General features: G+C 43.7%; 2 protein-coding genes, 1 long non-coding RNA gene and 1 pseudogene across 13 annotated transcripts; 2 read left to right on the top strand and 2 right to left on the bottom strand.

Annotated features, from left to right (window-relative positions):
• Positions 1-111,944: 111,944 nt before the first annotated feature.
• Positions 111,945-115,608, bottom strand: BBS10 (Bardet-Biedl syndrome 10). Of its 3 annotated transcripts, none has more exons than XM_084796170.1 (2): positions 114,830-115,608; positions 111,945-114,493 (listed from the first exon to the last, which is right to left on the bottom strand). In XM_084796170.1, exons 1-2 carry the CDS (start codon positions 115,012-115,014, stop codon positions 112,552-112,554), a joined length of 2,127 nt encoding a protein of 708 aa, XP_084652296.1. In that variant the 5' UTR covers positions 115,015-115,608; the 3' UTR covers positions 111,945-112,551. The 3 variants fall into 3 exon arrangements, with proteins under 3 accessions (XP_084652296.1, XP_084652298.1, XP_084652297.1); XM_084796172.1 differs by having other exon boundaries at positions 111,945-113,872; XM_084796171.1 differs by having other exon boundaries at positions 114,979-115,608.
• An 859-nt stretch (positions 115,609-116,467) lies between these two features.
• Positions 116,468-238,952, bottom strand: OSBPL8 (oxysterol binding protein like 8). 8 transcript variants are annotated; one of them, XM_084797055.1, is made up of 25 exons: positions 238,585-238,952; positions 206,794-206,897; positions 193,275-193,313; positions 187,596-187,632; positions 181,609-181,737; positions 161,377-161,447; positions 156,654-156,731; positions 154,213-154,314; positions 152,194-152,397; positions 150,589-150,673; positions 148,722-148,893; positions 146,158-146,395; positions 145,265-145,449; positions 143,709-143,790; positions 142,291-142,389; positions 139,454-139,550; positions 136,622-136,720; positions 134,443-134,540; positions 132,185-132,274; positions 130,484-130,620; positions 128,980-129,165; positions 127,918-128,005; positions 124,758-124,863; positions 122,273-122,375; positions 116,468-120,423 (listed from the first exon to the last, which is right to left on the bottom strand). In XM_084797055.1, exons 2-25 carry the CDS (start codon positions 206,833-206,835, stop codon positions 120,291-120,293), a joined length of 2,700 nt encoding a protein of 899 aa, XP_084653181.1. In that variant the 5' UTR covers positions 206,836-206,897; positions 238,585-238,952; the 3' UTR covers positions 116,468-120,290. The 8 variants fall into 8 exon arrangements, with proteins under 8 accessions (XP_084653181.1, XP_084653180.1, XP_084653182.1 ...); XM_084797054.1 differs by having other exon boundaries at positions 181,609-181,746; positions 238,585-238,951; XM_084797056.1 differs by lacking the exon at positions 193,275-193,313 and having other exon boundaries at positions 181,609-181,746; positions 238,585-238,951.
• On the top strand, positions 194,691-200,988 carry LOC311606062 (large ribosomal subunit protein uL24-like; annotated as a pseudogene). The gene has a single exon. The product of its transcript is annotated as a large ribosomal subunit protein uL24-like (transcript).
• Positions 238,953-253,215: 14,263 nt separating the features above from the next.
• On the top strand, positions 253,216-257,668 carry LOC311606064. Its single transcript, XR_014782180.1, has 4 exons — positions 253,216-253,348; positions 254,833-255,395; positions 256,322-256,378; positions 257,372-257,668. It is a non-coding gene; the product is annotated as an uncharacterized lncRNA (long non-coding RNA).
• The last annotated feature ends 30,690 nt before the right edge of the window (positions 257,669-288,358 follow it).

The raw sequence follows: 288,358 nt of genomic DNA, 5'->3' as shown, positions 1-288,358 counted from the left end.
CAATACAAAAAGGGACAGAAAAGTAGGATCATCCAGAGTTCAAGACCAGTCAGAGCTACATGAGGCCCTGTCTTGAAAAGTCAAAACAACAACAACAAAACCGAGTTAACTTTTTGTGTGCATGAGTGACACTAGGGATTGAGCCTAGGACCTCACAGGTGGCAGGCAAACTCACTATCACTCAACTATATGTCTAGCCTCAAAACAGTTAGCTTTTACTATTACATTCATTACTAATTATTTAATAATAATTTTATTATTGATAATTACTATTCTACTTTGTATAAATGTGTCATGCGGTCTTCAGGATGATCCCAAAACATAGACTTTATTCCTCTCATAGAGAGGAAGCTGAGATGAGTCTTTATAAGGAGATTATTCTTGCTAAAAGAGGAGCTGGCTGTTGAGTTGGTCAAATCAGAACCTCAGAGGAAAGTTATCAACTGGCAAGATGCTCATGGGTATCTTTTTCCTGGGTTATCAGCTGGCAAGATGCACATGGGTATCTTTTTCCTGGAAACTGGGTGGGAAGTGAGGTAGTGCAACCAACTAATGTGGAGTAGATAGGTCTCCTTGAGGAAAACTGTCTAGGTTGGTAGAAAACTACAGAGAAAGCCAAAGATGTCCCTAAGCACAGAAGGTGGGGGTATGTGTCACTGGCCAGGATGGCACGTAGGTATTCTTGTCATTCTCTTCTGGAGTGAGAAGCAAAATTCTCAGTGAGTCAAAGCCTCTGGTGTAAGGGCTTCCTTTAGCACGAAGACACACACATCCCAAGCAGACTGCAAAGGAATTCTCTTACCTTCTAGAAATGCACATTTCTCTGTGGGTCTAACCTGCACTAGGTGAAGGAGTACGTAAAACTCTGAGATTGCCCTCTTGAGAAATTACTGGTCTGAAGGAAGACGTGTTCTAATAGATCTTTGCTCTTAGTCTTCCAAGAAAGAAAGCATCACTGGAAAAATGACGGACGCTAGCTGGTCTCAAGTGGCACATGGTCCTGGCTGATGGTCCTCTTCTACTCTGGAATATCCTATGGTATTTACTGAAAGTTCTGTCAGCATCTCCCAAGGGTCATGCCTGGTGCCCTAGTTAGAGTTACTATTACTATGATAAAGCACCATAACCAAAAGCAAGTTGGGGACTTTATTTGGCTTACACTTCCACATCATAGTCTGTCATTGAAGGGAGTCAGGACAGGAACTCAGGCAGGGCAGGGACCTGGAGGCAGGAGCTGATGCAGAGGCCATGGAGGAGTGCTGCTGATTGGCTTGCTTCTCCTTGCTTTCTGCAGCCTGCTTTTTTATAGAGCCCAAGACCACAGGCTCAGGGATGGCCCCACCCACAATGGGCTGGGCCCTCCCTCATCAATCACTAATTAAGAAAGTGCCTTACAGGTTTGCCTGCAGCCCAAGCTTATGGGAGCATTTTCTCAATTGAGGTTCCTTTCTCTCAAATGACTTTAGCCTGTGTCAAGATGACATAAAACTAGCCAGCTCCTCCAGAGCTAGCCTGCTTCAGTGTCAAGTGGGTTTACAGTTCCTCCAGAGACAATAAAATGAGTTCACAAATTAGCCCTGTGCAAGGAGGTATCTAAAGAGCCAGAATTTCTCATCCAGGAGTGAGACGATGGAGTGGTCCCAAGAAGCTGGTACAGGTAAAACTAGGGACAAAAGAGTTTGCTGCTTCCCTTGGGCATAAAGCCCATTTTCTCCCCTGTTCACTTTCCTGGCTCATCAGTTTGACTCTTGTAAATACAGGTGAGGAAGGAGGAGCGGGGAATGGGTGTGAGAGAAACACTGGGGAAAAGAGAGAGGGAAGAAGCAGGTGCGGAGAAGACAAGTGGGATCAAACTGCAAGTGACAGGTAGATTTGGATCCAGCAGATCGGTAATCCCAGGCCTTGGGAAGCAGAGGCAAGGCTGGTGGCCAGGAGCTGGAGACCACAGTGGTCTACATAGCAAGTTCCGGGCCAGCCAGGACTATGTAGTGAAAGCCTGTCTCAAAAAAGAAAAAAGAAAAAAGAAAAAAAAAAAAGAAGCAAAATAGGCCTGGCAGTTAAATAATGTTCAAATGTATTGATTAAATTAAAAATAAGTAACTTAAAATAGGAATGTTAATTTTTTTAAAAAAAATTAGATTTGAAAGGGGCTATAGAAAAATTGAAACCAGCAAAACCAAAGCAATTTATGGATAGGGTAAAATATTTCAAACTAACACTAGAAGATGGTAGAAGCAGAATAAAATAGGCATTAAAAAAATTTTTTTTAAACCCATGTGCTAGTGAAATGAGAGATGAAAGTTTTGGAAGGGAAAGCTGTTCAACTAAGATATTAAGATGGAGCGGAAGCTAAAATTATACAGAGGAAAAAAAAGTAAGATAAATGTAGTTTAAGAAGTGGTGGTGCACACCTTTAATCCCAGCACTCGGGAGGCAGAGGCAGGTGGATCGTTGTGAGTTTGAGGACAGCCTGGTCTACAAAGTGAGTTCAGGACAGTCAAGGCTACACAGAGAAACCCTGTCTTGAAAAATCAAAAAAAAAAAAAAAAAGTGGACGAAAGAAAAAAAAAACAGTGGTGTGTGTGTGTGTGTGTGTGTGTGTGTGTGTATGTGTGTGTGTAAGGGAGGGGGAGTGCATGCATGTGTTTTTAGAAGGTGGAGATTTGTAAAACTGAAACTTCAAAACAAGAATCTAGCTAGCCAGGTCAGGCAAATACAGCTAAGAATGAGCATGACCTTTGTGTAGCTAGGGTTTTCTCATTTAAAAAAGGAAAAGTTCTTTTGAAGCTCATTACTGGAGTAGGAGTCTTAGCTGGTTTATATTCTGTATACATCCATCCATTCACTCAGTCCACAAATAGGTACTTTACTATGACCTGACCGTTCAATGAGGTAAGTCAAGAAGAGGCATTTATGGCTGGCGGCGGTGGAAGGAAACAGATTTTAAACAAGCGGTGACAACAGCAAATCACTGACCTCAAGTGGTAGTAACTTAGGAAGAAAAAGCCCAGAGTGTTAACTGCATCTCGGACATGCTCTGGGGTTGTGTGTCTGCCAGGGACACTGCTCAGTGGCTGCTCCGCAAGGTGAGCATCAGGGACGCCTTTGTGAACACATAGGTACTGAGGTCGGAAGGATACAGGAATCAAAGGAGACAAAGCAGAGATGGCCAGTTTGGTCAAGTCCTAAAACAGGAAGGCTTTGCCAGATATGAGGAACTAAAAGGAGACGGTGGCAGGAACTCCAGCGAGAAGTGAAAGATGTGGCTGAAGGGAAGGGTTGGGGATGGCTCATCTCCCAAAGGCGCTTGGGCTCCAAGGACCACGGAGGTGGTGGGAATTTTAGGAGCTGGGGACTAGCAGAAGGTAATCAAGTTATAGGGTCTCTGTTCTCAGGAGTGATTGAAAAATAGACTTGGCCTCACGGGAGTGGATTGGAAGAATAATTATAAGAACGAGGCTGTTATAGATCACGGCACCTCGTGCTCGGTGTCCTCCGCATGGGGTCATTTACCTGTCTGCTTCTCTACTGTGTTGTATCCGGTCCAAGGGGCCCTCACCAGGTTCCAGCACCATGCTGTTTAGACTTCCAATCACAAGCCAAATAAACCTCTTTACTTAAAAGGTGGCCAGCCAACAGCATTTTTTTTTAAATAGCAACACAAAACTGACTAATACACCAAATGAAATGGAAAACCCCCCGTGTGCTTATCTCATGGCTTTAAAGACGACTATAAAGTGCTTGACCCATCATCTGCTTACTTCCGGGTGGGCAAGGTGACCGCTTCCTTGGACCACAATCCTGAGCACCATCTATTCCTAATAATCACACAGTGGAGAATAACAAATGTTTTAAAGATTTATCTTTAAATTGTGTGTATGCGTGTGTGTGTCAGTGCACGTAAGTGCAGCTGGCTGCAGAGACCAGAAGAGAGTTGTGCGTCCCTTGGAACAGGCGTTATAGGTGCTTGTAAACCATCTGATGTGGATACTGGAAACCAAAGTCAGGGGTCCTCTGCAAACTACTGAGCCATCTCTCTAGCCCCAGCAATAACTGCTCAGGTGAATTAGTATCAAGTAGTTTTGACACGATGCTGACGGAAGTCCACATGTTCTCGTGTATCCCCCGCCTCCACAGAATGTGTTCTGTCCCGAAGCATTGGTCACTCCGTGCAATTTTGGGAATCGTTAGTGGGTTCCAACTATCTCCCACAGTAACAGCTGGATGTCACGGCTAGTTATCCATGACAAAGTGCCAGCAGATGGAAAGTTTTTGTTTTGGGGGTTTGCTTGTTTCTTTGGTTGACTGTATATACACAGGCCCTGGCTTTCTCCCCCCCCCCCCCCCCAAGAACAAATGTGTGCAAGGACAACTGCTTTCCCACCAACCATCTTCAAGAGTCTCAGAAACATCTTACTGGTGGATTGGAGAGATGGCTCAGAGGTGAAGAGCACTGGCTGCTCCTCTAAAGGTCCCGAGTTCGATTCCCAGCAACCACATGGTGGCTCACAACCATCTGTAATGAGATCTGGTGCCCTCTTCTGGCATGTAGCACTCATGGACACAGAATACTATATATATATAAAATAAATAAATCTTTAAAAAAAAAACTTACTGGCACTCAAAGAGTTTTCTTGGCCAAGCAGCGGTCCCTGTAGTCTTTGACACCTGGGACAGATGACTTTGTACTTGTGTGCGTGTCCGCACGAGCCCCCAATTCCCCACTCCTCTATCCCCCCCCCCCCCCCGCTTACCCCCCCACCAGCTGTGTAAGACAAGGCTATCTCTAGCAATAGCCACATAATCATTAGGAATAAACACCCTTCCTTGGGGGGTGTTTTTCTTTAGCTTTAAAATTCACAATGTAAAGTGAAGACTTCCAGTTTTAAAAATATTTTTCTAAATTTTTCTAAACTGTGTCACCCACAACTTGCACGTACCCAACAAAAATATCACACTGTGCATCTTGCATTCTGTATTACTGCTTTCAAATTTAAATGCAAATTTAAAAAAAGACTCAAAGGATGTCAGAAACGAAGTCAGTCAAACTTGGCTTCATTCTTTTTCAAGTCACTATGCTGTGACCATTTAATTTTAGTCTACTTTTTTCCCCCCAAAGAGTTCTGCTACTCTGAGTACTTATTTAACGTTTGGAGGTGGTGGGACTTGAACCCACAACCCCATCCGTGCTAGGCAAACACTTTCCCACTGAACTACATTCTAGGCTCAGAACCCAGTCGTGTATATGTAAGGGCCTCAGGGCTTGGAGAGAAACCACAGCTAAAGCAGGCTCAGCTGATTCCAGTCTCAGAGTCCAGCCCTACCAGGTTCCTTAGTGCGATTCTCCGTGACGCTGTGGGAGGGAAGTGCAGCTGAGGAGGGCAGAGAGGGTAGAGAGTGGGCAGTGTCTTGTGCGACTGGGTTCCTCTGACCTCCGCAGGAGCTACAGTGTTTGCTAAAGGATGAGGGCGAAATGTGCTAAACCGAAAAATTTGCACATTTACTTAAATGCTCTAGCAACAGTTTAAAACAGCGGTTCTCAACCTGTGGGCCGCGACCCCCGGGAGGGCTAGGGGTAGGGGTGGGGGTAAAATGACCGTTTCATAGGGGTCACCTAGGACCATCAGAAAACACAGTTATTTATATTACAATTCATAACCGTAGCAAAACTATAGCTATGAAGTAGCAGCGAAGATAATTTTATGGTTTTGGGGGGTCGCAGGAGTCGCCACAACACAAGGAACTGTGGGAAAGGGTTTCAGCATCCGGAAGGTTCAGACCCTCTGCTCTGAAGCTTCAGCTAACTAAACATGGATGCGTGTAGCATTTAAACCTGATGCTTAGAATTGCTGGCATGTGACAACAACAGGCAGACTGATGATGTTTTGAGTCCCCTTTTCAAATTATCTCCGTATGGAATCTTCTACAACAGTGCAGCACTCCTTCACTGTCTGCACCTGGGTGGAGGGGCGGGGGAGGGGGCGGCGCTGCACCTCACTTCGTCCTTCCCGTGCTACTTTGGGAAATAACCAGAAACCTCTGATTAACCCTCATCTTTGAAAAGGTCTTAGGACTGGCGAAACAGCTCAGCGGGGAAGGCACTGGCCGCCAGGCCTGATGACCCGAGTTCAATCCCCCAAACCCACGTGACTGAAGGAGTGACCAGACTCCCAAGCTGTCCTCTGGCCTCCGCATGTGTACCGGTGTACGCATGTGCATGTGTCACGTGAGTGCACACACGCATATACTAAGTAAACGTATGTGCTAAAGATGTTCTTTTTATTGTTATTATTTTAAGCACTTGATAACTATTCTTACTTTTCACTTATTTATCAGGGATTAGCTTAAGTCTTTGCATCAAACTAGCTGACCTGGAAATACGAAAAATTTTTACTGCTTCCACTGTAGTCATAGAAACACCTGACCCCTTCTCTTTCGTTTATGAGACAAGGTCTCACTCACTCTTTGTCTCAGACTAGCCAGGCCTGGAACTCTCCATGTAGGCCAGGCTGGCCTCTAACTCCTAACAGTCCTCTTCCCTCATCCTCCCAGTGCTGAGATTATGGCCTGACCTACCACATCCAGCACTGTTTTTCTTTAATTAGCTGAATTTGGAGTTTTCTGGACTCATAAATAGGAATCATTTTGTGCTCAGCATCCGCAGGATGGGTTCAGGGAGGACAGAGCTCCTGGGGCCACCTCGCTCAGCAACATCCAGAATAGGCCTGCTCCATAGGATGTTGTAGGACAGTCACACCTTCCCTCCTACTGCCAAGAGCACCCACCTTCCTGCTTCTCCTAACGAAGCCCTAGTTGGAGATTCAACTCCTCCAAACCGCCGCCTGAAATTTCTATAACAATCAGCGTAAGTTTTGTCTACAATTGGGGATTTGAGTCTTACATAAAACAGGGAAGAGCTAGGCAAAGCTGGGACTGTTTGTGCTGGGGTGCAGTTCTAAGTTAGAGCCTGTCCAGCATTTATAAGGCCCTGAGTGTAATTTCCAGCACAGTGGACATTTGTTTTGTTTTGTTTTTCGAGACAGGGTTTCTCTGTGTAGCCTTGGCTGTCCTGGACTAACTTTGTAGACCAGTCTGGACTCGTCTTTTTTTTTTTTTTTCAATAAACATGTAGATTGAGTTTAATTCAGTTTGGAACCTGATGCCGATTAGTTTTGCAGTTTATAGAAATAGAAATTCATAATTTCTTAAGTGTCTGCTAAGCAACAAATATCTGTGAATTAAAGCAAGGTGTTTGGAGAAATCAGGTGGCGAACTAAAAATATTTCTATACAACTTGTGGATTAAACATCCCTAGATTATTTTTCCATCTCTAGATTATTAATAGCACAAGATACTATAGTCCTGAGCTAAAGAGATGGCTCAGTGGTTAAGACCACTTGATGGTCTCCCAGAGGACCTGAGTTCAATTCCTAGCACCCATAATGAGGTGCTCAAAAATCACCTGTAACTCCAGCAGCAGGGCTACAGCTCCCCCTCCTGGACACTGTGGGTACCTGCACTCACATGTGCATACACCAACACATAGACACATATCTGCATACAATTTTAAAAAATAATAAAAATGAATGTTAAGGTTCTAAAATAAGAAACTAAAGTGTGATCGAAGAGGAGGAGCCAATGAGGCTGAGCTCTGCTTCAGACTGGATGCAACTCCCTTCCTGATCAAGATTACAGAAATTACAGAATCTCAAAATCCCTGCCATCAAAGTTACAGAAGCTTCCAATCAAGCTACTTTGTCAGGGAATTTGCTATGTGTGTTGACATAAATGTATGGATTTCATATCCAGGTGAAAAGCAGTTGCACCTTTGTCAATAATTTTACTACCTCATGAGAAACGGAACTTCTGTATATTTTATTTTCCAAAGAATCTTACAGCACTCACTCACTGACAACTAACAGCTACTGCACAACAATCAATCTTGTGAGATGACTAGAATAATTACTATTGGAAACACACACACACACACACACACACGCACACGCACACGCACACGCACACGCACACGCACACGAAGAACATCTACATTCCCCCAAACCTTTGACACCAGATATTTTAAACAGTTACAGCACCAGAAAACATTAGGTGTATTAATAGTATGCAAACAAAACTGACTGCAGCTGTACCTGCAAACGAGGAAGGCAGATCACTCTTTGCTTTAAGAGCCTTTAGTCTAACCACCCAGGTACAAGACACTTTTGGGTCATCAAAGGAACCAAAGCAATTTGGTGACCACGCACTAAATACTCAGAAACATTAATGACTGAGGGATCCAAAGGCCCATTTACTGCAAGGCAAAATCCTTGACCAAGCCAGTGTGCTGCCAGGCTGGGCAGCAACCTGAAAACTGGGAAAAAGCGATTCTTCTTCATGAAAAGCTATAGGAACAAAAGAACACATAGTTATACCATGAGGATTTAAGCCAAGATGGGAAGGAATAGAAAGCAAACAGCTTCTTCATCCCAGCATTAAAAGCATATGGTAAACTGTTCAGATATCCTTTGCGTTTTCTGAAATTACACAAGTAGCCTTTGCTATCTGAAGTCTTAAGGAGCCAGTATCCTAGTGTGCTTTTTGTTGCTGTGCTAAACATCAGAACCTAATGCTACTTGAGGGCAGGGGTGGGGCAGACGGGCACTGTTTCTCCTGTTGGGAAGCCAAGGCAGAGACGTGGAGCAGAAACCATGGAGGAGCTCTGCCTATTGGCTCGCTCAGCTACCTTTTGATATACAAGCCAGGCCCGCTTGCCTAGGATGCCACCACCCATGCTGAGCTAGGCGCTCCTACATCACTTGGCAGTTAATGAAATGTCTCCATAGACACAACCACAGGCCAATCTTCTCTGGGTGATTCTTTAGTCAAGGGGTCTCTAGATTTGCGTCAGCTATGTAACTGTGACAGCTGGCAGATGAGGGACAGGCTGGAAAGATGGCACGGGAGACAGAGGGCTTGCTGAGGAGCAGGAGGACATGGCTTCAGACCCCTGGTACCCTTGTTAGGCAGCTAGTTTGCTGACTCAGGCAGTCCCAGGTTCAGGAAGAGCTCCTGTCTCAAAACAGCAGACGGAAAGCAACAGAGCAAGACGCCTCATACCTTCTGGCCTCATACCCAGGTGTGCCAAGTGCGAGTATGCACCTGCACGCACACACACTCACACGCACACACACTCTCTCACACACACTCACACACACATACACATTCTCTCTCTCTCACACACACTCACACATACTCTCACACTCACATACTCACATACACTCACAAACTCACATACACACTCACACATACTCTCACACACACTCACAGACACATTCACACACACTCTCACACTCACATACACACACTCACACTCTCATACACCATACATACATGCAATAAACACAAAGAGCTAGTGAACGAGGCTAAAACTTTCCTTGTGTGTGTGTGTCTCCTGCAGTGGTTCTCAGCTTCCCCACACTGTGACCCTTTTATACAGTTCCTCACGTTGCGGTGACCCCAACCATAAAATTATTTCCATGGCTAGTTCATAACTGCAATCGACCCACATGGTTGAGAACCACTGCCCTAGAGAACTCTGCAGCTTGCGTGGAAACACTTGCAACATACACTAGCACTGGAACATTTCCTTATGTACAACAGAAAGAAAATCAATTGTATCTCTATTCGTTTCAACAGCGCTGAGAAAAAGGTGGGGAGGCTTGATGAAGGCTTTAGTTTACTGTAATCTTCTTAGCTGACGACATCTCTTCACTCAGAGAGAAATGTATTATCAATTAAATACACTACCTAAAAGCATGTTCTGGCTGCTCACACTGATAGTTACACCCACAGGCTGTCCTGTATCTTCTGAGCTAGTCAGATATTTTATGTTGGGGGGGGGGCCCTTGAGTACATTGTTTAGGACAGTGTCCCCTCTTTCCTCAGTGATAGCAGAGGCTTTATGGACATGGATGATTAACCGTTTCACAGTGTATATTCTCTTCCTTTCCTTAAATTTGGAATATAACTCCCTGTGTGGAGTTTTATTTCTAAAGTAGAGAAGGTAAGGCAACAAGCTCAACATTTTGCTCTCGGGGTCCGTTTGCGTTTTGTTGTTGCTTTGAGTTCAGTGTATAGATTTCTCTGGCCTGTAGATCAGGCTGGATTTGAACTCACAGAGACCCACCTGACTTTGCCTCCCAAATGCTGGGATTAAAGGTGCGCGCCACTGCAGCCTGGTGGTGATTTTGCTCTTTAGGTTTGCAGAGAGGTAAAGAGGAGTTTGTCACTGCTGCTATTACAATTGTAGTGGAAAGTGGTGGAGAGAAAGGCTGGGTGGCGGGTGGAGGTGTGGCAGGGCAAGGCGTGGCAGGTGGAGGTGTGGCAGGGCAAGGCGTGGCAGGTGGAGGTGTGGCAGGGTGAGGCGTGGCAGGTGGAGGTGTGGCAGGGCAAGGCGTGGCAGGTGGAGGCGTGGCAGGTGGAGGTGTGGCAGGGTGAGGCGTGGCAGGTGGAGGTGTGGCAGGGTGAGGTGTGGCAGGTGGAGGTGTGGCAGGGTGAGGCGTGGCAGGTGGAGGTGTGGCAGGGCGAGGCGTGGCAGGTGGAGGTGTGGCAGGGCGAGGCGTGGCAGGTGGAGGTGTGGCAGGGTGAGGCGTGGCAGGTGGAGGCGTGGCAGGTGGAGGTGTGGCAGGGCGAGGCGTGGCAGGTGGAGGTGTGGCAGGTGGAGGCGTGGCAGGTGGAGGTGTGGCAGGTGGAGGTGTGGCAGGGCAAGGCGTGGCAGGTGGAGGTGTGGCAGGTGGAGGTGTGGCAGGGTGAGGCGTGGCAGGTGGAGGCGTGGCAGGGTGAGGCGTGGCAGGTGGAGGTGTGGCAGGGCGAGGCGTGGCAGGTGGAGGTGTGGCAGGTGGAGGCGTGGCAGGTGGAGGTGTGGCAGGTGGAGGTGTGGCAGGGCAAGGCGTGGCAGGTGGAGGTGTGGCAGGTGGAGGTGTGGCAGGGTGAGGCGTGGCAGGTGGAGGCGTGGCAGGGTGAGGCGTGGCAGGTGGAGGTGTGGCAGGGCGAGGCGTGGCAGGTGGAGGTGTGGCAGGTGGAGGCGTGGCAGGTGGAGGTGTGGCAGGTGGAGGTGTGGCAGGGCAAGGCGTGGCAGGTGGAGGTGTGGCAGGTGGAGGTGTGGCAGGGTGAGGCGTGGCGGCAGACACAGCTGTTCTGCAGGCTACAGTCACTGTTCCATTTCACCCACAGGAGCTCCTACCTGCTTCTCCATCTTCTACCGCAAAAGCAGTGGCGGCATACACACGAGACGCAGCTGCTGTGGCTTTCAAAGATGTCCCTGCTGGGAGGACTCTTTTGAGCCTGTGTTTAATCATACTTGGGTGGTGTGCTGTTCACGTGCAGCTGGGACATCCCTGACATTCCATTCTCAAACAAGAGGGTGGGCCTTTTGGTCTTGGCATCTTTTCCTATTATTTGGCTGTTTATCGCTCCACTTTGAGACACACTCCTAGAGAGAACCGTTGCAGAGAATGTTTCGAGTTCCAGGTCCTGGCTGCTGCTCAGGGTGCCAGCTACTGTGGTTGCAGTCACCTTCACCGAATTGCTGGTTTGCTGTTTAACAGGTCTGCTGAAATCCTGATGACTAGACCAGTGCAATTGTACCCAGGAACTGAGTCTAAGAAGGTCTATTTCTCCTGGTCCCATTAACCTCCTTTCTCTCCTGTCTAGGGTAGGTGGGTTAGAAGGGAGGTAGAAACATTAAAGAACCCTAAATAAAGTAGGTTTGAAAAAGTTTGAAGCCTACAGCTTATCAGGTCTCATCTGGACTGCCTGTATCCTCTTTCTCTGTGGCCTGCCAAGGCAGCCCTACCAGGGGGATGTGATGAACGTGTGGCGGCCAGAGTCCACGTCAGAGGCAGCCCCTACTCCCCATATCATGGGACCCACAAGGAGACTGTGCTGCCTATCTACTACATCTGAGCAGAGGGTCTAGGTCCACACCCTGCATGGTCCATGGTTGGGGCATCAGTCTCTGCAGCACCCCCCTCCCGAATTTGTCAGACCCTAGGGAGGATGCTTAATTCTCATTCAGAAGGACAAATAGAGTAGACACCAGGAGCAGCTGAAGAGAAAAGAACAGGAAGGGAGCCCACCACAAAGGTCCTCTAGAAGGCTCCACCGAGCAGGGGATCCCAGCAGATGCTGAGACACTCAGCCAAACCCCAGGGTGCAGCACAGGGAGTCATATGGAAGAGTTGGGGGGAGGGATAGAAGGACATGGAGGGGTCAGGAGCTCCCCAAGGAGGCTAGTGGGACTGATTTTTAAATAAACAAAGTGACTGAAACAAATAAATAACCAAATAATTGTCCATATTCACACAGGGCTTAGAGTGGTACTCAGCACGTAGAAAAAACATCACCTGAACAGCTCATGTGTGCTTGACGTCAGCATCTGGGTCAGGCACAACTGCTCTGCTCCAGACGCTCTCTCCAGTGGTCTCTATCTGAAGAACTCATTCTCCTCTCCAAGCTTTGGCTTTCTTGCACACAAAGAGAGGTGATAGTAGTGTTTAGCTTTGAGGGCCCTTGTAGAATTAGATCTAATATAAGCAGTGGTGTGGCACGCAGCCGTTAGCAGAGGGCCGGAAAATACTAGGTAGCTGTTATGTACTTACATTTCCCACAGAGCAACTGACTTTTCTCTCTCTTATGATTCAACACAAAGGACTGTGCTTTAGAAACCGGCAAGTTGCAAGTCATAGTGACGCACGATTATCCAGGAAGGTAACCTTTAAAAATATCCCTGTGTACGCTGGGTCTGTAGGTGCAGATGCAAGTCCTTCACCATCTGTCTCCATAGCTGTCACTTCTCCCCCCCACCTTTTGTGGAAGCTGGGCTTTCTTGTCAAACTCAGTGCCCGCTGAAAGCGGCAACTGACAAGCGCCATTGTTGCCTCTCGAAATACTTGACAGCGTTGTGCACTCATTTTTATTTTTATTTTTTTTCACCTACTGCCAAATTGAGAAATGATCACAATCACCCCCTTTGTTCTGTCCCAGCTATTTTCTCATAGAAATATGAGAAAAGATGTAGGGGAGATTTGGGGTAAAGTCATGATTTTAAAATATGTGAAAGTCGAGCTTGAAGGTGACAAAAAAAAATCTCTTCAAGTGGGTGGGATGGCCACTATTGAAGTTGGGTGGAGGAAGACAGTCAAGGGCACAGTGACCAAGCCTGAGACACACCCTGTCCGTAAAGATGCTATCAAAGGTATCCAACACTCCCAGCCACCCTCTGCACCCCACACATGTGCTAGAACCCCAGCAAGGAGAACTTTACAGAACCCAAGTGACTCCGAAATGAGCCATCACCTCCTACACCAGCTCTGACTTCAGGTCCCAAGAATAGCCATGTCCTAGTCTAATTCCTGGACTTTAGATCTACCGGCCAAACTCTCTTCCCCAAATCCGAGTCTTGCCTCACTCTGAGTAGTGCCCGGCCTTACATGTTAGGATCAGGAGCCTCCTCTTGAGTGCTAGCCATGTGGCCGAGACCTTACGTTATGACAAAACCCTCTGATGTCAACCGTGGTTTGGCCCGAGCCTCTGGGTCCTTGTGTCTCTCTCACCTGAACCCTGCCTCTTTGGGACTGCTGTGATGGCTTCACCACCAGTTCATGCGTCGTACTCACCAAAGCTGTGTTTTGCCAGCCTGGCAGAAAGCCCATGCCTAAGTCTGGCTCAGCTCTGTGTCGGGGAATCCACAGAGCTTGCTGCTCCTTTAACATTTTCTTGCCAGTGTCTACCAAGTGTCTGTTTAGATAGACCCGAATCTATCACTAACTATATGAGTCTGGACAAATGCCAGCACTTGACAGGCCACAGACCAAGTTATCCATAGGAACAAGGCGGGTAAGACAGAGCCATTAAAGCGGCTGGCTAGGAACACGGAGTAACCGCAGAAATCAGGGATGGATAAACAGACCACAGGGGTGACAAGGGATTGCAGGATACAGATGATATGATGTGGGAGGGAATTCCAACTGGGAGAGGAGGAAAGGAAGTGAGCAGAAAAAGAGAAGAGACCAGGGACAAATCTCACCAAGGTTGTTAAAGAAAGCCTCAAGGAATTATATTTTATATTTCCCTGAAATTATATATAATATACATATTACATACACATACTATACACATAGACATAACATACATATACATATACATCGTATGTATAGTATTTTATGGAAGTTAAGCCACTCGGGTTGACAAGGCTCCCCACAAGAACCACAGACTAATAACAACCCCAGTACCAAGCACAAGAACCCCCCTTTTGAATGGTTGGCCAAGGTAGTCCAAGTGACTCCCAAAACAATATAGATTGTTAACGTAGCTCTTGATTGCCTCTAAGGGCTTGAGGGTGAGCCCCTGTTGTTGAAGGCGCTGCAGACTGAGACACAGGACTTGGGCGATGCGAGCTGGATCTGGTCTGAGTGCCTTTTTCCTATAGCCTAGCGGATGGTTTCAGAAAATAGTATGCAAGCTGCCAAGTGAAGGAAGCAATCAAACAGTCCTGCCCAGCTGCAACACATACTGTCTAATTGGCTTTAAGGCTCACTCAACAGGGGAGGAATCATTCCTGGCACTGGAAACTTACCCAGCTTCCTGGGGCTACTGAGGTCACGGACCTTAGAAAATAATCAGGGGCACCACTTTGCTACAACAGCATAATTATGTGCTACATTCTAAATCTTATCCTTAAACCCACAGATGAGTTACGGCTACCACTGCTCATCAGAGAAGGCTCTCTTTACAGCCAATGGGGACACGCCTTGGCTAGGGTTCCTAGTGCTGTGATGAAACACCACGGCCAAAGCAGCTTGGGGAGAAAAGACTTTATCTGGATCATGCTTCCCCATTGTAGTTATCACTAAAAGAAGTCAGGACAGGAAACTAAAGCAGAGCAGGAACCTGGAGGCAGGAGCTGATGCAGAAGGCATGGAGGGTGCTGCTTACTTGCTTGCTCAGCCTGCTTGCTTCCTTCCTTCCTTTTAAAATGTATTCCTCTATCATACAATACATCTGCAGTTTCCTCTCCCTCCACTCCTCCCAGCAACCCTCCCCTTCCCTCCCCTCCCCTCCCCTGTTTCCCTTCAGAAAAGAGCAGAGATATCAACTAAATACAGCATAACAAGTTACAATAAGACTAGGCACAAATCCTCATAGCACTGCTGGAGGAGGCAACCCAGTAGGAGAAAAAAAGGTCCTTAGAGCAGTCAGCCCACTTTCTTACAGGCCTAAGGACCACCATCCCAGGGGTGGCACCACCCCTAATGGGCTGGGCCTTGCCTTATCAATCAATCAATCATTAGTTAAGCAAATGCCCTATGGCTTGCCTACAGCCCAACCTTATGGAGACATTTTAGCTGAGGTTCCCACCTCTCAGATGACTTTAGCTTGTATCAGGTTGACATGAAACTATGCAGCAGAGACCATCTCAGAAATCTGCTTCTGCCCACAATGCAGAGAGATCAGCAGATCACGGGGCATTCGGGCCCAAGCTCTACATCTACACCACAGCCCCGACATCTGTGGCTCAAGGGACATCTCAGCTGAAGAGGCCAAAAGATTGTAAGAGCCAGAGTACCAGGCAGTTTGCTGTGAAACAGTCTCTCCTAGACATGGCTGCATAGACAAGACCTGAGCCATGGTGGTATCAATGGACCAGTAATTTGGAAGGGGGATATTTCATGGGCTTCCAACCTTAGACAAAGAACTGACTGCAGGCAACCACTGACTGCTGGGAAAAGGAGAACTAGCCTCTCCTTATTGGTTGTCCAACGAACGGTGATCATCCCTGAAGCCATATGCATACAGACCGCAAAAATGGACTCAGCAGGCTGTATTTATACATATTTGTGCATATACACAACTATATGTCTATAACAACATCAAGAAAATGGTATCAATTCAAGGGTGGGTGGGTGGGTGGGGGAGGAGCCTATGGGCAGGTAGCTGGGGAGGGCTGGACGGGGCAAGGTGGGGGAAGTGATATAGTTCTGAGTCAGTTTCAGTTAAAAACATATTTTTTTAAACCAGCTGGGTAGAGGACACAGAAAACTAGATTGTCAGTTCCTGTCATAGGAGACTATGGGTCTTTTAGCTCCTTGTTTTCAGTTTTTAAAAAGAACCCAGAATGCCAACGTGGGGAAAGTTTCACGTTCCAAGGACTTTTACACCTATAAAGAAGCTTTCATTACTAAAGGTCTCCAGCCCAGGAATACAGCCACTCCTAGAAGCCTTTGACACCTGGAAGACTTTTATGTGATCAACTTTGTAAATAAAGGGCAACTTTATTTATAATACATTTTGTTTCTCCCCTTTGCACAATTCATCTCTGCCAATTGCCTCAGAACCCCAAACCACTAGTCCTTTCTTTTTTTTTAAGCATCTATTTATTTATTATGTATACATTGCTCTGCCTGTATTTACACCTGCACACCATAAAGGGCATCAGATCTCATTATAGAGGGTTGTGAGTCACCATGTGGTTGCTGGGAATTGAACTCAGGACCTCTGGAAGAGCAGTCAGTGCTCTTAACCACTGAGCCATCTCTCCATCCCCCACTAGTCCTTTCTTTAGGCGAGGATGATGCACACATCTCACTTCTCTTGTATCCCATACACTTGTGGGGCTCCCGTGTAGATGTGTATGCTGGGTGGGGAGGACGTACTTATGTCCTTTCCCTCAGCTATCAGATTATTAAGACAACGACCCAGAAAAAACTGGAATTTTCTCAGAAGTCTTCTGCTGGGACAAAGAAAAGTCTGGGTGTCTGGGAACAGCCAGAGGAGGTGATTTGACTTCCAGGAAGAAAGTTCAGACGTCAGACAACTTCTCCCCTTTTGCCCTCTATTTAAACCTAAATCTCATGTGAAGATGGACTGGGGGTGATGTCATTTGACCTCTTTGTTCCTCATTTCAATATGGCCTCATTAAACGAGTCTCCTTTCTCTCTTTTCTTACCATTATTTATTTGTTTAATTGGCCCAGTGAAGGGGGGATGGTCCAAGCTTGGCTCCTAAGGATGTTAGTGCCAGAGTCTGACCCTGACAATGCCAGTACCGTGTCCTTAATTAAAACTGTGTTTCTCTTGTTGGTCTACCTTGTGCAAATTTAATTCTTAGACCAACCATAAAACCAAGGAGGGCAGAAGAAACTATTGTCTTCCCTCACATAGTCGTTCATCCCAGACCAAGAGACGTGCAGGAACAAGAGTCCTGTCTTCAAATTTGGATTTTTCGTTATTATGTGAGACTAGATATGGTACATTTCTAAAAATAAGGCTGCCTCCCAGCTAAAAGTCATTGACCCCAAGAGCAGCCTAAGACTCCCCCCCCCCTTTTTTTTAATTGACAAGAGAAGTCTGTCACCGCTGGATAGATTCTGAAGTGATGGGAAGAAACAAAAATAATGTAGGGATCACGTTTTGTGGCCATGCTTGCACAGCTGGATGGTTATGTAAGTGCAGAGCAGCCGGCACCTTCCCTAAGAGAAGCCCTGGGCTAATTCTGCCAGCCGCATCCTTGGTCCCAGCTCCCAGGATAAAAATGTTCTACTGGGTGAGGATCTGAAACAGCCGGTTCTGGAACTTCTCAACTGGCAAGGTGCCAGGTGACTCAGAGCAGCGGGATGCAAATTAAATGAGTCATGCCATCGCTGTCTGTGCTGCGGGGATACGTGGTCTTGAAAGTGGTGGGCGCCCTTCTCCAAACACACTCCCCTCCAAGCACCTATGGAGCCCTGGGGGCTAAGAGGGCACGGAATTCAGACACTAACAGTACAGTTTGCTGTGTCTGGTGCAGGGGAGGGAATGCGTCTAGGAGAGGTGATGGCTAACGGGAGTTTCTGACAGGGGACTCTCTGCCTCCGCGATGCATGTGGAATCACCTGAGTGCCTCAAAAGCATTGTGTTCTCCTTCTGAGAGATTTGGGTTTATTGTCCTGGGTTCCTGCCTGGGAACACACACACATGCACACATATGTACGCGCACGCACACATACACATACATGCACGCACACATGCACGCATGTACGCGCACACACACACCATGCTACCCTACAACCAGCAGCCACCACAATAAGGCTGTTTATCATTGTTTGTCTACGCCACCTGATACACTGATAGAATTAGGATGAAAAACAGACTTTATTCCTTCTTGTATCATTATGCACATTATTTTCAATATATTTTTTTAAAGTGCCATATACCACTTTTTATGCCCCCTCCCTTTTAAAGCAGTCTTTTCTCTTTGACATTTTTTGCTCCCTAACCTTTCCTTCCTCTTAACCAGACGGTGTTCTCAGTTATAATAGGCCTAACCTCCTACTGGGTCCACTCACTCATCCCTGAATCCATTTTTGTGATCCGACAATTAATTCTATCATAGTTGACTGTCACACTTGCAGATAATGACGTGTGATCTCAGACCTTTGAAAAGAAAGAACTTGTCAATTTCTTTATCGGTGGCCCGGGTAGCTTGCTTCGTGATTTGACTTTCTTTGAGCAAAGTTTAGTCAGTCATCAACAACTCGGCATATTAACCAAAGCGGAAACCCAGGCAGTCCCACCTTACATCCTCCCAGAACCCCTCATGCTGCACCCCACCATCCTCTTCTTCCAGGTGCCACTCTACTGCTGGGGAGGCCAGAGGATCTGACCCTAATTTTAAATCCTACCCTCTCCCTCCCCCGGCCCTGATTTTTCATCTTTTACTTGCATGTTTACCTCTGTCCTGCACCCACCTATGTGCAAAGCCGAGAGGCCCTAGCTCCTGTGGTCATCACAGGTCCCCATCACAGGTCCCCATTGTGCCTCCGAGAAGGGCAAAGCTGATCAGAGTCCCAAAAGGCAACAAGCCATGTGGCAGCTGTGCTGGTTTTTCGTGGCTGTGTTAGGACACCTGACTCAGGGACCTTTCCAGCCCTATTGGCTCCCTTTTGACTGTAGGGTTAGGGGAGCCTAGAAAATGGAGGTCACGTTGCTGAGTTCAAAATACCTTGTCACAAGTGAGAAAACGAAACGAAACAAAAAAATAGCAAAGCGGTGCACTGTGGATATGGACCCTTAGGAAATAGGGGGTGCTTCCTGGAGACTCCAGAACCCTGAGGTTTGTCCCAGACTCAGGAGATAACAAAGTCCATAAGGGAAGGTAGGCTCCACCTGAGGCATTTCAAGCGGAAAGACGTGGGCACAGGGCACAGATCCCGCTGCCTCCTCTAGTAGCCTAGGGCCTCACTCACACATCCTCACAGTCACACCAATGCCCATTCGTGGGGGGGGGGGGGCTCTCATGTTCCTGACTCCCTCTGTCCGGCTTAGTTTTTGTGTCAATCAAAGATGAACCCCAAAGGGGGAACTGTCACTTCCACTCAGACTTGTCTCCACAAGAGTGCCAATGTGACTGTGACCGCAGGGCCTTCCCCTCACTGCTTGTGAAGCCCGTTGACAAAGCTGAGGATTTTGAGAGTGGGAGCGGGAGGAGAGGGGAGCAGGAATTCTAGCAGGATGATGAGGCTGTTTTCCTTCTCCTGGGGTGGGGGTGGGGGTGGGGGGAGGGGCAGGGGAGAGGGTCGGGTGGGGGTGGGGGTTTCACCTGCATAGTGTTAAGTCTGAAATCTGGCAAGGAACCTGAAACAAAACATGAGGCACTGCAGCACTGCCTGCCTCAGAGTTTCAGACAAAACCATCAGATTCTGCATAGACAGAAAGGACTTCCATCCCACGACACTCCTTTCATCCTTTATCCCTGGGAAGATGCAAAAACCAGACTTCCAGGGGGTTTTGGTTTTGATTTCTTTTGTTTTGTTTTTGCTTTTGTTTTTGAGACAGGGCTTCTCTGTGTAGCCTTGGCTATCCTGGACTCACTTTGTAGACCAGGCTGGCCTGGAACTCACAGCGATCCGCCTGCTGGGATCCCAAGTGCTGGGATTACAGGCATGTGCCACCACCACCAGGCCTGTGTCTCTTCTTTTTAATGTCATTTTTTTGTTGTGGTTGTTAATTTTGGTACTTCCAAGTTTCCAGTATCTTGAATCTCCTATAGTCTTTTACGTGAAAATTATGACACTGTGAGTGATAAAAAATTGAAAGGCAGGGGAAAGGTAAAAATTATGAGTATAAGGTTTTTTCAGGGTTATCTGTGGCTTTAACAAATTCTTTTAGGTAATGGAGTATAGCTCCAATGGTAGAACACTTGCCTAGCATGAGCAAGGCCCTGGGCACCACCCCCACAAGTGTATGTGCGCACACTGTACATCCCTTAGATGTAAAACAAGATAGAAACAAAAGTAAGGTGGGACCTGGTAGCCCGCATATGAAAAACTAAAGCTCAAAGGGCTAAAGGTAGGAGATTGGGAGTCTGAGGCCCGCCCTAAGCTCCAAGGTGAGATACTATCTCAAACCAAGAAGAACGTGTAAACATTGTGTATCACGGTTCTATGATCACTGGCTCCTTAGGGCCACACTAAAGAGCGGGTAGGTAACATTTGTAACAATACCGATTCAAACTCTCAGAATAGCCTGATTTTTCTCTATGGAAAAGATGTTTTCCTACACCAACCCATTTGTCAACTCTTTGGACACCAGCTGCGTGTCCTGTAATGTATTCATGACACCAGAGACCCAGAATTAGTTCAGACCCCACAGGCTGTTTAGTCCCAAGCAACTGCTTTTCACTTCCGGTGTCAAAGGCTCCAGATCGTCACGTGTACCTCTGATCAGTTTGCTAAAACTGGAGGGAGCCTTTCTTCCTATTAAGTAACTTTCCATTATAGTTCATGGAATCAGTTATTATATCTACTGGTATATTATAAGGGACATAATAGCCAAGCATAGTAGCATATGACTTTAATCCTGTCACTCAGGAGGCAGAAGCAGGAGGATTGCCTTGTCTACATAGCAAGTTTAAGGCCATCCAGGGCTGTAGAGTGAGACCCCCCCCCATCTCAAACACACAAGCAAAACAAAGGAAACAAAAGGACATCATAACAGATGCAGTTGAATAACTAGACCAAGAAGTTCATTGAAGGAGGTTTAAAAAGATTCCAAGAGTAGGTAGGGGCCTCTGTCCCTTTGGCAGGTGGGTGTGACTAGCAACCCAGAAACTCTGGACCCATCTTCTGAGAGTTTTTATGGTGTCACCAGTGCGCAGGCACTATTATTTTCCAGTCCCTTTCATCTCCCTAAAGGGTGCGGCAGACAGCTGACTGAAGATTCCACTTGCTCCTAATCATGCTTGGTCCTTCTGGTCAACCTCACTCATCTGAAGCTATTTAAAAAAAAATAAAAAACTGCCAAGAGTTACTTCATTAAGACAAAGGACGTTGCTGCCACCCAGGAAGTCCCAAGGGAATTAGGAAGCTTTGAAACCAAGAGGCAGAGGTAGAAACCAAATAGAAACAAGATGCTCCTAGCATCTGTATCACTCAGGAAGGAGAGGGTTTTAGGGGTGCTCTGTCAGGAACTAGGGGCTGAGACCAAACATATATAATGTACGTGTATATTTATACTATATATAGCTATGTAGTATTATGCATCTATATATACAGACATCACACCCCTGTATTATGGTTCTGAATGGGGCTGTGTTGCCCATTCTTGGCAGTTCTGGTTTTCTCTAAGCCATTTCTCCCTGAATCTGCAGAAGGAATTTATGCAAAAGGACTTCACGAGGATTTCCTGAGAGAGTTGCTTGGAGTTCCTGTTCTCGGCACTGATTATCTTAAATGCATCACCTGACCTACTTTATTTCCTATTTCTTGGTTTAAAAAAAAAAATTCCAGTCACGAAACAGGCTTTTCCTTTTTTTCCTCTCCACCCTATCCTGTCATTTTCATAGTGGATTTATGGAAGTCACCATGGGAGCGTTTGTGAGAGACACCAGATTGGGCTGAGCTGTCAGCTGGTGGCTCAGAGAAAGCTTAAGGGTATGGGGGTGGCTTCAAACACCTGGTCCAGCAGCCTTCCCCATCCATCCACTGTGCTCAGGACAGGAAGCAACCAGAGGAGAGGGGAGCGGCTCCACACTCTCGGTAACTCCTAAGGTGAAGTGCGCGAGCAGTGGGGCAAGGGAGAGATACATAGGAAGACGGCGTCTTCCAAAACAGCAAATGATCAACAAACAACAAAACAGCATGGGACAGAAACAGAAGAAGATGGGACACACGGGAGACACAATAGCAAAGGACGCAGAACTCGGTGTTAGTCAGTCCCAGGCAGCCACTCACTGAGGGATGGAGGATCTTTGCGGCTCAAGAGTCAAGGGAAGAGCAGATTCGGGAAAGACTAGTTGGGGGCTAAACAGAAAACAAGCTAAGCCTCCCTAACAAACAAGCAGCCTCCAGTCTGCACAGTCCAAGCACTTGCCTCTTCCCTTTGCTTCAGCCCCTATGCTAATATCCTAACAAATATCCATTGACTGGGCATTTCATTTTATGGTATTTATTTTATTTGATAGTTTTGGTAACAGGGTTTCACACTATAGCCTAGGCTGGCTCAGAATCCACTACGCAGCTCAGGCTGCCCTTGAATTCAAAGGATCTTCCTGCATCAGAGTCCTGGATGCTGGGATGACAGGGAATAGGCACTGACGTAGCCTGTGTACAGCTGGTGACTTAAAACAGCAGAAATTGGTGGCTATAATAATGAAAACTTATAATCTGAGCACATAGGAGGCAGAGGAGGGGGGACCCTCTCTTAAACAAAGCAATAAAACAAAATAAAACACCCATAAATTTATTCCTCCACAGGTATGAAAGCCAGGAGCCCAGCCAAAGCATCACTAGGCAGAAGTGTCTCTGATGGCTCTGTCCTTTCCTGTCCCTGCTCTGATGACACCTGGCATCCTTGCCTTGTGACCACATTGCTCCAAATTCTGCCTTCTTAGCCACATCCTTTCTCATCTATGTCCTCTTTCGCGCGCGCGCGTGTGTGTGTGTGTGTGTTAAGTCTCCCTCTGGATCCCCTATAAGACATATACAACTGCCTTTAGGGTTCATCTGCATAATCCAGTGTAACGTACCAATCTCAAAATCCTTAACGTCACCGCAGCAGTGAAGGGTTTCACTATGATGTTGCTGAGGTTTGGATGTGCCCCTTCCCCAAGTTGTGGGCTGATGCAGGCGAGGGCTCCCATAAAGCCTCCGGGCTGGCCCAGGCTGGCTCTCCCTTGCCTTCCCTTCTGAGTCTTCCCCATAGCATGCCATGTGACGTGTGAGTCCTTCTCCCCAGAGCTGCCCCCATGCTCTTGGACTTTACGGCTTCTAGAACTGAATGCATAAACATCATCTTTCCTTTTAATTATTTTTGAGTCAGGGCCTCACTAGGTAGCCCACAGTAGCCTGGGATGTATACTATGTAGAACAAGCTGGCCTCAAACTCAAAGAGATCTGCCTGCCCTGGCTTCCTGAGTGCTGGGATTAAAGGTGTGCACAACCATCCCACAGCTCCATAAGTTACTTTCCTGTATAAATTGCTTAGTCTTTTCTGTGATAGCGAGGACAACCTTAAAGGTAACACACATGGGTGTTAGAGTTTGGGATGTGGAGGGGACCATTTTCATCCAGGCCCTGAACTTTATATGCAGTGAAGGAGAGCACTCACAGACCCAGCCTTCCCAGGGGGTTCTTCAGCAAGCCACTGTAGCAAGGCCCTTTGCCCTTTTTTTCTTCTTTTCTCTTTTCTGTTCCCTTCCCTTCTTCCTTCCTTCCTTCCTTCCTTCCTCAGACCATCTCCTATACTCCCTTTGTCTTCTTTGCTCACCCTTGTTTATAATAATAATAATAATAATAATAATAATAATAATAATAATAATAATAATATTAATAATAATAAAGTCCCAGCCATTCAATATTACCAATAAAGACTTGGGAGCCAGATGCTGGGGTGAAAACCTGCTGGCTCAGAGAAGCAGGGAAAGCACCAGCTAACCTTCCTACTCAGCTCACATCCCAGAAGGAAAAGGCCCCAAAAGGTCACTAGCTCAGCTGACAGCCCAGGAGGAAAAGGCCAAAAAACCCAAAAGTCTAGTCCATATGTATCTACCAACCTTGAAGAAAGTCTTCTACTATCTATCTTATCTTGGTAAGTCCAAAGTTCTGTACCTAAATCACTTTGTATCAAAACTTGCATTACCAATAAAAAAAAAGTTATTGTAGACCTAAACCATCGTCTTAAATCCGAAACAGCTAAGCTTAACTGTGAGACTATAAAACTAGCTAGTCTTCAACCTCATTAGAGACCTGAGAAGGATAAATATTATCTGAATAAACAGGAAGTACAGAGCAAGTAGCTTCCAGAACTATATAGAAATGACAGAATCTGCTGGTCTCCTGGGTAGTCACCCAAGATATCTCTATAATGTTGGGGCATTTATCTTCAACCTTCTGGCTCAGAAAAATTCTTTAAAGATAAGTGTACACACACACACACACACACACACACACACACACACACACACACACACACCCCACCCAGAGTGACAGCAGGACCAAGAGGCAAGAGACTGTCAAGGCACTTGAGCGTGGCTCTCTCTTGATAATCTCAGAGCCAGCAGCCACCCACAGTCTTTTCCTTAATAAGCCACAGCTTTGTTTGACACTGATGCCTCTGGAACTCTTTCTGCAGCTTAAGCCAAGATCCTGGCTGTACCTGAATAGAGCTCTCCGGACTCCTCAGGCAGCTGGTGGCAAGTCTCCTACTGGCAGTGACACTTCTCCTTGAAGGGGCTTCTCACCCTGATGACTTGAAGCAGGCTATTCTTGGATATAGGGGAGGTGGGGGCAGGGAGCGTCTGTATCACACATTGTAAGCTGAATCCATGGCCTTTCCCTATGTGCTGCTCATAATACTAGTCTCCCTCCACTGTGACAATTTAATTTCTCCAGCTATTATCCCCGTGAGCCGGTGGGAGGATGGGGGTTGGCAAAAGAACTTTCTGGCTGAAAGACACCCCCCACTTAATGGGAGACACCCCAGCCACGCCCTTCCTCTCTCCCCCTTCTCTCTCTTGAGGCAGGACCTTGGTATGCGGCCCAGCCTGGCCTCCCTCTTGTCTCAGTCTCCCAGAGTGCCTGGGACTACACTCGTGTGCCACCATGCCTGGAAGAAGAGCTATTTTAAATTGGGGACAAGAGTCCCCTGGCAGAATGAGAAAGAAGCAAGCCAAGCCTCAGCCAAATGCCCTAAAATCCTCTTGTCAGAGGCAATCCTTGCCTATGGAGGATGGAAAGCCACTTTACTGTCATGAATCTTTGCCCAGGGAAGGCCTTGCTTTTGCTGATCTGCTGTTTTATTTCAGGCACTTCTTAGTTCTTTACCTGAAATACTTGAAAAGCTCCTACTTTGCTGAAGTAGAAAGAAGAGGAGTGTTATATTTTTGGAACTCAGCGAGACCATCACCTGAGGTAGAGACAGATAGGGAGATGGCCAAGGACTAGCGCCCTGACCAGTCCACACCAGTGCTCAGCGTGGGCTCCAATGGCCGCCTTCAGACCAGCAGCTGCTGGGAGTCTGCAGAAATTTCATAGTGGTTTGTCTGAATTTTCTGTTTTCTCAGATCTAGGTTCTTTAAAACAAAACAAGTATTTAGTGTGCATGTGAGTGTGCGTGTGCCCACTTGTCACAGTGTGCATGTGGCATCAGAGGACAACTTAGAATCAGTTTTCTCCTTCTACCATGGGTCCTGGGTACTGAATTCAGGTTGTCAGGCCTGACAGCGAGCACCTTTATTGGCGGAGTCACATCCTGCCAGCCCATTTCTGAGTTTTTCTAAATGAAGAGAAAAGAAGAGTTTAGAAGGAATAATCAGATGCTTTAAAAAGTTAATTACAGTCGCTTCTGTACCCTGGAGGGGCTCTGAACTCCTTATTCCTAGGAAACCCATTCCTTTTTCTTTTTGAGAAATATGTGAAGAGATTAGACAGTAGCTTAACAATTGAATATAAGCTTGAAAACTTTGCAGAACATGGATATTAGTCTCTCTCTCTCTCAATAGTACACTTGTCCTCCCGGAAGTCCCACAGCAGCCAATTTGAGGGGAAAGAAGGAAAATATTCTTTTCTAATCAATGCCTGAAATGTTTGGGTTAAAGTAATTTGTGTCGGCTAGCCGTTCTGATTTAAAACTTGACTCCCTTTCAGTTTGTTTATATGGTGGATTACATTGATGGATTTCTGTATATTGAACTGAAGAATTCATAAAGAAACTGTGGTACATTTACACAATGGAACACTACTCAGATATTAAAAACAAGGAAATCTTGAAATTTGTAGGCAAATAGATGGAACTAGAAATGATCATCCTGAGTGAGGTAACCCAGACCCAAAAAGACACGCATGGTATACTCACTTACAAGTGGCTATTAGCCCAACATAGAGGTCCTCTGAGAATCTCCACTCGGCGGGGGATCGGGACAGATGCTGGGACTTGCTGCTGGACTTCAGAGTGTGGAAGAATGGGGAGATGGAAGGACCCAGAGGGTTCAGGAGCCCCAAAAGGAGACCATCAAGGCTAGTAAGTCTGGACCTGGGGGGGGGGCTCCACAAACTGCTGTACCAACCAAGGACAATGCATGCAGTAAACCTAGACCCCCTATTCAGATCTGGCCAGTGGACAACTCATTCTCTATGGTTGTAGGGAGAGAGGGGACTACCGCTGACATGAACCCTGGTGCCCCTGATTTGATCACTTCTCCTTGGTGGGGAGGCCCAGCAGCACACAGAGGAAGGGGAAGCAGGTGAGACCTGAGAGGCTGTGGTCATGTGATGGGGGAGGAGGTCCCTTTCTGTCCCAGGTCTAGGGGAAGACAAAAGGGTGACAGAGGGAGGGAGGATGAGACTGGGAAGATACAAATGAGGGGATAACTATTGGGATGTAATCTGAATAAATTATAATAAATAAAGAAAAAGAAATAAAAAAGTTGACTCCCGACTAGGACTGGGGTTCTCTTCCTCCTGTGTCTTCCCACGGCAGGGGATCTATGTGAGGGGCAGCTTGTGTCTTAGTGGCACTGGAAAGGTGGCATTGAGGTGTGGTGTGCGTCCTGCATTCCTCACGACAGCTGTCCACCCTGCCCACTGGGCGTGGCAGGTTGGTACCCACTGGGATGTGAGAGGATGCTGGGTCTGCTCATCTGAGCATCCCAATGGCAGTAGCTGTAAAGCTGGTAACTGTGTCCTCTTGGCTTGGCAAGCATGACCTCCCTGATCTCATGACCTGGCTTAGGCTTACAGCCTTTGCTGGCTGTGACACAGTCAATGAGAAATTTAGTCACTAATTCTATTTGCTCTCCATCTTGATGGGATTTCTTTGCCTCCCACCTTACGGTGACATCACATAGCAAAGTGTCCGTCTGAACTCTTCCACTTTTGCATTCCCTAGGGACATTTTGGGGCCATTAGACTCAACATAGGGTAAACAGTCCCCGGAGGGTAAGAAGTACTTTATGCTTTTTATTCTCTGGGTTATTTTGAGTTGATTATTCTGGGTAATCTTTAACACGGGAGAAATTTCTTTTCTTTTCTTTCTTTCTTTCTTTCTTTCTTTCTTTCTTTCTTTCTTTCTCTTTTTTTCAGAGCTGAGGACCAAACCCAGGCCCAGAGTGCAGGCACACTGCTATTCTGCTTTAGACCACGTCAATACAGTGAATCCTCTGAGGATGCTGGCTTCCCACCGCATAGCAAAGCTATGTGTATAAGATGTAAAGAGTACTATCTGTAAAAGAATATGTAGCCCTTAATCAAAAATATCTTATCACTTAGAAAAACTCTAAGGAAACCAGGCATGGTGGTGCATGCCTCAGGAGGCAGAGGCAGGCGGATCATTGTGAGTTTGAGACCAGCCTGGTTTACAAAGCAAGTCTAGTACAGCTAAGATAACATAGAGAAACCCTGTCTCGGAAAAACCAAAAACCAAAAAAACAAAACAAAAAACCCGCTAAGCATCAGGCTGTGGGATGGCTCCACTGGTAACGGCCCTTACCACCAAGCCTGAAACTTGCATTCAATCCCCTGGGCCTACATAGTGAAAAAAAGAGAGCAACTCCTACAAGTCCTGTACACCCGTATGCCTCTGCCTACACATAAAATAAATAAATTAATATAATTTGAAAAGATTAAAAAAAAAAAAGAATCATTGCTAGGGATTACTTGGGCCTCTGGCGTCTAGTGGGTTGTTTGTGATTGAGGGTTTTGCCTTGATGTTGAGGGCCAACAGCTGCTCCAGGTGATAGGTGTCAGAGGCTGGAACTCCCGTAACAATTTCCTACAGTAAGATAGCAAAGCCTGACTGATTGCCTCTTGGATGGTGGGTTCTCTGTGGAACAATGCACTGCTGACAGCATTTCACTCACGCCAGGACTCCCACAGTTAGACTCAGCCCTCCCAAACCTTGCTCCTGTTTCACCCACCACATTTACAAAACGTTCTGGATCAACAGTGCTCACAGCCATTTCACCGAGAAAAGCTATCTTAAGAAACGACTTTTTCGTATCCCCTTGTAAGAGACAACTTCTTGTTCATTGATACTTTACCTTGAGACTGGGCAGTTTGACCTCCTCTTCAGGCCGTACCTCCCCGCCACGGTCAGTCCTTTTTCCTCTCCAGATACTTCCGCAGGAGTCTTAAACCCCGGAAAGTCATGAGTGATGACTGAAATCAACTTCTTCCAAACCCCTGTTAATGCTGACATTCTACCATAATCCCATGGGCTATGCATGTTTCTATGCACGTGTAGAGTGGTGATTTTCTCCCTGAAGAATGCCTATTGAATTTCCCCACATCCACCAGGGAAACCCTTCCATTGCATCTACACGCTACAGAATACACTTCTTTAATGATAGGACCGGAAACACTGAGCTCAAGCCTTGATCTGTGGGCTGCAGAGTGGACATTGTATCTCCGGATACAGAAACATTCATCGCACCACAGGCTCCACCCTGCTAAGTGACCTGAGAAAGTATCGATGAGAAGTATATATTTTGAAAAGATTCCTCCCTAGTCCCCGACTCCCAACCCCGACTTTTAAAATCTCAAAAGATGTGCTTGAAATATCCAGCGAGGCACGCCATATCTAGGCTGTCTCCATGCCTGGCTATTCTGTTCAGGAAGCACGGGCAGGGTTTGTGTAACGTTACTCTTAAGGGTTCCAGAACTTTCAGCACCGCAACTAGTGAGGGTCTCCGGTTTCAACTTCCGGTTACCGGCAGCGCTGGCCCTGAGCGAGTGTCAGCCCTGGCGTTTTGAAGCCACACGCTCTCTCCTCTCCAACCGCCGCTGTGTCCTATAAGTCTATTTCCCAGGTAGGAAAGACCATTCACGGTGAGTGAATCCTCTGGAGAGTGTGCTGCAGCGTTTGCAGGACTTCCTTCTAGACCTTTCCATCTCCATGTTTCTGTTTTATTATTTGTTCACTGAAGGAGCACTTTTGATTTCCTTCAACAACTTTTCCTTTAATGACTTGGCTGTGACCAATGACACCTGGCTTTCCGTCTTTTTCCGTCAGTCTCTTTTTTGCTAAGTGTGATCAGTTCTAGCTTTTGATTTAAAATGAGAAATGTGTGATTCTTCCTTCCACTTGGAACTTAGAACTCACTGTAGAATGCATAACGGCAAGGTTAATTTGCTTGGGGTCGAGGAAGGAGGAGAGCCTAGAAGGGAAAGACAGGATCAATTTCTGCATGCCTCTCTCACTGTACACACACACACACACACACACACACACACACACACACACACACACACACACGTAGAAATCAGCTCATATTTCATTAGCCAAAGCAAATGGATGGTCATACCTAGCTTCAGATGGGGCGTGATGGTGACATGGCATGTACACAACCTCCGCTCTAGCAAAGAGGCTGGGAAGAAAAAGCGGGTTTATATTATTGGATGTGTCTGACCACGCTTTGTTATCTAGGGCTGGGCACATGGCAGCCTGGGACCCAAGGAGGACTCTGTGCTTTCAACAGAGTCAAAAACAGATGCCAGCTTTGCTCTAAATGTGTATAGAGAAGTGGGTGGGGGTAGGGTGGGGTGTGTGGGGTGGGTGGTGGGGGGCGGGAGAGTGGGGAGGGGCAGAGAGACTGCCTGGTCTTATGGTCTTCCACTTTTAATTTGTGTTTGGGATGAGTGCACCTGAGGAAAAGAAGGAGAGAGAAACTCAGGAAGAGGAAGTGGAGGGTTGGGGGGACAGAGAGGCGCAGCTGTGGCCTGCTTGGACCAGAGTCTGACTCCAAGCCCTTCCAGAGGTGCTCAGAGAAAAGGCAGAGTTAATGTTTGCACAGAGACCTCAGAGAGCTAAAAGGAAAGGAATGTTTGAGAGGTGTGAAAAGCTCCACATTCTGCGGGCTCTGATTCAAACAGGGACAGCAAGGCTCTTGTCAGGTTGTGCTTGGGGGGAATTCCTCACGGAGCAGAATATGCCGACCCAGCCTTCACACCTTGCACACAGGGAAGTCCCTAGCCCTCTGTTCTCCTCTGCTCAGCTCCCTTTTTAGTTAAAGTTAAATCCAAAACAATAGCCTCGCTTCCCGCTGCTGCTAGTGCAGTGGAAGGTTAAATTCTAGCAAAAATGCTTCGTCATTTTCAACAGCCTTCTTCCTGGCTTGGGGATGCGGCTCAGCTGAGACAGCACTTACTTAGGGTGTGTAAAGGCCCTGGACTCCTTATCCAGGACCACATGAGCCAGTGATGTGGCTCTCTCTCTCTCTCTCTCTCTCTCTCTCTCACACACACACACACACACACACACACACACACACAGAGAGAGAGACAGAGACACACAGAGACAGAGAGACAGAGACAGAAAGAGATCTATTTCGTCTTCTTAGGAATTTTATTTATCCTTATTTTACTTCCAAGAAAAATCGTTATCTGGCTCACCGCCTCTGAGCCAGAACTGTTTACTTTGCTGATCAGTTAAGTTTACCCCATGGTACTCTGAATTTTACTCCCCACTCCCTTTACCTGACAGACTCTCACTAGCCCAGGCTGACCCTGAACAGATGGTCTCCCTGTGGTTCTCAATCTGTGGGTCATGACCTCTTTGTGGGGGTGGGGGGTGTCGAATGTCCCTTACACAGCGAGATGGCCTAAGACCATCGGAAGACACAGATGTTTACATCAGAATTCATGACAGCAGCAAAATCACAGTTATGAAGTAGCAACAGAAATAGCTCTCTATCTGTGTTGAAGGGTCACAGCGTCAGGTAGGTTGAGAACCACTGGGGCCTAGAGGATGCTATAACTTCCAAGGAGCGATTTGACACATGGCTCTTACTTAAACATAGAATCTAGAAATGCTCTGGGTAACTTGGCCAGCATTTGCTGTCTGGTTCAGAAACATCTGCTATTTATCCTTCTTCTTTTTTTTTTTTAATTGCTTCTGATGTAACAGCCGTTAGTACCCTCCTCCTTGATGCCATTTTCTTTTTTTTACTTTTATTTTTTATTTATTACAATGTATTGGTGTCATTTTTAATTTCTTTCTACTTTCACCCTGTGCAAACGGTCTCCACTGTGCTCCCACCTAACAGTTACTGGTGTTCACATATATGGAGGTTTTCTTCACATATGAAATTAACTCCCACGCCCCACCCCCCACTGTAGCCTCTTTCTTTTGAGGAGCCATGCCCATCTGTGGCCCAGCCAACCATCAGTTGTATTTGCTCAGCTTTGTGATACCTAGCAGGCCTACTTCTCCTTTACACCGAACCCTCAAGCGCTCCCCATTTTCACCTCTCCCCTGCTGTGCCTTCTATTCTGATACCTTCAGGTAAGTCAGATGATTCGCCATGATTCTCTGGTCTTGAGGAAACCCTGAGGGGACTGACCTTCCCTTCTCTGTCTGGTCAGCGTCCCTATACCCTGGTTCCTTGGGCCTTTGAAGCTAGCTGTTGGCTTCCCTTTAGCCCTTCTTACAGATGACTCAGAGCTCCTCTCCCAGTCTTATTTCTACACTAATGAACTTATTATCCAAGAGTCTGACAATAACGAGAATGACGTTGGCCATGCTCTGCCTCGTGTGAGCCTCTGAGCTAAGCGCCCTCTGTAGAAGATTACATTTATTCTTCCCAAAGAACTCTGCACTGCAGGCGCAGCGCCAGGGGCAGTGCTGGGGCTCCTCCTTTACGCTGTGGGGACTCTCTAACCTATGCCAGGTTACTTACCTCGTATTTCACTTTACTGTCACAGTATTCCCCCAAGCTCTCTGTGTGTTCTCGTCTCTACCACTGAGAGGAGATGTCTGGCGCTGAGGGGAGGTTAGGCAGCTTCTGTAACAGGCCACCTGGTCGTCAGCCACACAGGCCTGCTTGCTTTCCAACTCTGAGACCTTTGGTCTTCTAACTTCCCTTACCTGGACACAACCCTCTCATATCCACACGACGCCTTCAGCAACAGCCTACACGTTGGCTTAAACATCACCTTCTCCGATGAGAGTAGACCCCGCTCACCTTCTGGCCTTGCCCCGCACCTGCCTCATTCATCCCAACAATACATACCACTAGCTGACGGGCCACCTACTTTACTTAGTGGAATGGATGCTCTTTTTCTTGTTGTTACTTTGCAGAACTGGAGGCCGAACCCAAGGCTGCCTTCATACTAAGCAATTGCTGTACTCCAAGCTACACGGAGAATGCACATTTGGGTCTGGTAGGGCTCTTTCCTACGTTGGTTCACTAGGGAGTATACAGTCTCTGTTTAAAAAAAAAAAAGGCCTGGTCCCTAGTCACCACAAATACTCAGATAACAATGGCTTTATCTCTCCCTCATATCTGAGAAACCCGTTAACTCAGGGTTAACTACGGAAGGGAGGGCAAACCCAATCTATGCTGACCGCCAGGTTTTTGCTGTAGCTAACACTGTGCCCTCCTGTGTGTGATGCTCTGCTCTGCACTGTACAGAAACGCTTATCTCCAATTCTATCCTCCGGCCCCAACCAAGAGAGCCAGCGCTGGTGCAGAGAAACAAATGGGGCACACATTCTGAGCGCAACACGGATCCAAGTCCCGGAGAGCTAGGACCTAGTATTTCAGGACTGTCAGAGAGGCAGGGAAACATGACAGTTTCACCAATAGGATGACATTTGCAAACCAAACATTTGACTGATAAAACTAGAGTAACTTAGAATAACCTAACCAAAAACTACAGGAAGCCTGTGACTCTGGCTATCATCAGCTTGACTGCTTCCGCATGACGGGGTCACCTCATTAAGCTCCCCTTGTGCCCCTCAGTAACTATGGGAGATAAATAATTGTGGGGGGACTGAGAAAGTAGCTCAACTGATGCGTGGCTTGCTTTAGCATGCACAAAGCCCTGGGTCCCCTCACAGCACCACAGATCAGCTGTGGTGGCACATAGCCGTGATCCTGGTACTCAGGATGTGGAGGTTCATAAATGCAAGCTCATCTTTGGCTATACAGTAAGTTGAAAGCCAGCCTGGGCTTCAAAATTAACAAAACAAGACAAAGCAAAACAACCCTATTTAGAACACTTCTAAATTTCATAAATTTGAAGTAATTCATTATATAGCATTAGATAGCTATTTACTTTTTCACTCAACATTCTGCCTCCTCCTGAGCACATGGCCAGTGTCAATTTCAACATTCCTGGAAATTATGCAATTTGTTTGATAACATATCTGATTTTTAAAAAGGGACAGACACTACTGCTTACAAACTTGTGGGGGAGGTTGTTTGTTTTTGGTCTTATTTGTTTTGTTTTTGTTTGTTTGTTTTGTTTTTTCGAGACAGTGTTTCTCTGTGTAGCCTTGACTGTCCTGGACTCACTTTGTAGACCAGGCTGGCCTTGAACTCACAGCGATCCGCCTGTGTCTGCCTCCCAAATGCTGGGATTAAAGGTGTGCGCCACCACCGCCTGGCCCAAACTTTTTTTTAAAAGATTTATTTGTTACTTATACAGAAGTCTGCCGGATTGTGTGCTTGTCCACCTTAAGAAGGCACCAGATCTCATTACAGATGGATGTGGTTGCTGGGAATTGAACTTGGGACCTTTGGAAGAATGGATGGTGCTCTTAACCTCTGAGCCATCTCTCCAGGCCTCACACTTGGTTTTTAAATTGAGTTTTACACAATAAAAAATAAATGCTTTTTAGGGGCTGGACAGACGGCTCAGCCGTTAAGAGTGCCGGCTGCTATTCCTAAGAACCTGGGTTCAGTTCCCAGCACCCACAACTGTCTGTAGCTCAATGTGCAGGGGATCTGACACTGTCACACCAATGGACATAAAATAAAATTGAATAAAAATTTTAAAAACCTTAACTGATGCAAGCTGCTGACGTGGCTCTGTCAGGAAGCGAGTGTGGTAGTGCGCACCTGTCAGACCAGTGGAGGAAGGGCGGTCAAGAGTTCAAGGCTGCCTTTAGATGCATAGAGAGTTTTGAGGCCACTCTAGGCTGGAGAACTTGTCTTTTAAAAAAAGAAACAGCTCCCCCCTCCCCAAAACCAAACCAAAACCAAAACAAAAACAAGACCAAGATGCATGCTGTAGTGATTTTTTTTAAGTCCCATCTCTCTGCTTCAGCTCTGTGCCTTGCCTTTGTTAACAGCCTCCGCCAACCCCTTTCATGGCTGTCCATTTGCTGACTGTCCTGCTGTCCAACCTAGTTATCATATTTTTCGGACCATAAGACGTACTCCCCCACCCCCCAAGAGTGGGGGGAAATTAGGGTGCGCCTTATAGTCCGATTGCTGTTTTTCCTGTTTTTCTTATTTTATTGCTTTAAACAACGGGTGCATCTTATGGTTAGGTGCGTCTTATAGTTTGAAAAGTACGATATCTTCTCATTCAGTGGATAGACAGACATGAAAAATAGTGTTGACTCCTCTTTCAGCAGGTCACACAACTGCTCTTAACTTTGTGGTACGTTATTACATCTTTGTTTTAACTCGAAAACTTAAAAAAAGAACTCATGGGCTTTAGGAAGTAATGCAGACAAGGCTCTTGGGAAGCTTCCTAATATGCAAGCACCCAGTAAATCATTATTTATACAAACACATAGACTGACTACTTATTAGGCAGATAAATAAATATCTCATATCACTCAGAGAACAACTGGAGAAAATCACAATACAGCTAGACTCATGGCAAATGTCAAGTTCACAATAGCTATGTTAATTGCCAAGGCCTCTCTCACAGCATTTCTCTCCAAATAGAGCAGAATTAGAAACAGAGTCCAGCCTGAGCTACATTAGACCTCGTCTCAGAGACACAGAGGCAGGTAGGTCTCTGTGAGTTCGAGGCCAGCCTGGTCTACTAAGTGAGTCTAGGAAAGCCAATGCTGCACAGAGAAACCCTGTCTCAGAAAAACAAAATTATAAACTTAATCTCTTTAAAAAGCTTTCCTGAAAGCTTGGCCTTGTGGTGCAAGCCTGCAATCCCAGCTACTCGGGAGCTCGAGGCAGAAGAGTTGTGGAATTTAGGGCCGGTCAAAGCAACTTGATAAGACCCTGTCTCTAAAAACCAGCTTCCTGATGCATCAGAGAAAAGTCATTGCATAATGATACAGTAAGAAGTGACTCAAAATCACACAAAGGACAGAAGCAGCTATTGCTGTCTCACTGCGCCTTTGGGCAGACACATTAGATTTAAACTTACAACCTACTGGCCTGGCCTGCAAGAAACCATGAGCAGAAGCCTGCGAAGGTGCTGACCTCAGATAGTGTGCTAGATCGTCTTTATGTCAAAGGTCCAGGAAGACTGGCCTTGTAGGTTGATCAGCAGTACAAATTCTGATACAACTGGAAATTACTAGATTTAAGCAAAGAGACGTTTAACATCTGTGAGAACTCAGTGATTTACGATTTGCCATGAGAGTTTTGAGAGCCGTCTGGGAAGAAAGAGAGGATTCTACAAGGCCCATGACCTTGAGACAAGCCACATTGGAGGCAAAGGAGAAACAAGAACACAGAGTAAGATGCTGGTACCCAGATCCCTGCTGAGTGGGAGCTTCCAGAGAGAGCTTTGGTTTCTGATGGCCCTAATATTTTGATCTCTTGAATCTAGACACCTTGAAATAAAAAAAAATGTATCCATCCATAGGAAATATATGCCCAAATCCTTCTAGATTCTGTACATACGTAGCAAAAAGCTGACAAATTTGTGGCCCCAACAATTTTTTTTTCTTGAACCGGAGCTGTAAGACTCAAAACAGTGAGTCTGTACCAAGCAATGAGGGCTTCAGAAAATGGTGGCTTCGAGTGAGAACATATCTGAGCTGCGAACGCCTCCATCAAGTTTTCACAAGAGAAACCATAAAATGACAAGTTCAGTTCCAGCACGTTCCCGGAATTCCGGGGACAACAGAAAACACTGTCCAGACAAGCATCTGGCAGGAAATGATATTTCTGCTCATTTTGCACCTAGAAAGATGTTATTGACAAAGGACTCACTGAAGGTGGTTTCATTTGTGCTGTTGTTCAGGGGGGAAAGGCAGCTAGAAGTTTGGCATAAAGCATACGGATTGTTTGGGAGCACGAAATGTCTCAGAACCTCTTTATGAAACCAATGAGCACTCCCGCGTCTTATGTCGGTTGGTTACGGTCTTGAATGTACACCATTACTTGTACCCAAAACATGTGTGATGAGTCTGACCCCATATCAGAGAGATACTTGGGTAAGCATGGCTCAGAAGTCACTGCCAGACGCCTGCAGTTACAGGAGTCTTTTGTCGAGTTAGTGGCCTTTTGGGTTCTTTTTCTTCCAAACTGGAAGAGTGAAATCCACGCACCGCACCACAGAGGGTGAGTTTCAGAAATAAGTCTTTTCTAATAAGGAACTTAAGGGAAGAAAGAAGGCTGGCTCCTGTGCAGCGGGAGGGGGGGGGGATCCCAGAAGACGGACACCATTGAGCACCCACCGGGCTTTAGTGGGTGGAGGGAGGGAGTGGAGGAATGGGCTGTCCTGTCCTGTTCCCAGTTGTCAAGATGTCTCACACTTTGAGTCACATCCTCAGTACCGTTTCCAGGAAAGAGTTACTCCTTCAAGGAAAGAGTTTAGGAAAAACCAGACCCCCTTTTCTGGAATTCCCCCAGCCTCTGGCTATGGAGGGACCAGAGACATTTAAACACTTCTGGGATCTCTGGCCTCCAGGGAGGACAGAGGTCTGTCTCCTGACAGACCCACAGACATTTCCAGCTTTTAGCTCTAAGAAAGAAATCAGCAGGGAAAGTAACTCCAAAGTCCCATGCTTGGCCAAGAGGTAATTCCCAACTGTTAGCTGTTAGCTACCAGGTCAGGGAACATCAGTTTTCTTCAATGGAGTGACATTGAGTTTATCAACCAGACTCTAGGGCAGACCCTCATGCTCAGAAGCAGTTGACCAAAACAAAATGTACTGTGTGTGTGTGTGTGTGTGTGTGTGTGTGTGTGTGTGTATCATATATACACAGTGATTTGCCTGTATGTACACCAGAAGAGGGCACCAGATCTTATTACAGATGGTTGTGAGCCACTATGTGGTTGCTAGGAATTGAACTCAGGACCTTTAGAAGAGCAGGCAGTGCTCTTAACCTCTGAGCCATCTCTCCAGCCCTACTCTGTGTTTTTAAAGAGAGGAAAGAACATGAAGTTGGATGGTTAAGGAGGTGGGGAAGAAAAAACACCATGATCAAAATGCATGAAATTTTCAAAGAATAAATACAAACATGGAAAAATATAGTTATTCCCATCCTTGATATTGCCCACAACCCATCTGCTCAGAGGCTCTCATCTCTCAGGTCTTACTTGCTCTTTAGAGCCTTTTTCCAACCCTGACCTCTGACCCCCACACTGAACTGGGCCTGGGCTCTCTGTTGATGCCATGATATCCCTACTTCTCCCAGAGGAAGCCTCATCTTTCCATGCCACTGCTTCTCACTCAGCTTGCTGCCAAGCAGGGCATGGATGTTCACCCCTGTAGTCCAGACACTTAACCAGACCTAGTACAGAAAAGACCTTCAGGAAATACGTGCTATTTGAAAAAAGTAAATTAAGATTTACTGGGCTCTGAAATATTCACCTCCAGCCACAGTTCTGCCCCTCCAATGAGGTTTGTTTGTTTGTTTGTTTGTTTTGTTTTGTTTTGTTTTTTGAGACAGGGTTTCTCTGTGTAGCCTTGACTATCCTGGACTCACTTTGTAGACCAGGCTGGCCTCGAACTCACAGCGATCCGCCTGCCTCTGCCTCCCTCCAATGAGTTTTACAGTGGATTTCTTTTACTTTTTTGGTTTTTCAAGACAGGGTTTCTCTGTGTAGTCTTTGTTGTCCTGGACTCGCTTTGTAGACCAGGTTGGCCTTGAACTCACAGCGATCTGCCTGCCTCTGCCTCCCTGGTGCTAGGATTACAGTGCATTTCTTTTTATAAAGGTATCTCGGTTGTTTTCTATTTTTGTTCTATTCTTTCTAAGACCTACTATCCAAACTTACAGCCTCCATAACTCCCAAACTGTCATCATGGTCAAGATTACCAGTTCCTTTTGTATTGCTAAATCCACAAACCAGTTCCCACTCCTCATCTTCCCTAAGTTCTGGACATGTGACACAGGTCACTATCCTTAGAATACTCTCTCACCCTGCTTCCTGGTCCTCCCCTACCCTACAGAATCTCCCTCTAAGTCTTTAGTGCCACCTTCTCTCTTAGAGTCCAAGTCTCAGAATTGACTTGTTCTCTCTTCTCCCTCCTTGGCTCTCCTCCCTTGCTATTGACTTTCTTGGCAATGTCACCAGGTAATTGATTCTAAATATCATCAATATACTAATAATTCACGAGTTTATACCTAGCCTGGACCTCTATCCCAAACCCAGGCCCACTTCCTTTGCAGCCTCCTGGATGGCTCACTTGGCTATTGTGTCTGTGTAACGCTGACACAGCAAATTGTTTCAGAGATCATGGCTTAACACAAGACAGGCCTATTATCTTGTAGCTCTGGAGATCAAAAGTCCCAATGACATCATTGAGATGATTCAACTAAGGTATGCTGCACCACACTCCCTTCCTGAAGTCCTAGGAGAAAATCTGTTTTGTTTTCTTGTTTTTTTTTGTTGTTGTTGTTTGTCTTCTCATCCAATTGCATCCATTCGAATGTAGTCTCTTCCATCTTCAGAGCCCGCAATGGCTGTGACACCAGCTCCTTTGTCTCTTTCTCCTCCACTTAAAAGCTTGTGACCACACAGGGAAATATCTGAGTTTTAAAGTTAAGCTAAGTAGCCACCTTGTTTCCCCTTTGTCATGTGGACATATAGGTTCTGAGGACTGGGCCTTGGGAAAGCCCCTTTCAGGAACCACTATTGTATCGGACGCCATGTACATGTCACACGAACGGTATAAGAACTGGACTCCCAAACTAACCGAGCCCACTGATTCCTCCCCACTGAGTCTTCCCTAACCACAGTAATGCTGACCTCACCCTCTGCCTGCTTAGTCCATCCGCCTTCCTATCTCACATCTAACTGACCAGAAAGTCCTGCGGACCTGTCTTCAGGGTGAAGTCAGGCTCTGGGGAATCTCATCTCTTCCAGCGCTGCTGTCATGGTTCTAGCTTCCCCCTGCCCTGCCCTCCCAGGTTGCTAACAGCCTCCCAGGTTGTAACAGTTTCCTAACCCCTGACAGGAATGAGTAGGCAGAGCTTAGAGGACTTGCAGGGAAGTGGACTGCGTTGTATGATACCGTGGTATTGGTTGCATGTCTTCATTATTTAGGCTCATGGCTGCATGGGTGGTGTTTGATTGTTTGTTTGTTTGTTTGTTTTTGTTTTGTTTCTTTGAGACAGAGTTTCTCCATGTAGCCCTGACTGTCCTGGGAACTCACTCTGTAGACTAGGCTGGCCTTGAACACGTGACACACCCTCCCCCCACACCCCAGCATTACTTTAGCACGTTAAGCGGACAAATGGTTACAGACTCAGAGTCTCTCGAATCTTGCCTTGTCTTCCCCTTGTGAAGGGAGGTGATCTCTCTCAAGTCCCCTTTTCTGACGAAAGACATTTCTTGCAAAACATGGCAATCTCTTAAAGCTCCTCTCTAGGAATCCATCACATGTAACTAAAAGAGAATCATCACCATCATCTCTGGACAGACTTTTCATCTGTTTATCCAAGGGCAGCTCAGAGAGATTTCCCAGGCAACTTGATCTGCCTAAGACAAGCTTTGTGCACAGTGACACTCAGGGGGCCACTGTCTGCCTCTGATCTCACATAGCAGTCCTAAATCTAATTGCCTACCACTCAAATTTCCCTGCAGTAAATAATTTACTGTGTCTCAAAACTCTCTATAATGCTTTCTTTCTGTCTCCTCTGTGAAGAAAGGTCCCTGAGTTTCTGGATCTCACTGGGTTATCCGGTCATCAGCCTCCTGTGATGCTCCCGCGCACATCAAAGAATTCGCATGCCTCTCTTTCCCCTTAGTCTCTGTTGTCATTTCAATAACCTTCTATAGGGCAGAGGGAAATCTCTGCTGTCTCTTTATTGTATGTTTGTCTAAATCCACAGGATGAAAGTAGGACGCCCAAAGTGAGCCCTGATATAAAGTTTGGGCCTCAGGTGACAAGGATAGGACAGTGTAGACTCACTGATCATAACAAATGTGTCAGACAGAGGCAGAGCGTTGATCAGCAGGCAAGAGGAGCCACGCATGTGTGTGGACAGGTCATTTATGGGAAACATCTGTAGCTTTCTTCCAAATCTACTCTAAAGAAAGGTCATTGTGTTGCTATTGTCTTGTTTTGAGACAGGCTCGCACTCTACAGGCCAATATGCCCTAGAATCCCTGTGTAGTCCAGGCTGGTTCAAATCCATGGCGGTCTTCTTGGCTCAGTCCTCATGGTGCAGGGGTCACAGATGTGAGTCAATGATACAACAACAGCCCCCGCCTGAGACTGCTCAGCTCCAGAGGGTTTAGCTTTTGCAAGGTCCACCATGCAGAACAGTCCTCACATACCTCTGGCTTCTCCTTGCACACTAGCCTTACTCCACCCATGTGGCCTTCCCGCTTTCTCTGCAGCACACCAGGGGCCCCCTGAGCTGCGGCTCTTGGCTGCGCACTTTCTTTTGTTGGAGCGCTCAGGCGTTTGCTTGGGCTTGGTTGCCATTCATCCTTCAGCCTTAGATTCATGTAAAAGCAACTCCTCCCACCCCCCAACTGGAACCACCCACTTCCCCCTCTCACTTCCCTTCCCTTTCCAAAATTGTGTAATTTACAGATTTTGATTGTTTTTTCATTTTATTTTGTCTCTGGGAAAACAGAATATGCTACCCCAAAATATTCCACTTCGGCATATGGATTATTTTGAGAAACTGCAGACACAGGACTCTGAGAACAGAGTAGAATTTTTCATTTTGTAAAAGAGAGATTTACATCTAGGAAGGAAACCTCTATTTATGAAGCTGTCTCTGTAGCAGGAAGGGGGGAAAATGCCTGTCAGTCACAAGAGATCCCTTTCAGTGGGGAGATCCTGTCAACAGAAACCACAGCCAGGCTATTTATGAAGAGAAAAGGTGGCTGTTGCTCACAGTTTTGGAGGCTGGGAAGTCTTTGTGGGCACACTTAGCATCTCATCAGGGTACCCAACATCGTAACATGGCAGAGGGTATCTGATGAGTGGCTGGAACATCTTCCAGCTGGAAAGCAGGCCATCCTGAAGGGAGGAGGGTCACGGCCCTCAGAAAGTTTGCGAAACTTCGAAGACTGTGGAAATTCATGAGGGTTACAGGATCTTTGAAGCAATCTCCCCGGGATTACATAGGCAGCAAATAACAACTGGAAAGAGAAAAACTCCTGGGTAGAGCTGCCTGCAAGATGCAGGGAACTCCAGCGACACGGCTTGTGTTGTGTCCTCACACATACTAATGTGGTAGGGAATGGTTTACAGTGACTTAGCTGCCTGAGTTTCTCATGATTGTCTCAGTAACTCCTCGCCCACATACCTGTGTCCTCAATACTCCCACTGACACTCTAAGCTAGAGTTGTGGAATTGTTTCTTTGGTGTGTTGTCAATGACGCCCCTGGGAAAAGTCACACAACAGCATCACAGGATAAAACAGCAAGCATGCTAGCGCTAGTTTCTCTTCTTTTTATAAGGCCACTAACGTCACTACAGGGGCGGCCTCCTTATAACCAGTCTGTGTAGCCTCTGTAACTAGCACTTCCCTTTTTATTGATTTTTTATTTTTTGGTTTTTCAAGACAGCATTTCTCTGTGGAGCCTTGGCTGTCCTGGACTTACTTTGTAGACCAGGCTGGCCAGGACTCACAGCGATCCGCCTGCCTCTGCCTCCCTGAGTGCTGGGATTACAGGCATGCGCCACCACACCTGACTTAGCTCCTGCATTGCTCATGTCATTGATAAAAAAAAATGTGGGATCAGATGTTATGAGCTAAGTTGTGACCCCTGAAAATTCATGTGTTGAGTTCATGCATTTGAAGAAAGGATCTTTACCACCTGCAGAGACAAAGCACTGAATGTGTGTTTACTATTCATCTCTCTGACCACACTGTTTGTTCTTCCTGTAAGGTAAGTGAGAGGAAAGGCAGACAAGAGACTGAGCAACACAACAGCACAGGCTTTATTTGGCGTGCTGGATAGTTTTATGTCAACTTGGTACAAGCCAGATCCATCAAAGAGGGCGGAGCCTCAACAGACAAAATGCCTCCATAAGATTGGCTGTAGGCAAGCCTGTAGGGCATTTTCTTAATTGGTGATTGATGGGGAAGGACCGAGATCATTATGGGCAGTGCCATCCCTGGGCTGGTGGCCCTAGATTCTATAAGAAAGCAGGCTGAGCAAGCCATGGGGAGCAAGCCAGTAAGCAGCACCCTCCACGACCTCTGCATCAGCTTCTGCCTCCAAGTTCCTGCCCTGTTGAGTTCCTGTCCTGGTTTCCTTTGATGATGAACAGTGCTGTGGAAGTGTAAGCTGAGTAAATTTCCTCCCCAACTTGCATTTGGTCGTGGTGTTTCATACAGCAATAGTAACCCTAACTAAGCCATTTGGGAGAGACCTTTGGAGGAGCCCCTCTTGTGTAAGACCAGAGCTCAGAGTTCTCTTGCGGGCTGTGGCAGGATTAGGGAAAAGGGGAGAGGGGGAGGGGGCTGACTCCATCCCCAGCCCCCACCCCCATTTTGGCCCATGGTTGGCTGATTTTAGAAACGGCTAGAGAAATGACATGAGTGGTGCATTAAAGAAAGTCAGATGGCCTCATGGCCAGCCGTTCCTGAAGACTGAAAGACGGGAAGAGTAGGAATCTACAGAACACAGTTTCCTTTACTTCTGGGAACTTTCATCGTCAAACCAAAATGGAGAGACTTTACAAAATGGAGTGACCATGGCCAACATTTCTTTTGTCACCTCTCACCGGATATTACCTCCCCGAGGTAGGAATAATATGTTAGGAAACCCATAATAAAACATAAAACGTGAGATTTCAAAGTAAAAAGCTAAAATATAATGCATCGAGGATCTACTGGTCTAGCAACGAAAGCATACAAATGCTCGCATTTTATACTTATATTAAGACCAATCACTGGTCACTACCGGCTCCGGGTATATACTGACGTCCAGGACAGTAGAATGGACTTTCCTTCACCATGCTTGTTTTCCTTTTGTATGTACTGATTTGTTTTCTTTCTATGGTGCTGAGGATTGAACCCTGGGTCTCATGCAAGCACACTACCCCTGAATAATGTTCTTAGCCCCCGGATGCACAGCTCTTATCCTGGACACTGCAGCCCAGCCGACTCTTGTCTGCTCAGAACTAACACAAAGGGCAGAAGAGATTAACTAAATCCTCGTGGCTGCTGCGTTTCCACATAGCTTTGTCATTTAGTGGGGTGGTGACTGCTGAGTCCAGACATGCACTATTCTTTACCGGTTCAAATACTGGCATGAAGCAGACCACGCTGATCCTATTTCAAAATGTCAAGCTCCGACGTCTGCAGCATTTAGAGCTAGGCAGACATCATGCCTGAGCAGAGTGAAACTCTGGTCTTACGCTGTCACTCCTTTAAAGCCTATAGCAAACCAAACCTCAGAAATCCCAGGAAATGTAGTTCCATTTTCACTATCAAAGATGGAAGAGAATAAGAATTCTTATCTGGAAACTTGGCCTCAGTGGGAGCAAACTTCCCTCTTACACAGTAGAAGATGGCAGCGTCTTCTCCCAAGATAGGTGAAAAGTAACCTCCCTGTGGCTGTGTGGTCAGCCTTGCCAAGGCATGGAAAGCATCCAGGAAGCCAGCTTTATGGTTAAGAGTGACAAAGGTGACTGCTGGGTACTGATTAAGCATCCAATTACTTCAGAAATAATTCCATCACACCTGACTCTGAAGTACGCATTTCCTTGCCCATTTCTGAAGGTTACCTGTGCCTAGTTATAGAGATAATTCACAAGGACATAGGTATCTTGCCATCTGGGAAAAAATAAATGAGGCTGGAAGAGTCTTTAGATAGCCCAAGATAGCCTTGAAATCAGGGACTGGAAATAGAGAGAGGTAAGACCAACCTCACCTGCTTTATTTGTTTATCTATTGTTTTGTTTTTTTTTTTTGACAGAGTCTCACTATGTAGCTCTGGCTTGCCTGGAATTTATCACATACACCAGGCTGGCCTCAGCTTCACAGCGATCAGACTCCCTCTGCCTCCCATGTGCTGAGATTAAAGGCGTGTTCCACCACACCCAGCTGCTCTTTAAGTTATTTTTAATCTCCAATGTTAACTGTAGATATTAAAGATAAAGAATTGTAAACTAAGCCAGGCAGTGGTAGTGCACACCTTTAATCCCAGCATTTGGGAGGCAGAGGCAGGGGGATTGCTGTGAGTTCAAGTCCAGCCTGGTCTACAAAGTGAGTCTAGGACAGCCAAGGATACACAGAGAAACCCTGTATCGGAAAACAAACAAAACAACAACAACAATAACAACAACAACAACAAAGAATTGTAAGGTAGAAAGAATATAAACACTACCACAGAGGAGCAAAGATGACTCAGATGTCATGTAACTCAAGGTCACCCAGAAGACTCTTCCAGAAATTTAGATGTGGCCCTGAGAGTGGAGGAGGAAGGAAGAGGGATGGGAAAAGGAAAACTCAGAATTTGGAAATTAAAGAAAAGAATGTTTAGAATGACCAAATTACAGTGACAATATGATTACTTTTTGGTATTAAAGAAAAATTGGAGTTTGTGGTTTAAACTCGTTTTGGGGGGGGGGGACGGGTGTTTCAAGACAGGGTTTCTCTGTGTACCTTGGCTGTCCTAGACTCACTTTGTAGACTAGGGTGGCCTCAAACTCATAGTGATCCACCTGCCTCTGCCTCCCATGTGCTGGGATTAAAGGCGTGCGCCACCATGCCCAGCCTTTAAACTCATTTCTTAACTCCTCATCTTTTCCTCTCCTGCTGCTGTCAAAACATGATCTTATTGTGTAGTGCAGGCTGGCTTTAAGTTCACAATGCCCCTGCCTCAGCCTCCCTCATCCTGGGATCATAGGTGTGCATCTCCACACACAGCTGTAGTGGATGTTTTTGTTTTTGTTTTTGTTTTTGTTTTGACCCCAAGTGTGAAATGGGAAACAGACTTGTGAGAGAACGGGTGATGTTTATCCACTAGAAGAGAAACTGCCCCTTTTGAGGGCTTGGGGGTTTTTTTGCCAGCTGAAAAACATCCTAGTACAGACTCTGAGAAAACACACACACACACACACACACACACACACACACACACACACACACACACACGTCCAAAACAAGAGGCTGCGTCTTTTGGTCCTGGCATCTTTTCCTATTGTTTGGCTGTTCATCGCTCCACTTTGAGACACACTCCTACAGAGAACCACCCCAGAGACTGCTTTGAGGTTCCCACTTCCAGCTGCTGCTCCGGGTCCTGGCTATGGCAGTTGCAGTCCTCTTGGCTGAATTGCTGATTTGCTGTTTAACAGGTCTGCTGGAATCCTGCCAACTACACCAGTAGAATCGCTCCCAGGAACTGAGTCTAAGAAGGTCTACTTCTCCTGTTCCCATTAACCTCTTTTCTCTCCTATCTAGGGTAGGTAGGTTGGAAGGGAGGTATAGGCATTAAAGAACCCCAAATAAAGAAGGTTTGAAAAAATTCAAAGCCTACACACAGCTCTTAAACATTTGGGGGAAGATGGACAGCTAACACAAGTTCTGGCCGGGTGTGGCAGCACACACCTTTAATCCCAGAACTCAGGAGGCAGAGGCACGTGGATCTCTGTGAGTTCAAGGCCAGCTTGGTCTACAAAGTGAGTCCAGGACAGCCAAAACTACACAGAGAAACCCTGCCTTGGAAAAAAAAAAAACCCAAATCAAACCAGCCAACAAACAAACAAACAAAAAAACCCTCCAAAAAACCTAAACAACAAAACAGGCTCTCTGTCTATAAAAACTATACCCAGGCTACTAGCATTTACCAACTTTCTCTAACACAGTAGGTACTATGCCAGGAGCCGTCCACACTTTCTCATTGATGTCCAGAGAGATAAGTAGTTAGAGAGATTGGCTGAATATTTTTTACTTGTCTATTAATGTTCTTATTCACTCTGGTTTGTGTCAAAGGATGCTATGAACCACATCAATGGGCCAAACTGTCCTGGTTCTTACTGGGTTTGGCCAATGCCTGGGTTGATGGAGAACGAGGCTGAACAACATGTTTTCCCGACTCCCTGTCGTATGTCCATTAATATGTTTGTCCCTCTGTTGAAGGTCCCAGCTCCTGTCAGGTAACTCCAGATTTCAGGTCTCTCAGCCATAAGCATTGCTTCCTTCCACAGACCCCTCAGACACACAGGGCAGGATAGAGGTCCCCTGGTCCCCTGATCCCCTGATAGTGCCTCTCTCAGATGAATTGTACTTTTTTTTTTTTTACTAGTTTCCACAAAACTTATGTGCAATTTTGCAAATAGGTGCCTTTCCAGTTACCCAGACAGAATGTTTCATTTCCTTCTTCAACAACACTCACCGTACACAAGCTCAGAGGCAGAAATAGAATGACAACTTCTCATAGCTAGGTATGGTGGCGCATGCCTTTAATCCTAGCACTCCGGAGAGAGAAGCAGGCAGATCCCTGAGTTCGAGGCCAGCCTCGTCTACAGAGTGAGTTCCAGGGGAGCCAGGGTTACCCTTTGTCTCAACAAACAAACAACCCTCTCCAAAAAGAAAACCAAAACAAAAAAACCAAAAGAAAGATAACAATGTCTCAGGGAATTCACTTGTCTTTGGTATCAAAGAGATTTAACATCTCTATGAAACGGAGAGTTCTCTGTGCTGTTTATGCTCACACTAGACCTTTGTCGTGTCTTGATTCAATCTCACTGGGAATGGCGAAGTGTTTGAAGACGCCACTGTTGCGTGCCCAGGTGCAGGTCAGGGTGCTGCATCTCAAGACTCCTTGGCACTCTGCTGAGCAAAACTCCTTTTGCTTCTCCTCTCAGAATCCACTCTTGTGACGGCTGTAAATTTAAAACAAGTAGGAAGGAAGAGAAAGCAACAGACAGTCCCAGTGGCAGGGCGGGAGGGCAGCCACTCTTAATCCTTGGGTACAGAAACCCTGGCTCTGCAGAGAGCACGAGGCCCCTCTGCCTGCAAAGGGCAGTCTTCTAATTAGAGCCTAGGTCACACCCTGAGGGAGCTGCTCAGCAGGTGGAGAAAAGATATCCGTCAACAAGCTCAGCTGGCCAATATGTGTGCAGCTTTGGTTTGTGGGTGTGTTTGATCTTGCAGCTGCAGTTAAGCTTTTACAACTGCACTGAGTGTGTAACACAGTGGGAAAAAATGAAGGAAGGGCCCTTGCTCACCCCTAACACCTCACCAGCCTTCTCCATCAGTATGTAGATGTACTCTGTGTTGCTCTAAGTGACATCAGAGGATGTCATGGTTTGGAGGGCACCTGCAGAAGGAAGAAGTGAGCAGAGACCATTTATTAAGACAAGATGTAGTGCCCAGTGGGAGTGAGTCACCAAAGCATAGAGAAATCTTAGTGTTCGATGTGCAGGGGGTTTATGTCACACACTACAGGATTTCTGGGTCATTTGCATAGTGCAGGCTTTCCCATGCACGCTCTGTCTGTCGCAAGTAATCCTACACTTGGTTTCATGCATCAGCAAGCAATAGCATCTCACTGTTCTCTGAATCTCCACCCCACGATGTGATTTTTAGTATTGCCCTCACCCCAGGGTACATCTGAACCTGGACCAGTGGCCAGATTCAGTCGGCCCAGGAGGGGGGAAGGGTGGGAGCCAGTCTTCATCTGTGCCAACTCGTTCTTTTCTTAGAAGGCTTTCCGGATTTTTACAGGAGGCCTTATGGACCTTACTCTCTGCCATATTTTCTTGCTTCATTAATAATAGTGATCACATTAGTGCATTTGATATTGGTTGCTAAATAATAATTTGTTGACTGTCTTCTCCAAATAGAGAGCTACATAAGGATATAATAGAACAAGGATTTTCTGCAGTAATACAAATATTCTATGTCTATGCCGATAAGGTAGCACCTGGCACATTGTGATTTGGCTAATGCAACCAAGAAACTAGCTTTTAAAGTTTTCCTTAATGCTAATTTATTTCTATTTAGTGTTAATTAACATGTCAACATTTATATTTAAATAGCTGACAGCTACTGGATCTACTATTACAGACAGGTCTATAAGAGCAGCTCCTTTTCTTCTATATGAATATAAACTCCAAAGAGACTGGGTCATACAAAAGGCACCCCAACCCACAAAGGGCACATCGGGAGAGTGATCACAAACTGTGGCATACACCTTAAGTCACACCAAATGCATCTATATGTTGCTGTCATCTGAATGATAAGAGATTATTGAAAGGAAAGTATATTAATTGTGGCTGGCTTGCAGTTCAGAGGTTCAGTCCATTATCCTCCTTGTGGGAAGCATGGCGGCAAGCAGGCAGACACGGTGCTGGGGAGGTAGCTGAGAGGTCTACGTCCGGGTTGGCAGGCAGCAGGAAGAGAATGATACTGGGCCTGGCTTGAGCATCTGAGACCTCAAAGCTCCACCCCCAGTGACGCACTTCCTCCAACAAGGCCACACCTCCTAATAGTGACACTCTCTATGAGGCTATGGGGGTAGGGGGTGGGGGGTGGGGGGGGAAGCATTTACATTCAGAGCACCATTGAAAATCGAGGTTCAGGATTGTTGCTGGAGGCAGGAGAAGAGACAGAAAGGAGGGCAGGACTGAGGGGCTCAGAGGAGCAGTTGGTGAAAGAGGCAGCTGGCTTAACTCATCCTGGTGAAAGGCTGGGAAGTAAGGGAGGCAGATGTGGGTTCTTAGCCTTGGTTGGTAGCATGAGAGAGCATCATTCATGGATAATGTGGACACTGGGAGGGAAAATGAACAGACAGGAAACAACAACAGCAACCCAAAGTGGGATGAATTCTGCAGAGAATGTCAAGTGCTGTGACCTGACTGAGAGAGGGTCTTTTGTAACTTAAACGTGTTTCCTTAAACACGTTTCCACATATCAGGAGACGAGCCACTGGTTTGTTGGTCTGTGGGCCTGTTTGCATCATATGGGGAAACAGTAAGAGCAAGAGTTAAAATACACACTGCCATTTAGTATTAAAAGTAGCTCATTTCTGTCGCTGCTGAGACTTTATTTACTGTTGTCATTTTCTGCTTCCTCCCTCTTTATCTACACACACACACACACACACACACACACACACCCCACAGACACATCCCACTTCTGCCAATACCATTTTTAGGACACTGCCTTTGAAACTACCTGAGGTAAAGAACTACTTTCGTCTTCTAATCTGTCATGAACAGGTTTTGTAAAATTCAACAAAACTGCAATTCTGGAAAAATGAAAAGAAAGGAAAGATTCAGGCCGAGTTCTCTATTCTTAGACTCAACACAAAGCAATGTTGGCAGGCTGCTTGACAGCCTTCTGCATCTTAAACTCCAAATTTTATTTCCATGTATTCTGGTAATAAGTAGGTGTTTGGCTGGCTGGCTGTGTCTCTCTCTGTTTCCTCCCCTCCCCTCCCCTCCCCTGCCCTCCCCTGCCCTTTCCTGTCCTCTCCTCTCCTCTCTTGTCACTCTCCTGAGGTTTGGACCTTAGGCCTCAGCGAGCACGCTGGGCAAGTGTTCCACCACTGAGCACCATACAGCACTATCTGTTGGATGCTGAGTAGCGTTGCTTAGACGGATGGAGGGTCTACCAGTAGACATATATGTGTTAGTTTCATCTTCTGTCTACTCACTTGTTGCTTTAAAATAAACCTAGGCATTTTGCATTAATTATCTTTAAGGAAATGAACTTTTGTTTGGAAAGGGATTTGATTTATTTTCTTGTAAGTATCATGTGTAGAGGAGACCCACCCCCCCCCCCAAGACCTAACAGTATTAATATCTCATTCCTAATATGCACGTAAGGGGTCCCAGCCCGAGAGAGGAACCATCAGGAGGGCAATCACAAGTGTGGAGCATGGCTTAAAGCACACCAAATGCATCTACTTGTTGCAGTCTCCAGCAACTGATCTGAGTAATAATAGACCATTGAGAGGAAGGCTTGAAGAGAAGAAAACTGTTTCAGGAAGATTGCCTGAGGCAGGAGGAGCAGGGCGCCATGGAAGAGGAAAGGACTCTTGACGGTGTTTCCTATCAAGAACATTCTGTTTGTTCTTGAGTGACACCTTGTGAGATGGATACAACCAATGCTTACACTACAGCTTGCTGTCACACCAAGTACTGAGCTAGCAATGGGCGACAAGGCTTTCATAAACACTTGTGTTCACGGATACGTGAAGACACTGCAAAGCAAAGCTGGCTGAGAAAGTCAAGGAGAGCAGTCTTTAACACTGAGAGGGTCTGTAAATGTGTAAAAGTTCAGTTGTCTTTTTCATGAGAAGCTCATAAATGAAACCTCCTTAAAGCGTTATTTACTTAAATTTTTTTTGCTTATTTGAAATTCCCCTTCTTGCTGCAAATTTTAGGAGAAAGCAAAATCACAGCAGAGACTTACTGGAGAAGAGGGGGACGCGTGCCATTTAGAATGGCTTAGGAGAATGCTGTGAGCCAAAGCTGGGCCGCGGCTGGCATTTACTCGCGCCTCATCTCCCTTAGAGAAAACTGCGCTCTGTTTGGTGGGATCCCTCAGTGTTTTAACATTTTCGTCTTACACCAAGAAATCAGATTTGACCTTCAAAATATTTGAGAAAAAGGCTTTCTTTTTTCTTTTTATAAAAAAAAAAAGTTTTGTTGGTTCGCATCATGCCCCCTAGCCCCACTGGTCTCCCCTCCTCTTGTACCCACCCTCCACCCTTGCGACCTCCCCCAAACAGAGGGAAAAAAATCTCGTGGAAGCTGTGTCACAGTGTGTCCCACTGCATTCTTTTCTTTTCTTTCTTTCTTTCTTTTTTTTTTTTTTTTTTTTGGTTTTTCAAGACAGGGTCTCTTTGTGTAGCCTTGACTGTCCTGAAATCGCTTTGTAGACCAGGCTGGCCTCGAACTCACAGAGATCCACCTGCCTCTGCCTCCCATGTGCTGGGATTAAAGGCGCCCGCCACCGCCACCCAGCAGTATTCTTTTCTGTCCACACTTCTTTGCTAGCAAATGTCCATTGCAAATGACTCGGGTTTTTTGTTTGTTTGTTTGTTTGTTTCTATGGTCTGAGGCCCCTGGCTTCTGCCACCCCAGCAATACTGGAGCCTCACTGGGACTCTTCTCAGATACCCTGTCGTTGGCCTGTGTCGTGGAGACCCTGTAGTTTTGGATCTGTAGGACCCGCCCCGTAACGCACTCCAGCAGTTCATAGATGAGGGAGATGTTAGAGTGGGGCCAACTCAGAACCTTGGACCTGGGCCTGAGAGGTATCGGAGTTGGTCAACCAGCAGGCTCTCTTGCTCTCACGCCCTGTGGGCGAGCTTACCAGCAACCTACACAACCAGGGCACGCTCTGCCCTGCTGCGCAGGTGAGGTGCAGGGCCAGCTCTCCTGATACCAAAGGATGAGTGGCGGGGGGAGGGGGGGGTCTCTCCCACACTCATGGCCTCAGGGCCAGCTCACCTGCAATCCCCACATCCAGGATCAGATCTCCTGTGCTGCCCAGGTGGGATACAGGATCTACTCTCCCACTCTGATGACCTCGGGGACAACTCTCCTACCTGCTGGGGGTGGCAAGGAGCAAGAGGGGGGCATCTGTCCCTTGCTATGTAACCACAAACAGACAGATGCTCACACTGTTAGGGCCAGCTCCCTGTGCCCCACCATCAGGGCCTGTTCTCCTGAGTGCTGCAGCCGGGGAGGGGCAAGGACAGCTCTGCTGCTCTCATGACCCTGGTGCCAGGTCTCCTGCCTGCCACAGGATCTAGGGGGGAGGAGGGTATCTCTCCCTCATCCACACCACCACACAGGAGACTAGGAGTAGGACTGGCTTTCCCATGCTCTTTAAAGATGTATTTATTTATTATGTATACAGTATTCTTCCTGCACATACGCCTGAATGCCAGAAGAGGGCACTAGATCTCATTATAGATGGTTGTGAACCACCATGTGGATGCTGGGAATTGAACTCAGGGCCTTTGGAAGAACAGATAGTGCTCTTAACCTCTAAGCCATCTCTCCAGACCCCATGCTCTTATCTTATCTTAGGCAGACTCACCTACAACTCCCCACAATGTGTGGGCTCACTCTCCTGAATACTGCAGCTGGCGAGGGGTGGGTGTGGCCAGCTCTCTTGCTCTCTTGACCTCAGAAAAGAAAGGCTTTCTTAATTTCAGTACTTCATAACAGGAAAAAAACCTGACCTTGGGAATTTTTAAGGCCACTGGGAAATTTTTAACATAAGTTATATGTGTTAGGTCACTTTATTGTGTCACATGAAGCTTCCTTGGGATGAAAATGGTAGCATGGTTTTAAAATAGGAGGTCCTTGTTGTTAGGAAATACCTGTGCATGGGTCTGCATACCTTTACGTGGCTCAGCCTTAAAAAGATGCACATTGACAGAAAGTCACTGTGAAAAATGCTGACAGTTGGTATAACTAAAAATGGTTACTTTGTAACACATTTGGGGGGTCATGAGACAAATATGCAGCAGGGGATCAAAACCTGTAATCTGATATTTTAAATTACAAGATGAGCTTATCTTTGTAACAATCTACAGGCTGGATTCAAATCTATAATGTATAAATTTCTGCAAGTTTTGCACTAAACATGGCAGCGCAGGGACAGTAGCCTCCTGTCATCTGGCCACCCCTCGGCTTCCCCTCCCTTTCCATCCCTATACCCACTGCAAATATGTGATAGCACCTGGTTTGTGCACTCAAATGTCACTCAGACCACCAGGATCTGGGTGGTCTCAGGACCACCTCAGAGAGACTCCAGAATATGAAAGCAGTGGCAATTTTATAATCTGAGATACATGCAAATTTTGAAATAAAAATGAAGGGCTAAGAATGAGAGATGGGGACCAGCAAGACAGGGCTCGGTGGATGAAGGTGCATGGCCACTGGGCTTGATGACCTCAGCTTGATGCCCGCGGGTCATACAGCCAAAGGACAAAACCAGTTCCTGTGAGTAGTTCTCTGATGCTCATACATGTCTTACCATATGTATATCCCATGCATACATATAACACACACACACACACACACACACACACACACACACACACACAAACACAAATAAACAACTAATAAGAAAGGTATGTAGGCATGTGCTGGGAGAATATGGAGCAAAGGGATATTCCTCATAGGAATGTAATTTAGTAGACCCATTATGGAAAACAGTATGGAGGGTCCTCAAAACTTAAAAGTAGAACTATCATATGACTTAGCAATTCCACTATTGGACACACACACACACACACACACACACACACACACACACACACACACGTGTTTTCTAAAACAAGGTTTCCCTGTGCAGCATCCTGGAACTAGCTCTGCAGACCAGGCTGGCCTTGAACTCAGAGATCTGCTTGCCTCTGACTCTTGAGTGCTGCTGGGATCAAAAAGCATGTGTCACTACTGCCCAGCTGGGTATATATATATTTTATAAAATGTTTAGTGTGGTGCTATTCATAATAGCCAAGATATGGAATTAAAATTAAGTGGATAAAGAAAAGGTATGTGTTTGTATGTATGTGTGTGTGTGTGTGTGTGTGTGTGTGTGTGTGTGTGTGTGTGTATAATCATTGTATATCATGGAATACTATTCAGCTATTAAAACCCATGAAATTCTGTCATTTGGGACAAGATGGGTGGAACTGGAGGTCATTACATTAATGACCTAAGGAAGACACAGAGAGACAAGTGTTGGATATTGTCACTCACATGTAGAATGGTACTGGCCAGGGCTGTTGAAGACAGAAGGGAGTCATGGGAAAACACTGATCAAGAGCTATTGAGTTACAGCTTAAAGCAAGAAACCTGTAGTGCTTGCTATATAACAGATAACAATACTGTCACTTAGGTATGCCAGAAGAAAAGGGCTTAAATATTTTCACTGTAAAGGGCAATGCCTGAGGAGGATGGACATGCTTCATTTGATTTAGGCACCACGAAACACACTCCTTGAAGCATCCCACGTTGGTAATGTTTGTTTTTATACATGGCTTAAAAACTGAGTTTAAAAAGATGGCACTGGATCCCAAACTGAGAGCACCCCAGAGCCGTAGATACTTTCTAGGCTGGGGGCCACTTCCCCATCTTCCTCTGGTTAATGAGAGAACAGAAACTTCCAAGTCTCACGGGCTATTGGGCCCTCGCTTCCCATTAGTGTGATGTTTTCCCTGCCAGTATAGATTTGGCTTCCCCATGCTGATCTGTCAGATTCTTTCATCAGGTTCAGTCACCAGAGCTTCACAAGATAAAGGGGAGTTCCTTTTACCCCTCTGCCAGATAACAGAAAACAGTTTAGCAGAAGAGGAAGAGCTGAGGCGTTATCCGTTATCCGCAGGGAGTTCAGAGCTCGCTATTCTAGGCCCGCAGTTCGTTTGCCTGTCAGTCAAGGCCTTTGGTGGAGAAATGGGAGCTGACTGCTGTGCCCGGTCATGGTATGGTTATCCGACTTCCCGAGTGCAGGTGTTATCGGTCAATTCTGGTTCCTACAGGAAATAACCAGCTTAGCAGCCTCAGATGCAGTGATGACGACGGAAAGGAGAAAAGAAAACAAGTCAGCACAGATAAACTCCCGGTTCAGGGACTAAAGGATCGAGGCGGTAAGCCCAGGGTATTGTGGGTCATGACCAGGATTCATAATCTACATGTTGGATTATAGCCATCCTACAAGGCCAGTGGTGCAGAATCTTCGGGATTTGACGTTACCATAAATGCTGCTATTTACAGGGATCACAGACTGTCTGACTATGGGCCAAATGTCCTATACAGATGTGTGGCCTGGAGGGATTTCTTTTTCTTTCTGTAGTTTTAATTGTGAATTGGTCGGGTGTGGCAGCACACAAAATTAATCCCAGTATTCAGGGGAGGCAGAAGCAGGTGTGTGTCTGTGAGTTCCAGGCCAGCTGAGGCTACATAGGGAGCCCCTGTGATGGTTTGAATCAGAGTGTTCCCAAAAAGTTCATGTGTTTGAATACCTGATCCCCAGTTGGTGTTGCTCTTTTGGGGAGGTTTCGTAGGTGTGGCCTTGCTGGAGAAAAGGTGTCACTTTGAGACTTAAAGACTGGTGCCATTTCTAGAGCTCTCTTGGCTTTTGTGGTTTCAGCTCAAGATGTGAACTCTCAGCTTCTGGTTCCAGCCACCACGTCCGCTTCTTGCTGCCCACCTCCCTCCCAGGATACGGACTTAGCCCTCTCGAACCAGAAGCCCAGATAAACCCTTCTATAAGTTGCCTTGGTCATGGTGTTTCATCACAGCAAGAGGAAAGTAACTAAGATAGACTTTGTCTGGAGGCGGGAAATGTGATTTGGTAGCACAGTTAAGATTCAGACAGTAGCCGGGCGGTGATGGCGCACACCTTTAATCCCAGCACTCAGGAGGCAGAGGCAGGCGGGCTGCCAACACGGGGCCCCACGTTCCTTCCTAGAATCCTCCTACTGGTTCTAAATAACAATGTGCTCCCCAGAAGAAACCTGCACAGGTCTGAGTGTCCCGTCCAAAGGAAACTCCACTTCCCCAAATTTCAAAGGGCAGAAGGGACAAATGGCTCTGGTGTCTATTATCACAGCAAAGTCCGTGCTGGCCGCCAGGCTCCCTCAATCCACAAGTACCTGTTACACATCTCAGAGTCCACGCTGGCATCCTGGCTCTTCTCCCCTCCTCCCTTACTCTAAACTTCCCCAGGTCACGGTCGTCCCTCCCAGCGGCTACCCATTCTCCTTATAACCCTGCTATTTCAGTTTCTGTCTGTCTGTCTGTCTGTCTGTCTGTCTGTCTGCCTCTCTATCTCTCTTTCCCCCCCCTCCCTCCCTTCCTCTTCCTCCTCCCTCTCTCTCTGCTCTGCTCCTGCTTCTCTCATGGCCAGCTCCAGTCTGAGGCCATGTTCAGTCTCTTTGTTTTTCTCTCTGCTCTGGATTCTTCCAGATGCCTCTGGCTGTTCCCTCTCATAGCTACAATAAAGGCCTTCCCCTTGACCATACCATGGTGTGTGGTCATCTTATCAGTTTATACAGCTAGGGCTCTTGTTTTGTGTCTAAAGAGAAGGCTGACCACCAACCGCTTTATCATGACTCAGCTTTATTTAGAGTTTAGTGAGGTATGAGGGATCCCTTATACACTGTCTCTCCTCTCTCATGGATTTTAGCTGAGTTTAGTTTACCTGTGCTATGTGGCTATCTGCCTGTAATATCAGATCTGGCTGGCAGCCCTCCTATCGTGTGTGTGTGTGTGTGTGTGTGTGTGTGTGTGTGTGTGCGCACATGTAGAGGTCAGAAGTCAACATCTAGTGCCAGCCTTTTTTACTTTCCATGTTAGCTTTTGAGGTAGGGTCCCTCACAGAACCTAGAGATGACCACATCAACTAGCCTGGCCAGTGACTTCTCATGATGTGCTTGTCTAAACCCCAGCAGCACTGGGGTCACATGGTAACACACCAAGCTTTGACATGAGTGCCCAGGATCCAAGCTGGCACTTCCCCACTGAGCCAACCCCTCCTGTCTTGATTCCTTGACGCCTAGCCTGAGTTCTTAGAACGTATTTCCTATCTTTGCTTAGTCATGGAAAAGTCAGTGAGGCAGTTAGTCCTACCTTTTGTGTCAGAGTATTCACAGAGAAGACTGCTTGGACATGAGTCTTTATTAGCCATCTGGAGACTACGCTGGGTGTTTGGGATCCCACTATAGCCTGGAGCCTGTCTCAGGGTGAGCTTTTTAGCAAAGAAACCATGTTTTTTGGTTGACATACTTGCATTAACAAGAACAGTTAGCCAGAAGCTGAACAGCAAGGTTAGAACCTGTAGAGATGTTTCCAGAACTGTGGACTTGGATGGATTAGGCCTTTGTTTTCCTCTTGGCTGGTGGTGCTGTCCATGTGCTGAGTTTTATGTCCTGAATGGTTCTTCCCTTGTGGAATTAGCTGTGTGGCCTACTAAGGCCAGCTGCTCTGAACATTAGTAATTTCTCAATCTTGAACTGAAGTGTACTTTTCAATAGCTCACTAAAGAATAATAGCAAATATCACAGCAAATTTTGTCAATGCCTTAGCCCAGCGCCAGGCATAGACTAGGCACCGGGTAACCATCAGTCTCTCCATGCCTTCAGTTTTTGCTTCTTTTCCTGGGTAAGGTTTTTGTTTTATTTTGTTTGAGCAAATATTGGAGTGATTTCTATGTGCAAGACACCACATTGCAAACTAGAAATAAAAATATGAATAAACACAGACTCTGAAGGCTTAACACTGAGACACTTATAGCTTAAGCTGACGAGGGTGGCTTCTGTCACAGCACTGGGCCTGAAATGTATACCGGACTCCCAAAACCTTAGTCACTAATTGTGGGGAATCAGGACAGCAAGGACATGATTTAGAAATTTGTCTTGGATCTAAAGGTGGCATAGCCAAAGGAGCTGTGGCTCAGGGAGCATCTGTGGGGAATTTGCCTTTGTATTAGTGGTAAAGACCTAAATAGTCTTTAGAGTGGTTGAACTATGGCTTTGAGAGCCTAGGAACGTGGCACAGTTGGTAAGCTGCTTGCCTAGAATGCACCGAGCCCTGCTTTGATTCTCCGCATCACATGAATGGGGTGTGGTGGCACATGCCTGTGACTATAGCACTGGAAGTGTGATGCTGTAAGATCAAGAGTTCGAGGTTATTCTCACTACAGGATGATGAGTTCAAGGCCAGTCTCAGCTACTTGAGACCCAGGAAAAAACAACAGCATCAAAAAAAAATGGCTTTGAGAATTCTTCCAGTTTTGAATTATTTTTTTTCCAAAGGTAAAAGGTAAGTTCATCTCAAGAAATTAAACACCACCAAACCAAATAACCCAATTGAGAAATGGGGCTTGGAACTAAACAGAGAATTCTCAACAGAGGAATATCAAATGGCCGAGAAACACTTAAAGAAATGCTCAACCTCCTTAATCATCAGGGAAATGCAAATCAAAACAAATTTGAGATTCCATCTTACACCCATCAGAATGGCTAAGATCAAAAATTCAAGTGACACCACATGCTGGCGAGGATGTGGAGAGAGAGGAACACTCTTTCATTGCTGGTGGGAATGCAAACTAGTACAGCCACTTTGCAAATCTATCTGGTGCTATGTCAGAAAACTGGGAATAGGGCTTCCTCAAGACCCAGCTATTCCACTCCTTGGAATATACCCAGAAGATGCTCCAGCACACAACAAGAAAATTTGCTCAACCATGTTCATAGCAGCCTTATTCATAATAACCAGAACATGGAAACAGCCTAAGTGTCCCTCAGTAGAAGAATGGATAAAGAAACTGTGGTACATATACACTATGGAATACTATTCAGCTATTAAAAACAAGGAATTCCCCAAATTTGTGGACAAATGGATTGAGCTAGAAATGATCATAATGAGTGAGTTAGCCCAGAAGCAGAAAGACTTAAATGGTATATACTCACTTATATCTGCATACTAGCCCAAGGGGCATGTCCCATGAAAGTCTTCACTTACCAGGAAAGTGGGACAGAGGGAAGGACATCCTATTGGGATTCTAGATGAGAGAAGCATGGGAGGATAGCAAAGTAGGAGGATCCAGAGGGTCCTAGAAACCTACAAGTAGAACATTATGATAGGCAGATTTGAGCCCAGGGGTCCTGCTCAAACTAAGGCACCAGCCAAGGACAATACAGGCGGTAAACTTCAAACCCCTACCCAGATCTAGCCAATGGATAGGACATTTTCTACAGTAGAGTGGAGAGTGGGATATTACTTTCTCACATACTCTGGTGCCTCACCTTTGACCATGTCCCCTGGACGGGGAGACCTGGTGGCACTCAGAGGAAGGACAGCAGGTTACCAAGAAGAGACTTGATACCCTATGATCATATACAGGGGGAGGTAATCCCCCTCAGGAACAGTCATAGGAGAGGACAATAAGGGGAAAATGGGAGGGAGGGAAGAATGGGAGGAGACAAGGGATGGGATAACCATTGAGCTGTAACAAGAATAAATTAATAAAAAAAAAAGGTAAGTTCATCTTAAATTTTTAAGTTGGACAGGGAGGGAGGGAAGGAAGGAGGGAGAGGGAGAAGGGGAGAGAAAGATGGGGGAGGAAGAGGGAGGGAGGGAGAGTGGGAGGGAAAGGGAGGAAGGGAGGTGGGGGGGGAGATATTGATTTAATGAGGACACACTTGTTGTGGCATGTGGAGGTCAAAGGACAACTTTTGGGGGTGGTCCTTGTCTTCCACCATATTTGGTGCCTCTGCTGTTGTCACCTCCCATCTCACCATAAGAGTTTGCACACCTCATCCTGTTTTTTGTTTTGTTTTGTTTTGTTTTCTCATCCTGTTTTTTATGTGGATTGAGGGGGGTGGAACTCAGGCCATGAGACTTCCACAGCAAGCACTTTTTATCTGCCGAGCCACCTTCGCTCAGTTTGAAATTTTTTATTTCTCTTTGTTCCCTTGCTATTTGAGACAGAGTCTGGCTGCGTGGCCCAGACTGGCTTCACATTTGTGACCCTCCTGCCTTGGCATCCGAGTGCTGGAACTGCAGGTATGAGCCACCCGTAGTCAGGCAGAGAACGCCAGGGCTGGAGAGGCCCAGAGAATAGAGACTGGGGAGATTATTTATCCCTGGCACCAGAACCTGAGAACTCAGCTCAAAGACTGTCTCTCTGCCCACTTGACCCCACTTCCCCTGAGCAGTGCAAGGAGCACCAACTTCAGTTTGGGAGCTCAGCAGCTAGGTGACGCTTCGGGTAGGATAACTTCCTTCTGGATGGCGTTCCAACAGTGCTGAGGATAAGAGGATTTTCAGTATTTACACAACTGAGTGCAGTTCCATTTTAAGGAGAGAGAGGAGGCAGGTCCCTTTTTCACCTTGCCTGCCAGTCCATGGCAACCTTCCTGCCCCACCCCCACCCCCCACCCCCCGCCAGAAAACTCTGAGCTCAGTTACTCTGCAGAGCTTTGCCAAGCACATGCACTTCTTGGAGACACCAAAGCAGGCCAGGTACCACAGCCACACACCACGCCTCAGGCTATTTCATACGGTGTCTGTCTACTCCGCTCTGGTGCCTGGGACCCCTGGGCTCCTGTACTTGGCGCATGGATGGACCAACAGCTCATGAGAGCCAAGCCAGACATGGAGGCAGGATGGGTGATGATCTGTGTCGCTATTCCTTTTTCTACATTCCCACCCCGGATAGCTTGTGAAATGTAAACCTCACAGAATTTACAAGCCAAGGTGACAGATAAGCCCCGTCCTGGCTAGCTCACACTGTCTATACTGTGTAGGAGAACTACTCAAGCTTTTTATATGAAGCAAAAAGTTTTCCCAGCCCAGAGCCTTTTTGTAATATTTACGGTGTTGAGATTGAATTATGGATAAGACTTAGTGACAGAGCGAAATCAATCATTAACCATCCTGAAACAAACAGTATAGGCGTACAACAGGGGACGTGTGCAGTGAGGCGTTGTCGGGGTCAGCCGTACATTGCCCCCAGAATCTTATGTCAGGTGTAGCGCTATACCTGATGGGGGATTTTTAATTACTGTTTTCTTTTATCTGTCCCTTTTCAAATATAATTTAACTGAAGAGACTTATATACACCCCCACACTATACAGTATGAGGGGGGCCCAGAACTTGGCAGGTCTTTGCCCTGGCTGGCTGACGGGTGACCCTTCCTTACCGAAATGGAAGCGACAGCATTTGTAAATGTACCTCCTAAGATATTTTCAAGGCGTTAATTTTGATAAGCTCTTTCTTTTGATTATGTCTGTGTGTTTTCACAGTGAACAGAGTCTTCGTTTTATATTGCTTATGTTTAATGCGACAGATAACTCGAGTCTACATAGTTTTTTCTCTCAAGGTTGTTTTTTAAGACCTGAGCAAAATGCTACCTGTGGGCCTCGTCTATTGACTTGATGTTGGCCTCCCGTTTATGACTGCACCACGAATTATTGATTGTTCCCCACGTTAGGAAGCAGGATCCTTCCTTGAAAATAACTGGAGACTTACAAAAGCCTGCCTGCAAGCAGGGAAGAGGCTGTGTGGGTAGCGAGCTGGGCACTTCAGAACGTATGTAACTGTTACAGAAAGTGAGGGGAGGGCATCCACTTGGGGAAATGTATGTGATAAATGATTAAGCATGTAAAATAACCTTGTGTTTTCTTAGAATATCTAAAATTTAAGATATGAATATATGCATGTACCTACTACCTATATACATGGGAAAGGCCGTACACATGACAAACACAGCCAGTAGACTCAAGAGAAAGCCAATAAACTAAATGTTGATTGACAAGGCAGCGGCACTGGATAGGAATGGAAAACTACAGACTTTTAGTGTAATGCCTCTATGGTATTTCACTGAGTAAGAGCTGCCGTTATAACATAAAATAGCAATAATTACAAAACATTAACCTGAAGAAGAAAAACAACACCCTTTTTGCTTTCACTTCAGACTTGTCTTTTCTCGAAGCTCCGTGTTAAAACAGCACCTTCCAAACACCCTCCTCTCTCTCCTCCCTCAAGATGCCCCTGAGCCTCAATTCCCAGTGGATTCCTCACTCTCAGGCCCACGTGACACGCCAATTCGCACTGCCCTGTGAATAACTGCTGTCATCTCAGGCTCTACTCTCCCCAGACGTGTCAGAGCACTTTGAAGGGCTGTGAACTAGCTGTAACTGCTTCTGCTACCTTTCTAATTAAACACTGCCGGAAGACCCAGGAGGAGCTTCGTGGGAAGAAGGTTCCCTGGTGGCCGTCACCCCCAGACACTTTGTCTTAGTGGCCCATACAAGTACATATGTACAGGGCAGCACAGGGCAACAGCCCCCCCCCATCCACCCACCCACGCGCCCCAAGCCCCGCCCAGCCCCTTACAAGCGCATTGTACTTTCACTCTCCATTAAGAACTCGATATGGGGGCAGGGGATGTGGAAAGAGGGGGTGCTGGAGTTGAGACATCAGTCAGCTCACATCTGCCAGCAACTCTGGCTCCAAGGAATCCGATGCCCACTTCCGGTCTCCTGAGGCACATCCTCACTTCACCACAATACACATCACAAACTTAAAAAATAATTAAATTAAAACTTAACTAAAAATATTTTTTTTTTCTGTTTTCTCCCTATCTGCTACCTGGATCTGCCTTTAAAAAAAAAAATCTATGGGCTGGATGTAGCGGTGCATGCCTTTAATCCCAGCACTTGGGAGGCAGAGGCAGGCAGATTGCTGTGAGTTCGAGGCCAGCCTGGTCTACAAAGTGAGTCCAGGACAGCCAAGGCTACACAGAGAAACCCTGTCTCAAAAAACAAAAACAAAAACAAAACAAAACAAAACAAAACAAAACAAAACAAAACAAAAATCTATGGTTACTTAGAAATCTTTCTCTATGTGAACTGGCTACCAGTATCTACTCTGCAGAGATAGCTAATAAGCCCATTTGCTCATGACTGCAGTAAGCCTTTGCTGGTGGCTGTGGCATCAGTTCCCATGAAGCTCCTGGGCTCCTGGTCCCCAGCTCTGCCACTAACAACAGTCACTGTCCTGTGGCAGATTATCCACATTTCCAACAACCTCCTAGAGATTTCTGCGTAGCTCGTTACCATCATGATCTGAGATCTAATTTGGGGGATTCTAGGTGTGCTCAGGGTGTGAAAAGATTCCACCTGCATTTCGAAGAAAAATACTTAAAACTTTTCCATGTGCAGGAAATGTTTCATGTGTAGGAACTCAGACTCCAGAGGCTGGCTGAGGAAGAGTCCTTCTATCCACGGCAGGCCATCGCCACCGCCCTCGGGAAATTAACTCTGCAGGAATGATGACACATTTCAATTTTTTTCTTTTTTCCCCCCTTTTTTGAGACAGGGTTTCTCTGTGTAGCCCTGGCTGTCCTGAAACTTGCTCTCTAGTAGACCAGGCTGGCCTCGAACTCAGAGATCCATCCGCCTCCCAAGTGCTGGGATTAAAGAGATGTGTCAGTTTACCTGGCTCATTTTAATTTTTTATTTTATTTTTTTCTTTTCCTTTTTATTTGCTTCTTTTTGCCTGAAAAGGTCTTACTCTGTAGCCCATACTGGCCTTGAACTCATGGGTTCAAACCTGAGCCTCCTGAGTCCAGAGCAAACACTGACCACCACACCCCATAGATGTTTACTTGCTCCTTGTCCATAGGAGGACAAAGAGACATGATTGGTTCTTTGGCAGCAACATAACATATGTGAACAGCTTGATAGTGCAGCCTTGCTCCTGTGGACACACTCATCTCCTCAGAACTCTGCTGTAGCTGCCCGTGGCCTACCACCCTCGTTAGGTCCAGCCTTTCAGAGCTAGGTGTCCTGAGCTAACTCTGTTCTTTGTTTTCTGTGGATGCAGGTTCCCACAAACCTCTTTGCGCTGCCCTTTCCTAGATCTCACCGGGCTGAGATTCCAGCTCCTGATGACATGGACAGCCGACTAGTCAGCCAACGATGACCACATGCCTTCTCTCTATTTCCGAGCATCTGTCTCGGGGCAGGAGAGATTGGCTAGGCCATCAAGAGGGCTTGCTGCTCTTCCAGACAACCTGGGTTCGATTCTCCACACACCCATCAGGTGATTAACAGATGCTCGTTCCTTCATCTGTTAGGAATGAGAGAAATTAAAGCCTAGGAGAAGGGTGTAGGTTGATGGTAACACCCCCAAGGTTTAAATATTTTAAAATCATTTTTATGTGCTTCATCTAAAAGGTAGCTCAGGTTATCTAAGGCTACTCTGTCCAGAACAAATATAGTATAATCCACTTATAATTTTTTAATCCACTTATAATTTAAATAATAATTATAATTCTTATAGAGGTCTGCCTGCTTCTACCTTCCAAGTGCTGAGATTAAAGCCATGGCCTCCGTGCCCTGCCCTTAGCAATTTTTTTAGTACTCACATTAAAACCAGTAAAAAGTTATTGGGCATGAGATGCATTCCAATAATCCCAGGAGGCTGAGGCAGGAGGATTGTGAAGATGGCCACCCTGGACATAGCAAAACTCCTGCCTCAAAAACTCAAAAATTAATAACAAGAAAAATACAGTAAAAAGCTGGGGTTTTTTGGTTGTTGTAGTGGTTGTAGTTTTTTTGTTTGTTTGTTTGTTTTTTGTTTTTTGTTTTTGTATTGCACTGTGCTGTTTCTTTTGCTCTAGTTTGAAACCCCATGCTCTCTTCACAAGTATGAAAGACGAAAGCAGGAAAGTTGTAGCAGCAGAGCCAGTCACTGACGCTGGGGTAGCACAGTGTGGTACAGGCAGTGACCACTCAGGGCCCCGGGCAGTTCTCAGTTGTCCCCCTGACAGCCACCTCAGAGCATCTGTAACACTGTGGAAAGCAGAAGTAGCCGCGCGCGCACGTGTGTGTGTGTGTGTGTGTGTGTGTGTGTGTGTGTGTGTGTGTGTAAGAGATATGCCCATAGTCCTAGGAGAATAATAGATGAAGAATCTTTATCCTCACCCTAAGCAAAGCTGCTCTCAAGGTAATTATCCTTAACTGTCGATGAAATACAAACAAAAATTGCACTGAAACTGGACGTGGTGGTCCAAGCCTCAGAGGCTGAGGGAGGAAAGTCTCAAGTTCAAGGCCAGCTGGCAACATGGCTAGGAAGTAGAATGACACACCTGAGGCACTGGAGTCACCCCCAGGAACACACACAACAGGAGAACTGCACGGGGAGTCCACCTTGCGGTCAGGATGGTTATTGGTCTGTGGCGTGTTGTCATGGCATCCCTGAGCCAGCAAACTCAAAAGCCAAATATGTTAATACTTTTGCAGTGAAACAGTGGTCAAGCTAAGTGTGCTAAAGGCAACAAGTACTCTTCTTATTTATAACAGATCACTAAGCAAACTAGTTAAATACAGATTTTTAAAACATCCTAGTACGTTTTTGCTATGTGCAAAGATGGAAAGGACGTTATAGGATCTTTGTGCTCAACTGTCCTGGGTGCAGATACATTGCACAAACGTCCTTGTAGAGCAGGAGGGGTCTGTTATGTCAGCTGTCAGTCACAGATGGCCGGCCAGCCCGTTATGCACTGGGAACAAGATTTGGAAGAGATGCTTGGGTCCCTGGCAAACAGTCCCTTCATCCTCAAAGCCAGTAATGGAGACTCCACCTAGCACATCAAATATCTCTTCACAGACAGATGTTCTCCTTTGCCCGTGCTCATAGGACAAGATCGGGAGACCAGAAATGACCTCTCCTTCTTAGAGAGATCTGCTTCACAGACTGTAGTCTAATCCCAGGAATGCTTTGGCTCATTATATTCATGGTTCATGCCTCAGTGGGGGAGGGGTACAGAGAGCTACACCGGGGATATCAACAGGGAGCCCTGCCACTGACATTGTATATAGTTTAATGTCTACCTAAGACAACACCTAACAAACGTATCATGGTTGGCAGGAAAGCTTTGATTACGGGTTTTTAGGATGTACTTCACAGTGATCTTAAATTCAGTGGGTAGATATGATGGGTTAAATCTTAAATGATTTGTTAGGTCTTGGCTACTTGCTTGACCAAATGCTACCCGCCCCCTGGGGTGTTGTCAGCGCTATCCTGTAAATGTGGTTGGCATTCTGCAAGCAGTTGACTTTAAGCAGAGGAGATCAGCTTGTCAAAATGAAATGCAATGATTATGTGTATACACATGGAAATATCATACTGGTTTTGTTTTTTATGAGGAGAATCCAACTCAACATATTGTGCTGGCTGGTCTTATGTCAACCTGACACAAAAACTAGCGTCATCTGAAAGGAGGGGGCCTCAACTGAGAAGACGCCTCCCTAAGATCCAGCTGTAAGGCATTTTCTTAATTAGTGATCAATGGAGGAAGGCCAGCCCATTGTGATGGAGACCAGGAGCTCTGTAAGAAAGCAGGCTGAGCAAGTCAGGAGGAGCAAGCCAGGAAGCAGCACTCCTTCATGGCCTCTGCATCAGCTCCTGCCTCCAGGTTCCTGCCAGACGTTAACTTCCTGAATGTTCATGTTGCTTTCACCATCCAGCACCTTTATTTGTAAGTTGCTTCTGACCAATGGTTGGTAGCACCTGCTCACTTCCTCATTGTGAACTCATTTGGTTAACAGGTGGCTAGGATCTGCACTTGCCCTCTGCAATGTTTCCACATTTTCCATTAGTTCTTGGCCCTCACCTCACTGAACATCTCCCGTGGCTCGATGCTCAGTTTTGAAGTTACACGTCCTGTTTTGACCCCTAACGTTCTACTTCCCATTAGGACAGATGTCACGATCCGTGACCCATGATCTATAATCACGTCACTCAAAGCGTTGCTGATTGCAACAGATACCTCCTCTCCTCTCCACTGTTACCTACAGGGTCAGCATCAACACCTTTTAGAATGGATTTAACTCCAGATCTCCAAACAACAAACACATGCACACCGACGGGTGTGACAGCCATGGGACGCCACACTGAGCCATGGAGAGCAGTCGTGGTTTCCTTTGCCACTGGAGCTTTGTCCCCACCGGAACACAAGGCCCTCTGCAGTCAGTGCTGTGGGGGATTTCGTAATTACTGGAAATGGATTGTGGACCTGTACCTGCCTCCTGATGAAATGTGGCATGTTCTGAAACGCGCTTGTCCTTGTTTGAACAGGTACTAAGACAGAGCGTCCTCTGCAGAGAGTGCTCTCCCTGCCACCCGCTTTTGTTGCATGTGGGACATTATTAATAAGGCGACAGTGATCTCATCCTCCTGGCTTGACTTCCTTGGCTGTGGCACCGGAGAAGTGGCAGTGAGAGGCTCCAGACGCACTAGGCAGAGCTGGCAGATGAGCTTAACCCCAGCCCTCAGAGCTCTTGGGTCTCCCAGCATTTTACGTCCTGGACAACCTACATACTTGGAAGGAGTCTGTATCTACTGATGCCACACTCTACGGAAGCTTTCCTGTCCCTCTGAGGGCCTCTGCTCTCCGGATTCTGGCTCTCCATTAATTATCTTCTGTTAATTATCTATCTCATTACTGTGACCAAAGACCCAACATAAATACCTAAAGTTGAAAAGGCTTATTGTGGCCCATGGTCTCAGAGCTTTAGGCCTCCATGGCCCATTGATTCTCAGCCTGTTGCGAGGTGGAATAAAATGGCAGCAGGAACACACAGCGGAGGAGGCTGTTCATATCATGGCTGGCAGGAAGCAGAGAGGATCTGGGGTAAGATACAAACCCCAGGATACATCTTTAGTGACTTATTTCTTCCGTTCAGGAAGGACCCACCTCCTGGAATAGCATTCAGTTTAGGAGCATAAACCCTGGCGAATATGCTTTCTTAGACTACCGAATCTGTTCCTTCTGTCAGGAGTACAGGGAGATGGACAGACTGACGGCCAAGAAATTCCCAAGTTCTGTTCTGAAACAAAGCACGCACAGGAAACCATGTGCATGCTCTCTGCAGATGGGTTCTGATACAACCAGCAACGGGTCACATAGACTCGAGTGCATTTTGTGCAGACTAGGATCAACTTGTAAGTCTTTATCCCTAGCTCTGGCTCTTCAAAAGGAAAGGCACCCGGAAGCCCAGAGCCCATCTGTAGGAGATGTGAGAGGAAGAAGAAGAAGAAGAAGAAGAAGAAGAAGAAGAGGAGGAGGAGGAGGAGGAGGAGGAGGAGGAGGAAGAAGAAGAAGAAGAAGAAGAAGAAGAAGAAGAAGAAGAAGAAGAAGAAGAAGAAGAAGAAGAAGCAGAAGCAGCAGCAGCAGCAGCTGGGGGCTGTCTCCTTGCCAACAGCATCTCTTGACTTCTGTCCTATTTATTATCCAGCCCTATTATGCAATGGATTTCACATCCATCCTCATATAATCTGACTTTGGGGGGAATGAGAAGTACCCAAAGACCCAGAACAACTCCCCACAAACACACTATTCCCCGTATAGAGCCTTCCACCAAGAGTGGGTTCCCCAGAAACCTGCCTGAGTGAGTCATCCTGCTTTTTGACAGAGAAGCCAAGGATGAGGGAGGGTGGAGCTCTCCGGAGCCGCTCATGGCTGACCCAGTGGATGCCTCATGATGTGAGACTGAGTATTTGAAAACAGCACATCCAATCAGGAGTGCCCCTTTTTACAGACTATAATACAAAGAACACTGCTCAGGGGACAGGGGCACAGCCTCCTGGCAGAACTCTCGCTTACCATGTGCAAAGTCCTGGATTTGATCCCTAGCATGTTAAAGACCATAACCAGTAGGATCAATAGCAAAAACAGTTGCCCAAACCTCTTGTTTACCTACTGCCTCAGAGGAGGTAAATCTCTTCAGCTTGGGAAGCAAATTAAAGACAGTGACAATACAGGCATCAGCAGACCTCAGTGGGCCCTCTGTGAGAGAGGTCGCCCTCAATAACAGAGCACTTTCTCTCATCCTGTTTTCTCAACTAGAATCTTGGCCCGATGCACTCGTCTGTCGGTTTCCTCCAGAAGTGTCTAGACCTTAGATCTAATTACATTGCATGCTAGAACACCCGCAGTAATGGCATTCCATCAAACCCCGTCATCCCTGACAAGCTGCATCCTTTGGCCTGGATTCACCTTCCCTCGTTTCCCTTGCGCCTGGATCTGTCTGGGGGAAAGTTCGCTTTGATGTCTGGCGAGATACAGGCTTACACTCAAGTCTCACCGGAAACATAAAACTTCATTTGTTAATTAATTGGGATCCTATCTCGGATGAGATAGTGGCACTCTCTTATTATCATATGCTAAGGATTCTGAAACACCGCCCTAAGTGTAGTTAATACAAAAGCAACTTTGGGGACTAATGTGAGTAAAGGCTTAATACTTTCTATAAATTACAAGTTCAAACAAGGAACACTTTAATTCTATCTCCATCGAGATGCCAAGGATACTGCTAGACCTTGCCCAAGCCTGATTTGATGTCATTAATAATTTGAGGAAACTGAGGCACGAAGACATGCGATGAAAGGCCCGAGATTACATAACTAGTAGAGCTAGCATTTGAGCTTCAGAGACGTTGCTGATAGATATTACAGTTCACAGCTGTGCCTCGCCACCGCCCGCCCCACCCAACCACGGCCGTGAGGCGTTCTGCGACTGAGCCGCACACACCTCAGAGGGGTCACTCTTGGTCAGGATTATTCTCCTCCAGCCAAACAAGCCTCCTTGCTTCTCCTTAGCACACCCTCACTTTAGGGCATCTGAACCCCTTGTTCCCACAATAGCCTCAAAGTTTGCCCCCCAACACTTCCTTTGGGATCTAATCAGATATCACTGCAATAAAGCAGACTCCTGATTTTTCCACCCATCAGTGACCCCTCCCCCCACCCCCTTCAGTCTCTTCGTTTGGATTCTGTCCCTTTAGGGTGCTTACTAAATATCCCATTGTCACTGATATACTTGTGTTTTGTATAGACAGACTGGACTGTCATGTTCGACACTTTTATCAACTCCCAGAATAGGCCCAGCACACAGTGAGCACTCAAGAAACAGCTGCAGAAAGTCAGGGAGAGCAGAGGGAGGTTGGCTAATCAAATAGGATTTTGATGCGGCTGTCTGGTCAGTGAACGGCCATACTGTGTGATTTTCACAATGCTCTCCCCTGGAACTCCCAAGATTTGCAGAGTTATTTCCAGAATTAGCTAAGAATCCTTGCTCTAGCATTCTAAGTGCCAGCTAATTCCTTATGTAACTATTACGGCACTTGCCGCACCTAGTATTTATTAAACTCTTAACAGGGCCAGCTTGAGAGTGGATCACAACCGTATTTCCAGCACACAGGAGGCAAAAAGTTTGCCACAACTTTGAGGCCAGCCTGGTCTACACAGTTAGACGCAGCTCATCAGAACAACAGCATGTTGGGGCTGGAAAGATGATTCATAAGCAGCAAGTCCGATAATGACACCATCTGCATGCACATGCGCGCGCGTGCGCGCGTACACACACACACACAGAATCAATAATGTAAAAAAGAAAATTCAGAACAAGAACAAACTACAGACAGGACAAGCTAGTATCCAGGCTCTGAGCAACATGTTTCACCTGGCTTATCCCATTTTATTGCTGCAATGTTTTTCAAGAGAAAGTGTATCCAGCCTTGGGGGTTGTTAGCAAGTCCCAACTATGTCATGCTCACTGTGTCTCTTCATAGACAGAACACTGGCCACAGTCTCCCTAATACCTAGAAACTGGATCCCCACTGGCCACACATGCCAGAGATTCCAGGATCCCACAGCCGCCACACTCTCCCAAGATCCAGAGAGACAACAGATACCAAGGAACAGGATAGCATCCAACAAAGACAAGACCAGATACCAACGCCTAGAATCACAATGATCCCAAACCCCCAACCACAAAGCTATTTTTGCTGCTTCCTCATAACTGTACTTTTGCTACTGTTATGAATCGGGATGTAAATATCTGCTATGCAGATGGTCTTAGGTGACTCCTGTGAAAGGGTCACTTGAGCCAGCAGCAGCAGCAAGTGGGTCATGACCCACAGGTTGAGAAGCACTGGCCTAAAGAGTTGAAGAAGTGGCATGCTGGTCCGGGCGATGGTGGCGCACGCCTTTAATCCCAGCACTCGGAAGGCAGAGGCAGGTGGATCGCTGTGAGTTCAAAGCCAGCCTGGTCTACAAAGTGAGTCCAGGACAGCCAGAGCTACACAGAGAAACTGTCTTGGGGGGAAAAAAAAAGAAAGAAAGAAAGAAAGAAAAGTGGCATGCTTAGAGTACATGCTATTTTACATCAAGAAGTGGTATCGTTGGAGTATGTGTTATTTTTACATTTGTGGCATAAGAATATGGATCATAAATTTCCTACGAGGACAAAATGAGTCACTGTTCCCATTTCCCTAAGTGCACTGGGTTAGGCTCACGTTTCTGTTCAGCATCAGTAGAGGATGACATCAGTCTCTTACTCCCACCCACATAATTGTCAAGCACCATGACAGTGTAGGAATAACTCTATGCCATGTCTCACCTTGTAGCAGGAAACAGGGATCAGCCAGATGCAGTGTTTAACAGCCGAGAACATGAAGGCTGACCTCAAGCCTCAACGGAAGCGAAGGGTCTGGGCATCTTCATGCACTGACCTGCTCCTGTCCCTGCTTCCTGAGTCTTTATCAGCAATCGTCTTTCATGGGCCCATAAATATTTTTAATTCATCTTATTTGTTCATTCAGTTAGCTAGATTCAGTTAGCTAGAGCCAAAATGGCCTCACATTCATGATCCTACCTGCCAAGTGCTAGGACTGAAGGCCTGTGCTAGCCCATACACTCTGTAACACACTTTAACTCAAGTTGTCTGTGTACATAACTTCCCCCAGTTGGCAGCCATGGGCTGAGACACCCCAGGAACAGCCCTACTATAAGACCTGCACCATGTATTCTTTGACCATTTGTAATAATACCCTGACTGGTATCTGCTTTGGGCTCTCTCCATGGTTTAGAGCATCGCCCAAGTTGTGAAGGTGCAAATCTGATCAAGCTTTTCCTTCTTACAGACCTTTGTGTATCTAAGAGAGCAAATACAACCCCCTGGCTTGGTATATAATGTCCTTTATGATCTGGCCACCTCTGGCCTATTTTAGCCCCTCCCTTTATAACACCCCACTATGTGTTCAAACCATACTATTAGCAGTGTCGCAATCCTCAGTGCCCCAAGTGTGTTCCTCCCACTCTTGTGTGTCAGTCAGCTTTCTATGACTTTAAAATATGACTTACATAGAAAAGGGCTCATGGCCTTCCCCATGCTCACCCCGTGCCCTCCCCTCCCCCTTGCCAGTCCTCTGCATTGCTCCAGGCATCTCTCGGTCACACGTGGTATATGTGATCTAACGTATCTGTGTACCGTCTCTGACCCCATGGATGGGGAAAACAGGAGATACCTGTCTCCTTCACTTTAAAGCTACTATAAATCACAATGTATTCGTCAGAGCTCGAAATTGGTGGAGGTGTCAGACCATGACAAGTTGGCTTTATCATTTTAGGGAACGTCCTAGCTGGAGTGTGTGATACAATAAAACCACTACTCCCATGGCTTAGGTGGAGGAACAGAGGGTTCCAGGGTCCAGACACACACAGAGTGGGGTCCCCATTCTCTCCTTCAAGGCTGCATCCTCAATAATCTGAAAGCCTACCACTAGGCCTACCTCCCGGTAGTCACAAGAGTCTTCACCGTGCCATTCTTTGGGGGGGGGCGGTGTCACTGTGACCCCCTTAGCACAGCTTGGCCTTCAGTGTTCCTACGTGTCTAGCAAGGCTTCCTCAGCTCCCCACCAGTGTACCCACATCCGCCCCACCCTCCCAGGGGGAAGAAAGGGAAGAAGAGCCAGCAGAGCTTGGAAGCACGGAGGGTAATAGTTGAGGTCAGAGGATATGGGGTACCCAGAAGGCCTCAGGATGTTTTATTCTGAAAGCACCAGGAACCCATTGGATGAAACCTCCGTGAACTGTGCTTCACAAACCTACACCCTCATATAGTCTCTCCCCAGTCCTGACCTGAGCAGTTTGTCTCTGACCGTGTTCTGCATCCATGCCTCAGGAGGTATGTGGCAGCTTCTGCTTTTGTGCTTTGGACATTCCTGAGTAACTTACAGGATGTTCAGCTGCCCTGGGGAGGAGGCCGTGGGAGGGGCCAGATGGAGAGACAGAATCCGCAGGACCACATGGTAACAGGAAGAGATCACGGCAACAGAAGCTCCTAACTATGGCGCGGGGCATAGAGGCCTGTCTTAGCTGCTCCCACCCCATCCATAGCTGTGTGAGAGTTCTAGAAGAATTCTACCCAAGGGACTGGAGAGGTGACTCAGTGGTAAAAAGCTTATATTGCTCTACGAAGGCCCAGGTATGGTTCCCAGCACCCACATGAGACGGATCACAATCATCTGTAATTCCAGCTCCAGGAAGATCTGACACCTGGGGCCTCCGAGGGCACCTGCACTTTTGTGCGCATGCCCAGACGCAGACACATACTAAGACAATAAGAGGAGCAAAAGGATTTACCCGAGTGCAGCGGACCTGTGCAGTCATGAGAACTGATGCTTGTGCCTGGCTCCTAAGAGAACTAACTAGTGAGGAAGCCACGCCCCCAGAGGTGAGAGTGCTTCTTAGCCCTGGGCTTCTGTAAGAGTATGTCAGGCGGAGGGTGCGCATCAACAAGTAATGAGACTTGTGTTTGGTGTAATAAAGCAGCACTCAGTGTAGACAGGAGGGCCGAGGGCGAGAGTTACACGTCCAGCAAGGTGTTACATGCACACTCGTCGACCTAGACCAAGCTCGGTCCCCATCCTCCAATCAAGAGTGGTAAAAAAATAAAAAAAAATTAAAAAACCGAACAGCTCCACTGTGACCTCTATCCAAAGCTGGGACAGGCAGGAAGGAAAGGCGGCCATCCAGCTGGCAAAGGTGGGGCGGGGGAGGGAGGACAGGACGCCAATATCTGCTTAGCCGCTGTAGCAGAGCCGGCTGGAGCTGATGGCCAGCTAGCCCTTTCAACCCCTGGTCAAGGGCACAGATCTCATCCCAGCTCATTTGGCCTCACTCCACAGCCACAGTCCGAACCTTTAACCCCAGCCAGCTGTCCAAATTGGATGCCCTCCACCAGCCTCGGAAAAGCTAGAACAAGACACGATGTCCAACTGACAGCTTCTACTTTTTTTTTTTTTTTTTTTCAGGAGAATGCTCTGCTGAGTGAGCCGATCTGTATCAGCAGCAGTGGGCGGACAATAGCAGGGCCTGAAGCCTTCTCTTCGTCTCCCCCCCTCTCTTTTACGCATCCTAAATTTGGTCCTCTACCTCAATTCTAGCTTTGTTAATGCGATCAGTTGCTTCGCTCCCACCCTTCAGGTTTAAAGTTTTTACATCATTTCATCTTTTTTTAAAAATTGTGTTTCTCTTATATATCTCTCTACCTGAGCTAAGCCTTCTTTAAGCCTTGATTTTATTTGGGGGGGGGCGCGTGTGTGCATGAGAGAGAGAAGAGAAGGTGGGGGGAGGGAGGGAATGTCTCAGGCTGGTACCAGACTCACAATCCTCTTGTGTCCGCCCCCTGAGTGTTAGGAGTGCAGCTGTGTACCACCACGTGTAGCTTGATCTCCCCCTTTAAATTGCTAGTAATTTTTTTTAGTCACCGTACAAAATATTTGTTTTTATCACGAGGACTTCAAACATACGTATCACTGCACCTTGCTCATAGCCTCCCACTGACCTGACTCCTGGAATGTCCCCTTCCTGGCATGTCCCCTAATTCCGTTTCCAAAGCTCTCGCTTGGGAATGTATAACTCTCACACAGAGAGAATTCCAATGCTTCTTCGTGGCCAGTGCAGCTTCCAGATGTTTCTTTCTGACAATACAAGCTTCATCTCTCCTCAAGAATAATTTTTGGGAAAATGTCTGGACACTGTTATTTCCCAGCTCACAATATGCTCACATGCCTCTAATACCTGCAAGAGGCCCGCAGTCTGAAGACTGTTTAGGCCACTTAAGCATGAGACGTGGCTAAATGTGAGGAAACAGAGTTTTGTGGCTCCCCTGACAAGCAGAAAGTGTGAAACCTGCTAAAGGCATTAACTACTGTCCCAACCACATCACGAAATCCCACAAGACCAGAACCAGTCTCCAGCCTGAAAGCTATAAGCTTCCATGACAGAGTCCCAACCCAGAGCTTTCAACGCCATTGTGTAGTATGCGTGATGTGTGGCCAATCTTCCACCCCTGGCCAAAGAAAATGTCATGATTCATGGTATTCTTTCCCGTTGGGCTTAGTACATCCTCAGGATCATCCTCATCACAGCCCTTCAGAGAGCAACCACAGACGGTGTAAGTTTAACACACTCACCAGCATCACTTTGCCACCGTGTGCTGGCTTACAGTCTGAGGGAAGCCTGGCACTGTTCTGCCTTGCCATGTGGACCAAAGTCTTCTGGCATCTTGAATAAACAGCCAGGCCACAGCTTACCTCTGACAGTTCAATCAGTCACCACACAAGCCATAGACTCAGTCATGTCAGGTGAGTAGCTCCATCTGTCTCTAGGGTCATGATGAGAGACTGTTTCTGATCTGGCAGGTTGCTCTAGAGATGACCTGGGGAAAGTCCCCTTTCAGCTAAAGCATATTTTGTGGACAATCCCGACAGTAGTTAGGATGAGAACTGTCTCCCATAGGTCAGGTATTTTAACACTTGTTCACTGGTTGGCGGTGCTCTTCGGGTAGGCTCGTCCTTATGGGTGGGCTTTGAGATGCTGTTGCCTTGCTCTACCTTCAGTTCACTCCTCTGCTCCATGCTTTTATCTGTATGATCTCTCAGCTTCCTGACCCCAGCCACAGCTGCCACGCCTCCCGTGGTGACGGGACTCTTATCCCTCTGGAACCATAAGCTAAAATAAACTCTTTCTTCCATAAGTCACTTTGGGTCATGGTATCTTACACATGGTGTAACAGAAAGTATCAAATCCAGGCCCTTATCCCCACATCCCATTGTGGGGAGTACAGGGTCAAAGGCTGGCTTCTGACCCCTGCAACATGCACTCCACCTCGCCCCCCCCATACTGATGCTTTAAGTCAAGTCACTTGCTAGTCTTCAGCATCCTAGATCTGGTGGGTCCTTTGCCAATATCTGTTAATTGGCTCCGCTCCCCAGAAGGATCCAGTTGGCTAAGCAGTGTGAGAAGTGTGTGGGGGATGTAGCTCTGTTATAAGGGATTGTGGCCCTAATGGACACAGTGGGGGGGAAGATTCTTCGTGAAGACTCACTCCACTCTGTAGACATTGCTTCCGAGACTTGGGATCAGCTTCACTTTTTAATCACTGACTCAGACCCAAAGACACAGCTTTCTTCATTGTTTGCCAAGACTTTTATTCTTATTAAAAACCAACTGGCTTTACTTTTTATCCTACAGGAGAAAGTAAGGCAGGTGCTAACAATGTCTTGTGCTCTCACTCAGAACCTCAAGGGAAAGGATGGGGGAAAAGCCACTTATTTTATGAGGTATTTAATGGAGTCGATTTGTCCTCATTTTTGATCCCTTCAAGAGGTCTTCATCCTGGCGCCTTCACAGGGGACATCACACCTGGTTCATGTGTACAGGCATTCCCAATAGAGGCTTGACTATAGCAATGTTGGCTGTGACAAAGGAGGGCCACTTCATACGTCATTCTAGATGCTGCTCTGCTTTTACATCCAGGTTAGCCTGCTTCTTGCAAAGCTGTGGAATGATGGCGTTACTAGGCAACCACAGCTACAGATGCAACAGCTATGAGAGTCATGGCATGGTATTTTTGCATTGATGTGCTAGAGCTGGGAGCCCAGACCTCACAGATGCCCATAATCTTCCACCACTGAGAGTCATTTGTCTGGTAATAATTCCTAGTATTTTTGGCCAGTGTAGAGGAGTAAAGGCACTTGAAGTGTCAGTCTGATAATCTGAGTTTGATCCCTAAAACCACATGATAGGGGAAACCGGCTCTTGAAAGTTGTCCTCTGACCTCATGGGTGCCCACTTCACCTTCAATAATAATGATAATAAATGAATTAAAAGAATCCGTCTTACATGTTTTGTTATAAGTATTTGCTTTTGTTTGAGAGTGAACTCAGGACTAAATATTTGTGTCCCTTTCGTATCCATGTGTTGAAATCAACGTGGTCTGATGACATTTGGAGGAGGGACCTCTGGAGCACAGCTGTCGTGAGGATAGAGGACCTGATGAGGGAAAGAATCATACCCCTTTAAGAAGTGACTTGAAAGAAAAGAAGCCTCTCTCCAGCATGGAAAACACAGCAAGAGGGTAGCCACCTGTCAATCACAAGACCCACCAGACGCTGACTCTGGCAGCAGCATCACCTTGAAGCACAGGGCCGTGGGAGAGAAATATCATTTCTGAGACACCTAGTCTATTGTGATTTGCTATAATCAGGCAAAGACTTAGCTGCAGGTTAAGACAAGGAACTGGCTAGTTAGGAGCCATGCTAATGACCATTTCCAAAGGCTCTTTTCTAGGGAGAGCAGTTACTCCCACCTACACAAGAGGCCAAGGGAACAACTCCCTCATAAACGTACCTCTCAGCAAAATAAAGAATGTGTTTGTGCATCTGCTTCTATCTTTACTAAAGACAAAGACCCTAACGTGAGTGGTGGCGACGGGGATGACTTCGTGCAAAAGGCAGAAGCTGATTAAAAACAACCAACCAACCCAGGACCACCTCGCTTCAGCTGCGTATGTTCATCACTGAGGTTCCTCGGCCATGGCTGTAGGGTTGCCCTCCCGCTGGTGCCTGCCTTGCCTCAACCTCCCCACCCCGACTCTACACAGATGTTCAGGTATTGAATGCTTCTCCACCTCAAGGATTACCAAGCACATGGGGCTGTCACTTATGAAAACTCAAGAAGAATTTTAAAACTAATTTTTAGTTTTTAGTTTTTTGTTTTTGGTTTTTGGTTTTTTTGAGACAGGGTCTCTCTGGGTTAGCCGTGGCTGTCCTGGACTCACTTTGTAGACCAGGCTGGCCTCGAACTCACAGTGATCCTCCTGCCTCTGCCTCCCAAGTGCTGAGATTAAAGGCGTGCGCCACCACGCCTGGCTAATTTTTAGTTTTTAATGACCATTTTTTTTTTCAGTTTAATTGATACGATCCTTTTCGGCGAAGACTAGCCCATATCAGCCCCCACATGACACTGCTGCAAGTCTTTGTTTCACCAGCTATGGCGTAACTCTATTAATGCAAAACACCATGATGTGGAGTCATGCCTGAGCTAACCGCCCCGCTGAGAATCTGTAGGCCAAGGGTGAGGACAACGGTTGGGTAAGAGAGACAGAGGCACAGGCGTGGTATTTAAAACAAGGCCTGCAAATGATGGCCCACAGCAGCGTTTCCTAACCTGCGGATCGTGACCCACAAAAGACCACCAGAAAACTCAGATATTTACATTATGATTTGTAACGGTAGGAAAATTACAGTTATAAAGTAGCAGGGAAAATAATCTTGTGGCTGGGGTGGGGCTGTCACCACAACATGAGGAAGTGTTAAGGGTCACAGCACCAGGAAGGTTGAGAACCACTCACAAAGTTATCTCTCTCCTGATCACTGTAGGGATTTTAGCTTCTGTGTCGGAAAGATATGATGAAGATGAGGAGGATCTGAGCGGAGCTGGGGAATAGGGAAGAATATGACCAAAATATTTTGTATGAAAATTTTCACAAAAAAACAAATCAACCCAAAAAAGAACAGATCTTACTAAGAAATATAAATACCCAGTAAGAAACTTTAAAAAAAAAAAATCACAAGATGCCGTAAAGAAATCATTAGAAAAGAGTCTTAGAAAGAAATAACCTCTGCCATCAAGGTCTTTCTTGCAAGGCATTAGTAATCAATCTCTATGCCATCATGGGGTTTCTTATAAGGCATTAGTAGTTGATCTTTTTCTACCTCCAATTTTCTCAAAGCCATCTTTTTTGTTCCTCATCATTTAGTTTCTTTCTCAGCAGACACGTGGGTTTCTTCTTCCCTGATGTACATAAAGCTATAATAAACCTCCCGTGATCTGTCTTCGTCCTCCTCCCACTAAGTGTTGCTGTAAATGGCAGCCCAGGCTACAGGCTATGTGATGCTCTCTGAATTACTTTGAATCAGGGGCTGTAAATAAATCATAAATGCTCCACATGGTTCATGAATTATTCATTTTGCTTGTGCTTTCTATAGAACACCATGAATCAAAATCAGATCTGCTCTACCATCATCTTGGTGTGTGTGTGTGTGTGTGTGTGTGTGTGTGTGTGTGTGTGTGTGTATGTGTGTGTGTGTGTGTGTCAGGAAAGTGGGGGGAGGAAGCTGGGAGGGTCAGATCACTTCAATAACTGGTTATTCAGATCTAGAGAAGGAGGTTTTGTTTATTTTATTATTATTATTTTTTAATTTTTTGGTTTTTTTTTGAGTTAGGGTCTCTCTGTGTTAGCCTTGGCTGCTCTGGACTTGCTTTGTAGACCAGGCTGGGCTCGAACTCACAGTTTGAACTCACAGCGATCTGCCTGCCTCTGCCTGCCTAGTGCTGGGATTAAAGGTGTGTACCACCATGCCTGGCTAGAAAAGGAGGTTTTACTTAAATCCATATCCACATAGAAGTTAACACCCAGAAGAAGCAGGAGCCTTTCCTACACCTACCAGTGAACTCAGAGACCACAGGAGCTAAAGGAACAAGTCATGGCGTCATGGAGGCGCTCCCATACATGACGTAGAAAACCATGCTTCCTCACCATGTGCTTGCTCCGTTTTCAGCCTTCTAGACCAGTTCTTGCTGTCACATAGGTTTTAACTTCTTCCATAAGCAAAGCCAAGGCTGCACCCACCTTAGCTGATGCCTCAAATCTCTGCTGTCACATTCAGGATTCTGTTGTTCCGAACAGATCCATCGTACCTTCCCCCAAGGGAATAAGGTAGGTCACTCTGTCCCCAGGTGTGCCACAGCCCCGACTACCTCACAGAGCATCCTAACAGGAGCCAAAGGACAGCCTGGGCCGTGGCCAGGGAGTGACACACACCCTTCCCGGAAGTCTCAGGCAGGCTTCAGTGTGGAACAGGGTGAGCATCTCTGTGCTTCCCTCACTTGCTCCCCAGCTGGTCCAGGGGATGGAGGAGTGTGGGGAACAAGGAGAAGGCTGGTGTGGGATGCGTGCCCGTGTGGGAAGGTGGGTGCAGAGCTGTCCCAGAGCTCTGTGCATTCAGACTCGGGGTTCACGTGTCACTTCTGTGCCCTTGTTTTGAGGCAAGGCAGTCTATTCGCTTCTTTAAAACAGCAGTCTCAACCTTCCTACTCCTGAGACCCTTTAATACGGCTCCTCACACTGTGGCAACCATAAAATTATTTTCATTGCTACCTCATAACTGTAATTTTGTTCCTGTTATGAATTGTAATGTAAATATCTGATATGCAGGATGTCTGCTATGTGACCCCTGTGAAAGGTCACACAACCCCCAAAAGAATAGCAACCCACAGGTTGAGAACCATTGCTTTCAAAAGATTATTTCGCTGGGCGTGGTGGTGCACGCCTTTAATCCCAGCACTCGGGAGGCAGAGGCAGGCGGATCACTGTGAGTTTGAGGCCAGCCTGGTCTACAGAGTCCAGGACAGCCAAGGCTACACAGAGAAACCCTGTTTCAAGCCCCCCCCAAAAGATTATTTCATTTTATGTATATGAGTGCTTGCCTGCATGTGTGTATGCGTGCCACACGCATGCCTGGTGTCCATAGAGGCTAGCAGAGGATGTTGGATCTCCCGGAACTGGAGTTACAGAGGATTTTAAGCCCCCATATGGGTGCTGGGAACCGAACCCAGGTCCTCTGGAGAAGCAGTAAAAGCTCTTAAACAATGGCCATCTCTCCAGGCCTCCCTCAGATACCTACACTGGGATAAAACTTGCGACATCACCACTCTTTTATGTACGAAGAAGGCAGAGGTGAGGATTTTCACCAGCCCATCCCACACCATCACTTCTCCCTCCTGGCAATCCCAAGTCACTCTGAACAAGCGAAGTTTCCCCCTGCTGTCTGGGCCCCAGCACTATCAGATTTTTACATCAAAGTTAATCTCCCCTCGGATGCACTGAAAACAGAAGCCTTCCTCTGGAGGCATCTTCTACTAGTTCCTGCTGTCAGAGAAGAAAGCAATGCTGGCCCAGATTATAGGCCTCCCCCTCCCCCTGCCCCCTCCTTCTGCCATGGGCACACTTTCCTTACAGGTTAGGTAAGGGAACAGCGTGGAAAGTGCCTCCCGGTCTTATAAAATGCTATTTGTGGAAGGAAGACTCTAGAGCAAGAAAGCTGAGAACACACTGAGGGTGTGTGAGAGGGAGAGAGAGAGGGAGAAAACTGTAGCGACACAGGTCAGCTACCACGGAGCGACAGAGAAACTGGCAGATTCTGACAGAACGGAAGAGGGCGGGCAAGGGACGGAACTCCTGGGGTAGCTGGCATTAGAACAGGTGTTTCCAAAGTATCAGAAAAAGCAGAAGCTTTTGAAATAAATAAAACAACAGCCTCATAAAGACACACGCAGGCACATGCACGTAAGCTCATGACCCTTGAGGTGCGTTCCCTGTCTGTTTTGGATTCATGATGAAAACACACACCTGGTCTCCTGGATCCCAACCTCGGGAGGCTCCAAGGTCTGTGTGTCTTCCTTGAACCTGCTTGTTTGTGTCCCTCTGGTAATTGGCCATCTGGGAGTGACATCTGGAAAAGCACAACAGGAAAGGAGTTACTGACGTAAAGGAGCCACACGTAATAGAGAATATTGCAGAGTTTCTCAAATGGGGGTCACAAGGATCTCTTGAGTTTTGTACTGAAAATACTTGAGTTAGAAAGTACCAAAGCCCCATTTATCTGGAGTTTCTCTTTCTACATTCAGTTTCCCATGGTCAACCATGATCCAAAAATATTAGATGGAAAGTTCTAGAAATAAAGATGTAAGTTTAAAATTTCATATATTCTGAGTAGCGAAAGTGAAATCTTACACTGCCCTGTACTGTCCATCCAGGCAAGAATCATCTCTTTGTCCTACAAATCCAAGTGGCACATGCTGGTCACTTGGTAACCATTTTATTGGCATCTGGCAAAGTCTCATAGACCCTGATTTTATATAGCAATAACCTCAAAGTACAATCATAGTAACACTAGCAATTTATAGACACAAGGGGCTGGAGAGTGCTTCCTTTAAGCAAAATAATGATATTAACAACAACAACAACAAAAAACCTCATGCTGATATTGCTAAATTTTACAGTAAAAATAAATCTGTCTTTGAAACTGTGGAAAAGGAAAAAGAAATCTGTGCTAGTTTTCTACAAAAGTGAGAGTCATTGTATGTGAAAACAGCTACGATGAAAGAGACACGAAATTCGTGTGTGTGTGCGTGTGTGTGTTGTGTTAGCTTCACTGTGTCTGTGACAGAATGCCTGACACAAGACAGGAAAGACTTATTTCAAAAATGTCAGCCCTTCATGGTGAAGAAGGCACCAGAGAGCTGCTCACCAGTAGACAGACAGGAAGCACAGAGGTACAGGAACAGGAAGCTGCCAGCGAGCCAGGATAAACAGAGAGAGAATGTGAGGGGAGCATCTAGAATTCTAACATGTATGGTGGTGTTTGCTGTGATGGTGCAGACATACAGGTAATACTACTGTTGTACACATGCGGCCAAACAAGAATGTTAACACAGCAGTGAATGGTGCTTAATGCCCAAGTATGATGGTCTTTCTCCTTTCTCACCCATAAACCTATAGTCTTCTAGAAATCTCACCAGAAAACCCGTTTACAGAAAGAGTCATGTCTGAACCCCCTGGTATAACTTCTGACCCAAAGTTTTATCTTCTCAGATTATAATCCTGAGAGTTCTCACTAGCCACTTTATAATCTCAAGAGGAAACAAGAGAGAAACAGTCCTGGCAACCCAGTGAGATATAACTGGACAGCCGTCCAAACCATACCTATGCCTGTCAGTTGGCCACTTAAGGACAGCTGTCCTTTGAGATGCCCGCCCTTTCTTTGAGAGCTTGACCCTGCACTTAAATCTATGATAAAATGTCCTTTTAACAAACCCAACTGTGCTTCCTACTGCCTTGTTCTGAAATTCTTTTCTGCAGCAAAGTCAAGGATCTGGTTTCCCTGAGTGGAGGTTCCAAGAGGGCAAAGGAACGCCTCAGATTGTTGGTGGCAATTCTGGGCCATGTTTTACTATACCACCAACACCATGATAAAACAGTCCCCAAGGGTATGGTCCTAGTGGCCACCTTCCTTCAATCTGGCCCCACTTTTCAGAGTTTTACCACCTCCCAATAGGTTGTTCAAATTTTAAATCCATCAATGGGCAGAACCACTCATCAGGTCAGAGCTTTTATGACCCAATCCTTCTAGAAGCATCTGCACAGGAACACCCAGAGTGTACTTTGATCACCTTTGAGGTGTTTTCAGCCCAATCAAGATTAACCTGTGTCTGTGTGTGTGTGTGTGTGTGTGTGTGTGTGTACACTATAAGCAGGGCTCAGAGGTCCCCACAGTTGGGATTCTCAGTACACCCTGCTTGTGAACAAGAGAATTAATTCTGGCCAGAGTGCAACTGATTTGGTGATAGACTTGAGAGAAAATTGAAAAATCTTCCTGAGAATGGAAATTTAAGTTTTTCTTGGTTAGCTGAGCAGAGAGGTTGTCTCAACGGATAGAAAGTAGAGTCACCCAGTCTGCGCGTTGTATATGTCACAGAATGGAGTGAGGAGGTCTGTAAGAGGACAGGAGCGTGTCCCCCTGAGCCCACAGAAGTTCCTCAGGACAGCAATTGGGCCAGCTCTTGATTTTTTTTTCCCCCACAAGAGAAGATGTTCTGCAGCCAAGAAAGATGTTGAAACAGCAGTGGACAAATAACATTTCTGTAAAGTCCTATTGTCCTCTTCCCCTCCAGCCTTTGCTCCAAAAGTCAGAAGTCAGTGGAGTCCTGGGGGATGGAGAGCAGAAGAGGAGGAGGTGGAAGGCGGGCTGGCGCCCCGTCCTGAAAGCGGGTTCTGAGTGGAGGAGAGAAGACGCTCTTAATTAAGTTTGGTCTTAAATCTGTCTGGATATCCCAATGACTCTAAAGAAAACTGCCTTACTATCTGGAGGTGATGGGGGAAGCGGGCGATCTGCCCGAGATAAAAATCAAGGGACAAGAGGAAAGAGGAGCAACAGGGATGTGAAACAGCGGAGGAAGGAAACAAAATGATTCTCCTTAATGCCATCATTTAAAAGCCAGTCACCTCGGCACTGTGCGCACACTGCAAAGGATGAGGACACGAGGAAGGCCACTGCTGTCACGAGCTACTTAGACAGGAACTGGGGCTCAGAGAAAGGACCCTTCTGCTGCCCACTAGCCCTCTAGATCTCTCCACCCTACAGACGCCACACTGCTCTCTCTGCCTCCTGTCCCACCATTCCTGCAAGCCTATTTGATTTCATTTCTGTGTAGTTTTTACATTTACTACTACTACTATTATTATTATTTAGATTCCACAGGTACCTGGAAGATGCTACCAGGTGAAGGTTTCTCCTCAACCCTTTTCTTCTCAAAAGAAATAAATCAGCCAAGAGACACAGCGCAGCCAAAATGAACTGAACCAAGCAAAGTGATAGTCCACTCTAGAGAAAGCCAGGAGTGGGCTGAACCGAAAAGGGCAGGGGGAGTAGAAGCTCTCAGGGCTCAGTATGGGATTTTTTTTTTTAAGTTTATGAATATTTATGAAGCACATAGCATATTCATGACAGTAAAGAGGACATTCCTCCACCCCCTGCTCCCCCCTCCCTGTGATGGGTCATATCTCCCTTTTAGGGTATCTCTTCCCAGGATCCTCTTCAAAACACCAAAATATATGTGGAGGGGAGTCAAAACCTCAGTGAAAATGACATTATATAGCGAGGCGTGGTGGTGCACGCCTTTAATCCCAGCACTTGGGAGGCAGAGGTAGGAGGATCTCTGCGAGTTCGAGGCCAGCCTGGTCTACAAAGTGAGTCTAGGATAGCCAAGGCTACACAGAGAAACCATCTCAAAAAACCATAAATAAATAAATAAATAAATAAATAAATAAATAAATAACAGACAGACACTATAACGACTCCAGTCTTCTTGGGGGTACAGACCCTTTGTGGTAACTGAGGAAGCCTCTGGGGCCTGGGTTTCGTTCATAGCAGGAAGATTCTAAGTGCAGCTTCAATAATGTTTAACCACAAGGGGCATTCTTAGCATCAGGAGACAGAGCGCCCCAAGACACAGGGCTGCAGTTTCCGTGGTTACCCGTGTTACGTAACCGATTACTTAACAGGTCCCAAAATGGGGCAGCATCTCTCTTGGCACAATGCCTTCCACTTTGAACTTAATTGTCAAAAACAGCAACATTGTCTTCTTACTAAGGACTGAATAGGATTCAGTTGCGTATACTCGGAACGGTTGCTCGGCCTACTCACCTGTCAATTACACACAGATGCTGCGGTAAACTCAGGAGGTATGGTTTCATCTCTTCCAGTGGCATACCCAGAGCAAGAATGCTGGGCCCGTGCCTGCTTTACCTTTAGTGTTGTGGGAACCATCCACACTATTTCTCCCCTATAACAGATGTACCAATTTCCTAATTTCTAAGCGTATGGATGCACGAAGTTTCCTTTCTTTTTCACTTCGACAGTTCCATCTTGCCATAAAGGCCAGGTTGACTTCGATTTGAAACCCACTCGCCTTCAGTCTCCGAAGCGTTCCGGGGGCCACCACACCTGGCCACGGGCTCCCCTTCCTCCTTGTCTTCATCAACACGTACTGGACTTAGTGAGGGTTTCTATTGCTCTGATGTAACACTGTGACCAGAAGCAAGGTGACAAGGAAGGGATTGGCTGGCTTACACTTCCACGGCACTGTCTGTCACTGAAGGACGTCAGGACAGGAGGTCAAGCAGCGCGGCAGCTTGGAGGCAGGAGCTGATGCAGAGGCCATGGAGGGGTGCTGCTTACTGCCTTGCTCAGCCTGCTTTCTTATAGAATCCAGGCGCACCAGCCCAGGGATGGCACCGCCCAAAATAGGCTGGGCCCTGCCACATCAAACACTAATTAAGAAAATGCCCTACAGGCTTGCCTACAGCCGGATGTTAGGAAGACGGTTTTTGTTTTTGTTTGCTTTTTTGGTTTTTTTTTTTTTTTTTTTTTTTGTAATTGAGGGTTCCTCCTCTCTGATGTTTAGCTTGTGTAAAGTTGACATAAAAACTAGTCAGAAACTGTATCTTATTGGCATGCTTGCTGGCATCCTGCCAGGCGATAGCAGTTTTCTGATTAGCATTTTCTGAATCATGACTGATGTTATCACTAAGGAAAGTTCTATCTTTCGTCATGCCTTTGATCTTCTGAAATTTTAAATTTTAACCAACCATCGGTTAAGAAATAGAATTCTGGAGGCTGGAGAGATGGCTCCGAGGATAAGAGCACTGGCTGTTCTTCCAAAGGTCCTGAGTTCAACTCCCAGCAACCACATGGTGGCTCACAACCATCTATAATGAGATCCAGTGCCCCTGTCTAGCCTGTAGGCAGAGTACTGTATAAATAATTAATAAATAGATCTTTAAAAAAAAAGAAAATTCATCTCCCATAATCACTAATTTGGATTGATAATGTTTAAATACATTTAATATAAGACAACATGCTATAGACATTAGGGTCTTTGACTAAGGAAAACATTGTGTGGATACTATTATTAAAACAAGCACTCTGGGGCTGGAGAGATGGCTCAGAGGTTAAGAGCACTGACTGCTCTCCCAGAGGTCTTGAGTTGATTCCTAGCAACCACAAGGTGGCTCACAACCATCTATAATGTGATCTAATGCCCTCTTCTGTAGGGCAAGTGTAAATACAGGCAGAGCACTGTAGATATAATAAATAAATAAATCTTAAGAACAAAACAAAACAAGCACCCTGGGCTATTAAATTCTAGGTAGGGCACACTGAGAAGCTGGTCCGCAAGGTCCCTGCTGACACAGTGGGCCCATAAGTAGCTTTTAAGGATGTTCTCCCTGGTCCTGAAGTTTAATGTAGCGAGGAAGATGAAACTAAGTCAGGAAGGCTCTAGGGGCCTTCTAAGCACGTGGCTGAATACTCCCTGCTGTGTGAACTCAAAAGAGGTTTGTGTGCTTGGCTGGATTCTCCTGAAGTTCACAGGAGATGGAGGTTCCTGAGGCTTTAGCCATCCAGGGGGAGAGTGTGGCCCTTCAAGGGTTGAGAGAACTTCACCCCAGAATAAGGGGGAAGGTGACAAATGGGAGAGCAAACACTCAGCGCCCCAGTTGCTTTTTTTTCTTTCTTTTTTAAAAACCAGGTATCTACATCTGTGCCATTAATTGCAGACTTAGCGGATAAAATCCAAGACGTCCTGTGACTTAAGACATTTTTCTTCTCCAGCTTCATTTCCGGGCACCTCCACTGCCAAACTCCACACTCTACTACCACAACTACCAAGGGAAGAAAGTCTCTCAGCTGTTGCCCCATCCACCATGTTCCTGGAGACCAAACCCTACAAGTTCTGTTGGGTCCACCCTATTGCTTTCCTGCCTTGTCTTCCAAAGAGCCCCAGACACTTCAAGTCTAGAATTTCTACATTCTCTTTTATAAGTTCACATCAGATTGTTGTCACTCCCCTGCCTAAATTATAGATGCCACATGCCTACATACATCATACATAATAGATATAGATTAATACAGGAGCATAGATTGATACAGGAGATACAGGAGCAGGACACTGATGGACGGGTTGGGATACAGCTGAGAGTTCAAAGAGGAGCTGGCCACTGGCGTGCCTAAGTAACTGAACAAAATGGCTCCAGGAACACCCGAAGCAGTGCTGCGGAGGTCTGCAGGAGACTGTGGAGTGCGACTCGGAGCCACCTCTCCAGATGGACTCTGAGAGGAGAGACACTCCCATGTGGCTCTTGTTTCTGGGCACTGCTCTCATCGGCTCCCACCTTCACATCCCTAGCCCAGGCTGCCAGTGACGTCATCTCCCTTCTCAGAACTTATGAAAATGTGTGGCCTGTAGACGAGACTCCAATGCTGGACTCAGGATGTGAAGAAAGCGTGTACCCAAAAATCAAGTCAGCGTTTCCACAGGGGGAGCCCATACTACTCACGCGTCACCATGTTATCTCTGGAAAACACACACACACACACACACACACACACACACACACACACACACACACACAGCTGGATGAGCGGCCTTGAACTTCCGCCTCTCCCAGCCACTAGCATGGACACATGGACACATTGCGAGGCACTAGATGCCCGCTGCTTCTGGAGGGTCCTTCCCTATGTGCATCGCTGGTTGGAGTCACTAGCAATCTGCTTCTCCCACTTCCTAGCCAAGGAATATGGCTTAGTTTCTTCTCCCGCATTCTGTTACATCATCTTCCTTTTTCAATGTCCCGTGTTTGCCAGAGCTGGTTATGAAACCCGTCTGGAATTCTCTTCTGATCTTGGAATTCCAAGAACTCTCCTACATATTGCTTGAGCCCTGTGCCCTGAGACAACACACACTCTGTGCTACAGACTTAGAAGCAAACTGTATGTTACCACCCAGGGAGAGGTTTGTTTTCAAAAGTGCCTGAGGCATCTCAGAGCATACTGTCCTAACAATACATCTTGATATCTGATACCGTGAACTCATACACTCATTGATCCACTGCTCAGAGAGGGATTAGAACTAACGTAATGTGTCTCCGTGAGATGCTGGGAAGCAAACCCACAGCCTCACATATGCTTTAGGTGTATTAGAAAGGGTTCTTAAAACCAGAACTGAACAAACAAGCAAACAAACAAACAAACCTCAGAACTGATAGAATACATATGTGGCATTTATTTGACTGACTTATGGGCTGTGGTCTGGGTAATCCAACATTGCCTGTCTCCCCAACAGAAGGCTAAGGATCCAGTTGTTCACCCACAAGACTGCTGTCTGAGAAGTTCCAATTCGGTGCTGGAGTTCTGAGGATTCCCAGAGGGCTTCAGTCTACACCGGAGTCCCAAAGAAGCAGATCCTAACACCAGCAAGGGATGCCTCAGCAACAGCGTAGATGAACTTGCCAGCCAGAGTGAGGGCAAGCAGGCAAAGAGCAAAGGCTTCCTTCTTGACCCTGTATGTGGGGCAAGAGGGTGCGGCTAGATTTGGGATGGGTCTTCCCACCTCAAATGACCTAATCCAGAGAACCCTCTTAAGGCCTTTTGCCTAGATGCTTAGGTTTCAGTAGATTCCAGGTGCAGTCAAGTTGATGACTGAGATCAGCCATTATGCTAGGCAGCTGCCGTAGCCTTTGAGCATATTTCAGGAGGACATCCAAATTGACATTTGCCTGGTGGTGGTTAAATTTTGAGTACAACAAGGCTAGGGGCCCTAAGACTCCTGAGGCCTCTTGACCTCCATCAAGCCGACAACTAAAGATTAGGTCCCAGCTTAGGAGACTGTGTGGTACCTGGGGACAACTTGTCAGTATTGATCTGTCGAGCCCCTGCCATACTAAGTGTCAGGTTCTTGAAGGATGCTCTTGTAGCTGAGGTGTTTGAGAGGGAAAGGTTCTGGCAGCAGCATATAGGTAGGGGTGTGGAACAGACACACTCTGGAGCCAAGGAATTCATCAAGCCTGATGCCCTTAACCCTGCTACAAGCTAGCTTTCCATCCTATAACAAACATCTGAAAAAATAAGATTATAAGGAGAAAAACTGGCTTGGCACTCAGCCTTGGGGATTGTAGTTTATGAAGCAGTAAATTGTGGCAGAAGCATGCATAGGAGTGACACCACTTACAGTCCTGGGAGAGAGGTCACAGTCAGGGAGCACCCTCAATAACCAAAGATCTCCCATGTGCGCTTACCTATTAAAGATGTCCACCTCTCAAAAGTACCTCTGAGACACTGACCTTAGAGAATACTTATGATCTAAGCTGTAGCCCCAGACTCAGGTGTCAGAGGAGAGAAAGCTGACCTGAGTGGCCTCTCAGAGCAAAGGCTCTTTCAGAGTATGCCAGCGGAGGGCCACGTCTCTGGGGAGCAGCGACAGGTCCAAACTCAGTCCTGTTCCCAGGTCAACAAGGTCAGAACAGGACCACTAGCTACATCAGCCTATTTTACCTTATTACTGTGTCTGAAAGATTTATGACGCATGACGAAAACCTAGTTCAGACCAGTGTACCTTCACAGAGCTGAGGGGATGCCTGAGCAGTGACCATAAGTTCTCAGAGTTTAGCAGAGGGCTCAGCAGAGGATGTAGGTGGTAACAGTCAAATCAGCGACAGCTGTAACCAGTACAAGTGAAGAGGGAAAACAGACACAGACTCTGCAATTTCAAGGGAAAAGAAGTGAGGTTAGGGTGGGAATGAAGAAGAAAACTGAGGTAAGATGCATCGTGAACCATGGAATCTCCACTTTCCAGGACTCACCACGAAGAGGCGCAGAGACGTCAAGAGTCTGTTTAGTATAACCTGTGATTATGTGATCCATAAGTGAAAACTCAGAGAGGATGCACACCAGGTGGCTTCACGCTTACGTCCTTCTTGATCATCTTTTAAAATCAAATCCTGACAGCTGGAGGGAGTGGGGGAGGGAGTGGGGGAGGGAGTGGGGGGAGGGAGTGGGGGAGGGAGTGGGGGAGGGAGTGGGGGGAGGGAGTGGGGGGAGGGAGTGGGGGAGGGAGTGGGGGGAGGGAGTGGGGGGAGGGAGTGGGGGGAGGGAGTGGGGGAGGGAGTGGGGGGAGGGAGTGGGGGAGGGAGTGGGGGAGGGAGTGGGGGGAGGGAGTGGGGGGAGGGAGTGGGGGAGGGAGTGGGGGAGGGAGTGGGGGAGGGAGTGGGGGGAGGGAGTGGGGGGAGGGAGTGGGGGAGGGAGTGGGGGAGGGAGTGGGGGAGGGAGTGGGGGAGGGAGTGGGGGGAGGGAGTGGGGGGAGGGAGTGGGGGGAGGGAGTGGGGGAGGGAGTGGGGGGAGGGAGTGGGGGGAGGGAGTGGGGGAGGGAGTGGGGGGAGGGAGTGGGGGAGCGGTCTTGCTTTTCATATGGAGCAGGGCAGCGTTTCAGCTGGACAGAAAGCAACAGCAAGGCTGAATGCTGCGCATGAGCCAGATGCAGACCCAGGCTCCTCTGGAAGAAAAGAGGACATGGAAATTTTTGGCCCATTAAGCAGACGTGCTGTCGTGCCAGGTGTCAACAGCAGGAGTTAGCCACAGGGTCAGAATGCCACATCCTCGCAGGGGAACCATCGAAGTGTGAATTAATTATAGGAGTTACCCTCTTATAGTTCAGGAAAAGTTTAAGTCCATGTTTTCCAACTCCGTCTCCATGACGCTGTCATGATTCTTAATTATACAAGAAGACGATCTTCCTTGTAGCCTGGCTTTTAAATTTCATCAGTGCCTTCACTTCCGACGACCTAGTCTTTCATTCCCGTACAAGAGTAGGTTTTACTAGGTGTGCCTGTGCGATCCTGGCACCGTTGGAAGACCTTAGGGGAGGAGGGGCTAGCGGAACACAGGCAACGTGAAGAGGAAAAAGGGATTAATAGGTAAAGGGAGGCACAGCAGGCTAGAGCAGGGACAGCAAATGGTGAGGATGTTTGAAAAATCCACACAGAAATCTACTAATGCATATGTGTGTGTATACATACAATATTTACATAAAATGTTTATAATATATAGTCATATAAGAGTTCTCTCTCTCTCTCTCTCTCTCTCTCTCTCTCTCTCTCTCTCTCTGTGTGTGTGTGTGTGTGTGTGTGTGTGTGTGTGTGTGTGTGAACTTAATTGGAGTTTCCCTACACATGGGATAATGCTCCCCGAAGAAGCCATTTGGTTGCCAACTTAAAAGCCCAGTGCCAGGTGTGGGATTCCTCCTTATGATTGATTGATCAGGGATATCACAGAGACCCCAGGTGTGGGATTCCTCCTTATGATTGGTTGATCAGGGATATCACAGAGTCCCCGTGTGATGAAACAACACAGGTTGCTGTCATTGCTCCTGGTTGCCCGGAAGAGCTTTATGATAAGACCCTATTGCTGAAAACACCACATGCTTTGGTCACAGGACTTGGAGAGATCAAGTTGTCACCAAGCAGGGAGCTTTCTTCCCCCTGGCAAGCTTTCATGGTGCTGGAAGGTGCTTTGTGGGCTTCCGGGTGAAAAAGTCATCAGCAATCTTACCTACATGTGAGCCCTGTGAACTGCGGTATTGGCTAGTGTAGCAAGATGTGCCAGTGTTGCACCATGCACATCACTGGGCTAACCAAACTCTTTCCAGTTGGATTTAAGGCCCACTACACAAGAAGACACTCATGCCTGATACTATAAACCCAACCAAGAATCCATGGTTGGGGACCTAATAGTCCCTAAGGGTGAAATGAATATTATTTTTCTGCTAAATAGACATAGTATTAACTTCTCTAAACTTGTATCTCTATACGTATAGATTGATGAAGTTCTCAGACCTTGTCTGAGGAATTTCTTTGTGCATGGATGGTACTTAATGCAAAAACTCAATGGCTGATCAATGCAAAGAGAGTAAGTGCCAGTAGAGGGCTCCGCAACAAATGGACCATCTGTATTGCACTTCCCCGACTCCAAGGCTTGAGGGGCATTTCAGTAAAGGGGGAGGGGGAGATTGTGAGAAGCTAGAGGGGAAACCGAGTCTCCCGGACATCACAGCACTGCTGTTCTCGTGACCACAGCAGCCGGGAGTGGCTGCATAAGTCCTGAACAAGATCAAGCCAGCCAATAGCCTACTGCGGAAGGAGAAGGAGCCCACGAGCTCCCATCCCTAACTGGGAAGATATTGTCAGGTGAACGTTTCTAGGGGAGAGTCCACTTTTTAAAAAGGGTGTCCCAGGTTGGGGATTTAGCTCAGTGGTAGAGCGCTTGCCTAGCAAACACAAGGCCCTGGGTTCGGTGCTCAGCTCCGGAAAACAAACAAACAAACGAAAGGTAAGAAGGGTGTCTCGTAGGCCAACCCATGTTCTAGTGGATGAATATACGGTCAACATAAATTTAGCTCAGTGAGTTGTCCACAGAAGAACGTGGACACAAAGTTGGGAGAGGTTAGGGAGATAATGTTGGAATTGAGAGAAATTTGGGTGAACAGTTGGGGAGTAAACCCAATGGGACCGGTGTGTGTAAAGATAAACTATCACATTGTTTTTCTGCCTCAAACCCGACAGTGAAATGCCACCCCCACGAGATTCAAAGTCAACTACCTGACCATGGATGACATGGACACATTTCTGGTTCTTTCTGGAACCACCACCTTCTACTTCCCAGTTCTCTGACCATTGCTGTTGCTGCGCCTCAGATATTCCTCCTCAAAATTCCCTTCAAGTCCCTGCTCAAGCTTTATTGCTCAGAAAATGCTTTCTCTCTTCCCAGGAGACAAAATGGCAGCCTTCCCCGGGGAGAAGGCCAGGAGTCCTACAGAAGGAGACAGGCATTGGAGCAACGCCAAAGCCGTTCTTACGTAGGCACATCATGTAAGTGGGCCTATCAGTACCTAGCTAGAGGCTGTATTTCCTGGTCACACTTCTGGCCAAGTGTGTCCAGGCAATCATAGCACGTACAGACAGTGATTTAGGGAGCGTGAGTTTGGAGGAGTTTGGAAGGACATTTCTCTGAGTCTACTATGCCATTTTTGGTTTTGAGTTATTTGAATACGACTGACCCAGAAAGAAAATAAAACTTTAAAGCACAGATCCATCACACACAGAGAGAAAGCTCCTGAAATAGTAATAAGGACCTTGATGGGAGAGATGCAAACTGTGCGTGAAAGAAAAGCTCTGAGGGGCACAGTGGCAAACCAGTGGGACAGTGACAGCACAAAGGGATGCAGCCAAGAAAGAGAATACTCTATTAGCTCTGCCTGGCTTGATTTTTTTTTTTTTTCACCGTTTGTGGAAACATGGGGACATCCTTACCTGGCAGGCTACAGAGAGAAGAGAGCGAGGAGAGGGGGCAGGCAGCTGTGCAGCATGCCTTTGCTTTGGGGAATTTCCACAGTCTGTGCCTGACTCCTCAGCCAACTCACCTGGCTCCTCAGCAACAGCCTGCCTCAGGAGGTCATTGGATCTAAGCTTGTGGGTGTGGCCAAGAGTAGTCTCAGGAAGTAGGCTGTTCCAAACCTAGGCGGCCAGGCTTTCCTTTATGGGTAGAGCTATATGTATGCATTGTCAGGCAGGATGAGATCAGACCAGAGAGGATCAATATCCTGCTTGCCAGGCTGCTCACATCCCTCTTCCCCAAGAGCAGACTGCGCCTCCTATCTAATCATACCTGGGTCCTAGGGCATCCTGCTTAGCTCAATAGTTTAGACATCTCACAGGATGCTCGTAGGCACAGATTTTATAATTGTAGCCCAGGCTTCTTTTCTGAATTTACAACACACGCATCTAGATCTGTCAAATGCACAGAGGGCACTCCTGAAATCGTACTAAGAGCCCTGATCTAAGAAGAGCCAAGCTGGGGTGCTGGCAAGATGGTCCAGTGGTTAAGAGCACCACCTGCTCTTCCAGAGGTCCTGAGTTCAATTCCCAGCAACCACATGGTAGCTCACAACCATCTCTAATGTGATCTGATGCCCTCTTCTGCAGATAAAGCACTCATAGACAATAAATGAAATAAATCTGAAGAAGAAGAAGAAGAAGAAGAAGAAGAAGAAGAAGAAGAAGAAGAAGGAGAAGAAGGAGAAGGAGAAGAAAAAGAAGAAGAAGAAGAAGATGACGACCAAGCTACACATGGAAGAACAGACTGAGCAGACTGCAGCCCTCTGGGAAATGAGTCCTTTCTCCTCTAACTCACTGTAGCCCAGGTATTTTATCATAGCAACAGAAAAGTAACTGAGACCCCCCCTCCCCAAAAAAGTTGACATGCCGTGAGCATTCCATATTGCCAATTGGCATTAACTAACTTTATTCACATAGATACATGCAAACGTGAACACACACATTGGTGAACCATCTCCAAGCATGCTGCGGACGTATTTTCCCCCAAACTGCAATGTGTATGTCTCATAAGCAAGGATCTTCCTCTACATCACTAGGTGGTTCTAGGGAAATGCAAATCAAATTATGTAATTCCTTTGTTAAAAAAAATTCTCCAAAGGTTTCCCTCCACACAGAATTAAGGAAGAGAGGGATTTAAGGAAACCAGGTGTTAGGCTTGGGGGAGTCCAGGGAAAAAGTACCAGAGAGGGTCACGTGGCGGGAGTAGTGCACAGCCAGGGACAAGTGAGAGCAGACAGGCCCGTGCCGCTCATCTGTGTCCAGCAAAGCACACTGTGTTCACTGACACGAACTCAGCAGCTGGTGAGGCAGAGAGAAAGGCCATGAGGGAACCTTGGGGAATGACGGACTTTTGTGTGTATTGATTTTGATCAACTTTTGATCAGTTTGAGCCATAAAACTGAGCGCACTTGCTCAGGCTTACAGCACTATGTAACGAAGGAGCTGGGCTTTGTTGCCGCTGTATGGAAATTATGTCTCCATAAATTGGACATTGAAAAATATTCGGTGTTGGCCAGTTTGTCTTGGTTTCCTTTCTGCTTCTATGATAAAATACCCTGACGAAAAGCAGTATAATGGAGGGTTTTTTCAGCTTACAGTTCTAGGGTACAGTCCATCATTTTGGGGAAGTCAAGGCAGGAGCTCAAACAGCTGGTCCCATCACACTCACACTCTAGACCAGAGAGAAATGAGTGCGCTCACACCACCTACTTCCTGCTCATCTAGTTTTCCACTGCCCCACACGACTCAGGGTCTCCCGCATAGGGGATGGTGCTGCCCACGATGGGCTGGCCTTCCCACATGAATGAACAGTAAAGTCAACCCCCTACAGACAATGCCACAGACCAACCCTACTAATAGAAACTACTCTGTCGAGGCTCTCTTCCCACATGATTATGAGCTGTGGCAAGTTAACACTCAAAACTACTGCATCAGCTCTCCGTCAGTGTAACAAAATGCCCGAGACAACCAACTTTAAAAGCAGGGAAGGTTCGTTTTGGCTCACGGTGTTGGAGGCTTCAGTCTGGGGTCAGTAGGGCCTTGTCAAAAAGACTACAGCAATGAAGTTTAACTCAAACAAAAGATAGTGATTTAACTATAGTTAGGCCCTAAGTCAATGATAGCGAGGCGTGTGTGTATGTGTGTGTGTGTGTGTAAACACGCACATGTGAGTGTGTTGGTGGGAAAAATCAGCATCTATCAAAGTAAACAAAGTACAATGGTTTTGGCATCAAAAGTAACATGCTCTTATGACCACGTAAATGTTACAAATAAACAATATTTTATTTTGTTTGAGCTAGTAAATCAAAGAGTTGAATGACAAAGCTGTGTTTTTGCTTTGTTTCATTCTGAGAAGCTGTTATTCTGGGAAAAGAGGTCTGGGATCAAAGATCCTAAGTAATCGGATTAAAGAGACTGCTTTCAAAATGATTACTCCCAAGAAGCAAAGCAGACTTCCTGACTCAGCCGCTGACACCATGGTGAAGTCACCATCTTCAGTCAAGGCCTTATGCCATCAAACTTTTGCTCTTTCAAGAATAATGTTGTTAGCGGACTTCAAAAAAAAATAAAATAAAAGATTTTCTCTGCATAGCCCTGGCTGTCCTGGCATTCCCTCTGTAGACTAGGCTGGCCTCGAACTCAGAGATTCGCTTGCCTCTGCCTCCTACTGCTGGCATTAAAGGCGTGCACTACCACTGCCTGGCAGCGCTGGACTTAATTTTCCACAGCCGTGCTCTTCAGAATTTCAAGACCAGATGCTGTTCATGAAAACGAAATATTGAGGGAGGCTAGCACGTTGGCTTTGTGAGTAAACATGCCTGCATCCAAGCTAGAGGAGCTGAGTTCAATCCCCGGGGTCCCATGGTGGAAGACGAGAACTGAGCCTCGCATACTGTCCTCTGACCTCCATGGCACATTGTGGCATGTCTGTACACTCAGGTGGGCACATACCCAAAATAGATAAATGAAATGTAGCAAAGACTTACAGAGAAGACCAATTTGATAGCACTCCGTTGTGCAGACAACTCCGCAGTGCACCCGTGCATTACAATGAACAGCAGCTGCACGCAACACAACGAACGACTCTCACGAAGAACAGAACGACCCAGACGCAGAGGAGCCCTGTGTAAAAACTGGAAGACGACTAATGTTACAAGTGCGCCCGCTGCAGGGGGCTGCAAGCTGCCAACTGACGGAGGGTGTGACAGGGATTTCTTGGTGTGGACTGTGTTTTGATCCCAAATGCAGACTGCACTATTTGTTGAGCTGAGAGATGGATTGTCACCAGATCACCCCCTCTCACATCTGAGTGGTTTTTCTCCTTTGTCAGCACCAGTGTGTTTTAGCTGGCCCACAGAAGAAACTCAAACATGTATCCTGTCCCTTTGCCGCGTCCTCTCATTGACTAAGGTGCAGCCTTTTAATTTACTGTCGGGGTGTCAAGGACCAAGAGTGGCTGGAAAGATCTTGGAACTGCAGCTGAGAAGTGTACAATGGAAGACATATTCTAGGCTATGGGTGGTGGTGCGCACATTTAATCCTAGGACTTGGGAGGCAGAGACAGGCAGATTTCCATGAGTTCAGAGACAGCCTGGTTTACAGAGCGAGTTCCAGGACAGCCAGGCAACAGAGAAACTTCATCTCAAAAAACAAAAACAAAAAACGAACAAACAACAAAAGACATCTTCTAATATCATTAGTCTTCTTTCTAGATTCTTAGCTGGGCTCTTGTGTGTATGCGCCTGTGTGTGTGTGTGTGTGTGTGTGTGTGTGTGTGTGTGTGTGTGTGTGTGTGTGTGTGCGCGCGTGCCTTGGTTTTCAGACAGGATCCCTCAGTGGGCCCTGGGGCTGGCTGGTTAGGTGTGGCTGGCTGGCAGCAAGCCCCATGGATCTGGCTGTCCCTGCCTCCCCAGCCCTGGGATTGCAAGCACTCCCCACTCTCCCCAGCTTTTACAGGTGCTCTGGGGATTGAACTTGTGTCCTTAAGCTTGCGTGGCAAACTCTTTACCAACTGAGCTATTCCCCTCTTGGGTCCTTTCAAGTTGCTTTGGTTGTTAAACCCACAAAGCTGGGACACGCTTGAACTGTAAACACAGCAGGTTTCCAGGTCAAGATGTCCAAAATGGCTGACAGGGTTTATGGTGACATATTTTTCCTCCCAAGATCCCTTCAGATGACAGAAGTGACTAAAAAAAAAAAAACCCAGAAGCCTGGGAACTCAATAGAGACTAGGAAAAGGCTTCAAGATGTTGAAGAACTGGAAGAGAAACAGGAAGGTGCTGGGTTGGCTGAGAAAGCCCAGCAACCATCTCAAAGCTCAAACCCTGAGTCCCTGATTGAGTCCACTGTTTCCTTTTTCTTGAGTTTAGTAGTCTTTGTATATTTTTGTTAGAAGTCGCTTATGAGACATTTGCTTTGTAGGTATTCTGTCTAAGCCTGTGACTTGCCTTTGATTCCTCAGTGCTAAGTCAACTTTCCATCTAATGTACCAGCATGGATCTTACCTACACAGATATTTTTTTACCCATGGTTTCTCTGAGAAATTTTGTAGTATTTGCATATCATAGTCATGTCCAGGATCAAGTTCAAGGACCTTGGAAAGTCTCTGTGTGAGTTGTGTGCACAGGAGTCCAGGTGCCTGGGAAGGCCAGAACTGGAGTTACAGGTGGTTGGTGAGCCCCCCCAGTGTCAACGCTGGGGATTGAACTCAGGACCTCTGCAACAGTGACGCATGCTCTACCTGCTGAGCTCCGTCTCCAGCTCTGTCTCTACATTTAAGGAAGAGAAAGCAGCAGGAGGAGGAGGACTGGAGAGTGTCCGCCCTCCAGGCCTAGTAAGAACACTGGGGCATACATCCTCAGGATTTATGAAGCACTTTATATTTCATAACCACTTTCCTAAGTTAATTATCTAATTAATCTCTAAGGATGACGATCTGAGTGACTCCTTTTGAAAACTATCATTATTAATTAACATTAGAAAGCTTACAGAGAGATCTGGTCTGGGTCTCTGCAGGGAAATTGGAGTTCGTTGGAACAGGAACCAAACTCCAGTTATCCTCAAGGTCTCTTTACTGAAAAGTAATAGAACTCAAGCTTGCTGCCGCAGGAGGAGGCCACAGAGGCGAGACACTGGAGTTCGCACGTCTCTGTGTGTGAGGGACAACAGCCTTCTGAGATTCTTCTGTGAACCACGGCATTAGAGTTCTGCCTCTGCTGCCTTGCTTTGCTATTTATTTATTGTGTGTGTGTGTGGTGGCACTCATGTGCCACAGTGTGGGGGCACTTATGTGCCACATGTGTGTGTGTGTGGGGCACTCATGTGCCATAGTGTGGGGGGGAGCACTCATGTGCCACAGTGTGTATGGGGGCACTCATGTGCCACAGTGTGGGGTGCCCACATGTGTGTGGGGGGGTACTCATGTGCCACAGTGTGGGGGGGCACTCATGTGCTACATCTGTGTGTGGGGGGCACTCATGTGCCATAGTGTGTGTGTGGGAGCACTCATGTGCCACAGTGTGTATGGGGGCACTCATGTGCCACATGTGTGTGGGGGGGGTACCCATGTGCCACAGTGTGTATGGGGACACTCATGTGCCACAGTGTGGGGGGCACTCATGTGCCACATGTGGGGGGGCACTCATGTGCCACAGTGTGTGTGTGTGAGCACTCATGTGCCACAGTGGGGGGGGCACTCATGTGCCACAGTGTGTGTGTGGGAGCACTCATGTGCCACAGTGTGTGTGTGGGAGCACTCATGTGCCACAGTGTGTATGGGGGCACTCATGTGCCACAGTGTGGGGTGCCCACATGTGTGTGTGGGGGTACTCATGTGCCACAGTGTGGGGTGCCCACATGTGTGTGTGGGGGTACTCATGTGCCACAGTGTGGGGTGCACACATGTGTGTGTGGGGGTACTCATGTGCCACAGTGTGGGGGGGCACTCATGTGCTACATCTGTGTGTGGGGGCACTCATGTGCCATAGTGTATGTGTGGGAGCACTCATGTGCCACAGTGTGTGTGTGGGAGCACTCATGTGCCACAGTGTGTGTGTGGGAGCACTCATGTGCCACAGTGTGTGTGTGGGAGCACTCATGTGCCACAGTGTGTGTGTGGGAGCACTCATGTGCCACAGTGTGTGTGTGGGAGCACTCATGTGCCACAGTGTGCGTGTGGAGGTGGGAGGGCTTGCCTTCCACCACATAGGTTCTGGGAATTGGACTCATGCTACCAAGCCCTGTGGCAAGCACCTTTGCCCACGGAGCTATTCCACCAGCCCTGATATAGCTACTCCCTTGTTAAGCTGACAAAATGTTGAGGTCTTGATTGAGATGACAATTACTTGTTGCAATAGTGATTAAATTGCAGATTACATTAATTTGCATCAAATCGTGATTAACTGAGAACATTTCTAAACTATGGGACCCTAAAGTGCTCTCTCTCTCTCTCACATCCCTGGCTGTAGTAATGAAAGGCTTGGGTGCAGGTCAAGTGCCAGACTGCAAATTGCTTGGCTTTGGGAAGATTACCAGCCTCCCAGTCTCCTCTTCAAAAGGTGGGTACTATGAGAGTCAAGGTGGGGTAATTCTTTTGTTTTTAAGATTTTATTTTTATTTTTAAAATGTGTGTGTGTGAATGTGTGTGTGTATGTGTGTGTGCACACATGTGCGCAAGAGTGTGTATGTGCATGAGTGAGTGAGAGAGAGAGAAAGAGGGAGAGAGAGGAGGGAGGGAGGGAGGGAGGGAGGTAGAAAAAGAGAGGGAGGGAGGGAGAGACAGGGAGAGAGAGACAGACAGACAGAGAGAGGGAGGAAGGGAGAGAGGGAGGGAGAGGGAGGGAGAGAGGGAGGGAGAGGGTACCTGAGTGCAGGACCCCTCAAAGGCAGCAGAGAATGTTGGAGCTCGAAGAGCCGGAGTTACAGGCTGTTTTGAGCCACTGCAGCTGGCTCCTCTGCAAGAACAGTAAGTGCTCTATATCTATATCTATCTATATCTATCTATCTATCTATATCTATCTATCTATCTATCTATCTATCTATCTATCTATCTATAGTTTTAATTTATGTGCATTGGTGTGAGGGTATCAGATCTTGGAGTTAGAGACAGTTGCCAGCTGCCATGTGGGTGCTGGAAATTGAACCCGGGATTTTTGGAAGAGCAGGCAGTGCTCTTAACTGCTGAGCCATCTCTCCAGCCCCAGTAAGTGCTCTTAACCACTTTGCCTGGATCCAAGCACTTGGTCAATCCCAGTGTCTTAGTCAGTGTTCTATTGCTACGAAGAGACACCATGACACGGCAACTCTTATAAAAGAAAACACTTCATTGGGGACTGGCTCACAGTTCAGAGGTTTAGTCCATTATCATCATGGCGGGAAGCATGGCAGCGTGCAGGCAGACACGGTGCTGGAGAGGGAGCTGAGAGTTCTACATCTGGCAGCAGGAAGGGGACTCTACTCTAGGCCTACCATGAGCATCTGAGACCTCAAAACCTGCCCCACAGCGACACACTTCCTCCAACAAGGCCATACCTCTTAATAGTGCCACTCCCTATGGGCCAAGCATTCAAACACATGAGTCTATGGGGACCATCCCTATTCAAATTACCACACATGTAAATTATACATATGATACATAAAAGGACTTAGAGATTTTGTTAGAATGAAAAAAACAAAACAAAACAAAACCAACAACAAACGAGACCAAAACATATTCTTTTTTGTTTTCTCTGTGTCCCGATGGCTACCCAGCAAGGCACATGGTAACCTACTCTTGATAGTGCCTAAATAACAGAGACTCTACGCTGACGGCTGGGAACAGGTGATCACGCTTCTTGGGCCTCAAACCAAACTGCTATTGGAGTAGAGGGCCAAGAGCAGAGATGGCTGCGGCAGCCAAGCCTGCTTCCCAGAGGCAAGTGGGCACCTATCTGAGATACACATGATTGCAACTGTGTGGCATAGCAATTAAGAATAAACGGTGAGGGGCAGGTGCAGATGCTTGTCATCAGTGCTAGTATCTCACAGCTAAGCCAAATCATATTTCCCTTTGCAACAATGCCAGTTCACCATTATCTGTGATCACAGGCAAGGCTGATGATTTTCCGATGCCAATGCCATTGAATCACCACATCCCACGGACACACTCAGAGGCAGGCACACACAACACACACACTGCAAAATACACACTCACATGGGTTCCTTATGCACATCCAAAAGGCCTGACTCAACTCTGTAAAAACAAATGGAGTCTCCTGCTTTCACTTAGCCACTCTTCAGGTCAGAGGCGTCTGTGCTACCGGACTCCATCTTGCCTGAGTTTCTTGAATTTGGGGGGTCTCAAGAAGTGACAGCTTGTAATGCCTACAAACCACAACAATGACCATCCCAGCCACTCCTTGCCCCGCCCACCGGGGTTTGACTAACGCTCGGGAGCAAAAATTTTCTGTATAGGGACAGAACACATGACACGAAGAAAGGGGCAAGTCTGCATTCTGATCAATCCTGTTTATCGAAAATTTTCACAGAGTTTATATAGGCACAGAGGCATGGGTATTTGTGTAAGCAAGGGTTGCTATGGATACCTAATTCTGGAATGCTCCAGCAGGTAGGTATCTACCTTTACAGCTGCTATAATTGCAGGAGAGAAATTCCAGGAAAGTCGTGAAGATCTGGTTAGTCAGGAAGAAGCTCCTGGAACTGCTGCTTACAGGCAGCTGGCCCTTAATCTGATCTTGTCAGTAGTCCCACCGGAAAAGGAGTAGCTCGGGGGTCTGGAATGACCAGCCCCCACAATAAACCACAACAGGTGTCTAACTGCCGACCTAATACAAGGTCAGCTAGTTTTTGGTGAATGGCAGACTTCTGGAGAAATAGGAACCTAGGCTCCGACAAGATGGCTGAACATTGGCCATGTAACCCGTCCCCGACAACTCCTAAAGGTGCAACAGTGGCACTTAGATCCTTTGGGTAACGGACAACCACCCTTGTACTTTTTTTTTGGTTTTTCGAGACAAGGTTTCTCTGTGTAGCCTTGGCCATCCTGGACTCACTTTGTAGACCAGGCTGGCCTCGAACTCACAGCGATCCACCTGCCTCTGCCTCACCCAGCTGTACTTAAGGCCTGCCCAGCGGGAGGAAAGGCATGCATGGCGCTGTGAACTTAGCCAACCACCCGCAGCTGCTAACTCAAACACTCCCCTGAGTTTGTCTCTGTCTCTCTGAGCGTTGCCAGCTGCCCTTCTCGTCCGCCTCACTGCGGTTGCGCGGCTCCATGTCCTTGCTCGTGGCGGGGACCCTCATTATGCCTCCCACGGCTCTTGGTAAAATCCCCCAGTGGTCCAGGACAACAGGAAATTCCCTCCTTAACTGTGAATCGTCTCAGACCAAGCAAGCATTTTGAAACTGGCTGAGCTTCTGAGCCCCCACCTCCTAAAGGCCTATGACATGCCACCTCCATCTCCCAACCTCAGGCACATGCTCTTCCGTTCCAGGGCTGAAGCCAGCTTTTTAAAGCGGGGCCAATGCTGTGCTCTTTTTTCCTTCTTTCAGAAATATGAATAAAAAGATGCTGAGTTCCTAGGAGCAGGTGCATAGCCTGTGCAGAAGGCAGCCTAGGAGACAAGGATGTCAGAGCTACAGCAGATGCTGTTTCTCTAAGGCCAGCACATCTGTTTCTCTGATCCCCTGGCCCCACCCCTGCCCCACCCCCTGTGTTTATGTGAACTAGTTAAAAATGTAGGCAAGAGAAAAACCTCAACAAAGCAAACCAGCCCCAAACAGCAAGAGTGCCCACATCTGGCTGTGCAAATGCACAAAGAACGCCTAATGTGCCTAATGTGTCCAGCAGAGGTGGCAAACATCATTTCACCCTTTCAGACAGCTCTTAATCCACTTTCTCCTGAATAAACAGCCAGCTCGAAGCCCTGGGCTCTTTGTTCACTCAGCCCCTCTTTCTTCTGGGACTGGACGGAACAGCTGGAGAAGAGGGCATTAAAGAGCACTCTTAAGAAACTACACCACTCTAATGTGGTGGCGCACGCCTTTAATCCCAGCACTCGTGAGACAGAGACAGGTGGATCTCTGTGAGTTCGAGGCCAGCCTGGTTTACAAAGCGAGGCCAGGACAGTCAAGGCTACACAGAGAAACCCTGTCTTAAAAAACTGAATTAAAAAAGAAAGAAAGAAAGAGAGAGAGAAAGAAAAACTACACCACTCTGAAGTGTTTGGAAGGTTTTAGCTTCGTTGCTGTGCGGTGAGGAAACCAGCCTGAAGTGTTGCCTCAAAGGAGTCTCCAAGGAAAGTCACAGATAGGAGTCCTTCAGAAAGAGAATTAAGATTCTAAGGGTTCAAGGGTTCGGCTGAGGAATGCCCCTCCCCCAACCCACGTGTAGGCTTGGCCTTCAGTGGTGCGGTGCTTACAGATGGGCTGTTGGGGCTTGAGGCCTTTGAACTAGAGGGAGGTAGTGGGAACTTCAGAGCGTGGCATGGTTGGGGCAGTCCCTAAAAGGACACATTTTGTCTCCAGTATTTTTATTATTCCTTCCTCCCTCCCTCCCTAACCCACTTCTGCCTCCATGACGTGAGCAGCTTTGCTCCATGACACTCATAAAGCGAGCGCGTGCCACAGGCCCAGACGTGACTCGGCACAGTTACCATGAAACCTCTAAAACCATGAGGCGAAGGAAACCTTTCCTGCTTTTAAGCTGCTTTTACCTGGCATTTTATTACAGTTGCAGAAAGTAAGCACACTGACAGTGCAAAACCAGCCTCTTTCACAGAGTGGGGATGTACATAGCTTCCCTGGACAACAATCATCTGTTTTAGAAAAAGTGAGGACCACCGTCACCCCTCTCCAGGTTACCTTCGATTTCTACAAATCTTTAAGCTACACAGGGATTTGGAAAGACAATGACTTCTATAGAATCTGATAACACAGAACAAAAACATCCTCGAGACTTTACCAAGAATTCAATTTATAAAGCTTGCTCCGTCTCCAACCTAGGACCCAAAGACTGTCTTCAATCTGTGTGAGATCTGAGTAACTGAATTTGAGAAACTGTCTTCAAAAGATCTAATTACAAATTGAATGTCACTGTGGTTTGAATCAAAGCCCCAGCCCACCCCTCCACCCCAAATCTCATGTGTGGAATACTAGGTCCACAGTTGATGACTCTAGAAAGTAGTGGAAACTTTAGGAGGTGGGGCCTGGCTGCAAGACCTTTGAGGGTCACATTTAAAGGGTGCCCCGGGACTCTGGCCCTTCTATGGCTGCTGTGAGATGGGCAGGTTTGATCCTGCCATATAATATTGAGCCTTGGCGCAGGCAAAGAGAAACCAACCAAGCAAATACCCATCACGTGACTATAGACTCTAGTCTCAAACCGTAGCAGGATAAATCTCTTCCCGTTCTAGGTTAATCACTATAGGTCACTGGTGCACACTGTGGAGTTAAAAACGCTCCTAACCCATAAGCATTTTCACAGCACGATAACCATGCCGGCTTATAGCTTTCTTCATAAGATTAGCGGCCAGGCCGGCCAGGCCTTAAGACGCGCGTCAAGATGAAGAGCTGCCGCAGGATCTGCAGTCTCGGGGAGGAGGAGAGACTGAGGCTTACAGAGTGCACAGGCAGGCAATGTGAAATATCTGGATACAGTCTTGGAGCCTACACAGGAGAGCCCCAAATCATAACAGGATCCATAAATGCAACGCTTCTGTTACCTGGCCGCACCTGCCCCTTGGACAAACTGTCCTTTTCTCTAGATGCTCCACTGTGATTTTCAGCATCAAGAAGCTCTGTGCACACCGGTTCTTAGGGAAGGACTCAGGAAATAAAAATATGGCCCAGGGTGGGTTTCCTTGTTCAAAAAGGGAGGGGGGGCAAGCAAAAACAAATTGGGTGCTTCACGAGTATGCAGAGGAGAGAGTCTCCATCTGTGGTTCTATAGGAGAAGGAACTAGAAAACTGTACATCAAAGGGAAGAAGGCCCAGGGTCGCCATGGCATGTCCGACATGGTCTTCTGCTTTACTGAAATTGGCGTTTGGTTCAGGACAGCACTGACTTATTCTCTCTTCTCTTCATTCAGGTGTGCGCACTGTGTTTTTGTTTTGTTTTGTTTTTTATCCTACTGACACAAGCCCTTTGTTGTTTTGTTACTTTGAGGAAGTGTCTCTGTAGCTCAGGGCCTGGAATGCTAGTCTCATGTCGTATGTATTTAAATTTGAAATAAAAATTACTTGAATTCAGCTGGGCATGGTGGCGCATGCATGTAATCTCAGCACTCTGGGAGGCAGAGCCAGGAGGATCTCTGTGAGTTCGAGGCCAGCCTGGTCTATAAGGCGAGTCCAGCACAGCCAAGGCTACACAGAGAAACCCTATCTTGAAAAACCAAACCATACCAAACAAACAAAACACCAAATTACTTGAATTCCATGCCATACACTATGTTCCATTCCTCTTGGTCAGATTTCAGGATTTCGTTAACCTCCCAGTCTGTAGATGGTCCTTTTCTCTCCATCTATTGCCAACAAAAATAGCACCGCTGTCCTCAGACAATTCCCTACCAAGTCAAGAAGTTCAACTCAAAACATTGCCCAAAGTTTGAAGTAACTGATGTCACACACCCCCGAAGATGACTGAAGTGATGTGTGCCTCTTCTTAAGAATGTCTTGGGTAAGTTCAGGCAGCATGCGCAGTAGCTGCTGCCTCTAAAGAGAACAATTACGCCTCACGTGAGGTCTTAGTGGTCCAGGGGCCCCACACCGTGACAAGAGTGTGGAGCCTCCCACCGGGACAGTTATCAATTCAAGGATTCCAGAGAAAGTGTTTCAGTCTGGAGGGGACAGGAGGTACAGGCAATTGGGAAAGCGAAGGCTGTTCCCAGTGAGGGCTGCTTCCTTTCTGACAGGAAACCTTCCTCAGCCACACTCTGATAGGGATAAAAAGACCAAAAGGTGCCCATATTGGGAAAAAAATACAGTGAAGATGCTTGGAGTAGAAAAAACATGGAATTTTCAGTACCATAAGAATGTCCATCCCTTCTGGGAATGCAAACCTCGAAGTGGTTAAACATTTGCTAAGAAGCCGGGGGCTAAAGAAATGGCTCATCGGTTAAAAGGGTAAACTCTTCTTGTAGAGGACAAGAGTTCAAATTCAGTTTCCAGCACCCATGCCAGTCGCTGTCATTGTGTGACCGACAATTATAAACTGCTGACACTCCCATCTCTATCTCCAGGGGAATCTGATGCCTTTAGTTTCCACAGGAACCTACACTCACAGACAGTCAGACACACACACACACACACACACACACACACACACACACACACATGCACACACAGACAGAGAGACAGACACATGCACACACAGAGACAGAGAGAGACACAGACACAGACAGACAGACAGACAGAGATAGAGACTTTAATTTAAAAAAAGGGGGGGGAGGGGCTGGAGAGGTGCAGTTAAGAGCAGTGACTGCTCTTCCAGAGGTCCTGAGTTCAATTCCCAGCAACCACATGGTGGCTCACAACCATCTGTAATGTGATCTAATGCCCTCTTCTGCCCTATAGGGGTACAAGCAGGTAGAACACTGTATGCATAATAAATAAATTTTAAAAAATATCCAGCCTGAAGCTGCCTCAACTTTCAACAGAGAAATTTTTGGTGCCTTAAGAGCATTTCTAGAAACTGGCAGCAAGTGGCATTCAAAGCACATGGCGCAAGAAATAAAGGACCAATGCCACAGCAGCCTCTGATCAAAACACGCAAGTCATCTGCACTTGACGCGTTTCCATTAAGCATATTTCGCAACCCGGCCTCCAGGGCCCCCCAAAGCAAAAGCGTCTTAGAAAAATTAAGTATTGAAAAGAGTTGATAAAAATCTGAAGCTGACTGGCTAGTTTTGCTCTTTGGAGACTTTATAGTTATCCATACAGCTACAGAGGGGTCTTTTGCTAGAATAAAGGCGGGACTGCCATAACTAAGGAGCTCATGAAGGCAGAGGCAAATGGCGGTGGATTTCCCTCTCACACAAGTCTGGGGTGTGTAGTCCAGGGGGCTGGAATGACTGTTGTGTCATGCTGGGGTCCAAGCTCCATCACCTGTTCCTGTGCCTTTCATCCCCCAGGAATTGTCCTCGGCTGTGGCCAAAGCTCAGCTACAGACAAGTCCATGTCCCCGTTCACAGTTAAGACTGAATGAAAACCCTATTTTTTTTTTCCTATGCCAGCAAACAGAGTGCATATATCCCTTCTGGGAGAGAATGCGCAATTCGTGATCGTGCTTAAAACTGCATTCATACGCCCTGTTCCTTTCATCTGAAATGTAAACACAGTGACATTTCTTTCCTGTACAGCATGAGTAAATAGCTCTTTTGGCTGAAGCAGTTCAAGGGTGCTCAATTATTTAATGCCAACCGGTTTGAAGATAAAAATGGCTCATGCAGGCTCAAGATAACATGAGGTTGAGAAAGGTTCCTGGAGGATGTGGGCTTGTGGGCGGTAGTTTAGATGAGACGCCACAGAAGCTCAGAAGAGGCACATTTGTCTTCTTTTCCTTCCTGCCAGGCAGCAGACCGTGCTCCCAAGTGGCTAGCTGCCTCTCTCCAGCCACTCCACACACTAGCCTTACAGTGTGACATCGACACTTCCATGGAGCAGTGAGGCCTGAGTTCTCGTACCTTGCATCTTGGCTCCCACTGTGACTCTGCACAGAGAGAAGTCCAGATGAGCTCCGCCAAGCCGAGCCCCAAGAGGAATAAGATGCTCTACTAAGTGTCGGGGACTATTTAGCAGGCAGCACCGGAAAACAAGAAAGCGATCTTGATTTTAAGTTGTCTCCACGTTTCCTCTTGTCTGCATTTTCTATTTTAGATCCTTACTGTGACCTGGCTCTTATTACATGTCCCTTCAAGTCCCTTGTGGAATTTAATTACATTTAAAAAATGATCTCCTTGGGGGCTGGAGAGATGGCTCAGTGGTTAAGAGCACCGACTGCCCTTCCAAAGGACCCGGGTTCAATTCTCAGTACCCACATGGCAGCTCACAACTGTCTGTGACGCCAAGAGCTGACAACCTCACACAGACGTACATGCAGGCAAAACACCAATGCACATAAAATTAAAAAAAAAAATTAATCTTGTTGGGTGGCAGTGGCTCCCAACTCAGTGCCTCCCCGCACTCGGGAGGCAGAGGCAGGTGGGATCTCTGAGAGTTCAAGGCCAGCCTGGTCTACAAAGCAAGTTCAAGGATAGACAGAGCCACACAGAGAAACCCTGTCTCAACAAACCAACAAAACCCAAACCAAAAAAGATCTATTTAAGGCAAAGACGTAAACACCCCAGTTTCAATTCTGTAAAGATTATTCAATAGTTTTAGTGCCATCAACAAGGGATATGTGTTGAATTTTAGTATTACTTACCTGGAGCTGTTCTACATCTTCCCTTCTCCCTTCCTCCCTTCCCATGTCCGATTTCTTTCTGAGTTGGTCTCATGTAGCTCAGGCTGGTTTTCAACTCTTGACCCTTTAGCCTCTGCCCTTCCAGTGCTAGGGTTACAGGCAGGTGCCATCACACTTAGTGCTCTGTTCTCTATCTCCTGTCTTCCCTGAAATGTTTTGCCTGTGAAAATTTATAAGGAAAGTATGACGCCATGAGGCTCCCTATGGGTACCACGTGACAAATTCATCCAACAAATATGCCCTGAACACACACTTATTGCAAAGTCACTTTATGTAGACTGGAACACCAGGTGCAATCTTTTAAAGACAAAATCGCAGCTTACAGAAGTCTAACTACTGACATTTCCCGCATGTTAAAAGAGAACCAGCTTACATGGGATTGAGGAGATGGGGGAGATGCACCCCTTTAATCCCAGGACTTGAGAGGCAGAGGCAGGTGCATCTCTGAGACTGAGGCTAGCCGGGTCTATGGAGTGAGTTCCAGCACAGTCAGAGCTACACAGAGAAACCTTGTCTTGGAAAAACAGGGGTGGAGGGGCAGAGAACCCAACTCACATATCAGATATCCTGCATATCAGATATTTACATAACGACTCATAACAGCAAAATTACAGTTATGAAGTAGTAACAAAAATAATTTTATGATTGGGGGTCACCACCACAGGAAGAGCTGTATTTAGGTGGTTAGGAAGGTTGAGAACCACTGCAAGACTGAAGAACATCTGAAGCAACAAAAAACAAAATGAAGTTCATTCAGAATTTTAGACTCACCAAGATAGGAAAGATGTTTTCTACAAGGCTGTCAAATACAATTAGCCAAAACACCATGAATGTAACACTCATATAACCCGATTGTTTCGTGTAATTTTTTTTATTTACTTGCAGTAATATAGATGCATATGTCAAAATAAAATAAAATGAAATGAAACAAATAACAAAAACAAAAACAAAGTGAAAGAGCTGGAGAGATGGCTCAGAGATTTAAGAGCACTGGTTATTCTTCCAGAGGTCCTGGGTTCAATTCCTAGCAACCACATGGTGGCTCACAACCACAGATTCTGTAATGGAATCTGATGTCCTCTTTTGGTGTCCAGGAAGACAGTGTACTCATATACATAAAAAAAAATCTCTTCAAAATAACCTGACAGGCGATTAAAAACAAACAGAAAAGCTGTGCAGCAGTTTACGGTAGGCTCATCCATCTATGAATTCAGAAAGATCATTCTCCCTACGTCCAGAAACCTGAAATAATGTTCCAATGGCATAAACCTACAGGACAGTGCTGTATGTATGTAAAAGTCACCGGGCCACATGAAGATGCTATGGGTTTGTGTGGTGCACGGTGCATACAGATTTGAATGTGTATGTGTGTTTGCGGGTGGGGGAGTTCAGGTACAAATACACACATGGAGGCCAGCAGGGCTGGGGGAGGTGTGTGCTGATTTTGGATGTATTTCCTCAGTTGCTCTCCAGGTATTTTGAGAGCTGCGGGGATGTGCCTGTCTCGACCACCACTGCAGGCTGCAGGATTAGAGGTATGCTGTCAAGCCTGGCCTGTAGGTGGGTCCTGGGGATTCAGACTCAGGCTCTTCGCACCTGTGCAGCAGGACCCTTTCTCCAGAGCTACCCCAGCCCACCAAGTGTGTGACAGCAGAGTAGATACCAGCATCTAACCTGGTATTTGCACAGTAAGAATTTAGTTAAGGAATAAGCTGGAAACACGTATTTAGGGGAAAGGGTGGAGATAATACTGTGTCGCTTAACAAGCACATTTAAACACTGGTGTGAAGGAAACATTGTTTGGAATGCTACAGAGAATTGCAAAAAGTAGAAGACACTGTCTTTCTCTGTGACTTCAGGCACAGTATTGCTCCTTGCACTCACAAGCTTTTAAAGTGACATGCAAACACTTGCAAATTCACACTAGGAACGACTGTCCAATTATTTGTTGCTCTTAAACTCTGGCCACGCACTAAACCCAAGAAAAACGAGCAGCCGCAAGGAATCCTTACAAGATTTAGGCGCTGGGAAGAAGCCAAAAGAACACACTCGTTTTTCCAGCATTAACTTCTAACTATAAAAGGTGAGTTCACAACAACTAGCTCTATTTTTAGACAGGTACTCAAAGGTGCGGATGTTGCGAATTCTTTACTATCTGTGTGTGCACAGTGCCACGGCGTACGAGCGGCTCCCGGAAGACATCTTTGTGGAGTGAGTTCTCTCCCTCAAATTCAGGTGCCAGGTTTGGGTGGCAAATGCATTCATTACGTGCTGAACTATCCTCCCATGCCCTAACTAATGGTTTCCAATAGAAGCAGAAATAAACCAAATGACACACAAAAGGGAAATTGACTTATATGCTTTTTACAAAGAAAAGTTGACTTTTATTTGCTGCTTTACAAATTTTTTTTGTCCACAAAAATATTTGAAATACGATGATATTTTATATTCATGTTCACAATGTAAGGTGGCATCTGAAGACCCCATTCAAGTCGGGAGATTACATGATTCTACGCAGTACAGGAAGTTAAAGAAAATAAAGTAGAAAAAAATTCAGAAAAGGGAAATACAGAGACAAGCTCCCTCAGACACAGAGTACCACAGACCTGAGACAGATATATAATACAAGAGGCATATTCAGTCAGGCTTTGTTCCATAAAGCTGATATTTCTGTCTGTATGGTGTGGGGGACTCAAGGTGCTTAAGCTAAAGACTGGCTTGACTTCAAAGTCAGCCAGAAGTCCCTTTTAATATTTAGCCAAAGAATAAATCTTTTCCTCACATTTAGTGTCTGTATCTGTAGATGTGTGTGTATAGGACACAGGACAATTCTCAGGACTTTATTCTCTCCTATGCAGTGGTCCCTGGGTATTAGCCACAGGCCGTCAGGTTTGGCATTAAATACCTTTGTCCACCAAGCCACCTCCCTGGCTCCAGATTAAAAGTTTGAGCAACAAAAGACTTAGTGTTAAAGTTCATCTTCAGAATCTTGGTCATCGATTTTCTGGGGTTGCCTCTTGATGTTGATTATTAAATCGATGGTTAATATTTTCGCCAAACACTGAAGAACTGAACTCAGTAACACATACTTACCAGCCAGAGACTCCAAGCCTGGATGACGGCTTACCATGGGCTGACTGGTTTGCAGTGCGTGGAGGGATCGCATATATACGTGTGGGAAGCTGTCCTTTCCCCTCTTAGGCTTATGAAGGATTTTGGGGATGCCTAAAAGTGCATTAGCTATTAACACACTGACCACGCTTTCGTCAGGTCGCTTGCATTGTTTGGCATAACTGAGAAGGTAGTAATGCATTAGAATCTCAAACTGACCCCCCGCTGGCAGGACACAGCCTGCTGGCACAGCTGATGAACAGTACCCCCGGGAAGCACAGGTGCCTAGTGATCTGTGCACGGCTGGCATCGTGGACCCCTTTCCGGGATAATCTGTGACATTTTCCAAAGAAACTTCTGTTTTAGTGTTTTCTGCTGTAGGATTTCCAGTGGAATTGTTCCCAATTAACACGTCACAGCCATCAACTATCGAACTTTTTTCTGGAGACAAGCACTCTGGTGCTTCATCTGGTTGGGATGTATCTATTGGTGTCTCCTTGTGTGCTGACACATGTGTTTTTAATTCTGTATCTGAGGCCACCAAATTTGAATATACTTCTAAATATGTCTGAGATGTTTCCAGCGTATTTTTGCTCTTTGCTATTCTGTCCTGACCCATTTCTGGCACATGATGACTCTCTGCGCTATTGTTACAAGCAACAGGACTTGAGTCACAGTGGTCTTCGGTTTGCACGATGTAATTTAGGTCGAGGCCAGTAAATAATTGCCGAAGCATCTTAAATGCACCATGAGAAGCACTCTGGTGTTGCTGCACAAGCCCCAGAACTGGTCCACAAAGGACCATACAGTGAGGTCTAAACGCACCAGTGCTGGTCAAGCCAACATGAACATGCCGCCTGGATCTAAGGGTGAGGGGTTTACAAAATGTCACCAAAGTAGCATCGGAAAGTTCCCACTGTGAAGTGACCTGTGGTATGACACAAGGAGAAAGACCAGTGATCCTCTGCACAAGAGAAACTTCTTCAGGTGATAAACAGTCCACCACCGATATGCCATTCAGCCTCGCACAATATGCCACTAGGTCTGGCTGCTTCACAGTGGACAGGAGCAGTTTTATATTCTGACTTTGCAAGTATTTCATTACTGTCTTTGTCCTTTCCACGATCCAATGCTGAGATGCCTGAAACTCTGCTTCTGAATTAAGAATAAACTCGGATCTGGGTGAAGAAAACAGAGGCTGGAGGATTTCCGTTACTATCACCATCCTTATGTCACCATCTGCTGGGCAATACACAGAAAAGTCTCTGGAAAGCACAAGGCCCTCCACAACTCTAGAATCTGAAACGGGAAGGCCTGTCACACCAACATTCAACTCCTCAAAACAGTTGTCCACCAACTCCAACACCTCAGTGCCACGCTCACACGCCACACACTTGAAAACGTAGTCACACATCAGCTGTGAAATCAATCTGTGATTGTTCCTTCCCACTCTTCCACAAAAGTAAGCTTCCAGGAGTAACTCTACAGAGCGCCTGCACAGTGTTCTTCCTTTAGCAGACCAAGAAAAGACAGATAAATAGTGCCTGCTTAGATACTGGTCCACAACACAACCCAGTACTTGTGTCTGAAACGTTAGCAGCGCCTGGGAAATAAATTTCCACTGACAACAGTTTTTCCAATGCCTTTCATGGGTCTGAATATTTTCAGAAGTGAATGAATGTTTTTCTTTTTCTCTCATTGTATGAAGTCCTCTGAGTAAATGGCAAAGAAAAATAATAAATGTTTTAGCACCATCTCCTGTTTTTTTAAGGTGACTGGAAACACATGCCACTATCATCCTGTATTGGGAAGGAAAAAAAAAGTAACTCAGATTTTCTATGTTGGTGCCAAGTTAAACCCATATTTTCATATTGCTACGGACACAAAGACTATTGTCTTTTTGGCATACAGCCATGGCTTAACTTTTGCTAAGCTACTTTGTTCTAGTCTAAAATGCCAGGGAGGGAAAAGAGTGCGAAGTATTCTAAGTTGGTGATGAGGTTTGGGCAGCGCTCTACCCTGATGTCTACCCTGGTCTTACAACATGGGTCTTATCCAGGTCCCTGGCCTCAGGGCTGGATGAGAGGTGGAGGGAGACTTGTGGGCGTGGCGGGACTGCAGGTGGAGCGAGGTACCTGGCTAAGGGATGCTCTAAGTGCAGCGCCTCCAGGAGGCGGCCTCCATCCCGGCTAAGCAGCACCTCGCCGGTGGGCTTCGTACACAGCACTTGGCCGCCCCCGGGCCCCACGCAGCGGCTCGCGATGGTTTCTAGCACTTCAACCACCTGCAGCGCCGCCGTCACAGACCCCAGAGAAGCCATGGATCCGGAACATGCGAAACGCTCCCTTCATAAGCAGGGGACGGAAGGTCAGGGCCGGCTGGAGGGCGGAAACGGAGAAGGCGGGGAGAAAGCCGGAAGCGCTGTAGCAAGGCTTGCGTGGATTGGCCATCGTGGCGGAAGGGCCCTGTGCCCTGCAGTGGGATGGAGCCCGCCTGCCGGGGGCGGAGACTGAAGTGGTCCTGGGGTCTCCAGGGACAATCCTGCACTCGTGACCTGCTGGCGACCCAGCCCCTACACCCTCAGGTCTGCACGCGGAGAAGGGGCTCGGCCGAAGAATAACGCGCCTCCCTCCCATCTTAGGTTTATTCCTACAGTGTCTGTGCGGTATCGCTTGCTCCCTTGCCTTCACGTAAATGGTTTAGGATGCAGGACAGCCACCAAGAACTTGGCCACCGCCATTTTTAGGCTGTCTTCCTCTGGAGTGCGCTACCTTTCTCGCTTTCAGTTATCAAAGAAACCCCCACCTAGTTTAACCACTTTAGCAGAAATAATAGAGGCTTGCCCTGTTTCATATATTAAAACACAGGCTTCAGGGAGAGCCTAAGCGCTGGATTCATGGCTCAGGCGATTCTTCCATCTTTGTGGGGGGGGGGGGGAAGGGGGCGGGGGGAGGGGATGGAGATAACATCCACTAAAAAAAATCTTAAAAGTTCTGAGGTGAATACGCTAGGAAATATTTTGTACAGTCAAGTATTGGTCCTTAACTCACATTCTTACAGTGGATTGCCATTCTTGGGCTGTTAAACTCACAAAGAGAATGCAGAAGAAAATGTCAACATTAGCAGGAAACATATTTTAGATATTGACTGCTGTTTAACACTAACAGGTGTTTCCTTACTCCATACTGCCATGCAAAACAGAAAAACTGTAGGTTCGCCCTCCCTTATTTCTACAAGTAGCAAGTGGATTCACAGGGGCAAGTTAGAATGGGGAGAAAGGAAGGAGAACCCAAGAGTAAAACTTTCCTGGAACTTATCTAAGGTTTACTAGTGACTGGAGGAGAAAACAGAATTTCAATGGTTAATGGCAATGCTACCCCACCCTGTTGCATTCATCATTGGGCATCATCTTAATACACAGTTAAAGAGTGGGTAATTGCAAATATTTAACTAGTCCAGTCAAGGTTCTCCTTAAGTGCAGTGTCACTGTGTAGACATGATTCAAAAGGGTTATCTGTTCGTGCTTTCATTCTTACTGTGTGGTTTTGAGGTCATGTAGATACTCAGCTTCACTTTTAACATATGGAATATGCAAAATTTCCACTTCTCAAGAAAGAATGAGTATGAAGTACCAAGTAAAACATACATTAGGGATTCTGTTAAATTCCTGTCAAACCTGTACACATGTTTTGCACACAGCCCTCCCCCCACCCCCCGCCCCCGCCAATAAACAAGAGAGGATTTAGTTACTATATCAAGAGTCGGATTGCAGATTGCTCTTTTTAAAAAAGTTTATTTAGAATACCTACTTGTAGAAGTTAACGTAATTTAACAGATTAGAAAAATTCTTTTCTCTCTGCAAACACAACAGGTTAGGAATAATAGATTAGAAATGTATACATTACAAAACCGCCTGTGACTAGCTATACATTTACTATGCACCTTAAGTGAATTCAACAGTGTGCTATGCTTACACTGCAGGTAACAACGTACTTACACCCTATCATACAAAACTGACCGGTGGTAGTGCTTGACTTTATAAACAGCCATTAACTGAAGTATTTAAAGTTAAATGGATATTTAACATGCCAAAAGTGGTAATAAATTCAACTCAAGTTCTGTGGCTCATCATTCAAATGTTTCATGGCATTTTTTTTCAGATAAAGGGTTTCGATATTAAAATAATTTTCATGATAAATGAAGAGGCTAACTTTTTAAAATACTACATTAAGTACAGTCACATTCATTTCTGTCAATGTTTTCCTGTGGCTCTCATTATTAAGACGACACTGGTCCTGTATAATTTTAACTGTCCATTTTCAATTAAAAACTGAAACAAAATATTTTAATTGTAACAAAAATTAGATATACTAAACTCACACAATACATAACAAAATGAAACCAAATTTTGCAGTGGTAGCAGGTTATACATTTTAAAGAATCTCTTTTTTTACTTAGTCAAATAAAAAAGAAGTTAGTTGAAAAGTAAACTTATTGAATTATGGGAGGTTCTTCCCACTGGGTCAAATTGGAAAATTTGATATAAACATGAATTTTTAAAAATTTATATTTAACATAGTTCAAAATAACCTTCAGTCTCATGTACGGCTCATCTTATGCCATCATCCCTATAATAAGACAAAAAAGCAAAACAAAACTATTTACTGCTGACTAGAAATGCAAAACATTGAAAAACAATGGGATATTTTATACATTTTTTTATTTTGATGAAGATATTCTTCAAAAAGTTAAAACTGCCCTCCACAAAATTCTGTGAATATGGCACAACTTGACACCAAAAACAGTGTGAATTCCATCAAAAAGGCACTGTTTACAATACTCAGAGTAATCTTTGACATGTTTACTTCAATGATATCTGAGTATGAATATATTTGAAATATTCTATTGAAATAACTAGACAAACCCTTATAAAAGTACATTACTGCTTACATATTCTTCAGCTATATAAAAGGAAATAAAGTGATACAGAGAAATGACCCTTTTATGACAAGCCCATAAACACTTTGAAGACATTACTGTTTTGTAACAAAAATTAACAAAAATATTTCCTTAAAGGCACAAAAGCATGAAATATTAAATGAGGGTTGTATCTTACAAGTCCAGCTTTTCATGGAGTGCAGTTGTCAGCTGAGCTGTGACAACGATGACCACGATACCTTCCTAAGTCATACTAAAAGCAGTAGAGCTAGAAATTACAAGTTAAGTCTCTATTGCTGTCGCACACAGGCACCTCCGAGGTGCCCTAGCCAGCAACATCTCACTAAATGGAGGACAATAAAGACACGTAACAACTGAAAATTAGAAGTGCCAATTATTATTACTACTTATCTAAATTTTTATGTGAGAAAATAAAGTTCTGGATAGATGAAGAAAACTGGTCAGACTCAAAAACAAAAATCAAAACCCTAGAAACCACATGAAGTTTTCAGACAGTCTGGAACACTGATTCACACCATTGTGAGTCCATTTATGAGGGAAGATAACCCTCGGAAAAGTCACACAGTCTAACTGAACTCCAATTCAATTATAAGCTGTTTTAAGGACTCACGTAAAAAGCCACCAATTCCTGAGTGTTGTGTTCAGTTCACAGAGAGGAGAAACTCAGACACCTGAAAGCGTCATCAAAGCTTTCGGCTCAAACAGTCACCCTGCACATTAGTTTTATTCCTTGGGTAAGGATCCATTAACATTAGCTCGAAATTGAAATTAAAACAAAAACAAAAAACCAACTACATTTCCAGTCTCGGATGTCAATACAAGTAAAGCACTGTTCAGATCACATGAAACAACACAAAAAATTAAGAAAGAGCCCTAAGGCAGGTCACCAACAGCTTAATATCTCAGGGTTTAATGATGAAACAGCTTTTAGTGATCAACCAATCAAGTTATATATAATATAAATTAATACTAATTTAAAATCATATAAAGATTAAGTTGTACAATATTTACAAAATATCACATCAATGAATAATAGGCAGTTGAGCATAATATTGGTAGAATATGAATACAAAAAATATATCGACAAATATGAAATATAACCCAAAACTCCATAATAATGAAATACTGGATACAGGTACGTCTTGCTTATGCTGTTAACAAAGTTTAAAATATTTTCATATGAAACACAGCATTTTGTTTTGCTAACCCCACACGGGAAATGGCTTTTCATAAAAACCTAAGGAACTTCAGATAGTGTGTTCATTAGAAGGGACTTCTGGTTTTAGCACTGGAACAGCCATCTCTCGGCTTTGCACACCTCACAGCACAGAGCTGACTGTAGTTTCACTTGTGTCTTGGTCTCTTCCTAATTGAAGCCAGATGCAGCCAGACCAACAGCTCTTTTTTAGATTTCCACAGTGTATAAACCCTTCTAAAACCTGTAGTTTGAGGAATCTAAGTTTTATGACGTTTCAAAACTTAACTACCTTTTACAGAAGTGTTTTTGACAATAATAAATATATATGTAAAAACATACAATATTAAGCTGAAAAAACAGGCCAAACCCCTTAGGAACAAAACCTGCCTGATCGTGAACAGCAGGACTCGTATGGAACTGCGGCCGCCACAGGACGATGGAAAGAGGTGAGTCTCATAACCTGGTATTTCCCAATGCTCAACTTATTGCACATTTAAGCAAATTAATTTGAATGTCTTAGAATAAAGACCACTACAGTGTCTTTTCTTACTGCCTTTTTTGACTTTTGAAGTAGATTAGCTAGAATTCTTCTCTTCTATTTACTCACTGAGCACTCCAGTGTCTAAAGGAAAGCTAAAATGGTTTTTGTAAAGAAAACACCGAATTATCAAGAGTTCACATACCCTATAAACCTCTGACCACTGTTTGCAGCAGGTGCTTACAGCAGGCCTGTAACATATAGATCCACGTGGCTGTACACCAGTCATTAAAATTGATATATAGAAGTACATACTCACCTATATCTGTAACATTAAATCCTAGGGATTAGAAAACCTTGTGTAAACTCTTAAAAATTTTCTACTTGTCCCTTACAATATACTAATTCTGATCACTCACGCTCTTTTCTTGGTGTTTCTAAGAAGACAACTGAGCTAGATACCTTGAAGATGATTTTAGCAGTATAATGCATTGAATTATTCATAATGTCTATTATCTATCATTTCCCCACTGTAATTCCTTAATGAAAGTTGTATGCCAGTCCTCTGAAGGAGATAGTTGACTATACATATATTTATAAGAGTGACAGCATTTTTGTTATGAACAATGGTATCAGAATATTTCATAACATACTGCAGAACACAGAAACTATTGTCAGGTAAGAGTTCTTGTGTACACATGTGGATTTCTTACATGTAGGCACAATCTCATAAAAGTGTTCTGGCACTAACACAGTCGATTTTAATAACCAAATAGAATAGCTCTTGTTTCGGGTTAAGGATAAAAGACGTGAAAGGGAGGCAGACACTTCTACATTTATCTCCTATTTTGTTTTGAGTCAGACGTATGGTCGTGCTTTATTTAATAAAGAGCAAACCAATTTGAACACTGGTCCCAGGTCAAGTCTGATCTTTCCAGTTCACTGATTCAACTGATGAGAACTACTTGAACATAAAGTTTATTATGACTTGAAGCAAAATCAGAAGGAAAATGACAAAGTAGTCTTTCTGTTGCAGAAAATAATCCGTAGCAGGTGCACTTGAAAGCAAATGATTTCGAAGAGCCATAATGTTTCTGCAAAATGAGCAACAATAAATTTAATAATTATTTTTTTTAGAAATGTTAGCACAAAACTTCATTATTATCCTTTGTTATTATATGTCACAAGGTGTCTAAGTACATTAACTGAAGTAACTAGTGTGGCCCATTACTCCTCTAACCAAGACCTGAGAGTGCCAGTGCCAGGTTACTATGCTTTAAGTACACGGTATCAGGCATATTACCTTAGGGACCATATCAAACATGATCATCAATGCTTAATGATATAGAAGGAGACTATCTTTTATATTACAACAGTGGGGTAAGAAGAGTATTTGCTCTTTAGTTGGCTAAGTTTCTCTTACCTTTAGTTGGAGGACAAGAATAAAGTAAAAATTCCAAATTCTCCAGGAAGAAAAAAATGCAACAGATTTCCTAACATTTTGAAACTGAAGAGTATTCAGCAGTGGTTTTTTGTTTTTGTTGTGTGTGTGTGTGTGTGTGTGCTATAAGATTTAAATTTAGTCATAAAATATACTTCTAGTATCTTTAAAAGGAGCCGATGAGTGAATTTTTATTTATTTTTTTTGGATTGTGCTATGAAAAAAAAGGAGGCAAAAGCAACCAAGTAGGTTTATACATATAATTAAATTATATAATGTGAACACAAATTTAAGGCCTGCTAATGCTCAAGGTCCACATGCCGTTCTGTGTGCTCTGAAGGAGCCGCAGGCCAGGGGCCCAGCAGCTCGAAGGAGCAACTCTGAAGGGGGCTCAGAAGGAGGGCAGATGGGAAGTTAGGCCAGCCATGCACAGGGCAGGGCACATGATCAGAAAAGGCGTAAGAAGGTAACGCTTGAAAGCACTCTATTGGGTAAGCCAAGTTTTTCCTTTTTGAAACAGTTTCCAGTGTCCACTCTTGTCCATAGCCGCCCATCTCTCCCCACCCACCATCCCTCGCCTCTCCCTGGCGCTAACACCCTAGGATACTCTAGGTAGCCCCGGCTAGAGATCTGCCTATCACTGCCTCCTGAGTGCTGGGATTAAAGTCGTGTGCCACCTCCCCACGCTGAGAATTTTTTCTTGATGAATAAAATGGGAAGAAGGGCAATCTGTGAAGCCAAGTGTGTCAGGGCAGTGGAACACATGGGTGTGCACACAGCGTGACAGATGTGAGCAGGGTCATGCGGCAGAAGCATGGGGCGGGACAGGTCCGGGAACACAGATGGGGCTGGAGGTGAAATCACAGCAGCATGTAAGAGAGAGGGCAGCCAAGAACAGAGACATGTTTTGTATATAATTGTCCTGAACACAGACCCAGCCCTGAGTGCTGCATGCACAGAAGCAGGAAAGTGTAATAGAAAACACCCAGAAGCTTCCATGTCTAGTCTCAGTAATGGGGCAGAACAGGAACTTCTTTCTGCCAGGCCCTCTGTTAAGTGTTAGTAAGTGTTTGGTGCTAGCCCATGTGCGGGGAGTTCTGGTTTCTGGGCGGTGACTATTTTCCCATGTAGGTATTTCAGTTTTTTTAAATAAAGGGTACATTATAGTCACATGTTAGCCACGCAGAACGGGGACGGCAGGAACAAGCAAGCCCGTGACCTTCCTCAGACACGGTTCTTTCCCTGCACCTACCTATACCAGTTATGTTCCTCACACGCCATTGGCAGTGAACACTCAGCCGCACACATAGAAAACCCTCACGGCTCCACTTCTCCCCTAGTGAATGTGCGAGGGATTTTTAAGTTTCAGAATTCAGGCAACAGAGGTCAGGACTATTTTTGAACCTTAGCAGAGTTTTCATAAAACGTGAAGTTTGCGTGGTTTTCTCCAACAGTGTCTTGTCTCCTCTGGACTCAAATGAATCACTGTCAGAACGTATTACCTTTTAATTTCTTCCTGTGTTTGTTTTATAGACTCAACGGAACTTTGAATGTCTCCCAGGTCTATCCCCTTCTTTCTTCGTGTACTTGGTTTTACAGATTGAGCTAAAACACATTTAGAATGAAGTTGTAGTCATAATTTATAAATATAATAGTAGGCATTTTAAGTCCCAAACATAGCAAATCAAAACTAGAATACTAAATAGAGTAGTTACAAATTATTTGTGGAATCAGGTTTTTTAAAACTTATTAAAACAAGCAAAAATAATTCATTTAAAATCTGTATTAATGGGGTTGGGAAGGTGGCTCAGTGGTTAAGAGCACTGGCTGCTGTGGTGGAGGACCTCAGTTCCACTCCCAGCACCCATATTGCAGTACCAAGGGATCCAACACCCTCCCACAGATAAAACCACCAATGCACATGAAACAAAAATAAGTAAAATCTGTATTAATTTTGGGAAAATATTACATCCGATTCTGCCTAGGCCGCTGCACAGATCCGGAGAAGTCTACTTTCTAAGCTCCTTTCAGCCTCCAGTGCCCTTGTTTCTTGCATTCCCTTCCCAATTGTGCTCATGGCTTTCTCTCAAGGTTTCTCTCTCTTTTTTTTTTCCTTTTCCCAAGACAGGGTCTCTCTGTGTAGCCTTGGCTGTCCTGGACTCGCTTTGTAGACCAGGCTGGCCTCGAACTCACAGCGATCCGCCTGCCTCTGCCTTCTGAGTGCTGGAATTAAAGGCGTGCGCCACCACGCCCGACAAGGTTTCTCTTTTTGTAAACTACAGATAACAGTATGATCCCAATTCCAAGGTTGTAAGGCATCAAGTGGTCAATAAACATTTGTAAAAGGAACTTTTATCAGGCTAAGTCAATTGTTGTCTGGGAGGCTCACTGCCTCTGTCTGCCAACCTAGGCCTACTCCTGGAAGCTTCTAGCCTCCATACAATCTAACCTAGGCCTAGAATGTTTTCAGCCTCTGAAACTTACTGCCTAATAAGCTCACCCTTTCTTGTTCTTTCTGAGCTCTGGGCTGGCTGGTTCAACTCAGCTGTTCTGGCTCAAACTCTTCTCCCAGCTGACTTATTCAATCTGGCTTCTCCTCTCAGCCTCTGAATTGATATGCTTGGCCTTAAATTAACTCTAGCAATCTGCTCTACTCTTCTGGCTCCTCCTCGTTTTCTTGATCATTCTGTCTTCACCCATGTGTAGCTTGTTGTCTCATTCAACCTCTCTCTGTAAAACTCTCCAGGTAAAATTGCCTCCTCTCTCTGCATTGTCCCTTAAGTAGCTTCCCTTTCCCCTCTCTTCTTGGGTTTATCCTCTTCTGTCAAATCTTCCTCTGATCTGTCACTTTTTCTGCCATTTAAATATGGGTGCTACAAACTAACTTTTACCTTCATTGTTTGGGATTAAAGGCATGTATCACCACACCTGCACCTAATTTTTTCTTTACCTGAAACTTGCTCTACAGCAGGCTGGCCTTGAGCTCAGATCTGTTTGCCTGTCTCCTGGATTAAAGGCGTGTTTGTATTCCAGCCAGATCACACTGACCTAGAAGGTCTTTGGATGTGATCTCTTCCAGAGCAGCCAGGTTCTGAATTTAAATCCCTCTACACACATTAGCTGACATACTACAGGCAACTATAGAGTTAGAAATATCTCTACATGCACCATGTCCACAGGCACCACTCCACCCTATAGGCTCCCTGACCTCGCACTGGTTAACTGTTCCAAGGTGAAGTTGTGTTTAGTCCCTTGCTGTGCAGTGACACTGTAACAGTCTCTGTGCTGTCACCCATACCACTGTACTACTGGCCTTGTTCAGGATGCTGGTGCCACCCCATGTGCCAGGCCTAGAGTAGCAAGCCACTGGGGAGTCCAGAAACCCATCCAGGGTCTTCCAAGAACCTTCTCCCAACCTGGCCTGAGCTCTCTTTAAGGCCCTCATCACTTATGTCTGATGCCCTCATTTACTATTTATTCCTCTAGTGTTACCTCTCTAAGTAAACTAGGCTCCCCAGCTTAGTGTAAACCCATACACCATGTTTAAAGTAGGCTTTGTAAAGTTATTTTTTCAGTTTTGCACAGTATCTCCACATAGTTCAAAGCGTTCACACAGTAGCTGACTTGGTCAAGACACTATGTAATCTAGCTGTCCCGAGCTGTACATGTCTATATTCTCACTGGTCAGCGACTTCCAAACACAACTATCTTACTTTAGGAAGCTCTTTGGAAGCATGAATTGACTCAAAATTTAAAATATGCTTCTTGAACTCAATCATCAAAATTTCACCAAAACACAGAGCAGCAGCTGCTGTGCTGTCTGCATGCGTCTCCCTTCTCCCCTCCCTCCCACGCCTTTTCCCTAGTGCCTCACACCGAGCCCTGTCTCCACACAGACCCATACGACCTTGAGTTCCTGTGGAGACCCCTGACACACACCTAGCAGCGCACTCAAGACTTCCTTCAAATTACAGTGAGCATCTTTACCTTCACTTCCAGATGAGTCCTGGATGTCAGGTTCTGGGGACGAATAGCCTTTTGTTACTTTCTTCTGTTGCCTTGTTGGTTTATGTTTCATTTTTGGAACACTAACCTGAATAAAAATCATATTCATGAAAAGTTTCACTATAACCTGGAATTAAACCACTTGCATGCACAATTGTCAAAAGTACCGATGGAGCCAGGTGGTGGTGGTGCACACCTTTAATCCCAGCACTCCAGAGGCAGAGGCAGGTGGATCTGAGTTTGAGGCCAGCCTGGGCTACAGAGTGAGTTCCAGGACAGCCAAGACCACACAGAGAAATCCTTTCTTGAAAACCCAAAACCAAAACCAAACTAAACAAAACCACCAATGGGTATGATGCTTGGAAATCCAATCTTGAACAATCTAATGAAGTTTATTTGACAAGATACGGTGCATTTAATTGATTTTAGCTGGATACAAAGACTAAAAAGAAGAACCGTATGGAGCAATTTCACTCCTATTCCTGATCTGTAGACACCCAGGCTGGCCTCGAACTCACAGCAATCCACCTGCCTCTGCCTCCCGAGTGCTGGGATTAGATGTGCACTACAGCAGCCAGCTCTGTGACATTCCATCGACAGGTCTGGCTTCCAACTCTTTTGGAGTAGAAGAGCTGGGTCATGTGATAATTCTGTTATACACTCCTGTAGCATAACTATTCTTTGCCATGGCTGCAAAACTACATTCCCACCAGGAATGTGCTGGGGCTCTGGCTCCCCATATCCTCACCAACACTTGTATTTTCTAATTTAAGTTTTTTTTTTTACATATTAAGTGGGAAGTAATAAACTAATTGTGGTCTTAAGTTGCATTTATATGTTAATATTAACCTTTTTTTTTTTTTTGGTCATTTGTGTTTTCTTTGGAGATATGTTTAATTTAGTAGTCATTTGCTTTAAAAAAAAAAAAGCTGTCTTTTTGTTAAGCCAGGGATTCCTTAAGTATTTGAATATTTAAACATTGTTAGATAATGGTTAGCATATACTTTCTTTTATTCTGTAACTTGTCTCTTACCTTCTTCATGGCATCATATGATGTTTATAAGTGTTCAAGATTTAATTTTTTGTTTGTTTATTTATGTATGGGTGCTCTGCAAGTATGTATATACACCACAGGTGTGCCTGGTGCTGGCAGAGGACACATAGGGGCGTTGGATCCCTTAAAAGAGGAATTATGAACAATTCAGAGTTGCTCTGTAGGTGCTAAGAGCAGAACCCAGGTCCTCTACAGGAGCAGCAAGTATTTTTAATTGCTGGAGCAGCTCTCCATCCCCCATAATTTGGCTTTTTGGTTTGTTTTTGCTATTTGTGCTTTCAGTGTCTTTATTAACTGTTATTTCCTTATGATGACTTACATCATTTTCTAAGAATTTTATAGTCTTAGCTCTCATGTTATGTACAGATTTATTCTAAGTTCTTTTTTGTACAGTACAAGGCAGGTAGATTTGCCTCTGTACCATTTGTTTAAGAGACTAGTCTTTTTCCAAGGAATTGGAGAACTCATTGCCAAAAATAATTTTTAAAACTTTAAAATTTTTTTTACTTTTATTTTCTGTGTATGTGTGTTTGTCTGAGTATATGTCTACACACATGTATGCAGTACCTGAGAAGGACAGAAGGAGGTGCAGATCCCCTGAAACTAAAGTTATAGATGATGGGACCTGCCACGTGGGTCCTCTGGAAGAACAGCCAATGCTCCATGCTTAGCCATGAGTGGAGCCCTCCAGAGTAACCTTTACCGGTTTACATCTAGACTCAACCTTATCCCACGTCAAGCCTGTCCTAACAGCAAAGTCAGTTTTGATTACTGTAGCACTGTAATAAAACTTGAAACTGGAAAATAGGTCTTCCAACTTTGTTCTAAAATAAACAAACAGATCGCTTTAGTATGTACAGACCCTCAAAATCCCATATGAACTTGAGGATCAGCTTTCCCAGTTCTTTTATCTTTCACCTGTCTGGGGGGTAGCACTGCATTGTAATAATAATGAACTCTTCCAGCCTAAGAAAATAGACTATTTCTTTTTATCTTACTGGAATTCTCAGCGAGCTTTACAGTTTTCACTGCACAAGCCTTCCATAGCTTAGTTCTGTTAATTCCTGGAAGTTTGCTCTTCTGGGCGCTATTATACACTGAACTGCTTTCTTCATTTCCTTGTGTGATTCCTCGTTATATAGAAACGCAAATGTTATCTCTGTGGCCATTTTATACCTTGCAAGGTTGCTGGATTCATTAAGGTTGCCTGGGGATTTTTAGAAATCTTTAGTATTATCTGTTAAAAACATTACAAGTTCTTTCTTGTTGCCTTTAAGGCTATGGGTTTTTTGTTTGTTTGTTTTTGTTTTTGTTTTGGCTTTCAACAATCTGAGCTTATCCTATTAAAGACTGTTGAGCTTCTTGGATTTATAGATTCTTATTTGTCATTACACCTGGGAATATACTAGCCTTTTCTTAAGCATGCTTCACCCATTTCTGTCCCTGATTTCCTTGCAGACTCCGTAATTCATACAGCCCAGCAGAGGGCATCCCAATGGGTCTCGAAGCTTCCACTCACACTGTCATCCATTTGTCTCTTCTCTTTCTTATACTGGATCATTTGAATAGTTTTTTCATCTCTTGTGTAACAGATTCTGTCTTGTACCTATTTCAATCTGTTGTTAGATTTCTCTAGTGAAAATCTCCCATTATTGCCCCTGTTGGCTCTTGTATTTATGTTTAGTTCCTTTCTATAATTAATTAATGACACTCTTAGAAATGAGTGCATCCTCATGTGCCTCACAGGAGACGGGGAGGTGTGTGCGTACGTGCGTGTGTAGAGAGGGTATGTGTGTGTGTGGTCTATACTGGAACACAGGGACATCACAATACTGTAGCTGTGCTCAGGAAGAGGTGAGGCAAGAGCTCCTACAATGCTACCTTGTCTTCCTACAGTTTTGAAGCCCTTTCTTGGTCCTTCATACCCTTAGTGGCTGCAAATGTTTCGATATTTGGAGAGCTCTAGTAGTTTTTGCTTGGAGCTGCCTATAATGTCATTTTATTTACCTAAAGTTTCAATTTTCAAAGTAATTGCCATGGATAGTAAAGACTTATCCTATCGAATCTAGCTATTTTTACATTACATACCATTGGAGTGCGATGTTTCACTTTGGTCTGGATAACTCCATCTTTTTCAAATTGTATCATATCATTAAGTGGGTCCCATGGTCGAGTACTAAATAAATAAATAAAAATAAATAGCTACAGAACTTAGTTTCTTCTTAATAGATTTCATGAAGTAATTACAGTAAAACATTGTTCTAACCTTAAGATTTCTTATATCTAATCTTCTGGTTCTTAGCTTATCTGGAACACTACTATCATAGAGCATGAAATAAATAATAGAACATCAAGTTTAAAATATCACACTATGAAGCCAGGCGTAATGGTGCACACCTTTAATCTCAGCACTGAGCAGAGGCAGGTAGATCTCTGAGTTAAGGTCAGCCTGGTCTATATAGTAAATGCCAGGTCAGAGCTATCTCAAAAAATAAAATAAAAATAAATAAATAAATAAAAATTATGGGCTGAAGAGGTAGCTTAGTGGTTAAGAGCATTCACTGCTCTTGCAGAGAGCCTGAATTCAGTTCCCCATAGTTATAGAGTGGCTCATAAGCATCCACAATTCCAGTCCCAGGGGACCCTTTTCTGACTGCATGCACACAGTACGTATCAACTCACAAAGGCTCACACACATAAAAATTTAAAAGTCTGCAAAATTGGCTAGGCGGTAGTGGCACATGAGTTTAATCCCAGAACTTGCGAGGCAGAGGCAGGCAGATCTCTGAGGCCAAGGCCAGCCTGGTCTACAGAGTGAGTTCCAGGACAGCCAGGGCTACACAAAGAAACTCCGTCTCAAAAAAGCAAATCCAAGCCGGGCGTGGTGGCGCACGCCTTTAATCCCAGCACTCGGGAGGCAGAGGCAGGCGGATCGCTGTGAGTTCGAGGCCAGCCTGGTCTACAAAGCGAGTCCAGGACAGCCAAGGCTACACAGAGAGATCCTGTCTCGAAAAACCAAAAAAAAAAAAAAAAAAAGCAAAACCAAGCCAAAGTCTGTAAAATAAAATTTCACACTAATTCATAATAAAAATGTACTCAAAATATAAGTTATGCTAGTATATTTTTGAAGTAAATGTTTAAATTACTTACTCTGAAAACTTATAGTGCCATTCTCCCGTGAGTGGATCCAGTTCAAATAACTTACAAGCCCACTCTTCCCCTTTTGCTTTCCGGTCTCTGGCAGCTTGTCTCTGAGCTTCTTCCAACACACACTTTTCTTGAGTAGCTTCTGTTTGGTCTTTGGCATTTATCGCTCTTGTTACTCGCTGCCAGAGTCTAATATACATGTAAAACAATATTTTAAAAAGCCACCAGGAAATCCAGTCTCTACAGAGTTTTATTTTTGTGGAGTGAGTGTTGCTCATGTGGATTTTGACAATGCTCACACTCATGAGCTTGGAAGTGAGCCGAGAGACAAACCCAGCACGCCCAGTGGGCAGCAGCCACTCAGTGAAGGGGTTCCTAAACACACGTGAAAACCGCTGACAGAGGCAACAGGAATGCGGACAAGGAAGTCCTTAGTCAGTAGCTCCTCAGAAGGTCCTGATACACTATGTACAAATCCTAGGCCCCAGGATGATCCACCCGAGATCGTGGATGCATGAACTATCAGAGAACTTTTAAATTCAGCTTCTAGAAACGCACCCAAGCATAGGCTTTTTAAATGCTTCCTAGATTTAAATGAACCAATACTGTTGAGAACCACTAACTTAACAAAAAACAGCATGAGAAAATGATTTTCCATATTAAAATTTACCTTTTCTCATCAGCTAAATGAGAGTGTAACACATCCGCATCTCCTCTGCCTAAGAGGGAACGCGTCAAAACTAAAAGAGACTTTTCAATTCATTACACACAGGCTAATTTTCTGTCTTCCTCTTAGCTGGTAACAGCTTCTTTTTCTATGTCATCCTTAATATATGTTGAGTTGTGCCCATTACTGGGAAGTAGAGGCAAGATCAGTAATAACAGGTCATGGATAATCTCAGCTAGACAGCAAATTCAAGGTGACTTTGCTCTGCATAAAACCCCATATTAAAAAATTAAAAGCACTGAATTGTACACACACATAGAAAATGGAGGTCCGTGTTGAATGCATGTGCCTTTCATGTGGCTGTCACACCTGAAGTAGGACTTTAAAGCAACACTTGCACAGAACTCTGAACACACAAATAGCTATTTTGTCCAAAGTCTCAGCATTCTAGAAAGAATGTCTTGACTTAATTAATATCAGGAGCTACAACATTAACAATGGCATTGCCCAATCGATTTAAATCCTTTGGAAACCAGGGCAGCGGGGGTGCTATTCTTGTTTCAGAGGACAGAACAAGCAGACCGTGCACCTTTCACTCCACCTTCTCACTGGCCTGTGCCAGGTTAGAATGCAAACAGAAACTTAAAGCACAGGAGTAGAGGAGAGAAAACAGGATTTTTTTTAGCTCTGACCTGTAGAAAAATGTCACACACACCAACACAGAATGCCTCCAGCCAACAACAAGAAACCTTCTTGCCGAGTTAGCAGACAGGGAATAGTATTACGCATCTGAAATACTCCGTAATTTTCATGAAGTTGGCTAAAAGATGGAATACTTACTTCTCTGACTCAAAATCATCCTGTTCTTCAAATTTTACAGTGTGCCTTATTAATCTCCACTGTTTAATATCAGGGGTTGGATTCCAGAAAACTTCTGAGTTATCAGTCTTCTTGTCATTAATGAAAACTTCACTATCCTGTATTTAAAGGAATTAAAACTTTAGTACAGTTACTTTTATTTAAAGGAGTATTACAACCCATAGTAACAGTAACAGTAACAGATTCTTCCTGCTGAATTCCACTAAAAAAATATCCCAAAACAAATTACCTAGTGCATTTCTTAAAATTCAAATTCTTTTCTTTGTATAAAAATAGGAGTTCAAATATATAATACCAAGCAATTAGAAAAATTGGCTGGCTGAATAGAAAGTTCATGAGATTTTTATAAGTCTTACTTAACAAATTTCAAATATTACAAGCAAAGCCTCAAGCACCATGTCTGAACTGTCACAGAAGAGTGTGGTGTTTGCAGCCCATGAGATACTGTGCAAGATGTAGGAAATCAAATTACTGAAAAACCTCCAGTCTTTTTTAGCATTAAAACCTGAACATAATCTAGACACTTTATGTTTTCAGAACAACTGTCTGCCCAGATGTGCTGGCACACGCCTTTAATCCTAGCACCTAGGAGACAGAGGCAGGCAGCTCTCTACGAGTTTGAGGCCAGGCAGGGCTGTAAAATGGGACCGTGTCTCAAAATAAATAAAATAAAGTGACAAAGATGACTCTATCATTATTCCAAATAATATTCAGATAGGAAGTCAACTAAAACATTTTGCAGGATCAGGGAGATGGCTCTATGGGTAATGGCACTTGCCACCAAATCTATTCCTGAGCCCTACACGGTGAGAGACAGCACCATACACACACAATTTAAAAAGCCATTTTTGCAGAACCTATGTAGCCACTTAGCTGAGTCCCTAAATCTAGCTTCATTTTCCATTCATTCTTCTTCTTTTTTTCTTATTATAATGCAGAATATCATACACTAAGTGAAAATCCATCAAAGAAATATACCATAGTCCATTTCAGTCTCTCAAGCTCCTTGTAAAGAATTACATAAATAGGAAGCTAGGTTGGCAGAGAAGTCAATCAAAGCCATTGCTTTTATACACTACTGCACCTTCCCATCCTCCTCCAAAAGAAACACCATCCTAACTGGAACCAGTGACGTGCTGGGCCGCACAGTCCCAGGGCTCAGTTCTCAGCGTACTGCTTACTTTATGCTAACTATTCAGATGCTCTGAGATATCATATATATGCATCAGAAAGATGGCTCCGCTGGTAACGGTGCCGCCAATGCAGATGCCCTGAGCTTGACTCCTGGAACCCTATGGGAGAATGACAGCACTGACTCCTGTGAGCCGCCCTCCGACATCCACATAAGTATCATGCGTACAGATTAAATAAATTAATAAATTAAATGAAAAAATCAGTAAGTATCCATGTACCTATTTTATTAAATATTAAGTGATACTAAAAGCTATATTCTTAATACTGAGTGCCATATAACTTCTACTCAAAAGTCTAGGAATATAAAACATTACATAAAACAGTGTCCCTGGCAATAGAGCAGTACCAAAACACCTGCTGTTAGGATGGAGTTTAGTTAACTAGTGTTACTTCTACAACAGGATTGTTCATTTTTCTCTATCCGATAAAATTATTTTTATAATTCTAACATAAAAAAAAAATACTTACCCAGTGGCCTTCCAAAGTAGCTAGGACTTCTTTTCCCAATTTAAGTTTCCCTGATATTTGGTTAACATAATCACTACTTCCTAGAAATGGCTTTAAAAAAAAAAAAAAGAAAATTGAGCATTTTTTAATTTATTTATGTTATAGATAATTACACATCAAAAGAATTATATAGTTACCATACTCTTTAAAAGTAAAAAACCCCTCAAATTTAAGTTAGAGACTTTTAATTTTTAAAAAATCTTAATTGTGACTGTGGAAAATATAGCTAAAAACAGACTATGAAATCTAAATAATTCAGAAAGGTTGCAAAGATCCACAACCCACGTGGTCTGGAATGCTGTTCTTGCCAAACCTCCAAGACTGAACCCTATCAAAGTGGCAACACATTATGAAAAACTCAGAAAACTGAGGGAACTTAAAAAATCTGAAAAAAATCCTTCCAAAAAATAAAGTTAGAAGGAATATACTTTGGGTTATTATATTGTCTTACTAATGCAATTCCTTAGAGACAAAATTTTGATTCTTTGATATGTAATGACATTAGTAACTGTTTGAGACCACTTTCATGATTTTCAAACTAGTATCAACAAATGTAAAGCCAGGCAAAGCAAAGGGCACTGCATCAAGTAATACTTAAGAGTTCATTTCCATTAGAAAAGAGATTCTGGTCATTGGAATATCAACAGGGAAGCAATTATACCAACTATTACTATGGTCCCTATTTTTTATCTGAACACAATTTATTAAATTATAAATTGGACTTCTAAGACTAGTGGTGGAAGTCACCTGAGCCCCGGCCTGTTACTGTGACACTCGAACTTGGAAACCCTTGTGCTGCTGAGCAAGACCCCCAGCTACTTTAAAGTGGCCATGCTTTCAAGAAGCCAAGTTCCATGGAAAGGCCACATGAATAGGTGCTCAGAGTAACAGCTGTGGCCTTTCATGTGTCAGACCCTTGAACAGGCAAGTCTTTAGTGCATTCTGATCTTAACTGGGTCACTCATATTTTGCAAGATTTCCTGACGGCCTCCATTTTGTAAGAGACAAGCCATCTCCAATGTGCCCCGTCCAAACTCCAGGATATAAATCTGATGAGGAGTAGCACATGGGTATTCTTAAGCACGCTGAGTTCAAAGTAATTTATTTCAAAGTAATTTTTTATACAGAAATCACAGCTAATATCAAAGTGTCCTACTGTATCAACTGGAGTCCTAACTCATATCTACCTTTGGGGGCTTTGGAAAGCAATGATTTTGTTTTGTTTTGTTTCTTTGTTTTTTCTGAGACAGGGTTTCTCCGTGTAGCCTTGGCTGTCCTAGACTCACTTTGTAGACCAGGCTGGCCTTGAACTCAGAGATCCACCTGCCTCAGTCTCCCGAGTGCTGGGATTACAGGCGTGTGTCGCACCTGGCTGTGAAGCAATGCTTTAACACATAGAGACGCTTCATTCGTTTAAGGCCCATTTCCTCCACAGCAACAAGCTTTATCATTAAAATTTAAAACAAAGGGAATGGTGGATTTTGTGTTCATTTGTCTCAAGTTGTACCAAGCTACTCACAGAGAATGCCCTTGGATGCATTTCTCTGTGACCGGACATAAATCGTATTTTTTATTTAGTTATTTCATAACTAAACTATATTTTTTTCTTCACTATTTACAGCGCAGCTTGTCCTTAATTAGGCAATACCACTGAAAGGTAAAGTATTGGCTCAGGACCCCTAAAACTAAGTTCCCAGACCAAGTTCTCAGCACAAAGCAGATATATTTGCCCCAGGGGGACAGAAAGAAGAGAGGATGGACAAAGAAGACAGAGATGGAGGGAGAAGGGGACGGAACAAAGGAGAGTGGAGAGGAGGGAAGAGAGGACACGGCAGGGCGGTGGGTTATTTGTCTTGGAATGGGACAAAGGTCTGCCTCTGGATACAGAGGACACAGACATGGCCCACAGGCAAATGGCAGTTTATCAAGGTAAAATGAGAAACCCTGTGTTAGGCTGAGGTGTGTAATTTTAATTGGACCTGTTAATTAGGTGATCCAAAGGGGATTTTGATTGCTGGACGTCAATACTTTGATAGCTGGACCTTGGTAGTCAGCCTCAGGAGGAGGTAGTGGCCACATAAGGTTACAGACCTTGGGGCTAGCTTCAGGCATGTAGTCTAATGGTTCTTAGCAAGGCAGAGGGAACGGGGAGAGGGGCAAGGCCTGCCAGAGCCACATGGTCAAGTGGGCAAGTGTCCCACAAACCCTCATTTACCAACCTTTAGTTTAAATTCAAGTATTGCACTGTATCCAGTCTTTTGACAGGTAATAGTGACAGTTCCGCCAAGCTCCAGTGTCATTGTTCCGTAAAGAATTCCTAAAGGAAAAAACATTACAGAAGTTGAGGCAGAGAGACCCTGATGTAAAATATGCAGCATTTTGTAACTCGGTACCCTTTCTAGGAGAATGCTGAGATCTAAGGGAATGCTGCCTCACTCAGCAAAAACATGTAAATATACAGAGTCTGCTTTAGAACATTAAAAAAGTGTGTTTACATTATGTTTAGCTGGCAACTTTACAGACTCCTCATTTAAATACAGAGGTGGGCCAATGAGCGAGTAGGTAAAAGCACTTCCTGCCAAACCTTAGGCTCTGAGCTGGACTGCTGGGACCCACACAGTAGAAGACCCTGCTGCCACAGGTCATGCTCCAACCTCCACATATACACAATATGTCATAAACATTGTAACAACACAGGTAATCAACTCAATACCCACTGTGCCTTGTGGTAACTCATGGACATGCTTGGGAGTAGCCTGATGCTGAGGCAGAAGTAGGCCCGGCGCGCTGCATCAATGCGCACACTGTTAAACACAACCAGTCCTTCTGCAAGGTATTTTGGTCATGCTTCTCCCACTTTTATGCTTTTCCCCCCAATGATTTTGCTGTTGAAAACTAATGCAGCGCAGTGCTGAAGTGCTGGGGTGTCGTCTTCTGAAGGACACGCTTGTAGTGACCCTTACAGGGACCATGTGCTAATGCTTCACTCACTTGAGTTAGTGTTAGCTCATGACTCATTTCCAACGGAAACAAAATCGGTAACAAAGTGAACACTGAATAAAATGTGTCTACAAGCACACACAAGGTGATGTGCTCATTAGATAATAGAAATAATGTACCTCATTACTCTTCTGGAAACAATGGCTCTTAATGTGCTAATTCTGTGTCTGTTGTCACCTTACAGTATATAATTACTACAAATAACAAGAACTGACTTCAGGTAAGCTAAGCAAACAAACGTAACCACAAGATAAAGCCTGTGCTCAAAACACATCCTAAGGTAAAGAAAGTTGACTGGGTTTGTTCACATGCATGTTTTATTGAACTAAGCAGCTGAGGTGGCCTTTAATAGGCAAATGCACAATGGTAACGTCTGAGGGTAAGCAGACCATTAAATGCTGTTATTCACACTTACTTGGCCATGTAACTCCAATTTTATAAAATAATTCATAAAACTTAGCAATATAGAAAATACCTAGAAAATGTTCTCTTTTTTTTTCTTTCTGGTTTTTCAAGACAGGGTCTCTCTGTGTAGCCTTGGCTGTACTGGATTCGCTTTGTAGACCAAGCTGGCCTCGAACTCAGAGATCTGCCTGCCTCTGACTCCCAAGTGCTGGGATTAAAGGCATGCACCACCACACCCGGCTTAGAAAATGTTCTTAATCACAATTCCCTATGTTTTAATCTTACGGTTTTTTTTCCTAAGTAATACACTGCTGTGGGAAAAAAGAATTCTCTAGTTGGACATTGATGTAATAAATGATATAAAATTTAAAAATATTGATTCTTAAGTATTAAAAATTGTAGGTCCTTTATTTCACTCCTGTTTTGAAAGTTCTCTGCAGAGCTCTGAATACTATCTAGTTTTTGCCACATATTAGTGAGGTGCTGCAGGACACATCAGTCACCTCAACACTAGGGAGGCAGAGGCACAAGGATCCTGAGTTCAAGGGTAGCCTGAGCCACATGGCAAGACAATGACTCAAACAAACCAAAACCCAAGTTAGGAAAAAGAAATTGTCAAATGAGACTGAAGAAAAAAATTTAAAGGACTTCAAATACTGAAAAATAGCAGATTAAACTTTATAAAAGGTATTAATGCAAGAATAAATAACTTTCAAGGATTCTAAAATAGGTAGTTCCATTTAATTTCAAAACTTTCACAGGCAACAAAGGCAAGGAAATTCCTCTGTTATCAACCACTCTCTTAAGGAACGCATCACAGAAAGGCATGTCAGCTATGTGCGGACCACTTCACCGCCACAGCAACACTCAGCAACACAACACGCTCACCAAACTATGGGACAAGGGGCTTCAAACAGAGTTCTGAGTTCATCTCAAGCACAACAAATTCCAGCCATATACAGTAACTTTCAAAGAAGTATGGAAAATAGTTACCTTTACAATGAGCATATGGCATTGTCATTACATAATCTTCACCTCTATTCAAGAAAGTTAGCCGTGCTTCTCCCTCTAATATTGCAGATAATGAGTTTCCTAAAAGAAAAAGGTATTATTAAATTTCACAAAATGAATCCAGCCATTCAAAACAAAGTATATTTGCAATATCTAATACATTCCTGCGGGAGAAATACTTACAAACATCTCCATCTTGATACATGTGCCGACACGTGTGTTCAGCACCTTATAACTGAAACATTATTTGATTTATATCCCCACTCTTACAAAGTGAGGGTTTCTGTTTGTTTTGGTTTTCAAGACAGAGTTTCTCTGTGTAGCCTTGGCTGGCCTTGAACTCTGCCCCTCGAGTGCAGGGATAAAAGCATGCACTACCACTGCCCAGCTAAAATAAATATTTTCAAAAGGCATACTTAGGATTTGTTTAGGAAAGTCAAATGAAAAAAATCTCATCACGTACAATAGCCAACAAAATACTGTTGCATAACAGAGTTTAGTTTGCCTCTTCTGAATCAAACCATTTATCTTAAGTCACATATGGGTAAGTCTAATGATTTAAACATTTATAATTGATTAATAATTACATAAATGCTTAAATTTTGCAAAAGCCAAGTGATAAGATGCCACAGTGATTTCTTTTAGCTTGTCTCTTTCCTAACATCTGCATCTTTGATGGGACATAATCACCACAAAATGAACAGGCTGTTTTAAGCATTAAGTGTGATAGTATATGATACTGCATTAAGGAGTCATAATCACACCAATGAACTGCTTGGCAGCACACACCTGTACCAGCATCTGGAAGGTGGACCCAGGAAGGGCAGGGCCTCGGCAACAGCCTGAACCTCACAGAAAGTCTCAAATGACTAAGGGTGGGAATGTAGCTCAGCAGTGCTATACTTACTACCATGCCCAGGGTTAGGTTTGACCCCTCATCACTTCACTGTCTTCCTTCTTTCTTTTCTTTTCTTTCTATCTATCTATCTATCTATCTATCTATCTATCTATCTGTTTTGTACAGTAAGTACCCCACCTACCCACCCACCCACCTATATATCTATCTAAACTAGTATCCTAAAAGACTCCAGTTATACCTGGGGAACCACTGATCTGTTTCCAATTCTTGTATTTTTTTTTTTTTACCAATTCTAGGAAGCACTATATAATATATAATACATAATGTATATTTGGCTTATTTCACCTAGCACATATGTTTCAGCTTTGTCTATCCTATTGCATCAATCATCATTCTTTAAATTGATATGAAAGATCTATAGGAGTTAATGTTGGATTCTGCTATCAGCCTTGAACTACTAGGAATAAGGCTGTGGACATTTATATAAAAGCCTGCAAACATTTATGCACAACCATGACCTTTCCCCTGGCCTCCAAACCGCCTCAGCCTCTGTTTGCTACCATTTTACTATCTCTAGATCAACTTTCCTAGAGTCCAACATGAGGTGCCACATGATATCTGCCTAACAGGCTACTTCCTAAGTTATACACAATCTCTTTAGATGCATTCACGCAAAGAAAAATATGAAGGTAGTTTTTAACTTTAAAGTGCTCAAGCTGTGCACAGTGGTGCACTCAGGAGGCAGAGACAGGTGGATCTCTGTAAGTTCAAGGCCAGACTAATCTACAAAGTGAGTCCAGGACAGTCAAGGCTACAAAGAGAAATCCTGTCTCAAAAACAAAAACAAACAACCCCAAAAAGCTTTAAAGTGCCCTTGTGAAGTCTGGATTCTTTCAAATGGTAAAAAGCCAGCCATGGTGCATAGAAGTTGTATTAATACATAAGAAAAAGAAAGCCAAGTGCAGAAGTAATGCCACAATATTAAGCATGTGCCTCGTACTCAGTAAGACATGCCTACAAGGGCAACAAGAGCTCATCAGAGCCACTTACAGTGTAGCCGGGGTTAGAGTTAGGGACTGAAGCTTGATGGGAGAAGAAATAACCTCAATATAAAATATGTGGACCTTCTGAAGACAAAACACCCAACCCAAACCAAAAGCAAAACTGTGCAAAGGGTGTTGAAGAACTAGAGACACATGCTGTGCTCCTAATGGAAAGCGGTTACACAGTACGTTTCCTGCCACAGACTGGTGTCTGGTTCCCTGAGTTCTCTCATAATTAAAATTTAGATTTCTGTTTCATCCTTTATCTTTTCTATTTCACTCTTATGTTTGTTTTCCCTCAGGTTTAAAATCCCTTAGTTGAATCTAATTCTGGGTTTTTAATTTTTTCTTTAATTAGAAGCCAAACAATAGCATTTAAGGATATATTCCCCCACATAGTTTTGACTAGGCTTGTCTGAACTGCCAAAGGCATTGTATTAAGATTTCCTACTAAAATCATATTTTTTTTACAGTCCTTTCTTACACACACACACACACACACACACACACACACACACACACACACACATTTTCTATAAATGCTATTGGCCCAAGGCTAAATCCCATTACTGAATGACCAGGACCAAATGGATGCTTTCTATCCTGAAAGACAGAGAAACAAGGGTCAACTCCCTCAGGCTGAAACACAGTGATGAGGGCAAAGTAGGCCACCATGCACGAGAGATCGTCTGCACTCAGTGTGCCCTTCCCGAAGTGATGCTTCTACAAGTGTGTGAGGAAGTTAGTAAGAGGTGCCTTCCTTCTAGATGAGTAAGAATCAAAAGGAGTCACAGTTAAATGACATCAATTGCTTACCAAAAACGACAACTAAAATTAATGTATTTTCAAATAAAAACTTAACAGAAGGCATGACGTTTTGGAAGGCACAGTTTAGGACAAGGGAAAACTCACCATAAAACTTGGACTTAGCCAGGATGCTACCACTAAGGCAAAATCCATCTTTCCGGTTACTAACATAGAAGGCAGATATTGGTGGGTGATGGGACACCTACGGAACACAGGAAAAATCATGACATTTAACAAAACAAGCATCCTATTGTGCTAGTATCAAAAGTCAAATCTCAGCATAAGAAGGAGTAGCTGGTAAGCAACAGAATGAATTGTAATCATTACAATAACCAGGTTTCTGTCCCCAAAGAAATCCACTGCCTGGCATTCACAGCATAGGGCAGGGGCCCCTTAAAAGTTAATCAACAAGTTGTGTGGAAATTATAATATACCACTTCTAGCTTGATATTATAATATAGCTTTAGGACTACACACACACACACACACACACACACACACACACACACACACACACACACACACAAAAGCACAGACGCACACAAGTACACACTGTTCTAAGTAACCAGTTTTTGTGCTGTAAAAAACTGTATGGAAGTCTTTGGTCCACTTGGACTTGAGTTTTGTGCAGAGTGATAAATATGGAACTATTTGCATTTTCCTACATCTAGACATTCAGTTAGACCAGCAACATTTGTTGAAGATGCTGTCTTTTTTCCTTGTACGTTTTTCACTCCTCTTTCAAAAATCAAGTGTCTGTAGTATGAGGGTTTATTTCTAGGTCTTCGACTGGATTCCAATGACCAACCCGTCTGCTTCCATGCCAGTACCGTGCGGTTTTTATTACTATTGCTCTGCAGTGTAGCTTGAAGTCAGGGATGGAGATACCTCCAGAAGTTGTTATTGTATAAGATTGTTTTTAGCTATTCTGGGTTTTCTGTTTTTCTATGTGAAGTTTAGAATTGTTCTTTCAAGGTCTATGAAGAACTGTGTTGGTATTTTGATGGGAATTGCACTGAATCTGTAGATTGCTTTTGGCCAGATGGCCATTATTACTATGTTGATCCCACTGACCCATGAACATGGGCATCTTTCCATCTTCTGATGCTCTCTTCAATTTCTTTCTTCAGAAATTTGAAGGTTTTTTTTCCATACAAGTCTTTCACTTACTTGGTTAGAGTTACACCAAGATATTTTGTATTATTTGTGGCTATTGTGAGGCTGATGTTTTCCTACTTTCTTTCTCAGTCCACTTACTGTTTTTATACAAGAGGGCTACTGATATTTTTTTAGTTAATTTTGTATCCAGCTACTTTGCTGAAGGTGTTTATCAGATGCAGGAACACTACTCCATTGCTGGTGGAAGTGCAAACTTGTACAACCAATCTGTCACTTTCTCAGAAAATTGGGACCCAGCTATACCACTCCCGAACATACACCTTAAAGATGCTCCACCATACAACAACAAGATTTGCTCAACTATGTTCATAGGAGCTTTATTAGTAATAGCCAGAATCTGGAAACAATCCAGATGTCCCTCAACTGAAGAATGGATAAAGAAATTCTGGTACATTTACACAATGGAATACTACTCAGCTATCAAAAACAAGAACATATGAAATTTGCAGGCAAATGGATGGAACTAGAAATGATCATCCTGAGTGAGGTAACCCAGACCCAGAACGATACACATGGTACGTGCTCATTTATAAGCAGATTGTAGTCATTTAGTACAGGATAAACATACTACAATGCAGAGATCCAAAGAAGATAACCAACCAGAAAGACCCAAGGGAAGATGCTTAAATCTCACTCAGAAGGGTAAATAGAATAGACAGAGATGGTGGTTAAAGAGAAGAAACAAGGTGGGAGAGGGAATTATAGCTGAGACCCCTAGCAGCAGAAGCCACAGAGACTGGGGAGGACACTCCCTAACTAGACAAGACAGCTAGTGGAGGCAGGAGATCACCAACCCACCACAAAAACTTTGATCCAAATCTACCCTGTCTACAAGACGAGCAGGGATAAAGATAGAAAAGATAGAGCAGAGATTGAAGCAATGGCCAACCAATGCCTGGCCCATCCCAAGACCCGCCCCATGGAAGAGAGGCAACCGAGTTGTCCTCTGTGAGGCTCCACCCAGCAGTGGTTCAAAACAGATGCTGAGACTCACAGCCACACATTGGGCAGTGAGTAGGAAGTCTTGTTGAAAAATGGGGGGAAGGGTAAAAGGATCTAGAGGTGACAAGAGCTCTACAAGGAGACCAACAGAGCCAACGAACCAGGGCCCAGAGGGCCATTGTAGAGGCTGAAGCACCAACCAAGGACCATGCATACACTGGAGCTAGGTCCTCCACACAGATGTAGCAGATGGGCAGCTCAGGCTTCATGTGGGTCCACTAGTGAGGGCAGTGGGGGGCTCTCTCTGACATAGACTCTGTTGCCTGCTTTTCCATTACATCCTCCTGACGGGACTGCCTTGCCAGGCCACAGGGGAAGAAGATGAATTCAGTCCTGATGCAACTTGATGAGCTAGGGTGGGTGGATGGGGGTGTGTGTGCTCCCCTTTCTGAGGAGCAGGGGAGGAGGGATGGAGGGAGGGTGGGACTAGGAGGAGAGCAGGGAGAGGGCTATGACCCAGAGGTAAAGTGAATAAATAAATAAAATAATTTTAAAAACCTATAACGGAAGCACCACATGCTGAGGAACAGTCAGGAGAGACAATCACGGAAAAAGTTCATTCACTGCAATCCAATGCCAGGCTAAGCACACACTGCTGACATGGGGACTGAGCCACAGCGGGGCAACTCTGCAGTATGTTAGAGAAGTGTTCAGGACTCAGCGTTCAGTGCTCACTCCGCCTTCCCTAACAAGAAGCTCAGCAGCAGTGATTTACCAAGTTAGCATTTCCAGATCCTTTTCTTAGCATGCACTTCTCATACCTGCTCAGCAATGTAGAAAGTTTTGCTGTTTGTCCTGGGATGAATCCATAAACAACGGAAAGTTTCACCAAGTATAGGATTATATGGTTTCTTCAGTCCCTGGTTCAAGAAAAAAACACAAGTTTAAAATTATACATACAGGTTCAAAGTTAAATTGTCTTGTCTGAAAGATCACCTTATAAAGTTTTACAGTAAATGAAAGTTACATGAAATAAAAATATGACTTCAATCAAGATAATGTCTAAATATAAATTTTGAAATTTCATGGTAAATGCCAATAAACAATCTAAAAATTATATATAAAAACTTAAAAAAAAGAAAGAGAACTCAAGAATGTACAGAGATGAAAGAACAATGGGGTGAAAAATGGCCAAAATATACTATAAGATTACACTGTGTGAAAATCTCAAAGAGTAATAAATAAAACTTTGAAACTAAGAAAGCAACTCTATGAGATGCAGGACATTCTTGTCAGATGCTGCCTCAAGACAGCAATGGGTGCTTTAAAATAAACCTGAGAACTGACTGGTCCAATGTCACAATCCCTTCATCTGTTAGAGGCTGAGTCTGGTCTGTATTTGGTTACTGCAAACAGTGCTGCAATGAACATGGAGGTGCAAGCATCTTTTGAATATTTACTGGGGGTTCACGCAGTATTAGAAATGCCAAATAATACAGTATTTGTACGTCAACATCTCCATCTTTTAGATTGTTTGAGGTGGCTCACAGACATAGTTCATAACATTCTTAGAAATAAAGCTAAATTTTCTAATTTCTGTTTGAAGCTCTTTTCATGATACTCTCTTGTGAACTAGTTCTCACTTACTGCTTGATCAGCACAATGGAAACGTACACATCTCCTGACTGAAGGAGTGTGAAATCTACTTCATTAATATCACACTTCTCTGTGGATACAGTGACTGCTGCATCGTTAGATTAGGGGTGGCGGGTTTTGTTTTGTTTTGTTTTTTGCTGGTGGCCTGTGCCTTTCCAGAGAATATTCGATTCTCATGATCTTTTTGGCACCGTTCCTTCAAGCAAGTTTCTCGCTCTTGCTTTCTTGTCCTTGGGACAGAGAAGCTGGGACCTAGGGAGTCAGGCTGCTCTAGCTGCGGCTGCTACCGTGTGCTTCCGTCTTAGGGCTCCTTACTCACACACGCCTGTCAGCCTAGTCTAATGACTACGGATGAATGATCACCAACATGAGCTGCACACGGATGCTTTTCAGAGTTCAGGTAGGTCTCCCGTGTGCTTCAACAGCAACACAGAGAAGGGCACTTGCCTCCCACTCTGGTGACTCACATGATATAAAGACAGAACGGAGCTCCACATGTGCCCACGGCAGCCGCATACCCACACAAAGGCACAAACACAGATTCTCCTAAAAGGAGGAAAAAGCAGCAAAGTATAAACCTTACCTTTGGCTTCTTATAGAATCCTGACAAATACCATTTCACGACTTTCTTCAAACGGAAATAGGGATTTTCCTCAAGAGCAGCTCTAAAAAACAAAATGGTAAATAGAAGCATTTTATGCAATCGCAAATTCTCTTTCATACTTACTATGACTTACAGTTAGAACCTAACTCATGTTTAAGCAAGCAGTAAAGCAGTCACGTGAATCTGCTGCTGCAGACAGTTAACACTGCCCACTCCTCAGTAGGGAGCCAGAGGTCCACTCCAAGTGCCCTGACCAATGGCTCACAGGCCTGTAGCTCTCACTCCAGGGGCCCCAATGCCTGTGTTCATATGCACATACCCCGGCTACAACAAACCTACATATCATTTTTAAAAGAGTAAAAGATTCAATCTTTAAAGAATCATTTTAAAAAATCTGGTTACCTTATTCCATTTATTTCTGATTCTTTGATATACTACCCAGGACAGTGATAAATATTTTTGGAAATTCTGAACCAAAGTTTCCAAAACAGGATTCTGTAGAACCCAGGGACTATCTGTGACTAAAAAATAAACACTCTCTGCTTTTCGTGTGGGCTGGAGATGTAATCTCTCAGCTTCCTGGTCAGGCCATCTGCTGCCATGCTTTCCCCCAAGATTATAAATTCTCTAAGGAACTGGGGGGGGGGAGGGAAGAACCCCCCCCAAAGGGGGAAAAAAGCCATCACCACCACCACCAACCCAAACATAACAAAGAAAAAAGCAAACAAGAAAATATCCCACATAGGCAAATATAGACTTGTGACATTTAAGGCCCTCAGTTGGAGAAAGATGATCAAGCCTTGCTCACGTGGTTGCATGTAACCTAAACGGTGTTAGAGGCTAACAGTGCACAGGGGAGAGGACAGCCCACTGTAGCCTCTCAGATCAAGGTGAGGCTGTGCCTCTGCTACAAAGCTCAAAGTGTGAGAAGAGTTAGGACAATCAACAGCTTCCAGCCACAGTCCTTCACCTTCCTGCACACGTTATCCGCTGACTTCCCACCTGAGCAAAGCACCAGTGTAACACCTAGTCTGTATAGAAGAAATCTGAAGGAGCCATGACTCAGTTTCCCTCCCCCCCCCCCACCATCTGACTATTGTTGCAATTGCTACGAAATAGTGATTGTGAATTTCAAAGTTGTCTTCATTTAGAAAAAGGCATTCTCTTTCACACGTGCATCTGAGAGTAGAATCTGAGTTTTGGAGAATTGTGCGAGGCTTACCGATGCAGATTTTAAAATCCAAATCACCGGACCAAAATTTAGCAGCACGGACATCATGCCGTGAGACCCGCAGATGTGGCAGCAGTGGAAGGCTGAGCACAAGACTGCTATTCCCCAGAGCATGGCCTACAGGTGTCACTCTTCCTCAGATGTCACCTACCTTGAGGCAGGGTCTCTCACTGGCCTTGCTGAGCCCCAGGAAGGCACCTGTCCCCACCTCCCTACTGCTAGGGTTACAAGCGCAAGCCACCACCCCTGGGTTTTTGTTACCTTCTAACAGCACGCAGGATTCTCGCTCTGGAAGGCTACTTACTCAGACAGGAAGTCCGCATGGTAGTAGTAATCGGAGAGCTTATCCAGGAAAGAACGGGGCTCCAATATGAAGGTGGGAAGAACCACCCTGGACAGGTCCATGCCGGGACGGACTTGCTTGAGCAGAGTCCAGATAAGGCTTTTATTCTCTTCAGACACGGTTTCCGTTTGAGAAGCCTCACCTGCCTTTAACAATCAACAACACCCGGAACTACTTTTAATACATTTATCTTAGATGCAGACACACAGACAAGAAGTGAATGACTAAGCCTGACTTTCAGGACCACTCCAAGCATTATGGCAATGTGCAAACAACCATTTAGGTAATAAAGTCTAGGCTATAAAAGTGAAGAGAGCTGTAAGAAAGACCAAAATAACAACATATAAAGAAGAACCGAATTCTATTGTTTTACTTGTTGAATTAAATTTATTTTTCTTCTGAGACAAGGTCTTACTATCTATCCCAGGCTGCTTTGAAACTTGCGCACTTCCTGCTTTGTTCTCCCACATGCTGCGATTACGGCACTGTACACCGTATTCAGCACTGTAGGTTACTGCTGCACATGCATTTACTTCTAGGCACTACTAATAGGAAGCGAGTTTTAAAGTTATGCTTATTTGCAATTTACTTTATACCTGGCAATGACTTGAAACAATATTCTATTTCAAAAACAAACTTGAAAATGTAAACTTAAAGTTTAGCAGACCACACTGGCAGTCGGGTATGATTTTGGTTGATGATAAATGCAAATACATTTCTCAATACACCTTTGAAAAGACACTGGCATATAAGTATTCTTTGGGGAAAACAATAAGCCAGGTAAACAATACCTGCAACTGTGTGGAAACTTTGTGGAGTTAGCGAGCTGGAGCCTGACAGTACGAGCGACTCACCTCTCCGAGCTCCTCGTGGCTCTGCTCCATGTACGTGGTCTCCTTTAAGGGCTCCACAGGCTCGGGCTCCAGGTAGGAGTCATCCTGGCGCTCTGATGTATCTGTATCACTCTCCTCACTTTTCCCCATCACTTCATTGTCAGACTCATCGTGCTCCTGATCGTTCTCTTTGTCAGACTTATCAGAGTACATATCTTGGTCCTTAAAGTGCTGCCTTTCAATTTCACTATCGTTCAACCTTAGCGGAACCATCACATGAAAGAACAAAGCAGACGAAGAATACAGGTCCATAAATCAGAGCAGCATGCAGTATTTACTGTAAGTTCACTGTGTGCTATGCACAGTTCTAAAGTTTACCTTACTTGATCTTTGAAACCAGTCCATTAGGCAGAATGTTCCTTTTCTTTTACAGATCAGCGAATAAAGGCACAAAGACATTTAACAGAAGCCTGCGACTGCAGAAGACGACAACCTAAGTAAGCTCTTGCCTCTCTCCTCTCCGGGCTAAAACATTCTCACAACATTTAGATACTGCATGCTACAGCTGCCCAGCTACTATTCTACAAACACATTACTGAAAGCAGCATCACTGCTGCACTTGGCTTGAAGAAAACACTAAGAGCATCAGGTTCTCAGCTGATGAAGTATGCCTTTCCACTGTCAAGAGCTCCGAAGGCACCAAAACCAACCGCTAAGAGTAAGACACACTTGAGCTGCTGCACCACTTTCAGTGGATTCCGCGTGACAACGCTGCTGCACGGGCCTGAGGCGACCAGCCACGGTGCTCTTTCCCTTGGGGGTGTTCATAGAGGTCTGTTTTCCTGGTAGTCCTTCTTATTTGTCCTATTATTCTTCTCACTCACAGTCAAGGCAACAACAAGGTGACCAGGGATACAGTGCCAGGAGGAGAATTGGACAAAGCACCAGCCTAGAAACCGCAGAATGAGATGCCTCCTCCAAATGCGCCTAATTTATTATTAGTCATCCTGAAAGTTCTTAAGAATAATAAAACAATGGAGAACTTTTTCAATAGCAAAAGGAGGTGGTTAAAAAAATCCCCTCAATTACATGAAGGGTCTTTACCAAAGGCAGAGCCCATTCAAGGAAAAGGTAACTCGGACAAAAATTAAAATAAAAGTGGAATTTTAATTCCTACAATACAAAACTCCACATGGCGTAGCATATTATTGAAGGGCAATCTCTGGTGTCCTCCTAGATATAGATGACCCTATAGATTGGCTAGTACACCTTGTCCACCTCTCCCCTATACAGGAGTGTGCGAGGGAGGGGATAAATTGTTAGTCATCAATGGGAAGGTGTCAGACATTGACTAACAGCAAAACGTATATTTTACTGAGGACGGTCTCTGGCTCCTGGGCTCACCCTGAGAATGTAATATCTGCCTGTGCCAAGTACTGTGTACTGTGTACTGTGTATTCTACATGCCTGATTGCATCACTGACCCCGTGAATCTACTCCATAGAAAATGTGACCACAACACACTCCCTGCTTCAAGATGTGTATAACAATCTAGACTGCTTGCCTGCAAACACACTCAGATCCGAACTGCCGAAGTGTTTGTCTCTGTCACCACCGAATCCTTGCCCACCAAGTCTTTAAGGACCCTTGCCCCAGGGACCCCCATACCCAACTGGGGTGGTCCGTGGCATCGAGTTATACTTAATGTTTCTCTGATAGGCTTAATTGTAAGGGGAAAGATTCGGGGAGCAAAGGAAAGGACAAGTTCAGCTTAAGGAATATGCCAATAGACCCGAAATAAAGGTTTAAATGATAAAAAGGAGAGAAGGGTGGGGTTTTTTTTTCTACAAAGCAACAAAAACCATCCAGTACCTGAAAAAAAAATCTGTGCGGTTTTGCCAGAGAAATATGTTAATATTAGCAACAGTGAATAATTCAAGAAGTAAAATCACAAACCAGATAAGGTTACCACTCAAAATGCTTCCATAGGACCTGGAGAGGCTCAGTGGTTAACAGAACTGGCTGCTCCTCCAAAGGACCCAGGTTTAATTCCCAGCACCCATGCCATGTGCAAGTCCTGTCCCAGGGGCTCTGACGCCCTCTTCTGGCCCCTGAAGGCACTGCAGGAATGTGGAGCACAGACAGAGCGCCCACACACATAAAAAAGCTTCACAAAAGGCCATTACAGAACATGCTCTGAGAAGAACAATGGAAGGAAAGATGTGTCTCGTTGTTTTGAGGCCAGGAAGCTTCACGTGGGATAGAATATTCAAACTGGTCTTGAAATAGGATTATAATAGGAGGAGACAGCAAGAAATAGAAAATTCCCTTAACTGAAGTTATACCATGCACAGAGACAAAGTAACTACTCAGCATACTTGTAGCTGGAAAAAAAGAACAATGCACGCCAGCCAGAAGAAAGAAAGTAAATCCCTGTGCCTGGTTTACAGCAAATAAACTACTGTTAAAGGCTTTAAGAGCCATGATAATAGGACAAGCAAATTTCAACATTACACATTACTAAGGCAGTAGAAACGACAACCAGTTTAATGAGCATAATCACATTAGCGGCAACAGCTACTTACTGGAAGTTGTCACCACTGTGGAGATTGTTAGCCCGCAGTAAGCCATACAGAGTCACGTGTGTGTTGTCTGATGATATGCTCAGGTCATGCTCCTTCCCTTCCCTGATCATTGTACGCTTAAGGAGACTAGAACATTTCAAGGCCAACTCCAAGGCATCCATCCAACACCTTCCTAGAAGAACACGGATTTACAAGCAAGAGGATTAATGAAGCCAGCATGCATTTCACTTAACCCCCTTTAAATATACTGGGTATTTGACAAAGAAGCACTGGAAACATTGATTTAAATGTAAAAGTTTGCCAGGGCTTTAATGCAATGTTTTGCTTTTTAAACAATAAGCACTTAAAAAATCACAATAAATAGGAGACAGCATGTACTATGCAAGCATATCCAATCTAACATAAATACACTTCATCTCCTTAGAACATTAACATGTAATTTCTTTTTTGTTGTTGTTGTTTTGGTTTTGGACAGGGTCTCTCTTTACACAGGGTCTCTCTGTGTAGCCTTTGGCTATCCTGGACTCACTTTGTAGACCAGGCTGGCCTTGAACTCACAGTGATCCACCTCCCTCTGCCTCCTGAATGCTGGGATTAAAGGTGTGCGCCACTCCCAGCTTAACATGCAGTTTTAGAGTATCAAATAAGGTATATAAAGTACATTGGAGAGAACATGTTTCTACTATAAACTAACTGAACTGTCTCTTTGTTGGCAGCAGGTTAAGCATCCACTCTTCGGGCACATATAAAAATAATTTGTTAATCTGCACGCCTCAATCACAAGCCTTGTTGTGACAATCCACACACACTCTAGTCACAGAGATCACATCCACCCAGCACTCCATGACTGCTCCATTCCCTTCCTCCTCCCGGCACGTGCTTCTCTCTCACTGCCTCTGCTCTTCTGTTTAGATTTCACATATAGAAGAAGAAAGCATGCAATACGTGCCCTTCTGAGTCTTCTTTAGTCTGCTTAACACCAACGTTTTAAGTCAAGAAAACACCTATAGAATGCTATCTTAGCTGCCATCACTGCCAACGTTAAAAGCTTTTTTTCACAATTTAAAATTGTTATCAGTGAAATTATGAAATACGTTGATATATTTAAGTATTGTTAAAATTCATACATACTTATTTCAAAATCTGGCAGAAAATTAAACTATATTAAGCATGTTCATAGTGGTATCTCACATTTCTGCAGTAATTTTCTAGTATCCTAGCAGTCAGCACGGGAAGGGTCTAAGACGCCCTACATCCAGCTCATCTCAAGTATAAAGGGTGACAGTAAGGAACAAATTCATCACCGTCACTTCTAAAGCTTTCAGGTTAAGTTCTCTTTTCTCTCTCTCTCTTTCTCTCTCTCTCTCTCTCTCTCTCTCTCTCTCTCTCTCTGTGTGTGTGTGTGTGTGTGTGTGTGTGTGTGTGTGTGAGAGAGAGAGAGAGAGAGAGAGAGAGAGAGAGAGATAAAGTTGTTTGTATTTTGGTTTCTTATGTAAAATGAAACCAAACCAGTGTTATGTATTCCACAAAGGTTAACTTAAAGTATGACAGCTTATAATTGAGTATCTCTATTAAAATGATGTATAACAAATTACTACAAGGAATACTATTAAGTCCCCAAAGCATTAACAGGTCAGGAGAGTGCGAGAAAACCTGAGCTGCTAACTCCGCCCAGTTATATATGTCCTTCCTATCAGAGTTCTTGACTGCAAAGCTAACAGGTAAAGTACTTCGCATTCTACATAGTTATGATTACAGGATTTTGCTTCAACTATCCTATGAACACATGATTTCCTCCAATGTTAACACAAGTAAGACAAAACATAAATCCTTAGAGACAAGAGCCAATCCATGAGAAAGCATTTACCATCTGACTCTGAAGTAGCTCGGATAATCAAGTAGCTGCTAGGTAAAGGCTGGGTTATGGATCCAACTGCTTCGCCCTTTGGACCCTAAATGAGAAAATAGGTGATACAGAGTAAGTATTGAGATGGGCCAATGATGTGTCAGCCGTTAGTACTCCTATCAGATATGGGTTACATCAGGCACAAATTATCATTAATTACATCTGTCTTAAGAATGCTAATGTTTAGTATTAAAGTCTTTCCCAACAAATAAGCCTCCTTAATAGAAAATTAAACAAATGATAGCATTTATCACTTAAATATTATCTTACATATTGCTCATATATTAAAGAAAACCTAATATTTAACATACTGACAAAATTTTAACAGAATTTCTATCTTACAAGCTTTACTAAGTGAGAAATACTGAATTACTAAAAGTTTGAAAAAAGTCACTGGAAATAGGTAAAAGGAACTGAATTTTGACTGGATCTAGGGGAAAATAGATAGCCCCATTATAATCAGTTGCTATTTGTTTTAAATATCAATCACAAAAACCTTTACATTTTTCCAAACCAAGAAATAAAAGAGAATCACTTCATAACTGTGGTTATTTCAAAACACTCACACACCTCTCCCCTTCCCCCCGCTCCCCTCTCACTATCACCAGTATCACTAAGGCTCAATTGAGGTGCAATGCAACCCCTAGAATAAGGAATCACTAGGTTCTAGAGTTGGACTCCCTAGATTTTACTCTTGACACTTACTAGGAGAAAGACTAACAACGTAAGCACTTTGGATTCCATCTTTAGCTGCATGCTGCTTAAAACTATGAGGATGAAACAAAAGACTCCATTCAAAATACCTCATCCATGGGTTAAGCTTTTGTTCTGTCCACACATGTTGCTCATATATTTAAAAAATCTAAAATGTACCATACTAACACAATTTAATGTTAACAATTATCATCCTATAGCTATCACTAGGTGAGAAATACTGTATCTCTAGAAGTTTAAATTAGGTAGCTAGACATTTAGTTGTAACTCAGCAATAAGAACTGAAATAATTCAGTAATTTTACATTTATTCCTCAATGAATCCTGACTACTCTGATAAAAAGCCCAAATCTCTTCCTAGGTACATCGACACTGGGTAGAGTTAGCCCTTTATGCAAGATGAACTAATTAGTCAGCCTAGACACTAAAGCAACACTCTCACTGTGAAACTTAAGGGTTGGTGATTTGGTTAAAGAAAGCTGCCTCTCGTAAGAGCAAGCAGGACAGCTTCTGCTCTTAGACATCCCATCACTACAGGGAAGGCCACAAGAGTAAGTGGCAGTCTCTGCATTAGGCCACCACTCCGATGGAGAACAAAGATGCAGTCAACATTACACAAAGTTACAAGGAAGAAAGAGGAACCATGATTCATAAAAACATAAATTTAATCTTCAGTGAGAAAATAGAAAGTAAGATGCAATATATTGGAGAAATGTTTTCAGGAAAATTGTTTTAAGTCTTAAAAGCAAGAGAAAGGCTTTTTGGTACACGTTTGATTTCAGACAGCGACCGAAGGCATCTGATTGACTTACCTTACTTCTCCTTTTATCTCAAAAAGTGCTCACATACATACCTTCACTGCCCAAATAGACTGCTCCAAAGGATGGAAAAGCTTGAAACAAAAGCCATCCTTCTTTGATGGACGTTCAATGATCTCACAAGCATTCAGAAGGACCGTTCCAACCCACTGGCCATTTTTTTGTGTTTTATAGATAAGGAGCACGCCGGGTTTTAGCACACACCACAGCTTGGTCCAGCTCTTCAGGGTGCCACGAATCTACAGAAAGACGAGCTCACTTTAGAGACTGACGCTGCTTCCTCTTTCTAGACTGCAGAAAAACCAATAGAAGAACGGCTGCCAAGATGTTCTGATCTAAAGTTCTGTGCATATGCCGCTACTCTGACTAGGCCTTCAGTTAAGGGCTGCTGCATGGCATGCACTGCAGATGTGTGGAGCTGTGATGGTTCCTGATGCTAAGACACTCAGGTTTTCATTGAATAGGAGGCCAAAGTTTCAAATACATGAAGTAGAAGCCCTAACTGCCTTGATCACTTCAAGGGTCACTAAAGTAAACTTCCATAGTACTGAAATTATTCTTTTTGTAACAGTTGTTACATCTGTAATTTCCGTGAATACATGCTCATTCTGTCTTTCCTAACCTTGCTTTTCTGGAACCTCTCCCTAGTTCCTAACGCTGGCCTCCTCAGGTAACTGTTGCTAAGGTGTGCTCTGTAATGTCTAGGAGGAAGCCTTCAAGTGTAAGCACATTACTTACGTCTATGAAATGCTCCTCATCTTAGGCTCTAATGCCACCACAGCTTTTATCAAGTTTCTCTCTCACTTTCTACGCCTGTACTCATTAAAGGTTGCTGCTGGGCAACTCACTGGCTTTGCAGTGCTGAAGAGGATGCCAGGACAGCATTCAGATTACAGGAGGAGCTCTCTCCTCACATTTACTGACTGCACACACATGAATTGTGAATGTACATTAATATAGGATAAATGAATACAGGACTCCTTAAGGAATATAGTGGGCAGAACCATATTAATCCAAGATATAGAGTGTTAGGAAGTGAGACTCTGAAGCAAAAAAAAAAAAAGAGAGAGAGAAATCATCAAGAAAAGGTGTGTGTGTACATCTTCCCCTATGAATGAGATGGTAAGTTAAGAGAATCAAAGGAAAGATAGTTATCCTGACATAATTTTCTTGATCTTGGAGATGTAACAACAGAAAAGGGGGCCAACTATCAGAAATTAAGGTAGGGCTTAAAAGGCCAGCCACGGAGTCGGGTGTTGGAGTGTACACCTATATATTCCCAGCATGTGGATGTGCAGGCCAGAGGACTGCCATGTGTCCAAGGCCAGCCAGGGCCACACAGCAATGCCTTACTCCAGAATAACAAAGTGTGTCGGGGCGGGGAGGTGCGACCCACCCGTCCTGGGTGTGCCTGGGGACTTGGAGAGTTAGGTAAGTTTGACTCTGGTAAAGAAAACAAGTAGGATCCAGGGCCTGTATGCTCTTAAGGAGAGAGAAAGAAAGCTGGAACTTCCTTTCAGCACACAACTGAAGAAAGCCCGTGCAGTATCAATGTGTGAAACCACGGTGAAGGCTCTCACTGTGGTGGGGGAACTTTTGCTGTCATATATTTAGGAATCATTCGGTAGCAGTTTTGCTAACTCAAATTTACTTTCAAAATTGGGAGTAAAGATTTCTGCAGCTTTCCCTCAGCTGAGGACGATGAAGAAGACAGAGAAAAAGGAACCAGAACAGCAGTGAGTGCTTTTCAGGTGCAAACTCGTCCTCATTTCATATATAATACAAACTCTAACCTGCAGTAACACCAAATGGCAAGTGGAGTAACAATGTATTCCTATAATGGTTACATTAGATAACACGGCAGGTATCACACTAAGCCAAAGGCGGAACAGGCTGCTGTGCCTGTGCTGTTATAGAGAGTTCCTTTTCCCTGTGAAGACTGGCACACAGAACACAAAAACAGTTTCCCTCCTGAGAATCCATCGTCTGTTTTGCCTCGCCCTTTCTCATCCCGTGAGTAAACATTCAGCTAGAGCGCAAACCCAAGCCCTGACCTTCAACCAGTCGGCCATGACAATGACAGAGGGGTCAGTGATGGTGCTGAGCAACTCCTTCGTGGCTCTCTTCTTCTCTTCTCGGTAATTTTTCTTTTGTACCTAATGTAACATGAATAGAAATAAAGTACTTGGTACGGAACAATTTCCTCTTACAATCCAGCATTTAAGATAAAAACACTAGACCAGAGCTTCCCACGATCCAGGTTAGAGTCGGCTTTCTATGGTGACACGGTCCAGACCTCTGTATCCTTCTAAATCACTTCTAGGCTTCCAGACGCACACAATCTATAGAAATGCACAGCTTCTCTGTGTTTAACACAAAGCATCTCCCGTTTGACTTTTTTTTTTTTTTTGAGAGTTTCTCTGTCTACCATGTTCTTTTCACTGGGCCACAGGAGTCCTGGCTTAAGTAAGACACTGGCAGCGTTCACACTGAGCACATCAGTGTGCTGTTACACTCTCGACTCACACCCACAACACTACTTCATTTTATCACCACAATAAGCTGTCCGAGTAGAATTATTATTAAGCCTCAATTTACATGCAAGGACACCGAGGCAGAGGAAGCAACGTGCCCCAAATCAAGCAGACAGCAGGATCCCAGGCTGCGCTCTAAATCACCAGGCTGTCTTTCCAGTGCACACTCAGGGTAGAAAACTTCTGAGCTACTACTAGCTTTTGTTCACACAAGCAACGCTGCACTTGCTCCCAAGTGGAAATGGTGCCCTTTTTCTTTTTTTCTTTTTATCGTTTTTTTATTAATTCATTCCTATTACATCTCAATTGTTATCCCATCCCTTGTATCCTCCCATTCCTCCCTCCCTCCCATTCTCCCCTTATTCCCCTCCCCTATGACTGTGACTGAGGGGACCTCCTCTCCCTGTATATGCTCATAGGGTATCAAGTCTCTTCTTGGTAGCCTGCTATCCTTCCTCTGAGTGCCACCAGGCCTCCCCATCCAGGGGACGTGGTCAATATGGTGGTACTCTTTTTCTTACTAAAATCTAAAACAGAAATAATTAAGAAACCATGAGATCAATTTGTTCAAAATATTAAACATTTTACTTTCATAGATAAAATATTTCTTTGAATTAACCCAAGAATGCAAAAGTGAGATAATAGTTTTATTGTTGTTTTGATATTTGGATGGGGAAAGAGTAATAACCTATTAGTGTTTACATTTTTTCCTTAAATGATAAGACAAAATCAAGTTAAATTTAATTAAGATTATATACATAGTTATTGTCATTTTATTTGGGGGTATTTATTTTTATTTTGTGTATGTTTGTCCATCACATGCATGTAGTGCCCATAGAGGCAAGAGATCTTCTGGAACTGGAGCTTCAGAGAAAGTTGCTAGCTGCCATGTGGGTCCTGGGTACTGAACTCAGTCCTCTGGATGAGCAGTCAGTGCTATTAAATAAATTTACTATGAGACTGATGATACAAACACACACAGAACTAGCCACAGAACACAGATGGATGTGATGGATAAGCAGGGACCAGGAGAGAATATGTGTCCTTTAAGCACCAAGTTCCACAGCCATTTGGGAAGGTAACCTTAACAGTAGACATTTCTTAAGAGAATCTGGACTATCACTGTCTCAAAATTTAAAGCATGATACAGGTCAAACAAAATCTATACATGTATTGGCTTGGAAACCAGTAAACTAATTTAAATAGATGACAGAAATGTTCACTGGGTGTCCATATACAATGAGGTGCTCTCGCTACTCTGTCAATACTGTGAAGAGACACTGGCTTCAGAGCTGTGCTGTGGCTAGCTGTGGCCTAAAGCCGCCTGCTCTCAGTCATCAGAAAGCCTCATCATCTGACCTCACCATACCATAAGAACATCAACAGTTTGCTTGTGTGTTAGCCTTTCCATCCCTCTGGAGTTTTCCCTCTCCCTACAGGAGGACACACATAAAATTGTCATACTGGCCCATTTTCAAAAGCACATCCAGGCACACTGTGAGAGGAGCACAGACTTTGCTATGAGACCTTGTCTCCCAGCACCAGAAGCTATCGCCGTAAAGTCCCACCAACATGACTGCGCAAACATGAGCTGAGCAAGGACACCACCAATGAGCGCATCAACGTGGACAGGGCAAACCCCACCAGGCAACTGAGGGAAGCTGGGATCAGAAGCAGTAGCCTTCCTCAGGGAAGAGCACACCACTTGACTGTTCACTGCTAACGGCCAGCCCTGAAAACACACAAGTAACACTATATGGCTGAGTAGGTTCTGCTTAGGAATATATATATATATATATATATATACACGCACATGCATTAACAAAATTAACAAAAGAAGAGGCCGTGAACTTTGAGGAGAGCAGAGGGAGGGGTATATGGGAGGGTTTAGAAGGGGAAAGGGAAGGGAGAAATGTAATTATAATATAAAAAAGAGGTTAAAAATAACTACAGAAACTAACCTTAAGAGACTCTTTCTTAGTGAGTTTACTTGATGTTGAATTGTCCTTTTCTGAGCCATTATAAAGTTTAGATTCAGACTGAGATGAAAATGAGATAAAGAGAAGATAATTAAAACTCACATTTATTTTACATACCACGTTAAATTTAACATTACTTTTCTTACACTCTTCCTATTTACTGAGTGAAGCAAATGCAGATTTTCAATATAGTTTTCCCCACATGGTGTGTGTGTGTGTGTGTGTGTGTGTGTGTGTGTGTGTGTGTGTGTGTGTTATGTTTTCACACGCACACTCAAAAGTTAATCTACAATGTGAAGTTAATATTTCTAAATTTTATACTGTATTTCTGTGAACATTTCTAAGAAAACATACAATTGTCCAGTTATTCTTAGTATAAAAATTGCCAAGGAAGTGTTAAAATGACTGTTGAAAAATGCTCAGCAAAGGAAACCGTGTAAGTCTCATCAAATTGACACATACACGACCCACCACCCCACCTAAGACTAAGCCATTTACCCAGGGCTTCCTCCCATCTTTCTAGCGGGCTTAAATTAAGATTACTGACAAGTTGTAGGTTTTATATTTAAAGTTAATAGTTATTTAGTCTTCATAAAACCTTAAACATTGAACAGCACGTGCTCCTCTATTCATTTTTCATGATCAAAAGAGAGGGTCATAGAGGCTGATTTCTCAGTCACTGTCATTAACACAGGAGTGACAAAACCCAGCTCTCCCTATGCAATGTCCGGTCTTTCGCTAGCGTACAAGTGCATACATTCGAGAGCCATCTCTGTAAACCTTAGAAGAACAATATCAATCTACTTTTGCAGTGTCCTGCAATTTTTTTCATTTTTACCACTGTCAGACATAGGAAAGCACACTGACATTCTTAGTAACACCCCGGGTACTGAGGGTTACATGGGACTTGATCCAAATGGTGGCTTCCAAATGTTCAACAGCCAGACCTACATAATATCATCAGCTATAACCGAGAATTAAACATTTGAATACAAACTCCTTCACTGAACTTTAGGGCCCATGGTGACAGCACCATATTTATTCACTGATAGGTAGGCAGTGTACCAGCTGAAGAAAAGAAATTAGCTAAACATTTTTTGGCCAACTAACAGAATGAAAATGTCATTAAAGCTTATTTATCTTATTTATGGTGGTTGGTACAAAATACCTTTACATAAATAGGGCATAAAAGAGGTTATGATGATGGCAGTAATTGACAGGAAACAGACTGAAAATACTTTTCAACACAAAAAAAGAGAGGTCAACCTGGTTAACCTCTGAAGTTGCTAACCTAACTTGAAATGCCACATTGCTTGCTCTCATGATGATGCATAAGCTGTGATACCAAAGCATTTTATGCAATTCCTCCCACTATACAGCTATCTGTTTCCTCTGTGGACTCAGGCCCCATGATGACACAGCCACTGTCAGAGGAACGCAGTGCCTTACAACTGTCACAGAGTCTACTTCTTCCACACGGGAGAGTGCACTTCAGAGAACACTATGTAATGAAGAACACTCATGTTGGTGCAGCTAATGGCTGCTTACTACTTGCAAGGTGCTATGTTAAGCACTGCGCATGCGCCACTTCTCTTATGGAATAGCGATAATACTCCCTGTATGATATGGAAAGAACATCTACAGATTAAATGTCTTTCCCAAATCATAGACACCAAATAGATAAGCAGGACTTTGTACGTTGGCTATCTAATTCTGAGCTTCATGGTTTTGGTAATCTTACTATATTGGTTTACTGCTTTTAAAAGTTCTTCATACAGAATAGCAACCAGAATCAAATGTAAGTTATCTTTATAAATAAGAAAAAATTGTCCCCACCAACTCCAAGCGACAAGACCTGGTTTGGCTATTAAAAGATAAATAGGCTAGAGGCATGCTGTGAGAGGCTGCAAATCAAGACACAGATAACTTTAGCAGGCTCAGACAATCCTGTGCAGTCGAGCAGTGACAAACAATGAGCCCAATACCACAGCCTTAGCTTTCTGAACAAGTACATTATTTTTCTTAAACTTTGTTCCTGGGGTTGAACGTATGGCCTCTTGCATGCTAACAATGCTCTAACATTGAGCCATACCAACTACCCCTTTTTTCCTTTTTAATTTTTGAGAAAAGGTTTATACTAAGCTGCCCACGTTGGCCTTGAACTTACAATCCTCTGGCCTCAGTCTCTTAAGGAGCTGTAATTGCAATTATGTCCCACTAGGCCTGACTCTGAATTAACACGTATTTAACCAAACAAAAAAAAAAAAAAACAAAAAAACCAAACCAACCAAACAAACAAAAACCCATAAAGCCTCTTTGTTTATGTTGATGATGCCTCACTACAGTAGGCTTCTCTTCCTTCATAAACATGGCTGGCCATCATCTTAATAGTGACCACAGGGTTTTTAATACATAGCATTTCTTGAATCTGTTAGATGGCTTTAGAATGCTTAGCATGCCTCCCACCTCTCTTAACCATCATGGCCTTACAGGCAATATAACTTTAAGAAGTCTTAAAGTCTTAGGTCTTAATGTCCACATTGGTAAAATATCCTAATTTACTGCTACCTCACAGGAGTGCTCTGAGGGTTAGAAGAAGTAATACACATAAAGTGTTTAACATAATACTTGGTATACGCTCTGATTCAGGTTTCTAATTATAATCTAGATTGCACATGTAGTCAAAATCTGCCTTTCAGAACAAGGCATTACATAGCAAATTTCTTGTGATTTCATTTAGAAACTATAAAATACTTTTTTTTTAAAATAACAAGAATAGTAAATTACTTTGACTACAAAGAAGAAACCGCTCTGACTGTATCGTGTCTTTGTTCCCTGGACCAGGCTACAACAGAACATGTAACTTTTCCCTGAAGCAAAGGCTCTCCTATACTTGGAGGAAAGGATGCAATGACACATATAACAAGAATCTCAACCAAGAGCCTGAGCTCTGCTGCACTGCCCTCTCTGTGCTGGGTAGTGCTGCAGTCAGCTTGACACAAACTAGAGTCACGAGAAGAAGGACCCTCAACAATTACATCCATCACATTGGCTTGTGGGCATTTTCTTGATTAATGATTGGTGTGGGAGGGCCAGCCCACTGTGGGCTGTGCTACACATGGGCTATATAAGAAAGCAGACTAAGCAAGCCAGGAAGCAGCATTTTTACAGTCTCTTCTTCAGTTCCTGCCTCCAGATCCCTGCTTGAGTTCCTGCCTTGACTGCCCTCGATGATGGACTGTGGCATGGTAGTGTAAGTCCTCCTGAGAGCTCGGTTGGTCAGTGTTTTATCACAGCAGCAGAGAGCAAAGCAGAACATCCTCTTGACTTGCTTGCATGGAGCTGGGACTGACCTAAAGCACTGCATCTGAGACAAGGAGCGAATCACTGGGCTAGATCCTAGCCCTTGCACTATCCTTTTGCTCCGTCACACTTGGACTCCTCATCGAACCAAGAGACAACACACACCAGCTGCCCTACTTGCTTCTTTGGGGGAAGGTTTGTCTTCATTTCTGAAGGCTCCAATGTTACATGACACATTAAGTGTGCATGTTTTTGTCTTGTTAGTATGCCTTTTATTATAAGAGACTCAACTATGAACCTTGCAATGAGTTGAAGACATATGGTTTCCCACCTATAGAGCAAACATGTACTTAATTAAGCTCCACAGATACAATGTATTGGGTTGGAAGATGACTCATCTGGTAGAGTGCATGCTCAGGAAGCAGGAGGCCCTCATTAGAGCTCCAGAAACACACAAAAACGTGTGTCGTGGGGAGCAGGTGCGGCCGTGTGTGCTTGTAATTCTGATGCTGAAGAGTGGAGAGGCAGATTCTCTGGGGTCATGTGGCTCATCTCACTGACTTGGTGAATTCCGGGCCAGTGCACATATACCTGTGCACATATGCCCAATAAATAAAATGTGCTATTAAACTTTCACCCATACACCTCTGGGTTACCCATATTCTGAAAGTTAACTATGAATGGTATGTGCAAAACAGGCATCAAAACATAGTACGTAAATCCTCTCAACTATTTCTAAGAACAGGAGCAAAACCAACCGGGTAGGATGAGCAACGCCTACTGCTACAAGCAGGAGAGTTCTCTGGGTTAAGAAATAGGTTTTCTTTCAACCATTCAAGTTGATTCCAAAAATTTCATAAAAGCTCTCATTGCTGCTACTAAGTCTTACCAGAAAAAAGTAAAAAAGTCAATCCCTTGACAAATTTTGAAAACTCATTCAACGTTCCTCAATCTGTGGAGGGCTACCACATCACTGTAGTGATACTTTAAAAAGTACTAATTTTGAATAACAATGTCCTGGTTCAATTATAGGATAGTACTACTTTGCGCAGTATCTGTTAAATGTATATGTATCTTGACGGTCATATAAATAAATCTGAAATACTTAAAAATGTTTTGTTAAAAACATGAAGCCTGAGACATCCCTAAGTGGATATCAGTCTGAGATGCTCTGCTGCTGCCCACACACCCAAACCAGCGTCACTCTGCAGAGAGCAACGGTCCCCAGTCAGTGCACTCCAAGTACTCAACAGCACGCTATCAGTCCGATCTATCCTACATGCCTTAAACATAACAACATAACAGGTCCTATAGACACTCACAGGAGTGCAGTTTTGTATCCTCATTTTAAACGGCAGAAAAATGTCCTACCACATAGTAGCAACAACAACAACACACCTACCTTGCTCTTTGACATTGAAAGTGAAGAGTCATCTTTATTTTGAGAAATATCTTCTTTTCCTCTTTCAAAACCTTTGGAGGGAAATATCAATATTCAATTATTGCAACTTTTGAATATTAATTTAGTTTAATATTAATGTTAAAGCGCAAACTTGATATTCTTCTGTGCTCATAGGGCTCAAACTACTACGCTTACAGTCATCTCGCTGCATTTCTTAAAATTAAGGTGGAGCCGAACTAGATTCTGTAGGTTTTGTTTTAAAGGAGGAGGGAGCTTGGGGCGGTCAAGGATTAAGAGCACTTGCCATTCTTCAAAGGGCCTAAGTTCAGATCCCAGCACCCAAATCAGGCAGCTTACAGCTGCTTTAACTCCCACTCCAAGGGATCTGTCACTGCCTTCAGGCCTATGCTCCCACATACACACAGCATCCATCAACACAATTAGTCACATGTACACATTAATAAAAGACATTTTAAAAGAACGAAGTTAGGAAGAGGGTAGGTGGAGGAAGAAGGGGGTGATCTGGGAAGAGCCAGGAGGAGGACTGGAGGGTTGAGTGTGCTCATATGTCAGAATTACACTGTGTGCATTGTGAAACTCTCAAAGAACATTAGGTTTTCAGTCTCTGTGAGCCCCTATGGGCCTAGGTTAGTTGATTCTGTAGTTTTGTGTGTGTGTGTGTGTGTGTGTGTGTGTGTGTGTGTGTGTGTGGTGACTTTGATCTCTCTGGGTCTTTTAATCCTTCCTCCCCTTCTTCCACAAGAGTCCCCAAGCTCTGTCTAATGTTTGGCTCTGGGTCTCTGCATGTTTTCATCAGCTCCTGGTTGAAGGCACTCAGATAACAGGTATGCTAGCCTCCTGCCTGAAAGAATAGCAGAATATTGTTAAAAGTGTCATGCCATGAGACTCAAGTTGGGCCAGGCATTGGTTGGCCATTCCCTGACTTTCTTTCTTATTTAATTTTTAAAATTAATTCATTCATTTTACATCTCAATAGTTATCCCATCCCTTGTATCCTCCCATTCTTCCCTCCCTCCTGCTTTCTCCCTACTCCCCTCCCCTATGCCTTTTTTAGCCCCAACAGGAGATGTGCTCAGTCCTACTACAACTTGATGCACCAAGGTATGTTTATATCCATGGGAGGTCTCCTTTTCGCTGAGGAGAAAGGGAGGGGGCTTAGGGGAAGGAGAGGTGAGAAGCAGGGGCTGGAAGGAGAGGAGGGAGGGGAAGCTGCAATCTGGACATAAAGTAAATAAACAAACATATTAATGAAAAATAAAATTGTGGATCAGAAAAAAAAAAGAATAAAAGGTTTTTTTATTGTTTTTATAAGAATTAACCCAGAGAGAGGCAATCCAGAGTTCCCCCGAGGCCACTAGCACTAAACTGATTATTATTTCCTGTGCTACTAGAACACTGCATTAAATCACCCTCTTAAGAGTTTTTATCCTAGCAAGCTCACTTCTTTTGAGACAGGCCCTGGTGTAGCCAAGGCTGGCCTTGAACTCACTATGGCGCCAAGAAAGACCTTCTGATTCCCCTTGCCTCGTCTTTCTGAGTGCCAAGCTTATACAGGCTTGCACCAGTTCACCCAGTGGATACAGTGATGGACAACACAATCATAGCCATGCACATGCTAGAAATGCTCTCTAACACACACACACACACACACACACCCCAAAATCATAACCATGCACATGCTAGAAATGTTCTGTCTCTCTCTCTACACACACACACACACACACACACACACACACACACACACACACACACACACCCCACCCATCCATCCATACCCAGAACACTAGTGAGCTGATGTCTGAACTGACAGAACCATCCAAACTAACTTTTCTCTCTGACTGTCAACTGGAAGGATATTCCAGAAGGTGGTAAAGAAGAGTGGGGGGGGGGGAATTTCAGTAAGAATAAATCAAAGAGAGGGATGAAGGTACAAAAGAGGACACGGGGTCGGGGGAGAGGAGAGGGGAGGGACAGGGAAGGGGAAAAAAGAAGGGGGAGGAGAGGCAAGAGAACTCACTCACTCACTCACTCTCAACCAACCAACCGAGCATCTAGGTGGGGGGCCGGGGCCTGCAGTGCCAGCTCTTTGGGAGAACAGCTGACTCCAGGAGCTGGAGACCAGGCTAGGTAATATGACGAGACATCATCTTAAAAAGTGAAATAAAGGGCTGGGGAGATGGCTCAGTGGTTAAGGGCACTTGTTGCTCTTGCACAGGACCCAGGTTCAATTCCCAGAACCCATATGATGGCTCACGATCACCTGTAACCCAGTATGGAGGTCATACACATGCACACACATGAAGGCAAAATACTCACATACTAAGTAAATTTTTTTAAAAAGTGAAATAAATAGCTGATGTATTTATTATAAGAAATAGAAGAGCATGTATATAAAGTTGGCATAGACATTTGCAGACAGTTTATGTTGAACTAATATATACTGTATATATTGAGCTAAATAGTCTAAAACCATGAATCTGAAATTTAAAGCTGGGCTGGAGATACTATGGCTATGAGCCCTTGTTCTTGTAAAAAGCCTGCGCTCAGTTCCCTGCACCCACATGCAGGTTCCCAAACATCTAGAATTTGAGGCCAGGAGCTTTAACTCTCTCTTCTGATCTCTGGGGGCACCAAACACATAAAACTCAGATATACACAAGGAGGAAGGTAGAGATAAAAATAAGCAAAAAATCAATAAAGTGTTAAATGCATGAACATAGTGGGACAAACACACATAGCCTTATCCTAAAAACAATTCAATTATAACTGCAAGAGTCCTGTTAGAGTATTAAAATTTATTAGACAGAGGTACATGGCATATATCTTACTGAAGCTCCTTTCCCTTTAAAGGCACATAATATGAACTCGTCCCTATGTTCACTATATCACAAAGATGTATCAACAACAGAACCAATGCCTAAAGCATTTCAAAATTATTGTTAGCGTATCAGTGATAATATCATTTATTCTGTTTGGGGCTTATAATTTTTTTTAAAAAAATCTATCTTATTAATTCTGGTATTTTTACTAAATGAAATCTGTAGTATGAAAAAAATTTTTTTTCTCTAGAAAAAGTAAAGACTACTCAGTTTGAGTATGGGGGAGGGGAGATTTTCATAAATGCAACATGGATTTTTAGATAAAAACTTACAGGAATTTAGAATTTAAATATAAAGTAAACTAGAAATTACAAATTTAAACTTGAAGCCGGGTGGTGGTGGCGCACGCCTTTAATCCCAGCACTCAGGAGGCAGAGGAAGGCGGATCGCTGTGAGTTCAAGGCCAGCCTGGTCTACAAAGCGAGTCTAGGACAGCCAAGGCTATGCAGAGAAACCATGTCTCAAAAACAATAAAAATAATAATAACAACAACAACACTTGAAATGTCAGAAATGTATTCAGAGCAATTAAGAATTCTTGATACTAATGATGAGCATAACTTCAAAGACCCTCTAAGTATACACAGGAAAGAACACACTTTCTAAAAGTACATTTTGTAAACAGAAAAATCCTGTTTTGCTCTCACATGAGGAGACCTCAGTTTCTCCGGTGTTGTTCTAGTCTAAGCTCAATCTGTTTCAACCCATACACTAGCTTAACAAAAACGTCCAGCTGTGTCTACAACAACCAGCGAACTCCTGTCTCTACCTTCCCAGCACTGGGATGACAGCAACGCTCTGTTGTGCTTAGTTCTCACTTGGTGCTCAGGTCCTCGTGGTCTTATAGAGAGTACCTTAACAGTCGAGCCATGCCCCAGGCTGAAGCAAACTTTTTTTAAAAACTGAAAGTTACATGCAACATTCCAAATGTTAGAAAATTATATTCATGAATGCAGATTATATATCACTTGTCAAATCAAATAAATGAATTCCGTTTTAAGAGTCTCATACTTTTAACTTGCAAATCACATAATTAGCTTCATATCATATCGTATGATTAACTTCAAAGTATTTTATCTATAAATGGTTGAAGTTAAATGCTTTCAAAATTATGCAAATCTGGCCAAAATTTCTTGAAATTCAACTAAAGTTTTTTTAAGGTGGACAACCAATATAAAACACACAGAACACATAACAACACCTCCTCCAAAAGTCCTAAAAATAATTTTTTAAAAATTCCAAAGCACATACTGGGTTCCAAGGGAAATTCCAAGGCAAAAAAGTGTTGGTAGTGTTTATTATAGGTCTTCTCATGAGACTAGTTAGATCTGAATTCCTAAAGAAAGTACAAGATAATCTACCTTTTTTAAAAAATCTGCCACTCAGGAGGCAGAGGCAGACAGATCTCTGGGAGTTCAAGACCAGCCTCGTCTACAAAGTGAGTCCAGAACAGCCAAGGATATACAGAGAAACCATGCCTCAAAGAACCAAAAGCAAAAAATAAAAATAAAATCTGCCATTAAAGTTTATTTATCAGGACCTTTTCTTTAACACTTATGCCATGGAGGTATATTTATTAGGACTTTTGGGAGTTTGTCAAAAATATTTAGTAGCACCCTTAATCTCAGCACTTGGGAGACAGAAGCTGGTAGGTCTCTGAGTCTACATAGCATGCTCCAGGAAAGCCAAGAAGACCTCAGCGAGAGCTGTCTGCACACACTGCTGTCCTCTGTCCCAAGTGTTCCACCCATTCACTGTTTCCTAGTATCTACTTGTCAGAGGAAGCAGCTATTCTATCAAGAGGAGCCAAGTACTCAAAGATAAAAAGTGTTATGCTTTCATCTTTCATCATAGTGGCTTATGGTGAAGGCACTGGGACAGTACGGACAGCAAGCACTGGAGTCCAAGCCCTGGTACCATCCCTCTTCAGGTGCAGACCTCAGACAACAGTGTCACCCCGAGGTTCCACTCTGCTACAAGGGAGAACGCTGGAGAGTCTGAGGGGAGAGCCAGAGTACTCTCTAACAACAAAGCATACTGATGCCCTTCCAAAATGTTCTCAGTAGAGCTAATACACCAGACTTTCTGATTATAGTTCAACCAAAAACAAATTATGCACACATAACTTGGCATTTACAACACCTATCATATCCTTTTGTTCCTATGTTTTCATATTTGGAGTAGCCATAGGCGCACAATAATCCTATTGAACAGAACTCTTCCATCATGTAATTATAAATCCATGTCAAGCTTTACTTAAGCTTCTATTGACTTAGTTTCTCACCCAAATAAATTTGATAATTAGATAATTTCTTACTAGCACAGAGTTTACTTCTTATAACAAAGCAGAATGCTGGTTCTGAGTAAATCAGCTTTTCACATCACTGACAACAAGTATTCCAGGAGCCAACCTGGCTTGTTAATCATTACTATTTAGATACAACCTGAATTTTATGCTTTGGACTTTTAAAAATTGCTTATACTTCTACAAAAGCAGGTTTAACAGCCATCTACTAAGTTAATATACACAAACACTTACTACACTGAACATCCTAGAAAAAAATTGCATGGAAAAATTGCTGAGAGCCAGAAAGATGGATACACAGGTAACAGTGTTTGCCATCACCCTGAGCATGACAGCCTGGGCACCATCTCCAGAGTCTACATGGAGAGAATCCAATCCTCCGAGTTGTTCTCTGACCTCCACACAAGCGCAGAGCATGCTCCCATCACCCCTCACACACAGTCACCAATTATTAAATTTTTATTTATTTTTATTTTATTTGTATAGGTATTTTGCCTGCATGTATTGAGGTGTCCTATGTGCGAGCCTGGTACTCATGAAGACCAAAAGAGGTTAGGAAGCGCAGTAACTGGAGTCAGAGGCATTGTTAGCCACCATTTGGGTGCTGGGAATTGAACCTGCATCCTCTAGAAGAGCAGTGAGTGCTCTTCACCACCAAGCCATCTCTCTAGCTCCAAATACTGCATTTTTTTTTAATCTAAGAAGTAAAAAAACAAAAACAAAACAAAACAAAAAACTTGAAAAAGCCTGAAGTGAAGCTTATAGTCTTTCAGGGTGGCTGATTTGCTAAAGGTTTCTCACCATTCTTAGGTGGTATTGTTCTAGAAAGAGTACAGTGACCACAGCTGAAAATAAAAGCTGAGATTTAGAGCTATAATTAGTCCCTAACAAAGCAAAACACACTGCATCCCAGTGTTGTTATGAGTACCAGGCAAGGGTGGGGCTCATTAGCATCGATAAAACAACACATTTCTTGAGGTAGAGGGTGTGGTAGACAGAGAAAGATAGAGATGGAAGCAGAAATGGGTCAAATTCCCTATGAAAATTAAAATGGAAAAAAAAAAACAGTCGGGTAAGACAAAGTTTTCTTTAAATATCACTAATACAGAACTAATTTCTCCTCTAATGCTATTAGATGAAAGCAAATGCATCTAAGATAATTTTTCAATATAATAAATACCTCAGAAGACAACAGATGCCTATTTCTTTTTACCTTTAACGTAAATACCTAACAAAAAGCGCTTTCTCTGGAGTTGCCAGCTTCTACTGCCTGACTGCTACAGCTGATATCTGAAGAGCTTTACGCACTGCACATGGAAGCATCCCTACAGGGTTTCCCTACTGGAAGAATTGGAAGACACAGCAAATCATTTACTAATCTATTAAAACAAAACCATCAAAATTATCTAAAATACAGTCTTGGACAAAATAAATTCACAATGATGGCTCCAGTTGCCTAATTAAATATATAGCCTCAAAACTTTCAAACAGTCAAGTTTTCTATTGTCTGCCAAGGTCACTGATTAGTCCTTAACACTAAGCAGATTTGCGGTGTGAAGGTCAACTAATAGCATGAGCTGATACCTAGCAACGGCTTAAAAACGGTCAGGAAGACACACACAAAAAGGAACCACGTCTCACTGTATAAAAGCAATGGCAGCACTTAACAGTATTCAAAGCTTCATCACAGTATATTTAAAGCCACTTCTGAATAAAGACACACCAAAATTTATACTGCTTAAGGACATAAGTGAAGCATGGTCGTAACCACACTATGTTAAGAAGATGATATGGATTAAATACTACCAAAGCTGATGCTACTTAGGTACGGCTTACAACAATGAATTTTCATTTCATTCATTTTTTGAAAACACTGTTAAAAAAGAAACTGAAATTAGTGAGTTTATAATAATTTATTTAATTGTTTAGGTATCTAAAATAATGTATATACTTATCGTCATGATTATTCACAAAAAACCAAAAGATAAAGGTTAGGGATAAAACAGAAACCCTATTTCAAATTCAGCAAATGTATATGTCAAAAAATATACAGACTTTAGTCAATATTTCTTTATCATGAATATTAAAAATATCTTAGTATACAAAAAGGTATAATTTTCATAATGTGAAAATATATAAATTATATTAAAATGTGTAACCAAATATTTGTCACAATAAATTATTTTCAAACAAAAGCTCAAGTTGTCTACATCAATGCCTAAATGATAGCTGTAAAGCACCTGATCTCATTCAATAAATATTACTGCATACATAATTTTCTTAGCAAAAATTAACTCCACAGGAATAAGCCTAGTAACAAATTTATACTTAGATGAAAAACTTTACTATAGTCAAGAATTAAAAGACTGTAAGATTAACACATACGCTGAACATCAATTATCAATACTATTTCAGAGAAATGGCTAAATGTTTGTGTTAACTATCTGGGTTTCACTGCTAAAACCTCTGTCAATACTATTTCTTTATAGAAATATATATGTACTATATGTCAAATTGAGACATGGTGTAATTGTCATCAAGGGTCATGTATTTACTATTACAATTAAATCAAAACACACATGATTAAAAAAAACCAAAACCAAGATTCCTATTTTACTGACTCATTAGCTCTCAAGTTTTAGCTGAAGAGACTATAACAAGAAAATAAGGGAAAGCCTCGCCATAGAGAGCAGTTACTGAAAGCTAAGCTTTCACAACAGAATTGTTAAAATGAAACACAACGTTAAGATTTTTAAACCCCTGATTTATTTTCACTAAGAATATGTAAGAAATTAAGACAAAAATGCAAGATTAGACAAACAAACCTTGCAAGGAAGGAGAAAGTTCATTGTATCCTCCAAAGGAAGCATTCCGGACAAGCTTTCGGCCATCAATACGTGAAGGAAATAAAACAGACGAAACCCCAGTGCATGAAGAAAACCTCCGCTGTTGTGAACTCTCTTCTTTCATGGTTTAGACGGTCTATTTAGTATATATGCTCACCCAGAAGGCTCATTAGCCCAATATGGCAAAGGCAGGCTTTCTCTCACATCCAAATGTAGGAAACAGCACAAACAAAGGACACCCACATTTAACAGCAAAGGAGGACTAGAGGCTGTCAAATCAGCAGTAAACAGACAGGCTGACAGCAAAGGCACTGAGCCAGGCAACTGGTTTCTTTTTTTTAAAAAATGAATTGATTAAAGGGCTATTCCACTTAATGTTTTACATTTGTATCAAAGGAAGGATGCCCTGCATTGAGTCGCTGCTTTAGAAAAACAAAGCAAGATCAATACTTAGCCATTCTGGGTGAAGTAATAGGGTCTCTTCTTTTCTCAGCACGAGGAACCTTTTACCACATCTGTTATGGTTCTGCAGCATCTGGCCACATTCTCCTCCTCTTCCAGATCTTTTCCTCCAGCTTTCAGTACTTCAGAAACAGATCTCAACATCATGCTTTTTATCTTTTGGGAAGCTCCTAGATTTATATCTAGTCTGCTTGTCTTGGCCATGATTAAGAATTCATGAGGAAAGATATTCTTTCTTTCAAGTACAATTTTGATGGATCACAACTGCTAATGCAGAGAATTAACATGTAAGTTTTACTCGAAGAGGAATACAGGAGGAGTCATTAAGACATTAATGCGATCCAATCAACACGGAAGATTAAAATGACACCATAATGATGCCGAGCGTGCAAACCACAGTCCCGTGAAGCACTGCTGGCTATGGCGCCTCTTCATTGTGTTTAAACCGGTCAGAGTACATCATCTACCAGTGACTTTTGCCCACTTAAAACCAAATAACTTGCTATTTCAAAAGTAATAAACTATATCATTTCTGTATGCCTAACTTTTAAAATTCCTAAGAACTCTTCTCGTTTTATTAAATTACTTTTGCCTTACCCTACCTTACTTCATTCAAGTTAAACTTGGTGGTTTTGTCTTACAAAAACTTTGCCCCAAGATTCAGTTTCTTGCTCACCATGCACACACTTTAAGGCCAATTCTCAGTTCAGATAAGACATCATTCAATATAATCTAAGAGTATTTCTCCTTAGGAGAAAAAGCATTTAAAAACTGAGTTTCTGATAGTCACTGTGGTGCATGCCTTTAATCCCAGCACTGAGGGGGAAGAAGCGAGGGCTGTGCACAGTTAAGTTCCAGGCCAGCCAGCACTACATATGCAACAGCTAAATTTTCTGTGTAATGATATGGTTTTCCCCACTTAGGGAAAGGCATTTTAAAATTATTGTAAAAATAAGTTTATGGTTAATACTAAAAGCTGCTGTTTTGTTGTCTGAGGGTCTCTGATTCTGCATCGTTTTATTCATCGCCATATCATAAAATGTAAATTAATATTAACTGTTGACATAAGAGAATTGTAATTAACTCATGTTAGCTAGTTCTTGTCTTTCAAGAAATAAAGAAGATACTATCACAAAAGGCACTATCCTCTAACAGTTAAGTAGGGTTTAAGTTTCACGGGATCTCCATTTCCTTATCTATAAAATACTAAGAATAGTATCTATATTGTAGGACTATTCTGTAAAAGTCTACAACAGTTCCAAGTTTAAAATGCCAAGGTAAAAATATTAGAATAATGTATTCTCTCCCAAAATTTAAGAAGCATCAGAGGAAAGAAGTAATTTTTTAAAAAGAATATACACAAGTACAGGAATGCATCTGTAACACATTTCACCATGAACCTAAGACACACAAGCAGCCATGGTCTCACAGAGGCACAGAAGCCAGGTCACTTGCCAGTATTTGCATCAAAAGTCCTTCTGTACACAATTCACAGCAGCACATCACACTGGCTCATGTGTCAAGTGACCTACTAATATTTTTCAATATTCATTAGTAATACTAGAGTAATCAAGACATACAAGCAGCATTGTCAATATCTCAAGGAGAATGGGACCCACTTAGAAATCTAACCCTGCCAAACTCTCAATTATGCATTAGAACACTAAAAATATTTTTAGACACTATAGGGCTCAAAAATTGTACTTTTTTTGTTTGTTTGTTTTTTGTTTTTGTTCTTTGAGACAGGGTCTGTGTAGCCTTGGCTGACCTAGACTCACTTTGTAGACCAGGTTGGCCTCGAACTCACAGCGATCCGCCTGCCTCTGCCTCCCAAGTGCTGGGATTAAAGGCGCCACCACAGCCCAGCTAAAAATTGTTTTTATTTAATTTGTTCTCATTGTGAGTTCTTAAAAGAATCCTCTAGTGTATCTCTTGTTCAGGTTCTACAACAGAATCAAATTTGCTGCACAGAGTAGCCATTGTTTGGATTGAGTTCACTGCCTCCCAAGCTTCTGTACCATTCCCAACCAGATCCACATTCGTATCCACATTCGTGTTCATACTCATCCCCCCCCCCTCTCTCCTCTCTCTCTGTCTCTGTGTCTGTCTGTCTCTCTGTGTGTGTCTGTCTCTCTCTGTGTGTGTGGCAGCTCTTTCCCTAGGCCCACATTTGAATTAGCTGATAATACCTCTAGTACAAGGGAGTGACATGTCCTGCTTTTCATTTGATAGGATATTGTGAGCTAAACAGCACAAAATACTTCTGCCATATTCCTCTGAGACTGCCCAGAACCACATCGCACGCACTGCTGAGCCCGGTGTTTTCCAGGGGTCACTAATAGCTGTGTCCAGTCCTTTTCCACAGAGCCTCGTATCTTTATGATCATAGCAAAATAATGCACATAAGCGATTTAAAAGGAAGAAGGGAGGGTTTTGGCTCATGGTTCAGAGGTTTGCATCTGTGTCTGTTTTGGCTATCCCATTGCTAAGGCACATAGTAAGACACAACACCATGGTGGAGAAGCATGTGACAAAACCTGTCAGGAAGCCAAGGGAGACAACAGGAGCGGCCTAAGAGCAAGAGGTGCTTTCTACTAGTCTCTTCAGAAGCTAGGCCCTTGCCAAGGCTTTAGTCCATTGATGAAGTTACAGCCCTCGACACCAGGGGACCAAGGCCGAAACACACAAGCCTTTAGGTGCATTTATGTCTGACCATGACGTGACTCTTAGTACACTCTCAGAGACCCACGGCCACACCACGTGCCAGTTTTCTGCTTACCCTTCTTCGGCAATACTGCCCTATCTTTACACAAGTAGACTTGTGAAACAGGCAGAAGAGACGTGGACTGAGCTGCCGCTGACATTTGAGTTCCTACTGAATGAACTACAGAACAACTTGCTTATAAGTGACTACACACTGAAATTGGTCTAATTTTGCACAGAAAACCAGGTCTCAGGCAAGATCAGAAAGCCACTGAGCTACAGCCAGTCACAGGCAACCAACTGACCAGGCCACGCTTAAATAAGGCAAAGAGCTATTTCGTACTCCACTTCCCAGTTCTGTCTATCAGTGCTCACTGCTCTCACTGCAGAAAGCTTAGAGCCTCTTTCTGGTAGTGAGTACTGCCCGATACAGGAGTCATTCTTGTTCAAACAAACTGTTAAATTTATCTGAAGTGTTTCTTTGAACACTACTCAGTCCTTCCAAATCTGTGTCTTAGATGTGCACACATGGCAGTACCATTACTATAATACAAGGCCAGGGCAGAGTAGAGGCCCATGCAACAGTGAATGGGAATCAGGAGCTACATGTGAGGCCTTGGAAGCTTGCAGCCCCATGTAAGTAAGCACTGACTTGTAATACCTTCTGCAAATGTCAAGTGTATTTTATGCGTTTACATGGAATAGTTCGTTGTACTTAAAGATATTAATTTCCTTTTAACAAAAGCTGTTAAAGTGTTGCCTAATGCACAGAAAACACAAATAGAAGCCACTGTGATGAGCATAATTTAAATTACAGTTACTATCTACCTATCTTGTGTGTGTCTGTACGTGCGTGCGCGCTTGTGGGGGGCGGTGGGGGGGGGGGGGCGGGGGATCACCCCATGACACGTTTGTGGAGATCAGAGGACAATCTGCAAGAATTGGTCCTTCCACTCCATTTGGATCTCAGGGTCAGACAGAACTCACACTGTGAGGCTTGGCTGAAAACACTTTTACTCACTGAGCCATTTCATTGGAAATATTATGGTAGCTTTACTTTACTATACATTATTAAAAATATGTTCTACATCCCTCAAAGAAGAAAGTGAAAATGACAGCATCCCACTGAACTGGAGCCCTGTTAGTACTTAGTAAAGAAGAGAGTATGGTCTCCCAGATTTCCCAAACACTAAGGAAATTAAATCTCAATAGCAAGAACTAACTAGGATAGGTAATAGATGACCACCCTGTAAGTATCTTAAATTAAAAACACACTTAAAACATTTTTTCAAGAAAAAAAAAAGCCCCTTGTTATTCTTATATGCCTCTTCCTACTTTGATAAAGAAGCAATCTAAAAGGCACGGCAATGATAAACCAGACCACCACCACCCCTAGTCTCTGAAAAGATGCTTAAAACAAAGCTGGATTAGCCATTCTTATTTTTCAATAAATTATTTTATTTATTTATTTATTCATTTTATTTTATTTTTCCCTTGTGATGCAGTATTAAACATAGATATTGTAACATTTTCCAAGAGGAATATAAAATATTCTATTCTTATTTCCTTAATTTGCAAAACATAATGTTGACTTTCATTACATTAGGAAGCAACTTCCTAAACACAAGGAGTTTCAAACCAGAAAATAGCCACATCTTAAAAAGTATTGGTAACTGCAGAATCAGATGAATTAAGGACTCAAAATCTCAGAAGGTGGCATGACCCGTCGTAGTTCACACTATTTCTAACAGAACTACTATGGCGGGAAGCCAGCACAAGCACTCAGATAGGGGGTGGAGTTAAAGACGGGGGAAAGGGAAAATCTCAGTCCTCTATAGACAACACAATTTTCATGAGATGTAGTACATACGCACTCAAGAACATATCTGTGTCTAAGGTCTAATATAGGTTCAGAGTATGCTTCAATGTCTTACCAAGAAAGGAGGAATTGCTTCGGTTCATGAAGAAAGTGTCTTTTTTACCTGTGAACTGTTTTAATGAAGGTCTCTTTATGTTTGTCATCTGAGGTTATACCAGCAACACCCAACACGGCCACCTGGGGAATGTGACACAACCCTTACAGTAGAAGCTGCTTCCTAGAATGTCTCTGCATGCACTGATGTTTTTTATTACCTCTAGATACTGTTTCCTGTCATCTTTAATTCTGCCAGAGCAAAGAGGTTTAAGAGTATTTACTACAGTGTTAACAGAAATGCAATCCTCAGATGGTCTAAGCAGAACTGTAACACAAAATAATTCAGAACTGTAACATTTAAGAATTAGTTCAAACTTGTAATTTCAGCACCCAGGAAGGTGAGGCAGAAGGATTATAAATTCAAGCCAGGCTGAATGAAATGTTTAGGAAACCTGTATCAAATAAATAAATAAGTAAGTAAGTAAATAAATAAATAAATAAATAAATAAGGGCTGAAGTTTCAGCAAGGAACACAGGCTTTTCTCTCACAAAGCAATGTATTTACAAGACAGCTTAAAAATAAAAATGAAGAAAATGCTTTTTACAACAAAGAAGGTTAGCTACCAATCACGGTGCACCGTGACGCTGGCCTATGATCCGGAGGGAATGAGGATCTCTCAGGAGATGAGCTGTGGTTTAGTCCCATGCTCCTTTGGTACTCCTGATCTTTAAAAAACACAGGCAAAGAGAGAAAACAGGCTCAATTAGTCAACACATCAGCCTTTCCAGACAAACAACTGAAAGATGCACTGGGCCCAAACAAGTCAGAATGAAACAAATATTAACCTTTCTGACACTGTAATACTACTTAACTCAAACCACTAGGAAGTAAGCTGGTTTTTAAAAGTGGCGGGGGAAGGGGGAGGAGTGCCCTGGTGGGAGGCAGCTGAAGAGATGGGAGGCTCCTAGGTAGGAAAGATTTTGAGATCTTGCTTAGTTTGAGGCCATCCTGGCCTACATGAGATGCTGCTGTCTCAATGAACGAATAAAGAAACAGACCATATCTTTAGAAGTGATCAGCAACGGCAAGAGAGAAGGACCAACAAAGGCACAGCTTTGTAGAGAGGTAGTTGTTAGATTTCTTTTGGGTAGTACCTCCGAGTCTAATTGCTGGCTAATGAGGGTGATAACTTGGTTTAGATTTTCAAGCTCTTTAATTATTAAATGGAGAAATTAAGCATTATTATATATCCATGTTGTTTGAGTAGACAAAACAGATACAGTTCTTAACTCATCACATTTTTTATAAAGTTTAAGATTGCCAAACTTTTTTTCCAGGATGGTGGGACGGTTGGGACCAGGGTCTCACCATTTAGCCCAGGCACTGACCTTCTGCCTTCTGAGAGCTGGGCAGCAGACAGCACGTTGTTCTAAAGTAGTTCATCACCCCTACGTTGCAAAAGGAACTTTGATTTGATGATGCACTTGCCGTTGTGGAAGCTCACTGCCTCCATCTGCTAGCCTAGGCCTAGTCCTGGAAGCTTCTAGCTTCTGTACAACCCAGTCTAGGCCTAGAATGCTTCTAGCCTTTGAGACTTACTGATGAATAAGCTTGCCCTTTCTAGTTCTTTCAGAACTCTTGCTGGCCGGTTCAACTCAGCTGTTCTGGCTCAGACTTCTCTCCAAGCTGACCAATTCCATCTGGCTTCTCTCATTTTCTTACTGAATTGCTCTGCTTGGCCTCAAACTAACTCTACAATCTGTTCCAGTCTTCTGGCTCCCTCTCATCCTCTGGCTCGTTCTGTCTTCACCTCTGTCTACTTGTTCTCTCTTCAACCTGACTCTGTAAGACTCTTAAGGTAAAACTGCCTCTGAACTCCACAAACTCAACTGCTACAAACTCAGTTCCACTGCACTGCCTCTCAACTCACCGACTTGAAGGAACTGACTGGACAGCACTGGACCTAAGCTTTGCCGCTGTCTCCTAGGACTAAAGGCATGTTTGTAATCCAGCAGTATCACACAGACCTAGAAGGACTTTGGGTGTGATCTCTGACAGAGCAGCCGTGTTCTGAATTAACACTGCCATACACTACGGTCTGCTGGCAGCCCGTGAGCTGAACTGTGGCCCATGTGCTTTGCCTTTCTCTTCGGTTATTCTGCTGGTTGTGTAGTGGGATCACATTGTGGAGTTTTGTTTGTTTGGCTTTGCACTTCCCTACAGACGTATGTTAAAAATTCTTTCATATGAATGTGTGCATCTTTTATGAAGTATCAATTCTTGTTTGGCCCACTTAAAAATTTGGCTTTTTGGGCCAGGCAATGGTGGCACATACTTTTAATCCCAGCATTTGGGAGGCAAAGGCAGTTGATCTCTGAGTTCCAAGGCCAGCCTGGTCTACAGAGCAAGTTCTAGGACAGCCAGGGCTACATAGCTACATAGAGAAACCCTGTCTTGAAAAACAAAATAAAAATGTCTTTTCACATCATTATTGCATTTTAACAGTTATTAAACACATTTGTGCCATCTTTTAATGACTGTATTATTTTCTTTCAGTCTTGGCATGTCTTACCCATATCTAATGATCGCCTTGACAGAGCAGATGTCTTTTAATTTTAATAAGGATAGACTTATAATTTCCCCCACGTTTTCCATATTAAAGAAATCTGTTTCGCTGGCAAGTTTTATAGTGTCAGGATTTTCTCTCTCTCTCTGTCTCTCTGTCTCTCTCTCTCTCTCTCTCTCTCTCTCTCTCTCTCTCTCTCTCTCTCCCTCCCTCCTCCCTCCCTCTCTCTCTCTTTAGATTATGATCTAAAAGTCTAGATTAAAATTCTTTGTCAGATTTAAGCTGCTTTATATACCGTGCAAACTTGGGCAAGAAAAATCACTCTTCCCAACTGAAGGGGGAAATGATTTATATACCATGTGCTCCTATAAGAAGTCTATGAGCTAGCACATGCCAAAGCACTAGAAGACATTGTCTTCAGCACTGGTCACTGTGCTATTATAACTAGCTCTTCCCACTCAGAAGCTAGAATGCTGGCCGTGGGTATTTGACATACTGTGGACTATCAAGGTTTTCCACATGTCTTTATTTGCTATGACAGCAGATCATCTCATTGCAGATGAGGGAGGGGGTGGTTATTTTATGTTCTGCTTGTTTCAGACACGGTGTCACATAGCCCAACGCCTCGTCCTCCTTCCTCTAACTCCCAAGCGCTAGAATTACAGGAATGTCCTACTGTGGCCCAGGTTACAGTCACGTTTTCTTTCTTTCTTTCTTTCTTTCTTTTTTTTTTTTTTTTCATTTTTTATTATTAGTTTTAGGCATGGGCTTATCCACACTAAAAGAACTTCTTTTTTATTTGTTCATTATTATTGTGTGTATATGGTCTATTGGAGGGAAGGGCTACCAGAGGATAAATTTTTGGAATCAGTTTTCTTCTACTATTATATGAATCTTGAGGCTCAAAGTCGGGCTCAAATTTGTTCAGTAAGTACATAATCCAGTGAGGGACTAAGCCAGCCAGCCTCATAGTAAAAGAAATTCTAAGTGAGCCTCTTAAAGATACTGAAATACACATAAGCTCAAGTGTCTGCCTTCAACCCAAGCAGATCATTTTTGTCAAAATAGTTCTGACAACGGTTAGTGTAATAATCACATCAACTATCAGGAGGTATTAACTACCAGAGTCTGAGGTATGTTTTTATGGATACGATCTTTTATTTTAAGACTTAGGGAAAAAAAAAACCCTCAGAAAACATGATGTGCTAAAACACCATTATCTTGGTAGTTTTAAGATCTGGTTTTTAATTATGGGGGTGATGGGATGATTCTATTAAAAATTAAAACATAATAAATACCTAAGAATGCTTAATGTATCCATAATAAAAGTTTTACATTAAAAAACCAAGATGATAATGAAGATCTCTCTATTTTAGAAAAAAAAATTCATTAATGTTTTTTAAAAAAAGAAAGCAAAAAATAGAAAGTCAACATTGTTAACTGGCTCAGCTGATATCCACTGTAGTCGCTGCTTTTACGTCAAGTTGATATAAGCTGGAGTCATTAGAAAGGAGGGGGCCTGAATTGAGAAAATGCCGCCATAAGATCTGGCTGTAAGGTATTTTCTCAATTAGTGATCAGTGGGGAAGGGCTCACCCCATTGTGGGTGGTGCCACCTCTGGGCTGGTGGCTCTGGGTTCTATAGTTCTGGTTAGCTGGAGCTGAAGGATCAGCTGCAATCAATAAGCACAAGAACTGCTGGAATGCTGGTCCCTGAGGCTGACAAGTTAGTGGTGATTCAGAAGAGGTCAGCGTCACTGAGGGGCCATCTAACGGAAGGGTTTCCTGAGAGCCCGCACACAGAAGCTGTGTTCCAGACATGGCCAAGGGTGTACCTTGCACTGGGGGCTGAACTTGGTAGAGTCAGTTAAAGAGGAAAAGTTGCAACTTCTCAATAAAAAGGAAGACTAGTGCCACTCGAATCTGTAACTCAACCTCATGTCCCCACTAGTAGGACAACTAGAAATTGACTGAATTCTCATGTGTGATAGAACATGTTGTAAAACACCTCCCCTATAAAACACTATTGATCAAAAACGATCAAAATTAATATAATCAAATCCTCATGTTCTCCCATGACATAACAGAAGGCAAAGGAACAAACGAAATAATAGGTGAAGGAATCAAAGTGCCAAAACTATTTAGGCCACTGGGCCACTTTACTGACAAGTCAAAGGCACATGTGACAAACACAAACAAACAAGGACTGCAGGTATGATAGCATTAACAACAATTAGGTTTAATTTCAGCAATCCTATGAAACAAAGTCTTGGGGCTGAGACGCTGCTTGGTGGTAGAGGTCTAGTCCAGCATGCTGAAGGTTCTGGGTTCATTCCTCACACCACATAAACTGGGCATGGTGGTACCCACATGTAACCTTGGCACTCATGAGGTAAAAGCAGAAGGATCCTGAGGGGCTGCACAAGACTGGCCTCAAAAGGTAATAATTCATGAAGCTAAGCATTAAAGCCCGACACAGCTCGAGTACTAATGGAGGCAGAGGCCTAGATGTAATGAACTAGTAAGCCTTATCCAGACTATATACTATGTATAGTCATAACTAATAATGTTTAGTTTATACTGCAAAAGATTAACAGTAACTAAAACAATAATTACAACAGTATAATACAACAGCGGCGCGATGTGCTCCCTCCCATATCACGGGGTGGGTGTTGCATCCAGCAAAATACCCTGAACAAAGAGATGCTTCACATTCCTGGATGGACAGAGCGGGATCTTGACAAGATTATATCACAGTACGCAGGACTAAGTGCAACTTAGAACTGAGGAGCTGCTCATCTCTGGCCTTGCCCATTTCACAATTTCAAACCATAATTCAGAACGAACAACTGAAACCACCCAAAATAAAAAACACAACAAATTCAAGATCAAGTCTTAAAAGCAAAAGCTCTTACGCTGCAGCTATGGAGTGCCACAAGGAACTGAGAATGTGCAGTAAACCTTTAGCTAAGTACCAGAATACTCCGTAAGTTAGAAGGCACAATGCACAGGCTTGTGGGACTCTTTAATACCCTTTTATGGGGTCTGCAATGTCAGTTCCATAATACTACAGGTATTAGTCACCAAATTCTTTGCTGCCATGTACTTATAGAAAAAGAATGTGTTTCACTTACAAACATCAAAGAAGGAGTAAAAAGCAAAAAAACTATTAATCTTGAACTTTTTATACACACATTTAAATATTCTGTGAAATAAAATGAGAAATGTATAAACCACTATGTGTAGTACATTTTTAAAATATAAAACTCAAGGCAGACCAATGAGTTTTAAAGCAGAAAGCACACAAATGCATTCTCCAAGTGAGTTTTGCAGATGTTTAAGAGTACCACCCATCAAGTTTTGCTGGTCTACACAGAATGCCTAACTTAGTGTGTGTGTGTATATTTGTGTGTCCAGATTTTATTCATATACTTCAAATCAGCCAAGCACAGCACAGCACACTGACTATATAGGAGCAGAAATAAAGTCTTTTTATTAAGCTAGACATTAAAGCCTTGCAAAAATACCAAACCATTAGCAAGTGAGGGAGCATCAATTGTAATAAACACGTTACTCATATTCCAGCAATTCCAAATATTCAAATAAGGAAATCAATATACAAGTAATATTTGCAATCCAATTTTTACTAAAGTCACCGTAGCCATGATTTCAACCTTTATGTTCACGAGTGGATAATTAAAATGTGATGTGAGTGTTGAGCTACAGGAAACTAAATCCTATCACTTGTAGCAACACGAAGAGAGCTGTACGATTAAGTAAGCAGGGACAGAAAAAAAAACCACCCAGAGGTATGGGAGCTAAAGAATCAGTAACATAGGGGCTAAAAGAACTGGTCTTTCAGAGGCAGGTGTAAAATAGTGCCTGCGCATTACTGGAACTGAAGAGGATTGGGGGCGGGGTGGGAGAATAGAGAAAGAACGGCTAGCACTCATCAGGTCCAAGTGTATAAAATGACTCCCCACTTCCCCCTATTTTTGACGACTGGTTATCGCCATGTAGCCCAGCCTGGCCTTGAACTCCCAAGCCTCTTGTCTCTGCACCTGGTTGCTGGGACTCCAAGCGCGCACTGGAGGGACTTTAAATGTTCTATGACACCCCAGAGTAACTATGGATGAGCACAATCAACCATGTATCTCAAGACACCTAGCAGTGGGGACTGTGAAAGTTTCAAATACAAGTCTTTATTATTTTAATTCAATTAATAACAAAAACTTCCTAATTCCCTAAGGTTACTTTATATTACAATAAATATCAGCAAGTGCAATTCACATCAACAGAACCTCTTTGAAATGTTCAATATTTTTTATGAATGCATGGAGGCCATAAGACCAAAAGTAAAAGAATCCCTGGTTTAGAAGAATCTGACAACTAACAAAATACATTGTCAAAAAACTAGAAAGGAAAGTGTGTTCCATCTAAGCCCACTGAAAATGATGCAAGCAAAATAAACAATAATGGAAATTGTATAAAGCCATGTGGACAGTGGCACGGCAATGGCGGTCCTCCTTACTTACCCTGGCTGTGAGGACTGGAGGGCGTGAGAGAAGGCTGGTGCAGGTCTTTAGTTGGGGTTGGGTAGGCTTCTTTGCCTTGGCGCTGACTCATCTTTCCTGGGGTCAAAAGCTGAGGTTCGTCACTGTTTCCTACAACAGCTCAAAGAAAGAAAACAAAAGTAACTACCATAAAGTAATAGGCTTTATGGCATAATTAATAACTTAAAACTGAAATGCCCTTTTGATCAATCTTACCACCTTAGTAAGCTTGCGTAATCATTTTGTTTTGTGTGTTCATTTACTCTACATCCAAGAGGAGTAGACAGATTAGGTTAAACACACACAATTCAGACACTGTAGATATCCAACTGATAAGGTCCTCTATGGTTTTATTGACTATTAACTCTTCATTATCTGTCAATACAACAGTCATCTCAGAGAAGAAATACAAATGGTCAAAAAGCATAAGGAAAGATGTACAGCTTCATTAATGATCAGAAAAGACAAACTATTAGCAGGAGGAAAAAATACATTAAATTCAGCTGAATTTCTCCTGTGGTTTCTAATTTTGTGGTGGCAAGTAGGTATGGTTTCAGAGACAGTGAAGCTGAGGTTCCGAGACTGTCTTCTCCCAAGACTAAACGGCAACAACAGAAGCAAGAGTCACAGGCACTGCAGAGATGGCCCAGAACTTAGGAGCACGAGTTGCTCTTGTTGGGGACACTGGTTTAGCTCCCAGTTCCCACATGGAGGTTCATAACCATCCACAGCTCCAGTTCTAGGGGATACACTGCTGAAGGCATCAAGGCATGCATGTGGTGCACAGGCATACCTGCAGACTAATCACTGGTACATAAAATAGCCATCTAAAAACCCTCACCAAGCCAACTTGCAGTTCGTAGAGAGCTTTGCCCCACCTCTCACCCACCTGGCCAAGCTACCAATACAAAGGAGTAACCCAAAAGGGTGAGAGAGAAATAGAAAACAAAAGCCATGAAGGGATGGACAGTCAGACCCATTAGCCCTCCAGCCTCCGCACCTGTCAGGTTCTGTGTTTGCAAGTAGGTAGTCTCACCTTGAAATGGATGACATGGCCTTTACTTGTTGGTTAACTACAACCCTTCACTGACATCACTGCGCTTTTTAAAAAATCAAACTGTCTCACACATTCCCTACTGTGCTAACATTTTCAAAAGTATGTTTTAGCTCCTTATATTTCAAAACCCAAATACAAAAGCACTCTCATTTATTATCTGAGAAAAAGCATGATAAAATATTTATCACAAAGTGAAAATCAAAACAAAAATCCATGGTCGGCAGCTCCTAAATTCACAGCTTCAGTTATAGTATCTCCCCAAACCAGCTCTCCCAGACCCAGCTGCCAGGCGCCAGGCACCTCGGCTCGCCCAGAGCAATGGCACGGCTCTTCTGTTCCCACTTTTTTCTCACCCTTTATATCCAGGGACCCATGGGATCTTTAGACCCACCTCCAAACTTCTATCTGGAATAGCGTTTTCTGTAGACTGCTATGCCCCTCCCCCACTTCCACGACTCCTACTCTGCCCCCATCAGCCCACAGAGCCAGAGGTTCTTCAGCTAAGCACATGGCCCTTTGCTGTGTGGAGTTCATTTTTCACCCAGGGGCCTGAAGAGTCATTATCATTTTAGTTGGAAAACCAGATGCACATCAAAGGGAAGTTTCTCAACAGTCTTCCATTTTATACAGTGCTTGCTGCCACAAACCTGTAATCCCAGCTATTGGGAAAGCTGAGGCAGGAAAAACTGCAAGTTCTATGCCAGCCCAGGCTACAAAGTGTTGAGGTTCAAGGTCTACCTCAGCAACTCAGTGAGGCTGCTTCTGCTGATAGTGTTTATCAACTCCCTTCTCATTAGTGCTATTACCACTACCACATTAAAATTACGACTTCAGTCATGAGATGATCTCACAATGAACCTGGAAAAACACTGAACAGGAGACTATATTCACAGCCATAGTTTAAAAGGGCTGTACAGGGGGGGGGGGGGCGGTGTAGAAAGATGGCTTAGAGATTAAGAGCACTGGTTGCTCTTCCAGAGGTCCTGAGTTCAATTCCCAGAAACCACATGGTGGCTCAAAACCATCTAAAATTGAGATCTGGTGCCCTCTTCTGGCATGCAGGTGTACATGCAAGCAGAATACTATAAATGATAAATAAATATTTTAAAAATAAATGGGCTCTATCTAAAGTGTTTTAAATATGTAGCTCCTATACATCAACTAGGAAAGACCAACAGCATCACAGAAGAAGAAATGAGCAGTGTTGCCACAGAAAACATAACTGTCCAATAAGTACCTGAAAAGGATTCTTTCTGCTTAATAATCAGAGATAGAAATCTGTTTCACAGGGGGTATTTATATAAGAAGTGAAAAAATAATAAGCTTGATAATATCAAATAAGGAAGATGGGATCATTAAGATCTCTTGGGCACTGTTGGGAGTATAAATGGACACTAGCACTTTGGGAAACAATTTGGGACTAGCACACACTTGATGAATTTAACACAATCCTGCTATTATCCCTGAGGGGGGGGCGAGGGTGGAAGACCCTCTTATATGTGGATACAAAGAGACAAGAATAAAAATCTTCATACAACACTGTTCAGAAAACAAACAAACAACTCAAACAGCTGAAATACGCACCAATTAACAATTAAAATGAAGCGGGATGAGGAGTGCTAGGCAGACAGCCCAGCAGCCAGGAGCACTAGCTGCTCTTCAGAGGCCTGAGGTAGATTCCTCATGTGCACATGAAAACTCACAACCACTGGGAGGTTCAGTACTAGGGGATCCAACACCCCCATCTGACCTCTGCTGGCACCATGTACACAGACATACATTCAGAAAAAGCACCCATGCTCATAAAAAAGCAACAATAAGAATTCTAAGATAAAAGGTTAAGTGAATTATCCAAGTGTGGTGTACATCATTAATCCTAGCACTTGGCGGCAAAGGCAGGAGGATCTCTGGGAGTTCAAGAGCCGCCTATTCCCTATAGTAGGTTCCAGCCAAGCCAGGGCTGCACAGTAAGACACTACCTCACAAAATAAATAAAGGGTTAATAAACTGTGGCACAAACATAAGCTAGAACAGTATATGCCATCTACTTCTGGATCAAAGAGCATGAAAGAGACACAGAAATATAACAATAACTACAAAAAGAAAGTTCTCAACATATTACATACACTGTAACACAGTTCTTTTAAAAACAGAGTTGGCAGGGCACTTGCCTTGTATGAGAGAGGTGCCCTGGATTTAATCTTTGGTATTATGTAAGAAATTAAAAACAAGAAAAACTTAGGGGTACCGGAACCAGAGAGAAGACTCCATAGTAAAGGCACTTGCTACTCAACGTGATGAACCAAGTTCAGGATCACATAGTAGAACGAGAGAAGTGACTCCCACAAATTGTCCTCTGACCTCCAAAAGCATGCTGTGATCACATGGGTGCGCGCATACACACACACACACACACACACACACACACACACACACACACACACACACTGAATGCTAGATTTAAAACCTTAGAGAGGCATATATAATTTTAAAAGTTTAAAATTTGAAAAAGCAGTCCTTTTTTAAGCAAAAATAAAAATACCACAGAGTCACCACATCTGAGGAGTGCCACAAGGTAGAGAAAAGGGAAAGATTACAGCATGCTTCAGCGTCTAATCAGTAACACACAGGTCTGTGTTCTCAGTAACTCCACTACATAACTAGGAAAACAGGTCAGTTCACCTCTTTCCAACCCAGTGTTTGTGACTGTTGGAGACATGGCCTCATTACAGAACCCAAACTGAACAGACCGCACATCCTCCTGCTGTTTCCCTCCCTGACTCTGGAATTACAGGCCTGTGTCTTCATGTCCAGTTTGCAAGTAACCACTTTTTTTGGAGGCAAGACAGAAAGCCCACCTCCCTGTTTGTTTTGTCTCAACTCATTCACAAACATTTACAGACTAAGGAAGTTTCTTCATAATACAAATCCCTACAGGAAGTACACAACATAGGATATCTGAACAGAGGCTTAAGAAGCACAATGGCTTTGTGTCTGTGCGTATCCACTGACACAGCTGGTAAATATTTGCTAAATAACTGAGAAGCTATTTGGCAAATGAATCCCTATCGAAGCGTAGTTTCTGACAAGTGATTTGTAACATTACAGTGCCCTCTGCTGGTTCCACTTATAGTGCGAGTAGCTCCTCTTTACAGAAATCACACTGGGAGAATTAGTACGGTTACTGTGCCAGGTACAAACCTATCCACCCTCCTTAGATCCTGAATTCAACTCAAACATTTGAAGAATTTTTCAAATTCTGTCATTTTTCCTCCTGCTATATAGAAGCCAAAATAAAATACTAAGTAGTCTGCATGTCAAGCTGACTACCCTGAAGACCTGTGAGTCTTTCTCTTATGAGATTAAGGCAGGGAGTGGTAGGACTCTCTGTAGAGGGTTTTAAGACTTTTAAAAATTCTTAAAATAAATTTTAAAAAATCTGGGTAAATCAAGATTTCTGTTCTTCTACTTTTAAGTTTACCACTATCTGATAATATTGCATGTGTTGTGTATAACTTTAAATTATCATTTTTAAAAAATAAGTACATGTTCTAACCAGTATTTGAGAGGAAAATTCTAACACAGAACAAAGATTGTATATTATATGTTCTGCTTTTCATTAAAATATATTATTTGTGGAAAACAACGGGTTTCCTAATGTAATCATATAATCATATTCACACCACCAATCACCCTCTCTTTAGAGCAATAAACACAAACCCCAACAAAAAGCTCATTACGAAGGACTTTTGCCAAATCTTGCTGAGTCCTTTTCTTTGAACCCCCACTCCCACCAAATGAGGCCCAGAGCACACAGATGGTTCGCAACAGTGAAGAGACTGCTAAACATAAATACAAGTTTCTAAGTCAGTTCCTATTTGTTGTTATTAAAAAAAAAAAATCAGAACCTCTGATCAAGTTATGATGGAACAGAACTTTAATTACTTTGTTAGACCTTACTTCAGTCAATGATGCTTCGCTGTCACTTTTTATTATCAGTAAGAGCAGTAGTCAGCGGACGATCAGTCAACTGTAGCTTTCTGGATAGTTAAGCTCCAGGCCTTTCATCTATAAAATCAATATTGTATTAACTGATCTCAACGCTCTTTTCAATTCAGTGTTGCTATCACTTTTTAATGTGACAACTGCTCCTGTCACTGTCTGGATGGATTAAACAATCCTGAGGCGATGTGTTTTATTTGTTGTGCTTATTCAAAAGCTACCACAACATACATCCCTACCCAGAAAACAAAAAACAAAACCAGCAGAATGTTACAGTAAATTAAGATATAATTTTAAAAGGTAATCTTCTAGATGTCTAAGATAAAACAGTTTCTTACAACTTCCAAAATACAAACCAAAAAACAAAACAAAACAAAAAAACCCCACACAATCAAATTATTGTATTAAAATTCTACAAAGAAAAATGGTTTCTCAGTTCCGTGAGACAGTGAATTCCTTATACAATCTCTTTAGGTGATGTCTGTACAAGGGTCTTGTGAGGAGGAGGTCCCAAATAACAAATCAGCGTATAACTTAGTGGTTAGGAAGCCTTCCTGACGCTTCTACTACTGTTCCTCATGTTGTAGTAACACTAACCATAAAATTATTTCGTTGTTACTTTGTACCTGTACTGTGGCTACTGTCAGGAACTGTAATGTAAATGTCTGTTTTCCAATGGGTAAAAGGGTCGCTCCATTCTGAAGGGGTCGAGACCACAGGTGGAGAACCACTGCTCTAGATAATTGTGACTTGAGTACAGACTCTGCCCATGGCCCTCATGTAAACTATCACAACAAATGAGCAGTGGTTATTGAGCACTGCTACAGTTAAAGCTGAAATACTACTTATCATTTGCAAGTAACACCAAAATCACGTCCCAAAAGATGACATCCCAACTTTAGTTACTTACTTGATGGCCCAAGGACATCTTTGCTATCACCAAGAAGCTTGTAATGCAGAGGAATTGAGCAGCAAACAAACACAATCCAAACCAGGGAGAAGCAGACACCGGACGGAAGCAGCAGCGAGACAAAAGGACAAGAGGAACAGTGTTAGTCTGTGAGTAGGAAGCGCATGCACATTAGCTTTAATCATCATGATTTGTTGTAAGACATTTCCTTCTGTATACCGAAAAATATTGGCTTATGCAATACCAAATATTTGTTTTAACTTGGGGAAGTGAAGGTAAGAAGGAAAAAACAGAATCACCAAAGTATATTGCTTTGCAATTACTCAAGCCATAAGTTCTTTTTGATTACAGTTGAAGATAGAGATTAGGAGCAGGAAAGACGCACTGGAAGTGATTTACCCTTTTAAATTTAAAGTTTTAAAACTATCCACCACTCACATGCTACTAAGCATTAGTTATGCACACCATGAGCGCACTCTACAGGGATTTAGCCTTAGAACAGTATATGACAAACATGATGCAGTTTCTACAAAAACATCAACAAAATAGGTTTTTCTTTTCAACCAAATGGCAAAGATAAAGAAACAGTTATTATCAGACAAATAACCCAAGGATAAGTTTTAAATCAGACATAATTTCCTTACTAAAGACAAGCATAATCTACAGCTACTAGTCCTTTGGAAGTCAAGTTCAAAGCCAGTCTGGTCTACAAAGAGAGTCTACAAAGGCTACACAGAGAAACCTTGTCTCGGGGGGAGGGGGAGGAAGGAAGGAAAGAAAGAGAAAAAGAAAGGAAGTCAAACGGCACAGTCATCACCCAGCCCCAACACAACCTCACTAAGTAATCTAGGCTGGCTTCAAACCCACAGTCCCATTTCCTCAACCTCCTGGAAAGGTTCTACCATACCAAGCTGAAGACTCGGTTCTTTAAATGAAGAACTTAAAGCTGACATCAACAGAAAAAAGGATGTAGACCTCTACAGAGACAGCATCTCCTCTACAGAGACAGCATCTCCCCTACAGAGACTCTTATCCTACAGCATCTCCTCTACAGAGACTCTTATCCTACGGCATCTCCTCTACAGAGACTCTCATCCTACGGCATCTCCTCTACAGAGACTCTCATCCTACGGCATCTCCTCTACAGAGACTCTCATCCTACGGCATCTCCTCTACAGAGACTCTCATCCTACGGCATCTCCTCTACAGAGACTCTCATCCTACGGCATCTCCTCTACAGAGACTCTCATCCTACGGCATCTCCTCTACAGAGACTCTTATCCTACAGCATCTCCTCTACAGAGACTCTTATCCTACGGCATCTCCTCTACAGAGACTCTTATCCTACAGCATCTCCTCTACAGAGACTCTTATCCTACGGCATCTCCTCTACAGAGACTCTATCTTACGGCATCTCCTCTACAGAGACTCTTATCCTACAGCATCTCCTCTACAGAGACTCTTATCCTATGGCATCTCCTCTACAGAGACTCTTTTAAACTACAGTAGCATCCAGGTGCCCTTTGTGAGTACAGAGCTCTCAAAAACTAAAAGCTTCCCACTAATTACATTGTCTCTGGGCACAATGCAGGACCCAGACCTGGCTCTGACAAAACAAGGTAAGCTGTTTGCTTGAGGCTTCTGAAATCTCCTTGGAGAAATTCTCACGCCTGTCACTTTCCTAAAGATATAGCTATTGAGCGAGTCTGGATATGGTGTTCTAACATCTGCTTTTCTTCAGATGCCCATCCATGCTCATCCGTCTGTGAGCAGACTTCAGTTTCACAGAGCACAGCCCTGCTGACAAGGACTCATTTTGCTCAGGTGCTTATTACCATCCTGAGGGAGGAGATGAAAAAGAGAAAAACAGTTAAAGTGTGTGTGAACTGGGGATGGAGATGGCCAGCTCTAGAACACACTCTCTGCTCTTCCAGAGAACCTGAGTTCAGTTACTAGCACCCACACACAGCTCCAACCACCTATAGCTCCAGAAAACCCACTATGGACTCTGCATTCACACATGCACATATACCCACAACACAGGCACATGCATGAATACATAACTTAAAATAAAAGAATCTTCAAACTGAAAAGGCAAGCCGGGCGTGGTGGCGCACGCCTTTCATCTCAGCACTCGGAAGGCAGAGGCAGGTTGAAGAGCATCTCTTCTCTCCAGCCAGTCAAGTTTTCAATGGAGATAACAGCAGAATTCCCTCCTTAATTTTAACTGCAACCTCATGACACACACACAAACATACAAGAGCAGCCGGCCGGTGGTGGCGCACACCTTTAATCCCAGCACTCAGGAGGTAGAGGCAGGTGGATCGCTGTGAGTTCGAGGCTACAAAGCAAGTCCAGGACAGTCAAGGATACACAGAGAAATGACAACAACAACAACAAAAACATACAAGAGCAAGCATATATGTGCACACATACATAGACACATGAATTCATTTTACTAACCTATATATTTAAAAGTTTGTCATTGTACAGATTGTTTTAAATTCTCCAATTCTACTGATTAATGACACTGTGCTGACTTCTGTGCAGTTTCTATTCATTAAAAGTTCACTCTCAAAACTAGTTCCTAACGGACAGCACTGTTCGAATAACTGCATTATATCAGCATTACACCTTTCAGCATGTTTGTGCCATTTGCAGCTTATCACACTGGATTAATTCCAACTCGTTCAGTTTGACACAGTGAGTAAGGGCCTGAAATATGGACTATCCATACATCCAATAAATATTTGCTGAGTAACAAGTATAGACACATACCATTTTAAGCAACAAAGGATAATAGCAGTAAATGAAATAGACAAAAATCCTGTCCTGGGTTGGGGTTTGCACAACAGTGGTACAGTGTGTGCCTAGCTCTGGCCCTGGGTTTGATTCACATAGAACTAGAATCCTGTCAGAGAGGTATTTGAATTTTAGTGGAGAACATGTAGAAGAACATAATGGACAGCTAATAACGCGTAGTATATTACATAGCTTAAAAATAAAAGATAAGCCGGGCGTGGTGGCGCACGCCTTTAATCCTAGCACTCAGGAGGCAGAGGCAGGTGGATCTCTGTGAGTTCAAGGCCAGCCTGGTCTACAAAGCTGAGTTCAGGACAGCCAAGATAACAGAGAGAAACCCTGTCTCAAAAAACAAAGATAGATAGATAGATAGATAGATAGATAGATAGATAGGAAGATAGATAAATAGCAGAGAATAGGAGTATACAGAGCATCCGGAGGAGCTTCAGAAAGGCAAGCCTAAGAGCACCCACTACAGTGCTCAACAAACAAGGCAAGTGTCAGATAAGAGTCTACAGGAGCAGGAGATAAACACAGAGGACTGGGGTGCCAGCCAGTGCCAAGGGTCTGAGAAACAGTGTGGATGCAGAAGCCAGACACATCAAGGGAGTGACGAGTAATAACACTGAAGTCTACTTAGTAAAAAGATGCTAAGTTATGAAGCCTTTCCATGGCCTTTGTTGAGGCTTTGGTTATATTTCAAAAGAGATTAGGGAAGCAATGAATAGTCTGAAGAAAAGGACTGACGTGGCCTGATAATATTTTAACAGGATTATTCCAACTTACTATTCTGAAAAGACCCTGAGAACAAGAAAGGAAGTGGAGTTTAGTGAGCCAACGTGGAGGTAACATGGTAGCAGCAGTGCAGATGATGAAGGGCTGGTCATTCAAAATATATTTTGAAAGTGCAACAGGAGGATTTCCAAGCAGACCAAGTGGGAGGCAAGAAAGGGGAAATCAAGAAGATTTCAAGTGAGGAACTGAGCACCTGCATAACGGAAATGCTGTCAGCTGAGCCGCTGTGTTACAAGAACTCCAAGGAGCTCGGCAAAGTTAAGTGTGAGGCATCTGTTAAGACAGCCAAGAGGACCCAAGGAGGCAGTTGAATATACAAAGTGTACAGAGTAAAGCTTAGTGCTGGCAGAAGCAGCACAAGTGATGGCATGTGAGTTAGGTTTATGACCCGAATGCCTTGGTCACTGACAATGACAAAGGAACAGGCACCAGAAAACCGAATTACAATGGACAACAAATCTAAGACTCAAGTGAAAGCACTCCAAAACCAAAGCTGAAATCCCATGAGAGCAAAGCATGGCTTCAGAGACATGTCCCAGGAAGATGTGGATAAGAGGCGTTCCACGGCATGCCAGTAAGCCATCCTTCCCACCTGTGAGGGCCCTAAGGAAGGAGGACACAAGTGCCTGAGTGTCTTCTTGCCAAGTAACTTAGATGACTAAGCAGAACACACACTAGCTTGTTATCCTTACACGAGTGGGATACAGTGCAATGTTGTGTAACACATGAAGACTGTGAGATAATTTCTAAGGAATAAATCTACAGATGTATCTCGTACATCATTCTTTTCATAAGCTAGGACTCTGTGGCTTTAGCTAAAGTACCAAAACATGCTCACATCTCAAACAATCCAGAAATGTCTCAGAGCACTTAGACAAAGACCATTAAGATAGGATGAAACATTTTCTTTTTAGTCATTAAAGATTCAAACTCACCTCAGTAATTTTTTATAGAAGTAAATCTTCTAATTTGACTGAAAGTAGTTTTTAAAAACTAATGTGGCTAGAAATTTTTATTTAGGAATTTGTGTGCTACAAAGCACTCTGATTAAAAGCATAAAATACAAAAATTATACATTAGTCTATGTCTCATTAAAAAGTGTTATATGAAAACTAATCTAATTTTATCATTTATCTAAATGTGTGCCACAGAAGTCTATGAGTAGTCCACCTTTAAGAAACAAAGGATGAAGTAGCTGCTTATCACCATGCCCTTCAACCTAGGAACTCCTCTGTCTCAGCCAAATCAAGACAACAGTCACCCTGTGGTATAGAAGAGACTCCATGAGACTGTGCTTTGCATCCAATAGCTTTATACAGTCTTCCCTGTATAGGCACTGGCTTGACATAGCCTTTTGGCGAGCCTAAGGGAGGCACAGACAGCTTTCCAGCAAGGACACGGCTGGTCGGCACCTCTTCCCCAGTACAGTTAGCTCATCAGTCATTCTCAGAAGTTACCCAGAGCAGAAAGCTCCCTGAACCCACACTTGGGAGGATTACACAAAGCATCTCAGGGTGTTCTGTTCAGCTTCCTTTGGCTTTGAGACTCAGAAACTTCAGTAAGGGATCCATGATGCAGCCGAGAGCTACTTGCTCTCAGAATGGGAATCATTACTCTATACTTAGCTTGGATTTCACATATTCCTGTAATCTGCAAAAATGTGCACATTTTATACTTGACTTTTGCATGGTAAGATTTTAAAGGAGCTTTTCTTCCCCACTGGGAACTACTTCTCCCTGTTGGTTAGAGAACATGCTTTGGACCACTACATACTTACTCCATTTTTACAACGTTTAATATTAAGACAAACAAATTTAGGAAAAGATGCACCAAAACACTGACAGTAGTTGTATTTAGGAGGCAGGGTTTTACTTATTGTATTGTATCCTGTTTAATTATACATTACTTTTATTAAAAAAATAAGAGATGGAAACAAAATTTTAAGTTGATCTTTCTATCTACACTTGATGTTTTATATAATGACAAAGTACAAAGTGTGGTGGAAAATATCCATTTCCAACTTGAAATCAGAAAAACACAGCAATGTTAGTATCTTAAAACACAAGACCATATATTACTCACTGTCTCTTGAACTTCAGCAACTTCTGAATATGGCATGATCTAAAAAGGAAATGCATTTTCTCAGGAGTGATTTAATCTCAAATACCTGAGGTCTGAAATTAAAGAGCCCCAGATTTCACCAAAGAGGTTAAGTGGTGAAACGATAGAGTAACGACTACAGGAAGGCAGGGTGCGCAGGAGCACCTTCACGCAAGAGGAGCACCTTCACGCAAGAGGAGCACCTTCACGCAAGGAACTAAAGCCTTCCTTCTCTCTTCTTCAAACCCTGAGACTTCAGGAAACTACAACTGTCAAGCTACAACGTTCCTTTTTCCGCTACCACGGGCTTCACTGGTGTTTCCACTCTTGTACTAGTGTGGTCCTCTCAGCGAGTGAGCCACCAGAGCCACCAGTCCTGTTACTCAGATAACTTCTAACTTTCTTCTGCAGATGTGGCTTATCTCTCAAACTGCATTTGGACATTAACATCTAGTTCTAAAATTCTGTTTAAAAAGGAAGGCTTTTAGGAAAGACGTTTTTCCCCCTGTCAAAAAACATTTATTAGCGCGCGCTTGTGCCCGCTCTCTCCCTCTCTTCCCCCCCCCCTCTCTCTCTCTCTCTCTCTCTCTCTCTCTCTCTGAAACCATTTTTTCCCATTGATCCATTTTTTCTTCCCACCTACTCAGGCAGACCAGCCCACCCCCATTTTCAATCAAGTCATTAAATTCTGATTCTTCTTCTCCTCTACAATGTTCTATCGCTGTTTGGTCTTTTCTTTATTTTCCCATAAGACATCATGCTATTTCTCAATGTTTGCTTCCCCCTTTTAAAAGCTATACCCACAATGACCTTCATACAACTCACTGATTTACCATGCTAGATACTGAAATTCAGAAAGTGATAAACTATGCTTCTGACTGCCAAGACCACCAGTATGCACTGTATTCCCTTGACACTAAATGAGTTAGATGAGGACCTCTCAATTTTAATCACCCTTCAACCTAGCCCATCAACTTCTGTGGTTTTTTTTCTGCTTTGTGAATGGTTTAGTTATTAAGCTTTATAATTTTCTGGAGCTACTGTGAACTTTAATAATATGTTAGGTATACTGTGTAATGCTCTTTCAAAGCATGACAAAACAAAGAGCCAATCTGAACAGTATTCAGCCTAAGATAACATACTAAGTAATCATGCTGTGTTATTCCTCACTCAAAGGCATTTGATATACCGTTCTTTATAAAACTAACCTCAAACTCTCACATTTAAAATCTACAATTCAGGCAAACTATTCACCCCACAGAAATGTTTTGATCTCCTGTAAGAAAGCCTTGACACTCCACTTAACTAGGTCTTCACTGCCGGAACTGCTTGTGCACTTGTCATCTGTGTGCCCCACCCCCACCACCCCCACCCCCACCCCCACCACAAGTTTTCTTTTTGTCTAGCTGCCCAACAATTTGAAAATCCTCTGATCCTAGTGGCTCAACTTATATAACCAATTCTGTTGCCAAAATGCAATCTGGAGTTTTCCTTCCCAATATCTGACTTCCTTCCTGCTTAGTGTGTGAGCACACTACCCCATCTGCATTACCACTGTGTAACAGGCATCCTTCTCTTACTATCCGACAGGACTGTGGCAGAGCCCAGGGTCCCACCTCTTCCTTGAAACACTGGCCCTGCATCTAGCAATTAAAGGCCAACTGCTAGTCTACTCAACAGACCCAAAAGCTCTATGCTGTCACTCTTTGCTCAGAGAACACCCCTTATAGGCAGGCTTGCTTGTGCAGGCCTGTAATCCCAGCTATGCAGGAAGCTGATGCAGGAGTACAATCCCAAGGCCTGCCTAGGCTAGAGAAAAGAGCACAAGGCCAGCCTGGAAACTTAAGCAGACCCAGAGCTTATCTTAAAATAAAATGTACAAAATGGGCAGCGCCATTTTCCTAACATGTGTAAGAGCTATGCTCAATCCCTACCAGAGAAAGGAGAGAGAGGAAAGATGGGTAAAGCCTCAGATTCTGCTCAAAAGCTGCTCCATCAGAAGACTCTTATGTGCCACTCCTATCTACAGTCTGCTATCCTCTCCCCTTCCTATCATGCTTTATTTTTTTATTACATTAACCCAGGTCATATTTTGTTTTTCACCATTCAGACATTATTCCACTGCAGTGAAAACTGGTCTGTTTTGTTCACTGCTTTATTCCTTAAAGCAATAAGAAAATCTGATACATTACACACATTCAACAAATGATGAATGAATAAACACATGAGTGAAAGGGGGGCTTAATAATTATTATAAACTGAACCTACAGTGAGCTTCTTACTGTCATTACTGTTGGGGATCCGGGAGATGCTCGCGCCGCCGAGCGCAGCTGAGGGCTGGAGGATGATCTAGGGAGCCGTTCTCTCCTCCCACCTTCACCTTCACACGCAGGCCATCAGGCTCAGGCAGTTAAGCCTTCCTCCAGCGAGCCAGCCACCTCACCAGGCTCACGGGAGAAAGCGCTTATGCGTAGGTTTGTGCATTCCAATCTACTAAATGGCTCCCTCAATTTCTCTAAGACAAAAGTAGTCTTGCCCATCTTTTTTTTTTTAATCTCAAAATGTTAATATGCTTCATACCTATGCTTTAGGGTTACAACTGCTGTGATGAAACATCAAGACCAAAGCAACTTGGAGAGGAGAGGAAATATAAGCCAAATAAACCTTTATCACTGTACACTGAAGGAGTCAGGACAAGAATTCAAACAAGACAGGAACCTGGTGGCAGGAGATGATGCAGAGACCAGAAGCCATGGAGAGGTGCTGCTTACTGGCTTGCATTCCATGATTTGCTCAGCCTGCTTCCTTATAGAACCCAGGATCACCAGCCCAGGGATGGTACCACCCAAAATGGGCTGGGCCCTCCCCCATCAATCACTGATCAAAAATTGCCCTACAGGCTTGCCTGCAGCCAGATGATAGGGAAGTATTTTCTCAATTGAGGGTTCCCTTCTCTCAGAAGACTATAGCTATGTCAAGCTGACTGATATAAAACAAACCAGTACATCTAACATAACACACAAAGAATTAGCATAGAGTTTAAGTATCAACTCTGGGCTTCTCTTTTTAGCATCTTAAGAATGTATATCAGCTTAGCGAGGTGGTGCACGCCTGTAATCCCAGCACTTTGGGAGGTAGAGTTTGAGGCCAGCCTGGTCTACAAAGTGAGTCCAGGACAGCCAAGGCTACACAGAGAAACCCTGTCTCAAAAGAGAAAACAAAAAAAGACTGTATATCAGGCTAGCCATAACTTGATAGGTAGCGAGGATGACCTTGAACTCCTGATCCTACTGCATCTACTTCCAGACTATACTCTGAATTATAAACCAAACTTTATGACAATGTGAAAGATGTAACAACCTTGAATAGTTATCCTGAATTTAGTTTTCTTATTTGATCAAAAGATCAAGAAGGTTCCTAAAATTCGGTTACCACTAATATTTCAACACAGATTCTGCCTCAGTCCTAAGAACATCTTTTAAGTGTCATCCATGACATAGGCAAATTTTCTTCCTTATTAGGCTTTTGCTACCATACAGATTTGTCAATCTATACCCATTTTTAGTGATGGAGTGTAAGTGTTAATTCTTCTGGTATTGGTAGTTTCTTGCCATAACTAAATCCACTTCCTTCATTGAAGTACCTATACAGAGAGAAGCTCAAAACCTGATCAATGGCATTTTTCACTTTTAACTACCATCTTTCAGATGGTGGGGTGAAAGGAAGAAAAATGCGGTCATAAAGCAAGAAAAAGGTCATTAACTTCCCATGAAAGAATTAAACCTATTAACCTAGCCTTTGAATTCATGAAATGTTTCCCTCTAAATCTGACTCAATCAGTTACCTGGAGAGGTTATGGAAACAATACAACCAAACCCATTTTTATCATGCCACAACCATACCAGGTGAGACATGAGAACCGGTTATATTAGAAACGCAGGTGAGTAAATATTTCAGTTGATCTCACAATGTAAGCTTAATCTCATGATGGGCTTAAATCATTTTAATTTTCAGTCTGAAAGAACCTAGCTTATTTGGAATTTCATCTGGCAAATTATATGCATTGCTTACCCATGAACATGAAATCTATGTTTGAGGACAAAAAGAAGGAGGGAAGAGGATAGGGAGGGAGGGAGGGAAGGAAGGAGGGAGGGAGGGAGTCAGGACCAAGAGGTGAATGAAGACACTGTAACAAATATCTTCTTAGCCTCTAGAAGTCTATTCTGTTTCTAAAACTCACTGCATAAACTAGTGTGTCTTGCTAGGTATTATTAAGCCACAGACACAAGTGCTAATGCTATGGAACTGTCAGTCTCTGTGACTCATAAATCTATGAGAGACAAGAAAGTGGTTACTTGTTCTTCAGGTCTCAGAAACCATGCAGTGCCCAAGCATCAAAATGAACTTCACACATGAAGTCACAATTAGCTACCAGACAGCCAAACTCCTGAAAACGATTATGTACCACATAATTTTTAAAGTGTGCATTATATTAGATAATGGATACAAAATACCCTCGAAGTATGCTTGAAGGCATAGGTGTGACATAGGCGAGGCTATGACATAAGGACTTGTCTTTGCATACAATGACAAAAAGCCCTCTGCCTGGCTGAGACCTACATGGCCCTTTGGGAGCCTCAGTTTCCTCACTTCTATACAGAACACCCGCTGCGTGGTATTACAGAAAAGGCAGCCATCAAAGTGTGACGGTAAGCAGTTCAGGGCAGAGCACATAGCTAAGAATGCACGAAATAACTTTCTTTTCTTACCACACAAGTATAGTAATACAACAACACTCTAAAAAAAATATAGGCAGGAGCAAAATTCAGAAAAATAGGGTGCAGAAAACTATTAAAAGTTATAACGGCTACTAGAGAAGGCATGATGAGGCTCTCAGTTAATTCCTCACTTACTCTTTTGTAGACTGGCTTTGACCACAGAGACAGTCAAGCCACACAGAGAAGCCAACCAGTGAAGTGAGCAGTGTGAGGTTCAACTAGGTCCCATTCACAAACAGAAACAGTGGCCAAGTTATTTAACTACTCCACTGCAAAACCATAAACTGTAAGGGATCTTAATGATCTTTTCTAAAAAGCAGTGCTTAATAAGCACCAAATACACATCAGATACTAACTGATCCTTTTCTGTGTACTGCCACAACGCCACCATATTTTAATCTCTCTGGAAAGGCATTACTAACTAGAAGAATGCAACTGAAAGGTTCTGCTGTAAGAAGAATCAAGAATTAACAGTATCGCTCTTTCTTCTTGCGGCCAACGCTGGATCACAGCCGCCAAAATGAAGTTCAACCCCTTCGTGACTTCTGACGGGAGCAAGAAGCACAAAGGCCATTTCAATGCCCCTTCTCACATTCAGAGGAAGATAATGTCTTCCTCCCTTTCCAAAGAGCTGAGACAGAAGTGCAACGTCTGGTCCATACCCGTTCGGAACGACAATGAAGTGCAGGTTGTCCGAGGACACTATAAAGACGAGCAGATTGGCAGAGTGGTCCAGTGTATAGGAAAAAATACATCATCTACATTGAATGAGTGCAGCGAGAAAAGGCTAATGGCACAACTGTCCACGTGGGCATCCGCCCCTGCAAGGTGGTCATCACCAGGGTAAAGCTGGACAAAGACCAGAAGAAGATCCTGGAAAGGAAAGCCAAGTCCCGACAAGTAGGAAAGGAGAAGGGCAAACACAAGGAGGAAATCATCGAGAAAATGCAGGAATAGAGGCCTCTCATGCACAGCTCTCATTAAAGACTGTTTAAGTTAAAAAAAAAAAAAGGAATTAACAGTATCTTGAGCAACAGGGAAAGAAATGTTGGAAGACGAGACTGAGAGACCCACCATGAAATAAAGAGCCAGGTGTGACGATGCACCCCGCGAATGCTAGCACGTGGGGGGTAAGGCAGAAGGACCAGGAGTTCAAAACCAGCTTCTCATACATAGTGAGCTAAGGCCAGCCTGAGCTACAGGAGACCCCACGTTGACCTCAAAATAAGCACACAAATGAAAACCAAAGCAAAGAGAGAAACACCTGTGTCTAAGGCCAAGCATTTTCCCACACCCATTGGCCCTGCTATACCTTAAAAACATGGCTTTAGTTCCTTGACTCTTCCTTGTAGTGCTGTATTGCTTACACTCTCCTCTGCTAAGACGGCACTCTGACCTTCACTAAGGCAGGAAAGGACCTGTGTCCCTCTCAACACCCAAGACAACGTCATCTACAGAAACATTTTCTCTCCTCAACAGTAACTGACTCTTCTGGTCCCCTCTGCATCATACACTGTCATCTGCCCACAGATTATCTCACCTGCTGTGAACTGCTACATGTGCTAATGCACTAAAACTCACAGGCAGAAAATACTATCACATCTTCCTGCTTGGAGTCCACCTTTTACCTGCTATCAAACTACAGAAAAGCTATATACTTTCCTCTGATATTAGTCCCTGTATCTATTCTTTAAAAAAAAAAAAAAAAAAGATGCTGCTGCAGACTCTTCAGGTCCTCCCGGTCTGTATCTCTAGCCTCTTTCACATAGTTTCTATATGGCATTGCTACAGGTTTAGACTGTTGTTTATAGTACTTGTTCTCCAATATGACCAATAACCTCTATTTCTGTTCTCCAGCTTAGCTGCAGCTGCAATCACCTAGGGAAGCTGAAGGGACCTGATGCCTGCATCTCAGAGTCTGGGATTTTAATTCACATGAACAAAGATGTATCTACACACCAGAATTTCATAAAACACACTACACAACTCCAGTGTTCAGAGCTGAGCATGGTAACACACACCTGAAACCACGCGGAGGCAAAGAGCTAGAGACGAGCTCAAAACCTGAACTACACTGCTAGTTTCAGACTACGAAAGGGTATACAGTGAAACCCTAACTCAAAACAAGGCAGAGAAAACCCCAAAGTTCAGCTGATTTTCATTTTAATATTCCATAGTTCTCTCAGGATAATTCTCCTAAATCACATCTCTTAGATTAGTTTCTGGTTCATTTCAACAGGTCCTCTGTGTATTCCAGGCTGTCCTGGAACTCTCTACGTAGATCAGGCTGACCTTGAATGGGAGATCTGTCTGCCTCTGCCTCCCAAGTGCTGGGATAAAGGGTTCAAAGAAATGTAACAGTCTAATGCTATCTTAAAAGCAAGATCCCAAATAGTAAAAACTAGCATTTGAGACCCTGTGTAATCTGATTCTGGCATAGATGAGATGCAGGAAAAATTAATCCAGTTTGAATTAAAGCACCAAATATATGCCATCTCTGCTACTTAATCATTAGGTGCCTTGAGAAACTCACTTTTGTGTTTATGCATTAAATTGGAGTGACCGTTCTCTCATAAAGTTATGAAAAGAAATGAGCTTAGCTGCAAACCACTGAAAATCATTTCTGAGACATGGCAGCAGATATTTAATACATCCTAGTTGTTACTCATATCAGTAAGCATAATTTCTGAAAATTCCTTTACTGCAACAAGTGGCACAGCCTAGAAGCCTTAAAATCTACTCTTAGTGGTGCACACATGAATGCAGCATGACACAGTGGTCATGGGATGTATTCAATGAAGCAGGCGAAGTTATCCAACACCATAAGTCAATGTTTAACCAAAATTAGCTTTTATACCACTACCTCCCTCCTCTCTCTCTCTCTCTCTCTCTCTCTCACACACACACACACACACACACACACAACTCTTAAGGTTGTTTTCGCTCCATGGTACTCTTTTCACCATATTAAATTTTATCTAATTTTGAAGCAATTATAAGCAAATGAAAACCCACTGAATCCAGATGAAAACACTTTGACCACTCCATTCTTGCTAGATGAAAATGGTAGAGATTCCATTTTTATCTTCATGTATGTTTAACATCCAAGATTTCTTTTCTTTTTTTTAATTAGCTAGCATACAAAATGATGGTGTTGGAAATTTTCACATGGATCACTGCAGCACCCTGCTGCCTTCTCCTCCTCTCTCTCTCTCTCTCTCTCTGCTGTGGGTCCCCCTCCCCCCACAGCTTTCACTGCGACCACAGAGAGGGAAGTGCTGTTTGTCTGCCTTCTCTCCCTCACTACCCTCTTTTGTTTTTGACATCTTCTTCTCACTTCCTTCCCCCACATAATCCCCTTCAACTTTCACATTATAAATTTTCCAATCCTGCATATTTCTCTCAAAAGTTGTATGGGACTCCTTCATTTTACTAACAAAATTATTTTTAAATTAAAGTGCACAATTGTAACTGACTTAGCAAGTTTAGACTAAGCGTCCGTTACATTTGGCTTACAGGAAGCCTTAGAGCTCATGGAGAATAGGACTTAATGGTGAGTATGAAAAATCTCCAGCCCATCTAGTTAAAACCTGGATAACCATAGTATTCATTTATACTGAAAGAAATAAGCTGTCAAATCCAGATCTTCTCAAGTCTAGTTCAGCAAAACAAACGGCTTTCTGTTTTCTGTTTAAACATTATAGTGTCAACGCCGTGTATGACACCTAAGTACGTATCATTTCTAACTTAGATTTCTGAATTATGAGAATGACAAATGCGGAAAAGATGAGTGAACCCCCTCTCCCACTTTTAGAATGTTTTTTAAATGTTCCAAACCACTATTTAGAATCTTTAGACCACTTTAAATCATGCTACAGATAAAATAAAGTTAATATGGGAAAAAGCAATTGTTTTATATAGAGGAAGTATGCCCCCGTCATCACTACCAACAACACACATCCAAAGACGTGGATGCATGAAGCCACTGCAGAGCAGGAAGTACTTCAGGAAGTCTATACACAATGGACAACCCTGCTAAAAGACAACTTCTGTAAGGACTCTCCAACTCTTACCTCTCATATATACACACAAACCAACCGTTTTAGCTGAATGAGGACTGAAAAGAGAAAAACAATAGCACACATTTATAGACAGGTGCGGCAGCACACACCTGTAGCCCAGCACCTGGAAGGGTGAGGAGACCATGAGTGCAAGGTCTTCCTTGGCTACATGGTAAATTAAGATCAGCAATGGCTGTGTAGTGAGCAAGAGCAGCCTTAGACTTTACTTCTGAAATCTTCCTCCCTAAAACTCCTTAGGCCAGTCTAATCCTAAGAAAAGGAGAGAAACAACTTGGAAAACGACCTCCTTTTGAAACTGTATAGGTAAACCAGTTGTGGTTCACACCAGGGAGACTGAGGCAGGATTGCTAAATTGTACATTGGTCTGGGTTACATAGTGAGTTCCAAGCCAGCAGTGTATGAGATTCTTCTCCCAACAACATAAGCAACAAAGTAAATGTTTATTAGAAACAACTTAAATACACAACCTTCCACAGCCTCAATAAGCCTAAGGGGACACAGTAACAGTGCAATGTGGCGTCCTAGATGAGATCCTGAAACAGAATATGAACATAAGGCAAAACTAAGACATCTGAGTCAAGAATAAACTTCAGTTAAGTAACTTATTGAGTCAAAAAGTGGCTTAGTAAGTAAACCCTCTTGAATCCAACCTGGCAACCTGAATTCAATGTCCAAGAGGCACCTGATGAAAGGAAAGGATCAGCTCCTAGTTTTAGCTGGGAAATTTGAGGGAACACTGTGAGAGGAGTGGCTATTTTTCTCACTCTCTTCTACCTAACTTTTCCTCTTACTGGCTTCCTCAAATGTCACTGTGTACCTCGAATACTTTATTTTTTTCATGTAGGTAGACCTACTCTGAATATCAATATGAAATTGTATGAGTCTAAGGAGACACCAGCTTTTGGCTTTATTATCCTATGCGTCCTATGCATGTGTGTGTAGGTGGAGGTCAGAGGATAACTTGCAGAGTCAATTCTTCCCTTCTATGGTGTAGGGCCTGGAAATCACATCCAGGCTGTCAGGCACGATGGGACTTGCCCTTACCAGCGAGCCACCTCACCAGCCATACACCTAGCAACTTTTATTGCCATACTGTGCAAACCTTTAGCAATATCAACATCTAACAAGAAAAATGTCTAACAAGAAGATAAAATATTTAGTACCTATTCAATAGAAAATAGTAAACAGTATTTTTCCACTTGGGAACATAACTTTAACTTTCACAATTTTAAACAAATACACATAAAATATGAAGCCTGTCTTTCAAATTATTCTATACTTAAAAATATTTCCCTTCAGTAGTCTCAGTGTACTGGCTGGTCTCATGTCAACTAGACACACACGCTAGAGTTATCTGAAAGGAGGGAATATTGAGAAAGTGCCTCCATAAGACCCAGGGATTTACTTCATTAGTGACTGATGGGGGAGGCTCAGCCCATTGTGGGTGGGGCCATCCCTGGGCTGGTAGTCCTGAGTGCTGTAAGAAAACAGGCTGAGTAAGCCATGAGGAACAAGCCAGTAAGCAGCACTCTCCCATGGCCTCTGCATCCTCAGCTCCTGCCCTCAGGTTCCTGTCTTGTTTGAGTTCCTGTCCTGACTTCCTTCCGTGATGAACAGTGATATAGAAGTATAAGCCAAATAAATCCTTTCCTCCCCAACTTGCATTTTGGTCATGGTGTTTTGTCGCAGCAATAGAAACCCTAAGATGCTCAGTAAAGTTTTTAGATAGCAGAAAGACTAATAATCTAGAAGACAAATACATCACAGAATGATTGGTTAGTCTGTTTGCTTAAAACTCATTATGGTCATCCTCTCAAACCCTGATTTTCCTAAGCTAGCTGAGTTAACAAACACGGGCAGTGATTGTCAGTGACTCCCATTACCACAAGAGGAGAGACAACACTAGAGTCTCTTGGTAATACACAAAAGCATGTATAAAGAGTTTGTGGTAAGAAAACTGAAATCTACATCTAACCAATCCTCTACCAATTGTAATTTCAGGGATTGGGGAGCATGTTAAAAAGTTCCATAACCATGTTTTTCTTTCTTTTTCAATTGTTCAGTGGGTAAAGTGCTTATTTACTAAAAAAACAATAGTAGCTTTTATGTAGTAAATGTTTATAATGTGTGTGGCATTGTAGTAAACTATATAAAGACTTTGCTTCCATTAACACTCAAAATCACTCTGGAAGACAGATGTTACAATTATCTGTACATAATTCAAAGGGAAACTATAAACCTGGAAAATTTTGTTCATTACCCACACTAAGGGGCAAATTTCTTTTCCTTATTTTCTTTTTGAGACAAGCTCTCAGTAGTTAAGCCTGCCTTCCAGTTCGTAATTCTTAGCCTTAGCCTCCTGAGCGCCGAGAGGACAGGATCATTCTAATACAGTCAGCTAGCTCAGATTTCTAGCTAAAAATCCTCACAACCCAAGCTCTTGTCCAGCTCTTCTGTATGTCAACAGTAACTAGCTCGGGGCATCAAGTCCAACGGTGCAAGTTTATAAATAGTAAACTCAAAAGGTAACCATGACACTAGTTCTAAATTCACACTTCTGTAGTTCATATTGAAATTACTAACATTATTTTCTCTACAATAAACTATATCATAGAAGAAAAAGTGACCATAAACAAAACAATCTTCCTTACTTTTTTTTAACATCTTTGTTCCAACTTCAAGGAACAGATTTTAGATTTTTTTTTTTAAATTCACCTAGGTTTCATTAATACAGATTCTGATACAAAATTTAATACTATTTAGTCTATATTCTAGTTTCCTTTCTGTTGCTGTAATAAGACTGAACAAAAACAACTTAAGAGAGGAAGGCATTTATATGGCTTCCACAAGCAAGGCAATTGTGCATTCTTAAGGGAATTCAAGGAAAGCACTGATTCCCAGGCAAGGGCACGCAGCAGAGACCTGGAGGAGCGCTGCCTGCTGGCGGCCTAATGCTATCCCAAGCCCTATTATTGACAATTTTTATCATCACTAGGGTATCAAACACATTTCAGCCATAAGAAGAGTGAATTAGTGTTTCTAAAGATAATGTTATGGTCTAGTAAATATAGCATGCTAAATACAAGGTTTATTCTTGACTTTTTTTGAAATCAGAGTAAAGATAAAAGAACCTGGGACTGGAGAGATGGCTCAGTGGTTAAGAGCGCCGTCTGCTCTTCCAGAGGTCCTGAGTTCAATTCCCAGCAACCACATGGTGGCTCACAACCATCTATAATGTAATCTGATACCCTCTTCTGTAGATAAAGCATTCATATGCAATAAAATAAATAAATAAATAAATCTTTAAAAAAAAAAAAAAAGAGCCTGCCATCACCTGTGCTTTTCCAGCCAGCTACCATGTCCTGAATAAGCCAAGCTATTTCCAATCTCATTAGCTTTTTTGTTGTTGTTTTTAACATTTAAGGAACCAAAACAAATCTGAACCAGAAAGTCAAAAGAAGTTTGAATCAAGTTAATCCAAATCACAAAACTGCATGCTGCTGTTAATTACTGCACTGTTCCTACCCTAGAGCCTGGACAAAGAACATCTACTCAACTAAACTTACAAACACCTTGATGAAATAGTAACTCATCTCCATAGTGAATTCCAAATGATGGCCTCTGTGTTGCTCAAAAAAATTTTCTAAATAAATAAATAAGCAAAACAAACAAACTCTAGGGCTGGTGATTTTTCTTGGTGGTAGAATACCAGTTTCATTGTCACCACCACCAAGAACCACACTCAAAACACACAAGCTAACCAATGACCAAACTACCCCCCATTACACGTTCCTGATGACAACTTTACGCTGCGTAAGAGAAACACTGCTATCAAAGCTTCTATAAGTCAATATTTAATAGAATCAATCAAATTTAAGAGTTAAAATGAGAATTTTGGAGCAAAGACTTTTTTTAAATAATATATCATCCACTTAAACTATACCAGTGGCAATTTAAAAAGATTATTGGATAGTATATCCTTAACCTGCCTTCCAAATGTACTTTAATTTCAGAATCTAATTCAGGAAGCATCATTTATTAAATCTTCACATTTCCATATACTCTACAGTGCACTTGCTCTTAACTCTATTAGTTTAAATGTTTCATTCCCTCTACTTGCTCAGAGCTGCACATGATTTGAGATTTGGAGGTACTTAAGTTTCCTCAACTATTGATATCTCTTGATTTTAACTAAGACCCAAAAAGGGCTTGAGAAAGCAAGCACAGACTATTACATCAGTATGTTTGACACAACATGGCTGGGAAGGAAAGGATATAAAGTAGAAATACCAGAAATTTGACAGGGCTCTGCTCCAACAATCTTTAATTCTGTTAACAACATGGGAGCTGAAGTGTTATTTTAAAAATACTTTCAGTAATTTGTGTTTGCAAGGCGTGTAGGCACTTGCCTTTAGTCCCAGCACTTCAGAGGCAGGGGAGTTAGATCTCTAGGAATTCAAGGCCACCCTGGTCTCAGCAGTGAGTTCACAGCCTGCCAGGGCTACAAAAAACCCCAAAAGCAACCAACCAAATAAACAAGCCTTCAATGAATTTCAAAGAATAAAGTTACTGCTTACATCAAGCACTCCCCAGCTAGCTGCTGATAACATGTGCTTTCTATACTGTTCTAAAACTACTCACCGAAATTCTGTCAGGCTCTCCATCCATTAACCCTGCCTCCATAATGGACGATAGCTTACGCTTCTCCTTCCATTAATGCTTAGCCATCCTAAAGTCTGGAAACCCTAAAAAAAGAAAATTTTATGTATTAGGTAAGTAGAAAAACCATTAAGTACAGTAAAGGGGACAAATCATTTTATGTTATGGTTACTGGGAAATTAAAAAACAAAAAACAAGACTTTGACGAAGCTCTTTTCTTAAGAATTAATCTGGAGAGATGGCTTGGTGTTTAAGAGCATTTGCTGTCATTCCAAAGTACCTGAGTTCAACACCACATGACAGCCATCATCTGCAGCTCCAGTTACAGGGGATCCAACACTTCTCTGGCCACCATGGGCACTGTGCACATATGATGTACAGACATACACGTAAGCAAAACACACACACAATAACTAGATAATAACCATAAATATGATTTTTAAAAAATAAAGGTTCAAAGAAAAATAAAAAAGAAAGTTATCCCAAGCAAAAATAAATACCTAGAAAAAAGGCTTATACTAATACAACCATCTAATGTTTGGGAAGAAGAGACAAAGAACTGATGAGGTTATATATATATAACTCACTTCAAGAAAACAAAACCAGACTATCTCCCATGCTGAACTTTAACACAGTTTTGTTTGTGCCAATGTAATAAAGAAAAATTGTTTATTTTACTCATCATATATAGAACTAAAAGACATAGGCATCCCTTCAAAAGAATGCTACATATACAAATATAAAATGAAATACTATATGCAAATATAAAATGAATAAACTTAATGTGCAATCAGAGAGTAAGTGGATAAGCTTTAGTTAATACAGTTGGTGAGATAGGATGTGTACACAGGCATAAGTACAGTTTGAAAATAGATCCAACATTTGCCTAATAACAGATCTATCATGACCCAGGTGTGGTACATGAGTACTTGTGATCTCAGGACTGAAGCAGAAAGGTCACTAAGTAAGAAGCCACCCTGGGCTACATTTATAAGATGCATAATTAACAAAAAGAGAACAAATTTCCTGTACTGGAAAAATATAGGTCTTCATAATCAGAAGAGCCCTTTGGAAGCCAACAGAATTGATCAATGTCTAAGCAGATCTGTGCAATTTCATAACTAAATCCCTGCACATTCCAAATGCTACCATGCAGACACAAGAGTAATTTTAAAAAATCATTAGGTGACTTTACTTCATTTAACTTAATAGAGTAGGTGTAATTATCCTTTCCCTTTTCTAAATTACTTTGCAAACATCTAGAGAACAGCATTTAATAAATAATGCTGACACTGACATTTTTGTTCCAATGAAACTAGCCAGAGTCAACAGCCAAACTCTGCCAAGACAGGGTAAGCAATAGTTCCTGACAATATGACTGTCAGATATATTGGGCCAGAAGGCTGAAGATGATGCTCCAATGTTATAGAGAGTTTCGGGTGACTGCTCAGGTAGCAAACTGTCTCTGTAATTTTCTCATTTAGGAGCTGCTAACCTGCACTCAAGTCTCTGATAGAGTTGAATACCAGATAGTTTAGTTTTGCAATTAAGCTTAATTGTTTAGGGGTTAAGATGTTTTAAGGTCTAGATAGATGTTTTAAGTTGATAATGATGAGATAATATGATAGATATTTATCTATATTCAAAATTTTAGACTCACAAAAATAGGAAAGGTATTTTCTTCAAGGCTGCAAAATACAAATAGCCAAAACATTATGAATGTAACACTTATATAATTCCTGATTGTGTCATGGTTCTTCTTGCTGTAGGTATTTACTGTATATATGTGTAATAATATAAATGTATATGTAAAAAAAGAATTTTAAAAAAGGAAGTAATGCCTTTATTGTAAACATTTCTGTGTTGAAGTGAGTTACATAAGCCTTAGAAATTCCAGAATCCATTCTTCCTTAACCATGTGTTGTTCCTTTCCAATAAACTCTCACTAAGGGCAAGCGAGAAGACTCCCTCATAAAGCACTTGCCACAGAGCATGAGGACCTGCACTGTATTCTCAGAAGCCAGGTTTAAAAACTAGCACGGCGGCACATGCATGCAATCTAAGAACTGGGAAGACAGAACTCAGGCAGATCTCTGAGGCTCACTGACTCACCAAATGAGCCAAGTCAATGAGCTCCAGGTTCAGTGAGAGACCTAGTCTCAAAAGCCAGGTAGAGCCATGGAGGAAGCTACCCAGTATCATCCTACACTCACAAATGCACACATGTGCACACACAGACAGGAAGACAACACACACAGTGAACAGCAACTTCATGTAAGTCAGCCTTGTATGTTTAAACCTTTATTTTGAGGGGTGGAGAGGGCATGTCATTAAACCACAGCATATAATCTAAAAATGATCTTTATAGTTTTAAAAGGTTATAAAGGAAAAACAGAAGGAATAGTGATTAGGAGGACAAAAATAAATAGCACAAGACACTTTGTAGACCACAAAGCCTGAAGAACTAACTAGCCTTGGGGCTGGAGACATGGCTCAGAGGTTAAGAGCACTGATTGCTCTTCTAGAGGTCCTGAGTTCAATTCCCAGCAACCACATGGTAGCTCACAACCATCTATAACGTAACTTGATGCCCTCTTCTGGCTTGCAGATGTACATGTAGACAATCAGATAAATCTTAAAAAGAGAGAGAGAGAGAGAGAGAGAGAGAGAGAGAGAGAGAGAGAGAGAGAGAGAATTCTCAACAGAGGAATATCAAATGGCCGAGAAACACTTAAAGAAATGCTCGTCCTCGTTAGTCATCAGAGAAATGCAAATCAAAATGACACTGAGATTCCACTTTATACCCATCAGAATGGCTAAGATCAAAAACTCAAATGCCACCACATGTTGGCAAGGATGTGGAGAGAGAGGAACACTCCTTCATTGCTGGTGGGAATGCAAACTAGTACAACCACTTTGGAAATCTATCTGGTGCTATCTCAGAAAAATGGGAATAAGGCTTCCTCAAGACCCAGCTATTCCACTCCTTGGAATATACCCAGAAAATGCCCTAACACACAACAGGGACATATGCTCAACCATGTTCATAGCTGCTTTATACATAATAGCCAGAACATGGAAACAGCCTAAGTGTCCCTCAGTAGAAGAATGGACTAAGAAACTGTGGTACATTTACACTATGGAGTACTACTCAGCTATTAAAAACAAGGAATTCCTGAAATTTGTGGACAAATGGATTGGTCTAGAAATTATCATAATGAGTGAGTTCACCCAGAAGCAAAAAGAGACAAACGGTATATACTCACTTATATCAAAACACTGGTCCAAGGGATATGTCCCATGAAAAACTTCACTTACCAACAAAGTGGGTCAGAGGAGAGGACATCCTAGTGAGACTTTAGGCGAGAGTAGCATGGAAGAATGGGGAAATAGTAGGATCCACAGGGTCCTGGAAACCTACAAAAAGAACTTTATGACAGGCAGATCTGGATCCTGGGGTCCTCCTCAAACTAAGAATATAGGCAGTAAACTTCGAACCACTACCAAGACCAAGCCGACGAACATGATATTCTTCACCATTGAGTGGAGAGTGAGATCTGACTCTCACATGAACTCTGGTGCCCCTTTTCTGACCACGTCCCCTGGATGGGGAGGCCTGACGGCACTCAGAGGAAGGATAGCAAGTTACCAAGAAGAGACTCGATACTCTAAGAGCATATATAGGGGAGGAGGTCTCCCTCAATCACAGACACAGGGGAGGGGAGAAGGGGGAAAGTGGAAGGGAGGGAAGAATGGGAGGAAACAGGGGAAGGGCTAACAATCGAGATATAATATGAATAAATTAATAAAAAAATATTTTAAAAAAAAAGAAAGAAAGAAAAACTAACTAGCCTTGATGCTGATGGTAACTGGGTGACCTCAGAAGCGGGGGGCTTTAATGGCCCACTCTGTGGTATCACAGTCTTTCCCGAGGCACTCCTGTTTGCCATTCAATAGGTTCATGAACAAAGTGGCCATGTTGGCAGGGATGGAACTAGGGATCAGAAATATGGCTTTCTACTCACCAATGATCTAGGCAGCCATCCCTTCCTGTGGCATGGCTCACCAACAATCTACACACACATATGTTATGAGAAAGACATCTACTAATGGTGCTGTTTCTCCACTTGTTGGGACACATACCTCTCGAAGTATTAGCTCCAAAGGGAGGAATGCTACATTTAGCAGACACAGTAATGATCCCGCATGGCTAGAGGTTGGAACTACAACCTAGCCATGTTAGGACATCACTGTCTCTGAAACAACTCATTTCAATGACTACAAAGACATTACACTAGTGGTCCACAATGGCGGTAAGAAATGCTATACTTGAAGTGTAGGAAGGCCCCCAGTAATCTCTTTGCATTGCTATTTATGGTTAATGTCAGTGAAAAACTAAAATAATACAATTCAAACACCACAACCAAACAGGATGCTTTCAAAAGGAAACAATATAAAATGGATATACTAGAAGATATAACTGTATGTGCCCAGAGAATTGTAATTTCTGATTTTGAGTATGTCCATGTATAAATCAGTAAGTTTGCTTTCTTTCCTCTCACTGGCTTGTCATGTAAGATACACTGACTTCACATTATACTTAAAATCGCTGTTAACTCTGTGTTGGTGTTGAAGTTACAGGCATCATCATCACTCATTATCAGGTGTCCAACTCTGGAAAAAGGAGAAGGATCAGTGTGCTGTTTACAAGGACTTGTGCCACGGTCAGATGGAAACATGACCTTGGTGCTGCCTTTGGGTTCAAGCATCTTATTGGTTACTAGAGTTGTGTGATGACTGTTCTTGGTTGTTAACTTGACTACAACTGAAATGGACTAAAACCCAAATGGCTGGACACACCTGTCAAGATGATTTTCTTAATTAAACCATCTGAGGTGGAAAGACCCACTTCTCTTTTTGTTTTGTTTTTTCAAGACATGGTTTCTCTGTGTATCCTTGGCTACCCTGGACTCACTTTCTTGACCAGGCTGGCCTCGAACTTACTGACATCCACCTGCCTCTGCCTCCTGAGCGCTGAGATTAAAGGCGTGTACCAACCCCCCCACCCCCCAGCAGAAAGACCCACTTCTTCTTCTTTTTTTTTTTTTTTTTTTGGTTTTTTGGTTTTTTGAGACAAGGTTTCTTCTAATCCAGATCTTTTGAAGAGGGAAGACCCATCTTTAACCTGGGCCACACCTTCTACAGGCAGCCTGAATTAATACCCACTTCAATGACTTTTTACCTTTAACTTTTGTGTCCCTTTAAAGTTTATTTATTTATTATTATCATCATCACATTATATATGTAGACATATGATAGGGGGTGCACAGGCTATGGTGTGCATGTGGCAGTGAAGGGCAGTTTATAAATGGGTTCTCTCCTTTCCCTGTGGATTCTGGGGAATCAAACCCAGACTTAGGGCTTGCTTATGTTCAAGTGCTTTTACCCACTGAACTATCTCACTGACTCTTAACGTCACCTGTTTAGGGACCCTGTGTCTCCATATACAGATATATTCAGAAGTATCAGAAGTTAGATTTCATAAGAATTAGTATAAGGTAAAAATCAGTTCAGAGCAAGTATGATTTACAGAAGCGTGTGTTGGGGTTGATCTAGAGCTCCTATGTATTCAAATGTTAATTCCTTGCCCCCCACCCACCCCAAGATCCTTACTATCCTAAGAGAAAACTCTCACATATCTAAAATGACTTGTTGGTCATTTTGGCCTCCCAAATTTCCCATGATTGGCTAATAAAGTTGCTTATAGCTGGGCTAGGCAGAACAGAAGTAGGCAGAGCTAAGGTTCGTGGGCTTGTGGGGTCATTGAGGAGAGAGGAAGGAGGAAGAAAGTAGCAGATCACCATAGGGTAACCTGAGCACATGGCCTAGAGCAGCTTGCACTGAGGACTGGCCTGATGGAGCAGAAGCAGCCCAAATGGGATATGTGCAAGTATGTATGTGGGTTTCCACTGGGGAACAGACAAGACAGCATAGAGAATTAATATCTGCCCAGCTCCAAAGTTTTAAGGTTTTTTAAAATAAATCTAACAGGTTGCTTGTCTTATATTTATGAAATAGCAGGTTAAGAGATAACTGCTGCCATATTAATAACCAGCATTAATTAATATTAGTAGAATAATTAATTCCATTTACATATGCCTTAATAATTATATGGCTCAATATTAAATATTATTAATTCCAAAACAAGCACATATGGTTGCCAAGTTGATTTTTTACAACTTGTCTACACTAGGATAACCAGAAGATTTTGTCGTGTCTAAGTCTAGATGTTGCTGAGAAGATTTTTTTCAAATGTGATTAACTTTTGAACTCTCAAAGTAAAATAGGTTAATTTCCATAATGTGAGTGGAACTCAGCCAATTAGTTCAAGGCTAATAATATTATTAAATTAATTAATATTAATGAATAAAGTCTGGCATTCTCTAAAAAGCAGCAAATGGGCCTCCTGGTTCCCTTTCATTCAAGACTCCAGTCCCAATTCTCTAGGTTTTCAATGCGCCTTGCATATTCATAAACACAACTCCTCACCACAGCAATGAGCCAGTTCCTCAAAGTCAATAGATTAAGTGGGCTTCATGTAATCAAGTGAAGCCTTGGAGAGAAACTAAGGTCCTCTGAAGGAGGAAGTCTGCCTTGTAAATTTTAGGGTTTTGTTTTGTTCTGATTTGTGCATGCGTGCGTGTGTGCATGTGTTCTAGCATAGGATAATCCTGAACTTTGATTCTTGGCTTCACTCCCCACATGTGATGACAAGCATGCACTATCACTCAAACCCAAAGCCTCCTGTCTGCTAGGCCAGCATTCTACTAACTGAGCTATATCCCAAGTTGAAGAGTTTATTTCTAGGCCCCTATAATTATATTACCCAGTTCCTCAAATCATTTGATATGCTGCCCTGCTCCTCTCCTGCCCCCTCTCCCAACACAGGGTTTCTGTATGTAGCTTTGGCTGTTCTGGACTCTAACCAGGTTGGCCTCAAACTCACAGTGATACGCCTGCCTCTGCCTCCCTGAGTGCTGGGATTAAAGGCATGTGCCACCACGCTAGGCTCCCCACCCCCTTTTACACTTACACACACACACACACACACACACACACACACACACACACACACACACAAATGGTTTTCTGTAGAACCTTAAGTCCTAAAATATGTAGGTGTGCATGTTGGTTTAAATGGGATGTGCATATGCTCAGGCACCTCCATTCTCGGTCCCCAGTTGGTGACAGTGTTTGGGCAGGTCTGGGTGTACGGCCTTGCTGAAGGAAGCATGCTTTGAGGATTCAAAGACCATACACTGTTTCCGTGGGCTCTTTGTATTCCTTGCATGCAGGTCAGGGTTTGAGTACTCAATGCTCCTCCAGCCATGCCTGGCGCTTACTGCCATAATGTCCTACCCATGTGATAGACTCTCACCCTTCTGGAACTATGAGACCAAAATCCATCTTTTCTCTGTAAGTTGCTTCTGTCATGGTGCTTTATCACAGCAATAGAAAAAATGACTAATAGAGCACATATTCATATGTTACCTGCACAGGCACAGTTACATTTCATCATTCAGTCTCGGTGCCTTTGTGCTTTCTTCTGTGTCACAGACGCTAAAGGCTTGAGAACTACACTTTGCAAAGGTCTGTGCCTCTGAGAGTCTGAATGATTTACATTGAGGCAAGGTAATGCTGTACATGACATTGGGAAGGTCCAAGGGCTACAGAAGCCAGTCTATCCTGGCCACAGTGAGCACGGACTTTGGTAGGCATGAGGTTCTGGAGTGATTACCAAATGGTCCCCTGTCAGCTATCCACTTGGCATTGCCAGACAACTACAATTATCACAAGGAACAAAATTGAAAAGGAGAAACTGTCATCTGTTCTCACATCTCATATTCCCAATAAACTTATCAGCACTTAATTCCTCATATTAATTTTCCTTTCGCTTTAATCATCTGTGGTGATTTGTTTTTCTCAGACACTACCAAACCTGCTAATTTTTCACTAGCGCTCAGTGCAGAAGAGAGAATGTAGACAACGAGGAGCACAGGAATCTTTTGCCTGCTTGACTTCACACTCACTGTCAAGTTCATCTACTCTGCTGCTGCTGCAGCTGCAGTTACATTCTGTGACTATGCGAACCGAACTTCTTTAGGTTTTCCACAAATCCTTTATTCACCTGGGTAGTTTACAATTTTTCGCATTAGTGGTTTGCAATCATGTATTTGGTTTTAGAATTCTATGTAGCACTTGGGCTATACCAGGTTGATAAAATAATCAGTATTTTTCTCATTTTAAGGCCTTCCATTTACTTTTTTGAGTATGTGTGTGAGTCTTTTTGTGGGTCTATGTATTTGAGTCTCTGTGTGGGTACGCCCATGGAAATCTAGAGGGGCCAAATACCCCTGGAGCTACAGTTACAAGCAGCTGCAAGTTTTCTGACATTGGTACTGGCAATAGAACGAACACCCTCTGCAGAAAGCATATGCACCTCTTAACTGCTGAGCCATCTTTCCAGTCCCAAAAGTGCTACAATTGAAAATAGTAAAATAAGTAGAAATAGAATCACTATGCAGGAAGCAAGAGTAGGTGATACTCCTGAATATAAATTGTACTAAATGCTTTTTTAAAGTTTATTTTTTTATGTGTATGAATGTTTTCCTGAATGTGCATCTGTATACCATGTGTACATGCCTGGTGCCAACAGAAGCCCCCCAACCAGGCAGTTGTCAAGTTCTCTGCAAGGTCAACAAGTGCTCTAAACTGCCGGGCCGTCTCTCCAGCTCCTGCACTGAAATGTTTTAAAAGGTAAGCTGTGGTTGTGGTTGTTGTTGTTGCTTTAACCATTAAATTAACAGAGACACAGACTTTTATTATTGTCTCAGAGCCTAGTGGAATGAGTCCACAGTGTTAAATAACAGTCTATTCCCCAGTTGTAATAGAACACTCCTGTAGTTTTTCTTCTTCTTTCTCTGCTGTGTACTTCACAGCCCTAACGAAGCGTCCTTGGTCCTCTCTTCTCCTGTCACCCTAAAGATCCATGGCTTCAGCTGCCATCACTGGCTGAGCACTCCCACTCCTGTCTCCGGCCTCCTCTATTCAACTGCCTTCTCAGCAATTCCACTCTGGAAGGCTCTTCTTAAAACCCACCGTCCAGCCTTCCCAAAATAGAGCTCTCATTTTCTTCATCTGTACTCTCCATAACTGGCTCTGCAATCTTTCCGCTTCTACTACAACTCTTTAAAGGAGCAAATGGTCTTTGGTGGCTTCAGTTTTGTACCAATCTATTATTTTTCAGAACTATAAATCCTATGTTATCCTTTCTTTTTAGAGGTCATCCTCAGCAGCCATCCCATTAAATCTCGCCATGATCTACCCTTACACTTGTTCTGCAGGACCCACTGTTATGAACAGGGCTCAGCTCCTGGACCTCAATGGATGCTCTAAGAGCCTGCTCCACTCTTCATGCTCCTAATGCCTGCCTGATGTCCAAACTTTGCCCAAGCATCCCCTCTTCTAAAAGAAAGATGACTTCCTCAGCCTGAGTCCGACACTCTTTCAATAAGCTGCAGATGTCATGGCCTGTACCTATAATCTCAGCACTTGAGAGGCTGTGCCAAGTTCAAAACCAACCTGGCTATATAGTAAGTTACGGCATGGGCTACAGAGTAAAACTCTGCTTCCATTTTTTTTCTTTATTCTATTTTTTCTTTTCTATTTTTAGCGTATAAATCTTATTTAATGCCTTACTATCAACTCTGTAACATCCATAAATAAAAAAGTAAGTTGGTTCTTATTTTATTTTGGGTATTTGGACATCTTATTAACAATACCTAGCACAAAGCAGGCATCAAGTGAGAACTCAAATGATTCATGAAACAAAAGAACTAAACCACTCATTCAATTAAGAGTAGCAATGGGCGCTGAAAAAAATGGTTCAGTGGGTAAGTGCACTTGCTGCTCTGTAGAGGATCTATGTTCAGTTCCCAGCACCAACACGACGGCTTATAGTCATCTTTAACTCCAGTTCCAAGGGACCCTAAGACCTCATCTGGCCTCTATGGGCACCAGTTATGCATGCAGGCAAACACCCATACACATAAAATACAAATAAATCTTTTTAAAAAGAAGTGGTGGCATACACCTTTAATCCCAGCATTTGTGAGACAGAGAAAGGTAGATCTGAGTTCAAGGACAACCTGGCCTCTGGAGGGAGTTCCAAAACAGCTAGGGCTACACAGAGAAAAACCATGGGGGCGGGGAGGGGGGGATATTGACAAAATACAGGGCAAAGTCATTGGCATATAAAACAGGCCAGTCTTTATGAGCATTTAACAAATAATTGTTGTGGTGGCAAATCTACAAGGGCTGGAATGTTTGGGTTCGGTTACACCTGTTACAACTTACAGCAAGTGGGAGTTCTACCACATACAAAATGCCTGAAAAAACAACTTAGCAAAGGAAACAGTTGAGAGTACAACCTACCACTGGCGGCAGGAACATGAGACCACATGTATCCACAGTCAGGAAGTGGAGAACGATAAATATGTCTGCTCAGCTTTTCTCCCCCTCACTCAGTCCAAGGGCCCCAACCCATGAACTACTATTGCCCACTTCGTAGGGGTCTTCACACCTCAATCCAGTCCACTATCTCCCTCACAGGCTTGTCCAGCTTTGTCATTAATGTGATTCTATAGCCTATTGATTTAGCAATCAACGTAGACCATTAAAGAGGTGATTTGGGTTTTGGTCTGCCCAATCTAGTTCCTCTGATGACCAGAGCTTTTATCTTCTGAGGAAAGCAGCCCTTTTACGAGAAGCACTCAATCTTGGAATGCTTCTTCTCTCAGGCAGAAAAGAAAAAGAAATACACTTCAAGCTAGACCTCCATCTCCACCCGACTCTGAGAAAGCTACCTGCTTCATGAACAAGGAGTGGACACAAATAACTGATGAGTAACCCTCCCAATGCAATTGACCACAGCCTCCCCCACATAGCAACTGTAAAAGAGCCACTTCCATCTCAAAAATAAATAAATAAATAAAAATAAATAAGGGAAGGGCTCTCAAAAAATCCTGTCAAAAACAAAAAGCCAAGAAACTCAGGTGTTCAGAAATCAGACTACCAACCTCTGGTCTACTTATCATCTGCACAATTTTTTAAATTCCAAGTTGTGTCAAGCACAAAGCTCAGAAACGTCTTTAACAGGAGAAATGTAATTTCAGTAGGGAGAACATGTACTCCAAACTACTTCTCTAGCCTAGCAAGTATTAATTCTCCTGAACAAATTAAAATGGGCATCCAAGATCCATCAGCATTTCCATTATGGGAAAAATTAAGAACAGGAACATAAACAGAATATAAAGTCCCTATGTTCTCATTAAAACTTAAGTGTGGGGCCAAAAATATGTATGAAAGAAGTAAAAACAAAAAAACAAACATCACACCTATACTACTAGGGTTTAAGAAGCTGAGGCACAGAATTGAGTTTGAGGTTAGCCTCAGCTACGTAATTTCCTGGCCAGTCTAAGCTACAGAGCAAGATCCTGTCTCCTGGGGAAAACAAAAAAAACTACAAAGTCTGGATAGATAAAGTTCAGTGATTAAGAGCATTGGCTGTTCTTCTTAAGGACCTGGGTTGATTTCCAGCACACTTGTGGTAGCTCACAACTATCTGTAATCCCAGTTCCAGGGAATCTGATGCCCTCTACTGACCTCTATGGACAACACAGTGGTGCACAGGCAGGCATATAAAATAATATTTTAAATTAATAATAATTTAAAAAGTAATAATAATAATAATAATAATAATAATAATAATAATAATGTGTTGTTTTCTTGTTATTTTTACGGTAAAGTAAAGTGTCTTAAGCAAGGGGAAAAGAGCAAAGCATTTGGGTGCTCTTTGAAAATCATCTTGGGTTCTCATGCAGGTAGTCACAGTGGCTGTGGCCTGCAAGTACAGTATTTCAGTGGTAGAGGAAGGAAAACTATGAGCCAGCCTGGGCTACATAGCAAGACTGTCTCAACGCAGCCAAACCTCTTCACAAAGTATACACTAATATGAACCTGTTACTTTCTTTATACCTACTCGATCAGCATCTAACATTTTCTTCCACTCAACATCCCACTACTTACTACTGTACCAGCAACAGTTACTGCCATCCTTCAATGCTGGTGCAGAAGACAGCTTCTGGGAAGGCTAGGATGCATTTGTGAAAATGCACACGCTAGTGAGGGAAAGTAGCAGTCGATTTTAAAGTACTGAAAAGTTACAAGTTCATTTCCTGACAAGTAGCAGGTCTTCTCACTGGAGGAATAGAACTTAAGGTCTGGCCTATGATAGAAATAGTTCTACCACTGAGCTACACCCCAAGTTCCAAATTTGATATTTACATCCTACATTCCTAATACACAACTTTAGTTACTGCAGCCCCAAATCACCAATCCTCAGGTATAGCGGCATAAGCCTTCTATCCAGTACATGGGAGGCAGAGACAGGCAGATCCCTTCCGGTTCACGGCCAGCTTAGTTCTAGGCTAGTGAGGGCCATATAGTGTGACTGTCTCAAAAATAAAGAAAAGAAAAAACAACCAATGCAGCCGCAAGCCACACATTTGTGTGCCATGGTTAGCTGCTGAAACCAGTGACAGTGTAGCTAAAGAGCACCAACCACTGACTAATCCACTGACCAGCTCAGCGTACTTTGCTTCTTCCTTAATACAAGCAATCTCGTGCCCTAGAAATGGCAACCGTAAGTCTCCGCTGGAGAGATTGGTAAAAACTTCTGCTCAGGAGACCAAAAACCTCAACTATGAGGGGGAGAACCTGAATGTCATGTGCCAGACAGCATAAAAATCAAGCTCTTGCTCCAACTTGTAGTTGTAGGGTTAGAGATGTAGAGTGATTGCCATGCATGCCCCATCACAGTAGAAAGCCAGGATGACAGTAGACACCTGAATTCCAACACTTACGTGGTAGAGGAAGGGAACTAGAAGTTCAAAATCATCCTCAGTTACAGAAGAGTTTGACACAAAACTACTCTATGTGAAACCTGTCTCAGGGGAAAAAAGATAAAAGTAATTATTAAGTCAATGGGAAGGTGCTAGAACGATGCCCCGGGGAGCACCTGCTGCTCTTTCAGAGGACCTAGGTCCTGTTCCTAGCAATCACCTGGTGGCTTACAACGAGCTGTAACTCGACTTCTAAGACAGCCTCTCTTCTGATCTCCTCCCTCAGGAACTCTACAAACGTGTGGTGCACAGACAAAACACCTATGCACATAAAATACAAATTAATAAGATCTCAAGAACTAATTTTAAGTCAACAGAAGAATTGAATCTGAAAGAAACACAAGATGAGAAGCAGCACTAATCTGACAGCAGATTCAAGGTTCTAGAGGCAAGATTCTAGATTGCATCCATAACTCCAGCACTCAGGCGGCAAGGCAGGACTGCCCTGAGCACAAAGCCTCATAGGCTACAGTACGAAACAGTCTATATGGCTAAGTCGAGCAAGATGCTCAGTTCCACTAGTCAAAGAAGAGCCACGGTGTCATACTACTGAAGGATGACAAGGACAGCTAAAATACTGTCAAATGACAATATAAAAGGACTGACGAGGATGACAAGAACCAAATAAAACACTCCTCCATTGTAGGCCCAAGGGAAATGAAAAGACATGTAACATGGACTTCATTTCTGTAGCAGCTTCTTATAATAGCCAGAAACAAAAAACAAGCCACAAGTAATACAGAGTGTTGAGACAGAACCCCAATCAGCTGTTATCTGGGGTAAAGTGGGAAAGAAGAGAAATTAAAGGAAGAGGCAGGAGGGAATTTTAAAGAGCTACTGGAAAAATTGTCTAAATTCTCGTGCTAGTTTCATGGGTGTATATAACAATGCAAATTGTTACTTAAAATGGGGATTTTTTAAAATTTCATGCACACCATACCTGAATAAAGTAGCTGGGGCTTTAGGTTGTATTTTAACATATGATTACAGAGAGAAAGGCAAGACTACACTATCACAAGCAATGTTGCTGGGCACCCTGTACACACTTCTAAGTCCAGCACTTGAAAGGTGGAGACAGGAGGATCATTATGACTTTGAGGCCAGCCTGTTACCTAGTGAATTAAGACCAGCCTGGGCAACAAAATGAGAAGCTGTCTTAAAAGACACACACACACACACACACACACACACACACACCTTTTTAAATGATGGGGGAAATATTCAAATGTTAGCACAGCTAAACCTAAGAGTATGCCTAAAGGAATGCATGCAGTAAAAGGAGAGGTAGCACGCACTCCGTTGCCCTACCTGTGCAATGGAAGGAGGTCCCAGAACAGCTGTGACATGAGATAGGGCAGGTAATCTTAGCACTGCATGGGTGCTGGCAAGTCACAGAACTGAACCCTGCATCTGTGTTAAGGTAAAGCAAAGACAGTAAGCGCTAAGTGGAGGAAATGGTGAAAGGCCTTCTCCAGAGGAGATAATTTTGGATGCAAGTTTTGAAAGGGGAAAAGGAAATGGACTCAGAGAAGGGAGTGTTCGGCAGGTGGAGGGCTGGTGCTGTGCAGAAGCACGGAGGCGGAAAGGAGCAGGCGTGAGGAGATGGCAAAATTAGTGTGCCTATGGCATCAAGTCCAAATATGGGAGAAAGAGAAGTCGGAGTGTCTTCCATCTGATGCAAATATCCGTTTAAACTTCACAGTAACACCCAGAATTGCAGCTTCTTCATCTAGTAGATGCTATGTTATGTACGAGACAAAGATATTCACCAGAAAGAGAGCTCTTCCTGTTGAAAAACAATGTGAATATCCATATTCAGTTTCACTCTCTTGGAGGTGAGCCACAGCTCTTCTCTAAAGCAAAAATAATGATTAACTATAATAATAGATACACAACATATGGACCTGCTGTGCATCTGTCACCATGTGCTTCACTAATTTTGAAAGCCTTTTGCTTTTTTTTTTTTCTTTCCAGAATCTCAATTCAGTTAATTTGGAAATCAAGATGTAAAAAACAAAACTCTTCAGGCTTGGTGGCACAGGCCTATAGTCCCCGCATTAAGGCAGAAGGGTTAGATTAGGAGGTTAAGACCACAAACTCCTTCTCTTATGTGGAAAACTCCAGTCTGTGCTCCCTGTACACGAATAGGCGTGGGGCCACCCCTGAAGCGAGCGTACCTCCCAGCCCACACCCTTAAGGAAAGGCAACTCGCCGACTCTCAGAACCTATCAACTGTCTATAGCTCTTTAGTTAAAGATGCAGGCTCATCTTCCCTCTCCATTTACACATTGACTGGCTTGTTAAAAAGGAAACTTAAAGCTCTCCTTGCCCAAGCCCCTGCTAGAGGCACCACTTTCCTCAGTTATTACTACCCGTGTTTATTTGTATCTCTTAAGAAAACTGTATTGGGGGTGGGGATGCCAAATTCAAATTAGGAACAAAGTATACAAAGGCTAATGTGAAGTTCCTTGGTGGAGTGCTGGCCTGAAACATCCAGCCTGTGTTCTACCTATCTCTAGCACCAAACAAAATGGAGCCCAAGGCCTGGCGCGGTGGCGCATGCCTGTAATCCCAGCACTCGGAAGGCAGAGGCACGCAGATTGCTTTGAGTTCCCGGCCATCCTGGCCTACAAAGCAAGTCCAGGATAGCAAGACTACACAGAGAAATCCTGTCTCAGAAAAAAAGAAAAAGAAAAAGGAAAAAAAAATGGATCGAAAGAATGGTATCTAGCATGTTAGTGGGCAAAGAGCACATGAACAAAGAGCAAAGCTAAACAGACGGGGCCTGTGAGGTGGCTTGGTGGTGAAGGCATTTGCTGCCAAGCGTGGCCCAGGCCCCACAGGGCACAAGAAGAAAACCAGCTCCTACAAGGCATCCTCTGGCCGCCACACGTGCACTTATGTGCACACAGATACACATAAAAAATAAGTGCCCAAGAAACACGGAAACGGAGACAAAAACTCAAGGACCTATGAAGGTGAACAACTGCAAGGAAATAAGAATCAACAATTCACAACACTAAAGGCAAGAAAACAAAACCTGCCCTCTGTTTTTTCAGCTTTTTAGACAGCCTCATGCAGCCAGGCTGACTTCAAACTCACCACAGAGCCAACAGCAGCTTAAACTCCTGATCCCCCTGTTGGCATAATGCACCCACATGCTAAGATTATAGGTATGTAACCTGCTCTTAGCCCCAAAGTCATGCTTTAGTAAACATACAGTAAGTTATAATAAACAAGTAATGGCAATTCAAAACTAACGCCTTCACCCAACAATTCTTTTTTTATTTTAATTTTATTAACTTATTCAGATTACAACTCAATTGTTATCCCATCACTTGTATCCTCCTGCTTTCACCCTATTCCCCTCCCCTAGGTCTAAGACAAAGGAGGACAAAGGAGGACCTCCTCCCCTACTATGTGGTCGCTCAAAGACAGAAAAGAAAAGAAAAAAAAAAAAGAACACCCAACAATTCCTAACACAAAGACTGCTTTCCCCAGGCAAGCTTAGCAAATAGTGTGAGGGCAGAAGCCAATGAGTAGGAAGCACATCCCTGGCTTTCTATCAGTGACTCTCATGCCTGGACCCCCCACCCAGCTTTTCCAAAGCACTCGCTGTGAGAAGATGACATAATTCTTTAAAAAAAAGAAAAGAAAAGAAAAAAAGAAAAAAAAAAAGAAAAAGATTGGCCAGGTCACAGGTCTAAGAACCATCTGTAGTACAATCATATATTCCCAACACCTCCCCCAAACTGTGAGTTGAGTTTTCAATCAAAAATAAATTCAAGCCTGGCATAGCTTCAAGGAAGTTATTTTTTCCAATTTTAGTTCACTGTGACCTTAAAAGAAGCAGACCCACCTGCTGGGTACACTAGGAAATAAGGGTCTTTTTGACCTGCCCCACCCTTCTCCGCCATCACTTTTAGCTTGCCAAGAGCTTATTCCTTTAAGTGTTCACAGCTAAATCGAAATAATCACTTTCCACATATAATACAATGAAATGTCTATGCTTTAAATCTCTAGCATTCCTCAATAGCAATTCAGAGCTATTAGGAAACTTCAAATTAGCCCTTCAATACCGTATATTTTACAGATGAAGAAACCAAGCACAGAAATGACTACCTCATGTGTCCAAACCACCGAGCAGGGGGCTGGGTCCTAAGCCTCTTCAGTTTTGCTTTAAGACGAAACTCAATGATGACTTACTAACAATTAAAACTGACAGGTGGGAACACTGGAAAACTAGCATTAAAACATAGCTCTAATTCTGCTTCTAGAATATCCCACATGCAAATATGTACATGCATACACTTGCTGTGTTCACGGAAAGACAGAACAGGAGGAGGACAAAAGACAGTAAGACCAACTGGGGCTATTAAGACTACTTCAAACAGTCTGGTGGCTGAAGACCCAGTTTCCATAGCTACTGGACTTTACACTTAGTGCAGGATGGTACAGAATGATGAAGACTGGTGATTGGTTGTGCGGCTGAATATTATTAATCCCAGGATTCAGGATGCACAGGCAGGCAGATCCTGTACCCTGCTACACATAGAGATACCCTGTTTCAAAAAATAAATTAAAATGGGGGGGCAGTTTAAAACTAAATAAGTCTGGGTTAAAATCAGAAAATAGCTGAAGTCCATATTCTCTTCACACCTCCTTCCTCCCTCCCCCCATCAAACACACAAACTCAAGAATACCACTTTATAACCAGCCCTGAGACTGAAATGGCCTTAACTGGTCTTCGCATTAAATGTGGTCATCTCAGCTGACTGTAGTAACATTAGGGAGGCAGGAAAACTGCTTTAATTCAAGGCTAGCCTGAGAATCAGAGTAAGACTGTCTCAAAACTAAAATAAGTAATTTTTAAAAGTGGCTTTCCCTTATGACTATCATAGCCTCAGTAAGGTGTAGTCCACACCTGTGATCCATATCCACACATGTAGGAGTTTGAATAGAAGCTCAAGGTCAGCCTAGGGTACGAGAGAATCTGTTTTGTTTTCCCTCTTTGGTTGTTGTTTTAAAAGACAGCATAGTTTTTATTAGAATAACTCTAACACGTTAGAATAAATAGATTTTATTTATAAGGTGTTTTGTGATCTACAAATTATTTAGTTATATACCCATTATTCAAGTGTTTTGTTTTCTTTTGAGATGGGGTCTCATGTAGCTAGTGGTAATCTTGAATTCCCGATCTTCCTGTTTCCAGCTCCCTAGCACTGGGGATTACAGGCCTGCATCACAGTGGCATGTCTGTCAAACTGGCTATACTCGTGTTTAAAAGAGCATTTTGACAGGCCACATATCCCTACCTGAATCTCCTCTGTAAGTTTAAATATTACTACATTATACCATTCCGTGAAGGCTGCTGAAGACAACGATGAACAAGCTCACTTCAGAATTAGCAGGCACAATAGTAAGATAGTATTACACACCTAATTGTCTTAGTCTGTTTTCTGATTCTGTAACAAAATGTCTGGAACTGCGGAATTAAAGGAAAGATACTTTTGGCTTGTGGTTTTACAGACTCAGGAGATCAGGTAAGCATGAGTGGTGCAAGTGGAAAGCTGAATCTGCATACAGGGCGGGTGAGTGTGCCAGAGAACAGGAGGAGGGGCAGCCACTCAGGAGAGTAAATCTCTTCTGAGAAAGATAGGAATCATTTCTAACAATCTCTTAAAGGTCCCATCATCTCTCTTACATTCATGACCACAATCCAACATGCATTTTGGGGGCAACAAACTATACTCAGAGCACAGCAGCTGACACCAGACTCTTACAATGGAAGACGTCAACGTGATTGACTCTTCTTTGTCACAGTTTAAAGAGGTGTCTGAAGTGAGAAAATTATGTTTTCTTCCAATTTCCTTCTAATGCATGGAAGAGCAGGACCTATCCTTCTAAACTGGAGTTTACCATGTAGCCCAGAGGCTGGCCTGGAATTGTCAATATGCTGGCCTCAACCTTCATGTGCTGGAATTAACATGTGTGTGACCACTTTCTGGGCTCTTTATCTTTATTCTATTTTTCCCCCAAGATGGGTTTCTTTGTGTAGCCTTGGCTGTCCTGGACTTGCTTTGTAGACCAAACTGGCCTAGAACTCAGAGATGTAGCCTCTGCCTCCCTGAGCACTGGGATTACAGGTGTGCACCACCACGCCAGCCTTACTCTCTTCTCTTTTAAACTACTGTTTTCATGCAGGTATTTTCTGTCCTAATCACCAGCCTAAAACTTGTATTTAAAAAAAAAAAATCCAAAAGTAGCCGGGCGGTGGTGGCGCACGCCTTTAATCCCAGCACTCGGGAAGCAGAGGCAGGCGGATCGCTGTGAGTTCGAGGCCAGCCTGGTCTACAAAGTGAGTCCAGGACAGCTAAGGCTACACAGAGAAACCCTGTCTCAAAAAACCAAAAAAAAAAAAAAAATCCAAAAGGCCCACCACAAAATTTCAAAATCTTTTTTTAAAAGGTTTAATTGTTAGCCGGGCGGTGGTGGCACATGCCTTTAATCCCAGGAAGCAGAGGCAGGCGGATCACTGTGAGTTCAAGGCCAGCCTGGTCTACAAAGCAAGTCCAGAATAGTCAAGGCTACACAGAGAAACCCTGTCTTGAAAAACCAAAAAAAAAAAATTTTTTTAATTGCCATGTGGTTGGTGCACGTGATGTGTATACGTGTACCACATGTGTGCAGATGCCCCAAAGGCCACAAAGAATATCAGATGGCCTGAGCAGAAGTTACAGGCAGTAGTAAGCTGCCCTACTTGGGTGCAGGAAACTATACTCTGCTCCTCTGGAAAACAAAGCACTTTTAGCTGCTGGGCCCCAGATTCAAAATGTCTAAGATGACTCAGAATCATCCTCGCGTCTCTGGCTCTGAAGGCCCTGCATTCATTCTGGGGCTGGAGATCAAACACAAGGCCTTGCCTCACTAAGTAAATGCTTCCCATTCCACAACATACATAGACACAAGATGTATAGTCTTGCCGGATGTGGTGACGCATGTCTTTAATCCCAGCACTTGGGAGGCAGAGGCAGGTGGATTGATTTGAGTTTGAGGTCAGCCTGGTCTACAAAGCAAGTCCATAACAGCCAAGGCTATACAGAGAAACCCTGTCTGGAAAACAAAACAAAACAAAAATGATGTATAGTCTTGTGCAGCTTGGAGGACACCAACAGACAACCACAGCAATGAGCTGTGAGTGACTTTATGGTAGGTATGCAGGGCAGGTAGCAATCCAGGTCATTCATGGCCAGGGGAAGACTTCCTCCTCACAGCACAGCTCCTCAGCACCTCCCTGTCAGTGTACCAGCATCTTCCACACGAGTACCTTGATCTCTGGCTGTTCACGCTGGGAGTATGAAGCACAGCGTATGTACTGCTCCTTCAGGCACAGCAAGCTACAGGACATACTGGTCCCTGAACAGATGTTCATCCATAAACAGCCAAGGGTCTGAGCAGCCTGGAGTGCCATGAAGCTTACCCTAGTGACAAAGCAGCTCCATACCAAGGCAATTCACAGGTAGAACAGGAATGTGGGCTTGTGAACTCAAGAAATCTTATCACAGAAGTCACAACTCTTAGTTGGGTATGACAATACACATCTGTGATGCCAGACAAGTCAGAGGCAAGAATATCAAGAGTTCAAGACAGCCAGGGTATGGGTGCACACAGCACTTTGGAGGTAGAGGCAGGTGATCTCTGTGGTCTACATATCCAAAGGTCAAAGTCATCCGTGGCTACACTGAAAGTCTGAGACCAACCTGGTCTACTGGGCTACACGGTATCCTGCCTTGGAGTCTGCGCATTAGCGGTCAGGAGGCAGACAGAGCTCTTAGGTATTCTCACGCCGCTGGTCATCCAGTCCTGTTCCCCAGTATTACCACTTTACTATCCACTCTTTTCACACATTTCCCTCCCAGGCACAGCGAATTCTTTCAGTTCTTAGCAAAGGCCAAGATGCCCTGCCAGAAATATTTTTTCCTTCAGTTCATGTCAGCTTCTTTGGATCTCTTCATTCCCTAGGTCAGCACATCCTTACGGCATCCTGTAACTCCTTCCTGTTAGAAATGCCCACAATGGAGATTCCAAAGGGAGCTGTGGTTTTAGTTTACGGCGCTCTCTCCCCTCCCACACATACACAAGCTCAAAGAGGGCACACCACACAACCACGGAGCCCCTACTGCACTGCTGGCTCCGGGCACAGTGATTTGCACTGTTTGATTAAGGCCTTGTAATAGTGACTGTTCTTGGAAGCACAAAAGGAAACACATTGAAGTGCAATAGAAAGCTAGGCATTGTGGGGCAGGGGTTGGGGTGAGGGTACCTACAACCCCAGCAGTCGAGGGCTGAGAGTTGGGTATTTGACTGTGATGACAGTCCCTGGCCATCCTGATTAACAGAAACAAGTCCCTGTCACAAAATAACAAAATAAGTTGATAAAAAAAAGACAAGGAAATTGAAAGGCACTGCAGACATTCTTCTTATCTTTTAATCCTTAGAAATGAGGATACATCATCAAATTCAACCATCTGGAAATTTTAAAGGGAAAGTAACACCGTGAGGCTAGAATGACACACAAAGCCCTCTGTAATCACATCTGCTTATCCTTAGTGCCTGAACTCAGCGCACTGCTCACATTCAAATGGCGTGCAGCTGGGGAATAATGCACCCTCTAAGTCTAAGGGGGTTGCTGTCTGGTTTGTTAGCGTTCGGAAGAGTTTCAGCCAGCTAAACATAACCTGCAGCCTGCTGTACTGCCACAGGCACCGTGCAGCGTCTGACCTTCTTCCCTCTCCCTCCTTAGGCAGCAGGCGCGCGCCACCAGGCCTGATTTAGACAATGCTGAGGAACGAACAGGGTCTTCTGAATGCTAGGCAAACACTCTACCAACCTCCAGCATCTCAAGTTCCTCAGATAAAATTACACTTAGATGTAAGACTGCATTAAGGAGTGCACTCAGATGGGGTAGCTGCTAGGATTTATACAAGCCACAGACAATCAAAAATTATGTAACACTAGTTATATTTAACCAATAATTATCATGCAAACTTCTGCAAACTGTTCTACAAAATGACAATCTTTAAAATGGAAGGAATTCATTCACCAGCTTATTCTTCTGCAGTACAGTGCCAGATGAGCACAGCACCAACCCAAAGAGGCATCAGAACTAACAAAGGCATCTCGGGATGTAATTTTACCCATTTACATCGGTATAAAGGTTAGCTCAAGCAGGCATGGGAACACAGGCCTGTAATTGGATAATCTCAGGATAACCAGGAGTTCAGCAAGTTTGAGACAGCCATGGGACCCTGTTCACAAAACAAGTCACACACACAAAAAAAGCCAGCTCCATTCACAGTAGCTACATTTTTGTTGTCGTTTTGTTTTCTGTGACAGGGTTTTATATAACCAGGCAGGCCTCAAACTCCTGACACTCCTCCCTGCTCCTGAATGCTCTATCACAGGCAGGAACCACCCAGCCAGACTCTGCAAACTACCAGCACACAAAGCAATTTTGAAACTACTCTTTTCTTGTCACCTTGAAAGAATGTTCTTCCTCCAGTCACCTCTCACCATGGTTAACTCAACTGGCGCCTGCAGTCACCTCTCACCATGGTTAACTAAACTGGCGCCTGCAGTCACCGCTCACCATGGTTAATTAAACTGGCAATCCTCATTTTGCTTCCTAAGTGAGGATAGTTTGGTTAAGAATGACTTCCGGTTTTTTCCCAAATATCAAACTAATTTCCAAAAGATCTAATTTACCCCACAGAATCTATGTTAAAATAATAAGGTCAAAGGCACTAAAAGAAAGTCTGGGCATAGTGGCATATGACTGCAACCACATACTTGGAAGGTAGTGACCAGGCTTGGCTATTCCATGTTCACGGCCAGCCTGGGCTAAATGGGACCCCATGTGGGGGGAGGGGAAGGTCCTAAATATGTTTCTGAACAATATTTCTAAAACAAATTAAAGATAATTTTGGATTCATTAATCACCTACTATACATAAGTTCTGATTTATCTATTGAAAAGCTGATCATATTTGTACTCTGGGCACAAGCCACAGACAGGTCTGATGTATGACTAGTTTTCCCGAGTGACACAATGTGACAGAAACCAAGCTTATGGCAAACTACAGATTATGAGATGGAACAACTTTTAAGAATGACACCGATGGTCTAATATTACAACATGGAAAGCTGTGTGTCATACTAAAAAGAACATGGCCACACAACACAGCAGGTCAAGGCTCAACTTCTCACTTGGCTCCTTAGCAGCCACAGAGCCAAATGCTTCACTTAAACACGGCTTCTATAAACACTGAAGTTAATTCCATTTGTAAAGTGGCAATAGCATTTATTCCAGAATTGTTATAAGGATTATGCTGGTTCAGCATGTTACCTGATGTGGATGCTCATCCCTTAATAATATCTTCCTCAAGAGAATCCTAAAGACCACCTGCCCCCAATACTCTTCCTTACTAAGCCCCTGAGCAGTAAGTGCTTGTCACGGCCATGCATCTACCTAGACAGCACACTTCCACCAGGATTCTGAGTTCCCTAGTGTGTCTATTCACAGACGCTGTTTCCTGAAACACTAGGATCCTTGGGCCTATCCATAGGCGTCTCAAAGAGTAATTCAAGTCCTCCTTAAATATGTGCTCCCAATTATGTTGCTATAAACCACATACTAATGGCTTAGTTCTATGTATTAAAATGTTTAAATGTTTTAAAAGATATATATTTTAAAGTAGTTGAAATTTACCTGACTCAGCCAGGCGCGGTGGCTCACACCTGTAATCCCAGCACCCGGGAGGCAGAAGCAGGTGGATCGCTGTGAGTTTGAAGCCAGCCTGGTCTACAAAGCGAGTCCAGGACAGCCAAGGCTACACAGAGAAACCCTGTCTCAAAAAAAAAAAAAATTACCTGATTCTCTATATTTTTTCTGTTTTCTTGAAAGTTTCTTATTAAGAAAAATATTAACCTTGTTTTGACTTGAAGAACTAGAAAAGATAAATGTGTTTCTCATTCATTAAATATGGCAACACTTATAATAAACTTAATGAGTTACTCAGTTTCCCACAGGTAAAAATTCATATCTATACTTAAGCTGAAAACATATTAATAATCAAAGCTTAAAATGTAAGAGTTAATCTTAATTCAAATATCTTATATAAGTTTATTACTGATATTCCATTCCAAAAAGAATTTCCTCAGATTTAATGAAGATTTCGAATAGCTTTTTAACATGGCCATAAAAGAAAAATATGTAGTTGAATACCTACCTAATTCTGGCCTTGATGTTCCTTGGTTTTAATTCTAGGTATACATTACTACAACCAAAGTACTCATTATTTTTAATTTATAGTTTAAGTCAACAAGGTAATTCTATATGCCAAATCAAAAAAGGCCTCTGAAAACCAACACAACTTTTACTATTCATATTAACAATAACTACCCAAAATAAGTAATGGTGGAGACTATAAGTCTATTCCTAAAAGGAATTCTAATCAACCTCAAGGTTAGAAAACATAAATGACTTTTTAAATTTTATTGCTATTTTATATGTGCTGCGGGGGGGGGGGGGGGGCGCACATGTCGCAGTATATTTACCAGAGGACAACTTTCAGTAGTCATCTGTCTCTTTTTACCGTTTGTGTTCTAGGGATCAAACTCATGAGGTCAGCCTTGCACAGTGGGCACTTTTATTCCCCGGGCCATTTCATCTGCCTTTGTGACTATTTTGGCAATAATGTGTCTTCCGCATTTAATGAAAATCACAAAATGATGAATTTCAGTTGAAAAGTTTGAAACAACTACTGTCATGAGTTATGAAGTCCTACAAAATAAGTGATGAGCAATATGGTACTAATAAACATACTGAATGTATCAAGCAACCAGGCTCTTAAATCTCTAGGCTCAAAGCAGCTTTTCCTCGGAACTGACAGGTCTATTTCTTTTGTAGGTGGCTTTGGTGGTCCTAGGAATAAAACCCAAAGCATCACAGGTGCTTGGCAACCATTCGCCCACTGTGCCCAGGTTTTTATTTTTGCTTTCTTTAATTCCTACATCTTTTCTCCAAAGAGAAAATGAAAGTTAGGCAGGGATGCTGGCACCATGTGAAATCATCTGGCATGTAAAAGGCCAAAGCTCTAGTAGCTAGCTTCCTCCCGCTTACCCTAACAAAGCCAGCCAAAAGACAGTCTACTGTCCTGATCTTAGATGCTCTATCCAGAGCTCCTGCTCAGAGGGAAAGCCTCACACAGGTGGAAGTGGGGGAGGACGCCCAGCCCTTGCCACTCAGGTCAACCGACAACCAGCAGGCAGCCAAGGGGAAACTAAGCAGGAAAAGAATGATCACAAAAACAAGACCTGGCCACGGGGAGAGCTGGGGATACTAGTACAGCATAAGGAGAAAACAAAATGTGTTGATTAACGTCAGCAAAATGCTAGGCACGGGGCAAAAGGGAGGCTCTAAAGACAGAGCAAGCATCACAAACATGAAAGGAAGGATAAGCAGAATCATTCTCAGACAGACAGACAAGCCAGCAGGAAAATGAAGGCAGACCATTTCCAAGGGCATAGTGGACAGACAACTTGTAACACTGGGCAATGCCTGTAAGCCACACTCTGCCGGCAACCGTGTACAATAGTCCACCTTTCTGAGGATAGAACGGTTTCAAAACACAAGTCTATAGCCAGGCCCTCTGATTGCCAGGCAAGAGGCAGGGAAAGGAGGTAGATATAGGATGTTCGCACCAAAACAAATGCCCTTTGATGTCTATTTCCCCAGGTCCAACACCGCGGTCCCTGGAAACCTGTTAGCTGGAGACTCAGTGTGTCACTGGGGTGCTGCTGGTATCTGGGGAAAGGCTGCAACTGTGCCACGGCCAGAGCAGCAGTTAGATCCTAACAGTATATTGTTTAAAAGTTTACCATCATCCTCAGCTGTGAAGTGAATTCAAGCCAAGTGTTGGCTACGTGATTCGCTGTCTCAGAAAGAACAAAAGTGAGCTGAGGACGTGGCTCAACAGGAAAGAACACTTGCTGAGCAAGAATGAGGGCTAAATTTGGATCCCCAGCACCCTAAAAAGCAGGCAGCGTGGCCTGTAATCCCAGGGCTGAAGGAGCCCCAAACCAGAAGACTCAGACCGGAGGACCACTGGGGCCTGCTAACTGGCCGGCTTAGCCAGAAAAACAGCAAGACCGGAGCACACACACCATGAGAAGGCATGCCTCCAAAGAATACAGAGGCAAAAGGGGGGTATCTTATCCAACTAAAGAGTTTTAGAATGACGGCTGGACATGCTGGCTCACTCCTGTAATTCTAGCACTCAAGAGGCTGGGTGCAGGAGGACTGCTGTAAATTCGGGGTCATCTGGAGTTGTAGGTGAGCCTGGACTACATTTTTGAGCCCTGTCTCAAAACAAACAATATAACAAAAGGAAGTTATACAAAGAGACCTAAAGGGCAAACTGTCTAAACACAGTCTCATAGCTAATGGAGTGGAATCAGGAAACAGCTGCGGAAGGCTGAGACAGAAAGAAGTGTATGTATATAGTAAGAAAAGAGGACAATTAGAAATAAGAAAAACAGGAAGTCCTACCCAACTTTCTAAAAAATTACAATGGTCAGAATTGATAAAACTTCTAGGAACCTTGGTTTTATCAACTGTTTTTTCAAATAACTTAGGAGCTACACAATAAAAACTATGGAAAAAGGAATCCTAATCTGCCCATGTTCCCTGACTCAGCCATAATCATATTTATATAGGTCTAGTGTCAACATCACTTGCTTTTATCATTTACAAACAACCTCAGGACATGATGCAGAGCTAGAGATACACAGTGGAAAATGTGCTTGTATAGAAAATATAAAGTAGACATAATTTTAGGAGGAAAAGAAAAAACTGAACATTTTTGTAATGCCTTCACCTGGCCTAACAGCTAACTGGCAGAATCTTGCCTAAGAGTATGCAAGGTTTGATTCCCAGCATCACAGGTGTTTGGAGGAGGCTTCACAAGGGAAACTGATAAAGATTGGGTCAGATTCAACACAAGTTAGGCATGATGGGATTTAGCTGTATCCCAGCATTTGACAAACAAAAGAATCACACCAAGTTCAAACCCAACTGAGACTACACAGTGCAGCCACAGCTACACAGTGAGATCCTTTCTTTCTAATAATTTATTTAATTATATTCTATGTGCATTGGGATGAAGGTGCCAAAAACCCCTGGAACTGGAACTACAGACAGTTGTGAGCTGCCATGTGGTTGCTGGGAATTGAACCTGGTCCTTTGGAAGAGCAGACAGTGCTCTTAACCACCGAGCTATCTCTCCAGCCCCTACACAGTGAGATCTTATCTCAAAAGGAAAAGATAGATCAATAAATAAAAAGCAACAGAAACTGTGATCTTTACCAAAGCAGTACAGTTTTCCTTCACTCCATGTACATAAAACAACCTCCCATGAGGTTTCCTAACGGGCGGAAAGGTTTTTTAATTAAAGATATCTTAAAACATTCTCCAGTTGTCCAGTTGTCACAATTAAGAGAAGTACTCTTGTAATCTAGTGGGTGCAGGGATGGGATGCGTTCAGGGGCGTGAAGACGTTCAGAGTTCACCTAAGCACATACTCCAGGCCCCAGATCCTCGCATGCAGCTCGGGTTTGGCCCCTGGCCCTTACAGAGTCTGTGGCATATACTATGTGTATGACATAAAAGCATCGTGTCAGCAGCACCCTCCGCTACATGGACATTCTTAGGATCTCAAACATTTTATCTACTCAACGGCTTATAGCTGTGACCCCATTAGCTGCTGAACTCCAAAGTTACAGTAGCTTCACACAATCAAAACTACAGTCTACTGTGGCATGTCCTTGTTTAGTGCACAGCTCTCTTCCACCTAGAACCTGTTTGTTTACTTAGAGAGCAGAGTAGGGGGTGGGCGGAATAGGAGTGTGTGCAAGTACAGGTGTGTGAGCAGGACCACACTGACATCCTTTTGTGTGGAGGTCAGTGGACAACGTTGTGTGTGTGTGTGTGTGTGTGTGTGTGTGTGTGTGTGTGTGTGTATCAGAGGACAATTTAAGAGAGCTGGAAGTCTCCTCCCACCAGGGATCAACTCAAAATACATGTCATGATGCTTGGTAGCAAAGCCATCCTGTCAGCATGTCCAAGCTGTTCTTGAATCCACTCTGCACATCAAGGTGGCTTTGACCTTCTGGTCCCGTTCTGGCTCATTCTGTCTTACCCTCTCAAGATAACTGGTTACCTTCAGATACACAACCTATACCAAAGCCTAACATAAAAATCCCCATCTCCAAGCTGGTGGTGCATGCCTGAAATCCCAGCATTCAGGGAAGCACAGGCAGGGGGATTGCTCTGAGTTCGAGGCCAGCCTGGTCTAAAGTCCAGGACAGCCAAAAGCTACACAGAGAAACCGAGTCTCGAAAAAATCCCCTTTTCCAAGGAGGTTCCCAGATTAAACAACTTGTTTCCTTTATCATCTCACTACCTGTATCTACTCTGAACAACACTCTCACGCTCCATTTGTTCTCCAGTCAAGTGTACGGAACGACGGTTTTTTCATACAGTAACTGATGGACAAAGTGGACTGTTGCTACTTTGGAGAGCCTTCACTGGCTTGTAAGCAAAATGGATTATTGCTATTGTGGGGAGTGTACATCACCGAGAGCTGCAGGTCAGAGGCCAAGAGAGCAGCCAGATTGAATCAGTAAGCTGGGAGAGGAGTCAGAGCCAGAACAGCTGAGTTGAACCAGCCAGCCCAAAGCTCAGAAAGAACAAGTAAGGCTAAGGGTGAGCTTATTAAGGAGTAAGCCTCAGAGGCCTATATTAGACTGTACGGAGGCTAGACACTTCCAAAATTAGGCCTAGGCCAGCAGAAGGAAGCAGTAAGCCTCCCAAACAACAATCGAAAACAGGCCAACCAAAGTTACTTTTTACAAAAGGTAAAGTTATCTAGGGTAAGACCTAGGAGTATGGAGTTCCAGATTAAGAACTTTTTTTTTTTTTACAAAGTATCTGACTCACAGTAAGTTTTGGGAAGAAAAATACCTATTGTATCTTCTAAATGCATCTTTGATTTCATTGTTTGTGAGAGTATGCAGTACAGACTAAGGTAGAAGGATAAATCAAAAACCTTTTATGTGGTTCTTATATACTGACATGAAATCTGCACACATTAGTCTGATTATTTACCCATGGTCCCATCCACAAGAAAACTGCTTCAACCACAACTGCTAGAACCAAGCTCTTCTGGTGCTCTCCTTGCATTCAGCCACCTATGGTAAACACTCCTCAGAGGTTTGTGAGGGGGGTTGTTTGGTTGGTTGGTTGGTTGGTTGGTTGGTTTGGGTACTGTTTGGTTTCTTTTGTTGTTGTTTGCTTGTTTTTTGAGATAGGACCTCAGGGCAAGCTGCAAACTCAAGGCAATGCCCCTTCCTCTATCTCCCAGGTGCAGGATCCCTAACACACGCCACACCCAGCATCTCAGAAGCTCTACATTGTACTTACATCTCACTTACAGATCATATTATAATGAGGTACTGTCTTACCCCCTCCCTTGGATGCCAGGATGATTGCTAGTCGTCGTTCTTTGATTGCCTGGTATGCCAAGATTATTGTTATTCGTATTTTAAACTTTAGACATAATCAAAACCCTTCAGGTATTGCTGTAAGGGCAAAAGTTTTCAAAAATAATATTATAAAACATCAAAATATCAATTCTTTGTCTGAGTTAACTACTAGTGATGGATTAGTTGTTACCCAAACCAAGCTGAAACATACTAAGATCACTCAATGTTTAGCTAAAATCTTGCAGTTTGTTCTTTAAAAGCAAAAATCTTTGTGTAATGGCACAGTCTATAAATTCATAATTGTATCACTTTTTCCAAAGCAAGCTGAAAGAGAACATCTCAATGGACTGCATAGCTATCGCCAAATATATTTTTAACTCTCAATTCAAAGATGAATTCAGAAGCAAAAAACATTTTACCAAATATCAAAACCCATGAATGTGTTAAGAAACATTCCTTTGCTGCAAAAATGTAACAAAAACCAGGCACACTGGAACACAGGTGGCAGTCAGGAGACTGAGGCAGGAGGATTCTGACAAGTTCCAAGGCCAGCCTTAGCTATATAATGAACACCATGGCCAGCCAGGCAACACAACAAAACCCATCTCAGAAAACAAAAGCAAACAAACAAAAAGTAAAATTCTAAATTAAGAAAAAAATTCATAGATCAGACATTTAGTAATGATCACAGCTCAATGAAAGAGGTAAACCACGCCCAGTTTTAATTAAACAAGCATTTCTAGGCACCTGTGTTGATCTTTGTGGCTCAAACTGTTCACATGGAATCTGACCGCAACAACTTAATCTCCATAATTAAAGACCTTTAGGTAGGTCTTGAGTTTCATCTATCCCGTCGCTAGCACTCGAGCAAGCGCACTGCAGTCATTCTACATACTTGCTACCAGAAGAGGGGAGCACACTGGAAATGAGGTGTACTTTTAATAGAGTGCATTTTAGACTGCATGGCCTTTTCCGTCCTTCTCCAACCTGTTTTATAAAACTAGCATTCTTAATAATCTCACTGCAAAACAGGTTCTAGCAAGCAGGGCAACCGATCCCAGTCTCTCAGCACGATCAAATGTGGCAGCACACACCATAAGGGAGGAGGAACCATAACGAGCAATTTACCTGTTCCTGGCCTGCTCTCTGGAAGCCTCCAAGAGGCAAAAACTGTTTAAAACGGTTATCTTAAAAGACCTTTAGTAGTGCTAATTAGGGGCTGCACTAATTTGAGGCTGTTTACAGTGAAATTACTCTTAATACTACTAAACGTTACTTAAGTCTTTCTAGCAGCAAAAAGGCACAAAGTTGCTGAAAGCAGACATGCTCATATCATCAGATAAGTTTTCCCATCTGTTTAGAAAGGAACCCAAGTTCCTTCTTATTTAAAACGGCATTTAGTTAAAATGAAATTGGGTTATGTTTCGCAACGCAGATGTCGCTCATAAAGAAGTGTTAAGTGACTTTAATGAATGGAAAATCTGCATCTACTGTTGCCTCTCATCAGTCGGTCTTGAGTGGGTTGCTCAATGAAGCAAAAGCATGCTCCATTATCAAACTCCCTGGAACCTTACTGCACAAGACGTAAAGTGCAACGAGGGACCCCGCCTTTTCTCCAGTGTGGCAAGAAGGCCACCGGAGCGGAGGTTTAGGGAACACCGCGACACTCTCTGCAAAGGCGGGTGCGGTCTGCAGAGCGCGGCACAGCCTCTTCAGGGGCTGTCACAGGAAAACCCCAAGCCTTGCCTTAACCGCCCCGGGCGACAAAGCGCCAGGTCTTCACACACACCCCCGGGGCGGGGGCTTCCGGCGAGCCCAGCGGTCGCCCTGTCAAACTTCGGGAGGGGCAGACACTCGGGACCCAGAACGCCGAGCCGCCCCCGCCCCCATCCCAGGTCCCCGCTGGGCTTTGTGCCGCTGCAGACGCACCTACCGTGGGCCCCAAAACACGCCACCCCCGCCAGCCTTGCCAATCTCCCTTCCTAAAAAGGGACAAAGGAGCAGGAGAGGAACTCGCGGCGCGGGGTGCCCCGGGCGGGAGTGCCCACAGCCCGAGCTCGGAACATGGGACTGAGGGAGAGGACAGCCACCCCCACTCCCCACAAAGGCACGACTCCGCTGCCCCCCAACTCCGGACAAGAGCCACTCACCGATGCGGAGCCCCTGAGGCGGCAGCTCGCAGGGAGCAGGCTTCCGCGGGAGGGATCACGGCGACGCCGGGGTCCCGGGCCCTAGCGTCCGGTGGGACCCCCCAACTTCTCTCGGTCGCGGTCGCCGGCGGCAACTGCGAGGCAGCCCCGGCGGAGGGCACCGTCTAGCCGCGGCCGGGGCTCGGCCCCGAGCGGCGAGGGAACTCCGAGCCCTCGGCCCGAGGGCCAGGGCGGACCCCGTTCCTTCCCTGCCGCTGCCGCCCTCGGCGGCGGCCAAGTCGAACGCCGCTGCCGCTCGGGCTGCTGCCGCTACCACCGCCGCCCAGCTGGGAGCGCGTCGCAGCCGAATGCTGTCATCCGCCTTGACACCGCCTCTCTGGGGCGCCACGAGCCGCCACGAGCCTTCACACTCCAGGGCCCGCCCCCTCTCCCAACCACGCCCCCAGCCCGGGCGTCAAGCCACACCCCCTTCCCGTCACGTGACGCTGCAGCGAGCCGGCCTCCGGGTTCTTCTGCGGGCCCAGGGCGCGGGCGGCACCGCGAGCTCCTGGCAGTTTCCTCTGCTCTCTGCGGGGTCCCCTCCGGGCATCCTGGGGTGCAGGGCCCGCGCGCCCTTGTCCTCTGAGGGGAGGCCATGTGCAGGGTCGGACCCCAGGCCTGCACCATCTCAGGAGGCCTGGTAGCGCCCTCAGGGCAGGACCCGCCTCCCTACCTCCGGCTGGTGCCTGATCCTGCCCAACCGGCCTGGGGGGCGAGGGAGGGAGAAGGGGAGGGGGGCTCCGAGTAGAAATCCTGGGTTGAATGCCTAAGGGAAGCGAATAGGGTGAAAGAGGGAGGGAGGGAGGGAGGGAGGGAGGAACGGGGGAGGATACAGTGGTGGGATAACAATTTAGTTGTAATCTGAATAAATAAATTAAATAAAAATTAAAAAAGAAAGAAAGAAAGGCGGTCAGGAACTGCTGCTTTCTATTTTCAACAGAACGGTCCCTGTGGTGTCTCATTTGCTGTTTGCCTCACAGGGGGTTTGAAACGTGGATTTCAGTCATGCTGGGATGAAAATAGCCTAGCGGGCTTTTTTTTTTTTTTTTTTTTTTACACTTGTTCCTACTCATGCTGGGGATCCTCCTGCCAGGTTTTATAGTCATTAAGTTTTACAGTGAGGTTGGTGACAGTTTAAACAAATACGTGGCAGTGCCTCCCAATTCTTTATTAAGTACCTCAACTCTTACACTTAATTTCTGGGTTTTTTTTACCCATGACCCCATCCCCCATCCTCATCCTGTTGACGAGCAAAACGGGTAGAACTCATCACCGGAAGAAAGCAAATTACAGTACAGAAGAACAGAAAAAAGGCAAGTTAACAATACAGAAAGAGGACACTGAGCCGCCTCTAACAAGGCAGTTTTCTGTGATAAAAATTTTTAAAATTACTTACTTCTACTCCGGAACTACGATTTTTTTTTTTAAACACAATTCACATTACATTTTCCTGACAGGAAATCAGATGACATTCGGATCATCTGGATACTTCAAAACAAATAAGCCACAGAGTTTTGCCTGTTACTGGTGTATTTCATAGCAGCTTTAAAGGATTGCAGACTTGGCCATTATGTTGCCCAAGGAAAAAGCAATTTACCGCCCCAGTTAAATAAATTATGCCAGCCACTGATCTTTAAGGCAGGTCTGAATCAGATATGCTAACATTTGAAGAACAATTAAATTTTTGTCTGAAGGGCTGGTCCAGGTGGGGGGAAGATTCTGCCATGTTCAGTTCACAAACATGAGACGTCCTGTTTGTACTTCCCATAAACACAAGGGAAATTATTATGTGAAGCTGGTAACCTTGCAGTTTGTCAGCAGATCCAAATTTGTCACCTAATTCTGAAGCAATTTTTTTTCAGGCTAACTGAAAACCTAATTTCTTTTTCTTTTTCTTTTCCTTTCTTTTTTCTTTCTTCTTCTTCTTTTTTTTTAATGAATTCGGGTTTTAATGGAATTTAATAGATAAGAATGCACAGTATCTAAACCAAGCAAAAATTAGTTTGTGGGAGGCAGGAGAGATGAGGTCAGCAGTTAAGAGCCTGGTTGCCCAGCACCTACATGGTGGTGGCTCACACACACCCTTCAGCTCCAGGGGATCCCAGCATGTACGTGCAAGCAAAACACTCATACACATAAAATAAATATCTTTTAAAAATTATTTTGTGACTAGCTGGGCATGGTAGCTCCATGTCTATATAGAGTTCAAAGCCAGACCATTCTACGTAGCAAGTTCCAGAACTACATAGACTCATAGAGAGACCCTGTATTTAAAAATAAATAAAATCAGAGTTAAAGTGTGTCTCCTGCTGTTATCTAAATTGCATTACTCACTGGGAGCCACAGTCAATTATATCTAAACAATGTTCCTAAAATATTAGATAACAAGAAAAATACACCCCATCTCAGCTGCTTCCTCTGTGCTTCGCTTTTACTCTGAGAGTTGAAACTGGAGATTACAACAAATGAGGCAAATTGCTTTGCCTAATTCTCTCCTGCCTCAGCCCCAATTCCTTCAATTGGCCTTTGAAAAATCTTAGCCAGTGGGAAGCGGGGTATGAGAAATAAGGAGACCTACATTAAAGGGCGAGCTAATTAGATATGTGTCTAGATAAATTACTCGGCATTTCCAATTCTGATAAGTGTTGCACTACATACTCATTAAGGAACGATAACGTTTTTAACCCCGTAGATAATGCTCATATGAGAAACAGGCCACCAGTATACTAAGGAGTTTACAGACTACTGTAGCTTTTTAGCTTCACTTAAAAAAAAAAAAAAAAAGGTCTGGGCTATCCAGAGTTTACTTACACACTGACTAAAGCTAATGGTCTGAGTTCAGTCACTGGGACCTACCAGGGGAGAATCAACTCCCACAAGTTGTCTTACATACCCAAACACACACACATGTGCACAGTCACACCCAATAAACGTGATCGGTTTGTTTTTTTTTTTTTCTTTTTCTTTTTTTAAGGCTGGAGATGTGACTTAATGGTTAAGAGTACTTGGTGCTCTTCCAGAGGAGCAGAGTGCAGTTCCCAGCACCCATATGGGATAGCTCCCAGCTGCCTACAACTCCATCCTCAGGAGATCAGAGGCCCACTTCTGGACTCCCTGGGTACCTGTACTCACATGCATATACCCACACACACACAAAAAAAAAACTGAAATGAAATCTGTTTTTTTTTTAATTGAATGCAGGTAATTAAAAGTAAAGAGGACATAAAAATACAAAGGACTTTTAATAACACTGAAAAGAAAATAAAAGTAAAGAGGTTATAAGAAAGCAAACATAAATACCATCTTTCAAACACTTCTATATATCAATGGTGATATTTGACATGAAAAACTAGTGGCTTTGTCATATATCACAGCTGACTAGAACAAACTATCCTACGTTGGCAAACAAGGCACAGGTTTGTAATCTTAGCTACTCAGAAGGCTGAGTTGGGAGGATTGAAAGTTCAAAACCAGCCACGTCATATTTTTTGTCAGCTTGCCACAAATCTAGGCATACCTGGGAAAAGAGTCAATTAGGGAATCATTTCCATCAAACTGGCCAATGGACTTGACCTAGGAGGGCCCAGCCCACTGTAGGAGGTGCTATCCCTAAGCAGATCTGCCTGGCTTGTACCTTTAATCCCAGCACTCGGGAGGCAGAGGCAGGCGGATCGCTGTGAGTTCGAGGCCAGCCTGGTCTACAAAGTGAGTCCAGGACAACCAAGACTACACAGCGAGACCCTGTCTCGAAAAACCAAAAAAAAAAAAAAAAAAAGAAAGAAAGAAAGAAAGAAAGAAAGAAAGAAAAGTAGTTGAAGGTGAGCCTGGAGAGAGCCAGTTAGCAACACTCCTTCCTTGGTTCCTGCCTCTAGCTTCCTGCCTTGATTTCCTGCCTTAGATTCCCTTAATAATGGGCTCCGAGCAGTAAGCCAAATGAGTACACTTTTTCATCCCCAAGTTGTTTGGGGTTGGTTGGTTGGTTTAGTTGGAGTTTTATCACAGCAACAGAGAGCAAATTAGAACAGAAATTGGTACCAGGAGTATGAGGTGTTACTGTAATTAATCTGAGCATGTTGTTCTTAGGAAGACTGTAGAAGGATTTTGGAACTTTGGGCTAAAAATTGTTGGTGAGTGATCAGAGCTTAATAAACTGTTATGGGGGCCAAGAGCACTCGGGACGCAGAGGCAGGTTGATCTCTGCCAGTTCGAGGGCAGGCTGGTCTACAGAGCAAGTCCAGGACAGCCAGGTCTACACAGCGAAACCCTGTCCCAAGGGGGAAAATGTTGAGAGAGGCACAGCCAATGGAGACCTGGCTTGAGAAGTTTCAGAAGCAAAGACTATCAGGGCCATTCGTGCCTTTGCTGTTGTTTGTCTGTTGTGTGTTGTTGTTTTATTGCTTGGTTTTTTTGTTTGTTTTTTGTTTTTCGAGACAGGGTTTCTCCGTGTAGCCTTGGCTGTCCTAGACTCACTTTGTAGACCAGGCTGGCCTCGAACTCATAGCGATCCGCCTGCCTCTGCCTCTCGAGTGCTGGGATTAAAGGCGTTATTGTTTGTTTTTTAAGACAGGGTTTCACTGTGTAGCTCTGACTGTCCCGGAACTCACTCTGCAGAGCAGGCTGGCTCCAAACTCAGAGATTCGCCTGACTCTGCCTCCCAAATGCTGAGATTTCCTTGATATTTTACATGTATGAGTACTGAAGGCATGTGCCGCCACTGCCTAGCTCATGTCATATTTTGAATTAAAAATCTGTGAAAGTAAAATCTTTACTGGAATAATTGTTGCTGTAACATCAACTAGAGCTAAAAAAAAAAAAATCAGCTTTGACCAATGTTCCCTCCTCAAGACACCCCTAGACTGTGTTCTTGGCACAAAGGAAAAGCATTTGTCCCAGAGGGACAGAGGGCAGGGATGAGAAAGAAAGACTGGAGACAGAGGAAGAGGAAGGAGGGGGAAGGGGACAGAGGAGGAGGAGGAAAGGGGCAGGGCATGGGGTAAGAGGTATTTGTCCAGGGTCGGACGCCTGTCTCTGCATAGACTGGGGAGACAGAGGTGGCCCACAGGCAATTGGCGGTTTATAAAGGTGAAGGGGCAAACATCCTAGTAGAATGGGTGTTTAATTTTAATTGGGCATGTTAATTAGGTGAGCCAAACGGGGCTTTTAATTGCTGGACTTCAATACTTTGATAATTAGAACTTCGTAGTCAGTCTCAGAAGAAGGAATTGGCCAAATAAGGGAATAGACCTTGGTGGCTAGCTTTAGGAATGTAATCTAATGGGGTGTTTTTTGGTTTGGTTTGGTTTGGTTTAGTTTGGTTTGGTTTAGCAAGGCAAACAGAATTGGGGAGAAGGGCAAAGCCTGCCAGATCCATATTTGCCGTGCCTGGACTATACTATGCAGGTTAAATCTTCAGGGAAATATTTCCCTCCGAGGTAGCACACAGAAACTGTGGTCCATAGTGCACTGAGGATGCAGCTAAATTTGGCAATGAATGTCTTTTGTCAGCATGAAATTTGCAGGACAGAAGAGGTCATACAGTGTCTCCGAGAGTTGGGACTGTGGGAGGCCAAGAGAGGCCTTTTGTAAAAGAAACTTCTATTCTCCTGGCTCAGTTGTTGTCTGGGAGGCTTACTACCTCCTTCTGCTGGCCTAGGCCTGGTTCTGGAAGCTTCTAGCCTCTGTACAATCTAATCTAGGCCTAGAATGCGTTCAGCCTCTGAAACTTACTGCTTAATAAGCTCACCCTTTCTTGGTCTTACTGAGCTCTGGGCTGGCTGGTTCAACTCAGCTGTTCTGGCTCAAACTCTTCTCCCAGCTGATTCATTTAATCCGGCTTCTCTCTCAGATGGAATTGCTCTGCTCGGCCTCTAACTAACTCAGCAATCTGTTCTAACCTTCTGGCTTCTTCTAATTCTCTGGCTCGTTCCATCTTTACCTGAGTGTGTTCTCTCTCTCTCTCTCTCTCTCTCTCTCTCTCTCTCTCTCTCTCTCTCTCTCTCTCTCTCTGCAACCCATCTCTCTAACACTGTCCTAGTAAAACTGCCTGCTCTCTCTGAAAAACTGCCTCTTAAGTGGCTTCCCTTTCCTCTTTCTTCTCATGAGCTGGGCGTATCCTATTCTGTTAAATCTTTTCTGATTTGTCACCTTTTCTGCCACTCAATTAGACACCACTTTCAAACAACTAACTTTACTTTCTATTGGGGTTAGGCATGAACCACCACACGTGGACCTAAGCTTTTCTTTACTTGATTCTTGCTTTGTATCAGGCTGGGCTTGAACTCGGATCTGTTTGCCTGTCTCTTGGATTAAAGGAGTGTTTGTGTTCCTGCCAGATGACACAGACCTAGAAGGTCTTTGGATGTGATCTCTTGCCAGAGCAACCATGTTCTGAGTTAACATTCCTCTACAGCCGTTGGTGGAGGTAAAGGCTCAGCTGTAGTAGAAATCCTAGGCTTAAAACAGAAGGTGAAGGCTGGTACCACGTGGTACACTAACTACTATTTGATAACCTTGGTTCAAGCCTAAAAGTACACAGCATGCTTCTTTTTCTTTCTTTCTTTCTTTCTTTTTTTTTTTAAAAAAAGATTTTTTTCTCAAATGTATCCTGATTATGGTCTCCCCTCCCTTGACTCCTCCCCACTCACCTCTCATCCAGACTCACCCCCTCTGCCTCTCATTATTATAAGTGATAATAATAATAAAACATATTATAGTAAGATAAAACAGAAATGGACACATTGGAATCAGACAAAACAAATAGAGTGAAAAGTAGCCCAAGAGAAAACACAAGAAACAGAGACCCACCAGGCAGTGGTGGCGCACGCCTTTAATCCCAGTACTAGGGAGGCAAAGGCAGGTGGATCTCTGTGAGCTCGAGGCCAGCCTGGTCTACAGAGTGAGTTCCAGGACAGGCAGGGCTACCCAGAGAAACCCTGTCTCATAAAACCAAAAAACAGGAAAAAAAAAAAAAAAAGAATCAGCGACACACTCTTTACAGGGCTTCCGGATTTGTTCCCATCTGTTGCGAGAGGAAGCATCTCTGATGATGGCTGAAGAAGACCCTGATCTATGAAAATAGAAGAACACAACTAGGCATCATTCAATTGTTGTGCTGTTGTTGTTGTTGTTGAACAGTAGTAGTTGACTTTAGGTCTCTGGACTATCTAGTCTCGGGTTCTTAGTCTCCCAAGCAGTATCAGACGGGTTCCATCTCAAAAAGTTGGCCTTATGTTAAATCAGATATTGGTTGGTTACTCCCACAGACTTTGTGCCACCATGACACTAGCGTATCCTGCAGCCATAACACCATTGTAGATCAACTGGGTTGTGGGTGGCTTGGGGTTTGTGTTTCTCTTTTGGTAGCTTGCAGAGCACCTTTGTATACCAGATACCAGAAGCTAGCGGTGAAGGCTCTCTGTCTTCTCCATGTTTAGTGAGTTACGTAAGTGCTGTCTTTAGCAACAGGACTTTACTATCTGTTGGGGAGAGCAACCTGTAGTCTTGGCAACAGCCTGGGTTGTTTGGAGATTCTGATGGGACCCCTTTAGCCAAAACCTCAATTATATTTAACCCAATCGTAGTACTGGAAGCTTCATCTGGTGACAAGAGATGTTCAATTAGGGCTCTGCCTCCCCATCTCCCCATTGTTTGGCAATTTCATTTAGAGAGCTGTCTTAGTTAGGGTTTCTATTGCTATGAAGAAACACTGTGACCACAGTAACTCCTATAAAGGAAACGTTTAACTGGGGCTGACTTACATACACTTCAAAGGTTTGGTCTGTTGTCATGGCAGGAAGTGTGGCAGCATGCAGGCCCACATGGCGCTGGAAAAGACGCTGAGAGCTCTACATCTTGATCCACAGGCATCAGGAAGAGGCCAAGATTGAGCTCCGGAGACCTCAAAGTGACACGCCTCCTCTTACAAGGCCACACCTTCTAATCCTGCCAGTCGCATGAGCCTGTGGGGGTCATTTCATTCAAACCACCACAATAGCCTACATAAACATATATATATTTAGGAATCTCCTGTTGTATTGTATTTCAATACTACCCTTCAAATGGTCCCTAATTTTAACCATCTCTCCTTGTAGTTCCTCCTCCCATCCAACTCTTTCCTTCTCCTTCTCCACTTGATTCTCCTGGTCCAGTCCCCACCACGCCCAATCCATCCATACTATCCTATTTCCATTTCCTAGAAAGATCTGTCTCCCCTAGTCCCTTACTCTATACCTAACCTCTGTGGTTCTGTGGATTATAGCATGGTTATCATTGACGTAGCAGCTAATATCCACATATAAGGAAATACATACCATATTTCTCTTTCTGGGTCTGGGTTAACTCAGGATGATTTTCTTCTTCTTCTTCTTCTTCTTCTTCTTCTTCTTCTTCTTCTTCTTCTTCTTCTTCTTCTTCTTCTAGTTCCATCCATTGTGTTTACATTGTGTGGCTAGCGTTACTGTCTCGCCAGCAAGAACGACGCTGCACACACAAACAGGATCCTTCTGCAATAAAGCTTTAATGCATCTTGAGAGAGAGAGCATAAGCTTACAGCAAGTAAAATGGAGACCCCCAAACAGCAGAAACCCATCCCTTATATAGGAAACTGTCCTCCGCTTAGGATGTGTCAGTCCCTGATTGGCTGTTGCTCATCGGGCGAAATGACGCCACGGGAGAGGCAGAGCACAACAAGTGGAAAATCCCTTCGCACATGCGCAGATTAGTTGTTTGTCAGCATGGGACACAGGATGTCAGCGTCATCTTGTAATGGCGAATGTGAGCGCGGCTTCCCACAACATTGTGTTTGTGTACCACTTTTTACATTCTTCTCTCAAAGCGCATCTAGGTTGTTTCCAATTTCTGGATGTTCTGAATAGAGCAGCAGTGAACATGGTTAAGCAAGTGTCTCTGTGGTAGGATGAAGCTTCCTTTCAGTGTGTGCCCAAGAGTGGTGTAGCTGGCCTTGAGGTAGACCAATTCCCATCTTCCTCAGGAACTGCCACACTGATTTCCATAGTGTCTGTACGTGTTTGCACTCTCACCTGCAAGGCAAGAGTGTTCCCTTTGCTCTTAGCCATTCCGGTGTGCATAAGCTGAAATCTCTCAAAGTAGTTTTAATTTGTATTTCCCTGATGATTAAGGTTGTTGAATATTTAAAGTGTTTCTCCAGCCAGTTGAGCTTCTAGTCCTGAGAATTTTCTGTTTAGCTCTATACCCTCATTTTTAAACTGGGTTATTTATTTTCTTGATATCTAGTTTTTTGAGTTCTGTACATATTTTGGATATTAGCCCTCTATCAGATATGTATGTAGTTGGTAAAAATCTTCTTCCATTCTCTAGGCTGCTGTTCTGTCCAGATGACGGTGTCCTTTGCCATGCAGAAGCATCTCAGCCTCATGAGATCCCCTTTATGGTGATCTTAGTATCTGTGCTAATGGTGTTCTTTTCAGAAAGTCATTTCCTGTGCCAATAAGTTCAAGGCTATTTACCACTTTCCCATCCATCAGGTCAAAGTATCTGGTTTTATGTTGAGGTCTTTGATCCATTTGGAATTGAGTTTTGTGCAGGGTGATGTGTATGGATCTATTCGGATTCTTCTTCATGTAGCCATCCAGTTGGACCAACACCATTTGTTGAAGATGCTACCTTTCTTCCAGTGTATATTTCTGGTTTCTTATAAAAACTCAACTGTCTGTGGGTAGATTTATGTCTGGGCCTTTAATTTCATTCCATTGACCAACATGTAAAAAATTGTTGTGCCAATACCATGCTGTAGTATAACTTGAAATAAGGGGTGGTGATACTTATAGCAGTTTTTTATTATTCAGAATTGTTTTAGCTATCCTAGTTTTTGTTTTTGTTTCTTCGCTTGTTTCAATTTTTTCTGTCTCCATAGGAAGCTGAAGATTGTCCTTTCAAGATCAGTGAGGAATTATTTTGGAATGTTGACAGCAATTACACATACTCTGTAGATTGCTTTTGGTAACATGGCCAATTTTACTATTTTCCTCCTATTGATCAATGAGTATGGAAGGTCTTTCCATCTTCTGTTATCCTCTTCAGTGACTTAGAAGTTTTTTTTTTTTTTATCATACATGTTTTCAGTTGCTTGGTTAGAGTTACCCCAAGATATTTTGTTATATGAGGCTAGAGTGAGCAGTATTGTTTCCCTGATTTCCTTCTCAGTCTGTCATTGAATAGAAGAGGAATACTAATTTTTGTTAATTAATTTTGTACCCATATACTTTGCTGAAGATGTTTTGTTTATCAGCTATATGAGCTTCCCAGTGGAATTTTTAGGGTATGTATACTATCATATCATCTACAAATAATGATACTTTGACTTCTTCCATATATATATATATCTCCCCTTGATCTCCTATAGTTTCATATTGCTGTAGTTAAGTCTTCAAGTACTTTATTGAATAGATAGGAAGAGAGTGGACAACATTGCCTTAAAAAAAACACAACTTAAAAAAACTTATTTATGTATTTTTATGTATATAAGTGCTCTATTTGTGTGTAGTCCTACATGACAGAAGAGGGGATCAGACAGAAAAAGGCATCACATCTCATTATAGATGGTTGTGAGCCACCATGAGATTTCTGGAAACTAAACTCAGGCCCTCTGGAAGAGCAGCCAGTGCTCTTCATTGCTAAGCCATCTCTCCAGCCCTAAAGACAGCCTTGTCTTATTTCTGACTTTAGAGGAATTGCTTTGAGTTTCTCTCCACATAAGTTGATGTTGGCTAAGAGCTTGCTGTACTTTGACTTTATTATGTTGAGGTATGTCCCGTGTATTCCCTAACCCTGCAGGACTTTTATCATGAAGAGGTGTTAGATTTGTTGATGGCTTCTTCTGGTTTCTGTCTTTCGGGCTGTGTATAGGGTGGATTACATTTGTTGATTTACATATGTTGAGCCATCACTGCATCTCTGGAATGAAGCCAACTTGATCATGGTGAATGGTCCTTTTGATGTGCTCTTGAATTCAGCTGGCAAGTGATTTATTGAGTACTTTTACATTTATGTTCATAAGAGACATTGGTCTATAATTCACTTCTTTGCTGGGTCTTTATGTCTTTTGGGTATCAGGATAACTACAGCCTGATAAAATGAATTGGACAATGTTTCTTCTGTTTTTATTTTGTTGAATAATTTGAGGAGTATCAGCATTAACTCTTCTTTGAAAGTCTGGTAGAATTCTGCAATAAAATCATGTGGCCTTGGGCTTTTTTTGGTTGGGAGACACTCAGTGACTGCTGCTATTTCACTAGAGGCTACAGGTTTATTTAAATTGCTCATCCGATCTTGATTTTACTTTGGTAAATGGTATCTATTTTTTAAATTATTCATTTAGTTTAGATTTTCCAATTTTGTGGAGTACGGGTTTTTAAATTATTTCGTCATGAGTCTCTGAATTTCCTTGGTGTCTATTGTTATATCCTTCTTTTCACTTTTGGTTTTGCTAAGTTGGATATTTTCTTTCCACCTTTTATTTAATTTGGGTATTTTAGTATTATTGATTATCTCATAGAACCATCCTTTGTTGCATTGGTTCTTTGTTGTTGTTTTGTTTTGTTTTTTGAGACAGGGTTTCTCTGTGTTAGCCTTGGCTGTCCTGGACTCGCTTTGTAGACCAGGCTGGCCTTGAACTCACATCAATCTGCCTGCCTCTGCCTCCCAAGTACTGGGATTAAAGGCATGTGCTACCATACCTGGCAGGTCCATTTGGTTTATAACTTCAGTTTCTCCAGCATTTTTGTGTTTAGTTTTTGTCTTCATGCTCTATCTATTGGTGAGAGTGGAGTCGAATATTGAAGTCTCTACTATCAATATGTATGTATGTGATTTAAGCTATAATAGTGCTTTTTTCTTTTCTTTCTTTCTTTTTATTTTATTTTATTATTGTTGTTGTTTTTGTTGTTTTTCAATACAGGGTTTATCTATGTAGCCCCAGACATCCTGTTCTAGAATTCACTCCTGTAGACCATGCTGGCTTCAGACACTATTATAGCTCATATGCCTGAAATGCTAGCCCTTCAGAGGTGGGGTCAGGAGCGTCAGGAGTTCAAGACCAGCCTCATCTACACAACCAACTCAAGGCTAGTACAGGTTACCTAAGACCTTGTCTCAAGAAAACAGAAACAAACAAAAGGAACAGGCTAGTAGTGTATTAGGTCAGGGTTGGGGTAGGCTTCTCCAGAAAGAGACAACAGTAGCTGTAAGGCCAAGCATCATGTTGCCTGTCTGTAATCACAGCATTCGAAAGGCTGAGGCAGGAGGATTGAAAGCTAATGACCGCCCTGTGCTACACAGTGAGTTCAGGGATAGCTTGGACTGTACAATGCAACCCTGTCTTAGGAAGCACAATGAAACTTAGTATGTGATTTTGGTGAGCTTTTGATTTACATTGTTCAAAGGATTTAAAAGGTTGAATATATTTCAGCGTACTTATTTTATCTAAACAGCTCTTTGGTGAGTAAGATTTTAAGGGGGCTGTGAGGTTCACTATACCAGCTTACAAGCTCTAAAATCAAAACACAGGCCAAAAAAAGTTCAAAGGAATGCTCACTATCCATGGGTCACACGGAAGCGAAGACAGTTTTTGACTATAAACATGATTCATAATCTTGTTTGTGAGGTTTTTTTTTCCCCTCAGAAAAGCGATTATAGCCCCTTGCAAGCAGTTTGGAAATTCTTGGCAGGATACTAAAACAGACTGCTGGGTAAGCAGTTCTTTTCCCTTCTATGACCCTTTAATTTCCCTCTGTATTTTGATCTGATCTAAAAAAAAAAAAAAAAAGTCTTGCTTTCCACATGGCCTTCTGGGGGGACAGACACAAACGCTGCACTTCCAAGGGTTAGTTGTTATAACAATCTTTAAAAATAGTCTTCTCTTTGTCAGTGGTCTTCTCCTCTAGAGTCCACAAATAAGTAAATAACCTTAAACCTTGGCACCAAGTGGAGATAGGAGGGGGCAGTAAAATCCTATCTGAGAATTTAGAGGCACGGTCCAATTCTCACCCGAGTACCTGGATAAGGTCCCAGAGAACCTTAAGCTAATAATTATTGATTTTTGACTGATCACGTTCTTAGACGCCTGCAAAGAACCAGCAGTCCTCTCTGGAGGAACCTACTCTCATCTGAAGCCTTAAAAATATACTATCAATAAAACTCTGAGAAAAAATGACCTGCTCATATTTTAAGAGTAGTAAGTACAGAAGGAAGTAGGATAGTGTGCTGGCTGTCTTAATGTCATCTTGACACACGCTAAGAGTTACTGGAGAGGAGAGAGGCCCAACTGAGAAAATGCCTCAGTAAGATCAGGCTATAGGCAGACCTGTAAGGCATTTTCTTAATTAGTGATCAATGAGGGAGGGCCCAGACCATTGAGGGAGGGGCCACACCTGGGCTAGGGCTCCTTGGTTCTATAAGAAAGCAGGCTGAGCTTTTTTATAGAAACCAGTAAGGGCACTCCTCCATGGCCTCTGCATCAACTCCTGCCCCCAGGTTCCTGCCCTGTTTGAGTTCCTGCCCCAATTTCTTTTGATAATGACCCGTGATGTGGAAGTGTAAGATAGATAACCCTTTCCTCCCCACGTGGCTTTAGTCATGGTGTTCATCCCAGCAGTAGAAGCCCTAACTAAAAGAGATGCCATCAATAAGAAGTCATTCTAATGTAAGACGATGGTACTTTAAAGAACTCAAGATACTGAATTTATGGAGGACAAACTGTAAAATGACAATAATAAAGCATGAATGAAAGACAAGTGTGAAGGCCAGGAGTGGTGTTACACACCCTTACTCCAGCACTCGGGAGGCAGAGGCAGGTAGATCTCTGTGAGTTTGAGACCAGCCTGGTCTACTTCGTTCCTGACCAGCCAGGGATAAATAAATGAGACCCTGTCTTTAAAAATAGAAGGCATTATGTGGGGGGGAAAAAACAAATAAACTATAATGAGTGAAGACGTTCAGGACAGACAGAATGTTTTTCCTGTATGTGTGTGACCGTGTGTGTATGATGTGTATGCACATGTGTGTGCATGTACATGCTAGATGCGTTATAAAGGTCAGAGAACAGCCTCAGGTGTTATTCCTCAAGAGCCATCCACCTTGCTTTTTCAAGTGGTGTCCCTCAATGGCCCAAGGCTCAGGACTTTGTGTCAGCTGGCTGGCCACCGAGCCCCGGGGATCTGTTTGTCTCTGCTTTTCCAGAATTGGGATTATAATTGAACATATTTTTTATGTGGGTCCTGGGGATTGAATTCAAGTTCTCACGCTAATAAGACAAGCACTTCAGCAACTGAGCTATCTCCAAAGTCTGCTAAATAGAATTTAAGGTGTGTGTGTGTGTGTGTGTGTGTGTGCCCATATATATCCCATATAGATAATATTTTAAACTTCAAAAGAGAGGTGTAATAATCTATTTGACACAGGTGAAATACAAGCTGGAGGATGGGAGATGGAAATAAAGAAGTATCCCAGTGCAACAGAATAGTAAAATATTAAAAAAGAAAGATTTGCCGTGGTGGCACTTGACCAGGAAGCCAGGAGAGCCAGGAGTTCAAGGTCATTCTCAGTTAAACAGTAAATTAAAAGCCAGTTTGAGCTACCTAAGAACTTATACCACAAACAGAAGGCATGGGGCTAGAGAGATACCTCAGCTGCTCAGAGTGAGGACTGCTCTGCAGAGGCCACTGACCCCAGTCCCCAGCGCTCATACTGGGTGAGTCACAATCACCTGTAACTTCAGCTGCAGGTGACCCACCATCTCTGGCTTCTGAGGGCGCCTGCACTTGTGTGCACACATCTACACACATACTCTCTCTCTCTCTCTCTCTCTCTCTCTCTCTCTCTCTCTCTCTCTCTCTCACACACACACACACACACACATCATATACACAGATGGGTGAAGGAAGAAAGAGGGCTTTTTATTTTTAATTTAAAACCAACAGAACGACCTCTTTGTGACCATGATATGAAATATGTGTGAAAGAGAATCTAAGTGACAATTGAAGACATTGTGAGATTTAAAATAAATCTAATTATGGCTTTGGAAGAAGAGCAAAAAGACAATAAGCAGAAGCAGTTTTTGACAAGATAATGGCTGAGAACTTTTCAGGACTGATGATAGACTCCAACCCCCAGACTTAGGAAGCTCTCCAAATCCTCAGCAATTTGAGGAACAATAAATCAGCACTCAAGAGAGATGCACCACAGCGAAGCTGCAGAATACCAAAACCAAAAGGAAAGCCTTTAAAGTGGAAAGAAAAGATCATGTTCCGGCAGCAGCAATGGAAACCAGGAGACCGTGGGATGTGTTCAATTGGCTAAAAAGACTAGATGGTACAGTAAAGCATGTGTGCTACCCCAGGGCTTAGAGACAGAGTCACAAAGGCAGGAGGGTTTGTAAGGTGGAGGCTAGCCTGGGCTACATAGTGAGTTCGGGGTCAGTTGGGGTTTGTGGTGAGAACTTCTCCCAAAACAAAACAAAGGAAAACCTGTCAGTTTTAATTCTAAGACACCTTGAAAAGCTCTTTCAAGAATGAGGCTAGCTGAGTGTGATGGCAAAGGTCTATAATCCCAGGGATTTGTGAGAACGAGACAGGAGGATTATAAAGTCCAGGCCTGTCTAGGTTATATTGTGAGTTTAAGGTCAGCCTGGGCAACTTAGTGAAAGCCTGTTTCAAAAAATAATTAATACAGAGCTGTGGATGTAGCTCTACTGAGTGTACGACACTGGAGTCAAAGTAACAAAGCCCTAGGTTCCACCCCTAACACTGGAAACAAAAGACAAAAAACGAATATTGCAAAAATAAAAAAGTATTGTCAAAAAAGCAAAGACAGGCCCGGCGGTGGTGGCATACACCTTTAATCCCAGCAATCGGGAGGCAGAGGCAGGTGGATTGCTATGAGTTCGAGGCCAGCCTGGTCTACAAAGCTAATCCAGGACAGCCAAGGCTACACAAAGAAACCCTGTCTCGAAAAACAAAACAAACAAACAAAAACAAAACAAAAAGCAAAGGCAGAATTTGCAGCAAAGTTGCAAGTATGGGCATTAAAGAAAGATCTAAAGAAATTAATTTTTTAGTTAGAAAAAAATCCAAACAAAAGAGTAAATGGCCAGAGAATTGAGAATAATGAGCATTGGAAGTATTTTTAAAAAGAGTATTTTTAAAAGGCAGAGTTACCTTTCTCTTCCGGTCCCAGGCGCTGCGGGAGCCGGGGGTTGCTGTGCAGACATGACCAAGTCCAAGAACCACACCACACACAACCAGTCTTGCAAATGGCACAGAAATGGCATCAAGAAACCCGGTCGCAAAGATGTGAATCTCTGAAGGGGGTTGACCCCAAGTTCCTGAGGAACATGCGCTTTGCCAAGAAGCACAAGAAAGGCCTGAAGAAGACGCAGGCAAACAACGCGAAGGCAATGAGTGCCTGTGCAGAGGCCATTAAAGCCCTTGTGAAGCCTAAGCCTGTTATGCCCAAGATGCCAAAGGGCCCCAGGCGCAAACACAGCCAGCTCGCTTTCATCGCTCATCCCAAGCTTGGGAAGAGGATCTGAAACTACATGGGCAAGGGTTGTAGGCGCTACCAACCACAGCCCAAGGTTCAAACCAAGGCAGAGGCTGCAGCTCAGGCTCCTAAAGGTTCCCAGGCCCCTGTGAAAGCCCCATAGAAAAAGCTTCTGCCAATGTGAAGACAGATGGACAGTGTGACCAATGTGAAGACAGATGGACAGTGTGACACTCCTACCTACACACTATTTACAGGTGACCGGTGTCCTATGCTGTTTGTACAAATAAACCTGAGGTAAAACCTCTTAAAAATAAATAAATAATAAAAATAAATAAAAAGCCGGGGTTGTAGAGATGGCTCAGTGGTTAAAAGCACCAGCTCCCCCTTCCAGAGGGCCCCGTTTCCATTCTTAGCACCCATGCGATGGTTCACAACTTTCTATAAGTCCGGTCCCAGGAGATTTAACATGCTCTTCTGGCCTCTGAGGACATGAAACATTCATGGTACCCACATTTACATGCAGGCAAAACATTTATGCATATAAAAATAAATAAATCTTTTAAGATTTACAGATGTCTTTTTTTTTTATGTATATTGAGACATGGCCTTATTGTGTAGCTCTAGCTGGCCTGGAACTCTCTAGAACAGGCTGGCTTTGAACTCACAGAGATCCACTTATCTCTGTGTGTGCATATATATATATGCATATATATATGTGTGTGCATATATATATATATGGAGAGAGAGAGATTATATATATGTGTGTGTGTATATGTGTGTGTGTTGTACATATAGATAGATATGTATATTTATGTATAGAGGGGGCCTTAGGTATTCAAGCTGGCCTTGAACTCACCATTGGGAGAGATCGTGAACTTCTGACCCTCCAGTCTCCTGAGTGCGGCTATTACAAGCACTTAGGCGATGCTAAGGACAGAACCCAAAGCTTCTACTCCCTAATAATAAATAAATCAATAAATCTAACTCCCACCCCCAATATCTACAAAACTCTAAAAAGCATTCACTATATAAAACCATAATATTTTTTTATTGATTTAACAATAATTTCAAAAGAATAAAACACTGTGAAAGAAATACTTGATATCAGAAATATATCTAACCAGATTCCTGTTTCCCAGCTATTGTTAAACAGACCTCATCCAATTTCTCATCCATGCAGGTAAAAATTATAGTCTCTGGCTGTTCCCTTTTGAAGTAACTGTGCTGCTCCAACATTGTAAGTGTTTCTCTTCATAATGGCATTCTTATTTTAAATTTGCACAAGGTACCAGTGAAGATGATTTATTATACAGTCAGTAATTAGTACATATTTAGGAGCTGATGATATAAAGCTATGCAAATCAGAGTTATATGATTTTTTTTTCACGTAAGCATTAACGGTTCCCACCACAGAAGTCTAAAAATGAAAATTCATCATAACAAATTATATAATTGTGCATTCACGGCTTAAGAACAATTAAGTCTTATTGAAAAGCCCCGCCCACCCTTTCCGCCCACACAGCCTGTTCAAAATTAGGTGCTACGAGTTTTAGCAGCTTGTCTAATAATAGCTGGAGATCGAGGCCCAACATATAAGGATTGGCTCCTGAGTTTTAATTCAGTTCATAAAACATCCTAAACCTAAGCTCTAAGATGAACAAGAAGCCAAGTGTGGTTGCCTGTGTCTCTGACCTCAGCTCTCTAGAAGCAGATTCCTCAGGGTCACCTGAAGTTTAAAGTCAACCTTGTCCTCATAGCAAGTGCCAGGCCAGCCAAGGCTGCCCAGTCAGACTCTATCTCAAATAAGCAAAACCAACAGAACAAGTAAGAATCCATTTCTCTCAGATTATTACGTAGACGGCTTAGACATTCCCAGTTGCAAATGTGGTTTTCTTTCAGTTCTAGGGGTGGTATATATATATATATATATATATATATATATATATATATATATATATATATATATTCTTATTATATAATTGTGATTAAATGTTAGAATATCTCAAAAAATAAACATAGGAATACCATGACTCCTATATTTCCAAAGCTGTAATTAATTCTAGAGCAAAGAAACTGTACTTTGAATTTTTGGTGGGGGGACGGGGGTCTCACTATGTGGCCCTCACTGGTCTGGCCTCAAACTTACAGGCATTCATCCGCCTGCCTCTGCCTCCCAAGTGCTAAGACCAAAGGTATGCACCACCCCCCAGGCACCCTGATTTTTTTTTAGATTATATTTTTGTCCTTTGTATACAGATGTGCTAGCTGGATGTGTGTCTGTATACATGTGTGCAGTGCCTATGGAAGCCAGAAGAGAGGCTTGGAGCATCTGGAACTGGAGCCACAAGGGGTTGTGTGCTGTCATGTGGGTGCTGGGACTCCGACCCAGGTTCCCTGGCGGAGCGGCCAGTGTCCTTAGCTGCTGAGCCGTCTCTCCAGCCTCACTTTGCTTGCTTGCTTTTTTAATCAAAGCCTTACTTCTTTTTTGTATATTACATGTAGAGTTTTTTTTAAACTTTGCCTACTTCTTAACACATTATTAATAAACCATACCTATAATTTTTCTGCAGAGTGTCCAAATGACTTTTATTCTTCTCCTTTTGTTTGGCTTTCTTAGGCTTTGGTTTTTGAAGTAGGGATCTTAAGTAGCCCAGACAGGCCTCAGAATCAGCATGAAGTCAAGGGTGATCTTGGACTTCTGAGCCTCACACCTATATTTTTCAGAGAGCTAACACTATTGACATTTATCACCACAGGCAGTTGGTTTTTTCAGGGTTCACAGCCATGCTCAAGGCTTTGTGCATGCGGAGCAAGCACTCTGCTAATCGAGACATGTTCCTACCCCTCTATCCTGAATAGAAATTAAAAAGTATATGCTGCTTATATTCTAGTTCATGACCAAATATATCATACTATTTCAGTTAGTTTTGTCCAGTCTGTATTTATACAAACATATCGGCTTCCTGAGAAGTCTCGATTTTATAAGCCACACCGAATATAATTCTTTGAACCAAACAAGCTGTAATTTTTCCTAGTGCTGGCTTTACCCTCGTCACACACAGTCATCAGTCATCTGTGTTGTCCTCCCTTTGTTCTGAAATAAATGCAAGACTAGCAAGGAGCCTTGACTCTGTAAACCGCAAGGGACGTCTAAGCTCATTTCATTTAGGCTGTTCTGGAAGGTGCCTTGCATGCTTGCAAAATTGCCAGGGAGCAGCCATCTCCTCACCTCTTCCTTCCAGTGACACACCCTCCCTTGATGTCTTCTACCAGCTTCTTCTAACCCAGGAGCCCAGGGATGACAAGGTAGAGAAAGACAACTTTTATTAGGTTTTGTTTATTTATCTCAGAGGACACTGCACATATGTGGATAGGCAGGGACAACCTGGGAGAGTAGGCCTCTCCTCCCGGTGTGTGGGTCCCAGGGACTGAGGCAGGCTGTTAGGCCTACAGGCGAGCACCCTGACCCATTGCGCCCTCTCACTGGCCTGAGAACGACAACTGTATTTTCCAGTAGAGTCCCTCAACTGTATGCCTTCCAGGTTCACGCTTCTGTGTTGGGCTCTGTCAATGTCCGCCCCCCCCCTCTGTTTTCAGTCGGTCTCTGTGGGAGACCTCCTTTCACATGCACAGCCTTAGATGTCCAACTCCAGGCCTACAAAATACTTTCTAGAAATAGACTGTGGTTAATTACCACCCCAGTTTTAAAAACGTCATCCTCCTTTTGTTCCTTCCTGGGTCTTGTTTTCTTTTGTTTTCATGTGGCTATGTGTGCACCAGCTTGAGTTTATGGTCACTGTGTACACGTGGGTGCTTGCAGAGGTCAGAGAGTTAACTATCACCTGGACCTAGGCAGTCTGTGGGTCACCTCATGGTGATGCTGGGAACCGAACCTCTCTCAAGAGCGACCACTCTTATTGCATGAGCCATCTCTCCAGCCTCTGTCTTTTTTTGTTTTGTTTTTGAGATCTCATGTAACTCAGGCCAGCTTCAAACTCCCCCACTGTGTGGCTGAGGATGACCTTGAATTCCTAATAGGCTTGCCTCCACCCCCAAGTGCTGAGATTGCAGGGGTGGGCCACCATCCCCAGCTCAAAACTCTCCTTTTGAATGTCACCTCCTTTTTGGAGATCACAAACGCCTGGGACACTGGGTGATCGCGCAGTGTTACTAATTCCACTTTTGCAATTAGCCAGATCTTTGGCCAGACATTATTTGTGTCGAAACTGCTATCTTTACTTTCTTAAACTACTAAAGCATGCCATTTGAATATATCTAAACTAAGGGCAGAGAAAATTCTAGAGCAAAATGACCTTTACTAGTTAAAAGTAAGACAGGTACACCTGTGAGGTAAAAACAGAAAGATCACACCACAACTGATGCTACATGATTTGTTGAGACACTGGCAACTTCCAGGCCAGCCTTTGCTACATAATGAGACTCTATCTGGGGGCAGGGACAGAGACAAAAAATACTACAGGGCTGAAGACATAACTCTGTTTGTAGAGTACGTGAACAACAGGCAAGTGTTTGATTCCCAGCACCCCTTAACCAGAGCAGTACCCACCTGTAATACCAGCACTTGGGAGGTAGAGGCACTATTGCCATGATTAAAATAGATTTGTTAGACCTCTCAACTAAAGGCAATGTATGGAGGTTTATTAAGTTCTGATTCAAACAAACTGCTTTTCAGTCATGAATGGTAGCTCATACCTGTAGCCCTAGCACTCAGAAGACCAAGGCAGGAGGTTCACCTGGAGTTTGAGGTACACAGTGACCTGTAAGCTAACTACAGGTTAAAATGCTATTTCAGAAAATAAAAAAACAAAAGCAATTATAAAAAGGCGCTGATGGCCAATTGCGATGGTGTTCTCCTATAATCTCAGGACTCAGGAAGTGGAGGCAGGATGATCAAGAGTTCAAAGTCATCCTCCGCCACTCCATGAGTTTGAGAGCAGCCCGGGCTACATAAGACTTTGTCTCAAAAGAACAACATCAAAAGGAGGACATAGAAAGACACAGAAATAATCAGAAATATATAAATAATCAGGAAAAATTAATACTTGTTAGGAATTGGATGATATCAAGAAATCACTGTGACCTCAGTGTGCTGATAATCCACAGTTGCCTGTTGGTTTGTTGAGACAGGGTCTCATGTAGCCCAGAGTGGCCTCAAACTCACTAAGTGGCAGAAGATGACCTTGAACTACAGAGCTCCATCTACCAAGTGCTGCCTATCCAAGCATGTGCTGTGGATAAAACCTAGGGCCTCATGCGTGTTAGCTAACTAAGATATATCTCCAGCCTCCATGTGTGTGTGTTGTTCTTTCTTGGCTCCCTTACTGGGGATGGGTATATCAGTGTACTTCATTTTTTTTTTCTGTACATTGAGGTCCCATGAGAATAAACTATAATTGATGCATGTTATTTTTTACCCTTAGCCAAATAGAAAACTATAGAAATCATTGCCTCATTATCATGTTTATTTTAAAAAATAGACAACTGCAAACATTGCAAGAGAACTAAGGCAACTGAACATGCTAACATGTTCTAATTTATATAAGGAAATCTGCAAATGCAGAGTACTCTAGAGACTTGCAGAAACAGATGTACAGACCGTTTTGTTCACATGATTTGGCTGCAAATAGATTTTGAACAGATTCCAAATGCACAGCTGTCAAATTCATAAGAAGTAGCAAAAAAAGAAAAAAGAAAAAAGAAAAGAAAAAGAAAAGAAAAGAAAAAGAAAAAGAAAAAAGAAAGAAAGAAAGAAAAAGAAACCCAAAATCAAGTGGAAGCTTAGACTTCTTAAATAGTTGCTGTTGTTTGAAGAAAAAAAGTATTCGGTTAATGTTTATTTTTCCATTGCTAATATTTGACAAGAACTGTGCACTTTGATTTTATGCATAGATGTCCCTGGTGGGTGAGTGATAAAGTGCTAACTCAGCATCTGTTAGGAGTTAGCGTTATTAGGTCCAAAGAAAATCTTTTCAAAGAAACAAAGCAAAGCAAAACCTATCCATCACTATCATTAAGTTCATTAATGCAAATTTTTGAGATAGTGCTTCATTATGTAGCCTATGATATCCTCATATTCTCCCATACTCCTGCCTCAGCCCTGCAGATACGGGCTCTGATTATAGGCATGTGCCACCACACTCACGTGATAGATGATTGATTGACTGGCAGGCTATACTGTAAAGGAGTTAAACTCCCAGACAAGAGTTAAACATATCTTAGTTCTACCCTTCCCCTGGTACTTGCTAGTTATGTTACCTCACCCAAACTTCTTTCTCAAATAGAAAATCAAAGGTGTTTTTTCTCTCTTAAATATCTACTTCATATTGCTTAAGACACCATACGCCTTGATTAAAAAGTGTAGAGGAATGTTAATTCAGAACATGGCTGCTCTGGCAAGAGATCACATCCAAAGACCTTCTAGGTCTATGTGATCTGGCTGGAATGCAAACACGCCTTTAATCCAGGAGACAGAGGCAAACAGATCTGAGTTCAAGGCCAGCCTGGTATAGAGTATGAGGTAAAGAAAAGCTTAGATCCAGGCATGGTGGTACATGCCTTTAGTGCCAAACAAAAGCAAAATTAGTTTGTAGAAGAAAGCACCCATGTTTGAAAGTGATGTCTAACCGAATGCCAGAAAATCAGAGAAGATTTGACGGAATAGGATGCTCCTAACTCTCATGAGTAGAGAGAGGAAAGGGAAGCTACTTAAGAGGCAGTTTTTCAGAGAGAGCAGGCAGTTTTACCAGGATAGAGAGATGGGTTGCAGAGAGAGAGAAAACTCAGGTGAAGAAGGAATAGGCCAGAGAATTAGAAGAAGCCAGAAGATTAGAGCAGATTGCTGAGTTACTTCGAGGCCAAGCAGAGCAATTCCATCTGAGAGAGAAGCCAGATTAAATGAATGAGCTGGGAGAAGAGTGTGAGCCAGAACAGCTGAGTTGAACCAGCCAGCCCGGAGCTCAGAAAGAACAAGAAAGGGTGAGCTTATTAAGCAGTAAGTTTCAGAGGCTGAACGCATTCTAGGCCTAGGTTAGATTGTACTGAGGCTAGAAGCTTCCATGGCTAGGCCTAGGTTAGCAGAAGGAGGCAGTGAGCCTCCCAGACAACAACTGAGCCAGGAAAGTAAGTTACGTTTACACATAAGACATTAAAAACAAAAACAAGCTAGCACTAAGTTAGAAGTTTCTTCCCTGCTGTTTAAGGTGCTGGGGAGAATTGTCACCAATAGCTTACCCAGCCATGGACCCTGTGTATTACGCTGCTAACCAGCCAAAGCAAATGTGCCAGTGGTGCAACAGTGGCATGATTGTTTGGGGTGTAACAAATCGCTTTTTTATTAGATTTGAGGCCTGCTGTGCAGAAGGGCATTGATGACTGTTACTATGATTCTGGTCCAAATCCCCCATGGCTGGCGAGAATGTAAGCCGTTTCTTGATAGAAAGGTACAAGTGAAGGCAGTGTTATCAAGTTCCTAAACGGATGTAATATGCCTGCCAGATCAACACACGCGCGCACACACACACACACACACACACACACACAGAGAGAGAGAGAGAGAGAGAGAGAGAGAGAGAGAGAGATCAGTGCTGCTATCAGCTTTGGTCAGAGAAGCTCCTTTTTATAGTTGACAGCAGTCACCAAAGAGAATGTAATTAGTCAGAGCTGAGAACAAGTGACTATTAAATGCGCAGCCATAAACACAACATGTATAGCATCCCTCTCCAAGGCTTAGGAAACATCGAAGAAGACGTGGGAAGAATTTAAGAGCCAGAGGTGGAGTGTTATAGAATGTTGTCTTTCAGGCATGGCATGGCTCTTGTACCCTTGAACTCTGTCTCTCTCTCAGCAGCCACAATTACCTGCATATGACTGGCACAAGATTGGGCCTATTAACAGTCTGCCATGGGAAAGGGAGGGCCTTATGAGCCCTCCTTGAGGATTTATTGACATTAATGGTTTCAGGAAGAGGCAGTGGTACGGCCACTGTTAAGTTGCCTGTGCTCAGCTAAGTAATTCCAATCCAAGTCACTCACTCACTGTACAATATAAAGACATGAAATCAGAAAGGGGACTAGCTGGGAAAGAGGGGAACCGGCGGGAGGGAGCCACGAGAGGGTATCTGTTGGTAACTGTAGCCAAAATTTGTGTATATGTATGAAATGTCATAATAAAATCAATTATTATGAAAATTGTATGCTGATTTGAGGGGGAAAAAATCTACTGTGTGTTGTGTGAGAGAAAGAATTTTGTTTTTGTTTTTGTTTTTTAAATACCCTTAGTTAACCTGGAGGAGGGCAGACATTAATCCCCTAAACTACTTCCCATAATGGGGCAGGCATGGGATCCCTGCCCCAAAAGAAAGACTCTTAAGCTGTGTATGATGGCACACGCCTGTCATCCCACCACTCAAGAGGGGGAGGAAGAAAAAAACAAATGCAAAAATCTTCAATGAAATCCAACAAACTGAGTCCAACAGCACATGAAAAAGATCATACACTATTATAACCAAGTTGTTAGATTTAGGTGAGGTTACCATGGTAACCCATATTAGCAGAACACAGGACAAAAAAAAAAAAACCCACAAAAACCCACCTCACAATGGTCTCAATCAGTACTTAAAACCTGCCTGACAAACTTAAACAAGATAGAAATCCCTCAATCCAGTAGGAACAGAAGGAAACGACCTCAGTGTATTAGAGGTTGTGTATGAGAAGGCCACAGTGAACTAGGCCAACAAGATAAGCCTGGATTATGCAGCAAAAACCCTGACTCAAAAAAAAAAAAAAAAAAAAGAAGAAGAAGAAGAAAAGAAGAAAAGCGGGCTGGCCAGATAGCTCAGTGGATAAAGGTGCTGGCTACGCAAGCCCAACAACCATCAAGCCCTGGCACCCATGTAAAAGTGGAAGGAGGGAACCAACTCCACAAAGTCCTTCTCTGGGCTCCGCAGTACGCCATGGTGCACAGAGTTACAATCAATGAGTGAATGAATGAACGAAGGAATGAATGAATGGAATTGAAGGCGAGAAGAAGAAAGAACAGGAAGAGAGTGAATGAATGAATGGAAAAAAAGGCACTAACAAGTGGACATGCACTCCACTTTGATGGGCTAGAGGAGTTAATATTGTCAAAATATCTACCCCACAGAAACTGACCTGTGATCCAATGTCATCCGTATCTGTAGGCTGCGGACTTTTTCAAACCTACTTTATTTGGGTTCTTTAATGCGTACACCTCCCTCCCAACCCACCTACCCTAGATAGGACAGAAAAGAGTTTAATGGGACCAGGAGAAATATAGACTTTCTTAGACTCAGTTCCTGGGAGTGATCCCACTGGTGTAGTCATCAGGAATCCAGCAGACCTGTTAAACAGCAAACCAGCAATTCGGCAAAGGTGACTGCAACCACAGTAGCCAGAACCCGGAGCAGCAACCGGGACCTCTAAGCGTGTTTGCTGGAATGCCTCTCTCTAGGGAGAGATGACTAACAAACAGCAGGAAAGGATGCCAAAACCAAAAAAGCTCAGCCTCTGTGCTAGGATGTTTATCAGTTGGCAAAGACCATGCATGCTCCTGCAGGCGGCGGCTCCTCTTCCAGAGGACAAACATCACCTGTTCTCTCACAAGTCTGTTTCCAGCAGTAAAACACTGCACCTCTCACACAAGTGTGTTTCACATCCCACGCTTGGGATCGAAACGAAAACATATTTACACCCACTACATATATCAAAGACAAAAAGAGACCTATCAAAGAGAAAGAGAGGAAGGGCGGAGAGAGGAATTGACAGAAAGGAGGAGGAGAATGTAAGTTCAGCTACCATGTCAGAAAAATGAGGACTTTGACAACATAAGAGTTTTAATTCCTTCCTCCCTCCCTGGTTCCCTCCCTCCCTTTTCTCCTTCTTTGTCTGGTACTGGGAATTGAACCTAGGACCTTATGAAGAGTAAGCGGATATCTACCACTAAATGTACCTCCAAGCCTCATAGTTGGAGTTTTTGTTTGACCTTATAAACATCCCCTTTATAACACTTAACACACCATACTGAAAAATAGAAATCTTTGTCTTTCATTATACTGCATCTTCAGGCCCGGATTTCTAAATTTCTGTATCCCATTTTTTGGTACTAGTATTTTGTATATAATATGTACTCGGTATTTGTTAATGGTTTATTATGAACTGCTTCTTGGAGATCAATGTATTTCGAGTGAAAACTAGGGCAGGAGAGTTAGGAAACACTGTCTCTAGGAAGTGTTAGCATATAACTGTTCTGGATATTTAAATCTTTTATAATATTTAAATAGTCGTCTGTATGTGCCTCCCTAGTATTTAAATTATTAAATAAGCGCTGGAGAGATGGCTCAGCAGGTAAGAGCATTATTGCTTTTGCAGGGGACATGGATTCAAGTCCCAGATCCCATGGGTGGCTCCTATTCTAGAGTTCTGATGTCTGTGGGCACTGCATGCATGTAGTGTACAGACACGTGGGCAAAACGCCCATACAAGTATCTTAAAAATAAGTAAATATACAAAATAAAACAAATTCTTAAGTAATTTTAGTAGGTCAAAACTCTTATATAAAATAAAAACATAACCAGAACATTAAAAAATTCAAAGTTTTTATAATTTTCTCAGCCTGTTGGTGCTGCTTTAAACAAACACCTTCAATGGGGTCTGGCAGTTGAAAAGAGATGGTAGCAGAATTTTATTTCTAACAGCTCTAAAGGCTGCAAGGTCCAAGATGAAGGCATCTGCAGATTCATATTGTGTAGGACCCACTTCCTCATAAATAGCTGTCTTCCCATGTGGAGTAAGGGAATGTCTCTCAAGCGTCTTTCACAAGGGTGCCAACTTCATTCACGAAGGCTCTGCCCACATCACCCAGTCACCTCCCAAAGACATTCCTCCTAAGTCAACCACCCATTTCACTTGGGTTCTGAGCATTTAACTTAGGCTTTCAGGTTTGTGTCGCATACAAGCCATCTTGTGGGTTCCAGTCTCATTTTTTGGAAGAGGATTATCTATCCACTGATTCCTCTCCGCAGCCTCCTAAGCCCTGTGAAACGATTTTGTCCTCTATTGAGAACTGAGCTTTCTTCATGATAAGCAAGCACTCCACCATTTGGCTTGCATCCCCAGACCTTCCTCATTCTATTGTATTTTATGTTGAAACAGCATCTTGCTAAGTTGCCCAGGCTGGCCTCAAATGTGGCAATCCCCCTTATCTCAGCCTCCTGAGTAGATCTTGCCTCAGCCTTCCAAGTAGATGGTATTACAAGCATGCACTTTCATGCCTGACTTCCAAAGTTTTAATTCAACTAAGTAACCAATCCACTGGTTGATTTTCTTGTGATTGTTTGTGTATATAATCTGCAGCATAGTGTGTATGTGAGGGTTAGAGGACAAGCGGACTTGGTTCAGTCTTTCTATCTTTACTTGTGTTTTGGGAATGGAACTCAAATTCTTAGACTTTTAAGAACCCAGCAAGTGCATTTACTCACTGAGCCATCACACCAGACCCTTTGAAAGTTGTTGTGTTCTTGTTTTGGGGGGTTTGGGGGTTTTGGTTGTTGTTTTTTTGTTTTGTTTTGTTTTGTTTTTTGGTTTTTGAGAAAGGATTTCTCTGTGTAGCCTTGGCTGTCCTGGACTTGCTTTTGTAGACGAGGATGGCCTCGAACTCGTAGAGATCCACCTGCCTCTGTCTCCCGAGTGCTGGGATTAAAGGCGTGCGCCACCATGCCTGGCAGGCATTTTGTTTTGTTTGAGACATGTTTGGCCTCACTATGCAGTCCTAGCTGCCCTGGAATTCTATATGTAAACTAGCCCGGAAGTCACAGAGATCACCCATATTTGCCTCCCATATGTGGAAGTCAAAGGACGAGCCGCCATGTCCAACTAGAGCCACCATCTTTACGTGAATCGTCTGCCAAGGAAGGAAAAGACAGGAAGAAAGATTTTGGGAACGCACATTGGCTTTTTACTATCTCATCTTGAAAGTGGCACATGTCAATTATTTTCTTGGTTTTTTTGGGGGGGGTATCAGGGTGGAGAAACGTGTTTGTTTTTGTTTGTTTGATTGTTTTTGATTTTTGAAATGGCATCTCACGTAGTACATGACCGGAAACACCCATGAAGCTGAGAAGGTGGTCATGAACTCTTGACGCCCCTGCCTCTGACCTCCTAAGTGCTGCTATTACTCCAATAGCCAGCTTCTAGGTTGCCTAGCAACCTCTGACATCATCTATTGCCATTGCTAGGTGCGCTCCACGTGCATGGGATATGAGAAGCTGCCAGCCACCCCGCCTTCTCTTTCCCACTCTCTCCCTCTGTCTTATTCCTCCTTCTCCCTCTCTCCTCCTATGCTCTTCCACTGTCTCCCCCTCCCCCACCCTCATGTCTCCCAGGCCCTAACTCCTCTCCCCTCCCTTCCCTCAAATAAATCTCCTTGTACCATATATGTTGTGTGGTGGCCTTTATTTATATAATATTGGTGCCATGACTTCTCTCTCTTTTTCCCCTGCCACCCCTCAGCCAGACACAGTCTCTGTAATCCTTCCCTTAGTCAGTCCCTCCCAAGTGAGACCTGTTGCGTGGTGTAGCTTTACAGCTTCTGTCCTATAGCTCCCATCACATAAAGTACAACAGCTTCGACCACTGGTAGGGACACCGTACCTGGCTGATACATGTCAGTTCTACAACATTTCACCACTAAGGCTAAGTCACAGCTTCTTCAGGTTGCAGGAGTGCTGAAAAATGCCAGTCCATTGCGGGTCCATAAGGGGGGAGAGCGGTGAGTGCTGCTTAACAAAGCAAAACGTGCCTCAAGTTGCTGCTGTTGTTTTCTTTGTACAGCTGAGGAGGTAGAGAGTTACGGCAAAGCCAAGTAACTTATCCAAGATGGCACGCAGGGTTAGCTGGGGAGCCAGGAGGGGAAGCCGCACAATTCAACCAGAGCTTTCACTAAAACCCTATCCTCCCTCACTCACCAGCACCTCACCGAAAGCCACGAGGGTTGTTTAATTCAATAATATAAATTCAGTTCATACTGTGTGTGGGGGGGTGTGTGTGGGTGTGTAGGTGTGTGAGAGAGAGAGAGACAGAGACAGACAGACAGACAGTGTGCGTGAATGCCACAGTACACATGTAGAAGTCAGAAAACAACTTGCAGCCCTTAGTTCTCACCTTCCACCATGAAGGTCCCAGGGTACAAATTCAAGTGATAAGGCTTGGCAGCAAGCACATTTACTGAGGAGCCATCTTTTTTTTTTTTTTTTTGTTTTTTTTGTTTTTTTCGAGACAGGGTCTCTCTGTGTAGCCTTGGCTATCCTGGACTCACGTTGTAGACCAGGCTGGCCTCGAACTCACAGCGATCCACCTGCCTCTGCCTCCCGAGTGCTGGGATTAAAGGCATGCGCCACCACGCCCGGCCTGAGGAGCCATCTTGCCGCCTCAAATTCAGCTTAACCTTCCACACGCTCCTCCTGGGCATTCTATGTCCTAGCGTTGCCATTAAACCTGGATGAGGCTTAGACATTCTTTTGTTTTGTTTTGTTTTTTCAATTCCCTTGTGATAGCCACACAATTTTATTGGGAGAGACACATATATTTAATCTTAATGAAACTGAAAATCTTAATAAGACTAATTCTCTGATATTAAAAAGATACACATGTCATATACTCACTTATAACTGGACACTAGCACAACAGTGATGTCTCCTGAAAGTCTTCACTTAGCAGGAGATTGAGATAGATACTGGGATTTCCTACTGGGACTCTAGGTGAGAGAGGTAATGGGGATTGAATGGGGAAACTGAAGGACCCAGAGGGTCCTAGAAACCTACAAGAAGACCATTAAGGCTGGCAGATCTGGACCCAGCTCAAAGTACTGTACCAACCAAGGACAATGCATGCGGTGAACCCAGAACCTCTGTCCTGTTGGCTGTTTCTTAACAATTAGGGTTTATTCTTGTTTCCTTTTAATTTTTTATCCCTCCTACACAGGATAGTTGGGTTGTATAATAAACTCTAATTGTTAAGAAACAGGCTTAGACATTCTAACCATGGAAAAGCACTTCAACTTTGCAACGGTGACATAAGCAAGTAGGACAACTGTGATGATTAATCGTGTATACCAAGTTGGCTGGGTCATGCTGCCCAGATAGTTGGTTAAACATTATTCAGGATGTTTCTGTGATGGTGTTTTTGGAAGAGATTAACATTCAAATGAGTGGACTTTGGGTAAAGCAGATCACTCTTCATAATGTGACTGGAACTCATCCAAGTGGCTGGAAGCCTTCTTACATCGACCAAGAAGGAATTCTGCTGGAATCCAGGGACTCAAACAGAAACAAATCCTCTCGTAACTACCACAGTCACAAGTGCCAGTTCTATGAAATAAACATTAATCTCTAAACATCTACATTATATTTTTTATTAGTTTTGACTGCTATGGAAAGGCTTAAAAATTAGTCTCTTGTGCCAGGCGGTGGTGGCACACACCTTTAATCCCAACACTTGGGAGACAGAGGCAGACAGATCTCTGGGTTCCCAGCCAGCTTGGCCTACATAGTGAGTTCCAGGACAAACTGCTACCTAGAGAAACCCTGCCTCAAAATAAAACAAGACACAACAATTTAATCTCTGTATTGTAAAAGCCAAAGGAAGAGGTGACGTTGTGGGACACTGTCTTCCAGGCAATGAAAGTGTTGTAGCACTTTTGTTGTTGTTGTGTTTTGCTTTGTTTTCAAGGCAAGGTTTCTCTGTGTAGTCCTAGCTGTCCTGAACCCCTCTCTTTAGACTTGCACAGAGATCTGACTGCCTCTGCCTCCTGGGCGCTGGGATTAAAGGCGTGCGCCACCAGCCAGCTGGCTGTAAACTCATAACTGGGATGCACATGACTGGGCCTATTGTCATCTGGCCATGAGAAAAGAGGGTCTTACAAGGGATGGGGGTTGGAGGGGGGAGAGACAGGGGACATAAAAGTTGAAAGGGACAAGCTGAGCAGAGGAAGGAGATCGGGGGAGTCATGGGAGGAACAGAAGGTACTGGGGTGGTTGTGATCAAGTATGGACATGTATGAAAATATAAAAATGAGGCCTGGTGTGGTGGCGCACGCCTTTAATCCCAGCTCTCGGGAGGCTGAGGCAAGTGGATCACTGTGAGTTCGAGGCCAGCCTGGTCTACAAAGCAAGTTCAGGACAGCCAAGGCTACACAGAGAAACCCTGTCTCAAGAAAAAAAAATATCAAAATGAAATTAATATATGCTAATAAGGACATAAGACTAGCCTCCTTCAAAGAAGGTTAGGAAACGATTCAGATACTTCCTTTTCCCCCCAATATTTATTTATTTATTTATTTGTTTGTTTTGTTTTTTGGATTTTTTGAGACAGGGTCTCTCTGTGTAGCCCTGCCTGTCTTGGACTCGCTTTGTAGACCAGGCTGGCCTCGAAATCACAGTGATCCTCTTGCCTCTGCCTCCCAAGTGCCAAGATTTATTTTTACAGGCAGTCATAAGCCTCCTGAATTTGCGTCTTCACCAAAAGCACCAAGTGTTGTTAACCACTGAGCCATCTCTCCAACCCTGAAGCTGGGTTACTTCCAGGTAGAAATATCTTAAATTGAAAGTACACATAATTAAAAAAAAAAAAAGAAAGTACACATAATTTACCTAACCTTCTAGTCTTTATTACTTGGCAGTGAATGGAAAAGTTTTGTTTTATATTTCCCCAGCCACTGTGCAATGCTGGCCAGTGGCTCAGGAAAAGGTCAAAATTCAAAACTTGAGGCAAAGGGTTGTTTTGTTTCTGAGGTGCTGATGTTAAGGCCAGAGACACGTCCCCCTGCCCCCCCCCCCCCCCCCCGCACAACACACATGTTGGTAAAGTATGGTTCAACTGAATGAAGACCCCTTTCCTACAGGTGAGAAGTAAAAAAACAGCATTTCTTACAGCAATAGCATCTCCATTTCCTTTTTGTTTTATTTGTTCATTTGTTTGGAGACAGGGGTTCTCTGTATAGCCTTGGCTGTCCTAGACTTGCTTTGTAGACCAGGCTGGCCTCGAACTCACAACAATCCGCCTGCCTCTGCCTCCCTGAGTACTGGGATTAAAGATGTGCACCATCACTGTCAGGCCATCCCCATTTTCTTTAGCTTTAGAATACCTATTGAAAAGCAGAACAGTCCTGGAAGACCCTACAGAAATAAGTCAATCTTTACTATTTTTACAATACAGAAAGCTAAGGGGCGGGGGGAAACACCCTAATCAGTTATAAAAACACGCAATACTGAAAGCCAGACCCAAACAGGCTAGTCCTGAGAGGCCTAAGAACATGGTTTTTTATAAGTATGGCTTCTTAGAAGAGAGCTTCAATTATTTTCACAAACTGAACGCGCGAATGTGTGACTAGGTCGGCTCCTGGCTTGCTGACTGCTCCATTGGCTTGGCAAGCACAGGAGGCTCAGCTCCCTGGTGGAAGGAGGCTTGGCTCCGTGAGAGCGGGGAGGGTCACTGCGGGAAAGATACCCTGACATGTTTTGCTGTAAAGGATTAACCTGCCTTCAGCATGCCGAGACCCAACAGAGAAAGGCGCAGGCATGTAACTCTTGGTTTCTCGGGGGTGGGGGTGGGGGGGGTGGAAGGAGAAAAACCAGGTTGGTGGTCACATGGCATATAGCTTGCATAATTGTATGCTGGTCAAACAACAAAACTTAAACTTAGCTGGGCAGCTGGGCAGTGGTGGCACACACCTTTAATCCCAGCACTTGGGAGGCAGACAGAAGCAGGTGGATTGTTGTGAGTTTGAGGCCAGCCTGGTCTACAGAGTGAGCCCAGATAGCCAAGGTTCCACAGAGAAATATTGTCTCGAAAAACCAAAACAACAATAATAACAACTTAAACTTAACTCCCCCCTCCCCTGCCCCAATTTTGTTACAAAAAGCAGCACCGTAGCCGGGCGTGGTGGCGCACGCCTTTAATCCCAGCACTCGGGAGGCAGAGGCAGGCGGATCCCTATGAGTTCGAGGCCATCCTGGTCTACAAAGCGAGTCCAGGACAGCCAAGGCTACACAGAGAGACCCCTGTCTTGAAAAAAAAAAAAAGCAGCATCGTTATTGGCCTTTGAAGGATGAGTGGCATTTTATAATAATCTTAACAGTATAAAGACATGATTTGGTTCCTGGGCCATTTTCAGAATTGATGCTCAAGTGAATGGCTAAGCTTAAAAGCAAATGGGCTTTTAAAAGAGAGGAAGAAGGAGGGGAGGAAGATGAAGAGGAGGAGGAGGAAGAGGAAGAGGAAGAAGAGAAGATATGGCGTTTTGCTGCCATATCTGGAAATGGGCCTAAGTTTTTCCACTGCGTAGGGAGTAGTTCCCGTATTAGGACAGGTCTTTGGTGGAAGTGCCCTTGAATCTATTCTCTCTACATTTCCTGGAACCAGGCAGGCATGGTGCTGCACCCCTTTAATTCCCAGCACTGGGAGGCAGAGGCAGGTGTGTGAGTTCCAGGCCAGCCTGGTCTACAAAGTGAGTCCAGAACAGCTTAGGCTACACAGAGAAACCCTGTCTCATAAAACAAACAAACAGACAAAAATGCCCTGAACCATGTATAACTCTCAGAAAGAGAGCTTTGGGAAGCTCCCATTTGGGCTGTGTAGAGACAGCCCAAACAGCAGAGGAAACAGCAGAGTCCTGTGGACTGGTTACACAGACAGGGCTGTGTGTGAACCGACGGCAATATCTATGCTTTGTCTCAAATTACATGATACTCAACTTTCAGAATTTTTGTTTTTGTATATAGAATGGGCTTACTAACTCGGCATGTTCCTGATTTGTTTTATAGTCATCATTTCTTAAAACTCTTGTACGTGCTTTTATAATAAAAATATATAAATAAAAGCAAGATACACACACATGGGCTGGGCGTGGTGGCGCACGCCTTTAATCCCAGCACTCAGGAGGCAGAGGCGGGCGGGTCACTGTGAGTTCGAGGCCAGCCTGGTCTACAAAGCAAGTTTACGACAGCCAAGGCTACACAGAGAAACCTTGTCTCAAAAAACCAAAAAAAAAAAAAAAAGATACACACACATGAATACTGAAACCCCAACCCAAACAGTCTAGCACAGACAGGCCTTAGAATGCGGTTTTATAATCCGTCTGCCTAAGTGTGCTCAATTATTTTCACAAATTCAAAGTGTTAATGTGCGAGTGGGTGTTAATTACCATTTTAAAAGGCATCCTGCTGTCTCACGAAGTGCAACACCATCAGGCAATCCCAATTTTAACTTTTTTCTTACACAGGATGCCTTTTCCAAGTATTTAGTTGCCCCCTGCTGGTCATATAATTACAGAATTCCTTTTTTAAAATCCCCAAAAGATTGATTATTTGGAATAAAAACAAGCTTCTGAAGAGATATTTTTGCCTTTTAAAAACTGTGTTGAGTGGGCTGGAGAGATGGCTCAGCGGTTAAGAGCACTGGCTGCTCTTCCAGAGGTCCGGAGTTCAATTCCCAGCAACCACATGAGGGCTCACAACCATCTATATTGAGATCTGGTGCCCTCTTCTGGTGTGCAGGTGTACATGTAAGCAGAACATTGTACTTTATAAATAAATCTTTTAAATAAATCTTTTAATGTAATAAATAAACCTTTAAAAAAAAAAACTGGCTGGGCGGTGGTGGTGGACGCCTTTAATCCCAGCACTCGGGAAGCAGAGGCAGGTGGATCACTGTGAGTTCAAGGCCAGCCTGGTCTACAGAGTGAGTGCAGGACAGTCAAGGCTACACAGAGAAGTCCTGTCTTGAAAAACCAAAAAAAACAAAAACAAAAAATAAAAAAAACTGTGTTGAGGAGACGGAAGATGGAAGCTAATCCAGGAGGCCTGGACTCGATTCCCAGAACCCACCAGGGAGCTCACAACCATCTCTAACTCCAACTCTAGGAAGTCTGGTGCCCTCTTCTGACTTCTATGGGCACCAGGCACTATGTTAGGTGCTCACTTTGACAGCAAATAGGCTAATATTAGAACAAGAGAGAGAAGATTAGCTTAGCCTCTGCACAAAGAATTCATGCAAATCTGTGAAGCGGTCCACATTTTTAAAATAGCTCTATATACCTCAGTGAACTTCTGCACAGTTAGGGTGGCCTGCCTGAAGCTGGGAGCTCGGCCTGGAGTTTTACATACTCAAGATCAGTCTTTATCCACCGCAAAAAAAGAAACAAGCAAGCCGGGCGTGGTGGCGCACGCCTTTAATCCCAGCACTCGGGAGGCAGAGGCAGGTGGATCGCTGTGAGTTCGAGGCCAGCCTGGTCTACAAAGCAAGTCCAGGACAGCCAAAGCTACATAGAGAAACTCTGTCTCGAAAAACCAAAAAAAAAAAAAAAGAAAAAAAAGAAACAAGCAATGACAGGTGGGCCTAGGCGCTCAGTTGCTCTATACTCCTCTGTGTGACTCACCCTCCTCTCCCTTTCCGTCACCTGATACTGCCCTGGGTCTTGCTCTCCTTTCCAGATGTGATACAATATCAGTGGTTCTCAACCCGGGAGTCGAATGACCCCTTCACAGAGGTCACCTAGGGCCATCAGAAACACAGGCATTTACATTAGGGTTCATAACAGGAGCAAAACTACAGTTATGAGGTAGCAATGAAGTAATTTTATGCTTGGGGGTCACCATAGCATGAGGACCTGTATTAAAAGGCCACAGCATTAGGAAGATCGAGAACTGTTGTACTATATCCAAACTTACAGCCAGACACACAGACACAGCCAGCCAGCCAGCCAGCCAGCCCCCCCCCCACACACACACACAGAGTTATAACTACAATCCATGTTTGAGAGAGAACATTTTTTTTCTTTTTTCTTTCTGAGATTAGGCAACCTCATTTATTATGTTTTTCTTTTTATTTTAATTTATTGTAATTTATTCAGAGCTCATCCCAACTGGTTTTCAATAATATTAAAAAAAATAATTTAACAATTATTTATTATGAAAAATGCCAAGACAGTAAAGTTGAAAACATCCCTAGATGCTAACACACAGGCACACACACACAATATTATTATTTGACAATGTCATACACGTGTACAATGTATTTTGTCATATCAACCTTCACTTCTTCCCCTAATTCCTTCAAGATTCATTCTTCCTCACTGCTGCACTCCACCTGCAACTACATATCCTTTTTTATTAAACATTTTATATATACATTTATATTATTACACATATATACAATAAACTACCTACAGCAAGAAGAACCATAACACAATCAGGAATTGTATAAATGTTACATTCTTAGTGTATTGGCTATTTGTATTTGACAGCCTTGGAGAAAACATCTTTCCTATCTTGGTGCATCTAAAATCCTAGATGCAAATCAATCTCCGTCACATCTTGTCATTATTGACTCAGTTATTATTATATAGTCTAGGTCCATTGATTTTCCTGCAGACTGTGTGATTACACTTTCCTTTAGAGCTAACACACCCTCGTGCACATGCATGCGTGCACGCGCACGCGCAAACACACACACACACACACTCATACACACCCTAGATTTTCATTATCCATTCATCTGTTGACAGACATCTAGTTGCATCTAGCTTGCTTCCACTTCCTCACTGTAGTAAAAAGAGCAGCAACAAAGATGTACATACAAGTGTGTCTATGAGCTGGGCGGTGGTGGCGCACGCCTTTAATCCCAGCATTTGGGAGGCAGAGGCAGGTGGATCGCTGTGAGTTCGAGGCCAGCCTAGTCCACAAAGCGAGTCCAGGACAGCCAAGGTTACACAGAGAAACCCTGTCTCAAAAAACAAAAACAAACCAAACAAACAACAACAAGTGTGTCTATGACAAGACATAGAGTCCCCAAGTGGTGGGCCTAAGCAGAACACCTGGGCCAGATGGCACATCTGGGTTTGTGTTTAAGAAACCTCCACACTGATTTCTATAATGGCTGTATATTCTGTGCCCTCCTCAGCAGCGAATAAGGGAGTGTGGATCTCTGTGATTCTGAGGCCAGCCTGGTCTACATGGCAAGTTTCAGGACACCCAAGGCTACATACTAAGACACTGTCTCAAAAAAGAAAGATTGAAAGAAGAAAGAAAGAGTAAAAGGAAGGAAGGAGAAAAGGAAAAGAAAAATCCAGTTTATCATGCTATGTCTGTTTGGGACTCTGTGGCTAATCTTGGACAAGATCCTTAAGTTTTCCATTTTCTTTTTTAGATTTATTTACTTACTTTTGTCTGTATGTATGAGTGTTTGCCTGCCTGCACGCATGTGTGCCATGTGCACGCCTGGGCCTTTAACCTCTTGATACCTACATTTCATTACCCAAAAAATGAGGTGTAATTGACACAATCAATCTGACACAATTATAATTCGACAGCTTTGATACACGTTGTGAAACCTCCCAACAAACAACATAAGTTGAGGGTGCTCATCACTCCCCGGTGTCTACCTGCCACTTTGTAATTCCTTTATTCTGTCTCTTTCAGACCTCTCCTACCTCAGGGACCCACTGATCTGCTGTTTTGTCACTGCTGACAGGATTGCATTTTCTAGTTTGTCGTGGAGGACGCCTGTAATCCCAGCACTCAGGAGGCAGAGGCAGGTGGATCGCTGTTGAGTTCGAGACCAGTCTGGCCTACAAAGTGAGTCCAGGACAGCCAAGGCTAATACAGAGAGACCCTGTCTCAAAAATCAAAAACAAAAACAAACCAAAAAAAAGAAAGAAAGAAAGAAAGAAAAACAAAAACAAAAAACAAAACAAAAAAACCCAGTAATATTTAAATTCAGTAGTTTGAGACTAATGAGACGTGGACCTAGACTTGGTAGCATGGGCCTATCTATAATCTGAGCTCCTGGGGAATGCTGATGTAGCAGGATCACAAGTTCAAGTCCAGCCTTAGCCACAGAGTAAATGAAATATTAAAAACTCAATTACATGCCTTCAGCACACACGCTACATATTATATATAATATGTATGTATCTATGAGCCACCAGGCTTCCCTAGCTTGACCCCGCGAGGCTGTATCATAAAGCTGTGGTTAAAGCTCAGGTTTCTGAGTCACTGGTCATGAGCTTGAATCTTAGCTCTGTCATTTGTTAGCTGTGTAGTCGACCTTGGGCAAGTTACTCAACATCCTTACTGGGGCTGATAGTCACCCCGGGCTTTGAGAAACTAACAATAGCTTTTAATCTCATGAGGGTGTTGTGAAATGGTGTGCAAGCACTTAGTGAAGACTGACGTGTCGCTGGACTGGTGGCCAACACCTGTCCTAGGACATTTTGAAGAACACTGTGTCCATTCTAAGGAAAGAAATTGAGACTGCTGATGGTGAAGTCAGTGCTGATCCCCAGGGGTCACTTCTAGAATGTTCTGTCACCCATCTGTTTGACATGGCATCCAGCTGACTCTGACTCAGGTCCTCTTCTTAAGCCCTCCTTTGGGTTCCCTTTCACAACTGTTTCTCCAAGTGTTATGCCATCTTTTTCTTCATAATCCCAACCTCTAAATTTAGGACCTTAGCATCATCTCATTTCACCTTTGTCATCCGACAAGTAACTTGGGCCAGAGAAAGAAAACCACAGTTACTCAAACACTTGAGGCGCAGGCATCTTGAAAACATGGATGCCTTAGTTAAGGTTTCTACTGCTGTGATGAAACGCCATGACCAAAAGCAACTTAGGGAGGAAAGGGTTAATTTCACTCACAGTTCCACAGAACACTTCATCATCAACAGTAGTCAGGGCAGGAACCTGGAGGCAGGAGCTGATGCAGAGGCCATGGAGGGGTGCTGCTTACTGGCTTGCTCCCCATAGCTGGCTCAGCCTGCTTTCTTATAGAACAGAGGACCGCCAGCCCAGGGATGGCACCACCCACAATGGGCAAGTCCACCCACAAGAATCACTAATTGAAAAAACACCCTACAGGCTTGCCTACAATCTGGTTTTTTGTTTTGTTTTGTTTTGTTTCAAAGATTTGCTTGTTTAGGTGTGTGCTACATGCCTGGCTCAGTTCCCTATCTTTAAACATCCATTTGGTTTTTCAAGACAGGATTTTCTCTGTGTAGCCTTGGCTGTCCTGGACTCACTTTGTAGATCAGGCTGGCCTTGAACTCACAGTGATCCACCTGCATCGGCCTCCCAAGTGCTGGGATTACAGGCATGTGCTACCATGCATGGCTGATTAACTCTTAAATTAATTTTTAAAAGTTTTTTCCCCTTCAGGAGGCAGAGACAGGCGGATTGCTGTGAGTTCAAGGCCTGCTTGGTCTACAAAGCAAGTAGACAGCCAAGGCTAACATAGAGACCCTGTCTCAAAAGACCAAACCAAACCAACAATAAAGTATATGAGTCCTTTATTAGCTGGTGGCCAACTCTCACACCTCAAGGTTTCTTGGTGTGGAATCTCAGGGGTACAGTTTAAGTGTAAAGTGGGTAAAGGTAAAAATCACAATGACCGTATATCACACCAAAATTAGACAAGGGTCAGAGTGACCTTGAAATGTTCGTTCTTGGCAGAGCATGGTGATTATTTCAGATATAACATCACAGTTATTTTTTTACTTATACCTTCCTGAGTTATTTTAGTTTACATTAATTATTTTGGCTAATAGATCTGGACCATGGTCAAAGTCATAGAATTCTCAGATGTTTTGCCAAGGCAGACATGACTGTGTGACGGTAGAGGGCCTAGAAGTAAGTAAACACAAAATAGAGTGAGGACAAGATGGCGTTATCTTAGTCACTTCAGTTATATCTTGCCCTTTATGATGGAATTTTATTTATTTTTGCCATTATTCTTACATTTGGATATTCATTTTAATTTATCAAAACCAATTTCTGCAAGTGAATTTTGTCTTCCTAGAGAAAGAATTTGCCCTTGGTCTTAAATGATGGCATTATTTGTACAAATAAAATGAGCTCAAGTTCCTTAAAACAGACTATAAAATAGTAATAGATTCATAGAAGTTAAAAAATAAGGATAGCCAGGCAGTGGTAGTGCATGCCTGTAACCCCAGCAGTTGGGAGGCAAAGGCAGGCAGATCTCTGTGCATTTAAGTCTGGCCTAGTCTACAAAGTGAGTCCAGGACAGGCAGGACTACAAGAGAAAACCTGTCTCCAGAAACAAACAAACAAACAAACAAACAAATAAATAAATAAATAAAGGTAATATAAGGCTAGGAGAAGTTGAAATTTGAAACCAGCTTGGGCTGGGCATGGTGGTGCATGCCTTTAATCCCAGCACTTGGGAGGCAGAAACAGGCATATCTCTGTGAGTTCAAGGCCAGCCTGGTCTACAAAGCAAGTCTAAGACAACCAAGGCTACACAGAGAAACCCTGTCTCAAAAAACGAAACCAGCCTGGGCTATAAAATTATACCTGTGGGGTGAGGGTTATGTAACACCATCTCATAGAAGTTAGTCAGAACCATGTTGCTTTAAAAAAACAAACAAACAAACAAACAAAAAACCATTTTGGCAGAATTGTGACAATTCCAGTAACTACAGTAGTTTAATTTCTAGAAACAAATTAACTCATTTCTCTTGATGCTGGACTGCCCTATGGATCCCAAGTAACGGCCAGCCAGAAAAGACGTTTGTGAATCACCTGACATTCTGGAACATTCGACCCTTAGAAAACACCGAACTCCAGCCAAAATCGGACATCTTTGACCTTCCTTCCTGCCCTCGCCCCTCCCCCACTTCTGCCCTACAACTCCCTTAGCTAAGTACGCAGTAGACTATGTATGATTTTTATAGGGCGCCCTCTGCACTGCCACCCCCTATAAAAGCCTGTAGTGTCTTAAGCCACTGTCCCTTGTCTGTGTTCCTTTCCAGCTGACGGGTCAAGGAGGCATTGAATGTCTTGATTTGACAAGCAGTGGGAGCTACTGGAGACAGCTGAGTGGACGCAGAAATAAGGCGGTGAAACAGGCAAATGCCTTTGCATAAATTCAGTTGCCGTCTGCGTTTTAAAGATAAAATGTGATAGGGTGGGGAAAGAGAAAGTTGGAGCAAAACAAAAACCCAAGTTGCAGCCTTGAACTAGGGTGGCGTAGCCATAGAGACGGCCATGGGTGGGGCAGGTTTTGAGAGCAACGTTGAGATCAGTGGGTGATAAGATGGAAGTGGTAGGTCAAAAATAATTACTGTTTCGATCATGAGTTGCTGGTAAGTGGTTCTACCACTAACAGAAATCAGGAAGCCAGAAAGGGGAAGTTTGTGTGCACGCGGTTCTCAGCCTGTTGGACAGTCAATCAAGTGGTTACACTGAAGGAGGAGCTGTATACGTGTTTAATAACATTTGTAAGAACCATAGAAGATTGAACTTTTGAGGCTGGGGATGCAGTCAGTGGACAGGGTATCTGCCTAGCATGCATGAAGCGCCCCCTGGCTGGGCTGGATCTCTAGTGCCGCATAAACCAAGCACACGGGTACAGGGGCTTGTATACCCCAGCACAGGGGAAGGTAGAGACAGGAGAGGTTCACAGGTTCAAAGTCATCCTGCCAAATAGGGTGGGAGACACTGTCTTTTTTTAAAAAAAAATGTGTTTGTTTGTAATATACATGTCGAGATTAAAAAAGAAAAAAGAAAAAAGAAAACACAGCCAGGTGCAGTGACACACACTTGTAATCCCAGCACTTGGGAGGCAGAGGCAAGCGAATCTCTGTGAGTCTGAGGCCAACCAGGACTAAAGTCCAGGGCAGCCAACGCTACACAGAGAAACCCTGTCTCAGGAAAAAACAAAACAAAAACAAACAAAAGAAAACACAGTCACTTTGTATTTTTTAACTCTGTGTAATTTCTATATTTAGCAATGATTATAGCCATCACAAATATTTACCGCGCAATAAATACTGCATGACTGCCATTTGTACTAAGTTCATGTTTTATGTTATTAATCTTCTTAGCACATCAGATATTATCTTGATTTTCATGAGAGAAATTTGTGGCTAGAAGCCTATTAACAAGAGACTAGAAGGCCGGGCATGGTGGCACATGTCTTTAATCCCAGCACTCAGGGAGGCGGAGGCAGAGGCAGGCGGATCTCTGTGAGTTCAAGGCCAGCCTGGTCTACAAAGTGAGTCCAGGACAGCCAAGGGTAACACAGAAAGACCCTGTTTCGGGGTGGGGGTGGGGGGGGGGGGGGAAGAAAGAAAGAAAGAAAATAAAGTGAAGAGAATAGCAAGGGTTACAAGGAGGGTGAGGAGCTGGGGGGAGGGAGGGGCCAGGAAAGGCCAGGACGCTGAAATATATAGCAAGTGCGTGTGAGCAGACACTGAGGAAGCCTTGGGGCTAGCATGGACCTTGACGTGCTAACAGGCACCATAGGTATATGTTAATTGGAGAGCCTTATATCCTTCTGGCCAGAGGTAAGGGAAATGACTCCTTTTGGTAAACAGGCCTCACAAGTCTCTGAGTCCGAGTTCCTAACCCCCAGAAATCCTCCTAACCGTCAGGCTGAACTCATCTATGGCCACTGGGTCTGCCTTTTGGAATACGGGGAATTGGAGTTCCCTTTGGGCCTGACCCCAACCTCCAATCCCCTGCCTCACTACTGTAGCGGCAAGTCGCCATTTGAAAAGCTCGGTTACTAAAGGATGGACAGGTTAAATATGCTCCTAAGAGAGGGAGAAGCCCAGACCAGCTAGAGTACCACCTCCACCACTGAGAGCTACACTGGGGAGATTCTCCATCGAAGGGAAGTACCTCCACAGCTAGGCTTTCTTCCTGGCATGCAAAGCCCAGTCCAGATGGCCTGGCTTGTAGTTCTGGGAAGTGAGCTTGCGTCACTGGACACGTAATTTCCACTGGTCAATCTTTACTATGCAAATAGGGGCCATGTAGATCAGAGCCATCCAAATGAGGGTAGAGTCCTGCTCAGTCAAAGTTGGGTCCTGGGCACAGGGTCAGAGCACGTGGTGCCTGGCTGCAGCTTCGTGGTGTCAGGGCCGGGGATTCCTCCAAAAGCAGTTTGAGATTCTTGGGCCATGTTTGTAAAAATTCTCAGTGGGGTTTGGCTCCGTTTTCTGATCTATTAACCAACTTTGCTCGGCAGAACGAGGTGTGTGCTGGGGAGTTTCCTGTCACCCTGACACAAGTTGGAGTCATCTCAGAGAGAAGCTCAGTTAGGGAAACTGTCTCTGTAAGATCGGGCTGTAGGCAGGCCTGCAGGGCACTGTCTTAATTGCTATTTGATGTGGGAGGGCTTTTATATTTGTTTCGGCACCAATGTTAAGTTTAAAGAATAACGCAGAAAAGGCAGGCGTGGTGGCGCACGCCTTTAATCCCAGCACTCGGGAGGCCAGCCTGGTCTACAATGCGAGTCCAGGACAGCCAAGGCTACACAGAGAGACCCTGTGATGGGGGGAAGTAGGGGGTAGGTACCAGGCAGCAGATATTATGTGGTAGAGGAGTTTATTAAGTGAGCATGGGGGAGGGGAAGAAAGAGGGAAGGGGGTACCCCAGAGAGAAAGTAGTGGGGGGGTAGAGGAAGGAGAGAGAGAGAGACCACTTGGAGGGGCTGTCCTTTTATATGGCCCTGGGCAGGGCCACGCCCCCCCATCCCCCATCCTCCCCACCCCCATGCAGGCAGGTAAGCGATGATATCACAAGTTAGGCCGACTGAAGCAGAATCCTAACCAGGGCCACATCATAGTGGGAGGTGCCACCCCTGAGTCTGGTGATCTTGGGTGCTGTCAGAGAGCAGGCTGTCAGAGAGGAAGCCATGAGGCACAGGCCAAGAAGCAGCACTCTTCCATGGCCTCTGCATCAACCCATCATGCCCCCAGGTTCCTGCCTCAGCTTCCATCATTGGACTGTGATTCAGGATATGTAAGCAAAGTAAACCCTTCCCTCCCCGAGTTGCTCTCGGTCGTGGTGTTTATCCCAGCACTAGTCACTCTGAGTAAGGCAGAGCATAGGGAAGTTACCCAACCTCCCAGGGTCAACCAGGAAGTGACCGAATGAGATTTGAACCAGGCTCTCCCTGTACTGTTTTAAAGTCCTATTTCTCCCTCTTTGTCACTATTTTTTTTTTCTTTCCCACAGAATGAAAACAAAGGCATGTCTGTTGATAGAACAGCTGACCTTAATTACACGACTGTGTCCAGGGACTCGAGAGCTACCCACTTAAAAGAAGAAGTAGTTCAGGAAATGCTTGTCCTTGGGGCTGTCCCTGGGAAAACACTTCCCACGTGGCTGACAGTTCCTACAGTTCAAGACTATGAGAGTCATTGACTAACACAATAAATGTTAGCCAAAAGTCACCCTTGCTGCCGGTAGTTTAAAGGCACGGCCTAATAAGTGTTTATCATTAGGCTTATAATTATTATGGTGGTATTTCTAACCTGCTTTTAAAATCAATACAGACACCTGATGTATTTTTTAATCGCCTATTTTCACCTGAGGCAAGGCAGAGATTACCTCCTAAGCTATCTTTATTTATATCCCAGCATCCATCCCATGCCATCTGCTCTAATAATTTCCATTTGATTTACTTCCTAGCTATAATCCCAAAATACTTGCTAAGGTTCTTCATCTGGGCCACTTCCTTCCTGTGGGACTTCAGAGTTCCTCCTTTGGGCCAGCGTGGCTGGTTCCTATCCTATGGCGATTCTCCTCCTCCTTCCTGTCTGCTTCTCTCTCCCAAGATCCTCTCTGCTCAAAGCCCATGAACCTTTGCTCCGCCCCTTCCTCCAGCCTTGCCCAGGTGTAGGCCTTTTAGCCACTGAGGGCAGCGAGGTTCAGGGCAGCAACTACATCTTGGGAGCCAGTAATTAGTATCAAAATACAAAAATAGCTTCAGACCAACCTCCAACACACCTTTTAGAAAAACGGACATGGTCATGCTGCATGCCTTGGATCCCAGCACTTGGGAGGCAGAGGCAGGCAGATTGCTGTGAATTTGAGGCCAGCCTGGTCTACAAAGCAAGTCCAGGACAGGCAAGGCTACACACAGAGAGACCCTGTCTCGGAAACAAAACAAAACAACAACAACAACAAAAGAGTACTGGGATTAAAGGCATGCACCACCACGCCCAGCTGCTTTTTTTTTTTTAAGATACTTTCATGTAGCCCAAACTAGCCTTGAAGTACCTAAGTATGTGAGGATGACCTCTATCCTTTGCCTCCTTCTCCAGAGTGCTGAGATTACAGGTGTGCCACCATGCCCAGTTCATGCAGTGCTCGGCATCTCATCAGGCATCCATGTATGCCAGGAAAGCGCTGTGCCAGCCAAACAGCCATTTCCCAGCAGGCCTTACTGACCTGGAGCGCACTGTGTAGACCAGCCTGGGCCTCAAAGCTGTGCCTCCTGAATTCAGGGGTTACAGGGGTGAGCCCCCATGCCACGTCCAATACCACACATGTCTAATATTGTCTCCTTTACCCCCAAATCTCATTTCTGACAGCATGCTGCCCTCTCCTCATCCTGTTTGCACAATTATAGAACATTATCGCTCTGGCCAGTGAAGGCAATAAAGGGACCTTCAGGGTCAGCACGGAAGCAGATCGCTCCATCACAAACCTCTCGGTAGACATGAAACGGCCCCTCTCAGTCCTGTTTTAGAAAGAGAAGCGCTGCGTTTTCTTTGGCCAGAGTTTATGGAACCCATGAGGTCTGAAAAGCCTGTTTCAGTAGACGGCACCGTGGAGAATGAAATACAAAGACCTAATTCAATAGCCGGAGGCTTGGAGCTTTTCCTTTTATGTTAATAAAAGATCTGGCTTTTTTGAGACCCGAATTCTCTCTCAGGTTTATAGCTTAGGTCCCTTTCAGGAGGTGAAACCGGACACAGGGAGGAGCTGATTTCAGTGTCCCCAAAAGCATTAGAGAGGCTTGTTCTGAGTGGCCAGACAAATAAATACAGTAAGAATTTCTACAGACCAGCTGGGCTCAGGGTACACAGCTCGCCAGTAAGTGCATGCAGAGTTTTCAAAGCACTGAGCCGAACGTTGGGTAATATGACGCATCTTCATCATGCCTCTGAGCAGACCCTCTCCATCACCGGAGATATAAATGCAACAACTGCTAACACTCTACAGCTTCACAAACGTGTGTGTGTGTGTGTGTGTGTGTGTGTGTACAAGTCACAGTGCGTGTGAGAAGGTCAGAGGGCAACTGAATGTCAATTCTCTCCTTCACTAGCCCTGGAGGGATTAGGTTGTTAAGTGCAATCTTGCTCTTCTGTAGCGGCTTTAGTCACTAATGGTGGGATTTTTTTTTTCCTGAGATCTTCCAACTAAAAGATAAAAAATAAAAATAAGCTAGGCATTGGTAGCGCACGCCTTTAATCCCAGCACTCTGGAGGCAGAAGCAGGTGGATCTCTGTGAGCTCAAAGCCAGCCTGGTCTACACAGAGAGAGTCCAGGACAGTCAGGGCTACACAGAGAAAGCCTGTCTCAAAAAAACCAAGATAAATAAATAAAATATTATTTCTTTAAAAGTTCCTTTGTTCTCCCATTTTGGAGATATGTCCTTAAATAAAATAAATTACATTTTTTTTTTGAGACAGGGTTTCTCTGTGTAACCTTGGCTGTCCTGGACTCACTCTGTAGACCAGGCTGGCCTCGAACTCACAGCGATCCACCTGCCTCTGCCTCCCGAGTGCTGGGATTAAAGGTGTGCACCACCATGCCTGGCCCCTTTCTTTTTCTTTAATTGGAAGACTCGTAAAAAGAAAATAAACCGAGCATGGTGGTGCGCGCCTTTAATCCTAGCACTTGGGGAGCAGAGGCCTGTGAGCCTCTGTGACTTTGAAGCCGGTCTAGTCTACGCAGTAAGCTCTAGACCAGCCATGGATACATAGTGAGGTCTTGTCTCAAACCGATAACCAACAGAGGAGGGGCAGTGGGGAGGCAGAGGAGGAAGAGATGGGAGGGGGAAGGGAGCTTGGGAGGAGCTCCCCTGTATCTCAGGCTGTCCTCAAACTCATGATGTAAGCAGAGATGACCTTGAACTTTTGATCATCCTGACTCTACCTCCCCAGTGCTGGGATTACAGGAGTGCACTTCCGTGTTGTCTGGTTTATAGGGTTTATTGAGCCCAAAGCTTTAAGCATGCTAGGCAAGCATTCTACCAACTGACCCACACCCCCCCAACCCCCTGCTTATGTATTTATGTATTTAGAGTGTGTATGAGACAGACTGTGGGTACAGGTGGCCAGAGGGTAAGTTTTGTTTCCAGGCAGGGTCTCTCTTGCTCTTCTGTGGCTGTGCTGTGTATTTCAGGCTACCTGCCCTGAGTGCTTCTGGGTGGCTCTTCTGTCTCCACCTCCCATCTCCTCAGAGAAGTGCTGGGAGCACAGGTGCATTGCACCCTGCCTCGCTTTTGATGTGAGTTCCATAGATTGGGGATTCAGGCTTGTGAGACTGCTTTTTTTTTAGTCCGTGGAGCCATCTCCCTGACCCTGAAAAATGTTTAAAAAGATGAATACTTTGATGCGATTTAGATATAAATACGGTAGATAAAGGGACCAAAAAGATTCATGGGGTTTAATTTGGTGCTGGTGTTTCTATTCTTTCAATGAAACAGACTTAGGGTTTTCTCCATGACTGTCCACCAGGTGGCGGACCTTCTGTCACAACCTCACAAATAAGCCAAATCCCCTTTATTTGTGAGGCTCCGAACAGTTATCCTTGAAGATGCTTAAATACATGCACACCAAGAGAGGGGCCGGGAACAGCGTCTGGGTCCTTTTCTTCTCCGGCACACATCTTTCTGGGGTGTCTCAGGGGTCCTCCCCTGCTGTTTTCTTTGATGTTTACATTCATAGAGACACCAGACTTGGGGGGTTGGGGGCAGCTTTTTGGCTTTTCAGCTTTTTGAGGCAGGGTTTCTTTGTGCAGCCCAGGCTGTCTTGGAACTTGCTTTGAGACCAGGCTGGCCTTGAACTCACAGAGTTCTGCCTGCTTCTCTGTCTCAGGTGCTGGGATTAAAGGTGTGGGTCACCTGAACGAGAACGTGGTGGCTAATACCAAACTTCTGCTTGTCTTTTCTCCTCAGGTCTATTTCTCTTCCAACCTCGTAGCTGCTCAGCCAGAAACTGGAAATCATCCATGATATTTCTTTCTTTCTTTCTTTCTTTCTTTCTTTCTTTCTTTCTTTCTTTCCTTTCACATTCTAATCCTTTATCTTATCTATAGTATTGGCCTCTGGTAACTGGCCTCTTGACTAGACTCTGTGTTCTCCACACCAAAGTTAGTATTATTCTAAAAAACAAATATCAGGTACCTCTTTTTTCTGTTAAATGCTTCACCTATTTCCCTTTCATCTCGAGCAGCAATTCTCAACTCTTTGGAGGATCAAATGACACTTTCACAGGGGTTGAATATCAGATACTCTGTATATCGGATATTTACGTTATGATTCATAACAGTACCAAATTAGTTATATAGTTGCAATGAAAATAATTTTACAGTTGGGGGGTCTTGAAAAAGCAAAAAACAAAACAAAACAAAACAAAAAATTCCTGATGTCTCAAAGAAATGTTTTCATTTAACTTAACATTTTATTCATGGTGCCAGATGTTAGAATGAGCTGCTCGGATGTGAACAGGAAGAGACAAAGCAATATACTATCCCACTGTCTTCAACCGCCTATCAGAAGTGATGAAGACATTCTCAATGGAAAATAAGTTGTGGGTTAAGTGTCCTCTGGCTCACATTGGCGTGCCGTTTACCACCACCCTCCCGACATATAATATCCACGTGCCACTCTCAGCAGCACCCAAAGCAGAGATGACTCAGCAGTTAGGAGCATTTGCTGCTCTTCCAGTACTACTGGAGCAGCTCAGGCCCATCTGTAAATCCAGTTCCTAGAGATTGGACGCCCTCTTCTGGCATTTTTGGGCACTGCATGCATATGGGGCATGAAATATATGAAATCTGCATTTACACATCTACATAAAACAAAATAAATAGTTTTAAAATGTATGTCAAAAGGTATAAAAAATACCTTGAGTGAGCCAAATGTGGTGTGGCATATGTTGTCACTACCAGGACTCAGTATGCTAAAGCAGGAAAGTCGCAAGTTCGAGGCTATCCTGGGCTGGTATTCCCTTACCCCCCAAACAATGTCTTTGTTTGTTGAGACTTTTTTTTCTTTTTAGACTTATTTATTTATTATGCATACAATGTTCTGCCTGCATGCCAGAAGAGGACACCAGGTCTCGTTATAGATGATGAGCCACCTTGG

The sequence above is a fragment of the Acomys minous genome (genome assembly GCF_964271855.1).
Source record: "Acomys minous genome assembly, chromosome: 9".
In the NCBI taxonomy this organism is placed as follows: domain Eukaryota; kingdom Metazoa; phylum Chordata; class Mammalia; order Rodentia; family Muridae; genus Acomys; species Acomys minous.
Note: the sequence above shows the minus strand (reverse complement) of the source record. Positions and strands in the feature narration are given on the sequence as shown.

Bases quoted from the DNA above. Each gene is read 5' to 3' on its own strand.
- BBS10 (XM_084796170.1), bottom strand. From the start codon at position 115,014: ATGGCTTCTCTGGGGTCTGTGACGGCGGCGCTGCAGGTGGTTGAAGTG. The intron at 114,494-114,829 runs GTACCTCGCTCC...TTCCCAATACAG, and splicing joins TTAGAGCATCCCTTAGCCAG to GATGATAGTGGCATGTGTTT.
- OSBPL8 (XM_084797054.1), bottom strand. From the start codon at position 206,835: ATGGAGGCAGGGTTAATGGATGGAGAGCCTGACAGAATTTCG. The intron at 132,275-134,442 runs GTTGGTAAATGA...TTTTTTTTAAAG, and splicing joins TACTTGAATTTAAACTAAAG to CCATTTCTAGGAAGTAGTGA. The intron at 122,376-124,757 runs GTAAAGATGCTC...AATGTGTTTTAG, and splicing joins GGACTCATCTGGAAGTGAAG to CTCAATCTGTAAAACCAAGT.